Genomic DNA, 253,888 nt, shown 5'->3' with positions numbered 1-253,888 from the left:
ATTTACCTTAGAAGTGGAAATAGCAGCATAGAATCAGAAATTGGGCTTTTTAGGTTCCTGGGTCAGTTTGTCTGATACACAGCATTCAAATAGAGTCCCGAATTATTCTTAGCACTATGTTCACATGTTAAGCTTGCTCTGGATGTCAGGTTTGCAAGTATGTGGGGGAATATCTAGATTCAGCTGGAGATGATCTCTAGCCTATACTCCAGAAGAAGGACACCATTCTTATTCCTTTTTTCTTCTCTTTTCTTTTCTTTTCTGGTTGGTTTGTTTGGTTTTTTTTTTTTTGAGACAGGGTCTTTCTCTGATGTCCAGGCTAGAGTGCAGTGGCATCATCATAGCTCACTGCAACCTCAAACTCCTGGTCTCAAGTGATCCTCCTGCCTCAGCCTCCTGAGTAGCTAGGACTACAAGCATGCACCACTATGCCTGGATAATTTTTCTATTTTTTGTAGAGATGGGGATCTCACTCCTGCTCAGGCTGGTCTCGAGCTCATGGCCTCAAGCAATGCTCCTGCCTTTGCTAGGATTACAGGCATGAGCCACCATACCCAGCTTTATTTCTTGTTTCTTAGTACATTGAAACTTCATTTTTCTTGCTCACACAGATTTTAAAAAAATCCATTGTTGGGAAAATAAAAACAACTGGAAAATAAAAATGTAAAATCTTTAATTCTAGTTTAATAGAATAGGATGTTTGAAAAAAGACTCTAGTACATTTCATATATGATAACGGTGACATCTCAGATAGTTAGGACAAAGATGGACCTTCTAGAAATAGTGTTCGGAGAACCAGACAGCCATTTAAAAGTAATAACAAAATTAGAAGGGAAATAAACGTAGGGATTTCCTTACTTTAAGCTATATCAACCTAAGTGTAAAACCCTCAGAGACCATAAAACTGAACTTCAAACACTACTAGCTGCTGCTCAAAATAGCTTTAGTGTATATCTCTCTCTTTTGTCATTTGATCCTGGCCCTAGTTAGAATCAATGACTTTGACAGATGAAGAGCACAGGGAGCAAGAAGGCAAGATAACAAGATTGGAATCTGGAAAAAAGCCAACATTTAAAAGACGAAAGGACAGGATTCAGAAGCCATTGGATAGGATAATTTGAGTTGTGTTCAAGGCATTTCTCCCTGAGCTCAAGGCTTATCCTTCTATGTTCCTCACTTCACTGTGTTTACTTCTATCCTAAGACTCCTCCTGAAAGGATCTTAGAACGGTTTGGTTTATTCCCAATTGGTTTATTGACAAATATTTCCTGACAGGAAAAATCCTAGTCCACTCTGCTAAAAATGTCAGAAGGAGGATTTGGCAGAGTAAGCCTCTTTTCCTTCCATGCCGCCCAGTCACTCAGCTCCTCTACTTTTGTTACTGGTTTCTTGTGTATCTTCCCAGAGATAGCTCACACATATGCAAGCAAAATGCAACTTCAGATTCTTTTTCTTTACACACCTAGCAAGCAACACTTTAGGTACTGTTCTGCAATTTGCTTTTTTCATTAATATTTTCTTAGAGTTTATTCAATAATCGTACATAAAGATCTGCCTCGTTCTTATTTATTTATTTTTGAGACAGGATATCACTCTGCCTCCTGGGCTGGAGCGCAGTGGTGTCATCATAGCTCACTACAATCTCAAACTCCTGAGCTCAGGTGATCCTCCTGCCTCAGGCTCCCAAGTAGCTGGGACATGCCACCAAACCCGGCTAATTTTTAAATTCTTTTGTAGAGATGGGGTCTGACTCTTGCTCAGGCTGGTCTTGAACTCCTGGCCTCAAGTGTTCCTCCCGCCTCGGCCTCTCACAGGCATGAGCCACTGCATCTGGCCTACCTCATTCTTTTTAATGATTGCATAATGTGCAATTAGAAGTGTTTTCTTTTTTAAATAGACTTTATTTTTTGGGATAGTTTTGGATTTACAGAAAAATTGAGACAGTAGTACAGAGAGTTCCCATACACCCCCCAATCCAGGTTCCCTTATTATTAACATCTTACATTTGCATAGTACATTTGTTACAATTAATAAAATAATATAAATACACTATTATTAACTAAAGTCCATAGTTTGTTCATATTTCCTTAGTTTTTACCTAATGTCCTTTTTCTGTTCCAGAATCGCATCCGGGTACCACATTACATCTACCTGTTATATCTCCTTAGGGTCCCCTTGGCTATGAGAACCTTGTTTTTGAGGACTTTGACAGTTTTGAAGAGTACTTGTCAAGTATTTTATGGGATGCCCCTCTTTTGTAATTTGATCTTTTTCTTATTACTAGACTAGGGTTAAGGGTTTTGGGGAGGAAAACCACATAAAGTGCCATTTTCGTCATATTGTATCGATGACGCATATTATCAATGTGATTTATCACTACTGATGTTTACCTCAATCCCGTCTGAAGAAATCTTTGTCAGTTTTCTCCTCTGTAAAGGTATTCTTCTTCCTCCCCTTCATACTGTATTCTTTGCAAGGAAGTCACTATTTCAGGAAGGAAGCCCATACTTAAGGAGTGGAGATCAAGTGGAAAATTTTAAATACTTGTTAAAATTATTTTTACAAATGGGCTAAAAGAGTATAGCTGATTGCAAAAGAAAGGAAGAAAACTCCAGAAAAACAGGTTGGAGCCATGTTTTGGAGACTCTCGAAGGCTTTCAATCAAGGGGAGCTACCAGGGAGCCACTTTATTAGTCAGAGGTACTACCGGATCTGTGCTTTAGGAAAATGAAATTCATAACAATGTGCAGAATTAGCCCAAAAAAGAAACTAGAGATAAGAAAACTAGCAAGGAGGCTATTGCAGCAGTTCTGGAAAAGGTGTAAGAAGGGGCTGAAATGAGACAGTGCTGGCACCGTGCGGAATAGAATCTGAAGAAACAACGATGGACTCGGCAAGCTTGGCAAGGGATTTACTGTGGAAGGAAGACTCTAAGATAATTTAGACGTGAAACCTGCACACTTGGAGAATGGTGGTACTTTCGACAGAAATAGAAGACAGGAAGAACTGGTTTGGGGCAGAAGACAAGTTTGATTTTAGAATCTGCGAGCTTGAAGGTCCAGCAGCACTACCAGGTAAAACGTTGGAAATGCCAGTCTGAGGTCAAGACTGGACACATAGGCTTGAAAATTCTAGATTGAAATTGAAGCTGCAGGAAAAATTTAAGGAGTGGCGCATACTCTAGGGAGGCAAAATGACGGGAGGGCACAGGGCAGAAGGAAGGAAGACAAAAAGGAAAGGAGGCAGAGTAGTAGATACAGGCAGTTCTAGAGTTATTGATGCTTTGGGCAAATATCACAGCTAAGTGAGTTATATTCACTAAAATGTAACAAAAGGCTTATTTTTATCTTTTTGCATAATTCAACTTAAATTCGCTGCTTCCGTCACCTTTTCGCCTGCTTATAATGTCTTTTCTTTTTCCTCAATTAGTATGAGCTTACTATTTTACTTTTTTCAGTTGACCTATATCGCTTATAAAGGGCCACATCAACTATCATTGGAATTTAGTGAACCGGTTCTGGAAGCTGGCATAAACAACTCATAACCTCCCCTGACTGGGACACGTTTATGAGATGGCTATTGTTAGTGGCATCTGGAGATGAATTTCCCCGAAAGAAAATGTCTGTCTTTCCCCAAATGGCTTGAAATATGTGCATTTTTTTATTGTTCCCTTTACTCAACTCACACTTGATGTGGACTAGGTGCAGACATATTTAAAAAGCAAGTCTTCTCCATTCCAACTGCTACCTCCCCAGCTCAGGTCACCATCTCTTATCTACATTACTTCAGGAGCCTTCTTTAATAACTGGTCTTCCCTCCAGTCTTCCCTGGTGTCTTTATTTTTTTCCACATTGTAGCCAGAGCTCTTTCTAAATACAAATTTAAAATATTGTTCATCTATCCAAAAATATTACTAATTCTTAATTGGCCTCAGTCTGATTTACAAACTATACGATCGTTTCCACTCTTGCCATTAAGCCACCAGACTCTACGCTCCAATTTCTGATATAAGAAAAGAAGAAAAGAGGTCAGCCGCAGTGGCTCATGCCTATAATCCCAGCACTTTAGGAGGCTCAGGCAAGAGGATCACTTGAGGCCAGGAGTTCAAGATCAGTCTGGGCGACATAATGACATCCTGTCTCTACAGAAAATTTTAAAAAAGTTAGTCGGGCATGGTGGCACACACTTGTAGTCCCAGCTACTCAGGAGGCTGAGGCGGGAGGATCGCTTGAGCTCAAGGAGTTCAAGGTTACAGTGAATAACTCCAGCCTGGGTGACAGACTGAAACCTGCCACCCACACCAAGAAAAAAAAAAAAGAGAGAGAAAAATGAAGTAAGATATAAATACTGAAAGGGAATAGAAAAAATACATTTATCATTTACATGGTAAATCCCAAAGTATCTAAAGAAAACGTACGAATTAATGGCTACAACTAAAACATTGGCTACAATTTAAAAAAACTGACAATACCAAGTGTTGCCAACACTATCAACAAAGTGTTTGGGAAGGAGTAAGTGGAGCTTTGGAAAGACATTTGACGATCTCTTAAAAGTTATACATAACCCAGTGTTTCATATACATATATAAATGTACATACACACATATACATAAATATAATCTCCAAAAGAAATGAATGTATATGTCTACAATAAAACATTTGTACAGTAGTCCCCTCTTATCCTCAGGGGATATGTCACAAGATTCCTAGTGGATACCTGAAACTGCAGATAAAACCAAAGTCTATTTACCGATGGTCCGTAACTTACGATGGTTCGAAAGTCATACATATTCAGTAGAGATCATACCTTGTGTACCTATACAACCATTCTGTTTTTCACTTTCAGTACAATATTCAATAAATTACATGAGATCTCCATCACTCTATTACAAAATAGACTTTGTGCTGATGATTTTGCCCAACTATAGGCAAACCTAAGTGTTCTAAGCATGTTTGCTATAGGAGGGTCTAAGCTATGATGTTCAGTAGGTTAGTATTAAATGCATTTTCAACTGAAGATATTTTCAATTTATGATGGGTTTATCAGTATGTGGCCCCATTATTAGTCCAGGAACATCTGTACACCATATTTTTTCCTATATGTACATACCTATGAAAAAGTTTGATTTATATATATATATTTTATTAGGTTATTAAGTATGAAATGTCCGATTTCTGTAAGTACTAAGTTTGACAGTTGGTATCTCTGACATTTCATTTTGACACTTCTTGTTTTATGTTTATTGTGAAGGTACATCCTCAATCTTTCAAACACATGTTTTGGCTTATGATTATCTTTCAAAATTTTTTTTAGAGCAATTTTTGTGGAACCATGGATAAGTAAAAAGTTTGTGTTATTTTCGAATATGAGTTCCATTATGGAACCAATGCTGCACAGACAGCTTGAAACATCAATGAAGTGTTTGGGAAGGATGTGGCTAATGAATTCACAGTATACTGATGGTTTGAGAAGTTCCATTCTGGTGATTTTAATCTTGAAAATGAGCCACATGGGTGACCTGAGACTAAGGTGGATAAGGATGAAGTGAAAGCTACAGTGGAAGCGAATCCATCTCAACCTACGTGTGAATTAGCAGCAAGGTTTGATGTTGCTATTCCAACAATATTGGACCATTTGAAACAAACTGGCAAGGTAAAGAAGCTGGATATATGGGTTCCACATGAATTAAATGAGCATCAGAAGAGAAATCATGTTGAAGTTTGCCTTTCTTTGCTCTCATGACATAAAGGCAAACCATTTCTACACTATATTGTTACATGTGATGAAAAATGGATTCTTTTTGACAATCGCAAGCATTAGGCACAATGGTTGGATAAAGATGAAGTACCGAACACAGTCCAAACTGAATATTCATCAAAAAATCTACTGGTCTCTGTTTGGTGGTCCAGCACTGGTATTATCCACTACAGCTTCATGAAACCTGGTCAATCAATTACCGTGGATGTCTACTGCAACCAGTTGGATAAAATGATGATGAGGATGCTTGTGATTAAGCAGCTGATACTGGTCAATAGACAGACCAATCCTCTTGCAAGACAACACTCGACCACATGTTGCACAAACAACACTGCTCAAACTACAGAGGCTGGACTTGGAAACTCTCTGCCACCCACCATATTCACCAGACCTTGCACCAACTGACTACCACTTCTTCTGGGCTTTGGACCACTTCTTGCAAGGAAAAATATTCAATTCTGAACAAGCTGTGGAAAACGCCTTTCATGATTTCATTGCCACTCGCTCTCCAGACTTCTTTGCTGCTGGCATAAACAAGCTATTAATACCATGAAGACAGCAAACTGTGTTGATAGTTTAGGTGCATACTTTGATTAATTGTACTGCTTCTTGTTTGAGATATAGTAAACTACACTTTTGATTCGAAATCAGACATTTCATATTTAATGACCTAATAGGTACAGTATTCTTATGCTTTGGGGCCATTACTAAGTAAAATAAGGGTGACTTGAACACAAGCACTTTGATACCGCAACAGGAGATTTGATAACCAAGACAGCTAGTGACTAAAAAGGCTGGTAGTGTAAACAGCGTGGATACGCTGGGAAAAGGGATGACAGGACAGCACTGGACAATGTGAGATTTCACCACTCTACTCAGAACAGCACACAATTTAAAACTTCTTAATTGCTTATTTCTGGAATTTTCCATGAAATATTTTCAGACCATAGTTGACCATGGATAGCTGAAACCACAGAAAGGGAAACCAAGGATAAGGGGAGAGTATTGTATAAGAATGTTCATAACAGCTATATTCATAATAGCAAAAGAAACAGCCCAGATTTCTGTCAACAGGAGAATGGATAAGTCATTTTGTATTCATAAAATTGGAACCTAGCAGGAAAAGCAAAGACCTACCAGTGTATACAACAACATGGATGAATCTCAAAGGTGAAAAACCTGAACACAAAGAGCATATACTGTATGATACAATGGATGGGGCATATAGGTGTGTGCACAAAGTGTGAAGATTTTTGTGTTACATATTAGTGCCCACCAGAAAGTATCCATTACAGAAAAGGTCCTAAGTGACTAAGTAATCAAAATAACTCAGACATTAGCCCCCTTTGGAAACTGACACAATGGCCACACAAATGGAGGGACAGAGATTAAACATGGAGTTTCACTTACCAAGACTGGTAGAGCTACTGCCGCCTCTGAATGTCCAACCTGTCAGCAACAGAGACCAATGCTCTGTTGATATGGCGCTGTTTTGCAAGGAGATGAACCAGCTACTTTGTGGCAAGTTAACTACATTGGTATGTTTCTATCCTAGAAGAGTCAGTGATTCATTCTTGTAAGAACAGATACATATTAAGGGGATGGGTTTGCCTTTCCTGCCCACAGACCAGGCAGCACCACTACCTGGGGGCTGTGGAGTACTTGTCATTCCCGTAATCACACAAGCATGTAATTCCACACAATATAGCATGTAACATGCGAACCCACTTTACAGCTAAGAAGGTGCTGGAGTAGGCCCACGACTATAGGCTACACTGATCATGTTGCATATTGCACCGTTCAGGAGCAGCTGAGCTGATGGGATGTTGGAATGGCCTGTCAAAGGCACAGTAGGAAATGTCAGCTTTGAGGCAATGCTGTGAGGGTGGGGTCATCCACCGGGATGCAGTATATGCACCAAATCAGAAACCTTTATATGGCACCATGTTTCCAGTAGGAAGAATACCTGGGATTCAGGAACAAAGGAGTGTGAGATAGTTTGGATATTTGTCCCCTCCAACTCTCATGTTGAAATTTGATCCCCAGTGTTGGAGCTGGGGCTTAGTTGGCGGTGTTTGGGTTATGGGGCTGGGTTCCTCATGAAGGCAGCTTGGTCCCATCCTCCTGGTAATGAGTAAGTTCTCACTCAGTTCCAGTGAGAACTGAGTGTTAGAGCCTGGCACCTTCCTCCTCCCTCTCTTGCTTCTTTCTTCTCGCCATGTGATGCTGGCACTCCTCTGCCTTCCGCCAGGAGTGGAAGCTTCCTGAAGCCCTCGGCAGAAGCAGATGTATCAAGAATGCTTGCCTTTGTAAGTTACACAGAGAAAAGAAGGCAAGCATTCTTGATAAGTTTTTGTTCTTGGTAAGTTTTAAAAAAACACTTTAATTCTCAATGTATCCAATGTTTTAAATTACAATTTATTGTATAAATATTAGCATTACTATTTTTTATTGCACTGTGCATTTATTACCAGCAGTATTTTTAACCAAAAAATTTAAATACCATGAAACAATTGTAATCTTTCCCATTAAGATTGCTTTGTAAGTTTCAGCCTGCATGGCCATATTTGCAGTACCACACTACCATATAAGGTGAGGACTGCCTGTATTCGGTGCATAGACAGTAATGTCATATCTTCATTGTGAGTAGTAACCTTTGCTATTAAAGAGTGTCATTTGTTTTTTGTATTATTTAATGCTTTTTTGACCTAAATTATACTTAGTTTGATATCAAGATCACAACTCTTGCTTTCATTTTATTTGTATTTACCTGGTTTATTTTTGGCCATCTCTTTATTTATAATTTTTCAAAGTATAAAATTTTGGCCAGGTTCAGTGGCTCACGCCTGTAATCTTAGCACTCTGGGAGGCTGAGGCAGGAGGATTGCTTGAGGCCAGGAGTTCAAGACCAGCCTGAGCAAGAGCGAGACCCTGTCTCTACAAAAAATAGGGAAAAAAAAAATTAGCTGGACGTGGTGGTGTGCACCTGTAGTCCCAGCTATTCAAGAGGCTGAGGCAGGAGGATTGCTTGAGCCCAGGAATTTGAGGTTGCAGTGAGCTATGATTATACCATTGCACTCTAGCCTGGCTGACACAGTGAGAATCTGTCTCAAAAAAAAAAAAGGGTATACAATTTTTATAAAGAATTTTTTCAAGCACCATTGTTTATTATGGTATTTATGCATTGCTTAATAATTTAACATATGCAAAACTGTTACCATTTTATTATTTCCCATCTTTTAAAAATGTGTCTCTGACAAAGTTTTTGGATACTGTGCCCTGCAGTAGGTTGGATCATGGCATCCCAAAAGCTATGTCCACGTCCTAACCCCAGTAACCTGTGAATGTGACCTTTTTTTGGTGAAAGTGTCTTTGCAGACTTAATTAAAAATCTCAAGATTTTTAATTAGGGTGGGCCCTAAATTCAATGTCAAATGTCCTTATGAGCAAGGAAGAAAGAAAACAGGCAGACACAAGAGGAAGACACACACAGACACACAGGTGGAGGAAGGCCATGTGAAGAGGGAGGCAGAGATTGGAGTGATGTGTTTACAAGCCAAGGATTGCCAAGGAGCCAGTAGCCAACAGAAGCTAGCGGAGGGGCAAGGAACAGATGCTCCCCAGAACCTCCAGCCTCTTTGATTTCAGACTCTGGTCTCTAGAGCTGGGAGAGAGAATAAATTTATCATTTTAAGCCATCTAGTTTTTAAAAATTTGTTACGGTAGCCTAGGAAGCAAATACTGTATCTCTACACTCATTTGTGTCTGTGTAACTCTATGCAGTTTTGTCACATGTATTACCATTATTACAAGACTCCTCTTGTTACCTCTTCATAGCTACACTCATCCTCTTTTTCCCCATCTCTAACCCCGGATAACCACTAATCTACTCACTAGTTCTATAATGCTGCATTTCACAGTTGTCACATAAATGGAATTATGCAGTACGTATCCTTTAGAGATTGCCTTTTCTTCACTCAAGGTAATTTCTGTGAGGTTCATCCAAGTTGTTGCATGTATCAGTAATTCATTTCTTTTTCTGGGTGAATAATATTCCATTGTATGGATTTACATTTTGTTTATCCATTCATCAGCTGATGGACAATGGGGTAGTTTCCAGCTTTGGGCTATTATGAATAATGACACCATGAACATTTGTGTATAGTTTTCTTGTTTTGTTTTTTTAGAGATAGGGCCTTACTCTGTCACCCAGGGTGGAGTGCAGTGTCATGATCACAGCTCACTGCAACCTCAAACTCCTGGGCTCATGTGATCCTCCTGCCTCAGCCTCCCAGGTAGTTAGGACTACAGGTGTGCATCACCACACCTGGCTCACTTAACATTTTTTTTTTTTTTTTTAATGTAGAGACAGGGTCTTGCTATGTAGTCCTGGCTGGTCTTGAACTCCTCCTGGCCTCATGCAATCCTCCCACTTCAGCCTCCCAAAGCACTGGGACTACAGGTGTGAGCCACAGTGCCTAGCCATTTGTATATGTTTGTTAAGTGTGAACATATATTTTATTTGTATTTATTATTATTTTTAGATTCAGGTTCTCACTCTGTTACCCAGGCTGGAGTGCAGTGGCATGATCACAGCTCACTGTAACCTTGAACTCCTGGATTCAAGTGATCTGCTCGCCTCAGCCTCCCAATAGCTAGGACTACAGACATGTACCACCATGCATGGCTAATTTTAAAGTTTTTTATAGAGATGGGGTCTGGTTATGTTTCCCAAGTTGGTCTCAAATGCCTGGGCACAAGTGATCTTCCTGCCTTTATCTCTCAAAGTGTGGGATTATAGGCGTGAGAGACCACACCTGGCCTCTGTGTGTGAACATGTTTTAAATTCTCTTGGGTATATGCCTGGGTGAGGAATTGCTGGGTCATATTGTAACTCTATGTTTAATCTTATCAGAAACTGCCAATTTTTTTTTTTTTACAAAGCAGCTATACCATTTTACATTCTCCCCAGTAATGTATGAGGGTTCCAATTTCTCCACATCCTTGCCAAGATATTATTTTCTATCTTTTCGATTATAGCCATTCTGGTAGGTGTGAAGTCATATAGTTAGTCTTCATTTAATGTCACTGACAAGTCCTTAGAAACTGACTTTAAGTGAATCAATGTACAAAAAATCCAATTTTACCATAGGCTAATTGATAAAAACAAGAGTTTACTTCCTATGGCATATTTCTGATCAGAAAAACACCACCAAATTTTTAAACAAAACCCAAATGCTTCTAATATCAAACTTTCAAATAAATGTAAGTTATACATTTAAGAAAGATTAATAAAACCCCACTGTGCCCCTCTGTCCCTTTTATTTTTAAAATCCAGTAACTTTACTAGGATGTCTTGGCGTTGACTCTTCTGGGTTGGTTTTTACAATGTTCCCTTTCAATGTGTATTCAAGGTTTTGTTTTTTTTTTGTTTTGTTTTTTTTTTTTTTTTACAAGAAAGTGTTATCAAATTAGTTTTCCATTTGTGTTCTGTTCCATTGCTTTGGTTTTCTTTAGGAAATCCAATTAACATATATCAAAGTTTCTTTGCTTATCTTGTATATCTTTCACTTTATCTTGAATTCCTTTTTTCTCCTTTCCATCTTTTTTTTTTTTTTTTTTTTTTTTTGAGACAGGGTCTCACTCTGTCACCTGGGCTAGAGTGCAGTAAAGTCACCATAGCTCACTGCAACCTCAAACTCCCAGCCTCAAGCAGTCTTCCTGCCTCAGCCTCCTGAGTAGCTGGGACTACAGGCATTTTGCCACCACGTTTGGCTAATTTTTCTATTTTTTTGTAGAGACAGGGCCTCCCCTTGTGCTCAGGCTGGTCTCAAACTCCTGGCCTCAAGTGATCCTCCTGCCTCAGCCTCCCAAAGTGCTAGGATTACAGGTGTGAGCCACCATGCCAAGCCCCATCTTTTTTCCATAGTTTCCATTTTTCACTTTTGTACTCCTCTTGTTGTCATTTCTAAATGTTTCTCCAATTTTACTTGAGTTTCACATTCTCATTTTCTTGTTATCTCATTTTAGAAATCTTCTACTACATTTCTGAGTTGTGTCCTTCTAAGCTTTGATCATTTTCCTAATTTTTTATAACTAATTTTGTAATATTAATTTAGAGGTTTTATCTGCCTTGGGGCCACCATCTTCTACTGTACATTAGTTGTTGTAACTTTATTCAGTTCATTTTTGCTTTTCTTTTTCTTGTAACAATTTGAGGCTAGGTTTAGAGTTCTTTTTTTGTTCTCCTCACTTAAATGAGATGGGTTTTCTGGACCATTAAGAGGAGGTACCTGTTAATGGGCAGGAATGGGCCAAGAAAGCTTTTAGTTTCACAGCTCCAGGGCTCCCTCCTCTGTTGTTAATGTCAAGTACTCATAATAATAATCTCCTGTACTTACATCTTTAAGTGCTGCATTTTGCTAGGGTATTACTTTGTATCATATATGCACACAATCTAAATTGTATCACCTACCCACAGTATTCCTGCTATTCTCAATCTGGTTTCTGTTTCTAGCAGTATTCCACAGGGTGAGGCGCTTTCCCTAATGAAGGCAGTATTTAATGGTTGTAAGAATGTAGAGGACTTAGACTGCCAGGATGTTTGATTCTCGCAAGGTTGTGTTTTTTTCCACTCACTCTCAATTTAAAGCATGTGAGGACTTCTCTTAGCTTTGTTGGTAATTTTCAGACCTGATTGTCCAGGTTTCTTTTTGAGTGGGCTCCTCTTCACTTGGAAGTTGTTAGTAATTTTTCAGTTTTTCAGTTTTCACTTTCTACCACTGTCACTGCACAGGTCCTGCTGTTGGCAGCGTTTTGGATACAAAAGTCTCCCAGTTACCTAGTTTTGTTGACTATATCAACTTTGGGTTTTTTTCTTTTGTTATCCTGGTTGGTGTATATGTTTTCTAGGAAGAGGTTTATGGAGACTCAGAAACTATACTGTTGACATGATAATATCACCTAATTCTGGTTATCTTTTTATTAATAGTGCCCTTTGTTGTATAGAAGCTTTAAATTTTAATGCAAACTGTGAACAATTTTCCTGGTTGTATGATCTATTTTTCCTAGTAATGCCCAGTTACTCTGTATAGTAAGCATGGAGAAGATCCCTTGGTGACCTCTCCCAGCCAATTACAAGTGCCTTAGAGTAGCAGCACTACTGTATCTCCCCACCTCCCAAGAACATTGCCTTCAGTGTTGCCCCTCCTAGAATAGTTTGAAAGCTTGAAACTAAAGCAATGGCTTTGAATTTTTTTTTTTTTTTCACTCTAGGTACTCTTTTCTTGAATGAAAGCTTGCACAGAATCTCAAAATGAAAAATCACAACTGTCCAAGTTTGGCACCCTTTCACCTCTTGGGCCAACTTTTCTCCCAGAAGCTCTTTGGCACTTAGTCTGAAAAACACTGAACTAAAAAGAAAGAAAACTCTCAAGTGAAGAGTTGTGGCTTAGAAATGGAAGGAAACCACACTGATTATTTTAAAGCCCAGTCCCAGGACACTGATTCAGGATCTAGGGTGAGAACTGGGAATTTGTATTTTGTTAACACTCTCTAGGTGACTTTAATAAACAAATTTGAGAACCATTATGTGAGACATACACTGCCAAAAATGGTGGCCACCAGCCACATATGACTATTTCAATTTAATTAAAATAAAATAAAAAATTCAGGTCCTCAGTTGTACTAACTACCCTTCAAGTGTTCAACAGCCACATGAGAATAGTGACTACCATATTGTAGTGCAAATACTGAATATTTTCATCATTGCAGAACTCTTCTGGACACCGCTGCTCTATACAGCCATCTCCACGATAGGGTGTGCCTCACAGATTCACATGGAAGATATTTAAATATCTATGTCTATGTTTAGCTGATTTTTAAATCTCCCTTTTAAAGCTATGTTTTATAACTTACTCAATGTATTAGTATAGCACTCATGAATATAAAATATGTGTGTATATATTTATTTGATATGCATGCTTAAAAATTATTTACTCATGGAGGGCATGGTTAAAAAGTTTGGAGACCTATGTACACTAAACACTTACGTCTTTTAAAACGTTTGCCTGGGCTAACAAAGACAACTTTTAACTAGAGTTCCTTTTTAGGTACAGACTTTTATACTTCAAACCCAAATTCCCAAACATAAGTCCCCTTTTTCTTTTTAAATATACACATATATTTTATTTCAAAAAGCACAAGAACATTATACAAGTTTTAAATTTACATTTTTGCAATAAAAGATATCAATATATGCATTTGTATAATTTCATCATGGATGGAATTTGAATCAGTGGTATAAACATGTTGCAGTCACTAAATATAGATCATCACAGTGAACCAAAATGCATAGTTGTTATGAAATGACAAATGACCACTAAAAGGTGAACTCACACCCCATATACCAACATAATAAATTACTTATACAGATATATTTTTCTTTGCTGTATCATTAAAATTCTTGCCAGCCCCTCACCAAACAGAAAGAGTTTTGGAGCCATTCTGTTGAACCAGTGCTTTCACGTACTATGCTAAGGAAAATAAAGTGACTTAGTTGCTTGTTTGTAAGTAAACTTTGTAAGCATAATTGTTTGCAATGATGAAGGCAAACTATGAGGACATGTGAATATAATTAGAAATCCCTTGGGCTAGGGGCAGCACTGAGACATATGTTCATCTATAGTGCAGAGATCTGAATCTTAATAAGCAGAAAATATAAAATGGGTTCTTTGGCAGTAAAGGTCTGGCTGGCCATTGCCAGATAGTCCCTCTGGCTGCTTGAGAGTTTTTAACTCCAGGATTTATGCAGTGAGTAGAAAAGACTAGAAATAAAGTCAGTTTATCTTTGCTAAACTGGGACCAATCAATTAGGGCACAAGTCAGCATCTTCTGTTTCCTGTTCTAGCCTAGGCTTCCCAGCCAAACAATCCATCCAATATAATTATATAAGAAACAAAAGAAAATGTTCAAATCATTTAATCATACTGGCAAATCTGAAAAACTGAATACTGAATTTTCTGATCCTCATCTGTTAACTGTTGCAAATTGTTCACTAGAGTAGTATCTATTTCCTGATAACTTAATAAAAATTATTTAAGTAGAAAATCATGATTTTAATTCTGATGCCTGCTTATTCCAATTCCTTACTGCAAAATCCACTTTTCTTTAAAGTACCACAAAATCTAGCCCCAAATGTGCATTGTTGATCACTTACCAATATATTTTTACTGGCTTGCCTTTGCTGAGCAAAAAGAAGGTAGGAAAACATTTATACACACATATAAGACAGTAGTAGCCAAAGGCAAAATAAGATACGGTCTTTGAATGCATCTTTCAAACTCCTAACATTACCCCAAAGACAACAGAAGCTAAAATGGAACGTTTTAATTTATCCTCTGTCTGCTGTTTTATATCACAAGTTCTTGATATAAAATATTAAAGCCAAGAACCAAGAAGTCTGTGCACAGATTTGGGGGAGTTCTATTATTTATAAACAAGATGGCTTAACCACAGTACGTTTTAAGAGGACACAGATTATTTATCACATAGCTTTTTTGGTGGTTTGGACTAGTCATAAAACCAGAGTGTTTGTACACAGATAACACAAGGATTTGTCTTTTACGAAGACAGAATGTTGCAGAATTGCCTTCAATCTCACTGTTCTAATTTACAGTTGTCATGTTCCATTCATTGGGAGAATTTTCTTACCTTCTTTCTACGAATAATTTACATCAGAACCGCAACAGGTTTCTGAGAGTCAAATAGGATGGTGCCACAATCAAAAGGTAAGTGATCTCATTATAGAAACTTACCTTTTGAAAATGTAAAGAACAATTTCAAAACTCAACAAAGCTTTTTGTAGCAAGGAGTTAGGATTATAGGCTCTTTGTACTATCAGGAATGAATAATGAATACGTTATCCTAACTCTTTCTGAGATCCACAGTGGGGGAAAAAAGCTTTCCACACTGGCAGAAATCGCACTCTGGCCATACAGAGATTTAGTTTAATTTGTGGCTACAGCAGCAGGGTCTTTCCTTAAAAGAGAATAATAAAACACTTTGTTTTTTTGAAATCTTTCTTAATTGAAGATACTGGATGGTTTCTGTAATTCCTCTTTAGCTGCAAGGAAAACTATCATAGATTATTAGAATCTTGTCAGTGATCCAATGTTAGCTGAACTAAACTGTGGGAAAACACCAAATATGAAGTTGCAGAAGAGTTAACCAACATATAAAAATGTCCATAACTGTTTGATGTGACTTCATTTGCCAGGTGGATGAAATGAAATGAAATGAAATGGGACAAATTATGAAGGGGAATGAGTTTCCTGGAAATATCAGCAGAATCAGACACTGGGGGTGAACAAGCACTTCTTTAGTGTACTAGAACATAAAACAGATTAATCTATGTTCTTTTTTTCCCTTGAAGCATATGTTTGCTAATTGAAAGAAATACTCCATTAAGGAATATTTTATTGATGTACGTGAATCTGGACATGGTGCAAAAGACCCTCCAACACTTCCCCAGCCCTCAGAAAGTTCTCCATAATTTTGAGTCAGTCTTTATTACTGTCGTCATTCGTGATTGTCTTGAGGCAGAGTTGGTGCTCATAGTAACTGCCAGTTGAATCCAAATAACATCTGATTAGTTTCCTGGCTCCTAGCAATCTCTTCTATAATGCAGTGTTGCTGCCAGACCAAATGGAGCTTCCGATACCGCTCACGAGATAAATGAAGGGGATTGCCCCTCCTTTAGGGGAGGGGAAAAAAAAAAAAAACCACATGTAAGTTTGAATGAAATAACTGCCATATCATTATAGTCTGAATTAGCATGTACTCTTGAATTGTTCCTGGAGCTGAGAGGACTCACAAGAGCAGGGTTGAACAAGGGATATTCTCCCTTCATCATTGATCACTGAGAACTTGATAAGGTTACTTAGCTAATAAAGCAGAAATTTATTCCTTTACTATTTATAAAATAGGCCAAGTATACCATGGACATTATGGGACCTCATTTAAATGGCCATTGAGGTTTATAACTTGAAGCAGCACTATTCTTTTTTGGGTGGTTGGCCTGAATAGGGCTGTAGTGGCTTTTTGGACTCATATAGCTTCTATTTATGATCTTTGCACAGTAGAGGTTAGGTCTGAGGTGTAACACTAAGCCCTAAACTTATATTTTGCTACTACTCAGAAATATTTGGTTATCATTGTCTATATGATACAAAAATCTTGCTGGTGATTAGCAAATATTTAAATAAAATAGCCATACTTCCATTCTAGGGTTGCAGTTTGCAACACTGCATAACAGCTAATCCAAAATAACTAAAGTTTGGCTGTTGCCAATAATGGACAACTGTGAGATTCCCATTCCTTGAAGCATTCAAGTGACTCAGCTGGTTGGGAGTTTTTAAACTGCCTAATTATTTTTAAAGTTCTGCTTCTTTGTATCTTTCTGGAACAACTCAGATTATCCTCAGTCATTACCTTCTTTCACCACTCAGCTTTTTCTCCCTAAAGACAGGTCAAATGCTGTCATAATAAAAACAAATCTCTTTAAGATCAAATAAAGAAGTCCCAAGCCCCATCTAGTGAGTCTATTCATTCCAAGAAATATTTCAAAAGAATAAAATTTCAATTACACAAAAAGAGTTTATTGTAAGGGGATCTGATCTTTATCTCTCTGTACTTTTGGGACCATTATTGAAGTGGCCTTACCTCCTCATTCTCATTAGCCATCAGTTGGACCCCAGTTCCTACCACCAAAGGACACAGAAAAGTTCAGGATTCTAAATATTTTGCTAATGCTCAAAAGCAAAGAAGGCAGATATAGCTGGCTAATAAAAAGTTTCACGTATTGCAATTGAAAACAATGAATATCTACTCTAAACCAAACTCCATCACTGGACAGATTTCTTTCTTTTGTATATCAGTGTCAAATCCTTTTAAGTAATTCTGAAGAAAGGTTGATTAAAATTACAGAACATTCAAACATTAGGATGGTTGGTATCTTTAAAAATGTTGGAGGAGAAATATTACCTTCAAATTTTGGAGAAGCACAGAGTTTTTGAAAATTATATGCTACATTTAGGATGGCATCATATTTAATATTTTATATTTGAAGCTATTTAAAAAGAGCTCTCAATACATAGCATTAGCTTTTATGTTTAAAGAACTGTCATCATTCACATACAATAATGTGACTAAAATAAAAAAATGAACACTATAAAAAGAGAACTGATTGAAACTTTCCTATTAAAAGAAAATCTTACTTTAGGCCAGGGTCTGTTTCTCCATATTCATCCAAGTAAGGAGCTGGATAGGCACAGCCTCTGGCTTTACCTTCAACCAGGACCACTCTGCATTCTCTGATTCTGAAGGACAAAACCAGGCATTAAGATTAAGTGCATGTATACCAATGATAGGCACTACATCAAAGTTAATCTAGAGAAAAGGTATGGCCAGTATCTGTTAGGAATTCAGTATAAAGACAACATAAACATTGACAAATAGACTAAATTGTATTTTATCTAAATAAAAAAGAACAAACAAACATTGCTATTTTTGTTGAAGCTATAGAAAATCATCAGTGGCTTTTGGGAAATGGGATCAGTAATACTGACTGAATATATTAAAGGGAGGGAGGAAGCTGTCCTCCTACTCGAGCCACAGATGTCCTAGAAAATGGTGGCTGAGATTGTTTCTGTTCTATTTCCTGACTCACAACCTGATGGGGGATAGGGAGGGAAACTCACAGAAGAACAGAACCACATCTCCTAGTCCAATAATCTGAAGCCAGACAAAATGTCAACTAGGGAAATGCAAAGGCTTTTCTGGCTAGAGCCAGCCTCCAACAGTGCAGATTAAAAAGAACCACTGCCACCCTGAAGGCACTTGAGATTCTTACAACAGATAAGTGGAGACATAAAAAATGCTTGTGTACATGTGTACAGGAGGATAAGTACTATAGAAAAAAATTATAAAATAAAATGTTGGGGCAGGTAGTGGGTTTACTTGCTGTGAGTTCCCTGAAAAATAGGTATTTGAGTTTGGCTTCCATGCATTCTTTCTCCTTGGTTCAAAAGATGCCTATGAGTAATGATTATATATTCCATAGTCAGTAAGATAGTTGGGTTTATAGAACAGAAATTGCATTACATGGGGAGAATAGAAAGAAAAAGTACACACATCCACTTTTAATTTTATTTCTCTCTCTTAGGAAACTTACACTCTTTCATAAATATAAATGTTTTGCCCTCGATCTTTTGCTAAAAGACTAGGAGAAACAGGTTGATAGAGGAAATGAAGACATTCAAAGGACAACATAAAGTAATAATTTACATGTACTTCCTATTTGTTTAAGATTTACCACAAATAATGGAAATGTGAATAGAATTTTTTTTCTTTTTTTACTACTTATTCTGTAATATCTTCTCAAACGCAAGTTTATACTCTATATTGATCATTTCCTATCAACACACTGTCCTACCAACCAAAATGGCCTCCAGATTGGATCCAGATTCCCTAAGTTCATTATAAAGCTTCCAGAACACTCCCAACTCACTTTAGGAAAATGCAGACTCCCGCTCCACAGTGAAGTGCATGAAAAATGCAAGCTCCGACCTCTTCCCCATTCACAATTTCTTGGCAGCAAATGTTCTGAGAACATAGTATGGCCCCACAAAAAAGACAGAGGACAGGATGCTTTCGCTCATCATCTGCAGACCGTGGGCACCTCAAAAGAGAAGAAAACATTCAATATGGGAAAAAAACACAAAAAGCACCATATATCTAGTTAGTAATGAAGCATGTTTTTTTCACTGCCCCCTTTCCAGCAAAGAAAGCTCTAAAACATAAGGAAACATTTAATTAGATGATTCCTCTTTAATACTGCCCCCTAAGAGGACTTAATGAAAAATCTTCTGATTAATGCATAGTAAGAAAATCTATTATTACATATATGTTGTCCTGATAATTCTCATAAAGTATGGTAATTAAATATACCTCGAGATTGAGATTCATTTAAAGAATCCAGTCTTCATCTGACAGCCCAATTTACAGCCAACTAACTGCCTCACCTGTATTGCTTTAGTCAATCTTGTGTCCTCAATGCTGAAGGAATATGACCTTGTAGGTGTGCAACTGTTTAAAAGAAAAAACTGGCCAGACACAGTGGCTCGTGCCTGTAATCCTAGCACTTTGGGAGGCTGAGGTCTGAGGATTGCTTGAGGCAAGGAGTTTGACACTAGCCTGAGAAACATAGTGAGGCCCTGTCTCTAAGAAAACAAAAATTAGCTGGGCATGGTGTGTGTGCCTGTAGTCCCAGTTACTCAGGAGGCTGAGGCAGGAGGATCACTTGAGACCTGGAGTTTGAGGGTGTAGTGAGCTATGATGATGCCACTGCACTCTAGCTCAGGCTACAGGCAAGACCCTCAAACACATTTTTCCCCCATTTCTTTGAAATATTCAGATCTTTAGGGTTGAAATGAGAGATTGTAGCCTTTGAGTTGGCCCACTCTTCCATCTAGGAATCATAGCAAGTCTTAGGAAGGAAAAAGTGACAGAGTTGACTTGCTTGAACCAAGTTACAGTACACTTTGAGATCTGACTACTTTACACAATGGTATGCTGGAGGCTTGCTATAATGCCCCCCAAAGGAGGACAATGATTATCTTTTAAAAAGGAGCTTCCCAATCTCCTCCTATCTCTGCTGTATAATGAACACAATGGTAAACATCAAGAATTCCGTAATTTGGGCAGTAAAAAGTAAATGCAACCAGAGGAGAGATCCAACTAGGCCCACATTGGGGTCAGAATAAAGAACATCAAAAAGAATCTCCAATAGAGTATTGACAATTTATTCTCTGATCCCCAGTTTCTTAGGCAAGATAAAACAAACAAACAAACAAAAACAAACCAACCATCATTGTCACACAGAGCAGAGGGTATCTATGCAGAGGCATTCCATTCCTGTTTCCTGTAGATGAGGGAGGATATTTATACTTCCAGGGGGTTGCACCAGAACATAATTATAACCCTTTTTGGATAAAGCCAACATTATCTTTCACCTTTAGTACAGGATGGTTGAGTTTGAGTCACTACCAACCTACAGAGGAAAAGGGGGGCAGGTGCCTAAAGTACAGTAACTGATCAGCCACCCTCCAACACCTGGGACACCCTCCAACACCAGTTTCAGTCTTAATGGAAACTGGTGGTGACAATAAAACTGGAAGACACCATAGAACTTATCTTTATTCTTATGTGAAACTGGTAAGCAATAATATCATACAGGGGGATCTTCACTGTGATTAAACACTAGCACTCTTCTCAGATCCCCCTAGGTGCCAAAAACCTGATACTCTTTAATGCCTGGAAGATAATACTTAACTCACTAGGCTTCTGTGGTAGCAATGCAGCCCTAAGATTAGGAGAATCACTGAATTTAGAGCTATATACAATCTTTGAAATTACTAAGCTAATATTTTGAGAGTTGAAAGGTAAAGTGATTCAACCATTCTTTTAGTAGGCTGCCTAGAAAGGGGACTAGAATATCAAGGTCAATTTTATCTGTTAACAGAGGCTGGAGCGTAAGCTAATCAACCTCCTACTAAGCCAGTTAAACACCCTGGCTTCACAGCTTAAACCAGTAATTATAACTAAGTAAGAAAATTTCCTTAGTCATTCTGCAGGGCAGTGATTCTCACAGTGAGCCAAAGAGAGGTTCTTCAAGATCTCAAAATGATTCTAAATATAATCTTTTTCTCTGTTTCCTTCAAATGATAGCAAGTTATTTAACATATGACTAAGGATTACTACACCAAGGCAGTTAAATAGGATTACTAACTGTTAACCTTAAAAAAAAAATGTAAGAGTTGTGTTTGAGAGCTCTAATTTAAGTATCTTACTAAGTCTGGCTGCTTCACAATGCTTAGTAACATGAAAACTCCTGAGCCTTGGAATTCCTTCAGTTTGGAAAAAGGATGCTTTGTCATCAGTAAATAATCATTAAAGTCTTGAATAGGCTTTCATGTTTCAGCCTGCTGAGGTTCTTGTCTTTTAATTACAAGTTACTACTAGTTTCATGTCATCATTGTCAAGGTGGTTTGCTATGGGAGGTGACGTGATGCCACCTGAGTGTCCAGGATACATAATTGCATCAGAAGTTTTGGCTTATTATTTTCAAGATATGATGCATTGTGATTCAAATATGAGCTATTCACATCCTAATGGCCAGATTAGACATGACTATAAGTCCTCCATTCAGTGACATCTCATTGGTGGTGTGCCAGTCGTTAATTTATGCTATTCAAATAACTTATATCATTTTATAGCAATGTAAGTATAATAAAAATTATTTTTAACTTTATAGAATATTATCATATAGAAACATGTTTATGCTTATGTTCTTCTCTTACAAAAGTAACTTACAGGTAATTGACATATGATGGCAGTAATGAGTACCCGTATATTGTAACTTGTTTATTTTGTTTCTCACCAGTCTTTGCAATAATCTGATTCTTTTTCCACTTGAAATGATCAGTGAAAGGGGTGAGGGAGATAAAAACAAAGTGTGAGAACCACTGCTTTAGAGTATTTCTGATTAAGGTGGGAGAGAGGCATCAGGGCAAAAAAGCCTAAGGGGGTGTATGCCACTCCAAGGATCCAGGGTTGAACCTGAGTCACAATGCTATTATCTGTTTTGCTGTTATAATGAGCTACCACATAAGATTTTGTTTGAAAAAAGCGTTCTTGTGGCTTAAAAAGATTGAGGAATGACATCACAGAAGATAGAAGGGTAGGGAGCTCCAGAAATTGGTCTCTCTAACGAAACAACTATTGAACTGGCAAAAACTGTCTGAAGCAACTGTTTTGGAACTCTAGAGTTCCAAATACTTTATTCTTATGTGAATAGTATCTGATATCAAATAGTATTTGATTATCAAATACTTATGGCATCCAGGGGGATGCTTGATAAAGGGAGAAGCTGGTAAATTTTGGTGAGTTTTGGCATTTTGTGTAGCGACTACCATCCTCTATTCCCCAAACCTACGTGGGGATGGTGCCTCGTTTTCCTGGTGTGGCTTGCTTATGCCAGGGTGGGCAACAGGGACTTTGTCCTCCAGTACCTGGAGTTGTGTGTCTAGATCTGTCTTGGTGGTTCACTGAGGGGGCGGTAAGGATGGGAAGAAATAGGAGCCCTCATATATTGCTGGTGGGAACAAAGTATTGATACATGCTACAACTTGGGTAAACCTCGAAAACATGTTAAGTGAAAGAAACCAGAAACAAAAGGTTATATCTTGTATGATTCCTTTCATATGTCTGGAATAGGCAAATCCATGGAGACAAAGTAGGACTGCAGGTTATCAGTGGATAGTGGATGAAGGGAATGGGAAGTGACTGGTGTTTCACCAGGGTAATGAAAAAGTTTTGAAACTAGAGAGGCAGTGGTTGCACAACATTGTGAAGACATTAAATGCCACTAAATTGTACATGGTTATTACTGTATGTTATATGCATTTAATTTAATTTACTATTTAATCACCTCAATTAAAAAATTGACAACCACTGTTAAAAAGATGCTCAGTGGTCATTTTGTAAAAAAGTAAGTTAGTGGTGGTGCATACCAATTATGAGCTCAGAAACAGATTTAAAATAAAATTACACACACATACACACTTCTTACCTGAAATGAGAAGCTTGATTTAGGAGGCAACTATAGTCATCAGGAAGCTCTATCAAACTATTTCTTTTTCTAGGGTACCTAGAAATGTAATTTAAAAGGCAATTTTATTTTTGGGTAAATAACCCCAGATGAAATATTGACCAAGGTGACAGAAGGAAGAATGGCTTAAAAATAACAAAAGGATCCATATTTGCAATCCAAAGTAATTCCCACTGTTGACTAGATTAAACCTAAACTTCTCAGCTTAGAATTCCAAATCTTTCATCAGCTGGTTTCCTTTCCAAACTTAATTCCTACTATTTCCTAAGACTAAATTGTTCTAGCTAGATTTCTATACTGTCTAGGAAGGTAACATAAAGTAGTGGGCAAGAACACAGCCTTTGAAATAGACAGATCTGGTTACAAATCCTAAATTTTCTGACACTTGACAAGTCTCTGAACCTAAGCCTGTATGTCCTCATTTGTAAACAAGGGATAAATACATTATATTCCAATCACGGGCACACCATCAATTTAATAACAGGTTCTCAGGGGAAAAAAAGGGAAATATTAAATTAAATGAACTTAATCAATTAAAAGGCTCATACTAATTAAAGAAATGTTAATATGAATATTAGTATCAAGGACTCAAATTCAGCTGCTGAGGACTAAATGAGATGTTGAAGTGAAACATAATATACTTAGTACTTAATACACATACTTGCAAATGTTATTCATTCCCACCATACTAGATATGACAAAAGCCTCATTTGCATGCTTTGGGGAAGATCATCTGAATAACAGGAAATTCTCTTCTCAAACCCCAATCAATTTAAATTCTATAATTCTTTTCTTTATCTTCAATACAGTTGTCTGCATTTAGGGCAACCATATCATTTATTGAACAAACTCATACTTTTTTTTTTAAATATAGACAGGGGTCTCAATATTTTGCCCAGGCTGGCTTTCAACTCCTAGGCTTAAGTGATCCTCCCGAGTACGTAGGACTATAGGTGTGCACCATTGTGCCTGGCTTAAATTCTATAATTCTTTCTATATTCAGCTAAAAATTATCTCCTCTAATACCAACCTGGCTTCATTAAGAATCTTTTCCTCTTGATATTTCTATAGCATTAATGGTACATTCCATACATTATTATACTTCATGTTATAATATCCTGAGTTTTATGTTCATAATTAGATTGTAAATTACTCATGACCAAAAAAGAGAGGTATGTGCTACCTCTTTTAAATTTCCCACAGTATTTTAGTACCATGCTGGGGAAATAGTAGATGTCTAAAAGGTGACTTGAAATAAAGGAAAAATTCTGTGAGATTAATAGTCCAGGCCGGGCGTGGTGGCTCACGCCTGTAATCCTAGCACTCTGGGAGGCCGAGGTGGGCGGATCGTTTGAGCTCAGGAGTTCGAGACCAGCCTGAGCAAGAGCGAGACCCCATCTCTACTAAAAATAGAAAGAAATTATATGGACAGCTAAAAATATATATAGAAAAAATTAGCCGGGCATGGTGGTGCATGCCTGTAGTCCCAGCTACTCGGGAGGCTGAGGCAGGAGGATCACTTGAGCTCAGGAGTTTGAGGTTGCTGTGAGCTAGGCTGATGCCACGGCACTCACTCTAGCCTGGGCAACAGAGTGAGACTCTGTCTCAAAAAAAAAAAAAAATAGTCCAAAAATATGTACTCATATCTTAAACTTTTATTTTCTCTCTACTCTAAGATCCTTCTTTTCTTGGCGATGTAAACACTGCTGCATCTGAGCACAAGGGCTGGATCTGTTGTCACTAAAGCACCAAAGTCAGATAACAAGGGAAAACAGCATATGCACATTTATGGTAGAGGCAAAAGGAGTTTAAGGGGTGAGAAAAGATGAGAAAAGAAGGCAAATGTACATTGTCTCACAATGTTTGCTTTACCCATAGAAAAATGGTATAGTGCTGGTATTGAAAGCTCGGGGTCAATTCTTCTGCTTGGGAATTTATTGATGCAGTTTGATCTGAATAAACATTGGACACTGTGCACAATACAAGCCAGGCCCTGGTGGGGATACAAAGAAGATGAGCATGCAGTTCTTACCCTTGCTGAGTTTACTGTTTAGTGATTCAGGGTGCTGGCAGGTACACATGCACACACACGCATGCCCACACACATATGAGAGAGGATATATTAGGGTAGGCCTCATGGAGGTGTCATTTAAACTGGTACTGAAACATGAGGTAGATTTTTACAGAGCTATAACTTAAGGGAGATAGGAAAGCTGAAGAAGTTTTTTTAGAGTAGTTTCTAAGTATAAACATAAGAAGGGAAGGGGGGGCTATACTTCTATTTATAGCTTGCTTTACTCTCAGGAAAAAAGTGGTTTATAGAAATACTGTAAACCACTACCCTGTGATTTTAACATACTACTAGCAGCTCTAGGATGCCACCTCTTTCTTTGCCTCTTTCTTTTTTAAATAAGAGACAGGGTCTTGCTCTGTTGCCCAGGCTGGCGTGCAGTGGTGTGATCATAGCTCACTGTAGTCTTGAACTCTTGGGCTCAAGCAATCCTCCCTCTTCAGCCTCCTGAGTAGCTGAGACTAGGGGCACGTGCCACCGCACTTGGCTAATTTTAAAAAATTGTTTTATAGAGATGGGGTCTCACTATGTTCTCCAGGCTTGTCTTGAACTCCTGGCCTCAAACAATCCTCCCATCTCGGCCTCTCAACGTGCTGGGATTACAGGCGTGAGCCACCACACCCAGCCCTCCTCTGCCTTTTGATAGGCATGCACCAGCTGAAGGGAGATTCTCTAAAGAGGAGATAGGAGCTTCTAACAATTTATGAGGCAAAGGACAGCCACTCCAAGAAAAAAACAGTTGTGTGAAGAATCTGATTTCTGGCAAAGACCTAACAGAAACGTCTAAGTGAGAATGATGAAAGCATGCTCAGCAAACCAACTACTTTAGGAAACACAATTTATGGATGGGGGTAAAAAGATTAAGTAGTAAAACCAACCTGACCACAGTGCTTTTTTGCTTCAAACAGTTTAGTAAGGCAGGATCTGTGCACCACCTGTATGTAAAGCCAAGAGAAAAAGCCAATAGATTACCCAGCTTCAGCATATTTGGAATGAGTCATTCTCTCCAATTATTTCTGTCCTTTCTTTTTGTGGTCCTCTTACACATTTACCTTACGTCTGGCCCCTTTTCTTCTCCCTTTTTTCCTCCCTTTCTTTTTTTGCATCTACTTATTTTTTCTCCTCTCTTATTAATTTCTTTTTTGTTGTTGTTGTTCTTATAAGAAAAACAGAAACCAGTCTAAGTATTTAAAGGAGAGGGAATTTCCCAGGCAGTGGCAATAAAAGTGATACAGGGGCTGAGAAGCCAACCATGAGACATAAAGGCAACCTAAAGATTACCACTGCCCTAGGCTGGAAGAACATAAGGAAACAATGATATTATTGGAGCCCAGGGGCTAGGGTTGCCATCGGGATGCCAGAGCCAGAGAAGAGTTGCAACCACTGCCAGAGATACCCCACAAGGCAGAGAGAGGTAGCTGAACACTCAGGCTTGGCTTTTCTTCCCAGCCTCCAAATCCTGTCAGTGCCTCCCACTGGCTGAACCTAGGCAGAAGCCAGCTGATTATGGAGACAGGGACTGCAGGGATCAGTGCCCTACAATTCAGAGCAGAGACAGATGAGAAAAGACTATGAGGAAAGCAGGGCCAGGAATGGTACAAAGGCAAGGACTTTCTGTTTCAAAGTTTGAATTTTTAATACTTGAGTAAACTAGAATAACAAGTTCAAAACTTACCTGCTCCAAGAATATAAAAGCAAAATTAGTGCAACCTACCATGATTATACTCAACACAAAGCATAATATTGAGTTTTTAAAAACAATTCATTTTGATCACCCTAGAGATCAGAATACCACATGAGAAATGAGGAAGCAAAGAAAAGAATCTAACACAGAGAACATAACACACAAGAAGGGTGGCAGGAGACAGAGGCTGACATTCACACAAATCCTGACCTGGGCATGAAGAGAAAAAGATTAAAGAAAAAGGAGAAAGAAAAAGACAGAAAAGCATGGAGACTAAAGGAAATCTTGGGAGAAATCAGGTAAGAGTAACACAGTGAGAAGTGATTCCACCATGATGGAAAATGGTGTAGGCAAAGACAGGGTAAGGAGACTAGAGGTTAGGAAGGTTGACAATGAATAGGAGAGCTGGTAAATAATAGTGTAGAAAATTTTTCTGAAAGAAAGACACACTTCTCTGTGCGAAGTTTAACTGATACATCTTTGCTCTACCAAATGACCTTCCTTCTCTCCTCAGTCACTCTCCTGAGATGCATGCTACCATGTAGATGTGCTCCTATTTTGGACCCAGCTCCAATGTGGATTCTTTTGATACTTAATTATGACTTTATGTCTGCTAACAACATTCTCTCCCCCCTACCCCATTTAAAACTGGGATGAGAAACAAGCTGTGGGAAAAATAAGTAAAATGAATCGTTGTAATGGCAAAGCAAGCAGAAATTCTAGCGGCCTGTGGCTGCCGGTTTTATCCCCACACCTTCAGTGTATGAATATGAATTAGGAATCTCCTATACTCTTGCTCCCCTTCAATCAATGTTAATCAATCTAAAAGCTTAGCAAGAAATTGTAATTTAAAAATTTCAAATTGTATAATAACCCAACAATGACATTTTACCCCATAGTACCTCTGGAGCAAGGGCCTTACAGTATCCCAGTACTCCTGGAAAAGCAGGAACAAGTTTGTAGGTAGAGACAGATAGCTACAGAGTGCACTGTACTCTCCTTCTGTAGAATCTGCAAGAGAATAAAGACATTTAATAAGCTCATTACTCTTACCTGGCCAATCTGTTTGAATAGTTTCTTCACTGTTTATGTTCATTTCTATAATCTCTACATATGGAGTATATTTTGTACTCCATAAAACCATGGGTGGCAAATAATCCAGTGATCCTTTTAAAACATAAATCGGACAGAGTCACTCTCCTGATCAGATGGCTCCAATGTCTAACCATCACACTTAGCATAAAATACAAAGTCCTTATCATGGCCCAAAGGCCCTATATGATCTGCCCCTGCCTGCATCTTGGACCTCATTTCCTGCTGCCCCCACCCGGTTCATTAGGCTTCAGCCTTACTCATGTCTTTGCTGTTCTTTGACTATGCCAAGCAAAGCCTTTGGATTTATTATTTCTTCTGCTTAAGCATACTCTTCCTTCCACTCAACCCCATCTATGTAGCTCTTTGTTCAATGTCTCCTCACAGAGAAGCCTCCCATGACTACCTATCTCAAGGAGCTACCACTTTGTCCCAGTACTCTCTATTCCCATCACCTGCTTTATTTTTCTTTGCAGCATTTATCACCATGACATTATATTATTAACATATATATTTATCTGTTTGTTTATGTTTGGTCTCCTTCCAATAGAGGAATTTTATTTTATTCACTGCTGTACTGTAGCACTTACTAGATAGATAAACACATGATTGTTGTGTGTGTGCAAACAGCACATCTGTACTGGCAACTACTTGGAAAGTGGCATCTTATTTTATATTAAGGACATTAAATATGAAATGTCTGATTTCAAATCGAAAGTGCAGTTTATTATATCTCAAACAAGAAACAGTATAATTAGTCAAAGTATGCGCCTAAACTATCGACACAGTTTTGCCATCTTAACAGTAGCTTGTTTATGCCAGCTGTGAAGAAGCCTAGAGAGCAAGTAGCGATGAAATCTCAAAAGGCATTTTCCATAGCTCGTTGAGAACTGAATAATTTTCCTTGCAAAAAGTGGCCCAAAGCCTGGAAGAAGTGGTAGGCAGTTGTTGCAAGGTTTGGTGAATATGGTAGATGACAGAGAGTTTCTAAGTCCAGTCTCTGTATAGTAGTTTGAGCAGTGTTGTTTGTACGACATGTGGTTGACCTATCTTGGCTGCTTAATTGCAAGCATCCTCATCATTTCATCCAATTGGTTGCATCAGGTATCTGCTGTAATTGGTTGACCACATTTCATGAAGCTGTAGTGAATAATACCAGTCCTGGACCACCAAACAGACACCATTAGTTTTTTTGATGAATATTTGGTTTTGGACTGTGTTTTCATCTTTATCCAACCATTGTGCCAAACGCTTGCAATCATCAAAAAAGAATCCGTTTTTCATCACACATAACAATACGGTATAGAAATGATTCCCATTTATGTCATCACAGCAAAGAAAGGCAAGCTTCTAGATGATTTCTCTTCTGATGCTCTTTTAATTCACGTGGAACCCATCTACCCAGCTTCTTTACCTTGCCCATTTGTTTCAAATGGTCCAATATTGTTGGAATAGCAAGGTCAAACCTTGCTGCTAATTCATGCATAGGCTGAGATGGATTTGCTTCCACTACAGCTTTCAGCTCATCATTATTCACCTTGGTCTCTGGTTGCCCACGTGGCTCATTTTCAAGATTAAAATCACCAGAAAGAAACTTCTCAAACTATGGACGTACTGTATGTTCATTAGCCACATCCTTCCCAAACACTTCGTTGAAATTTTGAGCTCTCTGCACTGCATTGGTTCCATAATGGAACTCATGTTGGAAAATAACATGAATTTTTTACTTATCCATAGTTTCACAAAAATTGCTCTAAAAAATTTTTTTGAAAGATAATCATAAGCCAAAACATGTGTTTGAAAGATTGAGGATGTACCTTCACAATAAACATAAAACAAGAAGTGTCAAAATGAAATGTCAGAGATATCAACTGTCAAACTTAGTACTTAGGGAAATCAGACATTTCATACTTAATAACCTACATATATTAATAGAACCATGAGTAATCTAGATCAAATAAACCCTACTGAGCTGAGTTCAAGATAAAGAAGCTGATAGCCAGTAAAGGTAACCTGGTCAGTTTACTCTAAAAAGGACTAAAGAAAGAATCCGAGTAATTTTGATGACTCTTCCAAAATCATACAAATGTTCTGATTTTTACCCACACAAAGCTACCAGGAAGCTTCTTCTACTTAGGCCTAGATTTAGAGACAAGTAGATGAGAAAGAAAATAAACCTTGTGCTTAAATTTACATGACCTTGGTTGGTTCCAGCAGGCCTTTACCAGCAGCATTTTAATTCCTTAATATAGTCATATGTTAAAAATTCGAATAACCAAGTATACAATGAAGTCTTCCTCCTACTTAGCAAACAGTTCTCTTCCCTAAAGACAACCATTTCTAATTATAGTACAGTACAGTTTCTAATTATTTGTATATCCTATCCAGTTGTAGTCTGCATGCAGGTATTTTATAAGCTCAAGCACATAAACTCTACATAGGTAGGAGCCAAGAGTAGGTCGTGCGGATTATGAGGCTTATCTGATTTTTGGCCTCACCTTTAACCCACACCAGGGCAGGGGCAGACATGTTTAGTGTGAACATAGATGAAAGAGGTGGGGTGTGGAGAAGTGGTTTTGCCTGCTCTAAATTTGTATTCTTGATCTTAAAGGTAAAAACAAAAGAAGTTTCCCATTTTCTACTCTGTGATTTCATTTTCCTACTTACTGGTAAGTAGTTCTTCAGGTGGAGTTACCCCAAGTAAATAGTGGAAAAACAATGCAGCACAGCGAAGGAAAGGGGTGATGCCATTCTTCAAGGAGACCCACAAATACCAGCCAGGAATACTACACCCAATGCAGCTAAGAGACAATAATTCCAGAACAGAACAGAATACTTATCAGACTAAAACCACTAGATTTTTAAAACATCCCCTTTCAAAAATACAAACATTTTAAATGATTTACTATCCATGTAATTTTTAAACATTTAAAACACAGTAATCTCCTAAAGAAAACAACAAGTCTTGCATATTTGACTATGTAGATATTTTTTTTTCTTTTTTTATATTGTCTTGCGAACCTACCAAATGATCAAGTGGAGATTCTTCTGTATTTGAGTAGACAGGTGTCTACTGAGTAGGGCACTCATTCATTCACTTGAGACAGGGTCTCATTCTGTTGCTCGGGCTAGAGTGCAGTGGTATCATCATAGCTTGCTACAACTTCAAACTCTTAGGCTCAAGCTATCCCCCTGCCTCAGCCACCAGAGTAGCGTCCTAGCTACTAGTAGTCCTATGTAGGCACACCACCATGCCCAACTAATTTTTAAATTTTTTTATAGAGATAAGGTCTTACTATGTTGCTCAGGCTAGTCTCAAACTCCTCAGCCTTCCAAAGTGCTAGAATTACAGGCATGAGCCACTGCACTTGGTCCGCTATGTAGATTTCTAAGGCAAAACTACTCTCTTCATGTTCTTAGGTGGAGATAAAAAATAAAGCAAAACAAAAATAAAAAGGCAACTAAAAAATCTACTTTAAAGAAACTTCACTCTTTAAGAAAAAAAAGTATACTCTTCAACATAAAACTTAAAGCTTGCTGAAACTTTCATTTTTTTTTTTTTGAGATTAAAAACCTTTGTAATGAAATGTGGAAAAATTTATCAATAACTAACCAAAGCAACTGAATTAGCTAAAAAAAATTAACACTTCCCTGATTTTTGTATTAAAATTGATTGGTGATTTGTAGGGCTGTGGAACTATTCTGTATGATACTGTAATGGTACAGCACAAAGAGTGAAACCTAAAGTAAACTATGGATTTTAATTAATAATAATGTATCAAGATTGGTCCAACACTCGTTAACAAATGTACCACCCTGATGCAAAATGTTAACAATAGAGGAAAGTGGTTGGGGGGAGGGAGTACCTTCCGCTCAATTTTTTTATAAACCTAAAGTGGCTCTAAAAAAGAAAGTCTATTAACTAAAAAAAATAAAAAGGCTGGTGAAGAAGATGAAAATGAGGAGAAATTAGCAGCAGATGAAGTTCAGCAGAGCACTCCTATTTACATATATATTTATTATTAGTTATGTGTATATGTATAATGTATGTAATTATGCATTATATAAATATATATGTACATTATATGTATGTCACGTGCATATTAAAATATAAATGCCAATATATTTCACACAATACTTATAGTGGCCTTAAAAATGTGTAAAGTGCACTGAACACATCGACTGCATGGGTCACTATAGAAGGATAAATCTATCTTCTATATTTATTTAAATTCTAATCACTGTCATTTTTTAAAAATTCTATCATCTTTTGCCTATGTTCCAAAGTCAGTTTACAAGAGTAAAGATGTGTCAAATTTGTTTGAGACTCAGAAACAAATAAGTGGGTAGCTGTTATTCCAACCTACTACCTTTTACTTCAAGGTAAAATCATCAAATTAAGTTTTCTTCACTGGAAGCCTATCCTGTAGCAAACAAAGTCACCTGCTAAAAGCCCTTAACTGATTTTTTAAAATTGGAGTTAAAATGAATCAAAAGTTATACTGCCAAACAACTGAACAAGATGTGGAATTATTAAAACCATAGTAGACTGGACTAATGGACTGCTACTCACCCACTTGTATATTGAGAAACTTCTGCAAAGAAAGAAGATGCAGAACGAGCCTCTTCACTGTCTTCTTGAACCTGAGCAAGGGGGAGGCCTAAAAAAGAAATTCTGCAAGATGAATTTATGTATTTACTTTTCAGTTTACAAATTACAACTCAATCTTATGGTTCCAAGATAATGAACAATGTCAACACAACTGAAGTTCTTTCCCTTGTTCTCATTGTTCTCAATCTAAATAGTTGATTTTTTTTTTTTTTTTTTGAGACAGGGTCTTGCTCTGTTGCCCAGGCTAAGGTTCAGTGCCATCACTATAGCTCACTGCAACCTCAAACTCCTGGGCTCACGCAATGTTTCTGCCTCAGACTCCTGAATAGCTGGGCTACAGGCCCGTGCCAGCTAATTTTTCTATTTTTTGTAGAGACGAGTCTCACTCTTGCTTAGGCTGGTCTCAAACTCTTGGCCTCAAGCAATCCTCCTGTCTCAGCCTCCCAAAGTGCTAGGATTACAGGCATGAGCCACCGTGCCCCGATAATAGTTGATTCTAAATATTAAAATTGTTAGGTAAACTTTGTTTACCTGTACATGGGCTGAAGAAGCAAATAGGGCAGAATCACTAAATATGCACATTTAATATTTACTTGCTAAACATGGATATTTAATATTTACTTCATTATAATAGGATCAGGGTAATAAATTAGTGGTCATCTTTCTGCTCTGGGTTCCTAGGAAACTTAGCCAGCAGGTAGAAATTCAACCTCTAGAAATAGGGAAGTTGGTGGTTATCCTGCCTTCATGCTCAGAGTCTCATAAAACAAACTTTGTGAGGCCATTTTCCTCCACTGATCTATCCTTGACAAGGAACATCCTAAACCTTTCCAACAATTGCCAACTCTGCCACTTACAGTAAGGCTCTGGTAAGCCACTTAAGTTCTCTAACTTCAGTATTATTGTATTAAAATGAAGATAAAAATGCCTACTTTGCAGCTTGCTGTGAGGGATAGTTACAGCACCTTTGAATAGTGCTCTATTGTTTTAAAAATGCTTTTGTTTATGTATTAATTTATCTGAAAGGTCACAATTAAAATTGCCCTGAGTAATTTTATCTTATCTAGAATGAATATTGCTATTCCTTTTCATTTTCCAAATAAGATCTCTCTAGGAAATATGTTTTAAAAAACAGAGGAAAGCAAATCACAGGTTCATATTGATTTTTTCAATTCAAATGTTAGAGTTCAATATTTGTATATGATTCTTTTTCTCTTTTTGGTTCAAGGTAAATTTTACGTGCCATGAAATGCACAAATATTACGTTCTCTAACTGATGAGTTTGCAAATGCATACACCCATGAAATAAGATATTTTTAATCATAAATTTTAGAGTTTAGGTTTATAGTAAAATTGAGCAAAAAGTACAGAGGGTTCTTATACCTTCTGTTTCTATAAACATACAACTTCCCCCACTATCAATATCCAGCACCAGAGTAGTACATTTGTTATAATCAATTGCCCCATCATTATCACCCCAAATCCATAGTTTGCATTAGGATTCATTCTTGGTGGTGTACTTTCTATGGGTTTGGACAAACGTATAATGACATGTATGCACCATTGCAGAATTGTACAGAATGTTTCACTGCCTTAAAAATCCTCTGTGCTACGCCTATTCATCCCTCCCCAATCTCCTACCCCTGGCAACCACTAATCTTTTTACTGTCTTCATAGTTTTGCCTTCTCCAGAGTGTCATATAGTTGTATTCATATAGTATGTAGCCTTTTCAGATTGTCTTCTTTCAGTTAGTAATAGGCATTTAAGTTTTTTCCTTATCTTTTCATGGCTTGATAGCTCATTTCTTTTTAATACTTAATAATACTTCATTGTCTGGATGTACCATGATTTATTTATCAACTCATCTATTAAAGGTCATCTTGGCTGCTTCCAAGTTTTCACAATTATGAATTATGGCAATTGTGAATAAGGCTGCAACCTTGTACATGTTTTTGTGTGGACATATGCTTTCAATTCATTTGAGTAAATACCAAGGAGCATGACTGCTGGATCATATGGTAAGAGTATATTTAATTTTGTAAGAAATTGCCAAACTGTTTTCCAAAGTCACTCTACCATTTTGCACTCTCGTCAACAAAAAATAAGAGTTCCTGTTGCTCCACACTGCAAGCACTTGGTGTTGTCAGTGTTTTGAATTTTGGCCATTCTAATAGGTGTGTAGTGGCATGTCATTGTTGTTTTAATTTGCAATTCCCTAATGACACATAGATGTTGAATATCTTTCCATATGATCACTTGGTATCTGTATATCTTCTTAGGTGAGGTGTCTGTTCAGGTCCTTTGTGACTGACTGACTGACTTACTTTACTTATTTATTTTTGAGACAGGGTCTCACTGTTTTGACAGGGCTAAAGTGCAGTAGCATCATCATAGCTCATTTAACCTCAAATTCCTGGGTTCAAGTGATTCTCCTGCCTCGGCCTCCCAAGTAGCTGGGACCACAGGCATGTGCCATCACACCAGCACACCCGGCTGATTTTTCTATTTTTTGTAGAAAAATAGAAAAATCTATTTCTATTTCTCCCTGTGTTGCTCAGACTGGTCTTGATCTCCTGGCCTCAAGCAATCGTCCTGCCTCAGCCTCCCAAAGTGCTACGATTACAGGCATGAGCCACCACACCTGACCTTTTGCTCATTTTTTAACTGGGTTGTTTTCTTATTGTTGAGTGTTAAGAGTGCTTTCTATATTTTGGATAATAATTCTTATTTATCAGAGGTGTCTTTTGCAAACACTTTCTTCCAGTCTCTGGCTTATCTTCTCATTCTCTTCACATTGTCTTTTGCAGGGCAGTTTTTAATTTTAATGAAGTCCAGCTTATCAATTATTTCGCTCATGGATTATGCCTTTGGTCTTATATCTAAAAGGTCACCACTATACCCAAGGGCATCTAGGTTTTCTGTGATGTTATCTTATAAGAGTTTCAATTTTTTGTGAAGGGTGTTAAGGTCTGTGTCTAGATTCATTTTGTTGCATGTGGATCCAGTTATTCCAGCACCATTTGTTGAAAAGACTATCTTTGTTTCACTGTATTGCCTTTGCTCCTTTGACTATATTTATGTGGGTCTATTTATAGGCTTTCTACTCTGTTCCATTGATCTATTTGTCTATTCTTTTGTCAATAGTACACTGTTTTTATTACTGTAGCTTTATATTAAATCTTGAGGTGGGTAGTGTCAGCCCGCCAACACTGTTCTTCTTCAATACGGAGTTGGCCATTCTGGGTCTTTTGCCTCTTATATCAACCTCAGAATCCGTTTGTTGATATCCACAAAATAACTTGCTGGGATTTTTATTTAACTTTTCTGATTTTACCCTTATGTCTTGTCCCTCTTATACTGAAAACCTTGATTCTCAATAACATTAATATAATTACTTAGTCTTGGGTGTATCCTAAAAATTATGTAAAATAATTTCAAAATAACCATACTAGTTGCCACTAGTACCACTAATATAAATTCAATTTAGGATTTTTTTGGGGGTGAGGGAGGGAGATCTTTTGTTGTCTGAATATATCCCACTGGGAAGTACAGTTGAAATATTGTGTTTTAAAGTCACTTGAAGTAATCAGTTTCTTGATATGCTCGATATAGTTTCATTAGTTGTTTTCAATTTTTAAAAATTATTTCCCCCCATTTATTTTTTTTTAGTTAAGTAAAACATTTATAGTATTCTAAAATCAAAACTATATTTAAAAAGGACATTCATTGGAATCTTTGTTCAAATTCTTATCTCTTTACCTTACCCTAGAAGCAACTAATTTTAGTTTTTGGTTTAAATATAAGCAAATATGAATATATATAAACATATGCACATATAAGATACCTTACACAAAGGGCTATAAATTGAGAATTTGTAGTCTTCCTGCATCTCTGTAGAGCAACTGAAAATTAGAGAATCAAATAGTTTCAGCTAATTATCCCTTTCACATCTTATTTTATCTTTCACATCTTATTTTACCTTTCCCTGTTTAGAGAGCATCCATAAGAAAACAGATGAATCATTCAAAACATATAACATAGAACTCGGAAATTCAACACCCAGATGAAAGCTTTACCTGTGTCTATCGTAAGAAGTATCTGAAGCATGTGTGCCATGGTGATCAAATGGAAGAGATAAAGGTGGTTATAGGAAGAACTAACTGATGAAGGCTGCAGATCAACAGTGTCATCCCAATACAAAGATGGGAATGCTAACACAGCACCTACCTATGAGAGAAAAATGGATATCAGCATGGGTAACAACAAAAGACCAATACAAATTAATCCCACAACTAAACGTGAAGGCCACCAGATGGTGCACTGTGTTTGTGGGTTTTTTAAATAACCACTATAGTTTTCCTACTTATTCAATAGAATATCTTGGAGTACAATGTATCATAAATGGAGGACAAAGGTCATCACCAAATAGGTGATCCCTTTGCTGGGTCTACTTATTCTAGGTAAAAAGTAAATGTGCTTTAATTTTTAAAGTGAATTTGATGGTCTCTGTCAGATCTGTACCTATTCATAAACAGAATGGACACAAGGGATCAAACTTTATAGGTTCAACACCAATAATGTATACTCTTGAACAGAGTATGAATTTGAACAAGGAAAAAACACAGAATTATAAACTTGAGTGACTTAAAAAATATTCCTGAACACTTACCAAAACATGAAACAGATCTATAGATAGAAGGCATGGTGTATCTTCTGATTTTAGGTTAGGAAGAAGAACTGAAACAAACAAAAAGTTTATATAATTTAGTAAGACAGAAACATAGTTAAATAAAATGCAACCAGAAAACATCTAAAATGAATATATAACAGAGTTATAAAATACAGAAATTATTATATCACACCTTTAAGATATGGAAATGATAATGAAAGACAATTTGAACAGAGAAAAGGTTCCTAGAAACTTGGATCCAATTTAAGGGTTGAAAGATAAGATGTAGGAGGAAAAGGTTAAGTGCAGCAGTCCCCAACCTTTTTGGCACCACGGACCAGTTTCATGGAAGACAGTTTTTCCACGGACAGGGGGTGGGGGGAAGGTTTCGGGATGATTCAAGCGCATTACATTTATTGTGCAGTCAAATCTCTTTGCTAATGATAATCTGTATCTGCAGCTGCTCCCCAGCACTAGTATCATTGCCTCAGCTCCACCTCAGATCATCAGGCATTAGAGTCTCATAAGGAGCACGCAAACTAGATCCCTCACATGTGCAGTTTACAGTAGGGTTTGTGCTCCTATGAGAATCTAATGCCACCGCTGATCTGATAGGAGGTGGAGCTTATGTGGTGATGCGAATGATGGGGAGTGGCTGTAATTACCAATGAAGCTTTGCTTGCTGGCTAGTGGCTCACCTCCTGCTGTGCGGCCTGGTTCCTAACAGGCCACGGACCACTATTGGTCCATGGCCTGGGGGTTGGGGACCGCAGGGTAAGTGAACTAAGACAACTGAAATAGAGATTGTTCAAGAAATACTTCATGAGTAAGAAGAATTACTTTTATACAATGTTCCCTCTATCATGTTTTGCCCCCAACTGCACATTTCTAAATGTTCTGTGATCCATATATGTAAACAAATTTGGGGCAGGAAGTAAAGAGAACATGCAAAGCAGGGTGGGTTAGATGAGGATGGAGAAGATCCTCCAGAAAAAAATTAGAAAATAGTTTACAGACAGCTCAAAAGCTACCATCTTTCTAATTTGGTCCATCTCTAAGGAAAAGCAACAAATCCAGAAGTCAAGGAAAAAGGGGCAAAGAAGTGAAATCAAGAAAACAACAGAAGTGGTTTTGTATATATAAAAATGAGGGGCTGAATTATACCCCCAGAAAGTTGTTACTTTTTAAAACGAGGGAGAGAAGACTCTTTTCAGAGTAGGTCAATTTCTTTTTTTCTTTTTCACTTTCTTTCTTTCTTTCTTTTTTTTTTTTTGAGACAGAGTCTGTCTCTGTTGCCTGGGCTAGAGTGCAGTGGCTTCAGCCTAGCTCATAGCAACCTCAAACTCCTGGGCTCAAGCGATCCTCCTGCCTCGGCCTCCCGAGTAGCTGGGACTACAGGTGTGCCCTACCGCGCATGGCTAATTTTTTATATTTTTAGTTGTCCGGCTAATTTCTTTCTATTTTTAGTAGAGACAGGGTCTTACTCTTGCCGAGGCTGGTCTCAAACTCCTGACCTCAAGCAATCCTCCTGCCTCAGCCTCCCAGAGTGCTAGGATTATAGGCGTGAGGCACCACACCCAACCTAGGTAAATTTCTTAACCTACTTAAAAACAGTTGAAAATAGCTCTGTATTCTGAACTTTCCTTATTTCTTTTGAGTTTTCTATTACTAATTTTAGTTCAAAATCTCAAATACAGACTACTTGAACTAGTACATCCAGATACATATATTACCTCTAATTTTCCTTCCTTCAATCCAAACTATTGACTATCAAATTAACTTCAGAATACCATTGCGAAAACTTTTCAGAAATGCCCTAAAAAATAAAGTTCAAACTTCTCTTTGGGGCATATAAGAGCCTATATTTTTATCAAAACAACTTCATGCTTCTCTATCTATAGATGCCACTACTCCTATCAAACTTGTCTATTTGAACATACCACACACTTTCCTATCTCCTCAATCTTTGTTCACATATATCCTATGCTTTGAATGTTGTCTTTATCTTTTCAACCTGGCTATGATGGGCCCTCCCTTCAAGGTTCAATTCAAATCCTACCCCAGTTAGAGGAGATAACAGCAGAGCCCTGCAGTGATCTCTTTCTTGTCTCAATTTTTGAAGTACATATTTGGGGCACACATGTGACATTTGGCTATTTTATAATGTGCGTTTTTACAGTGGTTCTGCTTCTTTAATTCAATTATAATGGCAGGAACCGTATCTTATACCACATTATATAGTTTATAGACCTAATGCCTTACAAATAAAGATGCTTCTGCTCATAAATTTTCATATGAAAAACTTTCATATATAGGCACAAAGCTACATTACAGAGCAAAAGCACATCAGTTCCGCCAGTTACTGCTAACTAGAGATTATACACTATCATTTTAGTCTGGGCCATCTAGGATGATGTTAATCTCCTTGTTTGGTGTTTATTTTGAGGTGTTTTAACATTATAAACCCCAAATGTGTGATAAGTATAAAAGAAGTGAGACTATTTGGAAGTATTAGTAAAACAAGGTACCTAAATTATGACAAATGAAAAAGATATCAAAAAATTAAAAACAAAAACAAAACAATAATATGCAAATGGGATAAACTGCTCAACAATAGGAGGAGGTCTTGAGAACAAAGACAGCTTTATGTAACATATGGAAAGTTTTGGGCCTATGCAACTGAACAAGAGAAAAAAACGAAAAAAGGAAAAACTTTTAAGTGTGTGGCTAGGGGAACAGCATCCAAATCAGATTTCTATTAGGATGAGGACCATTCAGGAGATAGCTAGAAGTTAATTTGAAAATATAAAATCTAAGCATGGTAAAAGTTCTAATGAAACTTGGGTTGTAGCCTTGGATGAAGTTGTGGAATCCCCACATCAAGAGAGCGAGCAGAAAGCTGCTCAGGAAGAGCTCCCTAAGAAGCTGGTAGGGGACTGACAAGGAGGAAATTCACCTGCCTCAATAGATTTTCAAGGTAAAAAAGATCTGTTTTGTTGGGAAAAAAATGCCTGCTAGTTCAGCTAGAAGAAGACTATGCCTGGCTTTTACAGCTTAAAAAACCGGAATAACTCTCTTATTTGGTAGAAACATATCTGGGAAGCAAGCTGAAAACCCCCTACCAGTGACATTTTGGACTTATGAACAAATAGATTTACAAATAACCCTTTTTAAAGCTGACCTGTTGGGTGCAGAGGTGCTCTTATTTATAGTAGACTTCAAATGCCCAAATGGAAATGCATATAACCAAAATGAAAGCAAAATCATTCTACTGCCATGTAACCGCTTATCCCTCTTTTTATTTTTATATTAATTGAGAACGCCATATGAGCTCTTAGTAAATTTTCTGCTTGTTAGAATCTGAGAAAACTAGGTATTAGAGTCTGCCTCTCAAAGAAAAGGGCATGGGTCTGAGTTCTGAGAATACCACACTTACAATTTCTATTATGTTACATGACTTTGACTCACCAACAAAATTAAACATATTTTAAAATGATCTATCCACATCATTGCTCCCTTTTCTAACCAGATTGGGGATACACGAATGTTAGTAATTGTGGATATTGGCTTAATAACCCAGGTGGGTAGAAGGAACATAAGTTGAAAATATTTGGAAACAAACAGATTTTTAAAATAAGACTACAAGTATTACAGGGACAGGTAGGCGTTTTATTTATTTTTGCAAGGCTGCTGTAAGTAGCAATATTTTATTAGTGAGTCCTCAAAATTAGTGCAGTGTGTTGTTTCCTAATGAAATACACTCCCAGAAAGGTAGTGGAAAAAGACATATAAATAATAACACAATAATTTAGAGAAGACTCTACCTGACAGGAGACGAACCAGATGTTTCTGTATCAGAATCTGAGGACAGGTAACCCTCTGTGCAATTGCAAACTGCATTAATGCTTTCAGACCATTATGCTAGATTGTAAGAAAGGGGAAGATAAAAAGATAAGGAAAGATGACAGACCTAAGTCATTCACTGTAAAAACCAATTCTAGTCTGTCAGAATTAGTTGCACACTCGTTATATACTTTACATTTTTGCAAATAATACAATATTCTTAATACCTATAAAAAGTTTTATGACTGAAACTAAATTTCTAGATTTTTCTCATGACAAAGAGGTATTACAACTGTAATCATTTTAATTCCCGTTTAAGAACTCATTTTCCCCAGAGCTGAGCACATTGTAGAGCACAAGTGCCTTGTGCCAGCTGTCAAAAAATAAGAAGAAAATGGCAAGGAGGGGGGTGGTCTAGGGAAACCTTAGTTGCCCCTTTTGTCTTCACAGGTATACTGAGCACATTTCTTGAGTATTGTTTTCCAGGGTCCCCTGTGTTATGAGGCTTAGGCCTGAGGCAGGAGTACAGTCCTCTAGTATTGTCAGGATCTGCCCATCAAGGACAGCTTAGTTTTATTCTTGAATCAGTAAGATGATTTATCTAGAGTTAAGCTAGCATTAATACTCAACGTTATATGAGGGAGAAAAATATAGAAGACACCAGGATTCTTATTTGCAATAAACAAAGAAAGGAAGGAAAAGTAATCAAGTATCACCTAAAATCTCTGTGTGAATTACATTTAACCTCCTAGATTGAGTAAGCTCTGTAAAGTGCACAGCACTGGCCATTCAGTTTCCTGTGAGAATGAAGCAGTTCCTTCGCCCCCACACCATACAGAATTCTGCTAATTTTTACAAAAAAAGAGTTAAAAAAAATTTTTTTTAAGACACAGGGTCTTACTGTTGCCCAGCCTGGAGTGCAGTGGCTATTAATATGCACGATCATAGCACTCTACAGCCTCAAACTCCTGGCCTTAAGCAATCCTCCTGCCTCAGTCTCCTGAGTAGCTGAGATTACAGGCCAGTACCACTGCACTCAGCTCAAGAGTTTTAAAAAACTGACAAATTACCTGTGGAAGCCAAAAAAAAAAAGAGTTACACGTACCCTGTTGGAGTATACATACCTGCCTATTTTGTAGTGCTCCAAACAGAGGTTTTCCTTCATCTCCCAATAGGTTTTCTCAAATAAGAAAAACATAAAAATAATAAATCCTGAATACTGCTACAATTGTATAATGTACTTACTGTTCATCAAATGTTCTTTAATTATATTTTTGATTAGATGATTTTCACTTTTCCCCTCCATGGTCTCATGTTTTAAGCCTGTGCCAAAATTTTCCAATTTTGGAGATCATATTAGAGAAGCAAATGTACTAGGATAAATATTAAAGTCCCTACAGCAATCTACAAAGAATGCTTGGGAAAAACAAAGCAGCCTGGTTTGTTTTTTCTCATTTTAGAAGCTCTTTTATTATAGAATATATTTAAAAAAAAGAAAAGGATCTCTTTTATGCAAAAAAAACTTTAAGTAATTTTTAGATATAATCATAACCTGTTTTTTTAAAAAATAGTATGTTAAAGCAGATGCAATTAACTTTATTGCTCTTTTAGGTACAATTTTAAAAGAATTAGAAAAGATTTATAGGAAAAAAGAAGATGAAAATAGCAAAACTATGGATTTAGAAATATATTTTGCCTTGTCAAGGGTATTTATTGCTAACTTACTCTTATTTTCACTGATCCTTGGTGGCAGATATATCCATGAAGGCTTATCTCCTGTTTTCTTTTTCCATCTTTGAATGGACAGTAATAAAGGACCCTTTGTTTTGATTCCTCAACTATTATACTATGACAACACATCCTGTATATGTCACACCATTCCCACAGAGAATGAGATAAATTAGCTGTCTATGTATCAAGAATGAAGTAGAACATTATGTGTGTTCAATGAAAAAAGCACTATAGTGAACACAATATAATACTATATTGATCAAATAGAATCCAATTACTTGATCATAGAACCATGTACGAAAACATTCAGTTCTATCTTCAGTGAACTCATTTCCTTTATGATAAACTGTGACTTTTTTGATGTTCAAGGTCTAAATATAATTTCCTGATTCCTAATCTTGTCTTCCCAAAGATAGTAAAATATGAAATATCTTCACTGAAAGTCTGAAGAGACGTAGGAGAGCAGGACTGCAAAAGAATGCTTTACATTTCTTATCACTTTGTTCAGATACTATTCTATGTAAACTTCATTTTTCCTATTTCTCATTTTATTTAATCATAGCCAAATATCAACTGATGTGTTACCCTATACCCACTATTTAAGTCAAACAGGTTTAGAAGTGACTCCTAAAATTTATTCAGAAACTGATGATGATATATAGGATGGCTTTGGGGAAAAAGTGTCATCATGCTATTTCATTCAAATTATGAAATAGTCTCTTATTACAAAAATATGTTTAAATGAAGCAAATATAGTAGACTCCATTAAAAACAATTACCAAAAATATACATTGGAAAAGAAAATCAAAGCTGGCTTGAATAAAGATGATGTGAAAGAATCACAGTTCTTAGTCTTTCCAATATAGTATCGCAGCTTGTGACTATAATGAGCAAATGTGCTAATTTAAAAATCTAAGTGATTCTTTGCTGCTACCCTTTTCCATGGGAAGCTTTCAATAAGGCAGAGAATTTAACAGTAGGCTTCCCTTCAGACCTGCTTTATTTCTTCCTGCTAATCTGTCTCTCTTGCTTGCCTCAGCCTTCGGTTCCCCTTTCTGGTAATTTTTTTTTTTTGCTTTTTTTAAGAGATTGGGTCTCACTCTTTCCCAGGCTGGAGTGCAGCCCATTGTAGCCTCCAACTCCTGGGATCAAGTGATCCTCCTGCCTCAGCCTCCCAAGTAATGAGGACTACAGGTGTGCGCCACCATGCCTGGCTAATTTTTTAATTTTTTGTAGAGATAGGGTCTCATTAAATTGTCCAAGCTGGTCTTGAACTCCAGGGCTCAAGTGATCCTCCTGCCTTGGCCTCCCAAAGTTACAGGCATAAGCCACCATGCCTGGCCCCTTTCTGGTAATTTTTAAGGTGACTTTGGTTCCCCTTTCTTTTTCTCTAAAGTGTAAAAGAAAAAGAATCACTGCACATTTCTGGGCTGATTCTTCTTTGTTTGCCTTTTCCCCTTGACCTTCTAGTGTTGTAAATCTGTTGCCTCTTGACTATAGCTTACTTCATGCTATCCCCTTAAAATATTTTTAACTTATGTTGCATATGGCTGCAATTGTACTTAAAAAAAGATCTATATAAAAAAATTTTCAGACCAAATGGCATCAGGCCACACTAATATATTGAAATACTACTAGTTCTCAAACAAGTAAAATTATTTTGGGCTATCAAGGAAAAACAGGAATAATTTTTAAAATTAACAATCAATTCTGTTTCATGGAAACCTCCAAATCAGTTTTCGTATAGGCTTTACCAATTGCCTGGATAGTGAAAGCACATGTACTCCAGGTCATCATGGGGATTCGAGGATCTGTTTCATCAGGAGGCACTTTCAGTCCAATTCTATAAATTGTTGTGGCAAAGAGAATGACCATTTCCTTGATGCTATTAGAATATTTAATCCTAAAAATTAAAAAAAAGAAAAATTCATATAATGATTTAGTAAAAGCTGCTGCTTACTGAGAAGTCCAGTTAGACTTCTAACAATTTAACAATTAACTCCTTTTGACATAAGTAAAATGCTCTTTGACAAATTAGAGAATAGAGCCTCTGAAGATTTAGTCAATAAGGAAAAATGGGAAAAGCAGAACTGTATTTCCTAAAGGTAGAAAAATACCTCTTACAAAATGGTAATAACCCATATAACGTCACTTTCTGTTAAAAAATGTGGTAAATATCACAGCTAGAAGGGTTCCAGTCCAAACTGAAGGACAGACTAGACAGAGAAATACCATTCAGAGGAAACAGATCTGACTTAACAAGTTACAGTGTTTGGAAAAGGGACCAAGAAGCACTTTTGTGTTGATGGGGGTGTGTATGTGTTTGCGTTGTGTGTATGTGTGACAATACCATGTACTTGGAGTGATAATTTATGATTTTTTGAACTTCCATTTGTAACAAGTATTTTCAGCAGCAATGGGATAGATAACATAAACAAGGACCACAACTAGAAAAAGTACCCTAGGTAGGTAGTATTCTTGAAATAGTAATACCTGATCCAGCTACATTATATTTTTCAAAGTGCCTTCATATAAGTATCTCACCAATAACTTTATGAGGTAGGTTAGAAGGCCATGGCCTAATTTTGACATACACAAAAAAACTGGTATTGGGTGAGACTTTTCAGAAGGTCACAGAATAAGTTAGATGTAATTTTAAATGAGGTCTCTTAAATTCTGATAGGCTGGACCATATAGAAGTGGCATTTCTGTTGGTCAAAAATGGTTATTCAGAGGCATAGTTCACCCTAATAATATATTACTTTAACATCTCAAACCACTTAATTTTACTAATGCAAATCAAAGAAACAAGAGAAACAAGATAAAAATGGGATAAAAACAATTTTACAAATTAAGAAGGAGGGAAGGAAATAAAGAAGGAAAGAAGGAAGGATTTTTTTCCACTCTTATTTTCAGAACCATTTACAAACTTCTCTTAACTATTTAAATACTTACGAAGACTGAACTCCGAAATTCAGGATGGAATGGAACTCAAAAGTGGAATCTCCCATTCCTTGGTTAAACAAGACAGGAATTGTTGGGTTTTCTCCTTATAAATTGAAAGGAAAAAGAAAGAAAAATCATGAATGGGGTTAGTCTGACATATACTTTTCTAGCTTTTTAAAATTATATATGATCATTTTAGAAAACTCAGAATATGCTAATAAGCAATAAACAATCAACCGAAATTTCTCCAACCAGATAACCACAGATAACATTTAGGTAATATTCTTCTATTCTCCTTATAAATGTTACATATATAGATTTTTTAAAATATAGTATTGTTCTGCATCTGCTTTTTCACCTAATAAATTATACATATCTTTCCACATCAGTAATTCTCCCTCTATATGTCCATTTTTAATGACGATGTAAGTATTGCCTTAGTAAGGCAGCAAATATTAGTGAAGAAGAGTAAAAAATCTGGAGCCAAGCTACCAGGGTTTGAATCCCAGCTCTGCCACTTACTAAGACCTTGTCTGATAACTACACCTCTTTCTGGCTCCATTTCCTCATCAAATTAGAAATGTTATGCCCCTATATGGAATGGGTTGTTTTTCTCAGCTTGCTTTCAAGACTTTTTTCTTAATCTTTTGTTTTCAGCAGTTTGGTTATGATGTGCCTGAGTGTTGTTTTCTTTGTCTGTTTGAGGTTCACTGAACTTCTTAAATGTATAAATTTGTCTTCTATAATACCAAATTTGGGAAGTTTTCAGCCATTATTTCTTCAAATATTTTTTCTGCACCATCTTTTTTCCTTTCTTTTTTGGGACTTCAATGACACAAATGTTGTATTTGACTTAAAAAAATTGTCCCATAGGTTCCTAAGGCTATGTTCTTTTCTTTCCCCCTCCATCTCTTTTCTGTTCTTCAGATTAAATAGTTTCCACTGATCTAATTTCAAATTCACCAACACCTCCTCATCTCCAGTCTACTTACTGAGCCCATATAGTTTATTTTTATTTCATACAGTATTTTTTCAATTCTATTATCTCCATATGTTTTTTTTTTTTTTTGTTAACTCCTATCTTCCAACTTATTTCAAGAGTGTTCACCTTCACCTTATGTTTCATGGTTATATAGCTGCTTTAAATTTTTTGACTAGTAAATTTAACATTTAAAATACCTCAGGATTGGCATTTGATTGTTTTTCCCTTGAGAGTTGGTCAGATTTTTCTGGTTCTATGTTAAGTAATTCTGGATTCTATCTTGGATGTCTGGAATAGGATGTTGGGAGGTTTTGGGTCCTGTTAACATCCTCTGAAAAAATGTGCATTTTACAAGTGTTTTAACAGGCAATTAGATTCAACAAGTCTTATTTCATCCTCAGTAGATGGTGGTTCCAATGTCAGTTTTCAGATCCTTTGCTATGCTGTTTTGATCTGCCCAGCACACGTACTTCTCAGGGGGTTAGTCTGGGACTTGAGTGGTGGTTTATTTTATTTTTTTAGAGACAGGGTCTCGTTATGTTGCCCAGGCTGAAGGGCAGTGGCTATTCACAGGTGCAATCATAGTGCACTGCAGTCTTGAACACCGGCCTCAAGTGATCCTCCTACCTCAGCCTCCCAAGTAGCTGGGACTACAAGCGTGCACCACTGTGTCTGGCTTGATTGATGATTTAAATGCAGCTTAATTCTCAAAGCCTTTGCTATGCTTCTTTGTGCCTGTTCTGCACGTGCACAGCTTGGAGGTACGCCTAGGACTTGTGTTGGTCTTAAAATTAGGAGATTCCCCTTCTATAGCTCTCTCCTTTCTGGGATTTCCTCCATACTCTCTAGCTCCAAGGGGCCCTTTTCCCTAGTTTCTCTGGCTAAAATGACAAATTTCTCTCAGTTTTAGTCTTCCAAGCTGTCAGTCAGATCTATATGACTGGGGCTGCCCTTGGGGTGAAATTGTGAGCCAAAGACAAAAAAATAACAAAGATTCACCTTGCTCTGTTTAGAACACAGGGATCCTTTCCCCCCAGTTTCTCTAACCAGAGAGACGGGTTTTCTCTCTGGATTTTAGCTATCTACATGGTCACCATAACAGTGCAGCTGGCCTTGGGAGAGGGCCAAAGGAGAAATACAACAGAAATTCCTTTTATACTTTAGCTCTGAGGGGCTTCTTTTCCTGGTCTTTTCTGGCCACAAAGAGATGGCATCTTTTTTGGATTTTTTGCTGTTCATGCCTGTTGCACAGTTCTGTGATTAAAGCTGTCCTTGGGTCAAAGTTGGGAAATAAAGGAGGAAAAAAGCTCCAGGAAACTCATTGCCCACGCTAATCGTTCTTGAAATTTTGATGTTAATCCCCAATCTGCCTGCTATTGTTTACTTTTCAGAGACTTTAGATATTCTGGCTTTTTTTATTCTGTGAAAGTGTTTTTTTGTTTTTTTGTTTGTTTGTTTTTTTTTGAGACAGAGTCTCACTCTGTTGCCGGGGCTAGAGTGCCGTGGTGTCAGACTAGCTCACAGCAACCTCAAACTCCTGGGCTCAAGCAATACTCCTGCCTCAGCCTCCCGAGTAGCTGGGACTACAAGCATGCGCCACCACGCCTGGCTAATTTTTCCTATATATTTTTAGTTGTCCAGCTAACTTCTTTTTATTTTTGGTAGAGATGGGGTCTCGCTCTTGCTCAGGCTGGTCTCGAACTCCTGAGCTCAAATGATCTGCCCGCCTCAGCCTCCCAGAGTGCTAGGATTACAGGCGTGAGCCACCGTGCATGGCCTGTGAAAGTGTGTTTATTAGGAATTTATTTGGAATAGATGTTGGATTTTATTAGATGCCTGTTAAGAAAGCTATTATAATGACCCTATTAGTTATCTCCTTAAACGTATTAATGTAAGAAATTTCCATCATTGCACACTTAGAATAAACCCAATCTGAGCACCATCCCTTTTGGGCTGTCTTCTGGGTATGGTTTTGGCTATATTCCATGGATTTTGATCTGTACTGTTTTTATTCTTGTTAATTTCTAAATAGTCGGTGATTTCTTTCTCTAGTTTTTTCCTCAAATTCAAGAGTTATATAAAAAATATTTTTTAAATTCCTAATTCATTAGGTTTGGGGTTTTTTATTATTGAGTTCTAGTCTTATTGTATTGTGGATAGTGTAAGTATCCTACATAATTTTTATTTTTTAAAATTATTGAGATTTTAATATGGCCTAATTCACAAACTAATCTCTGTTAATAATCCATGGATATTCTGATAAAAGTAAATTCTCTAATGAGAACAAAGTTCTGTAAAAATATTATTAAATCAAGTGTAATTTAAAAAATTCTCTAAGTCTTTATTATCTTAAGGACAAACTTAACCAGCTATATTCTTGGAAAGATCTGATAAAATCTCCCATTATGACTATGCTTTTGTTTAATTCTCTAGATGCACCAAACAACACAGCATGAAAATAAATACTGAATTAATTATCTCTTCTGTCTTCTAAGCTCCCTAAATCTCTAAATGGAAATAAAGATAAAATGCTTACACTTTCTTTGCAATTCTTCCTTTACAATCTCTTGGCTTTATTTCTTTTCCCCAAACAGTTAGCCATTCAGTAAGTATTCAGAGAGAACTTATCAATGCCCACCGCCACCACCTCTCATCATCTCATGGTAGGATCAGGGCAACTGATTCCTAATTAATCTTCTTGAGTCATTTCCTCACTTCTCCAACCCATATGATGCACCATTCCCACAATAAAGAGCTACCAGAATAAATGCTAGGTACTTGCTTAAACATTATAATCATTCCACAATTTCTTCTTTTTTTTTTTAAAGTTCTTTATTTCAACAGTTTTTCTGTAAATTATGTTCAATATTTTTCTTCTCTGAAAAATATAGGCTTCTAAATAAATTAGTACATATGCTTAAAAGATACTAATTACTCTTATAATTTGTGTTCTTCTTTAGTCACTGAGGTCCTACTAATAATAAAGTGACCTTTCCACTTAAAGCCATGTTTGAGACTTCCAATTAAACCATTTAGAGGCCGAAATGATAATAAAAAACTGAGTTAAGGCTGAGTTTTTGAGACCTAAAAATCAGGATGCCAATCTATGATATTTTAAATAAAAAGAAACTAAATTCACGTATGTCAAAGTCATTTTAAATTATTATGAAGAATAAGAAGAACCCCATAAACTGACTTCTCAGTGCTTAAAATAAGTGGCAAGGTAGTAGGTATATGTTAAAAATCACTTCTTAGCAAAATAAGGCATTTTGCTAGAGTTTTTCAGCAAACATATCGTTACCCCATAAGCATCAGTCACGAAAAAGGTTTTGCTATAAAATTAATGAGGGAAGAAGGGAAATTGACAGGACATTGCCAAACTCATTCATTGCTGTCAACTTCCATCATTTCGTGTTTCTAAATGACCAAGTCCAAATTCTTATTCACAGCCCTCAATGGTGCCCCATACTCTCCACTATTCCCCCACTGTGTACCCTCAACTCAGGTAGGCCAGACTTTGTCGATGTCTCTAAAAATGCAGTGCCCATACTTCTTTAAAAATGTTTTCTCTTTTCTCTACCTGAATGCTCTTCTTATCCCTGCCACACATCCAAATTTGGTTCAAAGTCAAATCAAATCCCATTTTCTCCATGGCACCTTCCTTACTACTTCAGCCTTTACAGATCAATTCCTCCTTAAAAATCCTATGAGTCCTATTGTTGTGCACTATAAAATCTGGCTATTAACGACACTTCCTCTTGATCATCCTCTTAACTGCACAACACACACACTTGTGAGATCAACAAGGCTAGGAACATAAATCCTTGTACAGTGCTGAGGGTATAATTCAACACTTAAATACCTGGCAGCTTAGATTGACTATGGTGATGAGAAATAAAACTATCATCCCTATGTTTCTCTGTAGCTTTTATATACATCCTATATTTTCACTAAAAATACATAACTGGAAGGACATAAAGCATAACAGAGGGTGACATAATCACGAAAAATGTAGATAAATACAGAAGGTATGGATGGTAGAAATAAGACATAAATATTTTAGATCCAATGAGGGAATGAGAAAATAATTTTTTAAACACTAGACTTTGCCTTCTTCATCCTATTGATTCATAGCCTAAAAAAGAAAAACTTTTCTTCACTGAATTTTTTTAAATGCTCTTTTTAAGCACAGCTCCATTAATAGCCACATTTGTCTCTCAATTATAAAGCATATATAAATAAGGTTAACAGTTTTAAAATGTTTTTGTTATTACTGCTATTACTGACAACATATTAACAATATTCTATGTACCATGGACTGTTCTACTTTACATATTACACAATTAATTCTTCAACCAATGAAATAGGTACTACTATTATCCCTGATTTGCAAATAAGAAGTTGAGGCAAACAGAGCTTAAGTAACTTGCCCAAGATCACATATCCAGTAACTGGATATCTTAGTGATTTAGATGAATCTTGAATCCAAGATCTAAATCCAAGCAGTCTACCATCTTGGTTCAGTCAGATAGACAAATTGGATAGACAGATTAATCACTGTCTATATTGCCTCCCAGTATAAAAAATGATTGAGTAAAGTTATTTAAGTCAAACTTAATCTTAGCTTCAAAAATCTCTTTTTCCTGATATTCAACAAATCTGTTCTTATAAATCATATTTTAGCATAATAATTACTTAAAAAAAGATTCTGACAATTTTCACACAGCTAATATAAAATAAATTTAAGCAAACCTTTAGCATGTCTTATATTATAACCTGATATTCTGGTCAGAACAGTCTGTATCCATCGTGCCAGGGGCAAAAGTTGAGCCAGAGCTTCTGCATTCTCACTGAAAAATGATATTTAAAAATGATTAAAGCCATTGGTACAAAGTCAAACTGAAAAGCTGAACTTGCACAGTCCTTCTCTGGATAAATGGCTATATTAAAAAGTCCAATTCCGCCAGACTAATTTTCTAGGTTATAGAAACATGTGTCTAAAAATGTAGTTTTTTGGGAGTGGAGGGAAATTTTAAAAGTACAAGGATGGCTGTGGTAGCTCACTCCTGTAATCCCACCCCTTTGGGATGCAGAGGCAGGAGGACTGCTTTAGGCCAGGAGTTCAAGACCAGGCTGAGTAGTAGTGAGACCCTGTCTCAACAAGGAGAAAAAAAAAAAAAAAAAAGCACAAGGAATAAGACATCACCCGGAAGCAGCAAATGTCACTAAATGGAATCACCATTCCAGTTGCTCTCTGATTGATTTCTCTGGTTCCCTCACACCCAGCATTCTAATCTACTAGCTAGTCTTGCAGTTTTACCTTTTAAATATATCCTAAATTGATCGCTTCTCTCTATCTCTATCACTACTATGCTTGTCGAAGTCAGGTCATCCCTCCCCCCCCTCGATTACTTCAGTAGACTCTTACTTCTACTCCTGTGTTTCATAAGTATGAATTTGTCATACAGCAGGTAGAGGGATTTTCTAAAATGTAAATCAGATCATATCACTCCCCTGTTCAAAATACTCTAATGGTTTCCCATCACACATAAAATAAAAATTCCAACTTCTTTTTTTTTTTTTTTTCTTCGAGACAGGGTCTCGCTCTGTCGTCTGGACTAGAGTGTAGTGGCATCATCATAGCTCACTGCAGCCTCAAATTCCTGGGCTGGCCTCAAGTGATCTTCCTGCCTCAGCCTCCCGAGTAGCTCAGACTATAGGCAAGCTCCACCACACCAGGACAATTTTTCTATTTTTTGTAGAGACAGGGGTCTTGCTCTGTGATTAGGCTAGTCTCGAACTCCTGGCCTCAAGCCATCCTCCTGAGGCCTTCCAAGCCGCCTTGGCCTTCCAAAGTGCTGGGATTATACGCGTGAGCCACTGAGCCTGGCCTAAAAATTCTAATCTCTAATCTTAGCTCATAAGCCCCTTTATGATCTGGTCTTTGCTTGCTCCATTCTAGTCATGCTGCCTTCTTGCTGTGCCTCAAAGCAGCTGATCTGGTTCCCAACCTCAGGCCTTTGCTCTTGATGTTGTCTGTGCTTAGAATTCTCTTCTCCCAGAGAGTAGCACTGCTTATCCCTTACTTCATTCAGGTCTCTATTAAAATGTCACCAACTCTGAGAGAAGTTCCCTGACAACGCTATGTATAAATAGCCTCATGCTCCAGTCTATCTCTAGCCCTTTACCCTGCTGCTTTAGTTTTTTCATAGAATTTCTCACTACTCAACACTTTGGGTTTTTTTATTTGTTTATTGCCAGTCTCTCCTTTCTGGAATATAAATTTTAAAAGGGCAGGGACTTGGTCCAGGGGCTGGGCGCAGTGGCCGATGCCTGTAATCCTAGCACTCCGAGAGGCTGAGGTGGGCAGATCCCTCGAGCTCCAGAGTTCGAGACCAACCTGAGCAAGAGCAAGACTCTGTCTCTACTACAAATAGAAAAAATTAGCAGGGCATGTGTGCGCGCCTGTAGTTCCAGCTACTCAGGAGGCTGAGGCAGAAGGATTGCTTGAGCCCAGGAGTTTGAGTTCGCGGTGAGCTATGATGATGTCACGGCACTCTAGCCCAGGCGACAGAGTGAGACCCTGTCTCAAAAAAAAAAAAAAAAAAAAAAACCAAAGCAAACCAGAAACTGTTATTTTTAACTAGGAATCTGTTTATTGAAAGTTGAAAGGACAGTTTTGAGTGAAGTTAAATACATAATAAACTAGTAAAAATTCATCTATCTGGGCACAAAGTTGATCTAAAAATTTTTTTGGCACTCAAAAATGAAAACAGGGCCGGGCGCGGTGGCTCACGCCTATAATCCTAGCACTCTGGGAGGCCGAGGCGGGTGGATCGCTCAAGGTCAGGAGTTCGAGACCAGCCTGAGCAAGAGCGAGACCCTGTCTCTACTAAAAATAGAAAGAAATTATCTGGCCAACTAAAATATATATAGAAAAAAAAATTAGCCGGGCATGGTGGCGCATGCCTGTAGTCCCAGCTACTCGGGAGGCTGAGGCAGTTGGATCGCTTAAGCCCAGGAGTTTGAGGTTGCTGTGAGCTAGGCTGATGCCACGGCACTCATTCTAGCCAGGGCAACGAAGCAAGACTCTGTCTCAAAAAAAAAAAAAAAAAAAAAATGAAAACATACTATGACTGATTATGACCTTATGACCAATTTTCTTTCTTTTTTTTTTCTTTTTAGAGACAGGATCTCACTCTGTCACCCAGGCTGGAGTGCAGTGGTGTGATCATAGCTCACTGTAACCTCAAACTCCAGGGCTCAAGCGATCCTCTCACCTCAGCCTCCCGAGTAGCTGGGACTATAGGTGCACCCCACCAAGCCAGCTAATTTTTCTGTTTTTTTGTTGAGGTGGGGTCTCACTATGTTTCCCAGGCTGGTCTCAAACTCCAGGCCTCCAGAGATCCTCCTACCTCAGCCTCCCAAAGTGTTGGGATGACAGGTGTGAGCCACTGCACCCAGCCAACCAATTTTCTTTAAAAATACTAGCTGAGGCCAGGCATGGTGGCTCATGCTTGTATTCCCATCATTTTGGGAGGCACTTTGGGAGGCTGAGGTGGGAGGATCACTTGAGGCCGGGAGTTTGAGACCAGCCTGAGCAATGTGGCTAGACTTCGCCTCTATAAAAAATAGAAAAATTAGCCGGGTGTCACTGTAGTCCCAGCTACTCGGGAGGCTGAGGCAGGAGGTTCGCTTGAGCTCGGGAGTTCGAGGTTGCAGTGAGCTCTGATGATGCTACTTTACTCTACCCCAGGAGACAGAGTGAGATCCTATCTCAAAAACAAACAAAAAAACTAACTTATTACTTTAAATTTTTTATATAAATTTATATTATAAATTTTTGATAAATTTTAATCAAAATATTAGTTTTGCTAGTTTTTATATGCTTCTACCTTTAATAGCATATATTATACTCATCTTAATTTTCTAAAATACAAAAAAGCAAATATAAGCAACTACCCAGGTAAGTTCAAGTGCCTAATAAAAATGTTACATACAATTATATATTTCAGATCCAGAGTAACAAAACTGTTACTATAGATTAAAAATGTTCCAGGGTTCTAAGAGCCCTGGTCATAGGATCAGCTTTTTGAATTTAGGAAGGATTGCTCTGAAGCATACTATTCTTGAAGACATCAAGGCAAGAAGTTGTTGGATATTTCTTTAGAGAATAATTTACATGTTTAATAATACTTATTTTGGGGAATCATTTGTAAAAAAGGCTGGTATAAGCTAACAAGAAGTTGCAGTTACTTTATTGTGATTTATTTTATCTTTGTCTTCAGTTGTACAGTTAGGTAAGGCTTTGTAGTAAGGTCTGGGTTCAAATCCTGAGTTTGCCTTGAACAAGTAAAAACCACTCATAGTCTCTAATTCCTTATCTTTAAATGGAAATAATAATACTTAACACCTCATTAAATAAGAGAATAAAATAATGTAGCATGTGCTTGGTAGAGCACCTAGAACATATTAAGTACTAATAAATGAAAGATAAATCTGTTTCATGCTGCCTTCTTCCTATAAAGTGACATTCTATGTCCTAATATGTTGAAGATGACAATTTCCAAATTAGGTTTCCCAGTGACATGGAATAGTAGAGGCGGAGCAACTATTTGTTGACCCTGCTTAACAAACCTATCACCTTTGAACTCTTATGTTATGGAGACATGCTAAAGGTGTTTCTATTTTTTAAAAAACCATTTTCTTTAGCAGAACTTAGGTTTATCATTATGAATTCATTGACTTTTAAACTGAAATAATAACAACAATATAAATAGTACTGTTATCATCATGCAGAACAGTGAGAATATAGAAACATATAATTAAGTGTCCAGGTTGTCATAAAAAAAAAAAAAAAAAGAATTTGCTGCTAAATTTCACTGATAGATGACCAAATATAAAAATTTAAAAACTCTAAGTGCTCAAACACTATCCAAAGACATATATAATAAATCTAGTGTTTTATTTATTTTTATAGTTAACATTTTGTCCATGTCTCTAAAGCTCTACAGTATTTGGATCTTCAGAAAAATAGAATTAAAAAAATAATACAAAGACATTTAGAGCTACCAAATTCCAAATGGTAACTCTGATATGGCAAAGGGTCATATGAAAGGAATGAATTTTTTCTGCATCTTTTCTCCTTATAGGAGTGCTAAGACAGAGATCAGAGTTCTATTTACTTTAATGGCTATTGGAAAATATATGCACAACATACAGATTTGAGTAAATGAACAATCTAGTTCTCTTAGAGACCAAAATATGAGGCTTTTAATCACATTTTAAAAGTATGATTCAAGTTAAAAAATGAAAAGTATTAATTACCCTAAAGAGTAAAAAATAAACTAGTAACCTAATAAAAACAGGCACAAATTAAAGAACTAAAAACAGCTTTAAAAAAATTAACCATAATATAAATTAAAATATACCTGTTTATCTTTTGAGGTTGCAAAGGAATAATGGGGATCACGGTATTGCACAGAGACTTGCAAAGAGGGCAAAGATATTCTCCACTTTCCAAGTCAAAAAGGTCAACATGAATGCGCTGCTGAGAGCTCAGCTGTACAGCTTCAAAATACCTGCAAAATACCAAAGACACAGGCCTATTTAGAAACATACGCATATCTTTGCTTTAATCCAAGTAAAAAAATCTGAAATTTTTGCTCCACAGAATCTATATACAAAAATTCACAAGTTATAATTATAGAACAAGCACGCTGCCTATTCTTTTGGGGGCAAAGTGGAAAATACATCAGGACACATAGAAATTTAATATAAGTTTACTAAATCATAACTTGTCTCCTGCCTCAACAAATGGACATACAACTTATTAATAGATACTACTTTCCGCAGTTTCCAGTGACCAACTGAAGTAGTGAGAGCTACCATAGGAAAATTATATATTTTAATCTAATGTCAAATGGGTAAACTCTATACAAAAGATTGCTCAGGAATTACACTTCTGAATTTTTATCTTTTCCAGAAATATTAATAGAACTAACACCTCTTGTCCTATTCTTTCTCAAAGATACTTTTCACTGTACTATGTTTTGAGGGGAATGAGATTTTTATAAAGATTACTGCTCCTTTTACATGAATACTGATGGAGAGCAACTGAGTAGTTTGTGGAGAACAAGCACAAAGGAACACTGAAAATCTTAAGTTGATAACTTTACACATCACTTTCCAAAGTTGGTAATAATTAGTATCATGCAAACAGAATTAGTAATTAAAACTGCTTCAATTATTCAAATAAGAAGGAAAGAAGACATGAAAAAACATGCCTTTTTGTGGCCTTGAATGAACTTCAATGTTCCTAGTCTCTTTCAAGAACATGTCAGAAGGACAACTTACTTCTGCCAGCACACTGCATGCATTACATGACCACAGCTTCCTGTATAAGTTCCATATGCCAAATCTGGATCCATGAAAAGTGGGTCCAGGGTTTCTAGTACAGGAAGACAAAAATAATAGATATGTATTCATCTCTTCCAAAGTTATAAAGGGGGGCAAGGGGAAGAGAGAGAGGTAGGTTATCAGGTTCAAAAGTTGAATCACAAACTTTCTTAGGAAGTCCAAGAAAAGTATCACAATATCATGATAGCAAGGTATACATTCTTTATAGTAATAAAAAAGAGAAAAGAATAAAGCCAGACTATCAGATATGATTCTAAAATTAGTATGGATTAATAACTGTATCTATGATTTACATTTTAATTCTGAACATTAGGTTTAAACTGCATTATCTTGGTTGTTGAAGTGATCTTCTATATTTCAAACCTTTAATTACTTTTGTAATTTTACGGGTAATTTGAGTACATAGTAATTTAAGGGAGTATTCAGGGGAATTAACCTAGTAGGAAAACGCACAGATTAGGGATTTCAAATTCTGGTTTCACTTAAAATTCTTGGCCTTGGACAGGTTACTTGACTTCTTGGTGCCTCAGTTCCCTCATCTGTAAAATGGAGCCAATGTTGATACTGAACTCATAGGGCTATTGTGAGAATAAAGGAATAAGTAAATACACATAAAGCACTTACCAAGTGCCTGGCACATGTTAAGTACTCAATAAATGTTAGCCTTTATTATTTTTCTTCCAAGGGTATTTTAAAAACAAAGCAGCTAACTCCTGATGTGATGTAAGTGCGATATATTCTGTAATGAGTATTTTTGCCAAGAAAATGTTTACCATGAATCTAATAATGAGGTAACAATAAGACAAATTCACAATATAGTAACACACTATACAAAACAACCGACCTGAATTCTTAAAAAGAAAGTCTACCTATGGAAGACATTTTGAGAATATTTGGGGAAATATGGATTTTATATTAGAGGATATTCCTGAATTATTACTTTCTTCAATATGATAATAGTATGGTAGATATATAACAGATTGTCCTTAGTTTTAGAAAATGCATGTGGAAATATTAGGGATGAAATGTCAGGATGCCTGTAACCTACTTTCAAATGGTTCAGCAAAAAGAAACAGAAAGACAGAATGAGCAATGTGGCCAAGTGCTAACAAAAATTAAAATAAAAAAATAAAACAAAGTAGCCAACATTATAAAAACCTACAGTCATTTTATATATGGGTAATTTGTGATCTGATCAAATAACTAAATATAACCTCACTCCCAAATTTCTTTGAAGTAGTATTTTTTTCTAATTATATAGGTATGAAAAGAAATGCTCATAAGGATATTGATTAAACAATACATACCCCCTGAGAGTTCTATGGGTTTTCCCCTGTGCTGGGTTAAGGCGGTGGATTTCTGGACACAGGCCGATAATACCATGGCATTACTTTCTATTTTCACCTCTTGTTCTTCTTGGCAGAGGATGCATGTCAGCACCTCCCTTTCAGTAACAGATGGACCCCGTTTAGGACCCAAAGCAATTCTAGAGTAGTCACTGACTGCTGAGGTGCTACCAAAAGAAACAACCAGAAATGAGGACACACATTTTGGTCACTTTTCTTTATATTTTGGTATATTTTAAATAACTGTAGGCGAGAACTTGAATAAAAATAAAAATAAAAATGATATTTAGCAATATTAACTTAAAAGCTTCCCCTCTAACCTTTCTGGCTTTTATCAGTTATTTACTTCTTATAAAGTACAAGTGTTGCTAAGTATAAAAAATTATAAAATATAATGTATACATAATTATACTTAATTTACTGTACCAACGAGCTTAGTTATTAGTTTTTTCTGGACATAAAAGTAATACATGCTTATTGAAGAAATTTTAGAAAATCTACAAAAGTATAAAGAAGAAAATAAAAAGCATTATATTCCTACAACCTTGAGATAACCACTAGTAACCTTATATATTTCCTTCTAGTCTGCTTTCTATTTATAATATACTTCTTTACATAAATGAGATCACATTATATATGCAGACTTGCATCCTGCTTTATTTATTCACTTACATCTTTGTTATTTTGTAATGTCACTAAAATTTCTTCAGAAACTTTTTTAAATGGCTGCACAAGACTCTTACTGTATGTGCCATAGTAGTTTTATCCATTCCCTCTCATTATGCATTTAGATTTCTATTCTATTTTGGTAGCTACTAAAACTGAAAAACTTACACCTTAATGACTTAGCAATTCCCAGGACCAACTCTGATTTGTTAAGGTTTAGCAATTCTTAGGACCTACTCTTAGTGATTTGGTAAATCTTAGGATCTACTGATGTGTGCAATAATAATATATAAAAATAGCAAATATTTATAATGTGCTGATTGTGAAGCTAGGCACTGTTTCAAATGCCTAACATTATGTTTACTCACTTAATCCTTATAATAATCCTATGAGGCAGCTACTTTTATTACCTCCATTTTTCACATGAAGAAACTGAGGCCTAGAGACAGTGACACTCACTCAATGACTCATCACTAGTAAGTAGCAGAGGCAGGATTTAACCCAGTTAATCTGGCCTTACAGGCCATGCTCTGAACTACTCTGCAATATTGTCTCTCTGCACAGGAAGCTCACTGAAATATGGTGTATCATTAAACAAACTGGAAATAAATGTTTATCACCAATGTAAATGAACTTTTAATATAGAATGCTATACAGGTTTAAAAATGTGGGTTTCAGCTAGGTGGTACCACGTCTCAGGAGGCATCTGGCAATAAATACATGGAGGAGGTTTACTTTTTGGTTGTCATAAAGACTAGTTGGCAGGGGATCTAAATGTTCCACAATTTACGGGATAATACGGCATGAAAAAGAATCACTGTCCAAATGTGAAGACTGAGAAACACTGAACTCATTTTGAATGTAAGAACATATACAGATTTCCAAGACATATTATACTATTCAGTGAAAATGGGAAGTCGCAGGATGATATGTAATATATATGCAAATAAAACAAAAGGCTGAGTCACACTATATAATTTCTATGGTTACATATATTTGTATGTACCAGAATAATAAAAATTCTGATTAAGATACATATAAAACTTACAATCAGAGAAACTTTGAGGAAGAGTAGAAAGAAGTCTAGGATTTGGGCTGGTGCTCAAATGGAACTTCAGCTTTATCTCTAATATTTGATTTTTATTTATTTTCATTTTTTTTAGCAACAGAATCTTACTCTGTTGCCCAGGCTGGAGTGCAGTGGCACAATCTTAGCTCACCAGTCTCGAACTTCTAGGCTCAAGAGATCCTCTCACCACAGCCTCCCTATTAGCCAGGACTACAGGCACATGCCACCATGCCTGGCTAATTTTTTTATTTTTCATAGAGATGGAGTACTGCTACATTGCCCAGGCTGGTCTTGAACTCCTGGGCTCAACCGATCCTCCTGCCGTGGCCTCCCAAAGTGCTGAGATTACAGGCAACATTTAATTTTTAAAAGGAAAATGTATTAATATAACATAATCAAAATTTTGGCTGGACCTAGTGGCACATCCCTGTAGTCCCAGCTATACAGGAGGCTGAGTTCAAGGCCGTAGAACTCTACGATGGTGTCTGTGAACAGCCACTACACTCCAGCCTGGGCAACATAGCTAGACCCTATCTCTAAGAAAAAAAATTTTCTTGTGGTTTAAAAAAAAAAGAATATATTTGAGACTTGGGATAGGGAAAGCTTTCTTAAACAAGATACAAAAAGTAAAAACTCTAAAATACTGATAAAGCTGTCTTCATCAATATCGAAAACTTCTCTATGGCTAAACACCATAATTAAATGTTAAAGAAATAAGGACAAAAAATGGGAAACATATTTAACAAAGTTTAGTATCCATAATTTTAAAGGACTTCAATAAGAGCAAAGCATCCAATAGAGATGAGCAAAGGATAAAAACAGGTATTTCCCCAAAGTTAAAATGAAACAGGCAATGATATGAGAAGATGCGCAACCTAGGACTAGTAATCAGGGAAATTCAGTCATATTGGTACAAATTACAATTTTGATAATATCAAATATTTTCAAGTCCTAATGATAGTTAAGTATTGGTAAGAATAAAGTAAATGGATACTCTTATACACTGCTGGGAGTAGAAATTGGTAAAACCATTTTGGAGAGCAATGTAGCCATATCTGTTAAAATTTTGACCCAGACCTTTCACTTATTAGAGTCCAATCTTGAGAAGCATTTGCACAATTGCACAAAAACGCACATACAAAAAGGTGCTTACAAATTGTAATAAAGGAAAATTAGAAGCAACCTAAATGTCCAAATTCAGATAATTAAATATTATATATCCACATCATAGAAGACTATGCAGCAGTCATAAACAATGATATAGAATCTATACTATAGATCTATATGTACTGATAGAAAAAGATTTATAAGACATTGAAAAAGCAAGCTACAGAACAAAATGTATGGTAACAAAAAGAAATCACTAAAAACCACAACACATGCCTCATTATTTCCTCAGGTACACATGTTTATAAATGCATAGAAAAGGGTCTAGAACAGTGGTAATTTATAATCATGGTTATCTGTGGAAAAAGATCAGGAAAGTAGAGGATGGTCAAAGGGAACTTACTGCATTATTTGAACTGTTTTCAATAAGAACACATTCATAAATCACATATCTAATCAATCAGGCAAAAAAATAAATAATGAAAGCATTAAGGCCATTAATTAATTCTGAGTACAGGCCAGGCGTGGTGGCTCACGCCTGTAATCCTAGCACTCTGGGGAGGCCGAGGCGGGTGGATCGTTTGAGCTCAGGAGTTTGAGACCAGCCTGAGCAAGAGCAAGACCCCGTCTCTATTAAAAATAGAAAGAAATTATCCAGCCAACTAAAAATATATAGAAAAAATTAGCCGGGCATGGTGGTGCATGCCTGTAGTCCCAGCTACTTGGGAGGCTGAGGCAATAGGATCACTTGAGCCCAGGAGTTTGAGGTTGCTGTGAGCTAGGCTGACGCCACGGCACTCTAGCCCAGGCAACAGAGTGAGACTCTGTCTCAGAAAAAAAAAAAATAATAGTAATTCTGAGTACACCTTTGCTTTATAACTTTTTATTTTGATAGTCAGTAGTTTTCTTCTCACTACTTCCTAAATAGGATGTTGTTATTACATAATATTTAGAAGTGGAACCTCCATGCTTGTTTAAAGTTTTTATTTATTTTTAGTTTTATTACACTATAGTCAGCCAAGGAAGGCTTACCTTCATATCTTTTTAATCTCTAATATAGTCATTATTTATGGTCCTTGTTAGTATACTCAGCTTCAGGATTACAAACATGTTACATAGAATTTAATGTGCCTACTATTAATGCAAAAGCACAATTTTCTAAAAGTATGTATAGCACACATTGTTTTTACTTTATTTTTTAAATTTTTTTATTTTTGAGACAGGGTCTTCCTCTGTTGCCCGAGCTAGAGTGTACTGACATCACCATAGCTCAATGTAGGCTCCACCTCCTGAATTTGAGAGATCCTTTTACCTCAGCCTCCCAAGTAGCTGGGACTACAGGTGTGTGCCATCACACTCGACCAAGCACACATTGTTTTAAATAGCAGTGAAAGCTTGTTATTAAATATGGACATAAGTTGAGTATTTTCAGTATTTTAAATTTCTTGGAATGCTTTTCAAAATACCATTATTTTGCTTCCTCCCTTTTCTCACTGAACCTATGTAACTGCCCACAAAGCATGGCTCTAATTTCTCCAAGACCATACCACAGTCAGGAATCAGAAAACCAGATTTACTGATTCCCATTCCAGTGTGCTGTCCATGCCCACAGCTATAGGTATTGTCTTCTTTCTCTTTAAGAAATAAAGAAAAACTAGTATAAACCATCTTTTTCAGGTGAAGAATTTATTTCCAATAGGCAATAACTGCAGTCTTTTTTATCAGAAACAAAATAATGTAGACTACGTGAACTGATGTGTAAATGTGTATCTAAAAGTGCTCATACATACAAAATAACAAGAGCTGATTTCTATTTTTGTTGTTCTTACTGTCACATCTTTTTGTACATAAAGGTTCTTAACTTTATTATGTACTCAAACCATTTAGCAATATAAAATACATTCAATAAGCACCTTAGAGCCTTTACTTTGACCTTTCTAGCTTAAAAATAGTTTAATTTCTCTTACTATAAAATACATTTTGGAAAAACATGATTTAAAGTGAGTATTTAATTTCTCCTCTAAAAATTGAGTTGCTAATTTTGGTTTTGTCTTTGTTTTACCTCTCTTCCTCCATGATGGAATCTTCTTTTCCAGGCATTTCTGATGTATTGTCATACATAAGTTTATGAGTTTCAATGAAGTTTTTCTGTAAGGCAGACATCTGAGCCATGATCTTCTGGCGATGTAGCCTAGCAGCTTCAGCTTTTCTTTTTCGTTCTGCTTTTTCTTTATCATGAGTAATCTGGGTATTAAGAAATCACAAAATTAGGTAAGATTCATTGTTAAAAATTTACATGTACTGTTCAGTTGGCAAAATTTCCTAGAGTATGAGTCTGAAAGACTTGATTACTCCTTAAAGCCTAGATTCAGTTTAATGTTTCAAAATTAGTACTACAGGCTCCACCACATCACACAACGAATTGCTCCTTTGGTTATTTCGATAATTTAATGTAAAAGGTCAAGTACCTTAAATATCCAATAAACTGCCTTTTATACTCAAGGCAGGTACATTAAGAAATAAAAACAGATAAAATTTTATCATTTGCCAATCACTTAATCATTGACATTTAATCAATTTAAACCAACTTGATGATGTCTAAACAGTTACTCCTACATGCACTGCTGAGACTGAGAACTTTAACAATATCACAGAGATGTATTTGGTGCTTTTTTATTTTCTATTTTAACTTAAATACAGTGTTTTTCTTTTAGGAAGGCTGGTTAATAACCAAAAGTAGGCCAGGGTCAGGGGCTTATGCCTATAATCCCAAAATTTTGGGAGGCCAAGAAAGGAGGACTGCTTAAGCCCAGGAGTTTAAGACCAGCCTGGGAAACGCAAGGAGATCCCATCTCTACAAAAAACTTAAAAAATTATCTGGGCATGGTGGTATACTTATAGTCCTAGCTACTTGGGAGACTGAGGCCAAAGGATCACTTGAGCCCAGTAATTCCAGTTTACAGTGAGCTACGATCATGGCACTGCACTCCAGCCTAGATGACAGAGTCAGAGACCTGTCTATTAAAACAAACAAACAAACCCCATACAAGTAATGATATTCTAATAATTGCAATATCAGAATCATCAAAACCAGATTCACTATATTATGGAAATTAATAAATATTATATTTCATTGAATCTAAGATGTATCATTATCTTACAATTCTCTAAAGAATGCTATTGATTGTAAGAAGCCATTGTGAGTCACATCCCAATTTCAGACATTCAAATATTTTAAAAATTAATAAAATAGGGTATTTCTAATAGAGCTCCACTATGTGTCAATTTCCTTTGCTTTTATAAAATACATAAACTATACTGAAATATTACCTCTCAAATACCATTAATCCCTGCAGTACAAAAGCATAACAAATAAAAGATGGACAGATCCCAGAGCACATACTTTACAATAAAGTTCCTCCTAACAAAAAGAAGCAGCTCCCTTACACCTGTAAAGTTTAAAGACAGAGATGAATATTATCATTATTACAGTGTTATTACCTCATCATTCTTAATAGATTCCAATCCTGAAGTAGTTGCTACCATTAAACAAGATTTTTCTCTTAATCGCTTCACTGTGTCAAACATCTGTGAAAAACAGATGAAATGTTAAAAGATTTGGTTAGACTGAACAGAAATAGAAAAATTCCCCAATCTGATTTTGTCACAATGTCTCCAAATGTCTTTGCCTTAAACTATTTCAATAAATGGGGGGGGGAGGGGAGAGTGACTCTGACTGTGACAAACACCTGTCCTGGTGGATAAACAATCCAGCTGAGGCGGCGGCCCCTGGCAGCAAATCCCCTGATTCAATATGCAGCTATGAGCATGCCTCTGTTTACCTGAGAGATTTGCCAGGCAAAAATTTCTTTTTAAAAATTTAAAATGACATTTTTAGTGCAAAGTCACATAAAGACAAAGATACAAAATGGAAAGTAAAACCTTCCTCTCCCTGATTTCAGCCCCTTTCTCCAAAAGCAACAACCAAAATAAAGTTTATCAATATATTTTTCCATGAAAAATTTATCAGAATATGCAATATATTTATATCTATTTTCATAAGAGATCTTACTATACATATTGTTTCAAACCTCCTTTTTTCACTTAATCATTTATCTTTGCAGACATTTCCGTAACAGTTTATACAGATCCATCGCCTTTTTACTAACAAATGTCAAGGTTTCAGTAATGGGATGGGGCATTCATTAAGCTTATTTATATTCTGAAGGAGCCTTGTTCTCATAAGGAATAACCTCCCACAAGGAACACAGACAACATAGCTTTAAATTAAGCATCTGGGTAAATGATCTAATGTCTTTAAAAGTAGATACTTGTGCTTTTCATATATTTTCGTAGTAAGTTTTGGTATTCTAATAGGAAATGAATTTTCAGAAACAGATCTCCAATTTATAACACTATGTCTACAGGATATAAATGCTGGATTAAATGACAGTTCAATTTACTTTCTTAAGGTAGAATAGTATCTACTTTTTGTTCTGATTTTATATTTTAAAATCATTATATTGATAAATTAAACACAAATACTAAATATTCTTCAAATCTACATCAAGAGAAATATTAGTAACATCATTATCTTACAGTTACATATCCTATTATATCAAGCTTGCTTAAGGAATGTTTCTAATTAAGTATAACAGTAAAAAGGACTGACCTCTTGAAATACAAAGCAGTACAAAAATTTCTAATTGATATCAAAACAACATCTAGCTGAAAACATGAGAATATTTTAATGAATACAATGAACTCTATAACCCTGGCTTCATGTTTCCATGTGAAGGGTTTTCCATTAAAGTAACATTCCTAGCCTCTCCCTCTCCCTGTCATTCACTCAGTCTTCCCCAAAGGCATTACGATCTACTCAATAGTTCAAACACAAAATCCAGGAATTTCTTTGATTCCATGATTCCCCTCATCCTGTCTACCAAATCTATCAGCAAGTACTATAGATTCTACCTTCAACATATACCTTAATCAGTCCAGTTTCTCTCCATCTGCATCTAGCCTAGGTCATGCTTATTTCTCACCAAGATTATTGCAATAGTCTCCCTGCTTCTATGCCTGTCCCCTGCAACCCATTTACTCCACAGCAGCCAAAGTGATCTTATACAAATACAGATCAGATTATGTCACTAAAAATTCAGCTGGGTATGGTGGCTCATGCCTGTAATCCTAGCACTCTGGGAAGCCAAGGTCGGAGGAATGCTTGAGGTCAGGAGTGCAAGACCAGCCTGAGTAAGAGAGAGACCCCGTCTCTACAAAAAAATAGAAAAATTAGCCAGGCATGGTGGCGTGAGGCAGGAGGATCACTTGAGCCCAGGAGTTTGAGGTTGCAGTGAGCTATGACAACACCACTGCACTCTAGCCCAGGCAACAGAGCGAGACTGTGTCTCAAAAAAAAAAAAAAAAATATCAATCAATCAATCAATCAAGTGCTTCAATGGTTTCTTGTCCTCAAAAACAAAAGCTACCACTTTCTTTACTCTGACCTATAAGTCCTACATGATCTGGCCCTTGGCTGCCCCTCTGACCTCATTGCCTACCTTTCTCTCCCTCCCCCATCATGTTCCAGTCATACTAGCCTTCTTTCAGGCCACCTGAGAGCTTTTGCACTGTTGTTCCCTCTTCCTGGAGTACTCTTCTGGATTCTTGTAAGACTGACTCTATGTCCTTCAGGTCTTAGCTCCAATGTCACCTTCTGAAAGTGGCCTTCTCTAATTACCCAAAGAAACTCCCTACTCATCTACTGAATTACCCTCATACTTTCTTGTTTATTTGTTTATTGCCTGCACCTCAACAAGAGTGTATGCTTCATGATAGCAAGCACCTTGTCTGTCTTGGTCAGAGTTTAGAGGTGAGCATGGCATACAGTAGGTATTAAGTACATGTTGACTAAATAATGATGCAAATAAATCAATCTTGCTTTATTTTTTAAAAAACTCCACTCAAACAGGGAAAATAGAATTACCACTTAATAATATGAAAAAATATGAGTGATCACGAAAATCAGTAGCAAATGACTTTACAATTGAAAAAATAGTGATTTAATTTCAGAGGCAAGCAGAGGATTCTTATATGATACGATCAGTTTACTTTTCTAGTTTACCTGAAGTATCCATGTTATCATGTCCTTCTGGCCTTCTAACTGGGGAATTCCCTTGAGTTTTTCCAAAAGCATTTGTATATTCTGAGCATTCATAGCTGTACTTCCCAATCCTTTTTTAAAACACAAAATTACACAACATAAATAAATATATACAGTCATCCCTTGGTATCCATGGGGAATTGGCACCAGGATCCCTGTGGATACCAAAATCTGTTAATACTCAAGTCCTTATATAAAATGGTGTAGTATTTGTGTGTAATCTATGCACATCCTCCTATATATTTTAAATCATCTCTAGATTACTTATAATACCTAATACAATGCAAATGCTATGTAAATAGCTGTTATATGGTATTGTATAGAGAATAATGACAAGGAAAAAGTCTGACATGTTCACTACAGATGCAACCATCCCACCCTGACCCCAAATAACTTGGATCTGTGGTTGGTTGAATCCCTGGATGTAGAATCCACAGATATGATGGGCCAAATGTATCTTCACAATTATGTACAAATTACAATTTTTAGTTAATGTTATTCATATTGGTAACCAAGGTTTGCTGATCAATCCCTTAACTACATTAATTTCTCAGTGAAAGATCTGGAACTACATGAAGTACTGGGTTACAATTATATGAAGTACTAAGTTAAAAAATGATATATAAGAAAACTTGAATTACTTGAAGTCTCTCTTTTATATCTTCCAGTGGCATTGCTAAACAAAACCTACCCTTAATGACCTGTCTAACCTCTCATCCACTTGGTTCAATGTCTAAGCAAAAATGCTTAATAAAAAACAAAACTGCCAAAAATATCCAAGTGGATATTATGGAGGTTATATCCATAAACTGATTAGGTTCATGATGTCTTCAGGGATCTTAAAAATACAGTATATAAATAGAAAATGAGATGCTTTTTTCCTGCCTATTGGTTTGAAAATGTGGAATGTGCTTTGAAAAAACTAGTTTAATCAGGTAGCATTCAATAGAAATCTAATTTAAATCTATTCTTTTCTTTCAAGTTGAAAACAATGCAAAATGAACATGCTATCATTCATTCGAACTTCTACAATCATTTTAAATGCAGAAACATTAATATCTTCCACAGATGGGTCATGTGAATGTTACAACTGATGCAGCAGCAAATATTCAGTAATACTGAGATGAGAAATGAAAGAAACTTCCATTGTATACAACCAAAAAAAAAAAGTGGGCAGTAGGGAGTCATGTAGTAAAAGGACTGCAGTAGGAGATTAAAAAATATATTAGTATGCTAAAAAATACTAGTAAAAAACTAAAGATGCTAGGAAGACTTAAGTAATTTCAGGATTTCTTATGTTTTAAGAACTGACAGATTAAAACTCTAGAAAAATCTAAACCTTCAGGACTGACAAATTAAAACTCTGTAAGATCTAAACTGTCAACTCCAAATTGGTAATTAGCTAGAACTATTTCGAAAAGTGATACTCAAACATACTTGAAGCCTTATGATAAAAGTCAAATGTCACTTCCTCTTCAGGAGCTTTTTGAAGCTGTTGCTTCTCTTCTAGTAAACCCAATGCCAGAATATGAAATGCCTGAAGGAGGAACATAAGAGAAGATCTTTAAAACTGAGCTTATTTATGTAAATACATTTTAAGCAGAGGTATAAAAATAAGCAACTTGATAGATGAAAAATGCACAATGTTTACAAACAAGCAGTTCATGGAAAAAGAAATGATGAATGTACATACAAAAAATGTTCATCACTTAAAATTTTAAAAATTTGAGTTGGAACAAAATTATCCTGTATTTCATCTATGAGAGTGGCAAAAGTTTGAGTTTAGTAAAATACAGAGCTGGCAAAGGTGTTAGGAAGCAGGCAATTTTGACCACACTGGTAAAAGGAAGGTAAACTGGTATAACATTTTTAGAGGTCAATTTGAAAATATCGATCAAAAATGTAAAGGTACAAAGCCAATACTAGGAATTAGTATGACAGATACACTCCTTTAAGTATGCAAAAATATTTGCACAAGGATGTTCATTTTAGTGTTCTTTGTTACAGCAAAGACCTAAAAACAATCTGAATGTCTATTAATAGGAAACTAGTTAAATACATTATAGTATATCCATACAATGCAATATGCAGCTATCAAGAATGAGGTAAACTTATATATGCTAATGTGGAATGATTATATAAAATTTTATACAAAATTTTACTAGTGCTTATCTCCTATGTAGGGCACTAGAGGCAGGAAGAGAAGTTTTAACTTGATTTCAAATATACCTCTATGGTTTGAAACTTAATACTGCACGTATTTATCACCATTATAACAAAAATTGAGATACACATACAGCATGATAGCATGTAGAGCCTATAGACCAACAAGACCCACGGAAAAAAGAAAATTTAGTTAGGTAGGTACTAAATAAATATCCAATTACAGCTACTACAAAGTGGCATGATTAAGTAATTTATCTATAACAGTATCAAGAAAAAATGGCTACTTTCACTTGAGGTAATTATTGTAACAACTCAATGAATAATTACACTTATATCCATTTCATTAATGAGAAAATTATTTTTTGCTCCTAAGTAGGAAGTAGTGGAACCCAGAACTCAAGCCCAGACCTGTCTTCAAATCTTTATTATACTGTCTCCTTATAATACAAGTAAAATTAAAAATATAAAAAAATCACAATGCAATGATCACATACCAATTTATTATTAGCATGAGTAGGCCTTTTTTAGTTTTTGTGGATTTTATTAAACAGATAATAGTTTAATAAATGGTTCCCAAGAGTAAGATGCTATATAAGAAGGTATCACTAAGGAAATTTGTGTCATGTGTAACCTATTTTTAGTGACCTCTAGGTCTAAGGTGCTGTAGATGTGGTTCGGATGGAAGTTAGACCAGAGATCTTCAGATCCCCAAGAACTCTAGGACTCGACATAGAGAATATATTTGAAGTAAACACACCATTTGGAGCATCCCTTCAGTCCACAAGTTAGAATCTGCATCTATTGCCCGCTCGAATATGGTCCTGAGAATGTACATCATGATATCACAGTTGAGAAGGTTAACCACTTTGCTGAAAGCAGGGCAGAATTCGGGAGGAGGTGGTGGTGGCAATGCTATAAGGGGTGGGAGATGGATGGGAAAAGAGACAAACAGGTACATTCTTATTTGGGTTATCCTACATACTACATTGCAAATGTCAAAAAATAATAGATTACATGCAAAACAACACACATGATATTTTGTTACCCTTGAAGTACTGAAAATTTCAATATCAAATGTAATATAAGTTACTATGTCAGTCGCCCAAAATAAACGCCATATGCTATCAATTTAAAATTCTATGACTGCTAATATTGACCACATATTAATAAGTGAACAAAAAGCAAAAGGCTCTTTCCACTTCTTTTACTTGCCTACTCTCAAAAACTAACAAAAACAAAACACTATATGCTTTGCTAATACAAAAATCACAGAAAATAGTCAAAATGAATCAGTTCAGAATCTCACTTTTTACCTTCATCTTTGTTTTCTTGTTTTCTCCTTTTCTTCTGCATATGTTCAGCCTATAAAAAAAATCTACCATTAAATATACTGCTTTGCAAGCATGAAACAAATGGAATATTTTAAAGCAGGCAGGAAAGACCTAACCATCTATTAAAATACTTTATATACTGAAGCACGTATTCAGAATGCTTCCTTGTCCTAGAAACAAAATGGCCATCCTAAGGAAAGCCACTGCAAAATAGATGAGGAATATCCCTCATCAAAATCTTAGTCCCCGCCAAGCACAGTGGCTCACACCTGTAATCCTAGCACTCTGGGAGGCTGAGGCAGGAGGATTGCTTGAGCTCAGGAGTTCGAGACCAGCCTGAGCAATAGTAAGACCCTGTCTCTACTAAAAATACACAAATTAGCTGGGCATCGTGGTGTGTGCCTATAGTCCCAGCTACTTGGGAGGCTGAGGCAAGAGGACTGCTTAAGGCCAGGAGTTTGAGGTTGCAGTGAGCTATGAGGACACCACTGCACTGCACTGTGACAGAGCAAGACCCTGTCTCAAAACAACAACAACAACAACAACAACAACAACAAAAAAACTGAACTTAGTCCTGATTCTTTTAAGTCAAAATATTTACCCAGTGCCTATTATGTGCAATGGGCTGTACATTATTCACTTTATAAGGACAAAGCCAGACATCACCCCTAAGTGATCATACTTAATACCAACCTTCATGGGACAAACAGACACTACGTGATGCAATATATCACCTATATAGTACTCTTGCCAAAAAATGTTTAATTTGAATCTAATCGTGCAAATAACAGAAAGTAGAATATTCTGAACAACTAGCCTGTACTCTACAGAAATGTCAATATTAAAAGACAAAAAAGGCAAAAGAACTATCCTAAATTAAAAGGAGACTGTAGAAACTTGACAACCAAATGAAGTACATGATCATGAAGTACGTGATACTTGATTGAATCCTCCTCCCTCTGAGACAGTTATAAAGAACATTTTTGGTATAATCAGGAAAATCTGAATATTGCCTATATAGTAGATGACATTACTGAATCAACTTTATTTCTTGGGTGAGACACTGCCCACTATTAATCAGAACCAGCAGAAAACTACAGAAAAAGCAGGACATTTTCTGTGGAGTTAAAAAGCATAAAGCATTTTAGGTTTATTTACTGAAAAAGATACTTCTTCCTACCTTGCTATGCTGTGTTTTGGAGTAATGATAAAAGTACATATTGAAGTCTTTCAATGATTCATCTTTCAGTTCATAAACTCCATGGCCTGATACACCTGGTTTTCTAAATAGATGGAAAATACAGAGATGAACCGCCATGTTCTTGAAGGACAGAATACAGAAAATATAAAAACCTAAAAATTAATCTAGAAGTCATAATATACAGAAAAATACATAATTATATCTCATTTAGCTTTCTTAAGCTGAATAATAAATTTCATTCCAATAGTAAAACTAAAGCCTACACTGTGAACATAAAGTCCTGGTAACAGTTAAGTTGTGTTTTATAATTATGAAATTCAAACACATCTGGGGAAATTTGTTCTATCTAGATGCCCTACTTAAATCTCTAAGGCTTCTTTTACAGTTTGTGAAGCCTAAAGGTTGTCTGCTCAACTAAAGCACATTCCATTGTCTAAGGTCAAATCTAAAATGATAGGGAGACATCATATCGTTAGCAAGTTGCAAATGAAAATATATCGAATCCTCCACACAGTACTATAAGGACAATCATTAAGGACAAAAGGACTACACCATCTTTGTTCTGAATGTTAAATAGCTTTTGGTTTCTATCCAATTCTTAAATCAAATATTTCACTGAAGCTGGGCGCAGTGGCTCATGCCTGTAATCCTAGCACTCTGGGAGGCCGAGGTGGGCGGATCGTTTGAGCTTAGGAGTTGGAGACCAGCCTGAGCAAGAGCGAGACCCCACCTCTACTAAAAATAGAAAGAAATTATATGGACAGCTAAAAAATATATATAGAAAAAAATAGCCGGGCATGGTGGTGCATGCCTGTAGTCCCAGCTACTTGGGAGGCTGAGACAGGAGGATCCCTTGAGCTCAGGAGTTTGAGGTTGCTGTGAGCTAGGCTGACGCCACGGCACTCACTCTAGCCTGGTCAACAGAGTGAGACTCTGTCTCAAAAAAAAAAAAAAAAAAATTTCACTGAACATTATTAGAGCACAAGAAAAGCTATATCCTACCTTAAAAGTTATTTGAAACTAGTAATTTATCTATAAAGACAATAACAAGTAGAAATTCACTACAGTATCAATTTTTCAAATTTTAAGAATACAATTAAAATCTTATTTCCATTTTATATACCTCAAAGAATGAAAGAATTGTAAAATACTGTTTTAACTCTACTAGAAAAATATAAAATTAGCATATAAAATAAAAATTTATAGTATAATATATGAAGTTATGGCTTCAAATTAATGGGAAGGAGATTATCAGAAAGGTTTACTTACTACCTAAATCATCTAATGTCACAAATAGATATTTCTCATTCACCTGCCAAAAACAATCATTTCTTCAACAAACATGTACTAAGTGTCTACTGTGTGCCCCTCATTCTCACCCCTTCTAATCTGTACTCCATTCTTACTCTTGGGAGTTCAGGCAAGGATTATACAAAGCATCCAAAGTAAAAGAACAGAGATCAATCTACCTCTTACAATAAGCATAAATATTAAGCACTTACTTAAATGTGGCCACTTTGTTTATGACAGTCTCTAAACCAGTTTCATGATTTTCCTGTTGAAACAATATTTTTGTCATTTTTACCTCCATGTAACAACTTGCTCTTCTCTTACTGCCAAGTGAAATACATTTTCAACTGCATCTCTGAAGTACTTTGTAAACAATTTTAAAAAGACCAATTTCCACTATAAAAAAATTAGGTCTAAAGTCAGTTATGTTTTGGGAGACCAATTTCTTATAAGACCCATGTGTAAACTGTATAAGAAAAAAATGTTATCTAAGTTTGCCTTCGTGTGTGTATACACACACACACACACACACACACACACGGCATTACCCGTAGTTCAAAGAAAAGAAGCTTTTCTTTATGTAGTATGTTCATCACCCACATCATTTAAGCATATACCCATGCTGTACTAATCCCTAAAACCAAGGTAACAAAATAAATGGGATCCAACTAGTAATCTACAACAATCTACAGTAATCTACAAAAAACACATATCTAGATGTCCTAATGTATTCTACCTTTTGCAATTGTAATAGCTTTTTTCCTGCTTGGCCTGAACTTTTCCTTAACATTGGAACACTATTTTTTTATGAAGTCATTTAAAAATCAGGATAAGAACCTAGTTAAGCTACTACAGTAAGCTCACAGACTCCTATAGCCTTGTAAAAATTAAGAAATTTAACTTCCTGTTTTTAAAAATGTACTCATGGTAAGCAGCAAAAAGTGACAGAATGCCCTAAAGTGTTTTTATTTTGCAAAGTATAGTGTGCATAAAGTATAGTGTGCATATTACTAGTGGCATGTGAAATTATTTTAGGTGTCACAAGGTTATATATATCAAAAATAGTTATTGACTTGTTTTAATATGCATCAGGGAAAAAATGATCTAGAATGTCAAGCCTACTATTTCACAGATATTACTACTTAGAAAGATGCTAAGGAAAATGTGAGTTGATATTAAAATGTAATAATAAAATTGGTAGATAGATATGTAAAAATTATGAAGGTAATAAGCCAAATGACTGCACTTTGAGAATCAGTCAACAATGAAACTAGAAGAAGATACAAATAATTTGAGGGTGGAGGGAATTACCAATAGTCAAAGTTTATACCTAGTGTATCTCTCTGGAAAGCCTTGATAGCACAGATAAGTATAATTCTTTTTTAAGAATCATTTTTCTAATTCATATCTCAGAGGAAAAAATATGAGATTGATAATCTTTAGGACTATTATTTCAGTATCTGTATATAAGAAAACAAAAATACTACCTGGTGACAGCCATGAGAATGCACCTTTCAGATCTTTAATCACAGGAAGCGTACATGACCACATGCTTCAATTGCTGAGCTCTGGTTACACCAAGGCCAAGCTTTTCACCTGCTGTTCCCAGACAATGAGCAAAGCAAAGATACTAATGCAGGCTCATTCTGGGAGACATGTGAAGGTGCCAAAGCCTAGCAGTCTGGAATGCTTGTATTTAACCATCCTTCCCTCTTATTTCACTGGGAATCAGACTTGCACCATAAACTGATGGGTCCCCTAGCCTTTCCCAGCTCCCTCACCATTTTCTTTAATAAAATCTTAATGTTTTGTCATGAGATTTGCTTTTCAAAAGACCCAGATTAACACACCACTCAGTGTCAGCATTTCAGGCAGACACTTCTTTTCCTCTGGAGAAATCTTATTTTAAAGTAAACAAAAAGTCAAGGAGTTCCTACCAGAATTAAAATTTACAGCACTAAAGGATGAATGGTAATTGCTTTATACCTGTAAGGTCATAATATAGAGGTTTTTGCTCAACAAATTTTCCTAAAATTTTGAAGTAGCTTCCAATTAAAGAAAAAGAAAAAACTATTCCACCTTGAGGTGAATAGAGAAAAAAGAAAAAAATGGACTTACATTCTCAGGTAAATTTTTGGCAATGGCACTGTGTGGCATGGGTTCAATGCAAAGCAAGTGAATAATTTCTCTCATTGTGACCTCTTCTTTGGTCACATTTCCCACTCCAGGTACATAACGCTCTCCTAATACAAATAATGAAAAGAAAAAGTAGAATAATTAATTGCTTTCTGTTTAAATCTCTCCCCAACCAGGAGCACTTACATACCAAAAATTGCATTAAAGTAAGTCTATAAGAGAAAGACCAAAAATTATTTGAACATGTTCCCAAATCTGAATAAGAGTTTATTTGTTGAAAGACAGAGGGAGAAAACTGAAGTCACCTGAAAGAGAATCCAGGCTTTGTTTTAACTTACACACATACAAACACACACACATACATATACGTATACAGACACATACACATTATAAACAAGGCCCCTCAATTAAATTAGCATGTGTTTCTAATCCACAAAACATGGCAGATGGCATCTGAATGAGCAGTGGCCATCACTGAATAGCTTCAATTTTGTCTCTACTTATTATTTAAAAAACAACAAAGTGAAAACTGAAAAACAAAATACTTAATGTTTTTATGGGTTAAATGACAGAACAATAATATGATTGGGGAGTGGTAAGTCCTGTGAAATGCCCACAAGGTCAGGTTTCCATTTTTCATTACAAAAAACTATCAAACGGAGAGAGAAAATAGCTAAATTAAGTATGGGAACTTCATTGGTATTAACAGCATCTAATTTCCCTAGCCTCAAAAAGGCTTATGTCTGGCCTATGTCACCACTGATTTTCAGCATTACGGTATCTACACAAAGTCCTATGATATCTACAAGAGAGTCACAAAGAAAGAAACCTCTTGCCTGAGAGATTTGTTGAATTCTACAAATTTGCCAAAGAATGACTTTTTGTTAAGTGAATTCTTTTCTTTTTTTTTTTTTTTTTTTTTTTTTTTGTTGAGACAGAGTCTCACTTTGTTGCCCAGGCTAGAGTGAGTGCCATGGCGTCAGCCTAGCTCACAGCAACCTCAAACTCCTGGGCTCAAGCGATCCTACTGCCTCAGCCTCCCGAGTAGCTGGGACTACAGGCATGAGCCACCATGCCCGGCTAATTTTTTCTATATAGATTTTTAGTTGTCCATATAATGTCTTTCTATTTTTAGTAGAGACGGGGTCTCGCTCAGGCTGGTCTCGAACTCCTGACCTTGAGCGATCCACCCGCCTCGGCCTCCCAGAGTGCTAGGATTACAGGCGTGAGCCACCGCGCCCAGCCAAGTGAATTCTTTTCTAACAGACTTGTTCCTCTTTGCATTTATAAAGAATTTTGTTATTTTCATATTTTTTCACCAAAAACAGTATCCCCTAGAATTTTAGTGCTAGAATAAACCTTAGAGATCATGTAGATTACCTCCACATTGTACAAATCAGGACTCTGAGGCCCAAAGAATATAAATGGCATACTCTTGATAGTTGATAGCAAGGTCAAGACTAGACCTTCTATTTCCTAATCCAGATATTTTTCTACTTCTTAATGTTTTTTTCCATTATAAAATCAGAGATTATAGTTTTTTAAAAGGCAAAAGATTTATACGATCTGAAGAGAAACCAGAGCAGAGATTATAGTTTTTTAAAATAAAAAATTTTGACTCCTAAAACTAATGAATTTACACTCAGGAATATAGCAAGTATTAACTAAAAATCAAATTACAAGGAAGGAAAAACCCCATAAATTCGGGTAAACACAAAAACACTAAAATAAGAGTAGCTACAGTAAAATAGTCAAAATAAAAAGGCAAAAATATACCACAATATTAGAAATTCTTCATATAATATTCTAAGGACAAATATAAAAATTTCCCTCAAGTTTTTATAATTTAATAAAGTCCATAATCAACTTCAAAATATTTTACACATTTTCGATTTGCCCATTTTTTCCCATCAGTCTCTTACTAGTATATTCTGGACAGGAAGAGTTAGCAGCCTGGAAAATTTAAGTCTTACTTAGCAATAAAGGCTTACTACACTTTCTGCTGAGACAAGCAGCTAGTTCAGCAACTCGCTCTTTCACAAACAAGTAAAATGAACCCATGTTTACAGACTTAGCTAATGGCTAGAATCCTCACCAGGAATTACTAAAACAAAACAGTGTCTACAATAAATACCAAAAGCCAGAATGAGAAGTCAAGAACAAGATGATGGCAATGGATGAGCCTAGCTGGTAAAATTAAAAGATTATGATATATTATATAGCAATATATTCAATCAACTTATATACTGTATATTATTTTATACAATAAATATTGTACTTAATAGGGTAGAATCTAGTGTTTCTGTAAGGAATAGTTATCTTAATTTCAGTTGAATTATAAAACACATTTCTATGGGTCAATGTCATAATATCTTGATAAGTATTATTTCTGTCAAAGAACCCTTTCCCCTTCCCTAAGTAACCTTAACAAAGCTAAATAAGCATGGTCAATATTTGCACAAAGTAATTCAAGAGAATGACACAATGAAAATATATTTTACTTATACCTATCTTATGTTTAAAATTTCATATATATATAATTTTTAGCACTAAATAAGTAAGATTTTTTCATCTACATTACTGTCTGGGTTAATTATATCCTAGACCTCCAAACAAGTCCAGGCATTTACAAATCGGGCATCAAAAAATAAAAATGTAAAATCTATGCTTTTTCAAAGGTGGGTTCCTAAATGCTGTATTTGAAAGGGATGAAATGGCCAATTATATTCTAAATGTTATCTCTAAAAAGTAACCCATGTTCTATTTCAAAACATTCTGTTTTAATCTTACCCACAATATAGATGAGGACCTGAAGCATTTCTTCTATCAATGTATTACATTGTTTAATCAAATCCTACAGAATTGAAAAAGAATAAATTAGTTATATAAGAACCAAAAGACTCTATAAAACATGCATTTCTGGATCAGACTCATGGGCCATCCAGTCCAGTATTTTCTTTCAGAACACAGCACAGATAGTTATGAAGAACAGTTCTCTTGTTTGATAACAAATTCAACAAGTTTCACAATATCTGGCACATGATAAGAACTCAATTATTAAATATTGTCATTGTTTTCATTACCATTATCCCTCATATAGTCTTAAATCAACAAACTAATTCTAAGCTTTAACTTTTCCTCCATTATTGGCTTCCACCTTACATGGGTTAGTGACAAAGTAGATACCCAACAGTTACAGTGAGAGTACCCTTCCCTAACACAGCCCTTATTTAAGAATTATATCAAATCAAATATACATTTTCACTAAGTATAAAATACAACTAAAAATTTGCTTTGTATTTTAAATCCTACTTACGGGCCCTTTGCAAGTGACTTCTAATTTGAAAGAATAAAATAATCTGATTTCATGAATTCAAAGTAGTCAAAGGCTACTTTATAAGCTAGTACTTCAAATATTAAAACAATAAAAATGTGACAAAACACCAAGAGACAAGTTAGGAATTGTAAAAAATGTAACAAATAAAAATAAAGAATTAATATCGGCCGGGCGCGGTGGCTCACGCCTGTAATCCTAGCACTCTGGGAGGCCGAGGCGGGTGGATTGCTCAAGGTCAGGAGTTCGAGACCAGCCTGAGCGAGACCCCGTCTCTACTAAAAATAGAAAGACATTATATGGACAACTAAAAATCTATATAGAAAAAATTAGCCGGGCATAGTGGCGCATGCCTGTAGTCCCAGCTACTCGGGAGGCTGAGGCAGTAGGATCGCTTAAGCCGAGGAGTCTGAGGTTGCTGTGAGCTAAGCTGACGCCACGGCACTCACTCTAGCCTGGGCAACAAAGTGAGACTCTGTCTCAACAAAAAAAAAAAAAAAAAAAAAAGAATTAATATCCTTTTTAAACAAAGAGCTTTTATAAAAACAGAAGAAGGGTAAAGGGCAAGAACAGATAACTCACTGTCAAAAAGAAAAAAAAGGTCAATATAAATGAAAACATGGTTAACTTCATTGATTAAAAAAATGCAAGCTAAAATATCATCTTTTCACCTATGAGACAACAAAGATTAAAAATACCAGTGCCATTACAGATGTATGTATTGCATGACACAGCTTAAATAGATACAACTTTTCTGAGAGCAGTATGACAGTATGTATTAAGAGCCTTAAGAAAGAGCAGTCTGTTTTATCCAACAAATTCACTTCTAATAATTTATCTTAACAAAATAATTAAACAAATGTTTAAACATTGAGGTATAGATGTTTTTAATACCAAAAAACTAGAAAAACCTCTTTGGTAATAGGCAACTAAAGTATAATACATTCATAGAGTGGAATACTATACAGTTATTAAAAATGATAATGTAGGCCGGGCGCAGTGGCTCACACCTGCAATCCTAGCAGTCTGGGAGGCCAAGGCGGGAGGACACTTGAACTTAGGAGTTTGAGACCAGCCTGAGCAAAAGCAAGACCCCATCTCTACTAAAAATAGAAAAAATTAGCCCAGCAATGGTAGTGCACTTATAGTCCCAGCTACTTGGGAGGCTGAGGCAGGAGGAATGCTTGAGCCTAGGAGTTTAAGGTTGCTATGAGCTAGGCTGGCACCACAGCACTCTAGCCTGGGTGACGGAGCGAGACCCTGTCTCAAAAAAAAAAGACAATGTAAAAAACGTATTTGATAAGAAAAAAAACCTATCACAATATTTTGTTAAACACAGGAAGATTATAAAACAGCACACACAGAATGATACAATTTTTTATTTAAATAAATAAAAATTAAAAAAACATAAAAACAAACAAGACACTAAAACTTTAAAAGTGATCATTTTAGCCAGGCACAGTGGCTCATGCCTATAATCCTAGCACTTTGGGAGGCTAAGGCAGGAGTATTGCTTGAGGCCAGGAGTTCGAGTCTACCCTGGGCAACAAAGTGATCTCATTCCAACAAAAAATAAAAAATAAATTGGCCAGGCATGGTAGCATGCACCTGTAGTCCCAGCTACTAGGGAGGATGAGAGAGGAGGATCGCTTGAGCCTAGGAGTTTGAATCTGCATAAGCTATGATCGCACCACTGCACTTCAGCCTGAGCAACAGAGAGAGACCTTGTCTCCCCAAAAAAAAAAGTGATCATTTCCAGGAGGTAGTGTTTCATTTATTTTTCTCTTTTTTAATCTATATATTCTAATTTTTCTAGAGTAAAAAGATTATATGTGTGTGTATATATTAATATATGCAAGCTACATGTGATTTACAGATATATAATTAAGAAACAAACTTTTAAAATATGACTAAAATAGTAACAATAGTATTTTCTTTGGAATTAATTCACATATCAGTTTCTGTTGCTTACCTGGTCTTTTGTAGATATGGTCTTGCTAAAAGCATCAGCAAGTTCATACCTCTGAAGTACCAGTAACAGGAACTTGTTGGGATCCATTAGAGATGCGCCAATCTGTGAAAGAAATCCAACATCTTACTTCTTGTGTATTAAATGGAGAAGCATTTTGTCTCTTGTAGGACTGTCATAAAATGATAAAGTAAGTTTGCAGAAGATAATTTAGTAGACTCTTCAATTTTTATGATGTCATGTTCACAGAACCGTGAGGAAAATTTAAATTGAAAATAATTACAGTATCTTCTGACAAGGAATATAACAGGATTAAATATCATAAACAACTTAAATAGGTACCTGAAGCATGATGATATCTTTATCATACATTTCTTCTCTGCACTTGACATCTTGGTAATAAAACACCTATAAAATAGAAGGTAGAACAGATACTAAAAGAAGTATTTTATTTCAAGCAAAATTTCCAACAAAACCTATTCTTAAAATTTTCTCTAAGCTAGAAATCCTTCTTTAGTGGCAAAAAAATATGTTGTAAATCTATGAATCATTTTAAGGGAATTGTGAGGATGAAGTGAAGAAATATGGCATGAAAACACTTTAGAGTTAAAAATGCTCTATATTAGTTATTATTCTCAATATGTGTAACAAAATAATTTATTTCCCCCAAGTTTAAAATATCTACTTCAATAAAAGTAAACCAATTTCTATGCTCAATCATTAACACCATTTCTCTTTCAAGTGGTAACTTTAAAAGTCCTACTTCCCCACCTTTTAGGAAAAGCACTTCTCTGTATTTGCTGTAAAACAGAAGGAAAAATCATACGGTGGCCTTTGATTAAGACAAATGGTGGGAAGACTAAAGGCCTCTATGTAAGGTAATCTTCAGAAAAGAGCTATGTTAATGAGGAGGCTTCTGGTGGTACCACCGGTTTTCACCTAAGCACACTAGTTTCTTATAATTCAAATGGAATAAATGGTAAATAGGTTAAAAGGAGAAATGTCTATATGGTCCCTAGAACTTTCATTTCTAAGAGTTTATATAAGAGAATAGAAGAAAATACTCTGCAAAATCTCAGGATATAAGGTAAAACTATATAAAAGAAAAAACATCATAAAATAAACACATTCACAAATGTGAATATTAGACCCTGCCATACCTGGCTAATGAGAGAGAGCCCATTTCTTCGCCACATCTCAGCAACAACCTGGGCAACCAATACCAGACAACGCAAAGGATATTCCACCAGTACCTCTATTTGAAAGTCCTCCTGAAACAGAGTGAGGTCAATTTCATTATTTCTCACAAGGACTGGATATGTTTTAAGGTTATGACACTACACATTCACCAGCTGTCTCATCTATAAAACAGAAGGATTTGAGGTAGCTGACTTTCAAGTCTCTGTGATTCAGATTTCAATGTACCATACGTAGATGTAAAATTACTAAATAGGAATTACTCAGGTGGATTTCAAAATATCTTTCTTCCCATCAACTAAGAGGTGTATAGAAATAGAACATAAGCAAATCAACAATTAGTAGAGTCACTTACAAAAGGCACAAATTCATGCAGTCTTGAAATAGCACCTAGCCTACTTAAACGCACGTGAAGACCTAAAATTAAAAAGAAAAAGAGAGGAAAAAAAAAAGAAATTAAACCCATTAAATTTGCTGACTAGTTAACTCATCAAGTTTGAAAACTCGTGTGATTTAAATGTACGTTTACTGAGTTTAGAAATGATACTCTAGAATGCAGACTTTTGATTTCTAATTTCGAAACAATATTATTAACACACTTAAAGTCCTACACTGTAAAAGGTGCGCTCATACATTATATAAAAATAATATGCTGCCTCTTATAATATGTTTACTCTGCTCTTAGCGAAGCATCAAAAAAAGGAAAATTAATCTAAGTATTTTTAAAATAAAAATAGAAGAATATAAAATCACATGACTTCAATTATACCATATACAAACATTAACTTAAAATGGATCAAAGACCTAAACAAAGGTGCTAAAACTATAAAATAAAACTCTTAAAAGAAAACATAGGGAAAAGGTTTCATAGCATTGGATCTGATAGAGCTTTTGGATATGACACCAAAAATACAGGCAACAAAAGAAAAAATAAACAGTATTATATCAAAAACTCTTGTGTATCAAAGGACACTATCGACAGAGTAAAAGGGCAACCCTCAGATGGGAAAAAATATCTGCAAATCATATATCTGAAAAGCAGTTCTGTCCAGAATATATAAAGAACTCCTACAACTGAACAGCAAAAAAATAACTCCATTAAAAAATGGGCAAAGCACTTGAATAGACATTTCTCCAAAGAACATATACAAACAGCCAACAAGCATAAGAAAAGATGTTCAAAATCACTAGTCATTTAGGAAATGCAAATCAAAACCATAAGGAGATACCAATTCACATCCATTAGAATGGCTATTATCAAAAAACTAGAAAATATTAATAACAATATTGGCATAACAAGTGCTGGCAAGGATGCAAAGAAACTGGAATTCTTGTGCACTGCTGGTGGGAATGTAAAATGGTGTAGCCACTATAGAAAACAATATAGTGGTTTCTCAAAAAATGAAACGAAGAATTTCCATAGATCCAGAAATACCATATCTGAGTATATACCCCAAAAAACTGAAAGGAGAACATATTTGTATGTTCATGTTCATAACAGCCATTTTTCACAATACCCAAAAGGTGGAAGCAATCCAGGTGTCCAACAATGGATGAATGGATGAACGAAATGTGGTATAAACATACAATGGAGTATTATTCAGCCTTAAAAAGGAAGGAAATTCTAAGGCATACTGCAACATAAACCTTGAGGACATTTTGCTAAGTGAAATAAGTCATTCACAAAAGGACAGACACTATGTATATGTTTCTACTTATACCAGGTACCTAGAGCAGTCAAATTCACAGAGACAGAAAGTTAGAGTTGGTGGTTGCCAGGGACTGCAGGGAGGAGGAAACAGGGAGCTATTATTCAGTTATAATATTATTATATTTTATTTTGGAAGTTTCATTTTTTGAAAGATGAAAAAGTACTAGAGATGGATGGTGGTGGAGGTTGCATAACAATGTGAATGTGTTTAATGCCACTGAACTGTACACCTAAAAATGATTAAAATGGTGAATTTGTTATGTATATTTTATAACAATTAAAAATGTAAAAATATACACCTCAATAAAGTTGTTAAAAAAGAAAAAACGTGACCGATGAAAGGCCAATTTACATGGAGTGCAAATTAAAGATTTGTATTAAAGAAAATCTATGATTTCTTCTTTTTGGTAGCAAAGGAACAATGATACAGACAATACACTAATGAAACTGGGCAGATTGGAGGGGGTTAAAAACCAGCAACAAGATTTTATATTTGAATTTGGGTGGGAAATGAGTTACCATGTTAGTCCTTAAGTGTATACTCTAAGGATCTATTAGCTGACCCAGATAAAACATGCAGGTAAACAAGCATCCTTACATAGATGTTCTGGCTATAGTTCCTTGAAGGAAGTGACAGCCCTTAACTGCAGTATCTGACCTAAGTATGTCTGTACATACTGAGCACAAAAGAAAAATAGAAATTATACTACTACTTTGAATATCCAGAAAACAGAGCTAATAAAAACATGCAATAAGCAAAAACCAAACACTCACCAGCAAGAGTCCTGGAGAGTGGCAGATGTATGCTTACAAGATCCTCAGATACTCTGTAGGACTTAGTCTCCAAACTATGACCACACAATTGCACTATTGTCTTGCTACCACATATGAAACTTGTACTGCACCTCATCACAGCTTTGTGGCATTCTTTATACGCCACAAGTAAGAGTTCTTCCTAAAAGGAAAATAAAAATTCAAATAAGTCGACAAGTTGTCTACTTTACTACTCATCATTCAATACACATTTACTAAATATGAGTGCAAAATTTTTCTATGTATTACTAGGGCCATCTCCACTGGATCTGCAAACCAGTAGAAAATATAAGATATATACATATATACTTAGACAATCAAAGTGAAAAATTGTAAGTACTATGTAAATGGTACAAACTAATTGCTCTTAGAGGGCAAAAACAAAGAATCTTTGGGGAGACATGTTTGTGAAAGCAGCTTTAGGCACTAAAATAATAGTAAAATTTAAGTAGGGAGAAAGATGAGAAGGTAGCCTTTTAAGCAGAGATATGGAATAAACCGCAAAATAAGGGAAAATAGGTCTCCTGTTCAGGCAGTAGAGAGGATTAAAAACTAGATAAATCAAAGGATTTATGGATGGAATTAAAAAGCATTTGAATTGAAAATAGGCCCTGGCATTGTCATGTGAATACACTGATGGCATCTGAAGGGTAATACTGTAGTCAACACACTGCTTCAAGAATTAATGTGCATCACTGCCAAGTGTGGTGGCTCACTTTGGGGGGCTGAGGTAGGAGGATCACTTTGAGGCCAGGAGTTCAAGACCAGCCTGGGCAACATAGCGAGACCCCATCTCTACAAAAAAATTTAAAAATTAGCTGGGTGTGGTGGTGTGTGCCTGTAATCCCAGCTACTCAGGAGGCTGAGGCAGGAGGATCACTGGAGCCTAGGAGTTTGAGGTTGCAGTGAGCTATGATGATACCACTGTACTCCAGCCTGGGCGACATAGTGAGACCCTGTCTCTACCAAAAATAAAAAAAAAAAAAATTAAAAAATTAAAAAGTAATTAATTTGTATCACCAAAGATAGATAAGAGAGGATGAAGTTAGGACACAAGGAAACCAATAGGAAGATTACTATAAAGGTGTAAGGTGATAAGGGTCTGAACTAGGGTGAGACAGGATGACAAAAATTGAACACATAGAAAATAAGTTAGGATTATAAAATAACTTTGGGATAAAGATGAATCAAATCCAGGTGAGTATGGCATTAAGAGAGAAGAGTCAAAGGCAACTCTCTTACAACAGTGTTTCTTACACTGATGATTTTATCTTGAAAAGGGAACTCCATGGTCAAAAAGATTTGGGGGACATCCTTAGAAATTAGAATAATGACAAATTAAAGGGTTTTAGAAGTGTAGTAGCTTAAAAAAAAAAACAACCCTCTTTGATTTTGTTCAGCCTAATTGTCATTTCCCAATCTTACATGAACTCAGAACTTTTTTCCCCCTCAAAGCATCTGTTAATATTGAACACACAGAATACAGTGGCTCTGAGATTTCCTGTATGGGTGAATCTATTAATAGTAGTGTCATTAACAGAAGAAGGGAAGTGAAGATAAGAAAATGCAAGTTGGAAATGAAACGAAATGATAACAAATCAATTTAAAATATTCTGAGCTGGAAATATAAGCGTAAGAACTGAGGAGGAATGTCTGGCACACAAACAGAAGTGATACTATAGCTTAGGAAAGTGATTCCTATGAGGTTTTAATTAAGTGGTAGAAATAAAAGAGAAAAGAATATAATATATACACACATACACACAAAGTAAAAAATTATAAGTATCATGTAAATGATACAAACTAATTGCCCTAAGAGGGCAAAGAAAAGAATCACAAACGATTGGGAAGACGTATTTGTGAAAGCATTTTTCTGTAACAGAAGAGAAGAGAATATTGGGGAATGTCTTGTTTAGCAGGCAAAGGTAATGGAAAAAAGTCAATCATTGATTAAAATGGGTAATTGAGAATGGAAATATTAGGATAATACAGGTTTATGAAAATCATAAGGAAAGAACGTTTCAAGAAGATTAAGGTACTCAACAGAATACAATGCTACAGAGAATTCAAGGAAGATGCAGATTAAGAAAGGACTTCTAAATTTGGCTACTAAATGGATCCTTTGAGATTTTATTCTAAATGTAGTTCTTGTCAATTAGTAAGGGCTGATTCCAGACTCTAAAGAAGTATAAGGCGCTAAAGAGTGAAGATATTAAATGCAGATGACTTCAGAAGGTTTGGGAAATGTCAAGATGAAAAATACACACTTTAATCCCATCTCCTGACAATTGTGCATACCCTCCATAAAGATGAGGGATGCCAAAAAATATGTGCCGTACTTGTTGGACAATATTTCCTGTGCTTATTGTTCTATAAAGCTACAGTGCTAGATTAAAGTCTATTGTGTCTGTGAGTATGACTGCCTCTCTGAACCTGTGACCAATTGCGAGTAGTAGAAGGGAAGAAGAAAAAAGAGAGAACCTAGTTTACAGAGGTAGCAAAGACAAGTAGGGGACTTTCATTATTGTTGTTTTTAAAGATAGGAGAGTCCTGTTATGTTTACAGGCAGTTGAGTAAAAGACTAGGAAACCAAAGTGGAAACAATTGAGAAAGCAAACTCCAGAAAAAAGTAATATAAGTTGAGACCCAGAGCCTAGGAAGAGGCATTACTTTTATTATTTTTAGTTTCTTTTTTCAATTGCTCCTTTTCAAGAAGAGGCGTTACTTTTAGGAAAAAAAAGAGACAAAAATGAGGAGACCAACAGTAAAGATACAGAAAAACTTAGTGAATAGATTATGGTGACAGCTACTGATAAACTGGAAAATATGAAGGAAATTTGATTGAGATATCAATTTTTTGAGAAAATAAATAAATAAGGTCATTTTCCTTTAAGGGAATCTGGGGTAGGATTGTGTGTTTAAAGAAAGTTACGGTCTACAATTGTTGCTTAAGGAAAAACGGTTCTATATTTTGAGATTAATTTTCTTAATTGTTTAACACATATAATTAAATATCCACTCCATTCTTGGAATATTTAAAACTCTCTGTGGGGCCAGGCATGGTGGCTCATGCCTATAATCACAGCACCTTTCAGAGGTTGAGAAGGGAGGATCACTTGAGTTTGAGACCAGCCTGGGCAACACAGCAAAAGCCCGTTTGTACCAAAAAAAAATTTTTTAATTAAGTGGTAGAAATAAAATATTCTTCAGCATGGTGGCTTACGCAAGTAGTCCTAACTACTTGGGAGGCTGAGGCAGGAAGATTGCCTGAGCCCAGGAGTTTGAGATTACACTGAGCTATGATCGTGTCACTGTATTCCAGCCTGGGTGACAGAGTGGGACCCTGTCTCCAAAAACAAACCAAAAAACCTATGTGGTTCAAATGATATTATTAATATTCATTTTCAAGTAAATAAATGTGTGTATGAACAGTTATATATATATATATATATATATATATACACACATATATTTTAAACTCTGCTATTCTCCCAAATACGCAAAATTACTATGGGTTACATTTTTCTAATCAAGTGTAAAAGACTAGATTTTCCTCCTAAATTTAATAAGACAAATTCAAATATGTGAGAAACTACTATAAATAATAAAACTTTACATCAAGGAAGCTGTGACATAAAACGACTATTAATAATCACTAAAGAACTTAAAAAGGCACTGGACCCACAGACAAATTTTACTTACATCACAAGCACACCACTCTTGGAACATAAGTAAAATATTCTTCAACTGCATCTGTATAGCAATGGCAGCCTCCCAGTCAGGATCAACTTCAATGTGTTGCCCAACCTGTCTTCTGATTTCTTCCATTCCCTGCAAAAAAATATTGGTCAACATATAGCTATATCGCCCTCTTTCTTTGCTCTACTGGCAAAATATAAAATTGTCAGGATTCACATTCATGTATGTGTAACATTTTAACATGTTGGTATACTGGGTCAGACTACAGGGGTTCAAATCCCAGCTCTTGGAAGTATAGCTCAGAGGTAGAAGATTTGACTGCAAATCCCAGCTGTCCAGGATTTCTAGCTGTGTGATCCCAGGCAAATTATTTCTAGACTTTAATTCCCTTATATGTAAAATGAGAATAATAATAGTAATTACCTCTAAGATTGCAATAAGGCTCAAAAGAGATAATGCATATAAAGTGCTTACTACACATTTGTCACACAGTAAGCATTCAATAAACATTAACAGTAATGGCAGTAGTAAACTAATAGAAAGATCTATTAAAGTAGGATCAGTTAATTCAATGTTTAAACCTTATTATTTCTACCTTGCTAAATAAATTCTTTTTCATATTAAAAGCACAATTTGCTTTAGAAAGGAAGAAGAAAAAACTAGAATTAAATTTCTTAAACACTACTCTTACCAATGCACTGAAGAATTATCATACCTGCATACAGGTAAGAATCTTCAAAAAAGATCGAAAACCTTCAAGGAACTGCATTCTTAATCTTTCTGTCCATATTGTGGGCTTGCTGATCAAGATATACCTATCATTTCAAGAAAGAAAGAAAGATTTTACTTTCCTATGAGATAATTTTAAGGTTCTTAAGATTATACACAATGTTATTTTATCAAAATTATAGATTCTAATTTCTTATAATAATTAGAAGCTTTGGGTAGAGCTAGAATTATTTATTCTGCTTTATTTTAAATACAACCAGCAAAACGTGAATGCTCTGCAAGAGGCAGATATCAAGCAAAGCTTGACTCTCCACACAATGTCCCCTCATAGGTTAGTCTGATTAAGTGAACCTAGAACCAAACTAGCCTGTCACAGCTAACTCTGGACAAGCACAGTACAGATTTCCTAAGACTGTTCATACTCATCACCCAAAGAGCCAGCTGACAGCCTTTCAGCCTCAGGAGATTTAGAAAAGATTTTCTACCTCCAGATTTCCATAACCCAGACTCTGGGAGAAGGATATAAGCACCTATGCAGCTTGGCTTACACGTTAGGATGTACTAGTTTCAAGACATAAACAGACTCATTTTAGCCTACAATTTGTAAGATCAATATTTCCTTTGGCTCTAAAGACATATCCAGTGGAAACAAAGTTTATTATGAAATGACTTCTCAGCTGGGCATGGTGCCTCATGCCTAAAATCCCAGCACTTTGGAAGTCTGAGGAGGGGGGATCATTTGAGACCAAGAGTTTGAGACCAGCCTGGGCAACACAGTAAGAACCTGTCTCTACAAAAAATTATTAGCCAGGTGTAGTCCCTGTGCCTGTAGTCCCAGCTACTTGCGAATCTAAGGTGGGAGGATCACGTAAACCCAAGAGGTCAAGGTTACAATGAGCTATAATTAGGCCACTGCACTCCAGCATGGGTGACAGAGTGAGTCCCTGTTTATTAAAAGAAAGAAAGGAAAGAAGGAAGGAAGGAAGGAGGGAGGGAGAGAAAGAGGAAGAGAGGATGAAAAAAAAAGAAAAAAAAAAGGAATGACTTCTCAGGAAGTAATCATTAACAAGTATTAAAAATTATTTTGCATTTTACCAATCAAAATAAATTCCTGTTATGTACCAGGTATTAGAAGCACAAACATGAACAAGATACACGCTGTCCTAAGTTCAAAGAGTGGTAGGGAAAACGGATACACATAGTGGATGCTGTAATCCAATGTTAAGCACTAAAAAAAATGTACAAAGGAAGTAATGTAGGAACATAAAAGACAAGGCAACAAATACAGGAAAAAAAATTTTTTGAATCATACAGATAATAGAGATTGTGGTATAATTATTGCCACTCTTTAGATATCCATTAACATTGTAAATGTACATTAAAAATACAATCATCAGAACTTTTATCAAGAAAATAACTTCAAAATATGCTAAGTACCATCTAAATCTTTCTTTTAAGGTAAAGGTAAAAACGACTAAAGTTTAAAATCTGTCACAATGCACAAATATCATCAAAGTCTGGTTGTTTTCTAGAGCACTGCTACTCAAAAGTATGGCCCACCAACCAGCAGCATCAGCATCACCTGGGTATTCTTCAGAAATGCAAATCTTGGGCTCTAATCAGACCTGCATTCACTGAAGAGAATTTACATTTCTAGTGATCTCACATAGTTCATAAGTGACCTCTGTAGTCAACCCAGCAAGTAAAGAAGATATAAGGGATAGGAAGAAATAAAAGAGTAAGGAAGGAAAGGAAAGGAAAGGAAAAGGAGTCTGTAGATAAAAATCGGTGGCAAAAGCAATGGGAGAAGAGGGAGAAAGATATGGACAGGGATTGATTTGGTTTAAGAGCATGTTATACTTTTCAGAAATGGAACACAGGAACAGGTTAGAGTAATAAAAGGATAATATTATTGTTCTTTAATAGAACCAAGGTTCAACTGCATATCTTTTTAAGTTTTATTTCCATAATAAATTAGCAACTGAGAAACAAATTATTCCCATCAGATACCTCCCAGAGCAAATGACAACTAAATTAACAGAGGTATATTATTTGGAAAAAGGAAGGTAGTAATCCTTCCCTTCTATGCATTACTAGGCAGACCTCAGTTGGAGTACTGTGTTCATCTCTTGGCACATGAATGGTACACGTTCAACTGGAACAGGTTCAGTAGAGAAGGACAATAATTTAGAAGGAATTTTAAACAGTATGAAATGGGAACAGTTAAAGAAATGAATGCAATTTAACCTAGAAAAGACTTGGCAGATACAATTGTTTTAAATATTAATACTTCTTCAAGTTAAATGAGAATTGCAGTTGTTCTGAAAGGACAATGGGAGAGCTAGAACCAGAAAATGAAAGCTACAAAAAACAGAGTTCAAGATACAATAAGCAACTTTCTAACAGTGAGAAGAGGCTACCCAAAGTTGGAATGTGTTGCTTTGAGAGAATGAAAATTTCCTGAGGCAGGCTGAACAGTGAACAGAGGTATACTAGCATCAACAAACTTATTTCATGCTGAGGTACAGTCAAATAAGTAGAGTATAAAGCTAGAGTATATAAAACAAATTTTGAGGCCAGGTATGGTGGTTCATGTCTGTAATCCTAGCACTCTGGGAAGCTGAGGCGGGAGGATCGCTCGAGCTCAGGAGTATCGAGACCAGCTTGAGCAAGAGTGAGACCCTGTCTCTATTAAAAAAAAAAAAAAAAAAAAAATTAAATAAATAAATACGAGAGAGAGAGAGAGAAGAGAAAAAGAGAGAGAGAGAGAGAGAGAAAGAAAAAGAAAATACATTAAATACATTAAGTATTTGTGGTTATTTCTAACTGAATTCACCCACCATCTCTACTTATACTGAAGATATAACAATTTGCTGAACTTTAAAGAAAGAGTTCTATGCCATAATTATATCTAGAAATTGAGGAATCTGAAAAGGTCTTAAAACATTTCCTTCAGTAATATCAAGGATCCACTGCATAGTTCCAGAAATCTGTCAAGTCTACTTTTTAAAAAGACTAAATTATTTCTAAGTTGGATTGGGAATGTATTTGTTTCCATCCCTCTGTTGGTCACTAGAAGTGGATAAAATTAGAGTAATTTTTTTCCCTAGGACTAGAAATAATTATATACCTTGGAGCTCTATTTTGTCTTAATATATTCTTAAAAGTAATTTTTGAAGTCTATGCTTTATTAAATAGTTGATCTGTCTTAACCCTTATATTAACAATTTCACCATCTATATCTAAAATAAATGGAAACTTATTTCTTTTAGGTCCAATGATCCCAAATGTAATCTATCATGTGATTCCAACTTTAGCTTAAAAAGAAACTCTCAAACTTCTTCAGGGAGAAAAACTTAATGAAGAAACTTCTGATGAACATCAATAAATTGGTATATATAGTCATCCTTGGTATCCATGGGGGATTGGTTCCAAGTCCTCCCATGAATACCAAAATCCACAGATGCTCAAGTTCCTGATACAAATGGCACAGTATTTTCACATCCTCCTGTATATTTTAAATCATTTCTAGATTACTTATATACCTAATACAATGTGAATGCTAAGTAAATAGTTGTTATGCTATGTTGTTTAGAAAATAGTAACAAGAAAAAAGTCTGTACATGTTCAGTAAAGACAATTTTTTTATCAAATATTTTTGATCCACAGGTGGCTGAATCCAGATATAGAATCCATGGATATGGAGGGCCGACTGTACATGAAAAAGGGATTTATTTTGGCTTTTTTTTTTTTTTTTTTTTTTCCTTGAGACAGTCTCGCTCTCTTGCCTGTGTTAGAGTGCTGTGGCATCAGCCTAGCTCACAGCAGCCTCAAACTCCTGGGCTCAAGAGATCCTCCTACCTCAGCCTCCCAAATAGCTGGGACTACAGGCATGCGCCACCATGCCCAGCCAATTTTTTTTCTATTTTTAGTTGTCCAGCTAATTTTCTTTCTATTTTTAGTAAAGACAGGGTCTTGCTCTTGCTCAGGCTGGTCTCAAACTTCTGAGCTCAAGCAATCCTCCCGCCTAGGTCTCCCAGAGTGCTAGGATTACAGGCATGAGCCACCACGTCCAGATCAAAAAAGCGACTTAAAAAGAAATTTACATCAACAGATCATCTGAGGCCAGATGCAGTGGTTCACGCCTGTAATCCTAGCACTCTGGGAGGCCGAGGCAGGTGGATCCTTTAAGCTCAGGAGTTCAAGACCAGCCTGAGCAAGAGCGAGACCACGTCTCTACTAAAAATAGAAAGAAATTAGCTGGACAACTAAAAATATATAGGAAAAATTAGCCGGGCATGGTGGCGCATGCCTGTAGTCCCAGCTCCTTGGGAGGCTGAGGCTGAAGGATTGCTTGAGCCCAGGAGTTTGAGGTTGCTGTGAGCTAGGCTGATATCATGGCACTCTAGCTCGGGCAACAAAGTGAGACTCTGTCTCAAAAAAAAAAAAAAAAGAAGCAGATCATCCGAAACTATCCACAAAGAGACTATATAAGAAGGAAACAAATAAGGTATGCGAGTGCAAGTGAGTGCAAGGTATGGTAATTACAGTGGAGATTCACTTGGTAATCCCCAGGAGACCCCAAGTTCCTGTGATAGGCTTCTCCTCAGTATCTTCTTCTTTTTTTTTTTTTTTTTTTTTTTTTTTTTTGAGACAGAGTCTTACTCTGTTGCCTGGGCTTGAGTGCCGTGGCGTCAGCCTAGCTCACAGCTACCTCAAATACCTGGGCTCAAGCAATCCTCCTGCCTCAGACTCTCAAGTAGCTGGGACTACAAGCATGCGCCACCATGCCCGGCTAATTTTTTCTGTATATATTTTTAGTTGTCCATATAATTTCTCTGTATTTTTTTTTTTTTTTTTTTAGTAGACACAGGGTCTCGCTCTTGCTCAGGCTGGTCTCAAACTCCTGAGCTCAAACGATCCACCCGCCTCGGCCTCCCAGAGTGCTAGGATTACAGGCACGAGCCACCGCGCCCGGCCTGTACCTTCTTTATTAACCTGGTTTTACAGCTCAATAAGAAACCTTCAGTCAAGACAGTCATTAACATGAGGCAGTAACAGCTCTTTGTACTTGCCATCATTATAAAGAGAATCCTAAATAACCAAAAGGATCAGATGTTTACTTATAAGACAGAGCAAATAAACACACTGTGTTTAACAGGTGCCTTCACCTTTTGACTTCTGCAACTTACTTTAGGTCACATATTACTGCATATACTCTGCCCAGTTTGTCCTGGCTATAGCCCTGGAAGTTGAATTTATTGTTCCTGTCCAAGTACTCAGGTAAAACTTCTAGCAGAGTTTCAGTAATAACAGAGATAACATTCTGCTCTTCAATAAGATGTCGAGCCTGCAGAATATTTCAAGAATATTGTCTTTAGCATTAATTCATCATAGTACGAACTTACTTTATTCATTCATTTGATTGGTAAGACATTTTTAATAAATGTTGTTAAACATAGTCCTTAGTCTCATAGAACAGCAACTATTACTAAGAAGTTATATTCTAAAAATAAAAATTTCCTACTTCTCAGTAACTGGAAAACATGTATCTAGACACACCAAGCCCATTATACAGGTAATCTAGACAGATGTTTATCATCAGTAATCACACAATGAGCAAAGTAGAACAAAGATATACTTCATGGCTTTTATCACATTACTGTCTATGCTGGAATCTCCCCTTCACCCTAATCCAAATTCTCTTCCTATCCTTTTCGCTGGCCTTTCGAAAAGGGAGAGTAGAAAGAGTTAACCAAACTATCTAAATGAAGCAGGAAAACAAGTAGTACAAAAAGGAAACAGAATCTTTCGCTCTCCTCCCAGGCTTATGTGGCACCATCTCACACAAATGTTTGACAGGCACACCCCCCTGCATCTTAATTTTATCTTTATCTATTCCCCTCCCCACAACAATAACTAAAGAAGAAAATATTCTTTTGTAAAAAAAAAAAAAAAATTCTTTTGTTAAAAAAAAAAAAAAATTAGTTTTGGTATTGAAAAGGCAGTGCTCCTAAGTTACTCCAGAAAATGAGAAACTAGCTCTGGGTATCATCTGCCGGGATCAGGACATTTGGGCAAAGGCAGTGCCTAGTTACCTAGTCCTTGGTTGCCACTAAAGTATTATTCACATGCAGATACTACTGAAGTTTTATTCAATTTTCCAAATAAAAATAGCCCAACTTAGTGATTTTAAGTGATTGTTTTCATTTAATTCAACATTAAGTGAAATTCTTACAAAGCAAAACAAGTTTTACTTAGAAAGACTGAACAGAAATAATACATACCAGAGTAGGAACAGTAAACATCTGAACTGAGAGTGCAGTTACAGAAATACTTCTGTCATGATCATCACTGATATAGTCTTTCTGCAGCTGTTTATAATACTAAAATATATAAGCAAAGATTCAATTATGAATAACTACTAAAAAATTTTAAAATCTTAATTTTAATAACTGCTGCAAGTTTGTTTCTATCTATAAGATGACAATATAATTCCTATTTATTAAGGCAAGAGCACGATCAATAAAAATATCTTAGAAAGAGAATAACAAACAAAAGACCAAATATGAATTCAGCTATCCAATCTGGCAGAGTTGGAAGTCAGAACTGTTAAAATATTCTCTCTCTCTCTCTCTTTTTCTCTCTCGCACGCGCGCGCACACACACACACACATACACACACTGAGTTAAAAATCACAGAGAACTGCAATGGTGAGTTTATCCTTTCTCCAAACAGAATCTGGGGAAAACTTTAGCAGCTTCTACTCCAATGGTATAGGTCAAGGGATATATTCAAAGTATTTAATAATTAATATAACCCAGAAAATCAACCAATCATATTGAATGCAGCCTTTTTTTTTTTTTTTTATTTCATCTTGTTATGGGGGATACAGAATTTCAGGTTACATACATTGCTCCTGTTCCGCCTTTCCCCGCAAGCCAGAGCTCCAGACGTGTCTGTTTCCCAGGTCGTGCGCATTGCACCCATCATATAGGTATATATCCCTCCCTTCCCCACCCCCCCTTCCCGAGTCAGCACCTTCAAGTGTTACCACTCCCCAAACGGTGCACAATGCACTCATTGTGTAAGCATACCCCCATCCCCTCCCCCACCCCCCACCTCAGTCTGACATCCAATTGGTGTTGTTCCCAGATGTGTATTTAGGTGATGATCAGGGGAACCAATTTTCTGGTGAGTACATGTGATGCTTGTTTTTCCATTCTTGGGATACTTCACTTAATATAATGGGTTCCAATTCTCTCCAGGAGAACCATAGAGATGTTGTATCTTCATCATTCCTTATAGCTGAGTAATATTCCATGGTATACATATACCACAGCTTACTAATCCAATCATGTATTGATGGGCATTTGGGTTGCTTCCACATCTTTGCTATTGTGAATTGTGCTGCTATAAACATTCGGGTACATGTGTCTTTGTTAAAGAATGACCTTTTTTCCTTTGGGTATATGCCCAGTAATGGGATTGCTGGGTCAAATGGCAGGTCTACTTGAATCTGTTTAAGATACCTCCATAATGCTTTCCACAGGGGTTGCACTAGTTTGCAGTCCCACCAGCAGTGTATGAGTGTTCCTGTCTCTCCGCACCCACGCCAACATGTGTTGTTTTGGGTTTTTTTGATAAAGGCCATTCTCACTGGGGTTAAGTGATATCTCATTGTGGTTTTGATTTGCATTTCTCTGATGATTAGGGATGTTGAGCATTTTTTCATATGTTTGTTAGCCATTCTTATATCTTCTTTCGAGAAGTTTCTATTCATGTCATTTGCCCACTTTTTGATAGGGTTACTTGATTTTTTCTTGCTGATTTTCCTGAGTTCTAAATAGATTCTTGTTATCAGTCCTTTATCTGATGTGTAGTATGCAAAAATTTTTTCCCATTCTGTAGGTGGTCTGTTTATTCTCGTGACTGTTTCTTTGGCTGTGCAGAAGCTTTTTAATTTAATCATGTCCCATTCATTTATTTTTGTTGCTGCTGTGATTGCCTTGGGGGTCTTCTTCATAAATTCTTTGCCTAGGCCAATGTCTGTAAGAGTCTTTCTTACATTTTCTTCTAGAATTCTGATTGTATCACGCCTAAGGTTTAAGTCTGTTATCCACCGCGATTTGATTTTTGTGCAGCAGCCTTAAATAGAATGCATGCTGGCTGCAAATAACTTCCTATCCATACTGGTACATAAAAGTTGAAAATCAGCTCTGATACACTGGGAGAACAATAATAACATAGCCAGTCATGTATCAAGCATCTATCAAGCACAGAGTTGGATACTTGACCCACATATTTAATTTTATCCTCCAGAATGCCTACACACATTAAGAGGTAACAATGGCATACAAAAAAATATCTAGGTAGGGAGATTAGCTTTTGTATAAGAAAACAAAATTTTATTTCAGATCACACATATGGTCCAATATTCTATCTTTAAAGTGTTTTAGAAGGCCGGGCGTGGTGGCTCACACCTGTAATCCTAGCACTCTGGGAGGCTGAGGCGGGTGGATTGTTTGAGCTCAGGAGTCCAAGACCAGCCTGAGCAAGAGCAAGACCCCGTCTCTACTAAAAATAGAAAGAAATTATATGGACAACTAAAAATATGTATAGAAAAAATTAGTCAGGCATGGTGGTGCATGCCTGTCTATAGTCCCAGCTACTCGGGAGGCTAAGGCAGGAGGATCGCTTGAGCCCAGGAGTTTGAGGTTGCTGTGAGCTAGGCTGACGCCACAGTACTCTAGCCCGGGCAACAGAGTGAGACTCTGTCTCAAAAAAAAATTAAATTAAATTAAATTTAAAAAAAGAGTTTTAGAAGAATAGAGTTGACATTTCAGTTGCCATCACCTATGAAGGATAAGATGCACACCAAAAGTCTTAGTCACTTTTAACAATCTACATATAAAATCCAGGGAATGCAGGTATTTTATCCCAGTGTCATTTGCTTACGACAATTATTATTTCTCTCTCTGCTTCCAGTTCCATCCTGGGTCTTATATATGTCTTAAGTCTTACAGAATTGTATGCAACTCAAAATTCAAGGAAATCAACAAGTATTTATTGGATACCTCTGTATGAGGCAAAGTATAAGATTCAAAGAAGTCCCTGTTTTGTGTAACCCTGCAATCTAACTTCGTAGACAAACAGACACAACAAGAGATATATAATAGATCAATAAAAAAACATTAAAAAGCTGTAAGTTTAACCCTTGTATTTTAGTCTCAAACAGTTAAGTGTAAATCTTGGCCACCTAATCCCTGTCTCTCTTTAGCATGTATATTTGTTCCTCTTTTGTGCTATTCCTTTCACTTAGTTACTTCTGTTTCTCAGCCCTTCGGCTAAGATGAAGTGTGCTATCTATTCTTATCAATCACTTTTACTCCTGTTATAATTTTACTACCACGCAAATAAATGATTAGGAAGAATAAATGCATATGTGAATGTGCTCTATCTAGGCAAATAGGTCATTTTCCATGCATTTCCTTTCCAAGACTGCTGTTTCCATACTATGAAATGTCATCTGTGAAAATATTTATGTTACATAAAATAATGAACTTTGACAAAGAAATAAATCATAAAATACAATTATTTTGATTCATAATGATCTCTGTATTTATACTATTTCATTGATAAAAACTGCCTTCTATTTCTATTTATTGGTATCTATTTATAAAGAGCAATTACCTTTACAAATTCCATAGCAAAGAGTTTTTTGTATTCCATTTCCATAAAAAAACTGCTGAAGATCAATTCATGAAGGATCTTACGGGCACCTATACATCATTTTGGGGGCAGGAGGTGGTGGTGAGGGGAAATCACCAAGGTAAAAAACAAAAAACATTCCAGCTATTAGAAGTTGCAGAATATTATGAAAATATTTCACATGCTAATAGACCTCAAAGACTCAAATATGAAAAGCATTTATTGCATTAGTAGCTAGAATTTAAAATACATATATATTGCCTTTCCTTTTTCTGCACTCCTACCACCACTTCATTTTATCCTCTCATTTTCATTCTTTTTTCACTCTATTTCACTCAAAACTACTCTTACTATGTACTCTTCCTTCTTCATACCTTTAGCCTTTCTCTGAACTTTTACTTTTTATTCTTTATTTAGATTTTGAAAATGAAAACTAACATAGCTTTAATAATGGTACTACATGAATATATATATACATATATACTCTTTTGACTGGCCTGAAAAGACACTCTAATTAAAAAGCAACTGGCCGGGCGCAGTGGCTCATGCCTGTAATCCTAGCACTGTGGGAGGCCCAGGTAGGAGGATCACTTGAGGTCAGGAGTTCAAGACCAGCCTAAGCAAGACCAAGACTCTGTCTCTACCAAAAAATAAAAATTTAGCCAGGTATGATGGTATGTGCCTATAGTCCCAGCTACTTGAGAGGCTGAGGCAGAAGGATCACTTGACCTCAAGAGCTTGATGATGCCTCTGCACTCTAGCTGGAGCAACAGAGCAAGACTCTGTCTCAAAAAAAAAGGCACCATCCCTGGGTTTTAACACCATATGGAGAGGTTAAACTTTACCTTCACATATAATATCTTAACAATCAAGATAACAGATTTAATAACTAATTTAATAAACAAAAGAGATTACAGCTCCCCTTTAAGGTCATAACCTTCCCTCATTTCCTGGCAAGCAGCATAAACAAAGGTCTACTTACCTTTATAAAGCTTTGCATCCCAAAGCATTAACCTACTTATGAGACAGGGATTCTCAGAGCCAGGTTCTTCCCTAAGGCATGCTTGGCAAAAGATCTGCCTAAAGTCACCTACAAACAAAAGAAGTCACATAATTTTTATTCTTATAATATTGCTCCGAAACGTACATTACCTATGTGAAAAGACTAACATTAATCTTCCACACTTCATGCCAAGAATAATTGTGTCAACATCAAAGATTCAAGAGCCAATAAAAGATATTATTTGATACTATATTTGAAATAATAATCTATGATATTATACATCTGAAATAGAATCCTACATTATGCATTTGAAATGCAATCTTGAAACTCAATCAAAATGTATAAACCAAAAAGGAAAATTTATTTTGTACTCAACATTTTAAAATTTGTGGCTATAAAGAACATAGTACTTTATTAGAAATAAAAAAATTGGCTATATGCTTACTTGAATAGCTCATAATTTTGTTCATCCAAGAGCCAAGACGCAAAGCAAATTTCTGATGAGCCATAACCTCAGAGTGTAACACTTCTACATGAAGTGGATGTTGAGAGACATTTTCTGAATGACTCTACAAATGAAGGGAATATTGAAAAAAATAAGAAACTAGTATTTAAATTTTGCTTTTATATAAGTGATCTATCCTTCAAAAAAAAAAAAAAAGTCACATAACTCACATAACCCTGCCAGTTCTAATCTCTGTATCTAAGTGCCCCAATCCTCTCTTTACTTAGGATGTCAAAGCACTTCAACAATATGATCACTCTCATCACTCTACTTGGGCTCCCATAATGAACATTTCTCTTAAAATTCTCTTTTTGTCCCTAATTCAGAAAGTTACCTTTATATCTTCCTTTGCTTCCTGGCAAGCAGAATAAGCACCTGCTTTAACAGCCCGGCGACCCTAATTACAGACAAAAATGAGAATTAGGTAGCAGAATGATAACCACAATCAATGAGTAATATACAGTCAAAAGACCTAATGAGTTCTCAATTATTAATCACTTGACTAAAAATTGTAGGATTCCAGGACAATATCTAGAAGACAGACATAAATGTTTAATACCTTTATGAAGCATCAGAACTTTCAATTATAGAATAGGAAAGAAGTTCTATTATTTAGGATGTTGGGTTTCTTGCCTGGCAAGAATGTCAGCTCTTTACTTATTGTAGTGTACTCTCTATTTATATCAGATAATAATGACTCGGGTTTACTAATCTCCTGCTATGTGTTTTAAATACTTTGATGAATGAATTTAGAGCTCTTCAATATGTGTTACATAACACATTTGCAGTCCATTAATGGGTTGGAAGTGTAGCCAGGCTATTGATTCCTCAAGCCTTGAAAGCAGCCAACCAAAGTCTACGTAGGACTTCCTTATAGCTCATTCTTTTGCTCACCTGTAAAAATTTACCATTTTCTATGTGTGCCATGTGAAAAAAGTCAGGAAGTGCTGTCTTCCTCATTCAACCTTTACAATGACCCGATAAGGAAGGTATCCCTATTTTATAGATTTAAAAAACCAAGACACAAAGAGACTGAGTAATTTGTCCCCCAGTCAGAAAGTTACTAAGTGGTAGATTCAGGAATCCATGACAAGTAGTCCATCTCCAGAGCCTGAACTTCTAACCATCCTATAATATTCCCTGTTTAGCTCCTCAGTATATAAGTATAAGAACTACCTGCATATATTTGGACTATTAATTACATCAGTAAGGTTGTGATTACAAAGAAAAAAATACACAAAAAGCCAAGTCATAAGAGATTTTAAAAAGAACAGATAAGATAATAATAACTATATACTCAAAACACAAGGAGCTTACACACATGAGATTCTGGCAATCAACCTAAAGCAGTGAATCTAAATATAAATGGGAGAGGGGAACAATATCACACCCATTAAAATGGCTGCCATTAAAAAAAAAAATAATAAGTATTGACAAGGATGTGGAAAAACTAGAATGCCTGTGCACTCCTGGAGGAAATATAAAATGGTGCGGCTGCTATGTTAAATAGTATGGTTGGTTCCTCAAAAAATTAGACATAGAATTCCCATATGATCCAGCAATTCCACTTCTAGGTGTGTACCAAAAAAACTGAAAGAACCTGAACAGATATTTGTACACCCATGTTCATAAGGGTATTATTCACAATAGCCAAAAGGTGGAAGCAACCCAAGTATCTATTAACAAAAGAACAGATAAATAGAATGTGGTACACACAAGGGAATATCATTCAACCTTTAAAAAGAAGAAAATCCTATCATATGCTACAACATGGATGAACTCTGAAGACAATATGCTAAGTGAAATATACCAGTCAGGAAAAGACAAATATTGCATGATCTCACTTATATGAGATATCTAAAATAGTCAAGCTCTTCAAAAGTAGAATTGATGGTTGCGAGGGGTTGGAGGGAAAGGGAAAAGAGGAATTGTTCAATGGATATAGAGTTTCATTTTTGCAAGATGAACAAGTTCTAGAAATCTGTTGCACAATGTGCATATTAGTTAACACTATTATACTATATACATAAAAAAGATTAAGATGATAAATTTTATGTTATGTGAATTTTGCCACCATTAAAAACTTTTTTAAATGACCAAAAACATGGGGGGATGGGAGAAGATCAACTAGAACGAGGTAGTTTTTTCCAAAATACATGGGCATTGCTTTCCCCTTTTCTTCCCCATACTCCCAATTCTGAATTATTAGGCTTGTGCTCACATATCTACTCTGAAAAAAAAATTCTTCCCAAGTGATTTCTGATATGTTTCCTTTAACCTCATATTATAGCTAAAAACAGAACTACGAATATATATCTTTATGGGTTTGTAAAACAGACTAACTGCAATATAATTTTATCTAGCCAAGGAGTATAATTTTTCACCTTAATGTGGTGTACAACATTATCTCATATCCTATTTTACATTTTGAATGAGCATATGATCACTTATTAAAAAGCTTTTCTTGCAATCACTATCATCTATGGAGTCTTGGGACCCCAAAACAAACCAATCTACCACTAGGTAGGTTAGCTGTAGCCCCAAGCCATCTCCATTTTGACTATAGATGAGAGCAATAAAGAAGAAAAGTGGGAAAGGGATAAAGGATAGGCAGAGATAGAAGAAAGACGTTGGGAGGCCTAGATCTTTCCATTCCACATGAAAACCAACAAAGCCCAGCCCCATGCTTCCCCAAGCCAACTCTGTTCCTGGAGAGGTGGTTTACCATACTGTTATGTATTTTCTCAAGAGTCCTAGGATCATGGTAGTTCATAGTAATACTATAGGAATACTATATCTTGATATTCATCAAGATTTTCTCTTATAATCTGCAATGCTAATCTTATATATAAGATGGTAAAATGTGGAATTGGAAAGAGCACCGCTACATCTTAAAAAAAAAAATTTTTTTTTAATGGCAGCCCTAGCTATTTAAAATTTTCTTGAATGCCTGTTTCTTTCATAAGAATGGCAGAGAATAGTTTTCCCTGAGTACACATTTGGGAATAACACCAATCGGGTATCGGACAGAGGTGGGGGCTGGGGGGAAGGGATGGGTGTATACCTACTTGATGAGTGCGATGCGCACTGCCTGGGGAATGGACACGCTTGAGGTTCTGACTGGGGGAGATGGGGGTGGGGGGAGGGGATGGGTGCATACCTACATGATGAGTGCGATATGCACTGTCTAGGGAATGGACACGCTTGAGGCTCAGACTCGGGGGGGATGGGGAGGCATGGGCAATGTATATAGCCTGAACTTTTGTATCCCCATAATGAGCTGAAATAAAAAAAAAAAAGAAAGAAAGAAAAGAATGGCAGAGAATAATCCTTTGAAGGCAGATTCAGTCTGATTGATCTTTATATCTCCTCAAAGTGCTTTTATAAATGTTTAGTGAACTGATTTACAGCATCACATTTTAAGAGGGTATTTGACAAACTGATATTTATCTGGGGAGAGAAGGCAGAGAGAAGGAAACAGAGCTTGACCAGTATCAGCTTATTAACACAGCACAAACAGTTGAAGAAAATAGAAGAAAGCAGACATAAGAAATTATAGATTTCTTAAAAACTATTTGATGGGTTGCCATCTGAAAGCACAAGATCTTTTTTGGGTTCTACAAGAAATTAGTCTGAAAATATATGGAGACACATTTTGGCTGACATAGGAAAAAAATGTTTCTAAGAATGAGAGTTGTCCAACAAGCAGTCAGACAGAGAACTAAACTCTCCAAGTACTCAAGCACAAGTTAGAGGGCCACTGGCCAGGGATATTGTGCTGTCAGTAAGAAGATGGCCAATTTCAATGGTTTTTTACTACTTCCTATCTTACATCTTAATACATACTTTATCAGCAAACAAGGTACTACCACAACAAAAACAAAAGCTTCCATTTTTCCCCTAAGAAGGATATTTAAAGTTTATCTGCTAATACCTTTGTGATTATAGCCACCTAATGTTTTCCTCAATGAGACAGGGTATAAATGTATATTTAATAACTGTGATAATTCCAAACCCCAAGTAGACTTTACTTTGTACAACTAGTACAGCAGTTGAAAATCAGAAGCCTGATTGACCTTTAAAGGTCCTTCTATGACCTATAACTACATTGTAGCAATAGTAACATAGACACTAACACTTGGCCTAACCTGATACCATTCTGAGGGATAAAAAATGTTTAATATCCCATTTCACTTTCTTTTTTTTCCTACTCTTTCCTGTCTTCTCTTCCTATCTCTATTTTCCTCTTCTTTCTTATTTTCTTTACCTACTTTTCTCTTCCCTTTCTTCCTCTGATTGGTTCTCCTTTCTTATTCTCTTTCTTTTCTTCTTGCTAGATCTTCCTGCTTGATCTTCATCTTTCTTGTGTTTCTTCAGGAGTGCCTTACTTATCTTTTTCTCAATCTTCTTAAACATAGATAAATATAGCTTTCAATCATTCCTTCTCAAGCCCACTCATACTGTTATGCTCTTCACTTCCTTACAATAAATCTCATTTCAGGAATCTATCAACCACACAGTAGAAAAAAATTTTTTAACACTTTAGAGTTGTGTTAAATTATAAGTAATCTGGAAACACAGTCAACCTGAGACTAGTAGCCATTAACATAGATTACTAAAACGACTTGACCATGTCTAACCTACCAGAGCATCCAAAACTTAAGAGGAGAGAACACAGTTCATGTTTATATGCTGATCATATCTGTAAATAACTGATCTCATTAGCCTTTGAGCAAAGAGAGAATTCTTTATATGGAAGAGAAATGTTGGCAAAGACACACACTATTCAATATGTGGTCCTTACACTGGGAATATCAAAATCACCTGGAAACTTGTTAGAAATGGAAAAACTGCATACCCAACATCAAACCTACTAAATCATAATCTACATTTTTAATAAGATCTCCATAGAATTCACATGAAAATTAAAGTTTGAAGAGTAACATTCTAACCAGAATTCTCATGTACTTGGAATAGTGCCAAGATATATATCCATCCTTGGTTCTCCAGGTACTGGACACAGGTTTATGAAATAGAGATAATAATAATATCTATCTCAAGGGGTTGATTTATGGCTATAAGGATTAAATGAGATATTGCACGCAAAGTACACCATGCCTGACACATGTAATTGCTTGGTAAATGTTGGCTAATATTATTAACTATTCATATACTCTTTTCTTTTTTTCATTTCATTTGCTCTTTCATTAATGATTTGTAATCATATAAGACATACATAAGAAACATAGAGAAAGGAAGTTAACCACCTATTCTAATTCTATACTAAAATAACTGTTTAATATGATAAACACACACGAGAAATCTAAGTTCTAATGAATTTACCTAAGATGTAAGAAATAAAGGAAAAGAATGGCTGTGCCTAACGTAATACTAAGGCACTTGGCAAGGGCGCAGTCAACACCTGACTGTCAGGAAGCTGATGTGGGACAGCAGCATAATTCAAATGGAGACCACAAACCTCTTTGTCTATGGCAGTTGTATGCAACTGGGCCTCTGCAAGCTCACAGTCAAGAGCTCTCTGTAGGCTGTATATGACATGGTCATATGAATGGTGTTCATCATTGAAAAGCACACAATAGTATCTTTCATTTTTCTCCCTGTTTAAAAAAAAGATATATATTCAGACACTGCAACCAATAAACAAAGTAAAAAATAGACAAAAATAATATACGACATCTCAACTGAAGTAGCACCATGCAGTTTCCTACATGTGGGAAAGTAACGTTGTAATACTAATATAGGAAATGATTTTAAGTGGTATAGTGCCATGGATCTTTAAAAACCCTGATAAAAGTATTACCTTTTTCATGTTTTTCCTCCTATTTTTCTTATTGCTTTCAGAAGTCTCAGTTTAATAGCTGTATGTCTTTAATACTCCTCTTAACTCTTGCTCATCTCCCATTCTGACAATGGGAGACAGGCCTCAGGCTCAGAACCTTCAAGCAGGCAATGATAAATAATCAGATTTTATTAACATTTAGTTTTCATTGAATTTATTTTTGTTTTTATCTTCTATTTAAGTGATGTTGGTATTATAGTACATTTAAGTTATTGTTTTAAAAAAATTATACAGTATACACTTAAAGTGCCAGCACTCCCATTTTGGCAGTAGACCTCAGATAAGTCACCTAATCTTTTAATCTTACTGAGATGACAGTGTCTCTTCCACCTCTAAGAAGACCATAGTATCTACATTCAAGAGTGGCATGAGGATCTCATAAAATATGTAAAAATAGCTGCCATGGGCTACATATATGTTATCAGTTTTAAACAGTTTATAGTATGTTTTTACAATATACTCAATTGACCCTTATAACTCTAAGAGGAGATTTTCCCAGCCTTCTTACAGTTTAGGAAACAGAGGCTCACAGGGTTTTAAAAGACTTACTCATGGTCACGCTGCCAATAAGCAGTCAGAGGGCCTAGAACTTAGATCTGTGAATCTAAAGACCAGTGCTACCCATGTACACAATGACACTCAAGCAAATCTCCGTTGTTTGGTAAGCAGATGGCTCATGTTATGTTCACCAACATTAAGTTTCCTAAAAGGTTTAACTGACATTATCATCTATTTGAAATTAAAATATTTATGGATACAATTTCTCATGACCTTTATTTTCCCAAGCAATTTATGGCCCAACAAGAGTTAAAACAATACATTTATTGTCTCTATAAATTAGAATTCTTACTTGTCTGTTACAAAAAAACCAGTAAACTCAAAGAACAATTGTATTTGTATTTGTGCTGCAATTCTGTGAAAATCCTAATATTACATAGGCAGAAAAATTCCCACAAGGCTCAAACTATATCTTCCTGTCAGTTCAGAATTCCTTTTTACATTTGTAAGGTAAGAGCAAATATTACTGTCATCAAAAGACTTATGGCTATTACAAATTGCTGAGTTTTAGGTAAAAAAATGTTAAATTCCTACGATTTCAATAATCCTAGATACCAAGCATAGGAGAAAGGGCTATTTCCTCATTCCCCACCAAACTTTTCTTGATCAGGAAAAGAGCTAAAAGCCTGGGATAAAGGGAGATACACCATTCCAAAGTCCCTACCTTTGTTCACAAACCTCTTGGGGAAATTGGAGGCTGGTCTAGGCCAGGATCAAACTGAGCAATTTACTTACTGAGATGAGAGGCTCTAGGTCCTGAGAAATCATTTAGAACAAGATTCCAAAAATATTGATTTTTTTCCCTAAAAATTCAAAGCTCCTATAGGCTCTTCTTTTTGTATAGTGCCTAGTAAAACATCTTATACAAGGCCTATCTGGAAAGTATCCAACCATGTAATATGAAAAATACATTAACAATGGCTGGATACTTTTTGGACAGCCCTCATATAAATGGATATTTTGAAAATATTCCCAAAAGATAATTATCTATAAATTTTTCATATCGATAATATTAATAAATCAAGAAGTAACAACAAAACCAGTTATCTCACATTTATTTTGCAATATAAATAACCATCACTAAAACTTAATCCTTTTGACAATTTATCCCACCTTATCTGGAGTTCAGGAGGCAGTTCTTTTTCCTCTTCCCAAATAGTCATTTCTACAATGTATTTTATCACTGAAGGGAATATTTTCCTGGCTTGGGCAATTACCTCTTCATTCAATGGACAACGTGAATTCTATAAAAAAGCAGAGAAAAACATACTAACCAAGATTGTACACAAATAAATGGATAAGGAAGGTAATGTTATTAATTTAAAATAATCACTGTAATGAGTTCATTATAAAATCCTCCAGGAATGAATTCAAGTTAAGCTCAAGAGGGCTGGTATTCACATCAGTTTAGCTTAACACCTTGTGGCCAAGTTGGTGTTACAGATGACAGAAAGGAAAGGAGGCAGATCATGGAGCCCCCCTATTAGTGAAAGTCTCCCTTATGAATCTTCTTCTCTGTCTTTCTGGGTAGCCTAATTATGATATCATATAACAATTAGTTGTCCCTTATAGCTTATAAAAACTTTTCTCATAATTTGTCTCAGCAGACCCTCATGACTACTCCTCTATAAAAAGACAGAACAGGTATTAATGACATTTAAAAGATAAGGAACCCAGCCAGTCACAAAAGGACAAATACTGTATGATTCTGCTACCATATGTAGCATCTGAAGTAGTCATAATCATAAACAGAAGCTTAAAAGGTGGTTGCCAAAGGCTGGGTACAGGTGGGAATCAGTGTGAGGTGAGTATAGAATTTCAGTATTAGGAGACAAAAAAGTTCTTAAGATCCGTTACATAACAATGTGAATATACTTAGCACTACTGAACTGTATTCTGTTGTTTTTTTTTTTAGAGACAGAGTCTTGCTCTGTCACTCAGGTTGGAGTGCAGTGGCATAATCATAGCTCACTGCAGCCTTGAACTCCTGGGCTCAAGCAATCCTCCTGCCTCAGCCTCCCTAGTAGCTAGTACAACAGGTGTATACCACGTGTTCCTGACCATAGTGGGAAAGCATCTAGTGTTTCAACACTAAGGATATTAGCTGTGAGTTTTTCAGATGCCCTTTATCAGGATGACGAAGTTCTCTTCCTTTCTTAGTTTGCTGAATATTTTGATCATGAAAGAGTGTTGGATTCTACCAAATGCTTTTGCTGCATCTACTGAGATGATCATGTGGTTTTGTCTTTTATTCTATTTAAATACAATGCAAGGCCGGGCGCGGTGGCTCACGCCTGTAATCCTAGCACTCTGGGAGGCCGAGGCGGGTGGATCGCTCGAGGTCAGGAGTTCGAGACCAGCCTGAGCAAGAGTGAGACCCCCCGTCTCTACTAAAAATAGAAAGAAATTATATGGACAACTAAAATATATATATACAAAAAATTAGCCGGGCATGGTGGCGCATGCCTGTAGTCCCAGCTACTCGGGAGGCTGAGGCAGTAGGATCGCTTGAGCCCGGGAGTTTGAGGTTGCTGTGAGCTAGGCTGACGCCATGGCACTCACTCTAGCCCGGGCAACAGAGTGAGACTCTGTCTCAAAAAAATAAATAAATAAATAAATAAATACAATGCAATACACAATTTTGTATTACACTGATTGCTTTTCAGATGTTAAAACTATGTAGTTCATTTTACATAATACGAAGAGTCTTTTTTGTTTTTTGGAGACAGAGTCTCACACTGTTGCCCTAAGTAGCGTGCTGTGGTGCCAGTCTAGCTCACAGCAAACTCAAACTCCTGAGCTCAAGCAAACCTCCTGCCTCAGCCTCCTCAGTACCTAGGACTACAGGCACATGCCACAACACCCAGCTAATTTTTCTATTTTTAGTAGAGATGGGGTCTAGCTCTTGCTCAGGCTGGTCTCGAACTCCTGAGCTCAAGCAATCCTCCTGCCTTGGCCTCCCAGAGTTCTAGGATTACATGCATGCACCACTGCACCCAGCCTGAAGAGGCTTATTATGCCATATCATTCCACCATTAGTGATGATGTTAACGTTAATGACTGGTTTCAGTTGATGACAGTAGGGCACCTCCATTGTAAAGTTTCATTTTTTCCTCTATTTTTAACAAGTAATGTATTACTGGTGAATAATTTAGAAGCATGTGAATATTATTTCTCATCAGCCTAAGTCTTAATGGTTTTAGCATCCATTAATGATCCTTGTCTGAATCAAATATTTCCTTAGAGTTTACAAAATACTGACTTTACTAACTCTATCATGCCTTCTCTATTAGCTAGCATTCTTCTAGCAAGAAGAGCTTTTCCTGATGAACTAGAGATACCTGGTTACCATGAAATACAAACCTTATTGAAAAGGCAGAATAAATGTTACTTCATTCTCTTTAATTATCAATTTTTAGAGTAATGAATTAACAAAATAGCTACTGTCATAGTAACAAATAAGTTTTATGTAGCTCCCACTTAAGTTTCATTAGGAACTCATGGATTTTTATATAGTCAGTGTGATTCAATTATAGCAATTATTTGTTATTTCTTCAATGTTTCAATTATCCAACTAAGGTCAATGGGAGCCTTTTCAAGCTGGGTCCTAGGTTCTTTTGACACAACCCCATCTACACAAGCAGACCTTATAAATTCCCTGACCCAGACCTGGAATCAGGTATTTTAACAACAAGACTGGTTTCTTTTATTGAGCAATACTACTTAAGACACCAACATCTGGGCTCTAGAGGTGTTCACTGCTATAGGGGTATCTGCAACAGTTTAAAGAGCATAAAAACTATTTATTCTTTGAAGTTTTGGAAGGATTCATCTGTGAAACTATTTGAGCATGGCATTTTTAGAGAAGTACTTTCTTGTGACAATTTTCTGAATTTCTTCAGTGTTACTGACCAAGTTTTCTCTCTGCTTTTGAATAAATTACAGCACTTTGTACTGATAAAATAATCCATTTTCAAAGGTATTTGCACAAAGTCATTCAAAGAGTATTTTATAATCCCTTTAATTCCTTCTGTATCTGTGGTTCTATGGTTATTTTCACATTCTCATTTCTAATTGTATATATCTATGCTTGTTCATTTTTTTTGATTAGGATATATCTATTTAATCTGACTTTTTTTTCTTTAAGAAAAGCAGTTATTGAATTTGTGTCAAATTTTACTGTTTTCTGATTCATTACATTCTGCTCTTTTTTTTTTTTTGACACAGACAACTACAGAATGCTCTTATCTATTAATAATTACTTCATTTTGTTCTTTTAGACTTATATATTGTTTATTCTTATTTGTCAAGTTGATTGCTTAACAACAAGTATTCTGAATTCATCTTTTCATTGTGAATTCATTCTCTCTAAATTACTAAATTCTTAACGTCTCTGGAATGGGAAAAACCTCCTTACATTTAAATATGAGAACAAAAATATCAGGGTTCTCAATGGAATTCTGTTTAATCTATATATATATATATATATATATATATATATAATGTTTGTTGTCTAATTTCAGCAAACTTAAAATAGCTAGCAACATTTAAAAAACAATACTTACCTCTTTTATAGTACCTGCTCTTCCAGGTTCATGATTCACACAAAAAGGGCCAGTTTTCCATGCCTCTGTGTCTCCACAGTCACAAAACCCTCCTCCAGTAGAAGTATGCATCTGATAAATGAAAAATGAGTTTGTCTTGATTTCAAAATATATTACAAAGCAAGGAAGAAAGATAAAGATGATTAAAATAATAAGTGCTCACCAATACTTCAATCTTATTTTTAATGTTATAGAAACTGGATGTAACAAAAACTATTTTGATTATTTACCTAAAAAATGAATCAACAAACCAATAAACCAAAAGTCCCAAATCCTGAATATTTCATCAAACAAAAATGAACCTTCAACACTGATAAGCTTTTGAAGCATGACTCTAATTTTAAAATAGTTGTTTAAATTTGAACTAGTGAAGAACAGATAACAAAGTGTGCAAAAATAATCTATACAACACCTAGAATGTTTGAGTAATAAGATTTTTTGATTAAACAAATTTTTAAAAAATTATAATTATACTTACATAGTACTTAAGAAATGTATAAAGTATTTTCATTTACACTGATGTCCCACAGCAATTAAAACTTAAACTTTTTTCTTTCAGTGTTCTTTTTTTTTTTTTTTTTTTGAGACAGAGTCTCACTCTATTGCCCTGGCTAGAGTGCTGTGGCGTCAGCCTAGCTCACAGCAACCTCAAGCTCCTGGGCTCAAGCAATCCTTCTGCCTCAGCCTCTCAAGTAGCTGGGACTACAGGCATGCGCCACCATGCCCGGCTAATATTTTCTATATATTTTTAGTTGTCCAGATAATTTCTTTCTATTTTTTTAGTAGCGACAGGGTCTCGCTCTTGCTCAGGCTGGTCTCAAACTCCTGAGCTCAAACGATCCACTCGCCTCGGCCTTCCAGAGTGCAAGGATTACAGGCGTGAGCCACCGCGCCCGGCCTCTTTCAGTGTTCTTGAAACAAAATTATCTAAAACATACTAACGCAGGTAGAGGATGGTGGCAACAACCTGACTTTGAATCTTCCTCAGAACTGTAACACAACTCTCCAAACTGAATTAATTACATAGCCTCAAACAAGCATTTGGAGATATGAAAACCTTTAATCAGACTAAATACTTTTAATCAGAAATGTAATAACTAATAACAGAAATGGACAAGAAAATAGGATAAATAAAATGAGACTTGGTTGAACTCAGGAAAAAAAAATATGAAAAAAAGAGAAAATCATACCAGAAATGAATTCTAAATTACAAGGTGTCCAAAATATAGACTCAAATGCAAAGTTAATAAATAACACTTAAGCAAAGTGGGAAAACAAGAAAATGAAAATTAGATGAAGTAAAGAAATAGGATCAGAGAAAAAGTGGCTGAAATGGAAGATAGGCATAAGAGTGTATATAACTGGAGTCACTGAAGAAGAAAATCGAAACAATGGAACATAGCTAATACTTAGAACTGTAAACTAGGAAAACTTCCTGAAAATAAAAGATGACCTAAATCTACACACTGAAAGGGCCCATAAGTCCATGAGTGACTGAGAAAAAAAATTCACCCAGTGTGATCAATTCCAAAATATATACTACTACAACTATTAGACATTAAAGATAAAAGTCCTGAGGGCCTTCAGGCAAAAGATGAGATATCCTAATAGCATGACAGTTAGACTGGCATTAGACTTCTCAATAACAACATATAAAACAAGACAACAGCAGAGCAGCATTTTTAAGACAAGAAAATACAAACTAAGAATATTATTTCCAGCCAAGCTATAAAGATGCAATTTTGAGCATCTCATAACTTAGGGAACATGGAGCACATGTGCCCTTCCTGAGGTGTCTACTTGAGCAACCATCAGCAAACTTTCTGTATAAAGGACCAGACAATAAATATTTTAGGTTTTGTAGGCCACATAGCCTCAGTCAAATTACTCAGTTCTACTGTTTAATGCAGAAGTAGCCACAGACAATACATAAACAAATGAGTGTGGCTATGTTGCAATAAAACTTTATTTATGGGTGCTGAACTTTTAATTTCATATACTTTCCATGTATTATGACATATTCTTATTTTTTTTACTTTCTGAAAATATAAAAACCATTCTCAGCTTTCAGGCCATACAAAATATTGAGCCAGATTTGACCCACAAGCTGTAGTCTACTGACCCTTGTACTACCTACCAAGAGACAACTGGGGAAACCTTGGGAAAAGAACGGATGGTGAACATTTAATATATTTAATTGAAAAGCTAAGAACAAATCAAGGGTGGGGACATGGATAGAAGAATATAAACATTAAATGACTTGACAATCAAAAACACTACAACTAAAAAACTAAAGAAGGAAAGTAAAAGTAATATAAGATCATCAACTATTATATAGGTAATAAAGAGAAAGCAAACAATACAATTAAAACTAACAGACTAGATGATAAGAGGTTAAGGAGAAAAAAAGGATTAGGACACTATGAAATTATTAATACTGAAGTAATCAACAGAACAAAAGTAACAAAAGAAATTAAAATATACTAATCAAGTTTTCTCCTTTCATATACAATATACTGAAGAATGCCAGACTTGTTTATAATTACTAAAAATGTAGCTGTATCAAAAGAAAGTATGAACATAATATTGGAATAGGGAATGCCATAGAAGCAAGGTATAAAATCTAGAAGCATAAAAAAACCTGGCAAATTTAACATACAAATTTAAAATGTCAATAAGAAAAATGATAGCATAAACCAATTAGAAAGACAGAAAATAGATCTTATAAAGTCAAATCTACTTAATTTGTGATCCAGCAATACTCCTAAATTACCCAAGAGAAATGAAAACATACACCCACATAAGCTTATACTTTTTTTTTTTTTTTTTGAGACAGAGTCTCACTCTGTTGCCCGGGCTAGAGTGAGTGCCGTGGCGTCAGTCTAGCTCACAGCAACCTCAAACTCCTGGGCTTAAGCGATCCTACTGCCTCAGCCTCCCGAGTAGCTGGGACTACAGGCATGCGCCACCATGCCCGGCTAATTTTTTGTATATATATATTTTAGTTGTCCATGTAATTTCTTTCTATTTTTAGTAGAGACGGGGTCTCACTCTTGCTCAGGCTGGTCTTGAACTCCTGACCTCGAGCGATCCACCCGCCTCGGCCTCCCAGAGTGCTAGGATTACAGGCGTGAGCCACCACGCCCGGCCTAGCTTATACTTAAATGTTTATAGAAGCTTTACTTAAAAGCTGGAAACAACCCAAATGTTCATCAACTGGTGAATGAATAAACAAATTGTGGGACATCCATACAATGGCATACCACTCAGCAATAAAAAGGAACAGACTGCTGATACATAAATGGATCTCAGAATCATTACACTAAGGTGAAAGTAGCCAGACAGGAAGACTACATACTTCAATATGATTTTTTATATGACATTCTGAAAAGGTAAAACTATAGCTACAGAAAACAGATCAGTGGTTCCCAGAACTTGGGAGTTGGAGGAGACTGACTGCAAAGGGGCACCAGAGAACTTTTGGGGATGATATAAATATTGTACTGATTGATTGTGCTGGTGGTTACACAATTGCATATATTTATCAAAACTCATCAAACTGTATATTTAAAAGGTGGATTTTATTGTATGTAATTTATAGTTCAATAAGTTTGACTTAAAAAATAAAAAATTTAAAAAGACAAGCAGATTTGTAGCACTTGCTGATTTCCATGTTGTAAATATACCCACCATGGCTGATTTTAAGCTACCAATATGAAGTCACTGTAAGTGGAGCTGGAAAGAGGTGCTACTCTTGTGAGCCAATACAAGCCAGCTTCAGCAAACCACTGCTTTAAAAAAATAAAATTAAATAAATATTTAAAAAGACAAGTATAGTAGGAGAAAATGTTTGTAACACTTATAACATAGCAGTAAGAGAAAGGCAATAGAAAAATGAGTAGAGGATAGAAATAGGCAATACATAGAAGAAATTAACATACAATTAAACTATGAAAAGATGTTATAATACTATTAATAAAAGAAATGTAAATTAGAATAATGAGATTGGCATGAGTTAAAAAGACTGATTAAATGAAATTTGGGGACCAGGTGTGAAAGAACAATATTCTCATATCCTTTTAATGGGAATGTAAGTCAGCCTACCAATTCAAGAAAAACATTTGGCAAAAATCTACCAAAATTTTGTGGAAGCAACTTAAATGTCCATGAACAAAGGCATGGATAAGCAAAATGTGGTATATTTATAGAATGGAATATTATTCAGCCTTAAAAAGGAAGGAAATTCTGATATATGCTACAACACGTATAAACCTTGAAGACATTATGCTAAATGAAGTCAGTCAGTCACAAAAAGACAAATACTGTATGATTCCACTTTGATGAGGTACTTAATAGTCAAACTCATAGAGACAGAAAGCAAAATGGTGATTGCCAGGAGATAGGGGAAGCAGGAATGGGGAGCCACTGTTTTAATGGGTATAGAGTTTCAGTTTTACAAGATAAAAAGAGTTATAGAGATGGATGCTGGTAATAGTTGCACAATATTATGAATGTATTTAATACCACTGTACTGTACACTTTAAAATGGTTAAAAGGGTAAATTTTGTTATGTGTATCTTACGATAATAAAAAAAAAAAATAGAAAAAATTTACCAAAATTTTAAATGTACATATCCTTCAATGTGGAAAATTTAGCTCTAAGAATCTAGCTTCAGGCACTCTTTAATATATATTTGTTTATATAAAAACAAAGCTATATGTGTTTGTTCAAATCAGCAAAAAAATGGAAACAATCTGGTTATCCAGAAAAAGAGGAAGGATTAAATATATAATAGTATATTCACACAAAGGAATATATATAGCAATTACATAAGCCAAGACTTAGTACAAAATAATCCCCATGATATCCTTTTACGCTAAAAACAAGTTGCAAAACACAATGTACAATTTATACACATACACACAAATACCTCAACTAAACATAATAAAGATAGGTATGGATATATACTATATCGTTAAGAGTGTTGCCTCTGGGGAAGAAAATATGATGGGGCAAAAAGGCAATGGTAATTTTATTTATACCTATTCTTCTGCATTATTTGACATTTTTAAAAGGTAGTTTTTAGTGTATTGCTTAGGTAAATAATTTTTTTAATACTCTGTGTTTCAAAGACAATGTATGAATACAAATTCTCATCATATAATTAGAGAATGTATAAAGCAGGCTGATGCTAAAACATAACCTCATAGCTGTTTTTATAATTAAATCTTATGTGTCAGTTTTGCCCATGATTTAGCCATTTTGATCCTAACACTTCAATTCATTTCAACAAATGCTTAATGAAAGCCTCTATGTCCTAAGTATTATGACAGACACAGGAGGTATAAAGTACACATGACCTGAGCCTTGTCCTCAAGAGGTTTATAGTCAGTTGGGGATGAAAGACACAAAAATATATCATTATAACTTGGCAAATGAAGATAAAGGGATACACAGAAAAGGGACAGAGAAAAAGAAGATTGTTAGTGGGCTTTGTTTCATTCTCTAGATATATTCTAACCAGCTTTGGAATGTGTTGAATAAGAGTATCATATCACTCTCAAGGTTATAAGCAGGCCTGGGTTTTGGTATCAGGTCCAAAGATACAAAACCCTAGTTAGGTAAACTCAGCCACTGTTTTGGTTCTATTTGATCAAGTTATGCTATTTTTGAGATCTTGACTTCTTAGCATTTAATCTCATCAAATCAAAGACCTCGGTCTCATCTGCAAGGATGATGGCAAAATAAGCAGCAAACGACTTTGTTCCTGTTATCCAAAAAGATGACAAAGTAAAGTAATAATGCGAGAGTATTCTATACTCATCCTTCCAAAATCAGCAATGACAAATTTAGACAACATTAAGAACAATCAGCAAAATACACTCCAAATGTAATGGGAAATTTTTTTTTAAAAGCCAGATTTTAGTTAAAACTTTAAAAGTTTTCTGTAGGTTCTTGGGCACTGCTACTGGTAGTACATTTTGTATAATTCTTTCCTAAAGCCATTTGGCAAAATGCACCAAGAACCTTATAAAGTTCATTTTTAAAAATTATTAGACTTTATTTTTTAGCACTTTTAAGTTTAAAGAAAAACTGAGCAGAAATTACAAAGTTCCCATATATCCCTTCTCCCCTCTGCTGTACAGTTTCTTTTATTAATAACACTTTGCATTCCTATAGTATTAATACATTTCTTACAATAGATGAGTCAATGTTAAAATTGATGAGCCCATGTTAATAAACTATTATGAACTACATAAAGCTTTTAGTTTACATAATGTAATATAGTTTACAGTAGGGTTCACTCTTGGTGTTGTACACTTTTGGGGTTTTAATAAATATACAACGATATGTTTACATCACTATGGTATCATACAGAAGAGTTTTGCTGGCCTAAAAACCCTCTGTGCCCTACCTATTCATCCCTCACTCCCTCTCACCACCATCCCCCAGCCACTGGCAACCACTGATTTTTTTACTGTCTTCATAGTTTTGCCTTTTCTAAAATGTCATATGGTTGGAATCATAGAGTATATAGCCTTTTCAGAATGGCTGCTTTCATTTATTGACATGCATTTGGGTTTCCACCATGTGTTTTCATGGCTTGATAGCTCATTTCTTTTTAGAACTAAATAATACTCTATTCTATGTATGTCCTTTACCTATTAAAGGACAGGTAATAGGTAACACCCTTGGGCTGGGCATGGTGGCTCACGCCTATAATCCTAGCACTGCGGAAGGCTGGAGGCAGGAGGATTGCTTGAGGTCAGGAGTTCGAGACCAGCATCAGCAAGAGTGAAACTCCATCTCTACTAAAAATAGAAAAAATTAGCCGGCCAGTGAAAAATAGAAACAAAAACCTGGGCATGGTGGTGCATGCCTGTAGTCCCAGCTACCCAGAAGACTGAGGCAGAAAGATCGCTTGAGCCAAGAAGTTTGAGGTTGCTGTGAGCTAAGCTGACCCATGGCACTCTAGCCCAGGCAACAGAGCAAGACTCTGTCTCAAAAAAAAAAAAAAAAAAAAAAAAAAAGACATCTTGGCTGCTTCAGAGTTTTGGCAAATATGAATAAAGCTGCTATAAACATTCATGTGCAGTTTTTTGTGTAGACATGAGTTTTCAACTCATTTGTGTAAATAAGAAGGAGCACTATTACTGGATCATGTGGTAAAAGCATGCTTAATTCTGGCCGGGCGTGGTGGCTCACGCCTGTAATCCTAGCACTCTGGGAGGCCGAGGCGGGTGGATCGCTCGAGGTCAGGAGTTCGAGACCAGCCTGAGCAAGAGCGAGACCCCGTCTCTACTAAAAATAGAAAGAAATTACATGGACAACTAAAATATATATATACAAAAAATTAGCCGGGCATGGTGGCGCATGCCTGTAGTCCCAGCTACTCGGGAGGCTGAGGCAGTAGGATCGCTTAAGCCCAGGAGTTTGAGGTTGCTGTGAGCTAAGCTGACCCATGGCACTCTAGCCCAGGCAACAGAGCAAGACTCTGTCTCAAAAAAAAAAAAAAAAAAAAAGACATCTTGGCTGCTTCAGAGTTTTGGCAAATATGAATAAAGCTGCTATAAACATTCATGTGCAGTTTTTTGTGTAGACATGAGTTTTCAACTCATTTGTGTAAATAAGAAGGAGCACTATTACTGGATCATGTGGTAAAAGCATGCTTAATTCTGGCCGGGCGTGGTGGCTCACGCCTGTAATCCTAGCACTCTGGGAGGCCGAGGCGGGTGGATCGCTCGAGGTCAGGAGTTCGAGACCAGCCTGAGCAAGAGCGAGACCCCGTCTCTACTAAAAATAGAAAGAAATTATATGGACAACTAAAATATATATATACAAAAAATTAGCCGGGCATGGTGGCGCATGCCTGTAGTCCCAGCTACTCGGGAGGCTGAGGCAGTAGGATCGCTTAAGCCCAGGAGTTTGAGGTTGCTGTGAGCTAGACTGACGCCATGGCACTCACTCTAGCCCGGGCAACAAAGTGAGACTCTGTCTCAAAAAAAAAAAAAAAAAAAAAAAAAAAAAAAAAAAAAAGCATGCTTAATTCTGTAAGAAACTGCTGAACTACTTAGTTCTGTAAGAAACTACAGAACTGTTTTAGTTCTGTAAGAAACTTCCAAAGCAGCTGTACCATTTTGCATTTCCACCAACAATGAATAAGATGTAATGAAATAGCTGTTGCTCTACATCCTCACCAGCATTTGGTATTGTCAGTTTTCTGGACTTTCACCATTCTAACACATCTGCGGTACTATCTCATTGTTGTTTTAATTTGCAATTCCCTAATGACATATGATTTTATATCTTTTAGTGTGTTTACTGTATGTATACTGTTTGTATATATTCCTGGTGAAGTGCCTGTTCAGATATTCTGCCTATTTTTTAACTGGGTTGTTTGTTTTCTTATTCTTGAGTTTTAAGAGTTCTTTATATATTTGTATAATAGTTCTTTATCAGATGTACATTTGGCAAAGATTTTTTTTGCTTAGTCTGTGGCTTGTCTTTCTATTCTCTGAAAGGCCCATATCCTAAGGAAATAATTCTACATATGGAAAAATGGTTTACACATAAAGATGACACCCAAATAAATTCCTCAATAACATGTAAATGATAAAATAAATAATGGTTAAATATAATATACAATATATTCTAAAAGAAGTATCACAAACTGAATGGATAATTTCATATATTTTGCTTTTTCCATTTAAAAGTATAACATAGAAATATTTTTCTTTCTTTTACAACTCTGTAAACCTCATTTGAAAACTATTTTTTTCTTTTCTTTTTTGTCCCCAGCCAGAAAGAAAAACAGAAAAACTTTTTTTTTTTTTATTAGAAGAGATGATTGTAGGAATATACTCTTTTTGTAACTCACTTTTCTCATTTAACACGAAAGAAATGATCGTTAACAGTGAGCGTGTGTTTGTATGCATGTATGTATTTTTGAGGAGGAAAATGAAGAGTTTTACTCTAAGTTTTTTTAAGGAGTAAACTATTGATAAGCTGGAGATCAAAAAGAAGGGTTACATCATACACTGTAGAGCAAAGAGCTCAATATTTTGTTTTTTTCTTCCTCTTGAAAATTGTTTTGGAATATTCTGCCACCAAAGGTTTTTCTTGATCCTTTCTTCATATGATATCTGATTTTAAGTCTCCTTCTGCCATTATTCTCCCTTTTTTCCCCTACTCTAAAGCAAGACATAGCTCTTCTTATTTCCTCCAATCTTTTTTCAAAATGGTTCTTTTTCTTTTCATGAAGTGTTTATTATACAAAAGAATATACACAATGCAGAGGTAAGTTACAAAGTAGAATAATGAAATGAACCCACATCCAACCTAAGAGACCATCAAAACTGTTGAAGCTCCCTGTGTGATCATCCAGAGACCCATTCCCTTAGGTGCTCTGGAGGTAAACTCAACAGAATCGTGTTTATCAGTCATTCCCTCACTTTACTTTAAAAATTTCACCACCCATATTTGCATTCCAGAAAGCTTCTATCAATTTACTCTCCCACTGGAAGTGTTCTATTCTCTTCACACTCACTTTTGATGGATATTTTTTTAAGCTTGTAAACATAATTTTTTATTAGTCACACAATAGCCCATCTTTCTGATGACTAAAAATTCCTGTGTTAAGCACCAAGTAGAGCTCTGCAAAAATCAAAAAAGATATTCCATAAAAGTGCGCTTTGTGGTGGCAATGTAGACTGGTAAGCTTTAAATACCTGAAAGTAGATTAATGAAGAGGTTCCCAAAAATTAAGACAAGTTTTGACTAGCCTACAGAAAAACCACAAAGGGAAGAACAATGTGGTAAGCTCTTTCATAGAGGTAGATGTATTCAATTCAAAGGACTGTGCTCTATTCTGAGATTATCCTACTTGCCTGGAATTAAAATGTCTTTTCCTTTATAAAATCATAGCAGATGGCAGGTATTTTTTGATAGCTGTTCATCTGCCCTTTTTAAAAAATTAAATTCAACTTAGTTGGCCAAATAAAAAGTTGAAAACCCTATGTCTTACCCAAAGATTTCTGAAATAGTACTGACCCACAAAATCCCAAAGCTTGGGAAGCATAGGCTTAGGAGTCTTCAAATCCAAGGAACCTAAAAGGTCGTGAGCCTTCAGCATCTCTTCCCTTTAGTCTCCCAGAGTAAAAATGAAAAGAAATCAACAACTTCCTCCTTGTCTCTACTTCTGGCATTATTTCTCAAGTTCTCCAGCACAAGAAAAAAACTATAATTAATGGAGATGACTGGGAAATATGGAATATAACCAATATTGTGTGAATTCCACCAATGATTAGTTTTGCAATCTTGGGAAAACATTTTAACTTCACTATAGCATAGGCTCCCCAATCTGTTTTTTCTAGTGCGCAGTAATACCTATAACCTATCACTATAGCCCATTATTTCCTTAGATGGAAGTGGTAACATGGAAGCCAGTCTAAAACCATGAATAGAAGTTTCAACTTTATGGAAGACATGGTCTACCTAACCTCAAGGTACTATTTACATTTACACAAGACTTTAGACATGTTATATATACAAAGAGAAACATCAGTTATTATGTCTAAGCCCAGATTATAGAACCAGCACTATTATTTGAGGAATACATTTTGACTCAAAGTAATGAAGTTGTCTAAAAATGTAACAGGAAAGGAAAAAGTCATCGACCTCATTAGTAATTAGAAAAACATAATTGAGACCACAATGTGTTAATTATATACCCACCAGATTAGCTAAAATTAAAAAGACTGACAACACCAAATCTTGTGAGAATGTGGAGAAATGAGAACTCTCATATATAGCTGGAGAGCCTATAAATTGTTATTATCATTTTAGAAAACAGTCTGATATTATCAACTATGACTGAAGATCCATATACTCTAGAACTCAGCAATTCTATTCCAGATATACTCCCTAAAGAAACTCTGTATATGTGTACCAAAATACATGAACAAAAATGTTCATATCAGAATTGTTCATAATAGCCCCAAATTGTTAACAATTTACATATCCATATATAGCACAATGAATAAACTGAACACTATAAGGCCAATGGACAAACTATAGCTAATGCTACTCAACAATAAGAAAAATACACAGTATGACTCCATCTATATAAAGTTCAAACACAGATAAAACTATCCAATAAGATTTGGTGATAAGCTAAATAGAAAAAAAAAAAAAATCAAGGAAACCATTATCACAAAACACAGGTGGGAGGTTCCCTTAAGGGAGGAGAGAGCAATTATTATTCAGAAGGGACAAATGAGGGGCCTCTGAGATCTGGCAATGACTTATTTCTTGACCTGAGTAGTGGATAAACAGGTGTTTGCTTTATAGTGATTCTTTAAACTATTCATATGCCTTATACATCTTTTGTATAAAAATGATAGGGCCGGGGGTCGAGTGTGGTGGCTGACACCTGCAATCCTAACACTCTGGAAGCCTGAGGCAGGAGGATTGCTTGAGGTCAGGAGTTCAAGACCAGCCTCAGCAAGAGTGAGACCCCATCCCTATTAAAAATAGAAAAAAATTAGTTGGATAACTAAAAATAGAAAAAATTAGCCAGGTGCGGTGGTGCATGCCTGTAGTCCCAGCTACTCAGGAGGCTGAGGCAAGAGGATCAATTGAGCCCAGGAGATTGAGGTTGTTGTGAGCTAGGCTGACCCACAGCACCCTAGCCCAGGCAACAGAGCGAGACTCTGTCTCAAAAAAAAGTGATAGGGCTGGGCACAGTGGCTCACACCTGTGATCCCAGCACTTGGGGAGGTCAAGACAGGAGGATCACTTGAGGCCAGGAGTTCAAGACAAGCCTAGGCAACATAGCGAGACCCCATCTCCACAAAATTTTTTTTTTTTTTAAATATCTCAGCATGGTAGTGGAAGCCTGGAGTCCTAGCTACCTGAGAGGCTGAGATAGAAAGATCACTTTGCATCAGCCCAGGAGTTCAACAGGAGTTCGAGCCTACAGTGAGCTATGATTGTGGCACTGCACTCCAGCCTGGGTGACAGTGAGATCCTGTCTCTTTAAAAAAAAAAAAAAAAAAAAAAGAAAGATACATTTCACCAAAAAATTGTAAGGGGGCTACCTCAATGTTGTAGATATCCTATCACATTTATGTTTAACTAGAAGCTAAAGGCTCACATTATCAGAGTTGTTATAACAGGAAGTCAAGTACTGGTCAAGAATTCGGACTAGATGGCTGACAGATTTCTTGTAATTCAGAGATTTTATGAATCTATTTTCATACCTTGTAACGATGATTTTTATGAACACTATTCTGGAAGCAGTCCATACAGAGTACACACGTTGGATCAATTGCACAGTCCCTGAAAAAGATCAAAAATTAGATTAAAAAATATAAATGATTCCCACTGATGCTTAAGGTATGACTATAATACAATGTGAATGAGTTTCCTGCATGGTACACAAACTGAATATGGAAATGCCTCAAAAATTAAATTCCAAAAATATTTTGAACAAAGATAATATAGTCAGCATAACTTTAGCCTCATTTTAGCCACATTTGAATGTATAAGTTAGATGTTTGGTTTTAAAGCAACTGCTCTCATAAGAACAAAAAGCTAAAGCTTTTTGTCCAGTTTCCCTACCACTGGCTTCTTCTATTCAACTAAATTTCAACTGTTCCTATAGGTCCACAGTCTCTTATCCACAATTCTGAAGTCCAAAAAGCCTTGAAACTGAAAGGTTTTGTGTTTTTTGGCACCAAATCTCACTTGGTGGCAAAAACTGACCTGATGTGACATAAAACTATAGACTTTATATCACTTGCTGTGAATATTCATAGATGTCTTACAGAAATGCTGTGTTTCATTCAGGGTCCTGCCCTGACTCTACTGGGGAAGTATTCAGAATTCTGAAATACATCTGGCCCCAAGAGTTTCAGATAAGAGTATGCTGATTACATTACAAACAAGGCAAAAATCTATCATTTATATGCTTTTAGAGAACAGGAAGGAAAAGTGACAGAACTGTTTAACTATAAGTCATATACTCAAAAACAAGCTGTATTAGCAAAAACAGACTTACAAGTATATAATAAAAGTTAATTAAGTAGGATTAAATGTATCATAAATAGTAATAAACCAAGAAAAGTACATAATGAAATAGGTACAAAATACCAAGACTGTAATTATAACCAATCTTGTAAATTTCTAATTCTTACCTACAAGAATATGTTGTCTCTCCACTTTTGAAAACCTTCCCACAAAGCTGAAATGCTCCACTGTGTTTCAATTTCTCTAAGGAAATGTCTGGATCTTCCCCAAATAAGTACCATTCCAATGGAGTAAATATTGACATTTGTACACTCTCCTCCTGCTTTTCCAAGTCTGGGTCCATTTCAACAAAATAAATTTCTGGTACCAATTGGGCCAAATGATGCAAGAAAGCAGTATAAAAATCAACTTGCTGATCCCACCACTGAAAGAAAAGATGATGAAAATTAGACTTTCTTACAAGTTCCTTCTTAACAATCTAGGGGTAAAAGTAATGACATAATTCTATAATTTCAAAGTGATTAACACAGTATATTTTATCCTTCACCAATACAAAAGGAAATGGGTGATTTTTAAAAAACTAACTTGGAAATAAGCAGTTGGCTACATGCCACAGATATGTGGATAAAAAGAAGAGTAGCTGTAGTGGATGAGAATTACCCTTCCCTTCTGGAATGGCCAAGTCCTGCTGTGTGAAGGTGATTCTATTATCAGTCACAGGCTGTACAGACAAAGCATTCCCCATACTCTCAGTTTGTTTTAGGGAACCAGAGTGTTTAACAAGAGCTCAAAGTAAACATAAGCCAGAGTTCTGCAAATACAAAAAGCACTAACCATAAAAGAAAAAAAAAAGGATAAATTGGACCTCATCAAAAGTAAAACCTTCTGCTCTTCAAAAGAAACTATTAGAGATAGCTTATTTGTACATGAAAACATGTTCAAGATTATTAGTCATTAGGGAAACACAAATTAAAATGACAATGAGATACCCCTACATAACCTATTAGAGTGGCTAAAATAAAAAAAACTGGCACTATCAAATGCTAACAAAGTCAGGCAGCGTGCCCCCACCTACAGTCATGGAGGAAGGCAAGAAGATCACTTGAGGCCAGGGAATAGACACTGCACTTCAGCCTAGGCAACATGGGGAGCCCTGTCTCTAAAAACAAAAGAAAACAAACAAAAAAACTTATCCAAGGAGGCTTATAAGCTTACAATATTAGAATTAAGATTTTACATAAGCTTACACAATAGGTCACCAAGGAAAGTTACAGATATTTGATTATACATATACATGGCTGAGTTTACTCTCATTAACTTCAATATTCCATTCACAAATAAATTCAACTCAATAAAACTTTATGGAAAGTATATTAAAGTTAGGTACTACTGTGGGAATTAAATTAGCCCATTCTCTTTGAAGGGTAGTTTGCAGATAGCTATTAAAATTTTAAATTTATGTATATTGACCCATTGTATCATTCCCACTTCTAGGAATTTATTCCTCAGATAAACACAAACATGTATAAAGAAAGTATTTTATATGCAGCATTATTTATAATAGTGAAAGACTGGAAACGACCTAAATGTCCCAAAACAAGAGTTGAATAAATCATGGAACATAAATTCAATGCAGCCATTACAGTATTTTTCCCCATTTGCAACAGGAATAAAATTAAGAATTTTAAACTTCAATGTCCTGAAAAAACGCTCCCCACGTCCACCATTTGGAATTAAGGGAAGGCTTTCCTAAATGACTGTTCTGTAAAAGCAAGTTCTCACAACATTTAAATTCCCACACATTCCAAACATTTCCCTCATCCCATGGAGACCAGAAGATATGTTCTCAACTCTGACCCAGGGGCTTGGATGCCTGTCTGGGAACATCATTCTGAAAAAAGAACTTATTTAAGTAGACTCCTTTTGTTCAAACCACAACTTGACCTTCCTTAGACAACTGCTGGACATCTACAGAGCTTTGAGCCCTGTAATTCTCTAATTTTTCTTTTTAAAGTGGCAACAAGATCTGGAGGCTCTAAATTTTTGATAGCCAGTACTGGATTAGTAATTAGAGCATTTCTAGGCATAAAAAAATCTTTGGTTATACAAAGTTTTCTTCTAACACTATTTGACATATTCATAAAATTTAAAAACAAACAAACAAAAAGAAACTCTCATTCAACTGCTTAGCCCATAGGAAACTCCATTTATAACATATCTGATAGTTGGCTACCTAAGCCTATCTGAACACTTCTCAACCAACTTCCATTCTTAGAGCTCATAACTAAGTCAAAATCTACCTTCCTGTAACTTTCATCCTATGCTACCTGAAATAATCCAGTATAATTCATTCTGCTTTTGCATCAAACAGTCTTTCAAATAAATGAAGATAACTATCATATCTCTCATTAGTCTCTTCATTCCAGGGCTAAACTGAAATGAAGAGATCAAAGAAATTTGTCCATTTCTAGAAATGAAATTTTGCCATCCCTAATGACATGGTATCCAAACCACTCTCCATATTGATTACCCTTTTATGGAACATGCACAATAAGCTTCTGCACAGAGGAATGGGACTATTTTATTACCTTCCTTATCCTGGGCACTAAACTGCTTTAAAAGAATATATTCCTTTTTTTGGCAGCCACATCACACTTACGACTTGGTGAACATGCAGACTACTAAAACCCTTAGATCAATCACATAGAAGAGACTAGTCCTATATACAAATGAACCTAGGTATAAGGCTTTACTTGCATCAGAATTAAGTTTTACCTTGTTAGTTTTGACACAATATTCAGCCTAAGGAGTTTTTCTTTTTCTTTTCTTTTTTTTTTTTGATCTTATTATATATTTGTTATCTCTGTGCTGTCTGTAAATATGATAAGTCTTCTATGAGTTTATGACATTGATAAAATAAGGCAGAGTCAAATACAAAGCCATGTGACAAACAAGGCCCCTCTCTTTTCTTTCCTGTTGAGATCATGTATAAGCATGCTGTCAGAATTTAGTTTTTGAAAGCATCCTGTCCCTCCTAAGCTATCCTCTACCTTTTTCATTTCTGACCATAGGTCATGCCCCAATTTTCTTGGCTCTCCTTGAAGTCTCTGAATGAATGAAATCTGCTTTCCTAAACTCTAAGGTACATATCTCAAATCCTATTTCTGTTGTATGGAATAAATATTTGCAAACCAACTAAAATGTTCTCTTAGATTATAAGGCAGAATATGTGTGTATTAAAAATGAATGGATAAATTAATAGACTTTCCCTTCTGTGGCTGAAGTCATTTCTAGCTTACTCATAAATACCTAAAGTTCAAAGGCATTTTAAAAGATAGTCCATAAAGACACAGTAAGTGGTATTAATGTGGCTCCACTCCTCTAAACAAGTCAAATAGACTTAGTTCTGAAGAGGAGCATTAAGTAAACTCATTAGAAGGAACATTATACTCAACTGAATGACACCAGACTCCATTCTTTCTGTGTCATTCCCAGGTAGCAAGTGGGCACTTAGGAAAGTGTAATAACTCTTCTGAAGTCTTTCAGTAATGTTCACTTAGTACAACATATTTCCATGAGCACTCAGCTTACTATAGGCGTGTGACAACATAAAAAAAAAAAGGCTGTACCAAATGCTTTAAGAAACCAAGCTCGTGGCAGGCATGGTGGCTCCTAGCACTCTGGGAGGCCGAGGTGGGAGGATTGCTTGAGCTCAGGAGTTGGAGACCAGCCTGAGTAAGAGTGAGACCCAGTCTCTATTAAAAATAGAAAAATTAGCCAAGCTTCATGGCATGCACCTGTAGTCCCAGCTACTCTGGAGGCGGAGGCAGGCGGATTGGGTTGAACCCCAGGAGTTTGAGGTTGCAGTGAGCTACAATGACAACACTGCACTCTACATGGGGCAACAGAGTGAGACTCTGTCTCAAAAAAAAAAAAAAAAAAAAAGAATTGAATCTCACTTGCCTCACCTTTCAAAAAAAAAAAAAAAACCCAAGCTTATTAAATAACTATTGTTTCTTCAATAAGAGGCATGTGGCATGTTAACACAATATCTTGGAAGAACACACAGGCAGTCACACTAAATCACCTGGGACTGAAGAGGTTTTAATGTTATGTAAAGTCATCTGAGGCAATAGGTTAAAAGCTTATGGAAAATTATTTCACAGAGCACAGCATAGGATTAACACCTTTATAGAAACGGATAAAGTGGGCCAAGGCAGGAAGATCACTTGAGGTCAGAAGTTCGAGACTAGCCTCAGCAAGAGTAAGACCCCCCATCTCTACTAAAAATAGAACAAAGTAGCCAGCCAACTAAAAATAGAAACAGAAAGCCAGGCACGGTGGCGCACACCTGTAGTCCCAGCTACTTGGGAGGCTGAGGCAGGAGAATGGCTTGAGCCCAGGTGTTTGAGGTTGCTGTGAGCTAGGCTGATGCCACGGCACTCTAGCCCACACAAGAGAGTGAGACTCTGTTCTCAAAAAAAAAAAAAAAAAAGAGAGAAACAGATAAAGTGATGGCAAGGGAATTCTGAAGTAACCCTCAAAGTCAATACACAAAGAAAGGACAGGCAAGATACCAGCATACCTGGGAGATACTGCGGTTTCAGTCCCAGACTACCAAAATAGAGCAAACATTGTAATAAAGTGAGTCACACAAATTTTTTGATTTCCCAATGCATATAAAAGTTATGTTTATACTATGTAATCTATTAAGTGCACAGTAACATTATGTATAAAAAGAAAGAACATGCTTTAATTAAAAAATACTTTACGACTAAATGCTAATGATCATCTGAGCCTTCAGCAAATTGTAATACTTTTGCTGGTACAGGGTCTTGCCTTGATGTGAATGGCTGCTGACTGATCAGGGTGGTGGCTGCTAAAGGTTGAGGTGGCTATGGCAATTTCCTAAGATAATAATGAAGTTTCCTACATTGACTCTTCCTTTCATGAAAGGCTTCCCTGTAGCATGCAATGTTATTTGATAGCATTTTACCCACAGAACTTCCTTTAAAATTGGAATCAGTTCTCTCCAACCTTGCCATTCCTTTATCAACTAAGTTTATGTAATATCCTAAATTCTTTGCTGTCCTTGCCATAAGGTTCACAGCATCTTCACCAGGAGTTGATTCTATCTCAAGAAACCACCTCTTGGCTCATCCGCAAAAAGCAATTCCTCATCCATTCAAGTTTTATCATGAGATTGTAGCAATTCAGTCACATCTTCAGGCTCCACTTCTAATTCCACTTCTCTTGCTATTTCCACTACATCTGCAGTTACTTACTCCACTGAAGTCTTAAACCCCTCAAAGTCATCTGTGAGGGTTGGGAATCAACTTCTTCCAAATGCCTATTCATGTTGATATTTTGACCTCCTCCCATCAATCACAAATGTTCTTAATGGCATCTAGAATGGTGAATCCTTTCCAGAAGGTTTCCAATTGACATTGCCCATATCCATCAGAGGAATCACTACCTATGGCAGCTGCAGCCTTATAAAATATATTTGTCAAATAATAAGAGTTGAAAGTCCGGCCGGGCGCGGTGGCTCACGCCTGTAATCCTAGCACTCTGGGAGGCCGAGGTGGGCGGATCGTTTGAGCTCAGGAGTTCGAGACCAGCCTGAGCAAGAGCGAGACCCCACCTCTACTAAAAATAGAAAGAAATTATATGGACAGCTAAAATATATATATAGAAAAAATTAGCCGGGCATGGTGGCGCATGCCTGTAGTCCCAGCTACTCGGGAGGCTGAGACAGGAGGATCGCTTGAGCTCAGGAGTTTGAGGTTGCTGTGAGCTAGGCTGACGCCACGGCACTCACTCTAGCCTGGGCAACAGAGTGAGACTCTGTCTCAAAAAAAAAAAAAAAAAAAAAAAAAAAGAAAGTCAAAATTATTCTTGATCCACCAGCTGAAGAATGGATTTTGTGTTAGCAGGCATGAAAACAGTAATCTCTTTGTACATCTCCAGAAGAGCTCTTAGGTGACCAGGTGCATTGTCAATGAGCAGTAATATTTTGAAAGCAATCTTTCTTTCTGAGGTCTCAAAAGTGAACTTAATATATTCAGTAGACCATGTTGTAAACAGGTGTGCTGTCATCCTTGTCTTGTTCTTCCATTTATAGAGCATAGGCAAAGTAGCTTTAGCATAATTCTTACAGCCTCTAGGATTTTGGGGATGGTAAATCAGCACTGGCTTCAACTTAAAGTCACCAGCTGCATTAGCCCCTAACAAGAGACTCAGCCTGTCCTTTGAAGCCAGGCATTGACTTTTCCCCTCTGCTATGAAAGTCCTAGATGTCACCTTCCAATAGAAGGTAATTTCATCCATGCTGAAAATGTGTGGTTGAGTATAACCACCTTTATCAATCTTAGCAGGTATCTGCTGGATAACTTGGTGAAGCTTCTCCATCAATCAGCACTTGCTGCTTCACTTTGCATTTTTATGTTATAGAAAAGGCTTCTTTCCTTAAACCTCATGAACCAACCTCTGCTATCTTCAGGCTTTTCTACTGCAGCTTCCTCACCTCTCTCAGCCTTCATGGATGGAACTGGAGAGCTAAGGCCTTGCTCTGGATTAGACTTTGGCTTAAAGGAATGTTATAGCTGGTTTGAGCTTCTATCCAGACCACTAAACCTTTCTCCTTATCAGTAAGAAGGCTGATTTGGTTTATCATTCATGTGTTCACTGGAGTAGCACTTTTCATTTCATTCAAGAATGTTTCCTTTGCATTCACAGCTTAGCTAACTGCTTGGTGCAAGTTGGCCTATCTCAGCTTTCAATATACCTTCCTCACTAAGCTTCATCATTTCTAGCTTTTGTTTTAAAGTGAGAGATGTTCGACTCTTCCATTCACTTAACACTTAGAGGGCGTTACAGGGCTATTAACTGACCTAATTTCAATATCATCATGTCTCTGAGAATAAGGAGGCCCAAGGAGAGGGCTAGAGATAGGAGAATAGGTGCAGCAGTCAGAACACACACAACGTTTAAGTTGCCATCTTATATGGGCACATTTTGCGGTGTCCCAAAACAATTGCAATAGTATCATCAAAAATCACTGATGGCAGATCACCAAAACAGATATAATAATGAAAAAAGTTTGAAATATTGCAGGAATTACCAAAACATGACAAAGAGATATGAAGTGATCACATGCTATTGGAAAAATGGTGCTAATACATTTTCTAGATGCCGTGTTGCCACAAATCTTCAATTTGTAAAACATGCAGAATCTGCAAAGCACCAACAAAGTGAAGCACAATAAAACAAGATATGTCTCCATTTTGTTGGTTCATCTGTATCACTGATTTATATACATATCTATCCAGACAGACTCTCTATGCAATACTGAGGGAAAAAATCTTTTTATTTGCAAGATAATGTCTGTTATTAAACATGAGAAGTCAGTTTCCAGCACCAGTTCATCAACACATAGTTACTGTTCCTTCCCTAGCCTCTTACACCTGTAGTGGGACTGAATTAGTCACTTTGACCTAGGGTTTTAGAACTTAACTTCATGTCTAACTCTATAAAATTTGGTACTGAAAATCAGAATTTCCTAACTGCCCACAATAGAAATTATAAGACGATGAAAAAACAACAGACATTAGGCCTTGCTACGATCTGGTGGCAAGGTACTTCAAGGACTCAAGAGACCTAGGTTTTCATCATAATTTTCCCACTCAAAATGTGTCCTTACTACAGAAAGCTGTGCTCTGGTCTAAATGATATAGATCCAAATTTCTAAGGAAAATCACCTCCAATAGAAATCACATACAACTTCTCACTTCTATTTTAAAGTCAACCATCAAAAAATTATGTTATCTTTTAAAGATCCCCTACACATATAAGACTGTCGATAAATTTTTCTTGATTTCCACAATTACTATTACATAAGCATAACAATATTAAACTTAAAAAAAAAAATCCCACTATTTGGATACAAGACAACTTTGAGGAATAATGGAAATGTCCTATATCCTGATTTGGTGGTAGTCACACAAGTACATGTTTTTCAAACTTTATCCAGCAAATGCTTAAAAATGGATTTTTTTTTTGGTTTTTTTTTAAAGACAGGGTCTCACTCTATTGCTCAGGCTAGAGTGCCCTGGCATTATCATAGCTCACTTCAACCTCAAACTCCTAGTTTCAAGGGATCCTCCTGTCTCAGCCTCCTGAGTAGCTGGGACTACAGGCATGCACCACCATGCTTGGCTAATTTTTTAATTTTTTTTTTCTAGAGACCTGGTCTCGCTAAGTTGCTCAGGCTAGTCTTGAACTCCTGGGCTCAAGCAATCTTCCCACTTTCACCTCCCAAAGTGCCAGGATTACAGGCATGGTGCCTGCCCAGATGCATTTTATTGTACATAAATTATGTCTCAATATCTCTTAACCTCCTCAATTCCTATTACCATCACCTCTACTCCACTTCAGATAGTGTCTCTTCATTCACTCAATAAAAATTTTGAAGCAATGTGCCAGGTACTGGAGATACAGCTGAGAACAAGAAATAGTTCATGGTCTCAAGGAGTTTACTGCCTAGAAGGAAAGACAGGTAGTAAACAGACAATGTAGGGTATAGCTGGAGTATGGAAAGGATGCTATAGGAACACATAAGAGAAGAGGTGCATTTTAACCTGGCTGTACCATCACGAAAACCTGATGCGCCCCCATGTACTCAAACTCTAAAATTCCCCTTTCTGACCATAACATTCAGTCCTTCCACTTAAATCAACCTCATGACTTTTAATACCTAAAATCCTACAATTCTCCCCCAGAATTCATGTTTTGGCTTTCCATACCTCCTTATTCAGGCTGGACTCCAAGGTTAACCACTACCCTAACATGCCCCTTCAATCTCTTCTTCCTTCCTCTATTCACAACCTTCATCCCCCAATCGTTACCAATCTTGCTAAAGTAAATTATTGATGCTGATCCTCCATTATTCATTTATTTAAGAATATGTGTCTTCTGTATCAAGCACATACCAAGATACATCAATGAACAAGTCAAGTCACACATGACCCTTGCCTTCACCGGAACTTACATTGTGGAGGAAGAGACAGACATTTCAGTAAGTATATAAAGAAAATACAGTAATTACAGATTGTAATAAGTACAGTAGAAGAAATAAACAGGGTGCTTTGACAGGGCGTAAGAGGAACCCATCTTTTAGACAGAGTGTGTTTCAAGAAAAAGCAGAGAAAAAACACTATAGGAAAAGGGTACAGCAAGCAAAGGTACAGACCCTGAAGCAAGATACAGCCTGGGCTTCTTTTTTTTAATTTTTATTATTTATTTGTTTACTTTTTGAGACAGGGTCTTGCTCTGTCACCTAGAGCTAGAGTGTAGTGGTGTAATCATATCTCATTGCAACCTCAAACTCAAACGAAGCTCAAGCGATCCTCCTGCCTCAGCCTCCTTCCTAAGCAGCTGAGACTAAAGCATGCCACCACGCCCAGCTAATTTTTCTATTTTTTTGTAGAGATGGGGTCTCACTCATGGGCAGGCTCCTGGGCTTGTTTTAGAAACTAACAGGCCAAGGTGGCTCAAAGTGAGTGAGGAGAAAGTAAGAGGAAATGTGGTAGAGATATAGAGGCTGGACCTCACCTAGTCTTGAAGGGCTTGTAATGAGTTTAGACTTTATTCCAAGTACAACGGGAAGCCACTGAAGGATTTAGGCAGGAGACTGACATCATTGGATTTAAAAAGAGTACTCTGGTTGCTCTGTGGAGAATGGACTGGAAAAGGGCAAAAGTGGAAACAAAGAGACCAGTTAACAGGTCATTGCAGTTACCCAGGCTACAGATAGAGAGGCCTGGACTACAAGAGGTGAAGTGGAGACAGAGAGTTATTTGTGTCCAGGAGTTATTATGGAGGTGTCATCTACTGACACCGGGATAACAACTCTTGATCTGCCTGCCTCCTTTCCCGTCCTAAAACCTAGTCCTTCTTCTCAGGATATGATACAACCACTGCCATGAATACTTAAGGCAAAAATTAGGGATCCAGATGTCATCTGTTTTTTCTCTCATGCCTAATCCATCGGCAAGACTTTTTGCTTCTTTCATACTTCCAAAATCTCCCTCAAATTCATCCACTTCTCTCCATCTCCAGTGATAATCTCTCTAGTGCAAGCTGTCATCAACTATGGCTTGGGTTACAGCAGTAACTTCCTAATAGCTCCCCATTTTTGAAACACCTATGAGACATCCAAGTGGAGTTGTCAAGTAGGCAGCTGGATTTATGATTCTGGAGTTCAGAAGTGAAATGACATAGAGATATAAATTTGGCAACTGAACACATATGGATGGCATTTAAAGTCACAGAACTGGATGAAATCAACTAGGCAGAAGGTATAGACAAGCAAAAGAAAGAGTTTAGTACCATGCCAGGAGATACCTTCTGAGACGGACTTAGGAAGAAAATCCACTCAAAGACAGAAGGCAGAAGTTCTGGCACACCATCGCAAATATCCTCCAGATTCCCAATTTTTCTCAGTTCTCTTTCAGTATCAACATGGACCCAATAAACCACCCTCTCCTCAAAACTACACCCTATGAAACTGCACTACTCTCACCTCCTACCTGCTTGGCTTTTCCATTTCCAGGTCCTTACTCAGTTCTTCTTCCATTTTCTACCTCTGAAATTCAATCATTCCTGTTCTTGTTCTCTGTGTGTTTGTCTGACATGAGCACACAGTCTCTCCACTCCATCTAACATGTAAAAAATGCAAGCTACCATTAAGATGAGATGGTTCAGAGCTGCTTCTAAATTTGTCCTATCTTCTCAGTCCTTACCATCTCATATAGAGCTTCCTCTTTCACTACCAGTAGTGAAGCATGAACTGTTGTTGGGGGTGCAGGAAGATTGTATACTTGTAAAAATGCAGATTCTTGGATCTTACCCCAGACCTACAAAATCAGCTCCCCTGGTGATTCTTAAGTAATGGCTTTTATAAATGTCCAGTAATTCATACCTGTTATTTCACTCTAATTGCATGTTAGGTAATGTTAGGAATATGACAGCCTTCATGCTCGCTGATAGCAATATGACAGAAAAATGACCTTGGGTCTAAGAAGAAAGTTTGATTTAAGGAAATCAGAAACCATAACCAAGGATAAGACTCTAATGGAACTGGTAAAATATCCTAAATCTCTGTAACTGTCCCATATTATTTATTTTTGTTTTGCCTTGTGTCCGTTGGTGATTTAAAATGCAAATCACTCAGATGGTGGTGATAAAACCCAACTGAGCTTGCTTTGCTTAACAGCGAAGAAGTAGTAAACTGAGAAGCCAATATCTTGGTCCACTACCAGAATAAAATTGAAGATAGTAGCTTTAAAAAGAAAAGAAAGGTAGAATGATCTGTAGGGTCTTCAGAAGACAGAGAGATACAAGCCAAAAAGGGGGTAGGAGGCTTAACAGTCACAGGTCTTCATCTACTTACCCTGTCTTGAATTAAAATTCTTTAAGCACTTGTATTATCTGTGTCACTAGATTGTGAGTTCCCTGAAGCTACATTACACTGTCTACTACTTTATAAAACCCAAAGCCCTGCCCAAAGAAATCTAATATTTCCTGAAGTAAAAAGTAAACATTTGCCACATAAACTCTAATCAATCCCTGTACCATCATCTCCAATTCCAAATTAATGGAATCCACAATGAGAAGGTTTTACCGTATCATCTGAAAGGAATTATTATATCAAATATTTTAGATAAATATTAGTCATCTTCAGATACAAAACTACAACTCTTCTAACCTCAGCACACAATTTCTCCACTCCTTCTAACATGTAAAACACACAAGCTACCATTAAGACCAGATGTTTCAGCTCCTTCTAAATATGTCCTATCTTCTCATTCCTTATCATCTCAAACAGATGTTTCCTCCTTCACTGTTACTAGTGAAGTGAGTTTGAACTGCTATTTGAGATGGAGGAAGACTGCATGCATTGACACAGTGGCAAAACCCTTATTCCAACTCCCTCCCTACCGGGTTTCTATCTCCTAGCCAGTCTCTCCAGTCCCTGGAGTTGACTCATCCCTTAGCTCACTCTGTTCTCTCATAAAACAATGCTCAAGTGTCTGCAGGGTTAAAATACATCAAAAACGCTTTTATTAAAACTACAAACCAAAGAAACTTCAGAAAGAGGTGTACATGCCATATTTTTCTACATGCAGTTATAAAGACAAGTTGATAAAACATCATGCAGTGATAGATATTTGAATATTTCCTACATATCTCCCCACTAGATGCCTGGGAGCATCCAGAACATTCTCCTAACACTGCTCCCTACCTCTTACCCTCCTCAGCTTTCTCCCTGTAGCTAGACTACTGACTCAAATTTGCTCACTTTCTCTGCCTTACCATTTTCTCAAAATACAAAAGCAAAGTACAGATTTCTATATTAATGGTAGTGCTCTGACTCGAAATTTCTAGGCATGCCTTCTTCACCTTTAAAAGGCAGAGACAAGTGACAGGTTTCTCCACTGAGGATTATGCGTGGGGTTCTCAAGATGCTATATCGAAGGACAACAATTCTTATATTTCACATCTTGACATGACTTGACAGTGGCAGCATTCTCTGCCCCTATCACGTCTCACCCTGCTAACTATGCAATACAATACCAGGTGCTTCGTCCTGAATGCCCGTCATCAAGAGGGGTTTGCACTTCGTCTGCCGGAAAATGGCTCTTCCTCCAATCCCGCCTCAGCCCCCATATCAAACCACCTAATAACATCACTGGTTCTTTCTACTTCAGGACAGAGACATGCATGCTTGAGTTCGTCAAGACTAACACATGACAAAGACATGATATTCCGTAGACTTGGCTTGCAGAAATGTGGGCTACGACTAACTTTTCATTCGGTGGCTTCTTCCCAGATCAATCCATGTAACTCTCCCTCCCCAGAGCCGCCATAAGGGTGAAGCCCCACATCCTCCTGACCGCCGCAGGGAGGGATTGGGGGGAGGACAAAAGGAACTTGCCTACAAGGACTTACAGACGCTAGTCGCTGAGGGGTCTGGGGCAACTCGGTGCTGACTTCCATCCTCTCCGCACCCCCGGCCTCCTCGTCAGCCATCTTGAGGGAAACTGACGCCTGCAGTTCCCGACCCCTGGCCAGAGGCGAGCGGAAACCTGTGGCCAGCCGGAGAGACGAGGGACGACACTTTTACGACGGCCCCTGAGGTCGGGTTTGACGCAGAATCCAGGAACGGCTTCCGGTCCGCTTCCCGGAAGCAAGCGTCATGACCTGAATGGGCTGGAGGGGTTTTTTCCTCTGCTTTTATAAAGCGTGGTGTTTGGTGGCTGAGTGTTTGTATATCTGGGTTTGGTGCTGAGAACTGTTGTATCTACGAGGTAAAAGATAAATTCAGCGTCCATTATCAAAGGAAGAAAACAGTCAGGGGCTAAGCAGGAACCTATCTTGGCTGGCCGGTTGTTGGCCTTCGCGTGCTTTGTCTCCCGAGGTACCTGTGGTGGTTACACAGAGCCTACAAAATGGGAAAAAAGTACTCACAGATCTTCCATCTTTAGAAGTATGCCCCCTGGGCACTTTTACGTGCCTACAAAAAAGCTCAGGGCTCAGCCTTGTTTTGGGCATGAGGGTGGGGAAATAACGAAAAATTGGAAACCTGGTCATTCATCATCTTGTAGGGGGAATCAAAAATAAACCATGGTACATCCGCGTTATGAAATACCATGCAGCTCTTGAACAAGATAAATTGAGAAAAAAACTACACAAAGTTAAAATGTAAATAAAAACTGGAAAGAAATGTCTGCAATATGCATGACAGATCAAAAGATAAAATCCCAAAGACTATTTTCTATTCCAGTAGAAAACAACTCACCAATTTTTATAAATATATGGAAAAACCTAACTAGTAAGCAAAGAAATGCAAATTAAACAAAATGGGATACCATTTATTGCTTGTAAATTTGGCAAGTTTTTTAAAGAAAGAAAATCAGCGTTGGTGAGAACCTGGAAGGATAATCATATTATGCAAAATGCAAGTGTAAATTGGTAAACCTCTTGGAAAGCAATGTGGCAATATTCCGAAGGCTCTTTAAAAAAATGCATATTCTTTGGCCAGCAATTCCATTTTTAAAGACTTTATTCTGGAAAAATAATTCAGGATGCAAGCAAAGTCTTAACTACATGATTATTGGTAATGGAGGAAACTTGGAAACAATTTAAATGGCCAACAGTAAAGAACATTGGCTAAATATACTGTTTACCCATGCAGCATAATAGTCTGCAGCCAGTAAAAATGTACAACACTAATTGTCCAAAGTGTGGTCCATAGTCCCCCTGAGAGTTACCAAGTCTTTGAGGGGAAAACTATAGTAATATAAAAAATTATGGAGGGGCGCTTGAAGCGGTTTGAAGGGATGCGGAGGCTAGAATTAATTCCTCTGGATGATGGCTCTTAATGACTGGTAGTTCCTTAAGAAAAGGCAGCTGTTAGTCACAAGCCTCCCAGGCTAAAATGAAGAGATCATCCAGCTGAGCTCCGGAAGAGAAAGTATGGGGCCTATGGGCTGCTGCAAGCTTCAAGCCGCGCCGTCAGGCTGTCGAATCAGGTCGAGAGTTCTGCAGGCGGCGTGGACCCAGGCCTACGGCGGCCTCTCTAAACAAACTTCAGGTGTGGTGCGCAGGAATGAGAACTAAGGAAATGGAAAAATAAGGGAGTAAGAATGGAAATGACTGAGCCAGAAAGCAACCGCCCTGGACCTGGGATTGGATGCCTGACTCCTGGTGTCCACTCAGCCTCAGGCCCCCTAGGACTTGGATGCTACAGCATGGCTGCGATCCCTTCCAGATGATAGTCCTAAGTTTTTTGGAAGTAGAAACATGTATTTTATTTCTTTGCATTCCCTATCGGGACAGTTTCTCCAGGGCTGAGAAGTAGGTGCTCGATTATGTTTGCTGTTAAACTGGTAAGTACTCCGTGTTTTTTGTAAGATTGGTGAAAGCAATGAGAGCTGAGGCATCTGTCAGACTCACTATCTGCAAACCATCTTCTCACGTTTTACCGTTCTCGCTCTCAGAAACTCTTACTTGAGCTAGACTTTTGGAAGTAAGGTGTGCATTAAATTAATTTATCAAAAATCCAGCTTTAAAAGTTTAAAATTTAGTGACTGTGTCTTATACATTTGTATATTCAGATTGGTGCTATGCATTCAGTCAACACATGTTGGGCCTCCTATTTCCTGGTATCTTTGATTCCTTCAGGAGGTAGGCCTCCAATCAACAGTCAATCCTTTTCGCATATGCTCAAAGAAAGGGTGGTTATCTCTGGATAACACCCAGACTGCCAGCAGCCACTATATTTGGGGTGCATTTGCTATTAGCAATGTTAAAAGCATATCTTTTTATAAAAAGGTAAAATCATGACTGTCATGCAAATATAAAATGAACATGTGCCGTGTCAAAGATTTAACTCAATTAATGAGGGCGTATGTATGAAGCCACAATTGGTTCAGAGATGAATCCAAAAGGCAAATACATATAGGCAGTCTGAATGCTGAGATGAATTTGCTTAATAAATGCAAAACTGCCTTCCTCCACAGTAGGAAGGGGGAAGTTAATTGAACTTCTACCAGCGAAGAAAAAAAAAATTTTTTTAATTAAAAAATAAATTTAAAAAAAGTACTTGCTTTTTTAAAACCATGTTGATATTTGCACTGATTGGGGAGAAATCTTGATGGTTGAAACTGCTGGCCTCTTAGCACAAAATCAGGGCAATGGCACCAAACTGAACTAGTCACCAAAGTGAACTAGTAGTAGTTTTCAAAAAGAGAAGGGAAGACTGTTTCCCTTAAGAACATCCTTAATGAAATAGTAGAAACTATTAACTTTATGAATCTCAACCTGTGTGTCTTTTAAAATTATTCTGATGAAATGGGAAGCACGCATAAAGTTTTTCTGCTGTGTACAAAAGTATGACTTGAGGAGAAGCACTTCTGCATTGAGTTGCTAGCTGAAACAACCACTTTTATCATGGAACACCATTTTTACTTAAAAGAACAACTGACAGATACAACTGTGATTATTCAGACTTGATTATTTGGCAGGCATTTTCTCAAATATGAACAAGTAAACCTTTCTCTTCAAGGAAGACAACTGACAGTATTTGTTGTCTGTGATAAAATTGAAGTCTTCATATTTTCTTCATATACTTGAACCAAAACAACACATCACAATAGATTGAATACAGAAGCAGATATGAGAACTCAGCCATCTTTTACTAAGCCAGACATTAAAGAGATTTGCAAAAATGTAAAACATTGTTACACTTTTCAATAATTGTTTTGGGAAGGAATTTTTATTTTTAAATGTTTAGGTTAACATGTATTGGGTTTATCATTTTGAAAGAATTGATAAATGTTTTCATATTTTCTCAGTTTTAATTCCTAATACAGTAAATATTGATAGATATAAAACACATATAAAGAAGATCTTCAAGGTCCCCAATAATTTTTAAGACTGTAAAGTGATCCTGAAACCATAAAATTTGAAAACCACTTAAATTTTGTAGGGTTATTTTTATTGACTCGGGAAGATATTCAGAATATATTGTTTGGTGGAAAAATCAAGTTACAAAAACAGTATGATTCTATTTTTGTAAGACAAAAAATGCACCTATTTTATATTAAATACATTTAATAAAACATACTAATCACCAATTATTATTTTTTGTTTTCCCTGGCTTACATAATTGTGGAAATTTCTATTTTCTACTTTGTATTTTCTAGCTTATAGTATGTATTATCTATGTAAAAGTATGGTTTTCTCCTAAAAAATCTACACATTTTTCAAGGGATACCCAATCTATCTATCTCAAAAAGACCTCCTTGATAATTTTTTTACTAATCTCCCAGCCAGATGTGATGGGATCTTTTCTTCCTCTTGGAGGAACTAGTAGCTGTGTACCTAGCTGCTGGAATTAAACTTTCTGTATTTAAATTTCTTTTTTTACCACTTACTGGTTGTGTGACCTTAGGGGAATTAACCTGAGACTTGGTTTCCTCATCTATAAAACAGATGTGGTAATGGGACTATTTTCCTCACATGATGGTTGTGAAGATTAATAAGACACCCCATTTAAAGCCCTCAATGCCTGCCTTCACTCAGTACAGTGCCTGCTAGCATTCAGTACCAGGTAGGTGACTTCTTTTTTTTCCCCCTTGCTCTCCTGCATCCATCAGCACTTTTAGTTAGGGGGTCTTTCTGTTGTGGAAGTCTTGTTGGAAGACAGTATCCCCAAACATGTGGTTAAAATTCTTTCCTGCTTGGTATCCTCAGGTAGCAATGTCCTTTTGTATTATTGCTTAAGATAGTTGTGCCTCCTGCTTCTTGGTCCTTTGCAGCTCCTTGGGTTTCTGCTTGCTTTCCAGACCTGTTGTTAGCCTTCTACAGAATCTATGAGTCCCTGATATCCCTTCAATAGATAGATAACCTTTTCATCTAAGATAGCTAGAGGTGGTTTCTATTATTTGAAATGGAAAGGTTCCTAACTGATACATTAACTATTAAATTATTTATAACATTGTCTCATGTTGCAAGTTTTCATGGCCTATCTTCCTCTGCTTTGTTAGTTTCTTTTTAAAAATTAATTATTTTTTTTCTTGATTTGTTAGCTCCCTGGGTAGGAAGTAAAACCTATACATAGAAATGTCAGAGACTATGCTAAGGATGCTAGATGCATTTTAAAGAGTAACCTTTAAACAATCCTGCAATATAGCTCTTATCACCATGGTACAGACAAGGAAATTATGGACTAAAGGGGTGAGGTTGCTTGTCCAATTACTAAGTGACAAAACCTGGATTCAAAACCTAGGTCAGTCTGATTTAAAAAATTTGTGCCTTTAACCACTTCACTCTCTTGCCTCCTATAAAAAATTTTAAGTCTCTCTTACCACCTTGTATGTTGTAGTATGTCTATTGTTAAGTAAACAAAAATATCACATATCTGGCACGCATTTTAACAGCCTAGTGCATATATATTAGACATGAAACAGAAAAAAAATAGATAAAAACTTATCAATTATCAGTTTTTTTCTGATCTAGACCAAAGTGTGGTGTGACCTAGTTTAGAGCAGGATTATGCATTTTGCTCTACAAAGATGTAATTTTTTTTTCAATTACCTTCAGTTCACAGTAGCTTTTTTGAGTAACCAAGCTACAAGGTCATTTTCTAGGTGCCATTTTACTGTTTGAATCATTATCAACAACTAATATATATTAATTAGCTTTCTTGACACACCAAGATATAGTCAGTTGGGGCAGCCATGCTTAGAACTATTTTCCTTAGAATCCTCATTTATAGATTTTTCTGGAGGTTTTCAACCTTGACTATACATAGGATTGCCTGGGAACTTTTTAAAAATTCCAATACTAGGCCTCACTCTAGTGATTTTGATTAAATTAGAAAGGGGTGGGGCCTGAGTATTAGTTGCTATTTGTAAACCCCTCCCAAATGATCCTAATGAGCAATCAGAATTGAGAACTCATGGGTGCCCTTCTCTGGGACATTTTTTCTTGTGTGGGATAATAGCAGTGCCTATCTGTATTCCTCCTGTCTGGTACAAATCCTTGGTATTTCTCATCTAGATTAGAGAAGAGCAGCCTTCCTAATTGGTTTCCTTGTTTCCATTCTCTTGCTCATATTCATTGTCTATTTTCCTGCCAGAATTAATCTTAAATATAAATCTGGTCATGTAACTCTTTTACCTACATATGGTGGACAACTGCCCTAGGATAAAACTTAACCCTTAAGCTTGGCATTCAAAACTCTTCTCAATCTGGCTTGAAATTATTTTCGTCAGTCAAACTTCCCTTGCCACCCCTCACCTTAAACTTTATCCACACCGTATTTCCCAAATAACACCATCCAGTCTCATACTTCTGTGCTTTTGCATAGCTTAGTTCCTTGGCCTAGAGTGCCCCTCTTCCCCTTCATAACCCCTCTTTCTATAAAGGGATACCTGCTTATTGTTCAGGGCTAAGTTTATACATGATTCTGAGTGTTCTGATTCTTCCATTCTCCGACAGGCAGAATTGCTCCCTCTGTGTTCTCATTGCACTTTAAATGGTTCTGACCTAGCACTTATCATGTGACACTAGGGTTAATTATTTAGATATCTGTTGATCCTGCTAGACTGTGAGCTTCTTGAGAGCAGGCACTCTGTCTAAGCTTTGTATCCACACAGCAGCTGCCTACCATAACAAGGATGCTCAATATTTGGGGGCAGGGAGGGGAACCTCAGAAAAGACTAAAAATACCAAGATTTACATTACTGTAATTGAAATGTATAAATGGTTATTAAAATAAAGCCTTAAAAATCACCTTGCAAAATATGCATTGGTCCCACAACAACTTCCAAAACCACATTAGAGGGTAGCACTTGCCATACTTATTTCATTATTAGAGGCTTCTTCCTAGGGATCTTGGAATTTTCAACTTGAGACCTTATTAAAATGAAAGTATATTTGGGAGGATAACCTCTTATCAGATTACCTTTAAGTAGGCATTAGTTTAACTGATCCTGAAATCCAAGGTCTTTGGAATTGTACACATCATGGGTTGGAGGTCGAAGAGTTTTATAAGAAGCTGACTCTGAAACATTAGCATGGAAGAGGTTCATTAGGGAGTGTTCTTGGGATCAATAGCTGTGGAAGGCAAGGAAAGGAAAAGAAATGTGATTGGGCTGAGAGAGAGACTGAGCTACAATGCAATCTGAATCTTAACCAACCCTCTTTCACAGTTAGCCCTAGTTGGGACCAGGAGGAAATGTTTTTACACCCTTATGTTGATCAATCATTAGATGTGGGCAGCCCTGGCAAGAGGGGTCACCTTGAGCAAGGCAGCCATCTTCAGCAGAGGCAATCCCTGATGGCTTTTTGCTGTCAGCACTCTGAGCAGCTGGGGGCAGTAAGTCCTTCATTCCTGAAGGGGTTTCTGGGTGGCACATCATAGTTGCCACCACAGATGGGAATGGTGAGGGGGGAAAAGGCAGAAAACAGGCAGCTACAAAAGCCAAAGACAAATCTTATCTTCAGTTTTGCCTCTCTTAGTATGCTATGTGATATAGAAGAAAGAGTATGGAGCCCAAAATACCTGGGGTTTGAATCCTGATTTCACTACTTACTACTGCAAAGTCAAGTCACTTAACATCTCTGAACCTCCATTTTTCTCATCTGTAACTGTGATGATAAAATTTACCTGGTAAGTAGGTTATAAGAATTAAAAAAGAAAATGTGAAACGACTTTGTCAATTATCAAGTGCCATAGAAATGTACAGTGTCATTGTAAATTTATTTATTTATTATTTTATTATTAAGTTAACTAGTATTCATGTGTTTAAAAAATAGCAAGTAACAGAGTGGTAGTACTGGTGCGGATAGTAATATTGTATTGGGTCAGGGAAATTATAATGTAATTGAATTATACTCAAGCTATTCTATGTTAACCTATTCCAAGGAGATAAATAATTTATGGCCCAGACATGAAGGTCTGCATGTGGGAACTGGTGATCTCACAACAGAAGGAAGTTTGGGAACGCAGGAGGAGGATGACAGAGGACAGAGGTAAAGAGGAGCTTAAGCTTTTGAGAGATGTGGGGTATGACAAATCTAAGCTGATCATGAGCTGATGGAGATGGAAAGGACTTAGACAGACAGCCCATAAGAAAATCATTAACCCCCAAAGCATTATCTCCTTTAAATAACCTTGTGAAGCAGAGACTACTATTTGTCTCCATTTTAGAGGTAAGGTAACAGTGAGTCAAGGAGGCTAAAGATTTTCCTGGTCACACAGCTAATAAGCAGCAAAGCTTGTTTCAACCCAGGTCTGTCTGAGGTTCTTAGCTACACTGCCTGAAAAGCGAGGTTTCAACCTGAAACCAAAGGGTATTCCTGGAGGAGAGATAATGACAAAGGGATGGTGGTGGTAGAAAAATAACTCTATGAATAAAATAATAAAAGAGCACAGAGACCCAAAGGACCTGGCTAGGTGGGGTTAATCATATGGATAAAGAAGTAAGGAGACTTAGAAAAGACTAAAATTTAAATAGATATGCTACCTTAAACTAAAATTTCCAGAATTGTCCTATTGTTTCATTAATACCACAACTGAAAGTCTAGAATGAAAAAAATGAAAACACAAGTTAATTGTTCTCATCTTATTGTAATTTTGGAAGAGGAAAAAAGAGCAAAAGAAGAAATGAATGAAAGAAATGGAGAGAAGGCATGAAGAAAGCAAGGATTTGTGATTTCTGTGGAAGGGCAGAGATATAGAGCTGAGATATTAAAGAGTCTAATGCCCTTACAGGCATGAGACAAAGTAAGGAGAGGGAAAATGAGCAGAAGAGAGTAAATGGAAGAAGAGGAGAAAGGAAAATTAGAGGAAATAGAGAAGATAAGCTCTCAGTATGAGGAAGAAAGAAGAAACAAGAACATGATATTCATTCATTGTTTTCAGATGGTATTAAAAAAAAGACAAGACGCAATTGGGTGAATTTATTCAAATGGCGGTGTTCCTGTCAAATTCACTCACTCTCACACACACACACACACACACACACACACACAAACTTTTTGTCACAGTAATGAAAAGCCAGCAAAACTATTTAAGCTGAATGACAGTTTAATCCTATGTCATTACACCAGAACCTATAATAACCATAAAGCAAGGACATCATAATTTATTTTATTTTATGCCATGTCACTTAATACATATAGTCTTTTCTGCATATGCTTGAGGGATTGGTTCCAGAACTCCCCTGCCCCAGTATACCAAAACGCATACATACTCAAGCCCACATTTGGCCCTGCAGAACCCAAATACAGGAGAAGTTGGCCCTCTATATACTTGGGTTTCCCGTGAATACTGTATTTTTGATCTGTGCTTGGTCAGAAAAAAAGTCTATGTATAAGTGGACCCTCACAGTTCAAACCTGTGGTGGTCAAGGATCAACTGTATAACCTTTGCCCAGGTATCCAATTTCCTAAGAAACCAACTGTTTGGGCTGCTATAACAAAATGCCATAAACTGGGTACCTTATAAAAAGAAATTTATTTATCATAGTTCTTGAGACTGGGAAGTCCAAGGTCAAGGCAAATTCAGTGTCTGGTGAGGGCCAGCTTTCTGGCTCAGAGACAGCACCTTCTAGCTGTGTTTTCACGTGGTGGAAGGGGCAAGGCAGCTTTCTGCAGAGTCTTTTATAAAGACACTAATCCCATCCCTCATGGCCTAATCACCTCCCAAAGGCCCACCTCCTAACACCTTGGGGGTTAGAATTTCAACATATGAATTTTGGAGACACAAAACATTCAAGATGCTTCAAGACTGAAGATAACTCATCATGAATTGCAAAGTTCTTATCCCATATTTTAACATAAATCAGAGTGATGTGTGTGGTTTGTTTGTTTGTTTTTTGTATTTGTATTGGTCGGTGATACTAAAATTTTCACTAACTATTAAGAATAAAGTGCTAAGGGTGAGTACGGTGCTTCTTGCCTGTGATCCTAGCACTTTGGGAGACCGAGGAAGGACGATCGATTGAGGCTAGGAGTTCAAGAGCAACCTAGGCAACATAGCAAGACCCTGTCTCTACAAAAAAATTAAAAAATAAGCTGGGCATGGTGGTGCATGCCCGTAGTTTGAGCTACTGGGGAGGCTGAGGCAGGAGGATCACTGAGCCCAGGTGTTGGAGGTTGCAGTGAGCTGTGATCATGCCACTGTACTGTAGCCTGGGAAACAGAGTGAGACTGTCTCAAAAAAAGAATAAAGTGTTAAAATTTTTTTCTTCTATGTTCAATGTAGGTTTTTCCTTAGTGGATCTAGTAGTGTTTGAATAATTGTGTCCCAAAATACTGCATTTCAGATATCAGTTTTATGAAGTTCAAAATAACTTACTGAATATAATTATCTCTGAGTAATAAAATATACCTTTTTTGCCCAGCAGCTGTTCACAGTAATTTGATGACAAAAAAGGGATTTTAGGAAATAACCTGCTAATACATTGTCCAGGTGTTGACAAATTTGGTTGGCCCAACTATTGTTGCTTTTGGACTTCCCTCAGCTAAGAATAATTTTTACATTTTTAAATGGTTGAAAAAAATCAAAATAATATTGTGTGACTCAAGAAAGTTATTTGAAGTTCAAATTTCAGTATCTATAAATAAAGTTTTATTGGAATACTATTACTGCTCTCGGTGCAATGAAGAGCTGAGTACTTGTAACAGGGACCAGGTGGCCCACAAAGCCTGAAACACAAACTCTCTGGCCCTTTACAGAGAAAGTTTGCTTGTCCCTTTTTCTATAATATGATTATTATTTAGCTATACAATCAGAACTCAGAGTAGAATTCAGCTCCACTCTAAACAGAAATTACACACACTAAGGTCAAACTCTATTGCACTAAGGTGATACAATTGTTTTGAGACGATGGGGTCTGGGTAAAGAATGAATGAAGATGGTCCTTATGGCATTTCTTGTGGTTGTTGTAAAAGAGGGCTAGTTCCCTGTCTTTCTGTAGAACAGGAAGGAAAGCAGGAGTGACTCCATGACAGGCTGAACCTCCCGGAATAGGCCTAAGTTTCGGTTTCCGACGCGGGTCCTCCCCTTCCCGGGAATACCACTGATAACAACTAAAAGGTCCCGCCTCTTGAAGGAGCAAATGAACTAAGGGAGGGAGGGGGATGGTGTGCCCACCATATGTAACCTACTGAAAAGTATAAAAGCTTAGTTTTTACCCCAGGGCGGGGTCCTGGTTCGTGGAGAGGCCACTGCGTTGGCGCTCTGGGACTAGGATCCTAGCTCGAGCTAGCCAATAAACTCCTTTGCCTTTTGCAGCCTTGGTGACTCTGCCTCTCTGTTCTTGGGGCAGAGGGGAACCGGTTCTAACATTTCTTTGTGGGAGTCAGTAGATATCATTTGATTCTGAAAGCCCACAGCTATCACCATTAGCAGGTCAAGGAATATATGGAGGTCAATAACAAAAAAGCTCATAAAAAAGCACTGAAGACTCCTCTGGAAAGTGTAAATGGGGAACACTTGAGACAATCTCTTCGTAGTAAACATTTATTTTAGTGGCAAATTTGTTGAAATGCTCCCTTAAACTAACTGTATTATATGTATACTTTTGAGTAAAATAAAAATATTAGAAAACAGAGCCACTAGTTTCCCCACAGGGGATGCCCTAATCCCATCGACAGCGGGGCTGAGAGGTGAGCTCACATACCTGCAGTGCCTCGGTAGGGCGAAGAGGGCTGCTGTTTAGCCAGAGCACCTGCTTCCGGCCTGAATGGCGACGTTATGCAGAAGTTCAGCCTCTACTGAGTCTTGCCCGTGTTCTCCCTGTTCCTGACTCCGCCCTCTCTGCCCCACTCACCTCCCACCCCCCTACCCTCAGCATTAACGTCCAAACCCAATCCTTCCAGGTTTTGGAACCTGGCTTTTTGGTTTGCGCTCCTTTGAGACTCTGCCTCTCCGTTTCCTGGCCGCCCAGAACCACCCCCACCCCAGCCGCCACCCTGGGATCCCGTTCCTCGAATTCCAGCTCACCAGCACCGGCTCCTCACATCCAAAGTTCAGGGCATATCATCACATCATGGGCGTGACGAGGGTAACAGGAGAGAAACCTTTCAATGTTTTCACCGTCCGCACCGAAACCGCTCCGCCCCTGAGCCGGGCGTGGCCTCGAGAGGGGCGTGACCAGCGTGGGGGGGGCGGGATCCGCTCTCGGATACCCCGCCCCGTTCTCGGAATGTCACTGACCCTCCGGGGCTTTTGCGAAGAAACGCTCGCTCTGGAGGCAGGGCAAGTTGGCGAGCAAGGCTGCGTGTCCTTTTTCCAGCACGAACTTCCGAGGTCACTCTAAGCAGGTCATGCTGTCCAGGCCCCGATGTCTTCCTCCGTTTAATGAAGAACAACTCCTGGCTCCGCAGTATAGACTGTCAGGACTTGAACTTCCTCAAAAGAGAATCATGGCCTTGTCCCAAGTTCTTGGACAAGATAAATTTGTCCTAGATATATTTTATATGTATATATATGTATATATATATATGTAGTGTGTGTGTGTTTAAAGACTACTTGAGAAAGTTGAGAAAACAAAGAATAAATGATGTGCAGATAGGACTTGAATAAATATAAAGGTAAAACTAATATATATACAAAATATGATATTAAGCGTTTAGTACTGAAGGTTTCCATTTGTAAATGTTATCAACTATTTTTAGAATTCTAGTAAAATTATACCCCAGCTTCCTATAATTCTTTCACTTGCATGGGTCATAATTCCTTGCGCATTGACTAGATTATCTCAATAGTTCCTGGCATATCTTTTTTAACATTAAAGACTGTTTTTCATTTTGCTTAATCTTTGGTCTGTTGGAAACGTGGATGTTGAGAAGCCCTTAAGCATGATTTTAAAATCGCAGCGACTTGAATCTTGCAGAATTAGAACACAGGTGTAAAAACATGTTTACACCCTTGTATGGGTGTACTGTTTTATGTTTAAGACTCCTATTGTGAGTTCCCCTATTGTGGAACATTTACTGTAGTTTGTTTCTAATTTTTCCTGTATTATAAACTTTGCTTTAATAAACAGACTTATTGGTAAATCTCTGCACATATCCACATTTTTCCTAGGATAAGTTACTTTAAGTAAAAACAAGTCAAAGAGAATGCATGTTTTAATATTTTTCATATTTTAATGAAGACAATAGAGTATACATTTATTATACTTTTTTTTTTTTTTTGAGACAGAGTCTCACTCTGTTGCCCAGGCTAGAGTGAGTGCCGTGGCGTCAGCCTAGCTCACAGCAACCTCAAACTCCTGAGCTCAAGCGATCCTCCTGTCTCAGCCTCCCAAGTAGCTGGGACTACAGGCATGCACCACCATGCCCGGCTAATTTTTTCTATATATACATTTAGCTGTCCATATAATTTCTTTCTATTTTTAGTAGAGATGGGGTCTCGCTCTTGCTCAGGCTGGTCTCGAACTCCTGAGCTCAAACGATCCGCCCACCTCGGCCTCCCAGAGTGCTAGGATTACAGGCGTGAGCCACCACGCCCGGCCTATTATACTTTTTGATTAAATTTTTCTCAGAATTTTGTGCCAAATATTTAAATACTAAAGATTGCATGTAAAATGTAAAGAATAACAATATAATGAATACCAGTAAATCTACCACCAGCTTAAGAAATAAAGGCTAACTTTTTAAATATTAAAAGAAAATGTGACCAAAAGTTTTTTCTGGTAATTTTTAGTTTTTATTGCTGAGTTTAGTGCTTTTGCTAATTTTTGATGAGGGTGTTAGTTCTCTGCATTTTTTTTTTTTTAGGCTTGTGGATTCATGCCCCCTTCATTCTTATTTATTTAAAAAAAATTGTGGGAAAATATACACTACAAATTTACCATCTTAACCATTTTAAAGTATACATTTTGTACACTTTAAGTGTACAAGTGGCATTAAGTATAGTCCATCCCTCGATATCTGTGGAGGATTGGTTCTAGGACCTTCCCTGGATACCAAAATCCATGGATGTTCAAGTTCCTGATATAAAATGACATAGAATTTGCATATATACCTATGCACGTCCTCCTGTATACTTTAAGTCATCTCTAGATTACTTATAATACCTACTATGGTATAAATCCTATGTAAGTAATTGTTATGCTGTATGCAGTGGTCCCTAACCTTTTTGGTACCAGGGACCGTTTTCATGGAAGACAATTTTTCCATGGACTGGCTCAGGAGGGAATGGTTTCAGGATGATTCAAATGCATTACATCTGTTGTGCACTTTATTTCTATTATTATTACATTGTAATATATAATCAAATAATTATACAACTCACCATAGGTTGCAGACCCCTGACTAGGGAATGACAAGAAAAAAAGTCTATACATGTTCAGTACAGACACTTTTTTCCCCCCAATATTTTCTATACATGATTGGTTGAATCCACAGATGCAGAACCCACAAATAAGGGAGGCCGATTGATTGTACACTCACACTGTGCAACCATCACCACAATACATCTCCAGACAAAAAATCATCTTGCGAAACTGAAACTCTATACCCATTAAACATTAACTCCCCATTCCTCCTTCCTCCCAGCCTCTGAAAATCCCTGTTCTACTTTCTTTCTCTGTGAATTTGACTACCCTACGTACCTTATGTAAGTGGAATCACATAGTATTTGTCTTTTGCTGACTGGCTTATTTCATGTAGCATAATGTCCTTATGGTTGATCCATGTTGGAACATGTCAGAATTTGCTTGCTCTGTGATGTCTTAGTTTTGCAGTTGTTTCAGGTTCCTTGTATAGAACATTAATTACCTAGATTAAATTCTCCCCAAATGTCTGTTTTGTTAAGGAGTAAAAGGCATTCTCCCTCAAAAGCTTAAGAAATGTGTAGTACACACAGATGACATCATATTGTGAACAATGTCCAGTAGCATCATTCACAATAGCCCAAATCTGAAAACAATCCAAGTATCTTATCACAGATGAATGGATACACAAAATATGATATATACATACAATGGAGTATTATTCAGCCTTAAAAGGAAGGAAATTCTGACACATGCTACATACAACATGGATAAACCTGGAGGACATTAAGTGGTGACAGTTAAGTGGTGATAATTGCATAACAATATGAATATACTTAATTGCACTGAACTGTACACTTAAAATGGTTAAGATGGTAAATTTTATATGTATTTTACCACAATTAAAAAAAATAAAACATCTTTACACACACATGAACTACCTGTTTTGATTACATACTTTAGCTCTCTATAGAAATGAATTCATAGACTAATGATTTAATACTATATTTTTGGATTTTTAACAAGGTCAGTATAAGAAATAGCGATTTGAAGACAATTTCTACATTTTATGTTTATGGGTGTCACATAATTCAATGTATGGCTATTGGTGACAATGTACATTGTACTGCTAAATGTCCAAGTGATACATTCTCCCTTGACTTTAGTTCTAGGTAAGTTTGCTTTCATGGTGAATTGCTGCCTGCTTGCTTTATGAGATAACAAGAAATCTATTTACCTTTCTGCTTTGACTGTCAGGAACTGAGAGCCACCCTTTATGCTAAATTGTAGTGATTAGCTGGTCACACAGTATTTCCCTGGAGAATCATTAACCATCATTAAATAAATAAATTCCTTTTCCAATCACTTTGCGCACCATGAAAGAAGTGACTTGATTGGAGTTCAGTCAGTGTATGAAATTCAGACTGCTGGACTTTGTGACTTTAAACCATGTTCCTCTGTCCAAGATGCCTTAACAATGTGGCTGTTCCTCTTGTACCCCATTTCTGGAAAATGATTTCCTCTACCTCTGAGGTTCCTCCAAGGTCTTTCCAAATGCATTTGACACACGCCACATTGCCTATGTTTTAAATCAAATCATCACAATCATATCTTCCAAATTTTGTTTTAAAATATCCATCCAGGTGTTTTCTAGTGGTAAAGTCTTAGACACAATCAAAAACAAACCAAAAATTTTATTTTATTTTATTGATATGGGCAATGCTCACCACGGTTCCAAATTTTGGCACTATCTTTTAAGTCTCTTTTTTTTTTCTTCCCTTGAATATCCAATCAGCTGTCAAGTTCTATAGTTTCTGTCTTTACAAATACTTTTACATCTGATTCTTCCTTTCTGATCTTAGTGTCACACTCTCCTATCTTCCTTTTTCAGGCCTTTGTAATTACTCACTTCCTGGATTATTGCAATCTCCTTCCAACAGGATTCTCTCTCATACCTCTCCATTGGGCAGACAGTTCCCTATGCTGTTGCCAGATCCATCTTGCCAAAGCAGAACTGTTATCTTCACTCTTGACATTTATAGAGTGTGACCTTGTGACCTTGTCTCTTCCTCTTTTTTTCTTGACCAGTGGGCATGTTGTCTCCTTCCTGCTATTGGGGTGGGGGGGCAGTTCTTCACCTTATATGGTTAGGCCCAGATGTGTTGTGGGCCCAAAGTCCACTGGGGGAGGGGAGGCCCAAACTGTAATGTCCTATAATGTGTCCTGTGTTGTTTGTTATGTTTCTTGTAACACTTGTGGTTATCCTTATTTTGTTATTGTTATAGTATGTTCTCTTACTCAGCATCCTGTTTATTTACACTATTTGTTTTCATATTTCTTCTACTCATATGTCACTTTCCTACTTATGCTAACATTCTCTGACACTTGTAGTTAGTCTTATTTTGTTATTATTACAGTATGTTTTTTTACTCAGCATCTGGTTTGTTCACACTGCCAGTTCCATACTTCCTCTGCTCATGTCTTCACTTTCCTACCTATGATAACACAGGCATAAGCCCAGGCCCAGCCAAACTGAAATACTCACTGTCTCAGCACCATGTGCTGCATTTTCTCACCCTAATGCTTGGGTTCATGTTAGGTTTTGGTGAAAAGTGCTTCTACCCACACTAACCTCAATCTCTGCCAGTCAGAAATACTACCCATCCTTTATATGCCAACTCCATAATTAAACTTTTCCCAAGGTATGATCTCTCCCAGTATTTTTTTTTTAATTTTTTTTATTTCAGTATGTTACAGGGGTACAAATGTTTAGGTTACGTATATTGCCTTTGCCCCACCCAAGTCAGAGCTTCAAGAGTGTCCATCCCCCAGATGGTGCACACTGCACCCATTAGGTGTGTATATACCCATCCCCTTCTCCGCCCTCCCATCTGACCAACACCCGATGAATGTTATTACTATATGTGCACTTAAGTGCTGATCAGTTAATACCAATTTGATGGTGAGTACATGTGGAGCTTGTTTTTCCATTCTTGTGATACTTCACTTAGTAGAATGGGCTCCAGCTCTATCCAGGGTAATACAAAAGGTGCTAGGTCACCATTGTTTTTTGTGGCTGAGTAGAACTCTATGGTATACATATATACCACATTTTATTAATCCACTCATGTATTGATGGGCCCTTGGGTTGTTCCCACATCTTTGCAATTGTGAATTGTGCTGCTATAAACATTCTAGTGCAGATGTCTTTTTTATAGAATGTCTTTTGTTCTTCTGGGTAGATGCCCAGTAATGGGATTGCGGGATCAAATGGTAGTTCTACTTGTCTCTCTTTGAGGTATCTCCATATTACTTTCCACAGAGGTTGTATTAGTTTGCAGTTCCACCAGCAGTGTATGAGTGTTCCTATCTCTCCGCATCCATGCCAACATTTATTGTTTTGGGACTTTTTGATAAAGGCCATTCTCACTGGAGATAAGTGATACCTCATTGTGGTTTTGATTTGCATTTCCCTGATGATTAAAGATGTTGAGCATTTTTTCATATGTTTGTTGGCCATTAGTCTATCTTCTTTTCAAAAGTTTCTGTTCATGTCCTTTGCCCACTTTTTGATAGGGTTGTTTGATTTTTTTCTTGCTGATTTTCCTGTGTTCTGTGTAGATTCTAGCTGTCAGCCCTTTATTGGATGTGTAACATGTGAATATTTTCTCCCATTCTGTAGGGTGTCTGTTTGCTTTCATGGTAGTTTCCTTGCTGTGCAGAAGCTTTTTAATTTTATCAGGTCTCATTTATTTATTTTTGTTGTTGCTGTGATTGCCTTTGGGGTCTTCGTCATAAATTCTTTGCCTAGGGCAATGTCTATAAGAGTTTTTCCAACATTTTCTTCAATTCTTATAGTTTCATCCCTTATGTTTAAGTCTGTTATCCACTGTGAGTTGATTTTTGTGAGAGGTGAAAGGTGTGGATCCTGTTTCAGTTTTCTACATGTGGCTATCCAATTTTCCCAGCACCATTTATTGAATAAGGATTCTTTTCCCCAGTGTATGTTTTTGTTTGCTTTGTCAAAGATTAGATGGCTATATGAGGATGGTTTTATTTATTTGTTTTTGAGTCTAACTGTACTAAAAATATACGAGGATGGTTTTATATCTGGGTTCTCAGTTCTGTTCCATTGGTCTATGTCTCTGTTCTTATGCCAGTAACATGCTGTTTTGGTTGCTATAGCCTTGTAGTATAGCTTGAAGTCTGGTAAATTGATGCCTCCTCTCCCAGTATTAATCTTCCCCCGGCCTTTTAAATTTGGTTGTCTCTTGTGGCAAATACCATATTCTTCTTGTATTAAACTTATTTGTGTATTTCTCTCTCCTACATGAGCTCCTAAGATAATGAACCCTGGCTCTTTACTTATGTTTCTTTATGTTTTCTGCTTAGATCAATATCTTGCATTCTAAAGGTACTCAAAAAAAAATTGGCATAAATCTAACACTGGCAACATATTCGAAGGAAATAATGCAAAGGGAATTTTTTTAAAAGCACTATTTATACAAAAATAGTTTTTCATAACAGCAACACATAATAATCCAAAAATTCAACAATAAGGGAGTGCTTACATAAATTAAGGCTGGGTGGAATCTAATTCTTCTCCTGTGCCTAGTCCATATAAGTGTTTAATATTTATGAAATGAATGGTATACCACTGTGTTGCAATATTATGAAATCAGGTCAAGTAAATAACAACTTTCATAAAACACAGGAATTACATCTATAGAGAACCTATAGGGAGGCGCGTTAATAATCAGAAGGGGCCAGAGAAAGTCACCCAACACATTTGTAAGGCAATTAAAAAGGCGTCCTCATACATACTCATTTTGATTCTAACAACCATCCTGCAAAGTACCCACGGAATGCATTATAACTTGCGTTTTACAGGTCAGGAGACCGACCCACTGAGGTCAGGAACGATTGATTAAGGCAGAGCCAGGAATCTGGCCCTCGCCTCCCGGATACAGGTTCAGGGCTCCTTCCCTGCCACCACTCGGCGACCGTCATTGGCAGTCTTGGTTTCCTTTCTTTTGCCCGCATTACATTTGCAAACCAAGCCCGAAGACGCGGACGGCCAGAGGGCGGCAGGTACCCCGCTGCGGCTGACAAGCGAAGCACCCCAGATCCCACGTCCCGCCCGGACCCCGCGACAATAGAGTCCGGAAGTGCGGGCAGAGCGCCTCCCGGGAGCGGGAGCGCCGCGCAGTCCAGGCACGGACCAGTGAGGGCCGCGCCCCGGCGGGCTGGCGGGATGGCTGCAGCGCTGGCCCTGAGGGTGGTCGCGGGGTTGGCTGCTGCTGCGCTAGCGGCGATGCTCTTGGAACACTACGGCCTGGCGGGCCAGCCCTCGTCGCTGCCCCACCCCGCGCCCCACCGGAGGCCGCACCCAGCGCCCGGCCCCGGAGACGGCAACATCTTTTGGGGCCTGCAGGTGATGCAGCGGGAAGCCCCGCGGGGGGCAGGCGCAGGGAGGGCACGGGATGATGAGACCCTGGCGGTTTCTGTGGGGGCGCCACGCGCGCCTGTTTGGGCCCCACACTCCAGGCTGGGGGCCTCAGTCAGGTTGTAACTCAAGGGTCTGTCTAGTGCTGGCCTCGGCTCGGTTCTTCCCTGGGAGGGGTTCGTTGATGCACTGCATCTTTGCTTTTTCCTTCCGCCTGAGAGAGCCACTGGGCCTTCTCTGCCCATGCTGCCTTTTCCTGACTCAGATCTCTCTGTTCAATACCTGCTTTCGGCAGATATCCGACATTCACCTGAGCAGGTTTCGAGATCCAGGCAGAGCGGTAGACTTAGAGAAGTTCTGTTCTGAAACTATTGACATCATTCAACCAGCTCTCGTCCTAGCAACAGGTAGGGTGGATTGCCGTGCTGTGGTCGTGTTCTGTGGTCTGGATGGTAGAATGCTAGCCAGGGCTGCAACTTTTCACTTTGGGCATGTTGGGAACACTATAGCCACAGCCCAGGTAAGCCCTGCGAGGTACAGGAGATGGGACATTGTAATTTTCTTTGCCTGTGGATAACTGAGTCAAGATCCAGGCAAAATGATTTGCTGTAGCAAGGTTTTGTCAAAGCAGTAAAAGCAAGGCTCATGATTCTCATGTTAGTGTGTTGTCTGCATTATTTGTATCTGGTTTGTGTTGTTGCAGTTCTGGATTTGTGAGAGAATTAGGTAAAGTCCTGTAACTATGAATCAAAGGTTCTCTTATTTTGCTAACATTTCCATTTTCTTTACATTATTAATCTTATATTTTCAGTTGCTGAGGCTTCAAGTGACTCAGGGCACTTTTTCTTCATAGCTTGATACTTTCGTGACTTGGGTTTCCTAGACTCTTTAAACCCTTGATCATTTGCTCCCAAACTGTAGTGGGGAGAAACAGCTAAAGGAGCATCTACCTTGTTTATTGGGGGAGTGATCTCCCATCCAGTTTCAGTAATGAAACACCTCTGCTAATACGATGGGGTATCAGTCCTTATTTAATGGATGAAGCCCCATTTCAAGTATTCTGTTTAATTTCCTATAAATTTTGGTATTTCATTGTCCATATTAGACTATCCAGATTGCTTCTTGCTGTAAAAATAATACTTAGTCAAATCACATATCCTGATTTGGGGTTTGGAAAATATGGTATTAGGCACCTGCCGAGAGTGTTGTAATTTCTAATAAAAGATTTTCATTTTATCAGTCTATTGATGTATTTTGTACTGCTCTCTTTAAAGATTTTTTTTTCCCACAACCCATTTCTAATATCACAGGAGGTTAAACAGGCAGTTGCTAACCTAGAAGAAACAAAATCCTTGCTGAGAAAATCTTGTTAGTTTAGATGGCTTGCTTTGGACATAGGTGGACTCATAAGTGGTTGTGCTTATACATGTTGAATACTTTCACTATCTTTGTTCCTTCAATGTGCTTATCTAAAAAAATTCCCTTGAGTTTATTTTGCATTGTGATTCAATTCTCATGTAAACCTACAGGAGACCTGACAGATGCCAAAACAAAGGAACAGTGGGGATCCAGGCAGCATGAGGTAGAATGGCAAACTTACCAGAGTATTCTGAAGAAGACAAGGGTCGTGGAAAAAACCAAGTGGCTGGATATCAAAGGAAATCATGGTAAGAGTCATGACCCACATATAATAAAGATTAGATTTTTTTTTCCCTTCAGGAATTTAGATTTTCCAATTTAGATTGTAAAACTATGAACTGGGACATCGTAACATATGTTTAAATATACTGAAGGCCATAGCTCTGAAATACAACTATAATGTGATTTTAAAACTTCAGATGTCATTGTTAGCTTTTGAAATGACAGTTGGTATGGTACTTTCGTCTTTACATGGAAGAAAAGCTTCTAGCACAACTCTTGCAGGCAAATGTTTTTAAAAATTTACATTTTGCTAAGTGAAAGAAGTTAAACCCGTAAGTCTGCATGCTGTATCATTCCATTTATGTGATAGTCAGGAAAAGGCAAAACAGATTGTAGTTGTCAGGGGTTGTGGTTGTGGGGAGAGACAGACAACAAAGAAGCAATATGAGAGAATTTTTGGAGGTGATGGAACTATTCTGTGTTTTTATTGTGGTGGTAGATACATAACAATGTATTTGCCAAAATCCATAGAACTGTACATCACAAAGAATGAATTTTACTGTATATAAATTTTAAATGGCAAACAAATCTCTATAGACATGGGCAGAGAAATGGATAATCCCTTCCCTTTTTTAGATTATCATAATTGTATTATTAATAATGTGGAAATGAGCTTTTCTCCAAAAGAGTCCTAATGGTAAATTTGTTTGTTTTATAAAGGTTAACTTTCTTATCAGTTAAGCACTTCATTTGTCTACTTTATTTGATCCATACATCAGGCATGAATCCATTTTTTGCTGACTTCTGGAATCACAGGATTAAAATAGCAGCCAGAACAACATTCCAATCTTATAACTTCGAATTGATTTATTCTGTATAGTACATAATTCAAAGTACCTGTTATTCTCCAGTATACTAGGTGCCTTAAATAAGTTCACAGATATTCTGAATTCTGTTAAGCTCTCAAGTTTTTCAAAGCATCAATCTAATTGATTGGCACTCTACTATTTAGAGTGTTATAGAAAGAGGGCAGACGCGTCCTGGTGGGGCTGCATGGTCTACTAAGCCTAAGAGCTTGCTGAAAGGGAGGGCAGGGAGAGCCAACTTGCTCCTGCTGGCCTCCTGCTGCCTTCCTTCCCTGGCCTGCAGGCTCCCAAGCTTCAGTTGTCTCTGAGTATTCAGCTGCCCAGACCCTCCCGCAGGCATGCACTGGGCTCTACTTAGGCTGAGGACTGCAGGTAGACATCTCTACTGCCCAGAAATCATTGAACATGTAGAGAAGACAGCCTCCTTGAAATGACAGCCATACCAGAGTCCCACCTCAGCTTGGGCCTTGCCATTGAGGCAGCTCTGCTGTCTGTGTTTGGGTGAGGGTGCTGCCTGTCATAGGAGGAGCCATCTCCTAGGAAGCCCTCATTGCCATTATCTGCAGTGGCCTCAAAGTCTCTTTGCTGCTGCTGCTCTGGGTCATTCTCTGCTGTGCCTGCCACTCTCACTCTATCAGTGTCAACTATCTCTCCAAATCCAGTCACAACTCCAGCCCTGGCCCGTGTCTTGAGAAGGCTCCACTGCCCTAGAACCTGCTGTAGTCCTGAAGGCCTCTGACTTAGCCTACAGCCTCGTACCTAAGTCCATCCCACTCAGTGCCTGGAATTAGGATCCCAGAGTTTTAGCCAGCCTGGGGTCCAGAATTTGGAGTCCATCCTGCTTGGAGCTGGGCCCAGCAGCCCAGAGTCTATTCAGCCTGGCTCCAAGAGGGTCTCAGTGGCCCTAGGGAGTCAGGTCTCGGGTGGGGGTTCATGAGTTGGTGCTAGGGCCAGGGCCATTTGGACCCTGCTCCATCTCAAGGGCCAGAGGCTTGGTCCACCCTTTCCCTAGGCTATATGCCTCTAGGCCCTCTAGGTTGGGGAAGAAATTGGAACCTATGGCAATAATGGGAGGGTGTCCAGACTGGGTCCCTCCCCTAGTCTTCCCACTGTTTGCTGGATAATAAATGAAACTATGGCTCTACCTTAGGTGAAAAAAAAGTGTTCTAAAAAGAGTTGTCATTTTTCTTTAGTAATTAATATGTTTGCATTTTTTTCTTTTTAATGTGGATGAATGTTTGGTTTTTTCTTTTTAATTAGATGCATACAATATTCCAAGTCTGGACAGCGTCAAGAATTATTACAGGTACTGTAATAAACAGAAGACAGACCAATATGTAGAGTCTATTTTACAAGGAGGGTATAGTCAATACACTGAATGAGTGAAAACATATTTTGTTTTTAGAGATGGGTCTCATTATGTTCCCCAGCCTGGTCTCTAACTCCTGAGCTCAAGTAATCATCTTGGCCTCCCAAAGTGTTGCAATTACAAGTGTGAGCCACAGTGCTAGTTAAACATTTTTTAACAGATAAAGTTCCTATTTAAAGAACCTCTGGTAATTTAGAAAAGAGGCCTTCCTATTTTTTTGTGACAGATTCAGTTCTTTTTGTTTGGTTAGACTTTTTCTTTAGTTCTTTTTGTTTCATATGCAGGCATATCTTGTTTTATTATGCCTCACTTTATTGTCCTTCACAGATATTGTGCTTTTAACAAATTGAAAGTTTGTCACAACCTGTGTCCGAGCAAGTCTATTGGTACCATTTTTCCAACAGTATGTACCACAGTATCTGTGTCACATTTTGGTGATTCTCACAATATTTCAAACTTTTTTCATTATTATTATGTCTTATCTGTGATAAGTGACCTTTGATGTTACCATTGTAATTATTTTGGGATGCCATGAGTTATGCCCCTATAAGATGGCAATTAACAATAAATGTTGTGTGTGTTCTGACTGTTCCACCAATGGCCCATTCCCCTATCTCTCTCCTTCTTCTTTGGCCTCCCTATTCCCTGAGAAATGACAACATTGAAATTAAGCTAATTAATTACCCTACAGTGGCCTTACAGTGTTCAAGTGAATGGTAGAGTCTAACGTCTTTCACTTTAAATCAAAATCTAGAAATGATGAAGTTTGTGAGGAAGGCATGTCAAAAGCTGAGACTAGCCAACTTGCAACAGTTAGCCAAGCTGTGAATGCAAAGAAAATGTTCTTAAAGGAAATTAAAAGTGCTACTCCAGTAAAGACATGAAGGTTAAAGCAAAACAGCCTTCTTGCGACATGGAGAAAATTTTAGTGGTCTGGATAGAAGCTCAAACCAGCTACAACACTCCCTTAAGCCAAAGGCTAATCCAGAGCAAGGCCTTACTCTCTTCAATTCCACGAAGGCTGAGAGAGGTGAGGAAGCTGCAGAAGAAAAGCTTGAAGGTAGCAGAGGTTGGTTCACGAGGTTTAAGGAAGGAAGCCATTTCCATAATATGAAAGTGCAAGGTGAAGCAGCAAGTGCTGATTGATGGAGAAGCTGCACCAAGTTAACCAGAAGATCTAAGATCATTGATGAAGGTGTCTACACTAAACAACAGATTTTCAATGTAGATGAAGCAGCCTTCTATTGGAGGAAGATGCCATCTAAGACTCATAGCTAGAGAAGAGAAGTCAATGCCTGGCTTCAAAGGACAGGCTGACTCTCTTGCTAAGGAATAATGCAGCTAGTGACTTTAAGTTGAAGCCAGTGCCCATTTACCATTCCCCAAATCCTAGAGCCCTTAAGATTTATGCTAAATCTACTTTGCCTATGCTTTATACATGAACAACAAAGCGTGGATATCAGCACATCCGTTGGCAGCATGGTTTACTAAATATGTTAAGTTCACTTTTGAGACCTACTGCTTTCAAAGTATTACTGATCCTTGACAATGTACCTGGTCACCCAAGAGCTCTTCTGGAGATGTACAGAGAGAGTAATGTTGTCATGCCTGCAAACACAAAATCCATTCCACAGCCAGTGGATCAAACAGTAATTTTGACCTTCAACTCTTATTATTTGAAAAATATATTTTATAAGTCTGTAGCTGCCATAGATAGTGATTCCTCTGATGGATATGGGCAATGTCAATTGGAAACCTTCTGGAAAGGATTCATCATTCTAGATGCCGTTAAGAACATTTGTGATTGATGGGAGGAGGTCAAAATATCAACATGAATAGGCATTTGGAAGAAGTTGATTTCCAATTCTCATGAATGACTTTGAGGAGTTTAAGACCTCAGTGGAGGAAATAACTGCAGATGTGGTGGAAATAGCAGGAGAAATGGACTCAGAAGTGGAGCCTGAAGATGTGACTGAATTGCTGCAATCTCCTGGTAAAATTTGAATGGATGAGGAGTTGCTTCTTGTGGATAAGCCAAAAAGTGGTTTCTTGAGGTAGAATCTACTCCTGGTGAAGATGCTGTGAACCTTATGGCAAGGACAGCAAAGGATTTAGAATATTACATAAACTTAGTTGACAAAGGAATGGCAAGGTTAGAGAGGATTGACTCCAATTTTAAGATAAGTTTGGCCTAGCACGGTGGCTCACTCCTGTAATCCTCACACTTTGGGAGGCCAAGGCAGGAGGATTGCTTGAGGCCAGGGGTTTGAGATCAGCCTAGCAAGAGCAAGACGCCGTCTCCACAAAAAATAGAAAACTTTAGCTGGGCGTGGTGGTGCATGCCTGTCATCCCAACTACTTGGGAGGCTGAGGCAGGAGGATCACTTGAACCCAGCAGTTTGAGGTTGCAGTGAGCTACTATGATGCCACTACACTCTAGCCCAAGTAACAGAGCAAGACTCTGTCTAAAAAAAAAAAAAGTTCTGTGGCTAAAATGCTATCAAACAGCATTGCGTGCTACAGAGTCATCTTTCGTGAAAGCAAATCGATGTGACAAACTTCATTGTTGTCCTTTTTTCAGAAATTGCCACAGCTACCCCAACCTTCAGCAACAAACACCCTGATTAGTCAGCAGCCATCAACATTGAGGAAAGATCTTCCACCAGCAAAAACATTACAATTTGTTTAAGGCTCAGATGATTGTTAGCATTTTTTAGCAATAAAGCATTTTTTAATTAGGGTATGTACATTGCTTTTTTTAGACATAATGCTATTGCACACTTAATAGACTACAGACTACAGAATAGTGTAAAAATAACTTTTATATGCAGTGGGAAACCAAAAAATTCGTGTGACACAGTTTTGCAATATTTGCTTTATTGTAGTGTTCTGGAACCACAATACCTCCAAGGCATGCCTGTACTTTAATGCTTTGTGTTGGCCAATGGTCCTTTTAATATTCTACACAGACTTTTTTGTTTTTTTGGCCATTGGTGCATAGCAGAAGTCATTTAGATCAGAGCTTGTCAGCCAAACTACTGAGGTCCATGGGTTTTCAGAATGCTGCGATAACATTCTCTCAGCCTCCATGTTAGCTAGAGAGCCCAGTTATTCACCCTTGGTTGCCTTATCCTTTCATCCCATATCACACAAATATTAAAATTTTCTTAATTTTTGTGTGAAAAATGCTGAGGATCTCTGAGTTAGAAAGCCAATTCTCTAGTTTCCAGTGTGTTGAGATTCTTCTTTGGTTGCAATTTCATCTTCAGTTCCAGGGTATTCAGCAGCTTTGCCCTACATTGTCAATCAATCAAGTAGCAAGTATTTATTGAGAGCCCATCACAATGGATAGTATGGATAGTATGAGAGATACAAGAGTTAATATTAAAAATGTATCTTCTGCCTTCAAGGAACTTACAGTCTACTTAAGGGAGATAAGAATTGTTTAGGAAACAATTAGAAAGGAAGGAATGGCTGATGAAATGTTAGATTATTTCACGTACATGATAATCACTATGAGAAATCAGAAAAGGCAGAGATCAGTGAGGGGTGGACTTACAGAAGACTTTATAAGACAAGTGAAAAGTGTGTCTAGTCTTAAAAGACAGGTAGCATTCATAGAAGTTGGATATACCAAGGAGTATATTTTAGGCAAAAGGATAGGCATGAACAGAAAGAGCTTTAAAAGCTAGAATGAGCTTTTGATGTGGGGGACAGTCAAGAAACTGGTATCACCAGAACAAAGGTTCATACTGAGTATTGGTAGGACACTGGCTAGGTAGCTTTGGACCAATTTATAGAGGTCTTAATTAGCAAGCATAGAAATTTAGATGTGATAGGTAATAGTTCATAATCCAGCATAGGTTATCAAGGATACAAGTAACATAATGAACATAGTATTTTATAAAGGACAGTCTTGCAACGTAAAAGAAAAAAGATAGGGGTAAAAAGGAAAAAAGAGGGAGAGACTAGATTTATGTGGACCAAACAGGAAATAGTCTAGCCATGATATGGAAAGGGCCTGAAATGAAGAGAAGACATACCTATCTGAACAAAGTTCTTAGATGTGGGAATGGCAACATCAATTTGAGTATGATAGGTCAAAAGCATTGGTATAACGGAAATTATGTAATTAGAGTCACTATAACTTGGCAGAGGAGGTTGTCCTCTTTTGTTAGTGTGAGAAAGGAAAAGGATAGGGATGAAGATCTTTTGCTTCGTATTAACTCTTTGTATCTTTGATGGTGACTCTGGGAATGAAGAGACATTTTCACAGAAGAATCAATAGGACTTAGGGGCTGAGTGGTTATTGGGAAAGTAAAATGATTGGTCATTTTATTTAACGTTTCTTTTATATTTTTTGTTTTTAGTCACATAAACTTTATCTGAATTTAACAAACGGCATTTTGTTAGAGATATGGGTATTACAGAAATATCAATCTGAAGGGAAAAAAAAAAATCTTAAGAGTGCCCAGAATGCCAAAATCCTGAATTCAGAAAAATGTTATTAACTTAATATATTTAACCTCTGCTTTCAATTAGTTGGATTTATTTTTAGACAGATGGGTTTTAATGTATCAAAAAATGCAGGAAAAGAAACAACATATATGAGATCATAAGATCCTGAGGAGTAACCAAAAATAAAATAAGAAGAAATATAAATAAAAAACTTAATTTGGAAAAAATCCCTGAAATAGAAATTTAAAAAATACTAAGAGGCCGAGGTGGGAGGATCGTTTGAGCTCAGGAGTTCGAGACCAGCCTGAACAAGAGTAAGACCCTATCTCTACTAAAAAAAAAATAGAAAGAAATTAGCTGGACAACTAAAAATATATAGAAAAAATTAGCCAGGCATGGTGGCACATGCCTGTAGTCCAAGCTACTTGGGAGGCTGAGGCAGGAGGATTGCTTGAGCCCAGGAGTTTGAGGTTGCTGTGAGCTAGGCTGACGCCATGGCACTCTAGCCTGGGCAACAGAGTGAGACTCTGTCTCAAAAAAAAAAAAAAATACTAAGAAGAGAGGCAATAGAACTAATTGACTTCATATAAATTAGGTTTCACTAATTTTTGAGTATTAACTGTAATGTCTATGATAATATATTTATTTTGATTATATTTGATGACTATTTTGGCTAAATATTGCTCCCTGCTAGCACATTAAGTTTCAGAGGTTTATCTGTATTTTTCTTTTACGTGCTTTTAGGTACAACATCATGTAAGACAGTTAGATACTAACTTTTTGTATAATTTTCTGACATTTGAATTATACAGGTATGCCCCCAATATAATCTATACTTTCCTTCTCATTTATTTGACAAATACTGAGGGCCTACTCTGCACTACTACGCATCCTTTCTCCCTGCCGTTCACCCTGCAATTTCATGGATACCGGAACACTGTTGACACTTACAGTGGTGAGGACTTTCACAGGGTGTTATGTGATCAATATAGTTTTAGGACTTTGATAGGGTGTGAGTTATGAATATATTTTTAGGGACTGAAAAAGATTTACTCACCCAGACCTAAACTAACATTTTTCTCCTAGATTCATCTTTGTAAATCTTTCTTGTGAATTAACCCTCTGTAGTCCTGTTTCAAGAAGAAAACATCTTTTTTTAATCTCACTACACCAAGAATTCTGCTAGGTACATAGCAGGCCCTCACTAAATTAAAAAAAAATTTTTTTTCACCCCCCTCACTAAATTTTTAAATGATTGATAAATACCATTTCACCGGATTCTGATTCATTTCTTCCTAAATGTTTAGTGGACTGCCTAAAATAGTCGTCTTACTTCTCTGCTTTATATGGTGAACTTGTGTTTGGTTATTGATGAACTAGTTTGTATGACTCTTTGGAGACAACCAGAGAAAAACTTTGAAATTTCTTTTAATTGGTTTATCCATTGTGGATCTAGTTTAGTGTATTTTTCTGTCCGATTAGTAAATCTCCTTTTCAAAGGGAGGCAAAATCTAGTATGGTATTAGGGAAGGAATTTAAATGCATCCTGTCTTTTTATGATTGCACTGAAACTTTCCTGTCTTGTATTTTTTAGGAAATATTCTGCTGTACGTAGGGATGGCTCTTTCCATTATATCCACAGTACTCCCTTTGGCAACTATTCTTTCATCTATGTGGATGCCACCATAAATCCAGGGCCCAAGAGACCCTATAATTTCTTTGGAATTTTAGATAAGGTACAGTAAAAATCTTACTTCCCTTTGTAGCTTACCTATTTTATTTTTTCTTGAATATATGTGTATCACTTAAAGTTATCCTATGTAAACAAATTCTTATCTGTAAATGTTCAAGAAAAATTTTACTTGGTTACAGGTATGACTAGAAGTTACTGGCTACTTTAGCACTATTATTGCTATCCCTGTTCCTGTCCCAAAATCTGGGAAGGAAGTACCTTACACTTTATACTTATTCAGTAAACATTTAACAAATATGTTCTAAGTGCAAGATGCACTTTGCAAGGTGCAGGGCATACAGCTTTGTGTATGCACAGTATATTCCTAAGCCCCCCCCCCCCCCAAATTACCAATTATAACTAGTGGTCTATATATTTGTTTAACAAGAGAAGAACCACAATTCAATTAGGTAAGTGTCTTTTAAACTATTTTTGGCAAGGCTAGGTGGAAACCGTTGCTGGATTAAAACTGTCTGGAAATCACATCTGAGAACCTCTCCTTATTTCTTGGTATAACAAATGCCAACTCACTAATAAGCACAGGCTCCTAACCAAGACATTTGTACCCATATGGAAGAATACAAAGGTGATAAGATAAAGTTCCTGGCCTCTTAAAGTATTTAGTCTAGTGGTGGGATATAAGACCAATACAGAAATAACTATTAAAAAAGAGCAGAATTTGCTAAGTTAGAACTAAGAGGTTCAGAGAACTAAGATGGTTCAAAAGAGGTTGAAATCAAGTGAACAGAATGTTGCTGAGTGCATTGTTATGTCAGACATTTTATTTAATTAGGTTATATTTTGTTTCCTATGTGCCAAGTATTGTTAATCTGGGTTAATTATTAATAACAACTTATATTAAGTCCTATTCCTTAGAATAGTGTTTTTTAAGGTAGGATTCAAGGATCATATGCATGAATATCAGCTGGAGTGTAATAAAATGCAAATTCCCTGGCCTTACCCTAAACTTACAAAATTAGAAACTCTGAGGGTAGGGCCTAGAAATTTATTACTGTAAGCATCTTATAGATAATATTAATGCATATTTACTATGTGCAAGTTATCTTTTGAAATCAACTTTATGAAGTATGATTTGTAGATAATAAAATAGGCTCACTTTTAAGTGTTTGAAGAGTTTTGACAAATGTATATACTGGTATAACTGTCACCACAATCAAGACATAGAACATTTCCATCACCCTAGAAAGTCTTCTTGTACAGTCTGTCTTCATCTCCTAAGGAAAAACTGATTGGTTTTCTGTCAGTGTAGATTAGTTTTGTTTGTTCTAAAATTTTGTATAAATGAAATCATATAGCATGCACTCTTGAGTTTGGCTTCTTTTGCTCAGTATAATGTTTCTGAGATTCATCCATATGATTGGGTGTATCAGTAGTTCTTTCTTTTTTACTGAGAAATATTCCATTGTATGGTTGTATTGCAATTTGTTTATAGTTTCTAGATTTTGGCTATTATGAATAGAGCTATTATGAACATTTAGGTACAAGTGCTTCTGTGATGTTATTTTAGAAGTTTTGTTTCAATGTCCTCTTTGTTAACTGCAAAGCTGAAAAGATTAGTGGTTACTTCTTTATTTCTCAATTTCCTTATCTATCAAACGAGGATAATACCTGCCCTACTTATTGCAGTGTGTGTTTTAGGATCAAATTAATTATATGTGAAAACAGTTTGAAACTTACAGAGGTTGATACAGGTCATTGACTAGTAGGGTTTAAGCCCTAGATATAATATAATAATTATAAAACTTCAGGGGAGTTTTTTCCTCTATTGACATGAGGTTTCATCCTGAGCCTTAATTTAAGATTCTTCCATTTTTTTGTTTCCATTTCAGAAAAGAATGGAGGAGCTCTTATCACTGGCCAAGGAAAGTAGTCAGAGCAACCATACGATTTGGTTTGGACACTTTACAACATCCACTATCCTTTCTCCACCACCAGGAATCCGGTCATTAATGAGGTGAGACAGACTTCCAAAATCAATATTAATTGTTTTTAGTTCTTATATGTTGCTGTAACTATCTTGCTTTTCTGAAGAGACATTTTTATTAGTTTGGCATCACAAGTTATCTTTATTCATTTTTTCCATTTATTTTTCATTGGTTAGTTTGGCCACAGCTTATATGTGTGGGCATCTCCATACACTTGGTGGACTGATGCCTGTTTTGCACACTCGTCACTTCCAGGGCACTTTGGAACTTGAGGTGGGAGACTGGAAGGATAATAGAAGGTAAGGGAACTACCTCACAAAATAGAACTTACACACATAAGTTTTGCTAAAGCAATGATAGTTTTCTTATTTTTATTATGGGTGATCCCAGTCAAGGAAAAACATGTGTTATTTCTGTTTTCTTAAAGTAATATATGTATCTGGCAATCTTGGTCATTTTGCAAAAACCTTGTCACAGCAGCAGTGTTTATCATCATATGTTACATTGGATTTTTTTTTTTTTTTTTTTGAGACAGAGTCTCGCTCTGTTGCCCAGGCTAGAGTGAGTGCCGTGGCATCAGCCTAGCTCACAGCAACCTTAAACTCCTGGGCTTAGGCGATCCTACTACCTCAGCCTCCCGAGTAGCTGGGACTACAGGCATGTGCCACCATGCCTGGAGAATTTTTTTTTTCTATATATAATTTTAGTTGGCCAGATAATTTCTTTCTATTTTTAGTAGAGACGGGGTCTTGCTCTTGCTCAGGCTGGTCTCGAAGTCCTGACCTCGAGCGATCCACCCGCCTTGGCCTCCCAGAGTGCTAGGATTACAGGCGTGAGCCACCACGCCCAGCCTACATTGGATTTTAAAGATGCAGCCATTAGGAAATAGTCTCATACTCCAAGAGTTATGGAGGAGCTTATTAAAAATAAAAATTTTCAGGCCTTACCTCTAGAGATTTTGATTGTGTTGGTCTGTGCTAAGGACCAAGAAACTGCATTTTTTAAAAGCCCACTAGGTGGTCTATGGATCATACTTTAAGAAACACTAGTCTAGAAATGTCATTTTTTCCCCTGAATTTTATATCTACCATACTAATTATTGCTATACGATGTTAGTGATTTAAGTTCTTCAAATTGATGGTAGTTAGTTTTATTAAGATTAAAGTCTCTCTAACAAAAAACAATGTATTTATCAAAATCAGACAGTATAGTTAGATATACATTTTTTTCTTTTTTTTGAGAAGTATTTAAGTGAAATAGTTTACCAAGTATAGAGGGTTATCATCTCATTGTTTAACATCTAATTGTTTAATATTACAGTTGTTTAATTTATTCAAACCCAGTGCTCTCAAGATATTAGGTACTCAGCAAATATTTGTTGAGCTGATATGTTATCTTTTTATTTTTAACTACTTCCATTAATTAAAAAGTAGCTTTACATCTTGGAAGGTACTTCCATACTTTGGTTGGCTTTTCTAGAAACTGTGTAAGAGTTACACTAGAAGGCTGTAATTAGTTGGCCAACTGTAATTACTCGGAGCTAAGACCTGTCTATTCATGGCTGTGAGGCTATGGTCTGGGGTGTGATTGCCTGATGTCAGATAGCCTTCCTAAACCTTGATCAGCTTCTTTATTTCTCCTAAATACTACAGTTACAAGCTGTGATGTTAATTATGAAACCGTTTCCTTTCTTTGTCTCCCAGCCGCTTTCCTGTGTTCCAACCTTGGGGTTTTATCTGGAGTTTACTGAAAGGATCTAACTTTTATCCACCCTTATAAACATTTAAATTGGATTAGTTATAATAGAAGAATTTTTAAAAATAGTATATGAGTAATATTAGGCTAGGCCTTGTTGTAGATGCAGATAAATCTAGAAATATCAGTGGCTTAACATAACAAATATTCTTTATTCATATAAATCGAATATGAGTCAAAGCAACTCTTCTCCATGGATTGAGTCAGGGATTCAGACTTCCTCCATCTTATAATGCCACTATTTCAACATGGCAGGGCAGGGAAGAGAGTACAGAGAACTCACACTCACTCTTAACTACTTTGGACCAGTGGCACGATACATGTCACTTCTGTTCATAGCCCATTAGCCAGAACTAGTCACATTGTCCCAACCTAATATCAGGGAGACTAGGATATTCAGGGGAGCATGTAGAGTATTTGGTGAGCATTATGGTTTCTGCCGTAGTCAATCATTTCTTCTCTCATTTCTAAAAGTTAGAAAATATAAAACTTAGATTACTCTTTAATGAATATTTTATTCCTTTTGTTGTTGCATTTGGAAAATGAAAACAACTTTAATTTCTTTGAAATTATAGAAATAATGGTGTAAAAGAAGCATGAAAGTTTCCTAATTATGTTCATAACAACCATTTTAATATTTTATGTAGCACTGTTGGTAGGATGAAAATGTCAGGTATTAGACTTATGATGAATGATTAGGTTCAAATTAGTCTGAAAGTATAGGAATAAAATGAATGACTTCAACACATATTTATTTAAAAATTAAAGAATACATGCTGTGTACAGGTATTGTTCTAGGGCAGAGTTGAAGTCATTGCCTTGATGAGAGCCCAGTTGATATGACAGATGTGAGAGGGATAAAGTGATAGGGCAAGGGAAGAAAGACAGAGAAACAATATTATTTACTCTGTATTCAAATTCATCATGTAACAAAAAAAGTCCTAGTTTTGTATTTTTATATTTGTTCTGTAATATTATCTTCATGCTGTCTTATAAAATGAAGTGACTAAGTTACCTTATTATCCTCTGGTCTCCAGGTACCGGATCTTTGCTTTTGATCATGACCTCTTTAGCTTTGCAGATTTGACCTTTGGCAAGTGGCCTGTAGTTCTTATCACCAATCCTAAATCACTCCTCTATAGTTGTGCTAAACGTGAACCACTAGAAAGACTTTTTCACTCAACACACATCAGGTACGTACCATTTTTCAGAATTTGCTTTCAGTTTGATAATGATGGAGAATAAGTCATTGTGATTGCATCCCAACGTGAAAGCTAAGAGATGCCCCACTTTAGTTTTCTCAACAACCTAAACATTATATAAATGGCTTACTGTTTCACTTCCATTTAAAAACTATATAATTTTTTTGAGCTGATGAAATTTTACTGGATGAAACCATTATATATCAGAAATATTCTTTTCATTTTGCTATATTGCCTTTCATAAAAGTAAAAGCTGGCTGGGTAAGGTGGCTTATGCCTGTAATCCTAGCACTTTGGGAGGCTGAAGCAGTAGGATCACTTGAGGCCAGGAGTTTGAGACCAGCCTGAGCAACATAGCAAGACCCCATCTCTAAAAAAAGGTAGAAAAATTAGCTGGGCATGGTGGTATGCCACTGTAGTCCCAGCTATTTGGGAGGCTGAAGTGAGAGGATCACTTGAGACCAGGAATTTGAGGCTGCAGCGAGCTGTGATTGTCCCAGCAACAGAGCAACACCCTATCTCAAAAAAAAAAAAAGCAAAAGCTATGTAATCCTTACAGAATTGAAAATTCAGTTGGCATGTGAATTTGACAATGTAGATTAATAGAATCCTAATGGAACATTAACATTCTTTTTGCAAAGAGATGTGTAACTTTTTCCAAATGTAAGGGTGCTTTTTAAATATACCCTTTTTAATTTAATTTAGTTTTATTTATAAATTTATTTTGCATGTCATCCTTGCACAGGGGCCATGCTAATCTTCTCTGTATCGTTCTAATATGTGCTGCTGAAGCAAGCACATATCTTTTCAATTTTATTTTGAAAAATAATACAACATAACAACCCTTGGAAAACAGGGTCATGGGATTATAAGCATGCTTTTTCAGTACCTCTAATAGAACTTTTTTTTTTCTTCTAATGACAGGGTGTCATTCTGTCATCCAGGCTAGAGTGCAGTAGCATGATCATAGCTCACTGCAGCCACCAACTCCCAGGCTCAAGTGATCCTCCCACCTCAGCCTCCCAAGTAGCTGGGACTACAGGCACATGCCACCATGCCCAGCTAATTTTTAAATTTTTTGTAGAGATAGGGTCTCACTGTGTTGCCCAGGTTGGTCTTGAACTCCTGGCCTCAAGTGATCCTCCCACCTTGGCCTTCCGGAGTGCTGGGATTATAGGCATGAGCCACTGCACCTGGCCTCTAATAGAACTATTATTAGCGTTTCTGAGTGTTCCTTTTCAGGCATTCTCTTTTAAGCATGTTTTTATATAGTTATAATCATAAGGCACAGTCTATTCTAATTTCTAATTTTTTTTGCAACACACAGAATGTACCACAATTTAGCCATTTTCATATCTTATGGGTGAACTTTTAGGTTTTTTTCTTATTTGGGGATGAACATCTGGCACATATAGATTCTTCTTCAACTTGAATAATTTCTTTAAGATAAAGTTCTAGAAGTGAGATTCCAGGTCAAATAGTTGGAATTCTTTTATGACTGTTGATAAAGATTGCCTGATTACTTTTTTCTTTTTAGAGCTAAAATCACTATTCTTTTTAATCATGGTAAAATATACATAGCATAAAATGTACCATTTTAACCATTTTTAAAGTGTATAGTTCCTGGCATTAAGTTCACCTTAAGTTTACTTTGTTGTGCAACCATTACTGCTATCCATCTCTAGAGTTTTTTTCATCTTCTAAAACTGAAATTCCTTTTTTTTTTTTGAGATAGGGTCTTGCTCTGTTGCTCAGGCTGCAGTGCAGTGGTGTGATCATAGCTCACTGCAACCTTGAACGCCTGGGCTCAAGTGATCCTCCTGTCTCAGCCTCCTGAGTAGCTGGGACTATAGGCACACACTACTGTGCCTGGATAATTTTTTATTATTATTATTTTTTGTAGAGATGGGGACTCACTATTATGCCAAGGCTGGTTTCGAATCCTGGCCTTAAGTGATCCTCCTGCCTTGGTCTCTCAAAATGCTAGGATTATAGACACGAGCCACCACTCTGGGCCTCAAACTGAAAATCTTTACCTGTTAAACAATAACTTCCCATTCTCCCCTCCTACCAGCCCTTGGCAACCACCATTCTATAATACTTTCTGTCTCTATCAATTTGACTACTCTAGTTACCTCATATAAATGGAATCATTCAATATTCGTCCTTTTGTGACTGGCTTATTTCCTTTAACTTAAGATCCTCAAGGTTCATCTATATTGTAGCATGTGTCAGAATTTTCTTTCTTTTTAAAGTGGAATAATATTCCATTGTATGTATACACCATATTTTGTTTATTCATTCATCTGTCAATGGACACTTGGGTTACTTCTACTTATTGGCTATATTGAATAATGCTTCTGTGAACATGGGTGTACAAATATCTGTTTGAGTCCCTGATTTCACTTATTTTGGAAGTGGATCATATGGTAATTCTTTAATTTTTTTTTTTTTTTTTTTGAGACAGAGTCTCACTCTGTTGCCCAGCTAGAATGTAGTGGTGTCATCATAAGTCACTGCAATTTCAAATTCCTGAGCTCAGGCGATCCTCCTGCCTCAGCCTCCTGAGTAGCTGGGACTACAGGTGTGCACCACCATGCCCAGCCAATTTTTAAAGAATGTTTTGTAGAGACAAGGTCTCACTATGTTGCCCAGGCTGGTCTTGAACTCCTGGCCTCAAGTGATCCTCGTGCCTCAGCCTCCCAAAGTGCTAGGATTACAGGTGTGAGCCACTGTGCCCAGCCTGTTTAATTTTTTAAGGAGCTGCTTAAAAAATACTGTTTTCCATGGTGGCTATACCATTTTACACTTAGCAGTGTACCAGCTATCTAATTACTTTTAAAAATAGAGACTAATTTATAATATTACCAAGCAATATTAGTGCCAAATCTATAGCACTCTTGTCATTAGATATTATACTTTTAAAAATATTTACTAATTAATTTGAAAGAAATGATGCCAAGGTGTTTATATTTATTGTTTTGATCACTGATGAAGTGGAACACACATCTGTCATTCAGGTTTTTTGATGGGAACTGTTTAGGTATCATACTCTCTGAAAGGGTCTGATAGCCTAGCCCTGATTATGACCTTGCTTATTCTGGGCAGATACACTGGGAACCAAATGAGTAGATGGTAGGCTTGACGTTAGATTATCAAAATGAGATGTCCACCCTGTATTCTTTTCCTAAAAGAAAAACCAGGACTTTAGGAGTTTTTTTTCCAGAGAGAACTTTGAATCTACCCTAGCTGTATTTGTCAAAAGAAAATTGATTTTTCTTTCTAAAAAGTGAAAGAATAGTTCCTAATTTCTTACCAGTTCAGGTTTGTTGAATTGTACAACTCCAAAGCCACCATTCAGAAACAAACTAGATCATATGAATGGTGGTCCCTACAGTTGTATTATATAATGTGATGGTTCTGCCTATACTTATATATTTTCAGGTTATAATAGGCTTATTCTCCTTTATAAAAACAATGACTAAAAACCATGTGTTTTATCTATGCTCTCATTTTAGAGTCTTGGCCTTTTCCTTATCCTCCATTACTTCTGTCACAGTTAAGATTGATGGAGTCTATTTAGGGCAGGCTATTCATTTGTCTGGTCCTATTTTCATCCTGAAGTGGAACCCCAGAAACTACAGTAATGGGACACATAACATAGAAGTAATTGTTCAGGTAAGTTAGTAATTTATATTTGTTATATAAATAAGTAGGCTGCAGCCACAGTGAACTTGATGTGTGGTTATTTTAGTTAATTGGTAAAGAAACTTGAATTTGAATATATGGTATTTAGTATATTCTGAAAATAGGCTCTTAGGAATAATTCTACTATTAGACTAAAAACTAGGCAGAGGAGTGTGCGACTACTGGCCATAGTCCCTCCTTTTTTAGCCCCAGGAAATCAATCTCTTGTTTTTTTCCAACTTTGGCCAAAGTCTTTTAATAATGGGGGCAAATTCCCCAGTACACTCAAAGATAGTAGAATAAGTCAGAAAACATGTATTTATGTATCCATATCTTTTTTTTTTTCCTTTCTTTTTTTTTTTTTATTTTTTGTTTGTTTTTCAGCTCATTAAGGGGGTACAAAAGATCAGGCTATATACATTGCCCATGCCTCCCCATCCCCCCGAGTCTGAGCTTTAGTTGTGTCCATTCCCTAGACAGTGCACATCACTCTCATCATATAGGTGTGCACTCCTCCCCTCCCCTCACCCCATCCCCCCCAGTCAGAACTTCAATCGTGTCCATTCCCCAGGCAGTGCGCATCGCACTCATCAAGTAGGTATACACCCATCCCTTCCACCCAGCCCCGACCTCTGTCCAATACCCAATTGGTGTGAATCCCAAATGTGCACTCAGGGAAACCAGTTTGCTGGTGAGTACACGTGGTGCTTGTTTTTCCATTCTTGGGATACTTCACTTAATAGAATGGGTTCCAGCTCACTCCAGGAGAACCAAAGAGATGCCATATCGCCATCATTTCTAATAGCTGAGTAATATTCCATGGTATACATATACCACATTTTGCTAATCCATTCATGAATCGATGGGCATTTGGGTTGTTTCCACATCTTTGCGATTGTGAATTGTGCTGCTATAAACATTCGGGTGCAGGTGTCTTTTTTATAGAATGACTTTTGTTCTTCTGGGTAGATGCCCAGTATTGGGATTGCTGGATCGAATGGTAGGTCTACTTGAATCTGTTTAAGGTATCTCCACATTGCTTTCCACAGGGGCTGCACTAGTTTACAGTCCCACCAGCAGTGTATGAGAGTACCTGTCTCTCCACACCCACGCCAACATGTATAGTTTTGGGACTTTTTGATAAAGGCCGTTCTCACTGGAGTTAAGTGATATCTCATTGTGGTTTTGATTTGCATTTCCCTGATGATTAGAGATGTTGAACACTTTTTCATATGTTTGTTAGCCATTTTTATATCTTCTTTTGAAAAATTTCTATTCATGTCCTTTGCCCACTTTTTGATAGGGTTGTTCGATTTTTTCTTACTGATTTTCCTGAGTTCTAAATAGATTCTTGTTATCAGTCCTTTATCTGATGTGTAGTATGCGAAAATTTTTTCCCATTCTGTAGGTTGTCTATTTACTCTTGTGACTGTTTCTTTGGCTGTGCAGAAGCTTTTTAATTTGATCAGATCCCATTTATTTATTTTTGTTGCTGCTGTGATTACCTTAGAGGTCTTCCTCATAAATTCTTTGCCTAGGCCAATGTCTGTAAGAGTCTTTCCTACGTTTTCTTCTAGAATTCTAATAGTTTCTGACCTAAGGTTTAAGTCTGTTAACCACCGTGATTTGATTTTTGCGAGGGGTGAGAGCTGTGTGTCCTGTTTTAGTCTTCTACATGTGGATATCCAGTTTTCCCAGCACCATTTATTAAATAAGGAATCTTTTCCCCAGAGTATGTTTTTTTCTGCTTTGTCAAAGATTAGATGGCTATATGAGGTGTATCCATATCTTTGATTGCTATCTGTAAGTGTAAGGAAAATTGTGTCACTATTTGAAAGCTTTAGGACACAGAATTTTCAAGGCATCAAAGGAACTTTGGAATTTTTTTGTTTGGGGAATATGCATTATTAGCATATGCAGTACTAGTCTGCTTAACCTTATTCTGATTCAGTTTGGGGCATTTCATTTATTAGCACCTGCCAGACCAAAACAGCATGGTACTGGCACAAAAATAGAGATATAGACCAATGGAACAGAACAGAGAACCCAGATGTAAAACGATCCACATATTGCCATCTGATCTTTGACAAAGTAGACAGCAATAAACACTGGGGAAAAGAATCCCTAGTCAATAAATGGTGCTAGGCAAATTGGATAGTCCCATGTAGAAGACTCAAACAGGATCCATATCTCTCACCACTCACAAAAATTAATTCAGGATGGATAAAAGACTTAAATCTAAGACATGAAACCATAAGAATTCTAGAGAAAATGTTGGAAAAACTCTTCTAGATATCAGCCTGGGCAAAGAATTTATGAAGAAGACCCCAAGGACAATCACAGCAACAATAAAAATAAATAAGTGGGACTTGATTAAATTAAAAAGCTTCTGAACAGCCAAGGAAACAATCAACAGAGCAAATAGACAACCTACAGAATGGGAGAAAATATTTGCATGCTATTCATCCGATAAAGGGCTAATAACTAGAATCTACAAAGAACTCAAGCAACAGCAAGAAAAAAATCAAACAACCCCATTAAAAAGTGGGCAAAAGACATGAACAGAAGCTTTTCAAAAGAAGATAGACTAATGGCCAATAAACATGAAAGAATGCTCAACGTCACTAATCATCAGAGAAATGCAAGTCAAAACCACAATGAGATATTACCTAATTCCAGTGAGAATGGCTTTTATCAAAAAGTCCCCAAACAATAGATGCTGGCATGAATGCAGAGAGAAAGGAACACTTATACACTGTTGATGGGATGCCAACTAGTGCAGCCTCTATGGAAAATAGTATGGAGATTCCTCAAAGAACTAAAAGTAGACCTACCATTTGATCTAGCAGTCCTACTACTGGGTATTTACCCAAAGGAAAAAAGTCATTTTATCAAAAAGACACTTGCACTGGAATGTTTATTGCAGCACAATCCACAATCAAAAGATGTGGAATGAACCCATGTGCCCATCAATTCATGAGTGGATTAATAAAATGTGGTATATGTATACCATGGAGTACTACTCAGCCATAAAAAATGAATTATTAATAATATTTTTTGCAACAATCTGGATGGAACTGGAGACCATCCTTCTAAGTGAAGTATCACAAGAATGGAAAAGCAAACACCACATGTACTCACTATTAAACTAGAACTAACTGATCAGCACTCATGTGCACAGACGGAAGTAAAACTCAAAGGAAATCATGCAGGTGGGAGAGTGGAGGAGGGGATGGGTAAAATCATACCTAATGGGTACAATGTACACTATCTGGGTGATTGGCACACTTAAAACTTTGACTCAGGCAGTACAAAAGCAATCCATGTAACCAAAACATTTGCACCCCTGTAATATTCTGGGAAATAAATAAATAAAAATTACATAAGAAAAAAATGTAACAGAGGTCTTCAAAGGAAGCTATAGGAAAAAAGAAGAAAACTATACTAATACAAATTAATTTTACAAGTCTAACATAGCTCAAAAGTTTATTGATGATTCTTACATATTCTCATATTATTATATTTTGTGGTAATTATTATGTATAAAATTGCAGAGAACTGTTCAGCAGAACCATGTTAAGTTTGGGATGGGAATAATTATTTTAAGTATTAATTTGCCAAGATGCAACATAAACTATTTAAAAGGTATAAAGACCTTAACAAGAAGAAATTCCAGATGAGGAGATTGCACACATAAAAACTAAGATCAATTGTTTTCCCATTACATAATATTTCATCAATTTCAGGTCAAAATATATATATATAAATAAATACGAAAATGATAATCATAATCAAAATAGAGCAGTTTCATCAAACTCTTACAGGGATAAGCTGTGCTCAGAAATTAGTTTCTAAAAAAAAGAAACTCTGTCAATTTCATGATCTTATGACAGTTTTTAACTATTTAATCTTCTAATGTTAAGTCTTAATTTAAAACACCAAATAATCCTTGAGAAAACACGTGTAATTATTTTCATTATCTTTTTTTTCCACCCACAGAGAAACAGGTTGAGCAGGAAGGAACTATTTACTGAGCTCCTTCTAATGAGATGCCAGGCACTTAAAATTTTTTACTTAATCCACATAACAATCCTATGTGGTGGGTAGTTTTATCCTCAGTTCACAGATAGGGAACTTGTATGTCTGCACAAGAGAAGGCACTTTGCTATGCCACCCAACTTTGAAGTGTTCTGCATGGGAGGACGAAAAAACTTAGCAGGGAGAATGTACAAGGAGAGATGACTGGGGATGAACTCTTTAATGTCTTTCATACTAGAAGTTGGATCATTTTAAAGAGCCTTAGTACATGTGCACCTAGAATAAATTATTCCCTGTCTTTACAGTCATGGGAAAGAAGTAGGAGCAACTGTAGGAACGGAAACTCCCAGATCCTTGGATTGCCTTTGAACCCTAGTGCATTATTTTCTTAATAAGATACACAGCTTTTGTAGTTTTATGAGGGAAAAACTATAGCTTACATTGCTTGAAATATTTCTGGCTGCTTAGTTGAATACTTAGTAAAAATGTGAAATCACATACATTTTATATGCCCAAACATATCTTACAACATTATTGAGGTATTTTATTTTAGCAACTAGACCTGTAGATCAATTTTTAGTGTGGGTCCTCAACTAGTAGCATCAACATCACTTGGGAACTTGTTAGAAATGCAAATTCTCGGATCCCATTCCAAACCTTCTGAATCAGAAACTCTGGAGATAGGTCTCAGCAATCTGTTTTAACAATCTCTCCAGGTTATTCTAATGTGCACTAAAGTTTGAGAATCAGTAGTTTAGTTTAAGATTATTGTGCCTACTTTGCCAATTTAAAGAGTAGACTGTAGAAATCTCTATATCTCAAAATTAAAGAAAATCTCTCCTTTAAAACAATAATTTATAATTTAAAATAAGCACCTTTTGAGAAATAAAAGTTTGATAAATGTCAGTATAAGTTCTTTTTGTTATTTTAAAACTTTTTTATGATGGGAAATTTAAAAATATACAAAATAGATAATATAGTGAACTCCTATTAGCCAATCTCAATAATTATCAACTCATGACCAATCTTGTTTCCTCTTTTTTTTTTTTTTTTTTTTTGAGATAGGGTATCTCTATGTTGCCCAGGCTGGTGTCGAACTCCTGTGCTCAAGCAATCTGCCCACCTCAGCCTCCTGAGTAGCTGAGATTACAGGAATGCAGCCCTGTAATCTTCTTTCATCTTTATCCCTGTATTTCCTTTGTGGACCATGATGTCATTTCATTTGTAAATATGTCAGCCTGTATCACTAAAAGATAAGGACTATTTTAAAAAACATAACCATGATACCATATCATACCTGAAAAATTAACAGTAATTCCTTAATATCAAACTATTCAGCTAGTGTTCAGTTTTCCCAATATGTCATATATATATATATATATATATTTGCCTTTGGTTGGTTCAAATCAGAATCCAGACAAGACTCATACATTGCATTTAGCTGATTTGTCTCTGCCATCTCTTTTACTCTATAGGTTCCCCCTGCCCCCTTTTGCCTTATAATTTATTTACTTTGAAAACTAGATCTCTGGTCCTGTGAAGTTTCCTGTATTTTGGATTTTTGCTGTTTGTATCCTTGTAGTATCATTTAACATGTGTCCCTCTGTTCCTCCCCGCAACCCCCCAGTTTTTTGGCAAGACTACTTCACCTGATGTTTTATGCTTTTAACAGTATGCTCATACTATCTGGTTGTCTCTCTTTCTGTACTGTTAAGATGGATCATTGTATTCGTGTGTTGTTAGGCTTATCCATTGGTTTGCTGGTAAATATTTAACAACCAGCTTGGGGTGGGTTGTGGGGGTACAGGGGAGGATCCTGATTTGTAGTGTTTCCCTGATTTGTGCCAATTCTAATAGTATAAATATTCCTGCCATAGCTGATTTTAAGCTACCACCACCATGGTAACTGGCCTACAAAATTGCTGAATATTTAACAATTGGCCTTTGTGAGCCAGTCAGGCCTGCTCCAGCATAGTGCTGGCTCATCCCTCCATCAGCTTTTCCCTAAGAGTTTTTAGCAGCCATTGATGATCTTTGCCTAGATCCTTTTTCTTATTAGAGTTATAAAATAGTGATATTCAAATGGTCTCTCCTTATTGTAGGAGTATTAATGAGTAGTATTATAAAGAAAAAATTTCCCTCATCTATTTGGTACACAGATATGGAGTTCATACAGGAAATGCAGTTTAAATTCTTGATTCTTTCCCCATTGCCCAGTTTTCAGAATAATAACCTGGTTCTTTCAGCATCTGCCAAAGGTGACCAATGAGTACTTTATTTTTAATATTATTATGAATTCAAAGTTTTAAAAAATATATATACTTGATGTGTTTCAATTCATTGCATTTATTCTTTTTGATGCTCAAATTTTTCCCTCTTTGGCTAGTGGGATCCTCTTCATGTTGACTACTAAGTCCTTTGACATAATCCCAGTAGTCTTTGTTAGTTTTCTTACTTTCTGGTATGACAAGATATTCCAAGCTCTTCTTGTGCACTTCTTGCTCAAGAACTGGAATCAGCCATTTCCCTAAAGAGGACTGGTTTCTTGTACTAAGAAATTGTGTTTTGAGACTAAAATCTGGGAGCTAGCTCAGCTAGCTCATTGCTATTGGGTTTGTTATTTCTAGGCCATTTTTAGTGAACAGAGGGAAGTACAGATTTTTTTTTTAAAAGAGAAAATACATTTTGAGTGCATTCTGATATTTCCAGTTCAAATTTAGAATTACAGGATTTAAAAGAAGTGCTTTTAAAGGTACATATAGGGAGATCAAAAGTAAATGAAAATAATGTAGCCATTCAGAGATAACTGACAAAAGTTATTAGAAATTTATTCTTGTAAGTAATTTATATAATTTGGAACATTATACATATTTAAATGGACATGAACATTACTTCACTTCTATGCTTATGATCAGGATTCTGCTGGAAGAAGTGAGAATGTTCACCACATATTTTCTGTTCAAGAGAATATTCATCTCAGTTTTGATCCCCTGGCATCATTTATTCTCCGTACTGACCACTACATTTTGGTGAGTGAATTCAATTAAACATTATATGTGTTACTGGATTTGGTAAATGCAAAGTCCTAAATATTACAATATACAGTAGTTTCCCCTTATCCACAGTTTTGCTTTCCATGGGTTCAGTTACCCAAGGTCAACCATGGTCTGAAAATACTGCATACAATAAAGTATTTTGAGAGAGAGACCATAGACACATAACTTTTGTTACAATTGTTCTATTTTACTATTTGTTATTGTCATTGATCTCTTACAGTGCCTAATTTATAAATTAAACTTTATCATAGGTAGGTATGTATAGGAAAAAACATAGTATACATAGGTTTGGTACTATTTATTCATGGTTTCAGGCATCCACTGGGGTTCTTGGAATGTATTCCTTGTGGATAAGAGGGGACTACTGTAATCACAGGACAAGAAAGCTGAACCTTATAAAATTAAAGTTTAGATATTTGTCCAGAAAAACAAAATGCTTTTAAGTGGATTTGAGATAGAAAAAGCAGAAGTATGGACAAGTAATTTGGGACCTGATTCTAACCAATGCTATAAAACCAGGATAACTAAGGGAATTATAGAGACTGTGCTAACTTGGGCTTTTTAAAGAATAGCATTTCTTCCTATATATCTTTCTTTTCTTTTTTCTTCCTCCTACTCCTCCTCTCCTTCTTCCTACATAAATAATACATGCTTAATGTAGAAAACTTGGAAAATTTAGAAATAAAGTGAAATCAGCCCCACATCATTCTTTTATCACAATACCAATAATGGCCATTTTATTTGTCATTATGATACTATTTTCTCTCTCATATATATTTGTATGAATATTAACATAAAGTAATAGTATACTTTCATTTTCTTTTGCTGTCTGATTTTTGTCTTGACTATTTTCTCATATCAATTTATATTAATATTTTATAACATGATGTTTGCTGCATTATATTGTCATAGATACACCTTAATTTACTTACCACTTCCCTATTCTTGGGAATTCCAATTCCTCTACTATATAAATAACGCTTGTAATTAAGTTTTTACATATATCTCTAATACAATTTCTTGGGATAAATTCCTAGAAGTGAATTGCTGGATCAAAGGGTGAGCACGCTATTTTATATACTTTATTTATTACATAATTTCCCAAATTATTTTTTATTATAGTCATTACTTTTTTTCCTATCTTCCCTCATTAAAATATAAGCCCCATGAGGGCAGGAATCTTTGTTTTATATGCTTAGCACATAGCAGGCCCTCAATACATATTTCTTAAATGAGTAAATGGGTATTTTTTTAGTTTTTAACATACACTGTTAAATGATTTTCCAGAGAAGCTGTGGCAATTTAAACTCTGGTTCCCTCAGATCTCACTTATCCTGAGTATTAGCATAAAATACAAAAAAGATATACGCTAAAATCTTGAAAAGAAAATTTAATCCTCCCTTAATTTCGCCTCCCAAAGATAGCTAGTGTGTAGCCTCACAGACTTAAAATATGAATTCATTATTATTTTAATTTACTTTTATTACTTGTATAATTGAGCTTTTAAACATGATTAATAGGCATTTGTATCTCATTATTACATTTTTTTTAAAATTTATTTATTCTTTTTCTCTTGTGGACTTTTAATAGTCACCTAGATTAGGCTTTGGGAACTTTGATATATATATGAATCATCTGGGGATGTTATTAAAATGCAGATTCTGGCACAGTGTCTCTGGCCTGTAATCCAAGCACTGTGGGAGGCTGAGGCAGGAGGACCGCTTGAGGCCAGGAGTTCGAGACCAGCTTGGGCAGGGCAACATAGTGAGATCCCATCTCTACAAAAGTAAAAATTAAAAAAAATGCAAATTCTGATTTAGTAAGTCTGAGAAGGGGCCTGAGATTCTGCATTCCTAACAGATTCAAGTTGATTCCAGTGATGGTCTGGGGACCATAATTGGGGAAACAGGCATCTAGGTCATAGGCCTCTACTGTGAGTTAATCTCCAAGTGAATGACTTCTTGATAGAAAAGACAAAAGAAAATGCAGTCTGCTTACTCAGCCTGCAGTGTACTGTATGCTTTTTTTTTTTTTAACTCTTATACAACTTTAATTATTTTTATTATTTTATCTTATTTTTTTAGAGACAAGGTCTTTCTCTGTCTCCCAGGCTAGAGTGCAGTAGTGTGATCATAGCTCACTATAGTCTCGAATTCCTGGGCTCAAGTGATTCTCCTGCCTCAGCCTCCCAAGGTACTGGGGTTATAGGCGTGAGACACTGTACCTAGCCTTTATACAACTTTAAAACAAAACAAATTATCCTTCTCCTAGTATAATGAAAAGTGAACTATTTTACTTTGTTTACTTAATATAACTGTATGAAACTGCTTAGCTCCAAATACTGGTCTAAATGTCTAAGTTCAGAAAGAGTAATACTGAAGCAATTTATAACTTTCTTTATTGGTAGATCAGATGTTTGATTCTCTTCAACCATATATTTTTCTTATAGAGTCATTTTTTGTTAATGGTGCTAAAAAGGAAAAAAATACTCTGTTTCTCGCTAGACTCACACAGCATTTCTAACACCAAATGTAAGCAATTCTCCAATTCTCAGTGGACACTGATGGGTGTTCTACAAGTTAACTCAATTCTAATACTAACTGCTGGGAATAAACACAGATGCCACAGGTTAAGAGGCCAGTCCTACTAGACTGCCCTTCCACCTCCACCCCTCCTCCCTTAAGATGCCATTTGTAAGTCCAGATTGTCACCTGTGCTTCTGAGGGACTGGCTATAAATTGGAGGTTCCCAAGACCCCCTCTTCAGGTTCAAAAATTTGTTAGAATGGTTCACAGAACTCAGGAAAACAGTTACTAGATTACTTGTTTATTATAAAAGAATACAACTCAGGAACAGCCAAATGGAAGAGATGGCATAGGGCAAGGCATGGGGGTAGGCATGGAGCTTCCATGCCCTCTTCAGGCACATACCACTTTCCCAGCATCTCCATGTGTTCACCAACCTGGAAGCTCTCTCAACATCTTTAGTTCGGATTTTTATGGAGGCTTTATGCAGGCACAACTGATTAAATCATTGGCCATTGGTGATTGATTCAACCTGCAGTCCCTCTTTCCCTCCCTAGAAGGAAGGAGGGTGGAAAGAGGCTGAAACTTACAACTCTCTAAACTTATGACATGGTTAGTCCTCCTGGCAACCAGACCCTATCCTTAAAGGCTTTCCCCCAAAGTTGCTTCATTAACATAAACTCTGGTGTGGTTGAAAAGGGCTTGTTGTGAATAACAAAAGACACACATTTTAGTTGTCACTCCAGAGCTGTTTCAGGAACCAGGGACAAGTATAACAAAAGATGCTCCCATCACTGTTATCACTTACAACATTATAAGGATTTTAGGAGCTCTGACCAGGAGCTGAAGATGAAGACCAAAATGTATATTTCTTATTATATCCCAATATCACAGATGCCATTTCCATTTTTTTAAATGAGGCCACTAAAACATTTTAACGGAAGCTGTATCCATGTATCTATTTCACATTAACATCTATTTCTCTGCAGGCCCGGGTCCTTTTTGTGCTGATTGTGCTGATCCAGCTCACCATTCTTTTTACTTTTAGATATCAAGGATGCCCAGAGCTTAAAGGTTAGTTATGGTTCCTTTTATTCTTACAAGACTTTATTTTAAAGTATCACATAACATCCTCACTATTACCAAGTGATAAATAGCAATATAAATTTTCTTTGCATGAGCTCTGTGAGGTGCATCCTTCACACTATCATACTTTTTCCACAACTCTTATCTTGAAAAAAAATTCCGAATTTTACTGCTTCATGGCAGTAAAATGAAGCTCAACGAAAATGGGAGGGGATCACAATATAGCACAAAATGACCAACTTTAAATATAAGTAGCTATTTAATGCAGTTTTTATATATGAAATAGACAAGAACCTATTGATTCAAATAATTAAAGATAAAGCTCTAAACAAAGCTTGACAAAACTTAAATAGTGCATATATAAATGTTGAATAACATATACAGAGTAGGCCATACAAAAGTTGTAAAGAAGGTGACTTTGCCTGTGGTGCTTCTGTCAACCAAAAAAAAAGACATCAGAGAAAAATAGCTCCTAATATGATGAGTTTATTTGGGAGTAAGCAAAAAGGATTATAATCTAGGAAGCACAGTTATGGCAGCCATAGGTGCATCTGAACAGGGGAGGGTAAAGGGATGCTTTTATTGGCAATAAGGAGAATTTCATGTAAGCTGCTTAGAAACAGAGTTCATTGGTTTTGGAGACTCAAAGCTAGAGTTGGCATCAGTTTATTGGTGGAGATGCCATTACTGGGCAAAGTTCAATATCTCTCTTTTATAAACCTTTGAGAAGTTCTGAGGCCCTTTGAAACATCCCAAAGTTGGTTCAAGGTCAAAAACAACTTAATTTAGAACTTGATCTTGGGGAAGCCTGCCAAAGATGTCAAAAGGTTTAAAACACTTGATCAAAAATATGATCACATCATTGTGAAATAATAGGCATTCACTTAAGCAGAGTGACAATTAAACATTTTCAAAAACAATACAGACAGTTACATGAATGTAAAAAAAAAAAGCCTTAACCCTTTCAAAGCTCAATTTTCCTAAATAATCAAAAGAACCTAATAAAGACAACATGAAACACAGGGAATTATCTGGATAAAATATAAAATCCAGGCAAAAATGTATGCTGACAATTCTGAAGACATTTCTATTTTTATTTTATCAACAAATTTAAAATCAGCTTATTTATGAAAGCTTATTTAAGTCATATGAACTAAAAGGCATTTGGGTTAATCACACTATTTTGGTAGAAAAATATCATATACACATAACAGACCTAAAAACATGCAGGTGAACAAAAACAAATACCTTAAAACAAATACAGTTTTTTTGTGTGTGTGTGGGGTTTTTTTTTTTTTTTTTTCAGACAGAGTCTCGCTCTGTTGCCTGGGCTAGTGTGCCATGGCATCAGCCTAGCTCACAGCAACCTCAAACTCCTGGGCTAAAGCAATCCTTCTGCCTCAGCCTCCTGAGTAGTTGGGACTACAGGCATGCGCCACCATGCCCAGCTAATTTTTTTCTATATATATTTTTAGCTGTCCAGATCATTTCTTTCTATTTTTAGTAGAGATGGGGGTCTCGCTCTTGCTTAGGCTGGTCTCGAACTCCTGACCTCGAGCGATCCACATGCCTCGGCCTCCCAGAGTGCTAGGATTACAGGCGTGAGCCACCACACCCAGCCCAAATACAGTTTTTATTTTTAAAAATTTAGTCATTTTTCAGTAATCTTCAGTCTCCCTAATGCCAACATACTATTAAAATCCATTAATTCTTTCTTCAAATGTTTCTTTTCCTTTTGAAGGGTCACCAATGCCATGTTAATTACACCTCTCTGGCCGGGTGTGGTGGCTCACGCCTGTAATCCTAGCACTCTGGGAGGCCGAGGCGGGTGGATCGTTTGAGGTCAGGAGTTCGAGACCAGCCTGAGCAAGAGTGAGACCCTCGTCTCTACTAAAAATAGAAAGAAATGATCTGGACAACTAAAAATATATAGAAAAAATTAGCTGGGCATGGTGGCACATGCCTGTAGTCCTAGCTACTCGGGAGGCTAAGGCAGAAAAATTGCTTGAGGCCAGGAATTTGAGGTTCTTGTGAGCTAGGCTGATGCCATGGCACTCTAGCTAGGGCAACAAAGTGAGACTCTGTCTCCAATAAAAAAAATAAATAAATAACACCTCTCTGGATTCCTGAATCCTAACTAACCCTGCTCCTACATCCAGTCTCTCCAATTAATCCATCCTCTTGGTCATTAACCAATTACCCTTCTTTTGGCATCTCATCCATAAGATCACTTCTGTACTCAAAGTTGGCTTCAACTTTATTTAGTGGCTTCCCAGAACCCACTGAAAGATCGAATATCTCTGCCAGACATTAAAGATCCTCCACAATCTTGTCTTAACTAGCCATGTCTTAAACCAGTTACCTGTATTTTAGCCTAGATACTTTTTCACGGTTCCCTGTACATATCATGCTCATTTCTGCTTCTGTACTTTTGCCCATAGTATTATCCTTACTTTAATTTATTTTTCTAAACTTATTTAAATCTTTGCCTTCTGTAAGGCTCACCTTAAGCCCTCTTTTTCCATATCATTTTCTCCATCCATTCCAGGTCATAATGAGCTCTTGCTTGTCTGAATCCCTTGAGTCTTCCTGACAATTAATTTATATACTTAATTAGCCAGTCACTTAACTGGATTATAAGTTCCTCAATGTAGGAACTTGTGTTTTCTACTTTTCTGTTTCCCACAGCAAACAGCACTGAGTTTATGCATAATAGACAATAAATACCTGTTGAATTAAATTTTACTTATCCCTTCTTAACTTAGATGAAATCCCTGGGATCAGGAACTTATTGTGGGAAAGGGGAAAATTACAGTAATGATTACACGGCAACATGATTAACTGAATAGGTACTGTACACATCCTACTGAATGATTTCCTGCTTGTATTTATTTTTAAAAATTCTATGAAAAAGTTCAAGAAGCATTATTGTACATGTACATTTCCTTGCATATAATGTAAATAAATAAATGTTTGAGGGCCCCAGCCTCATTATATGGGGATACCAGTATTTTTGTTTTAGTTATTTAAATTTAAAACATATTTTTATCTACACTATTTCACTTAGTCCTTACAATAATCCTGTGAGATTGGTGTTATTATACCCATTTTAAAGATTAGTGACATCATGGTGTCAGCTGGGCAAAAGATAATAATAATTGGAATACTAAGGCTTGGGGAAATTAGGTTCTCCAAAGTCTCATAGCTAATAAGAGGTAGAGGAGAAACTCCAAACCCAAGTCTTCCAAACCAAATTCAGTTCTTTCCTCTAAATAAGACTTATCAACTTTGGCTTCAACTTAGAAGCCTCTGGGAAACTTTAAAATCTCAGTGACACCTTTTGTAACAACCTGGATGGAACTGGAGACCATTCTTCTAAGTGAAGTATCACAAGAACAGAAAAACAAACACCACACGTACTCACTGTTAAACTGGAACTAATCGATCAACTCTTATATGCACATGTAGCAGTAAAACTCAATCAAGCAGCTGGGAGGGGCGAAAAGGGGTTGAGTAAATTCACACCTGATGGGTACAATGCACACTATTTGGGTGATGGGCATACTTACAACATTGACTCAAACTGTACAAAAGCAAGACATGTAACCAAAACGTTTGTACCCCTGTAATATTCTGAAATTTAAAAAAACCTCAGTGGCTATAACAGCATTCTAGACCAATTATATTAGACTCTCTAAGGTGGAGTTTAAACACAGTATTTTTTAAAGCTCCCCAGATGATTCTAATGTACAGTCAAGACTGAGAAGCACAGCTCTATGTAAAGCAGTATTTCTTAATCTTGACTACTTAGAATCACCAGATTGCTGCTAAGGTCCCCCTCTACACCAGGCCAGTTAAATCAGAATCTCTGGAGGGTAAGATCTGGGCATGGATATTTTCTAAAAGTTCCCCTAGGTTATTCTAATATGCAGCCAAAGAAGAGAATCATTGCTGAAAGTTTAAAGAATAGTTGCCTCTAAGGCTAAAGTATTATTTTTTAAATAGTAAATAATTGTTAGTCCAGCTGGATATAAATACACACACACACACACACACACACACACACATAATGTCTCACAACTACACCATTTCTTTGAACTTTCTACCTTCTGCAATTCTAAGTGAATTCCCTCGCCAGGATCCCTGCCAAATTCTGAATTAAAAGTGGAGTCATCTGTATAGTTAACATATAGCAAAGGATTTGCTGACTATTTGGTAGATAGCTTGTGAAAGTCTTCTAGAAAATGTCATAAAGAAATTGAATTGTGCATGTGTTCACTGGATTTTTTAAAAATTTATTCTGTTTAGAACCTTCAGGATTCGTAAATCTGACTTCATTTTCCCTTCATGTCTTGAGCAAAATAAACATCTTCTACTATTCTGTGTTGTTGCTGACCCTATATACAGTGCTGGGTAAGTAAATTAGTAAACTTGAGATTGTGGAGTATTCTGCCAAATAATATCTTGAGAATTTTTATAATGGAATAATTTAGAATCTTGACGGTATAACAAATGGCACAAGGATCCTTCAGAAGGGGACATGGCTTTGGGAAATAAAGTTCTTTCCTCACGTTTAAAGAATATTTAGTTGACACCAGGTTAACCTAAGGGTGCTGAGAAGACTGTTAAAGAATTAGTATTTGTGTAGAAACCTAATAGGACATAGAAGTTCAGCTTGAATGCCACCTCCTCAGAGCAACCTTCTTTGACTACCTTTAAGTTTTATCCTGTATTTGATCACATTTCCTATTTTCCATTATCTTTATTATAATTTATAATTATCTTCTGTGTTTATTATCTATTTCTTCATTAAAACATCCTTTGCTAGCAGGGCGAGGTGGCATACACCTGTATTCGGCAACTAAGGCCAGAGTATTGCTTGAGCCTGGGAGTTTGACTCCAGTCTGGGCAACATAACAAGACCTCTGTCTCAGAAAAAAAAAAATCCATTGGTGTTTTGTCTGTCTTGTTTACCTCTATGTCTAGCACTAAACAAATGCTTAGTATGTAGTTCATTGAATATTTACTAATGTGTGGCTCTTAAAAACTCAGCTCAAAAAAAGAGAGAAACTGAGATGAGCAATAAGTTCAGGCATATCTTAACTCTTCTGTTGTATTAATTATCATTCCCAGTACAACCATGTGCCATGTAAAGGCATTTAGGTCAATGACAGACTGCATATACAACAGTGGTCCCATAAGATTATAGTGGAGCTGGATGTGTGCAGTTGGCTATACCATCTAGGTTTGTGTAAGTACACTCTATGATGTTCACACAAGGACAAAGTTGCCTAATGACACATTTCTCAGAAAGTATCCCCATCGTTAAGTGATGCATGACTGTACTTACAGTCACTTAGCCACTTATGGAAGCAGAAATCATTACAAGTTTCTTTTAGGATTTTTTGTTCATGTTTCTTAGTGACTAAAAGTCAATTCGTAGTGGATTAACCTATCTGTTGCATAGTCTTATCTTTGTCTTGCGCTTTTATTCTACCTTTGCACTTCGCTCATTAGTAACTCCCACCAGAGAACAAGTTAAAAATATGACACTTTACAATTCTGTGTAAGCTATGGCTGATCCCCTTTGGAAGCAAATTCTCTTGTGAGAAGGTAAGTTGAAACTGTTTTTGACACTTGTCTTACACTAGGAGGCAAAGCAAGTGATTTGGATCCTGGGGTGTATAAAACAAAACAAAACAAAAAATGTTAAGAGGGCAGAAGTTACTTGATTTGAAAAGTTGAAACCTGAAGGGAAAACACTTTTTGAGACTAGTATGTCTTTAATAGCATTTATATAATGTAAATCTGAGAAAATTGCCTATGATTTCTTAAAGCTAAACCCTACTCTTGCCAGCAAACCATGGTATTTGCATTTTGAAAAGGGAAGTCTGACTGTCGTTTATCACTCTTGACAAACACTTGACACTCTTACAGAAACCTGCACACTGAGCAGAGGTGGTAAATGAGGAGAGAAAATAGTGATTATGTAATTGATGTATAAAGTAATGACTGTGGGTCATCAATAGAAGGTTAAAATACATTCATTGTATTAATAAGAAAGAGAAGTACTTGAGTGCATTTTAGAAAGATTTCTATCAAAAAATAGTTGAAGTTTTATTGCTTTAAGGAGTCATCTGGAAAATATCAGTTATCTGGAAAATTAACTTCTGTGGAATACCTCTTTGCTTCTTAAAGGAAATGTTAATACATTATATTGAGGTTATCGCAACAGAATCTTAAAAATGTTATGTGCTCACATTTGTTTTTAGAATCTATAAGTTATATATCTATTCCAGGTATAGTGTGTACTAAGATGATTTTATAATTCAGAAAAATATGGAGCAAAAGAGCAAATAATTGGTAAGTTAGGATTCAGGTACAATATAGAGATTAGCAAAGAAGAAAAGCTATGAAATAAAATGCTTATAGATGACTAGCCTCATATCACTTCATTATTCCTATAAATGTATCTCATGATGTACATAATCAGAGTCATAGTGTCATAGTTATTTAATCTTCTCCTTTTCTGTCCATTGCCTCTTTTAGGACCATGGTTTTTTGGTGAAATCATTGACGGTAAATTGGGTTGCTGCTTTTCCTTTGGGATATTTGTTAATGGACATTTCCTACAAGGCAGCCTAACATTTGTAGCTGGAATTCTCCAGGTAAGAAGTCAGAAATGCAACTTAAGAACATCTTGGCTTTGTTGGACTTATTGCATAACAGTATGAATTAAATCCAAAATCTCAAATTAAATACCGTAGATCATCTTTTCTACTTTATTTACAGAGCAGTCTTTAATAACTCATGTTTCATTTGCTTTTAAAGTGTTTCCTAAACTCCTTCCACCATTCTTATGTAAACAAAGTACATTTTTGGCATGCAGGGTTTATAAGAAGTGAAAGAGGTTTTGTTGTTGTTTTGTTTTATTGTGCTTTTTCATTGACAAAAAAAATGGAATAAGGGATTTATGGTAGAATAAATGTTAGACTTCTGAGTAAACCAAAACTAATTATGATAATGAAGAAGGAAAATGTTTCAGAAGGAGGAAAAGAAAAAACAGACACACAAGAAAAGTGGGTCATTTATGCAGTGGAAACTGCACTAGGCAAAAACCAGACCTAGGCTTTCCAGTGGTGTCTTAGTAGTATGCTTGTTTAGGAAACACTGATGTATTAGGTTTACATTTGATTTCTTTAAAACAAACACACAAAGAATCCTGATCCATAGCAAAACTTCATAAACAGATTTGAAAAGTATTTACCTAACAATTTCTTTATTTTACTCACCTAATGGAGCTAGTGGACTAAAATCTGAAGTGATAAATTGAAGTTTTGGAAGAGAGCCAAAAAACATTGTTCAAAATGAGTTCAAGGCCTCCTAAAAGGGCAATAAAACATGATCCAGCAGGAGTAGGGACAACTAAGTAGGAAAGACCTTTGCCAAGCAAACATTGACTCAAATCCAGAACATTCTCTGCAAAGCAGCATATGGATATGAGTAGGTCCAGTTCAGTTTTCTATTAGGTAGACAGAGGCTGTCTCTAAGGAACACTCATTTATACCAAGTGAAACCTGAGCTTTGCCAAAAGGCAATTTTCTTTGTAAATGTTTACATTCATATTTTAATTAGTACACTAATAGATTTTATATATATTAGATATAGGAGGCACATGAGTCCCAAATCTGTATCTCTGACCCTGACCTCTTCTCTGTACTTCAAGTACCTATATATTAACTGCCATGAGATGTCTAACAGGCACCTCAACTTAATATTTCTTTCTAATAGGAACTTTATTTCCACCCCCAAACCTGTTCATCCCCCAGTTCTTTCCAATTTTAATAAATGACTCCACCATTTACCCAGTTTCTCCAGGATGTATTCTCAATTCTTCCCTTTCCCTCATAACCCTGTATCTATTTCATCAGAAAGCTGTGCCTTGTTTGATCTTCCTCCAATACATATCTTGAATCCATCAGTTACCACCACCCTAGTCTAAGTCACAATTATTTCTGCTTAGGTCTTCTCACTGCTATTCTTGACGCCCTGTCAGTTTACTGCAGAGCATCCCATGTGGTCTTTGTAAACCTTAATCAGCTCATTCACTACTCAGCTTGAAACCCTTTAAGCAGAGCAGAGTAATGATCTGTGTTCTGCTGACTGCCCCAGTTTTCACCTGGCTTATCATGCTCTGGGCACATTGCCTTAAAGAGGCCAAGACTTATCCCACCTCTGGGCTTTTCATTTGTTCTTTCTGCCTGGAATGCATTTCCCTCCACTGACTCATTTCTGTCCTTCTGGCCTCTCAGAGCCTATCTCCCTGTTACCCTCTCATGATCCAGTTATTTCTTTCATTGAACTAATCACAATCTGTAATTATCTTTTTTGTTTATTTTTTGGGTCTTTCTTCTCCCTGTTAGAATGTAAACTCTATGGTGGCTGTTTTCTGACTTGTTCACCAGTGTGTCTCTAACTTAGAGCCTAGCACAGAGCCTGGGTGCTAAGAGCCTAGCACATAATGGGTGCTCATTAAATATTTGTTGAATGAATACAGCAGCTTTACTTGGATTATAACTTAAGCTTTCTCATTTATATTCTGATACTTATCATGTTACCTCAAACAAAAATACAGAGTTAAGCAAAAAAAAGTATTGATAGCTCAATCCCCCCAACTCCACCCCCCCCAAAAAAGAGTATATGTGTGTGTGGGTATACATTTATTCAATTCAATTCCAACTTAAACTACGGTTGGATATTTACTGTGTATATGATGTTGCTGGGGCTTCAACATAAATTAAATTATACCTGCCTCTAAGATGAACAAAAAAAAGGACATGGGCAAATACACAACTAACTACAAGTCAACTATTGTGTTATAAGCAAGTGTGATTGAAGCATAAAGAATCAGACAGCTAACCCCAAGACAGAAAGCAACATATTCTTAGGAGCCATCAATAATGTGTTCATGACCTGACCCCTCCAGGGGCTTGGTGGTAAACTAATGGTTCTGTTCTCATTTTTCCAGCTGGTATTTTTTAACATCCCCTTGATGGCTTACCTGTGTTGGAGCTTGTTGCATCGGTGCTTTGGTCACAACTTCAGGTCTCATCTCCGTCAAGGAAAATACTTGAAAATTATATCTGTTCACCTGCTTATGCTACTGCTGTACATCTGGCAGGTACATTCCTGCTACTTTCTTTATGTGACATATGGCACCCTAGCTTTCTTATTCTCCCCTTTGCGGACCTGGTTGACACTGTTGACACCTGTTCTCATTCATCATGCATGGACACTGAACTCCACCAAGTTTGGAAACTTCATGGTGCAGTCAAAAACCATCTGAGCTCCTGAAGGCTATGTTTCACCACTGGCAGTTGGGCAGAAGTCCAGCCTCTGCATCTGTAGCCCAGGCCCCTGCCCCAGTAGCAGGTAGAAGGCCACTATTGGAGGATGAGCTTCAGGGAGCTGCTGCACCTTGGATGCCTGGATGTTGGAGGGATTACCTACTACTGATTCCTGCAAAATGGACTGCAGAAAAGTCTTTAAATAATGCCTTGATTTTTTTCCTTCCCTAAGGAGGCAAAGGGTTGAATTTCCTCTGTGAAGAGAAAGCCCTAATCTAGGAGATCCACAGGGTAAGGGTTGGGCATGTGTGTATGGGAATATCTGAGGCCCAGTGTGTTTTTTTAGGGTAACCCCATGTAAAGCACCTAGCGCCCTCCCTGGAACTCAGCAGCTGTCAAAGGGTGCAATTTTAGGGGCATGGAACCTGTGTGGACTTGCATCTGACCCTGACTAACCTATGAGATATTAGTTCCCAGGTATGTTTTCCCACAGGGTTATGGGCTCTTTGCTTCCTTAGTCGAGGGTGTTTTCAACTAATACAATAAACGAATGAATGACGAATAAAAAATATTATGGGCCTGAACCTTGTATGCTTGGCTGAGCCTCTGGGGCGAGAGGAGGCGTGGCCGGGCCCCAGAACGGGACAGGTGGCGCTGGGCTTCTGGGGGCAGGGCCTTTGGGGAACGGAAGGGGCGTGGCCACGTGTCTGGGGCGGGGCGAGACGGCTTATTGCCGGAAACGAAGCCGGGTCTGTGGGGCCCGGAAGTGGAGCAGCTGCTGCAGTGCGGCTCTGGAAGCGGCTTTTGTTGGCGTCAGGCTGCGAGCGCCGGCGAGTGACTGAGATGGCGAGCCTGGGTCCGCCTTTGGAGCAGCTTGGGCGCTTGGCAGTGGAGCTGCGGCTGCTCTTGCCTCGCGTACGGGGTGAGCTGACGCAGCTGGGACGGGCGACAGCCGGGGCGGGCTTGGGGTGGGGGAGAGGCCAGGCTGGAGCACCGGCAGGGAACTGGGGACTCGGGGGAGGAGATGGCTCCGCGTACCTCAGCTTTTCCTTTTGCTACCTTTCGGCCCCCCCACGCCACACCCACAAGTTGGCGAAGCCCGGGCGACCACCGAGGAATTTAATGGAGCGGCGTTTTGGAAAAGACTCGGTGAGTGCCTCTCCTGTCGGGGATCCCCATCCCTCCCCTCTACCTGCGTCCCGACGCCTTTCCCTCTGCTCCTCTCCCCTGGCGGTGACTGCCCCTTCCCCACTGCATTCTCTCTGGGGGTACCTCATCTTACCCATTCTCAGCACCCAAGGAGTTAAAATATGAAAGCATTGATATTTGGAGATGTTTTTGAGAAGTCTCCGCGGGTAAGGGTGGAGAGGGAATGCATTATCTTCCAAGATCATGCAGCAGCTGCAGCCTCAGTCTTTTGGCATTAACGTATTGACACCTGCCTCCTCCTCTGCCACCCCTCAGATGAGGCAGCTGTGAAAGTGTCAAGGGAGGCCATGTCTCTGACCACAGTCTTCTCTGGACTTCCACTGCCGTCTCCACAGGTGGGCTTCACTTTCTTGGAATCCTTGTACTGTCTAGTTATTCCTTGGGAATCCTCATTTTCTTTCCACATTTTACACTTATGCCAGGAGATTTATTTTCCTCACCTGTCAAAGGAGATTACAGTTCTTAACTCACAGGATTGTTGTGAAGACCAAATTGCCAAGCGCAATTACTCGCACAGAGTAGGCAGGTTTTCTAAATATTGGTTCAATCTGAAGTTCACCCTGTTTAGCTCACCGCAACCTCAAACTCCTGGGCTCAGGCAATCTTCCTGCCTCTGCCTCCTGGGAGCAGGGACAACAGGCATGTACCACCACACCCAGCTAAGTTTTCTATTTTTTGTGTAGACAGGAGTCTCACTCTTGCTCAGGCTGCTCAATCCTCTCGCCTCGGCCTCCCAGAGTGCTAGGATTACAGGCATGAGCCACTGCACCTGTCCCCCAATTCCTTTTGTATCATTCCATATGTAGTCTATACACACACACACACACACGTACATTCATGTACATTTATTAATATGCATATGTCTGCTCATTTTTACACAAATGATAAGATACCATGAACACTGTTCTGGACCTTTCTTTTTAAAAAATTAACAATATGGCTTGGAAATCAGTGCTTAGCAGCACACACAAAGTTGCTCAGTTCTTTGTAATCACTGCATGGTTTTCAATAGAGTATATAAACTTAATTTAACCGATACTCTCTGTGGACATTTAAGCTGTTTCCAACTTGTAACTATTGTAAACAGTGCTGTGGTGAATTGCCTAAAACAGTCTTTGTGTACCTGTGTATATCAATAGAAAAAATTCCCAGAAGTGAAGTTCCTAGAACAAAGAATATGCATTTTTAATCTTTATTATGAAACTAATGAAAATAAACATGTTTGCTGTGATCAGGTATACTGTATGCTGTTTTTCTAGAGCTGTGTATCCTTAATTTTGGAGTAAGATTATCTTAAAATTTCATTGCCTTGTTTGATTTTTCATAGTAGTTTCAGTCTCTTTATATATGTAGATATTTTGAAATGATATAAATATCCTTTTGCTGCATACACCTACAATAATAAACTCTCTCCCCCTACACACCTTAGAGATTTGTGATGAGGAAATAAGATGAACTGTGTAAGAGTACTTTAAAAGATTCGTGGAAGAAAGTCTGTTTCAAATAAGAGTAGTAATATTACCTTATTTTTCTTACCTGCTGACTCCTTTCAAATATGCTTAGGACTTGCTGCTAAAACGCATAGTGAATAAGATAACATGAGGAGGCAGATAGAGCTACTTTTCTGTACGGGCTCAAGACAGTAGTTTCATTCAAAAATGAAAAATTAGAAGTTTGATTTATTTGAAATATAGATATATAAATATATATTCAAACATGTAAAAATATATATTCAAATATATACAATTGCCTTCTTAGGATCTCAGCACTTTAGTCCTACTAAAGGATAGCTTTTTTTAATTCCAATCTGTATGGACTGATAAATTTTATAATTGATAAAATTATGTGTTGAGGCAATGTCAGATTGCCACAAAATTTTCTAAACACTTACTCTCGATCACTGTACTTATCTCATTCCAGACTAGTAACAGTTTGTGGACTGGCACCAATCTGGACCACATTTTGGCATAGCACTGGCTTAGACTTTAGCAGAGAAATGAGGATAAGGAAAATGCGATAGCCTAAGAAAGTCCATCATGACTTAGAAGGAAAATAGTCAACCCTGAGCATTGTTGAGTCCATGCTATTTACTTTTAGTTATATATTGTGGTTATATTATATAAGAGAGAGACCTGGTTAATGGTCTAATACAGGGGCTGGCAAACTTTTTCTGTAAAGGGACAGTTAGTATATATTTTAGGTTTTGCAGGCCAGTTACCCAATTCAGCCCTTGTAGTGTGAACACAGCTGTAGATGATACGTAAACCAGTAAGCAAGGCTGTGTCCCAATAACACGTTATTTTCAAAAACGGGCAGCAGCCCTGATTTGGCCTGTAGGCCATAGTTTGCCAACTCCTGGTCTAAGATAAGGTGAATACCTTGTGGCAGACGAAGAATATCTTGGGATATAAAGTATCAGGAGTAAGTCTATCCAGCTGTTTCTTAATGATTTATTGAGTTGTCAGCCCAATGTCTGGTGTTTAGCTACCTCCTCTCTGGTATATGATGAATATAGCAGAAGGCCTAACTGATACTAGGACTTAGAAAATGTATGTGATGCTGTAGAGATGTCTGCATTCTTCCACAGTAGATGGGTTGACCACATTGATCTAATCCATTTTCTTTTTTCATTCTGAAATTGCTCTGTCACCTCATAGGAAACCCAGAAATTGTGCAAACAAGTCTATGCTGCTATCGAGGCAATTATTGCAATATACTATTCACTTCCAAAGGATCAGGGTAAGCTAATGTGCTACTATGTACACATAAGTGTTACTTTTATAGAATGAGTCTTTACTAATAAGATGGGTTATGTCCTAAGACTTTCACCTTCCCCCAACTTGAGCACGTAAATTTCTCCCTATAGGTCAAGGATAATTTTATAATGTAAGTGACCTCCATAAATAAGCCATTATGCTAAAATACAGATGCTTTGTTCCTAGACTTCCCATCCCCCTTGGCTTGCATAACTCTTAAGGTTTTTAATTCTCACTGGCTCCTCCCTCTCCAGCCCTTTCTAACCGCTACAGATGCTAGCTAGAGCTCAGCCCCCATACGCAGACCCAGACCATCTTCGTTCACCCATAACACATCACACACTATTTCTGAGCTCCCTCATAGGATAAGTGGCCTCCAGCCCTGCCTGTAGATTCATGCTTTGATTATAATCGTGCCATAATTGTAACTGAATACATGTCCTGGATCTTCAGGGTTACTCACAAATGGTTTAAACTTAAAATGTTGCATCTACAATTGTCAAGGGATCACTGTCCTTAATAAATGAATACATGCTGTCATGGGAAGATTTTGTTCCAGATATCTTTTGGAGAACAGCAGTAAGGAATGGTGGGAAGGGCAAGAAGATGACATGAGGATATAAATAAGATTGGAGTTTTGTGTTGGCGTTTCAGTTAAAGCATGTGGGTGCATATTACCTGATGGCTCTTTAGTGTTTAAACTTAGGAAAACAGTTGGTGATTTCTGAAAGAAAACCAGGCTCCTTACTCTTTGGGTTTTTGGCCACAGGGATCACCCTGAGAAAGCTGGTACGAGGCACCACTCTGAACATTGTGGATGGCATGGCTCAGCTCTTGGAAGTACTTTTCGTCAACCCAGCTCAGAGGTAGTGATGCCACAGTTTGGGTTGTCAGTTAATGAAGATTCTTGCCGCATGGGGGGAAAATTCATTTTAATAGCAAAGTGACTGACAGCTGAGAATAATGACCAGGAGGAAGGCACTTTTTAGGAGACAGGAAATTAGGTTATTGATATGTCCTTATTGATTCCTTTCCCCAGCCCTGAGAACAATGACCTTATTTCCTGCAACAGTGTCTGGGTTGCGTGCCAGCAGGTGCCTCGGATACCAAGAGGTGGGTGAGAGTGGGGGAAAAAAACAGAGAGACCTCTCTTGTCTAGCTTTCAGCTTTGTAACATGTATGTATTTTAATTTATATAAAGAGTTAAGTGAAATATATATGTTAATAGTTTATTACCAACATTAATAATAGTAATATATTAATACGTTTTGCCATTCTCTAGTTCTCATACTTTTAAAGTCAAACTCCCCTCTTGTAGCTCTGTCTTTTGTTGAACAAGTGTGGTTTGTTTTTCTAGTCCTGCCCCAAGAACAGTTTTATGGGGCACACTGAAGCAGTTATGAGCAGATAGAACAGCTAGGCCAAAAGCAGTGATTGTCCAAGAGGGCTGTGATGAGAAACATCTTGCAACCATTTTATTTCTTTTGGTGAATAAAGAAAAGCTTTTTAACCCATCTGGGTACTAGGGGATGTAGTGAGAAGAATTTTACTTTAAACCAATACCTTTGTCAACCATCCTGGGCACTTCCCTCAATAGGAACAGTGTGGTTGCTCTTTGTAATCTTGAGAGAATTGTTGAATTTCTGCTCTAATTCTAGTACTTCTGATTTTTCACTCATAGATAACAAAGCTGCAGCCCTTTTGATGCTGACAGAGAGCTTGGATCTTGTGAAGGATGCATATGAAGAAATGGAGCAGGTAAGGGACCCACTGTCTGTGCTGGTCATTGCGAGGCAGCTCCATCATGAGTAGATGAGAATTGAGTATAAAGAGAGATTTCCTGAGCATTGACTGAATAGGTCCCATTCTCACTGTTGTCCGCTGTCTGTCATCTCCCACTGCTTGTGGGTGTGTGATTTAGTACAATTCCTCTCTGTTCCATTGCTGGACAATGGAAAGTGAGAACAGGGTTTATGAAGTGATTCAACTCTGTGGCCATTAGTGAAGGTAGCTAGCTGAGGTTTTTAACATGGTTAAAAGTGTAATTTTTTTTTTTTTTTTGCATTCATTTATATCATGATATGTTTTAGGCTGTGGAAGAATGTGACCCTTACTCTGACCTTTTGAGTGACATTGAAGAGGACACCTCTGACAACTACAACAATGAGGATGATGTGTTGGGGTTTCCAACCAATCAGGACTTATATTGGTCAGAGGAAGACCAAGAGCTCATAATCCCATGCTTTGCACTGGTGAGGGCATCCAGAGCCTCCCTGAAGAAAATTCAGATCTTAGTGGCAGAGAATGGGAAGAAAGATCAGGTGGCCCAGCTGGATGACATTGTGGATATTTGTGATGAAATCAGCCCCAGGTAAGCATGATCCCCACTTGAAACATCTAAGCAGCGGCATTCTGATCTCAGCTTGTGCTGCACCCAAAGTTTTTCCCCAGTTTGTTATATTTTGACATTTTCCAAACCTACAGGAAAATTGAAAAAGTACTTTGGTGAACATCCCTACATCCTTCATCTAGAATCACCTATTCATGTTTTTTTCATATATTGATTTATTTCTCTATAGAATAGATGTGCTGTATTTATTCTTAAACCTTTTGAGAGTAAGTTGCAGACATCCGTGACATTTCACCCCTAAATACATGTATGAATCAGCGTGTATCTACTCAGAACAAAAACATTCTTATTCTTATTACCACATTCAAGAAATTTAACATGGAATATAATAATGTTATCTAATATTCAGATTCTCTAGTTGTCTCTAAGATGTCTTATATAAATCCAGGGTTCTGTCAAGGTCTCGTTGCATTTGGTTGTCATCTCTTTAGTCTCTTGAAATCTAGAACAGCTCCTGTCCTTTTCAGTCTTTTTTGAGATTGACATTTTTAAAGAAACCAGGTCAGTTGTCTTGTAGAATATCCAACAGTCTGGATTCGTGTGGTGGTTTTCTCATGATTATATTCAGGCTAAACATTTTTTGCCAAGAATATAATACAGTTGAGTGTTTTGTTCTTCTCATTGCATCATACTGGTGAGGCACATGATGTAGGTTTCTTCCATTATTGATGGTACTAAATTTGATCACTTTGTTAAAGTTGTGCCTGCTTTAGTAAAGGTACATTTTACCCAACAATTTTAAGTTCCATTGATGAACCCTGCCTGTAGCAGTTATTAAACTGGTGATTTCACATCTTCACATTTTTGACTGAATCAATCATGCCCCTCTTATGAAGCAAAGGAGTGTTTTCCCCCAGCTTCCTAGTGAAATGGGGTATGTTTCAGTAAATACTGGTTGAATTCATTCTGTATTGGTTGCCCAGTTACCCAATTTAAGGAACTGATAGGCATTTCTGGGAAGTTTCTTGATAGTTGCATCCACGGTTTTATACTGGAAACAACCTGGTTGAGCTTTGTTCCATTTTTGGTTAATAGTTATTTTTGTTTTCTGCTCTTAGTGTGGATGATTTGGTTCTGAGCATATATCCACCTATGTGCCACGTGACTGTGCGAATCAATGTAAGTACTGGCTTTGAGGGAATAGCTACACACCTAAAGGGTAGAATTTCACTAATCACTAGTATTTCCTCTAAGTTATAGGGTACATGTTTATTTGTCACATTTGGATGCAAGTGCAACAGTAATGCAACAGTTCCTGCATGTATTTGTGCTTGATGAATATTTGCTGAAGTTGATTATAATAGCCTTAAGTGTTGGTAGTTCTCTTTTCCATAACCATTTGGGTAGTCATTTAGAAAAGTCCAAAGACCTTAGAAAATGCTGCTTTGAGAAGAAAATCTTAATTACACGGTGCTTTAGGAAACTCAACCTAAAGTCACAAGTTTCTAATTTCTAGTCTAAGCAGAAGTATTCCAGGAACATACTCTGTTCTAATATAAACACATTGTGTGATTTAACCATGGAGTGTCAAGCTCTTTGTAAAAATCTCATTTTATTGTGTTCTTTCAAGTGCTGTACCCTTTAGTAGAGAGAGTTCTGTTGTTTTTATAAACTCAAGTTCTTATCTCTAATGTTACTGAAAAGAGCAGTAAAACAGCCAAATGGCTTATATTTTATGGTCAGATGTATCAATCTAATAATATTTGATAAATTAGATAGTGGAAATTAGATTCATCAAATGTACTTTCATGATGTACAAAGGCCTTGAAGTAGAATAGGATCCTTTTTGGCATTAACATTTTTTTTTTTTTGACATTAACTTTTTAAAAATCGACTTCCTAAAAAATAAGCATCTTTAGCAATATGCCTTGTCAACTATCTCAAACATAATATTTACTGTAGCAATTTTAAAATGTGTACTATATATGTCTCATTTTATGTTAGTGGCACACATATATCTCCATGTTATCTTTTTTTTTTTTTTTTTTTTGAGACATAGTTTCACTCTGTTGCCCACGCTAGAGTGAGTGCCATGGCATCAGCTTAGCTCACAGCAACCTCAAACTCCTGGGCTTAAGCAATCCTCCTGCCTCAGCCTCCCGAGTAGCTGGGACTACAGGCAGGCGCCACCATGCCCGGCTAATTTTTTCTATATATATTTTTAGCTGTCCATATAATTTCTTTCTATTTTTAGTAGAGACTGGGTCTTGAACTCCTGAGCTCAAATGATCCGCCTGCCTGGGCCTCCCAGAGTGCTAGGATTACAGGCATGAGCCACCGCGCCCGGCCTCCATGTTATCTTGATATTGGTGTTCTTAAAACTCTTTACATGGTTTTAAAAAAAAAAAAAAAAAAGGAACATTAGTCATTTCTGCGTTGTATTCTGAGCTCTCAGCAGTTGGGACAAATTCAGTTTCTACATTCTTTTTCTATTCTTTTCTTAATTAAAAATATTTTAAATTTAAAAAACTTATAAAAATGTTATAGCAATAGTACTAATAAGACTTTGCTAAATAGAAAAGAATCCATAATCCTGCTACCCTCACCTAATCAGCATGGTTTAAAAAAAAAAAAAAAAGGAACATTAGTCATTTCTGCTTTGTATTCTGAGCTCTCAGCAGTTGGGACAAATTCAGTTTCTACATTCTTTTTCTATTCTTTTCTTAATTAAAAATATTTTAAATTTAAAAAACTTATAAAAATGTTATAGCAATAGTACTAATAAGACTTTGCTAAATAGAAAAGAATCCATAATCCTGCTACCCTCACCTAATCAGCATTTTTGTTTTTGCATATTTCCTTCAAGGTTTTTTTTTTTTTAATTTTTTTTTTTTTTTATTAGGTCTTTTAAAACATTTGAGCTCTCCTTTTTATGGTAGGGCTCAGAGTGAGTAACTTTTATGTTTCTTTTCTAGTCTGCGAAACTTGTATCAGTTTTAAAGAAGGCACTTGAAATTACAAAGTAAGTATGACGACTTCCCCCCAGATAACTTTTTGAGAATAAAACTGAGTTCCTGTCCAGTCATTCTCGACTCCCAAGCCCCAGTTTGAAGGAATGGGAAAGGGTGGGTGTGGGGTTTCTTTTTTCCAACTTCAGTTGTGAAGCAGCTGAGTTTCTGCAAAGAAGCTTGCCTTTTTTTTTTTTTTTTTTAATTGTAGTTTCCTCTGTGCTCCCTCTTGAAGATAAGTTTTCCTTTGACACTATAATAAATTTAACTTTTTTTCCTATTCCATTCACAGAGCAAGTCATGTGGCCCCTCAGCCAGAAGATAGTTGGATCCCTTTACTTATTAATGCTGTTGATCATTGCATGAACAGCATCAAGGAACTCACTCAGGGTGAACGTGAATTATGAGTTTTCAGACTTTATTTGTATTCTCTTCTCTCCCTCTCTCACCATCACATCTGCTTTTGAAATGGAACTAGAATGCTTGTTGGATTGAAAGGGAGTTCCTGTCTATATTTAACAGGAGACACTATTGCCAAAGACTGTTGGCTAGGCCAGACTGGAAATTATTTATAAACCATGTGAGCGTAATATATTTTTTCTGTGCTAGATACAAAAAATAATTACACAGGTTTGTGTTCTGAATCGCTTCTCAGAGATTCCTAGGGAAGCTGCCTTATTCCTTATTTGCAATATAATATGTTGTTTTTCATTGTTAAAGATGTTGATGGTGTCAATAAAATGCTAACCTGCCAGTGATTAAATAAGTACGCTTCCAGAGTTTCTTCCTACCACAAATACAGCGCATTGAGACTAGAACATTGCTTTCATTTGGTTTTACAGGTCTAAAGATCTGATTCTGATCAGAAGTATATTTAAAACAAAAACACTTAAATTTATTTAGAAAAGATAACTCCAAAGCCCCACTTAGTATTTCACCATGTTATATAATATTATTCTTACCAGTAAGTTCTGAATATTATCCCAGGTTACTCCAGCCTCTAAAATATATTGGTATTGAGCTTGTTTGTTAGGTTTGTCCACCTTATTGAACAGATTTGTTTTCCTTATACATACTTACATTGTCCTCTGTTACATGTGTCCCCAAATATAAACATCAAATTTTTATAAATCAAAGAATTTTAATGTATAAGAGTTTATATAATTTTTAGGGCCTTTTTAGTTAATCCTTTTGCATAAGCATCACCATTGAATTATATTTTTGCATCAGTCTGGAGTATTACATCTTGGAAAGCAGGGTAAACCTGTAGTGATGTATATTCTGGTGACCTGAATTGGGCCTTATCCATGTACTACAGGTCTCCACCACCTCCGGTGCCAGTCCTCTTCCCTCTATGGCTGTAATTCACCACATCTGCCTTTCTCATCTCTTCAGGTATAATCAACAACAGCAGTTATTCTTTTGAGTGACTACTGTATACTTGGAGTTGAAATTCCTTAAGCCAAATGAGTTTTACTTTTTTAAAGTGCCATTCAGTACTTTTAGCCAGTGTCATAAAGAGAAGGAACTAAAATCAAACTGACAGTGCCAAAGCAACAAAATAACATAAAAACATCATAATTTTGTACAAAAGGAGTCCAGTTTTTATACTTTTCATATAGAGCCTATTTTTAAATATACTTAATAATTTTTATATTTCTCTATTGGACCAAATTCATGTTATTACTATCAGACTTGTGGGATACTTAATACATATCGAACTCTACTAAAGATTTATCTATAGCTGAATAATTCTCTCAGGTCCCATGTCATATATTTTATAACTTTGTTTAGTCATTTTTGGATCTTTGAAGATAATGGTCTGGAATAGCGCTGATCAATGTAATTTTGGATTACCTAAAAATTCCATTTTTGGATAATGTCCCATTTTATCGTAAATATAAGAATAATGTTAGGTCCTTTCCCTTACCTATAAGTTAATGAATGTGTTAATGAGCAGTAAAATGGTTGTGAAAAACCCTGAACCCCCCAAATCTGAATGTACTCTGAAAAGGTATCTGATAGCTTTTCAAATGCTTCCTTTTGTCACTCAATCCCTGCAGTTTCTATTCTAAGACAACTTGCTCTGTCACCCTGGGTGTAGAGTGCAGTGGTGTCACAGCTCACAGCAACTTCAAACTCCTGGGCTCAAGTGAGCCTCCTGGCTAATTTATTTTATTTATTTATTTATTTTTTAGTAGAGACGAGGTCTGGCTCTTGCTCAGGCCTGTCTTGATCTCCTGACCTCAAGCAATCCTCCCGCCTCAGCCTCCCAGAGTGCTAGGATTACAGGCATGAGTCACTGTGCCTGGCCTAAGACAACCAGTCTTCATGGCAGCCTTAAGCTGAGGTGACAGAAATAAATACCATATCTCTTGATTTCTAGGAATCTAGTTTTGTTCCTTGGTCACTCTTCCGCTCAACCTGAATGGAGACTCATTTGTCCAATAAGCAAAGTGCTATAGTTTGGATATTTAACCTTCTAAATACCATGTTGAAATCTGATCCCTAATGTTGGAGGTAGGCCCTAATGGGAGGTATTTGGGTCCTGGAGGCAGATCCCTCTTGAAGGGGCCTGGTGCCCTCATGGTAATGAGCGAGTTCTCACTGTATTGGTTCCTGAGAGAGCTGGTTGTTAAAAAGAGCTTAGCACCTCTCCCCTTCTCTCTCTTCCTTTTTTGTATGTGATCTCTGCACACGCTGGCTCCCCTTCGTCTTCCACCATGAGTAGAAGCAGCCAGAGTCCCTTACCAGAGGCAGATGCTAGCACCATGCTTCTTGTACAGCCTGCAGAACTGTGAGCCAAATAAACCTCTTTTCTTTATAAACTACCCAGCCTCAGGTATTCCTTGATAGCAACACAAAGGGACTGAGACACAGCTTGTCTTCCTAGCCCATGTTTCGTTTTAGATTGTAACTTCAAGGGTTGATTGGGGAGAGTGATGAGGGAGCTGAAGTTTAAGCTGAAAGTTCAGGGGCCACCACAGTGACACTTCTATAGTTGGTTAGGTTCTGAAACATGTTGCAGTCCACTTCCACAGTGAGCCTCTGGAATCCCACGCGTGTCGGCGTGAACTGGAACTGGGTACACACAGTGTTTCCAGGCCACACTGAACTTAGTCTGAAATAAAGGAAAAGGCAGGTGCTAGTTCTGTCCCAGGTTCATTGCTCTGCTGGTCTCAGTGACTTTGATCCTTCCCTGCTTGAAGAGGTGGACCGTGCAGAAATAAACATCTAAGTACTTTGCTGTTAAAATAGAGGTGGTCATAAGGGGATAGAAGACAGGAGCCTCCCTACACTAAGCAATTGCATGGTTGAGAAGAGACACATCCTAAGGGCTTCTAAGCTATATCTGTTCTTCCTTTTATCATCTGTGATTTCAGTCTGGTTCAAGTCTTGGTAATAGTACTGGGGTATGTTTGGAAAGGCTATAGCTTAGGAGCCCTTGTTTATTGCTAAGCTCAGCGAGTGCAGCAGGCATATTGAGAGGATGTCAGTATGTCAGCAGGTGATGTTTGGAGCCCTATCAGCAACCTCCTGGCCTGTCTGTGGACCTTCTTTTGGTGAGTGAGGGAATGGGGCAGGTTTCCCCTGAGGAGCTTTGCCCTGCGATTGATCTGGGAGAGACAAAAGTCTGGTTGAATGTTGACAGTCCCACCTCTTGACTTACTGACCGGAGTGACTCATTGAGTTCATGAGGCTATGGCACTTGCCAGGGACCTCAGGGACAGTAGGAGTAGGTATCTTGAACTTTAAACTGTGCACTGGGTATTCAACTAAGCATACAGTGGACATGATGAAAGAAGATACTTGCAACATCTAAAACCAGTAGGGACTAATACCTAGAATATAGAGGGAACTCCAACAAATTAACAGGAAAAAAAGGCAAGAACAGCAAAATAAAAGTGTGCAAAGATAAAGACAAACTATTTACAGTGGAGGAAATGGATAAAGCTGACAAATATTTGAAGAGTTGATAATTAAGACAAAGATACTGCTTTATTTCTATTGGACTAGAAGAAAATAGAAATCTGGGTGTTGCCAGAAGTGGAGGAGAGATAGGAGTATATGTACTTGAAGAGGACGTGTAGACTCCAGCCATTCTGCAAATAAATCTGACAATACCTGGTCAAACCACGTTATTTCCTATGACCCTGCAATTCTGTTCCTGGGCCTATGTATCCCCTGACTCCGCCAAAGTTTCAAACAAATATATAAGGGGACCTGTGTGAGGATGTGCACTGCAACATTATTTGTGGTGTCAGAAAGTTGGAGGCACTCTGGGTGCCCAGCACTGTGGAGAGGAGGGGTAGGAAGTGGCGGATGTACATGGTGGAATGTTACATAGCAGAAGCGATGGACTTGACATATGCTTGGGGATCTTAAGAACATAGTTCTGAGAGAAAAGAACAATTAGACATTTACATAAGTTAAAACTACAGGCTCATGGAGCAACAGTACACCTTTTACACATACTAACAAAAGGATATGAAGGGTGGTAGTGGAAATGTGAACAAATGCCACAATAAATAAAATTGTATATTGTGTGACTAAAAGAATGCAGCTCTCTGATCACACTGAGAGGCAGTCTATCTTCCCTTCAATACACTCTAGTACCAGCCCTAACTCCCTCATCTGCATTCACCAGCAGTACCCAGGCTCTTCCTGCGTAACCAGGTCTGCAACCAAGGTCAAGTGGGTACTCAAGAGGCCAACACAGCCTTCCTCACCTCCATCCCCCTGTAGACATGGTGATCCCAGGATGAGAAAAGTCATTTGGTAGCCCTGAGTCTTTAGTTTAGCTTCTGAGGCTATTTGCTCTGTCTCCATGGACATGGCAGAGAGACAGTTATTAATTGTGGGCTTCTGCCTTTCTGACCAGTTGAGATATCTTAGTAGGATGAGAAGCTTGTGGTCTCTTACCTGTAGCTCCTCTCTCTGTAAATGAGCCCTTTTCCAAGGATGGAGATGACACAGTCCTTCATGGGGGCATCCAGGGAGTTGTGGATGCTGACTGAGGCCTTAAGAGGTTGATACTGCTCTGCTTTCTCTGGCATCTGTGGAAGAGGTCACACTTGGAGTGAATGCCAAGGACACAGAGCTGAAGTCACCCTCACACCTCCTGGATACCCCTGTACCCTCCTCAGTTACTCTTCTCAAATCTGCCAAACTGACCCAAACTCCACAGCTGACTTCCTTATCACTGTACCTGATCTGTCTGCATTTATTCTCACCCTTGATCCATCGGTGACAATCTCTGATGGTGCCTCTCCTCTGCTTAGAAATCTTGGAGAGTTTCCCACTGTCTTTGGAATTCAGCCTGGGTTGCATTCGGGGTTCTTCATGGTCTGCCCCCAACCCACCTCTCCAACCTCACCTCTTCCCTTGACTAAAAGACATCCCAGCCATGCCAGGTGTTTTCCCATCCCCAGCACACCCCTCAGGCTCCTTCCTCTGCACCTCATCGCTCAGTCTTCTGCCTTCAGTGGCCTTTCCCAACCTCTGTACTGAAAACATACCCATTTTTCAGGGCCCAGCATGAGGGTAACATCCTTCGTAAAGTCATCCCCAAACCCACCAGCTGGAATTAACCCACTTTGCTTCACTTATCCCATAGTGATTCTGGAGCTCTATTAAAGCACTTACATAGAAGACCAAACTGTTACCTCCCTGAGGGCAGGGACCAGATCTCTTTCATTTTGGCCAGGGTAGACATGTGGAAAGAGGGCTGGACCAAGAGCATAAGCCCCTAGAACTTCCTGTTTTAATGATCTGGGGCATGTTGCTCTCTGGAACGCAGTTTTTTCGCCTGAATAATGGGAACAGTTCCACCTCATAGGACTTTCGTATTAAAAGAAATAAGGGAGGTGAAAACACTTTGGCATATTTATAAAGCACTAAATAAACATAGTCTATTATCATCCCTGTAAGTATGGAGGCAGCAGCTGGGAAGCCCCAATTTTAGAAACCTTTACTTAACCAACTAAAGAAGCTGGAAGATTTAAACCTTAAGAGTATACATAAGAAACCATCACTTTCAAGAGAAGAAGCTCTCAAACCTAGCATTTCCTGGTAATCCTGCAGCATGACCATCCGCTCCAAAGCTTAAGGAGCTCAGATTTCTTCTGAGATGGGGACCTTGAGTGGTAGCAGATGAGAGTAATTCAGAGAAGGACAGGTGCCTACCTCGATGGTAAGGCGTGGTTTACAAATGGCAATGTCTTCCTGAGCAAAGCGGCTAAGGCTGGACTCAGAGTGCGTTGCCACAGCAGTGAGTCTGAGGAAGCTGTTCTCAGGTGGGTTTTGCTCAAAATAGGAGAAGGACAGGCCGGTGGTTATTCTCCTAACTGAAACACATGACAGGCGGGGTCAGTGTCAAGGGGTGGGTGTATGTACCCCAGAAACAAGCCACCTCTTGTGCTCTTGGCAGACCACCTCAATGGGGTTGTGGAAGGGTCCCTGTGAACTGGAACAAGTTAAGCTCTTTGGGCCTCGGTGTTCTTGTCTAATAACAATGCCTTTCTAGTGGGATGGTTTGTGCTAAACGAGATACTACAAATCAAGTGCTCATCTCAGAACCAGCCTCATAGAATTGCTGAATATATGCTCATTAGTTTCTTTCCATTCTCTGCTTCTCCTCCTTCCCTTTTACAGAGAAAATGAAGCCATCAAGTAGGAATCCTCTCAAGCTCAGGTTCCCATTTTCAACCTACAGACATGGACATCTCTTCCCGCTATCACCCCCCCTTGGGGGACCAGGTGTGCCCCCCGCCCAAGTTGGGTCCTTGCTTTTTAAATCTGTGCCCCATCTTGACCTCACCTGTGACTAACTGTGTAACCTGGGGCAAATGACTTAACCTCTGTCTCCTCCTCACTGGTAAAGTGGGGACAGTAATGGTTTTGGCCTCATAAGGTGGTTGTGAGGATTAAGAATATGATGCATAGAAAACACTTAACTCCACTTTTGGCTAATAGTAAGTGCTCCATGCACGAGAGATGTAATTATTCTAGTTATCTTTCAATTCCCTAGGGGTCAAACTATTGAGTATGACCTATCTCTCCTGAGGCTTCAGTCTTGCCCTCCATGCATGCCTTTCCTCAGCGTGTAAGCAGATTCAGCTGTCTCTCATCTTAAAAACACAGCACCCTCCCTCTGCCCAGCCTCACCTCTTCCTGTCATGCCTCCAGGAAGGACTGAACAGCTTGTCTCGGCTCCCCGACTCAATCTGCTTAACCCCCAGAAGCTGGCCTTCACCTTTGCTTCTGGGCAAGGCCACCCTCTCAGCGGATGCTTTTCAGCCTTGACACCTCATGACCTCTCTGCTGACTTTGCTGGGTGCTCTTTTCCTCCCTTTGACTTCTTGGTCTCCTTTACTCTCTGCTCTTTCTCAGACTGCACCCTAAATGCGGTGCTGCCGAGTTCCCTCCTCACCCTCTCGCTCACCCATGCCTTGACTCTTGGCGGCCCGCTCTGTGCTGGGATTCCTATGTCTAATCTCCAGGCCAGGGCTTTATCTTCAGTAGCAGATTAGGCTTCCAGCTGCCTACTGGTCTTCTCTGCTTGGATGTTTCATGGGCTTTCAAACATGTGCCACAACCAAATTCATCATTTTCTCCCCAAACCCATTTCTTCCCCATTTTCCCCATTCTGGTGGCTCACCCAAACCAGAATCACCCCCCTCCACACACATACACACATTGACAAGTCCAATCTTATCCCACTTCCTTAATTTGTCTTAACTCTAAGTGCTGCTAGTTTAATTTACCCTTCATTTTTTGGCTTGATTATTACAAAACCTTCCAACCTCCAATCCAATGGTTCTCAACATTGGATGCACAATAGAATGAAATGGAGAGCTTTATAAAACAATCCTAATGCCAGGCCACACCCCTAATCAGTTACATCAGACTCTGGCAGTGAGGCCCAGGCATCAGTATTTTTAAAGTTCCCCAGGTGATTCAATGCGCAGCCAGTTGAAACCCATTATATTAAGTGAAGTATCCCAAGAATGGAAAAACAAGCATCACATGTACTCACCAGAAAATTGGTTTCCCTGATCATCACCTAAATACACATCTGGGAACGACACCAATCGGATATCAGACTGAGGTGGGGGGTGGGGGAGGGGATGGGTGTATGCCTACACAATGAGTGCATTGTGCACCCTTTGGGAAATGGTAACTCTTGAAGGTGCTGACTCGGGAAGGGGGGGTGGGGAAGGGAGGGATATATACCTACATGATGGGTGCAACGCGCACTATCTGGGGAACAGACACGCTTGGAGCTCTGACTTGGGGGGAAAGGCGGTACAGGAGCAACGAATGTAACCTGCAATTCTGTATCCCCCATAACAATAAGATGAAATAAAAGAAAGAAAGAAAGAAAAAAAAAAAAAAAGAACCACTACTGTAATATGACCCCTTCCATTCCATTCTGCCAGAAGTTCTTTCTTTTTAAAATGGATTTCTAATCACATTGACTGTCCTGGTTAAAACCTTTCACCAGCTCTCTATCTCCCAGAGAACAAACCTCGAACTCCTTAGCATGTCATACAATACCCTGCATGACCTGGGCCCTGCCCAGCTCTCACGACACTTGCCCCGCTCCACTCCTCCTATGCTTGGAAAGGGAATAAGGATGCAGAGACTGGAGGCAGGGGCACTGGTTAGGAGGCTGTTGCAATCCTGTGGACACGCTCTAGTTCCCTGGTTCTCAAACTTGCCTGCACATTGGAATCACCAGAGGAGTTTTTAAAAATTCTGATGTTTGTGTTCCATTGTGGGGTTTCTGATTTAATTGGTCTGGGATGCAGGCTGAGCATCGAGCTTCCCTAGGTGATTCTAATGTGCAATGAAGTCTGAGAGCCAGTGCTCTGGTCCAGGGAATCTCAGCCCTGGAGTAACATAGGGAGTTTTTAAGAAATACCAATGCCTGGACCCCATCCCAGACCAATTAAATAAGAATCTCAGGAAGGAAGAGGGACCTGGGCACATGTAGTTCCTTCTGTCTGGAATGTCGTGACTGACTTTTCTGTCTATTACTCTCCTACTCATCCTTCCAGACTCAGTGCAGTATGATTTATTTGGGGACAGCCTGTTCTAGCCTGGGCGAGATACTCTCCTGCCATTGTACCCTGTTTACTTCAGCAAACGCTTCTCACACTGCTATGAAAGGCCTGTTTACTTATCTGACTGCAGCTGGAATTGTTTTCTTTTTCCCATGTCAGGCCCAACAAACATGTGTTGAATGATTGCATGAGAAAGACATAGAACATGAGTGTGAGCACCAGGCACTAAAAGCCATCTCTGGAGACCTGTGGGGGCTGCTCTGTGGCTGTTCTGGGGAGCTCTGGGGTGCTCTGCTGCCTGCCCAGGGCAGGAGCCAAGGGTGCGGGAGGTGTCTGGTGGGGACATAAGAATGTTACCTAGGTTGGCACTGAGCGTGAGGGACAGCTTCTCCCTCCAGAGCTTAGCAGCAAGGGCACCATTGTAGTACACAGCCTGGGCCGCAATTGCCAGCTGCACCACCTTCTCCTGGTCGCCGAGGTTAACCAGGATCACTGAGAGCTGGGCGTCCCCTCCCAGGGCTAGAGAGCTGGGTGCTTCCAAGAACAGGTACACAGGATCAGCACTCTCGAGACTGGGAGGATGGATGTCATTGTCTTTCCTGTGTTCCATTCTCTCCTTCTGGACTCTCTCCAGCACCTCTTTTTCTTGTAGAGATCCTGGAGAACAGAAGAAACAAAGCAGGCCTCTTAGCCTGCGATTATAGACCCTTCTAATAAAAGCCCAGGATTGAAAGTCATTTACCCACTTCTGCTCAAATGACAAAGTCAGAAGGCTTCGCAAACCTCTAAGGCCATATGTAGCCCAAAAAGGTGTGTTAGGCAGATCCACCATAGAGAGATATAGCGTCTCTCTTCCAAGCCACTCAAGGGCTAAGTTCTTTTTCAAGTGCTGTGAATCTGTTCCTTTAACGACGAGAAAGAGCAAGCTTTGGGACAAGTCAACACTGTTTCTGAAGACAGTTTTGCAGGGAATTGAATCTTCTTATGTAAAAGAATTTAGATTTATTCCAAGGACAGTTGAGGCTATGGAATATTCTGGCGCAGGGGAGTAACATTAATGACATTTGAGCCTTAGAAAGCTCATTCTGGAAACAGAAAGTTGGAAACGGAATGATGATGGAGAGACTAGGGTGAGGGAAACCAGTTAGGGGGTGTTGCAGGCCCATAGACAAGAGAGGGTGAGGCCCTGGATTAACTATCAGCAGTGGGGAAAGAGAGCAGGGACAGACGTGAGGACAGCACGGGGCTGTGAAGGGGGAAGATGCCAGGGCAGTGTGAGCCTTCTTGTTTGCACAAATAGGTGGCTGGTGGTGCCATTAACTGACATGGAGAAACAGGTTGGGGGATGTTGGAGGGGATGGAGAGGGGGGCAACATCAAAGTCTTCTGGCAGCTGGGCTTGGTCGTAAGTGTATTGCTTTATAGCAGTAGTTGTCAACAGGGGGCAATTTTTTCCCCCAAGGGACATTTGGAAATGTCTGGAGATGTTTTTGGTTGTCACAAGTGGTGGTAGTAGTGGTGAGGGGTGGTGGCATCTCATGGGTAGAGGCCAGAATGCTGCCAAATGCCCTAAGATGCACAGCCCCTCACAACAAAGATTGATCTGGAACAAAATGCCAATAGCATCAAATAGGGTTGAGAAACCATGTTTTGTATGATGGGGAGGGACTGGGACTCTTTCTGGCCTGCATCTCTCTGGCCCACCCCCTGTTTGCTGCTCTAGGTGCTGAGAGCCCTGTGGCCCTTCCCTGACCAGTACCTTCAGGATACTTGTAGTTCTGAGTAATGTCCTCACAGCGGTCACTGCCCACACCCTTGGTGCTGATGTTGTTGCCAACATACTTTGTGTTGGAGTCAGTCAGCTCCAGTGTCCCATCTTCACAGCACTTCCAGACCACACACGAGGCGTTTACCGCGGCAAAAAGGTCTGACACAGCAGGGGTCAGCCCCAGTGTCCCCTCCTTGACTGCTCTGACTGGGACCAGATCACAGAACCTAGGGACTGAGGGAGAGAACGGTCAATGAGCAAAGGAACCATGCCCAGACCTCTGCTCAGCTCAGAGCTACATAACCTCCGTCCCCATCCTGTACCCTGTTCTCCCTCCCCAGGGCCAGGGTCAGAGGTGGGCACAGGCAGGGTCTCTGAGAGAGCATCACAGAGGTGAGGCTCACAACCATCTCGTGATAATACTTTTTGGTCATGACCTATGCAGGAGCCCTCTCAGGAACTGCACAGGTGGAACCTCAGAGGAACACACTTAGCACAGGGAGTCCCCAAGCCAGCTCTACTAATGATGATAGGAATAGGTCAGCCTTCTTGAGCACTTACTAGGTGCCAGGCTCTGTGACATTTCTCTTTTTGGGTGAGGAAGAACTATCTTTATGTGGGTCCTGAAGTTTCATTCTCTGGGTTTGAGCCTATCATATCTTCTTCATCCATGTCTAAAACCTCAGAAGCCCCACCTTGCAAGCCCCTGGCCCACCACATCCACTGGCCACGTAGATCCTCTGCCCCTCACTGAGACTCAGCTCCTTTGCCCGTTGCTCTAAGGTGGACCTAGTCTCCCCACAGCCTTGTCGCCAGGATGGCTGACACCTTTATTCCCTTGAGCCTGCTGGCATCGGGTCAGCATCTTTCCTTCTGCCTCTCCTGTTCTGGAGCATGCAGACTCCCTTTGGACCACTCCTGTTTCCTCTCCGAGGGGCTCCTTCAGCTCTCGCAGCTCTGAGCAGCCCTGAGTGTTCCGGCCCCGCCCCTAGGCTTTACCTTCTCCACTGGGAGCACTTGGGTGCAGGATCTGCCATCCATCATACCCCTGGGACAGAGCAGGCCTGGTCATCCAACACTCTGTGGAAGTCTGGAAGATCCTGAATGTAGCACAGGGAAAACTTCAGGTGGGAAAAAAGGGGCGCTGAAGAGGTTCTAGAAATGCAGCCTGGCAGAGTTGTTGTTACCATGGGATGGGAGGACACCGTGTAAAAGTGGCTGCAACACTCCCAGGAAGGGGCATGCACACCGTGACTGACCGTCGGCACCTGCCTCCCGGGGTCCTGAAAGCCTGCTCCCAGTGCCAGGGCCCCTCGGGGTGTGGGGTTCCCCCTCGGTATACCACAAAGCAGGGGAGCCCTTCCTGGTCTGGAACCTCTTCTCCTTTGGACTTCTCACCAGATTCTGCCTCTCTGGCCTTCTCCATTCTGAAGGCCCTCCTCATTGTAGTACTCGTCCACCAGCAGACCCCCGCCAGTGCCCTGGGCCGAGCCGAACGTGGTGACGACGCGCGCGGGGATTCCCAGGCATCGCAGCACTGCGTGGACAGGGGCGAGGGTCAGGGGCGCCGGAGACCGGGCCTGGGGGAGTGTGTACGGCTAGAGTTTTCAATGTCTCCTCTGTGCAGGCTCTGCCTTAAATGCCAGGTGACATTGTGGACAGAGAAGGGGTACAGGCACCAGGGAGTTAGGACTGACAGCCAAAATCAGGAAGTATGAAGGTAGACAAATAAGGCACCAGTTACACAGTGTGGAAAGTTTATAGTGGGGAGAGGGGTACGAATATATCACAGAGCACTGCGGGTTTGCTCTGTTGGGGCAGGGGCAGGGAAAGTTTCAGGGAAAAAGCGAGTTTGGGAGCAGAGTTTGCCAAGGAGCCTGAGGGGAGAGAAGCGGAAGCTGGTGGGGAGGAGCTGCCTGGGACAAGTGCTCATGGGTGGGACGAAGGTGGGGAAACGCTGGGAGTAGAGACAGCTTTTGGAGATGTTCCTCCCACATAGGAGGCCAAGGGACAACCCAAGAGGCAGGGAGGCACTCTGCTCAGTAGCCAAGGTGACTGAGCTGTGCATCGCTTGCTCTGTACCTGTGCAAGCAACAGCGGCCAGCACCCAGGCCTGACCGTTGTACACAGGTCGCCCTTGGCCAGTGAGCCACTGCCGCAGGATGGGCACACTGCCCCGGCGCTTGTTCAGCAAGGCCCGTTCCTGGGCATCCTGGCTCTGCGGTGTGGGCAGGATACGCTTCTCCTTGAGAGCACACAGCTGTTTGGGGAAATGTGTGGATGTCAGTGTGAGTCCCCTGAGCAGGACAGCTTCCAGGGGATGGGGACTGAGGCAGGTGGTTTGTTCACTATGCCTGGGGAGCTGTGATGAGCATGGTGGACAGACCACCTGCATCAGTCACCCAGCACTTGTTAAACCTGCATGTTCCTGGGCTCCATCCTGGGCCCACTAGGTTATAATCTCTAGGGCTGGGGCCCAGGATTCCTCCTTTTTTTTTTTTTTTTTTTTGAGACAGTGTCTCGCTCTCTTGCCCAGGCTAGAGTGCCATGGTGTCAGCTTAGCTCACAGCAACCTCAAACTCCTGGGCTCAAGCAATCCTCCTGCCTCCGCCTCTCGAGTAGCTGGGACTACAGGCATGTACCACAATGCCCAGCTAATTTTTGCTATTTTTAGTAGAGAGAGGGTCTCGCTCTTGCTCAGGCTGGTCTTGAACTCCTGACTTCAAGTGATCCTCCCACTTCAGCCTCCCAGAGTGCTAGGATTACAGGCGTGAGCCATCACGCCCGGCCTCGGGATTCCTTAACACATCCTCCTTCTACAGCCATGAAGGAGCATGAGAGCCGTCCCTCACTGGGAGCTGGATTCACTGGCCCTGACTCTCTTGAGGTGGTCCACACTTGGGTCCTGGAGGCTGCTTGTCCTAAGCTTCCTCCCATTCCCAGGTGGTGATTCTCACCACCTCTTCAGTAGGGACTTCAGAGGCACCGAGAAAATGGAGAACACATTACTGCTCTGAACACATTACTGCTCTGAAAGGACTTTTAGAGACAAGACAAAGCACCATCTTACCCTCATGGCCTGCATTTTCTCAGGAATACTTTAGAAATGACAACAAGTCCCTTTGATCACCATAGCAGCAAGCAGTGGGTGAGATGGACACCATGTCCTCCTTCCCCGGGACCTAAGCCTCCAGGTTGGGGCGGGTTCAAGGGGAAGGGAAAAGAGTGCTCTGAGGGGTCCAGGCCAGGTTTGGTCCTCAGCTGGCTTTTGTCCTGAGGGATGATTCTTCTTTTCGCTTTTCTCACCCCTGTGGATGCCACTGCCTGTCCTTCTCCCCTCCTCACTCAGAACCTTCCTGGGAACTGTCCCTCATAGCCTGGCAGGAAGCGACCGTTTGTGACTTGAGGATTTCCAGTGCCACAGAGGTGGGGCAGGTCTGGCAGAGGACTCTTGTCTCATCTCCTCCCCACTCTGCCTCCCCCGACCTCTCACTCACCAAGGTGCCCACCACAGAGGCCACGTGCACAGGCCGGCTCCACTCTGCCACCTGCTTGTCCACACTCAGCAAGCCCAGGCTAAGGTCGATGACATCCCCCTCGAACTGGAAGGAACACATGGGGCCATGATGAAGGGTCTCCAGGTCAAGCACTCATACCACAAGACAGCCCCATCATCTCATCCTTCCCCTAGGCCCAGGCTCCACACCTTCCTCCATTGCCTCGTTGTCCCCCCTGGGAGTTCTGGCTTTTCCCTCCCTCCCACTTTGTCCCTGTGCCTGGGCATGCAGTCCTTGGCCTGTTCTGTTGTCTGACTCTCCCAGTAGGGTGTGAGCTCTCGAGGACCTGTGCTATGCAGATTTGTTTCATTTCGTTTCCATTTAGTGAGCTCCTCCTGCTCCCACCAGCACTGACCTGGGTGTGGAGGTTACCAAGGCAGCTCCTGCTCTTGAGGAGCCCTCAGTTTAGGGATGGAGATGGGCACGCAGCCCCTTAGATTACAGATCACAGCAACATGGCCTGGGTACAGATGCCAACACAGAGCAGGAGCACAGTGAAGAGACTCTCTCTGCCTTTGGGGGTGGGGAAGGCTTCCAGAAGGTCTTAAGTGACAGGTAGGAGTTTGCCAGGAGAAAAGGGAGGGAAGCTATTCCAGCCAGAGGGAATGTTCAGTCTGGGGTTCCAGGGACAAGAGGAGCTGGAGCATGGGGTGGCTCATGGGAAAGGAAAGCAGGGGTGTGGCTGGAAAGGCCTTTATCCAGGGATTCAGTCTTTATCTTGTAGACCTGTGGTCCCCAACCCCCAGGCTGTGGACCTGTGGCCTGTTAGGAACCAGGCCACATAGCAGGAGGTGAGCACCTAGGAGTGAATGAAGCTTCATCTGTGTTTACAGCCACTCCCCATTGCTCACATCACTTATAAGTTCCGCCTCCTGTCAGATCAGCAGTAGCATTAGAGTCTCATAGGAGCACGGACCCTACTGTAAACTGTGCATGCGAGGGATGTAAGTTGTGCTCCTTATGGGAATCTAATGCCTGATGATCTGAGGTGGAGCTGAGGCAGTGATGCTAGCGCTGGGGAGCGGCTGCAGATACAGATTATCATCAGCAGAGAGGTTTGACTGCACAGTAAATGTGATGCACTTGAATCATCCCAAAGCCATCCGCCCACTCCCTGTCTATGGAAAAATTGTCTTCCATGAAACCAGTCCTTGGTGCCAAAAGGGTTGGGGACTGCTGCTGTAGACAGTGGGGATTTAACAGAGACTTGGTTTGCCACAGGTCTTAAGAAGATAACTCTGGTAGCTGTGGAGGATGGTCTGATGTGGCCCGGAGGAAAGGGAGGCACCACAGGACTAAAGTGAGCAAAAGAAATGGCCTCATGACCAGGGGCTTTTGGACCTGCCAGCTCTATCTGGCCTGGACATTGAAGGTTATAGGACAGCCACTGTCTGCCTCACCCCTCTGAGATCTCTAGTACCTGGCCAAAGTCCCAGGACTCTTCCTGGATGCAGTCAGCCGTGCCGAGGTAGATGAGACCGTTCTGGTTCAACACATACTCCCTGCGTTGGGCCTCATTCCCCAGGAACACAGCATCCTCTGGCGAGAAATGGGGGAATGAGGGCCTGTGGGGTGCTAGGCCTTCCCTCTACATCCAGACCTCTGCCCTCCCTGCCCAGGTCAGTTTTGGCTGCAGGCCTCCTCTTCAGCTCTGGGCTGAAGACCGAGGAGAAAGTCCCTCTTCCTCAGCTCCCCCTGGGACCTGGCCCAGAGTCCCTGGTGAATCAGAGTGTGCCTGCATGGCCAGCCAGGCAGACAGGAACAAGCCAACCTTAAAAAGCCTAGTTGTTTCTCGTAGACAGGTACAGCCAGAGAGCAAGAGAAATTACCCAAGAGAAACTGACGACAACCCAGGAAGCTTCCCAGTGGCCTGTCTGTCTTTCCCACAAGTCCAATTTGTGACCAAAAAAAGGTGTTTCAGAAAAAAAAATAGTTAAGCGTAGGTTGACAGGAGTGAACAGAGGGAAGAAGAGCATTTGGCAAGACAGGGTCAGGAGGGGCTGTGAGGTTGAGAAGTGGAAGTAAGAGCATTAGATTTCTGCCCTGAGGGTGTCTAAGTGGGCCTAGGACTCCTGCGGTCTCTTCCTGGTGCCCCTCCTGCTTTCCTAATCCAAGGGTTGGCCTGGACATCGTGGGGAGGGTGGGCGACTTTTAAGGAGGCCATTGCTCACTCTGGGAAGCTGGGAACAGCGAGGGAACTGCCCCGCTCGCCAAGTGCCTATGGCTCTGACCCAGTGGCCGGGGTGGTTGGACTAGTTCCTGGAGGCTAGGAAGAGAAAAGGATTTCAGAACCGTAGCCCCTCAGGGGTCCTCCAGGCATCCAGCTGGGATGAGAGTACTCAGGGCAACAGAAAGACAGGATATTAGAAATCAGGAAGCCCTGAAAAATCTGGGGCCTAAAATCACATAACCACATGCCCAAGGAGCCCTCGACTCCTGCCCTTCCACCCTGAGTACTCTCTGTGAAGTCAGTGAGACATCACATCTTTGGAAATCATGCCCAACTGAGGTGTTTGGCCCCAGGATCCGCAGGCCTCTGGGAAGTATGTTATGAGAGCACAGGTAGCACCACCCTCCTCTTCTCCACTTGGGGGCAGCCCCCTTTATAAAGTTCTCAGCCTATAAATAGGGCTTTGACTTTCATTATATGATGTAAAATTTTCTTTTGGATCCAGGAGAGCCTCATCTCCAAGTATGCTAAGATGAGACTGAGATGTCAGAGAATCTCTGAAAATCTCTTAATCACCTCCCAGATGAGCAGAGCCAACAACTCACCCCTGCCCAGACAGACGCTCTACACGCACTGATGTAGCGAGGCCTTCCCTAGGCAGTCCCTACGAACTGAGCACGAAGGCAGGAATCCTGGCACTGGAGTCACCACTGTGGGCTACCTCTGAACCAAGCACTGTCCCAGAACTGTCTTTGCTGTGTCTTTGCTCTGGTCACCAGGGCCTAGTTCTGGCTGTGGACTCAGGGTCAGCTAGGGGGTATGCCAAAGCCTCAGCTTTAGAGGGAAATGACTTGAAGGTCTTCCTGCCAGTATGTGGGAAGCCATGGGGCTGGGGACCCCTGAGTGGACACTAGTTCCTGTGCAGTGTTCCACCTGCCTATACCCTTGGAGCAGAAAGAAGGGCTTGAGCTGTGGGTGGGGCATATAAAGGGTGGGGTGGGGGGTTGGTTAACTGTACCCTGGACAAGAGAGAGCCCACTGGGATTCAGGTACCACAGAGGAGGGCAGTCAGGAACTGGGGTCCAGGCACGGGGCCATCTGTGAGAACCTGGGAAGGTTCTTTTATTTCCCCATGTTTCTGCCAGTTTCCTAGCCCTGCCTTGTAACGGGATCCCCGTCAGGCTGGCAGTGAAACTCTTGAGTCCCAGTGTGACCCAGGCTGGCCCAGGTCCAAACATACCTCTACCCCAGGGGTTAAAGAGCAGCGTGAACTGGCCCAGGAGGTGTTGCCCCCTGCCTGAGACCTGCAGCAGGAGTGAGTAGTGGCCAATGACAGCATCCACGGGCGTGGTCACAGAGATGGTACAGGACTGGGTATCTCTCTCCGTCACCATTGCACTCCACCACTTTCGGTCCCCCAGACTGGAAATCGGGAATGTGGCTTGGGTCTTGTTGTCCTTGGAAGGTTGCTCTCCTGCAGTGACACAGCGATAAATAGGTCATTTGGAGTTCTTGGTCACAACTCAAGAGTAATATAGTCAGGGTATTACGAAGATGGAGCAGGTGAAAATTGGTTTTGGAGGAGAATGGAAGAGGCCCATCCGGTAATGAGGTGCAGTACGGGGAGATGGGAGAGCACAGGCTCTCAGCACCCATGGACCTACGTCTATAAAAGCTTCATAGTTTATAAAGTGGGCATAATAATATTACCTGCTTCATAGGGCCCATGTGAAGACTGAATAAGGTATTGCATGTGACATAATTGGCCCAATATCTGACATGTAGTATGGATTGGATAAATAGTAGCAATTAAATGTTATATTTAGCCTGGATTAGATCCCAATCACGGTTTTCTATGAAGCTGACATTACATTTGCAACCAAAAGGAACCCCTTAGTGATAATGCCACCGAGCGACTTCTGAGTCATAATAAACAGTATTTATTACGCACGCCATCTCGGGGCATCCTCACAGCAGCCCTGCTGGCTGGGCAGGACTTGCTAAGACCCAGCTGTGGTGTGGGCCCTTGTTCTCTATCCAGGGTGCTAGAGATAGAACCCCACACCCTCAGTCCTGCTGCCGAAGAGGTCTAGGCCTGTCCCACTTACCAGTTTGTGCAATGAGGTTCACCTTCTTCAGGGCAGGCAGCAATGAGCGGACTGGAGCACGGAAGTGCAGGATGATGGTGAAGGGCTGTCCCCTCCTCACAATGAGTCGCTGGGAGCTGATGGCCTTCGTGTGGTGCTCCTCATTGTTTCTTGCTGCCTGGAAGTCGCAGCTCTTGATACTCAGGGCTATCATGAAAAGAGAGACATCATGGAGACTAGGTAAATGTGACAACATAAGTAAAAGCAGAGATTTTGGAATCAGAGGCCAGGGTTCAAATCCTTGGCTCGACTTATTACTTATAAGCTGTGCAACCTCAGGCAAGTAACTTAACCACTCTGAGCCTCAGTTTTCTTTTCCTGAGAATAATCATTCCTCTTTGCAAGTTGTGGGGATTAAATGAGGCAATGTATGTAATACACTTAGCACAGTATCAGGCACACAATAAGTTCCATTAAATGGTACTGTTATTTTTTTTTATTAATGAGAGCAATGCTTGTTCTCATGATTGAATCCTTTTCTGGTCCCAGTCCAAAAGCAATGAATAAAACCCAGAATCTTGCTTACCCCTACTCATTTTTTCTTAGAGCACAATCATGTAATTTTTAGAACTGGTTTTGAGATCACTGAGTCCAATTCTCTTGTTTTATAGATGACAGGAGTGAGGCGGAGGATGGAACTGACTCATCCGAGATCATGTGTGGTGGCTCTTTGACCTAAAGTCTCACCAAACTCTGAGCACCACGCACCCCAGAAAAACTCTTCAAGGAGGTATCCTGAGAGTACTATGACAGTCAATTGGTCAGTTCTCATTGTACAGAGGAAGGGGGAAAAAAACAAGGAGCAGGGAAGTCAAAAAATATGCTCAGCAAGCCCAAGATAAGGCATGATACCGAAAAGAAAAAGGTTATTTCCTCTTGCAGCAAAGGAGTTTTATTCCTTTGATGGCAGAAGGCCATGGGGAGCTCCTTGGTCTGAAAGGCAGCCTGCAGCGTTTGCACTGGCTCAGCTGCTGTGAGAGAGAAGCTATGGCTTTTGCTTGCAGCTGTGGAATAAGGTCTGACCTACTTCAGGGAAGTGATCTGACCCGGATGGCAAAGTCCTTGAGGCTCCAAGACATGTCTTGGAGAATTCAAGATACTCCTGTTTCAAATTTCCTTTGGTTCCCAACCTTTCTGGTTGGTAGAACTCAAGAGCAGAGGGGAAGGATGAAGCAAGAAAGGAAAGCAACCCACTTGCTCTATTTTTTCTTTCATTAGTGATGGAGATGATAGAAGATGCCAATGATATAAAATTAGGAGAAAAGAACTGACATCAAATATGAAGAAATGTGAAAGCGTGCAGAGGGGGCAAGAACCTCCCTACATGTCTGGTCCTGGTGCCCCTGGGTGTCCCTTGGGCCCCTGTCCTTGTCCTCCAGTGGCTTGATCAGGCCAAGGCTATAGAAAAAATAGCTACTATGAGGCCAGGATTTAGAAATTGAAGTACAGCAGCACTCAGAAACCAGAAGTGATTCTCTCTGCTTAGCACCAGGCTGGTGCTGGGGCCTAGGACGAGCCCTGCCCCTGCGGGCTAGTGGAGCTGGACCGGACGGTGGAATGGTGAGCAGTCATGTCCTAAGGCATGTGACTTGAGCCTCAGTGTATCCGAATCCACATAATGACCACAGTGTTATAGCAAGAGCCACTATTTAGAATTCACCTGGACGCTGGTTCTGTGTGGAAAGCTACCCCTGTCTCTTCTCTACCTGGCTGGTGCCTACTCATCTTCCAGGATCCAGAGGCACCCGCCTCTGAAGCCTTCACTGACCATCCCAGGCAGAGGTCGGTCCTCTGAGCCCCCACAGTGCTCTGCTGCATTTCCCCAGCCCTTGTCCCACTTCATAGCCATCACCTGCCCAGCCCTCTGCTCCCCTTTCACCGTGCGCTTTCCGAGGCACAGGGGTTTTCATATCTGCATCCCCTGCCCCAGGGTTTGCTCCCTCAATGGATAGAGGAGAACGTTGAGACAGCCTCGACGGGAGCTTCTCAGGTGCAGCGCAGCAGCCTCAGGCCTACACCTGTGCTGACAGCCCCTTGCAGCGGCCTCTGCGGTTTCTGCGTTCTGGGGTCTGCCTGGCTTCTTGCTTTATGTCAGCTTCTGCCCCTTTTAGGTGGATTCCCCTACTCCCACCACCCTTTCTCTCCCATTGGGCCTTGAGGCTATGACACCCTCATGCTTTCTCAGGGTCTTCCTGTATTTGAATCACAACCCAGTGAGAAGTTGTGTTAACACGGAGACCCCAAGTGGGATGCTCTTCAGGGGTTTCACTGATGTGTACAGCATCCCACCCTCTGCCCGCTGCTTTTCTCAATACCTCACGCTGCCTCGTGCATGCCCTTCAAGAAGTTATGTGTGGTAAATGTTTAACAACTGGCTTGGGGGCTGAGAGGAGGCGGAGGACCAAGTGGTGCTATTTGCCAGTTTCTGTGGCGTAAACACTTGCACCTGGGCCACTTTCAAGCTACTGATGTGATGTCACTGAGTGCAGAGTTGTGAAGAAGTGCAGGGTCACACACCATTACATGGTTTCCCCACTATATAGATACAATAGAATTAAGTATCCTCAAGAACATGAAGGTGAAAAGGAGTAAAATAATTAAGAAGTGATCAGTTTGGAGTGCTTTTTATCTTTGTTTTTAATATAATTTGTTTACTTGTAAGTTTATACAATTACATTCTTAATAATGCCTGTTTAATAACTGGTGCACAAGACTCCTAAAAATTTGGCAATTGGCTCTAGCCAGCCTGTGCAAGCCAGCACGAGCCAGGCCCAGCACACCACGACCATGGAGCTAACACTCAGTGAATCCTCTCTGGTGGCTACTGGGTGGTCTGTTGCCGCCTGCCTGGAAAGGATTTGGTGCCCTGGGGTATCTTCTGGTTTGGGACTAGACTTGACAGTCTCCTGATATCTTCAAAGGTGTCCCTCTGATTGAGTAGATTTCTGGTTTATCTAGGTCCCCACAGTCCCTCTGCCTACCCACTTCCTTCCTCAGGACACAAAAAGGCAGGCAATTCCACAGGCCAGGAGATAGTCCTTAATTCCTGGCAAGAGTGCTCTGACTCTGGTGACCTCTGACTCCCACCTCCCCTTCTCTCCCATTTGACCTTGAAGCTATGACACTCTCATGCTTTCCCAGGATGTCTCTCACTTGTATCCCAACCCAGTGAACTGTGAACAGTCATGTTATAATGATCCTGGGATAAAAATATAAATCCGCATTAACCACCATCACCGTCCCACCATCATCATCACAAACGTGACCACCAATTTACACCAACACCCCACCCCATTCCCACTCCACAGCCACACCACCATCCCCTGCCCTGCACCAGCACCCACCACCCTGCACCATGGCCACACCACCACCACTTCCACCATCATCCCACTTCCTTTATTGAAAACACGTAATGACACAGAGGCCACTGACAGTCCAGGAAGCCCCTGGAAATCTGGCTTGGCTCACCCTGTCCCATGGCTGCAGGCTGCTCTTATCCACTTGACCACAGGAAATGCCTGTCTTGAACTTTTGCTTCTGGGTTCTCTCCCTGAGTACGTCTTCCAGACAGAAAATGATGTAGGTACTTTTGTTGGCTTAAGAATCTGTAAATAACAAAACTTCCTTCCACTCCTCCTGTGAGCACCTCAGCAGGTTTCTTCTCTTCTCCTCCCTCCCTGCTGGTATCTCCTGGACCAGCTGCTGGGAGTAAGCCTTTGCATGTTATCTCTTGTGCCAGGCAGGGGTATGCCTGGCAGACCTGGCTAGCAGGTAGAATGGGGAAGATCTGCAAAGTGGAGAAGCCCAGAAGAAACTTCAAAGCCTGTTGCTTCAGTGGCCTTGAGAGACCCTCAGAGATGTTATCTGGACAATACTTGAAGACCCTGGAAGAGATCACTCCACAAACAGGAGGCCCATATTCAACTCCAAATCTTGAGCCCTGAATATATCATGGACTGCAAGTTGCTAGATGCTCATGGCTGTTTCGATAATAGAATGTGTGTGTCTGGAATTCATCTGCATGAAAGAGATAAGGAGGTAAAATTTGTTGGTGAAAAATAAATATCCTAAAAGCAGAAGCCAGGGCCCCAGGTCTTCCAAGCCTACCTGGTCTTGGGTACTCTACCAGCAAAGGTCTGGAGCTATCTTGGGACTTGGGCTCTTTTGAATTTCTCCTGTTTAGTCACTGACGAGACAGGACACAGAGAGGATTTCATATTTGGCCCTCTTTGGCCTTCTAAGGCCCAGCTTTTACCTGGGCTTCTGAGACAATATCACCAGAAACACTCTCAGGGGCAGCTGTACTGGCCTGTATAAATATGGGATGTCTATAGAAGGTTATAAAACAAACTACAAAAGACATTGGCTACCTGTGGGGAGGGGAGCTGGGGGCTGGGATAGAAAGATGATTTTCTTTCTGCTGTATACCCTTTTTGTTTGTTTGTTTGTTTGTTTGTTTGAGACAGAGTCTCTCTCTGTCGCCCAGTCTAGAGTGCCATGGCGTGAGCCTAGCTCACAGCAACCTCAAACTCCTGGGCTCAAATTATCCTCTAGCCTCAGACTCCTGAATAGCTGGGACTACAGGTGCATGCCACCACGCCCGGCTAATTTTCTCTATTTTTAGTGAGACAAAGTCTCATTCTTGCTCAGGCTGGTCTCAAACTCCTGAGCTCAAGCAATCCTCCTGCCTTGGCCTCCCAGAGTGCTAAGATTACAGTCATGAGCCACTGTGCCCAGCCCTGCTGTATACTCTTTTTTTTTTTTTTTTTTTTGAGACAGAGTTTCACTCTCTTGCTGGGGCTAGAGTGCCGTGGCATCAGCCTAGCACTAGCTAGCTCACAGCAACCTCAAACTCCTGGGCTCAAGCGATCCTCCTGCCTCAGCCTCCCGAGTAGCTGGGACTACAGGCAGGCGCTGCCATGCCTGGCTAATTTTTTCTATATATTTTTAGTTGTCTGGCTAATTTCCTTCTATTTTTAGTAGAGACGGGGTCTCGCTCTTGCTCAAGCTGGTCTTGAACTCCTGAGCTCAAGCAATCTTCCCGCCTTGGCCTCCCAGAGTGCTAGGATTACAGGCGTGAGCCAGCCACCATGCTGTATACCATTTTATACTTTTAAAACTTTGAACGATTACCCATTTAAAAGATCTTATTATGTAAATAAATAAAACTGTTGCCTTTCCACTCCTCCCCCAAAAAAGAGTCTTCTTAAGAAATGAAGAAGTTAATTTTTCATTATTTGAAGATGATATGATTTTTTTAACCAGGAAAGCATGAATTTACCAAAAATGATTATAAAAGATAAGATAATTTAGTATGCTGGCTAGTACCAAAATTATAGAAGCCAATAGTTTTCATACCTACAATCAATTACCAGATAGAAAATGTAACTGAAGAACCAACTTACAATAGTTAAAAACAACAACAAAAGGTGAAATACCTAGACATAAACTTAAGAAATGTGCAAGGGCTGTCAGAAAAAAACTTTGAAATGCTGTTGAGGAACAGAAAATATGACTTGAGCAAATAAAAAGGCAGATCACAATCTTGGATAGTATGACTCAACACATAAAGATGTCAGTTCTTCCTAAGTTGATCTTAAATTTAATTCATTTCCAATGAAAACACCAAGGAGATCTTCATTTGAATCTAAATAAATTGATTCTAAGGTTCAAAAGGCAATTTCTAAGACCGTAAGAAGTTATGACCAGCCTTCCTAGATATTAAAATGGGCACTACTGTAATTGAAAAAGTCGATAGACCAAAACATATGCATTAAATATATGCTAAATGTGGCACTTCAAATCAATTGGAAAAATAAGGATTCATCAGTAAATGGTTTTCGGACGCCTAGTTTGCCAAAATACAGTTGGCTTCTTACCTTATACCACATACCAAAATAGGTTCCAGATGAATCATTACTCTAAATGTAAAAAATTTACTTCCATATATGCACATAAATGTTGATCAATTATATTAAATGTAAAAAATTAAATCCTTAAAGTACTAAAAGAAAAGATGAGACACTTATTTTTAAGTCAGCTTGGGAAAGCCTTTTAAAATGTTATGCAAAACCCAGGCGCCATGGAGAAAATATTGAGATATTTGACTCCTTAAATTTTTTAAAATGGAAAACCCCACAAAGTTAAAAGGTATGCAACAAGTTGTGGAAAGTGTTTGAAACTCCTATCACAAAGGGTTAATTTCTTTAATATAAAAGATGCCTAAAATCAATAAGAATAACAAACCAACAGAAAAATGTGTGAAGGATATGATGGACAATTCACAGAAAATGAAAAACAAATGTCCCTCAAAGGCATGAAAAGATATCCAGCCTCACTTAATAAAAATGCAAAATAAAACTACCCTGATATGTCATTTTTTTTCACCTATCAGATTGGCAAGATAAAAGAGTTTGACAAGATTCTGAGTTAGTGATGGTTTGGGGAAATACTCTCACGTAACGCTGGTGGGAGTGTAAACTGGTGCAGCCTTTATGGAGGATGTATGAGTCAGCTCGGGCTGCTATAACAAGACACTGCAGACTGGATGGCTTAAACAACAGATATTTATTTTCTTACAGTTCTGGAGCCTTGAAGTTCAAGATTGGTGCCGTCAGGCTTGGTGTCTGGTGAAGGCTCTCTTCCCGGCTTGCAGATGGCTGCCTCCTCACTGTATCCTTACATGGCCTCTTCTCTGTGTATACTCAGAAAGAGAGAGATCTCTGTGTCTTTTCCTCTTCTTATGACGACACCTTCCTAATGGACAAAGGCCCATGGTTATGACCTCACTTAACCTTTATCACCCCCATATAGGCCCTATCTGCAAATATAGTCACATTGGGGGTTAGGGCTTCAACATATGACTTTTGGGAAAGGAGACAATTCAGTCCATAACAGAGGGAAATTAGGTAGTAAGAACAAAACTTTAAATGTCTATACTTTTGATTCAGTTTTTCTACTTCTACATATTTATCATGCAAATAACCAAACAGGTATAAAATGAAATTTATACATGTATATTCAATGCATTGATATTTATAACGGCAAAAGATTGGAAACTACCTAAACACCCATAAATAAGGTAGATAGATAAATTATAAGACATGTATTCAATAAAATACTATACATAAAGTGTGAAAAAGAATGAAGTAGCTCTCTATAAACTGATACAGAACAATCTCCAGGATATATTGTCAAATGGAATAAACAAGGGAGAGAAAAAATAGTGTGAACAGTGTGCTACCTTTGTGTAAAGGATGTATAGGGGGACAACATATATGAATTTGCTTGTGTTTGTGTTTACATAGAATATTTCTGGAAAGTTACTGCTTCCAGATAAGGAAATTCAGTGCCTAGGGGTAATGGTTTTTCTGTATGCCCTTTTGTATCTTTGTGCCATGAGCACATGTTTATGTGTTGATATTCAAAAAATAACAAAAACTTCCAAGAGAAAGAAAAGGCTAGGGCTGGCAATGGGGACATCCTGGGCTAGTTTCCCTTTTGGGAGTTTATTCTACTTCTGGTATCAGCAAAGAGAATCTTCTGTTTCCTGGTAGTATTTCAGTTGGGGCACTTTTAGGGGAGCCCATGATAAGACAGACACTGCTGTGTTTCGGTTGAGCTGGGGAAAGGTGAGTGGGAGATGTGAGGAAGATGGAGGGAGGAGTGACCAGAAAGGTCTGTCCTTCTGCTTCCTACGGCACCCACACCTTTCAACTCCCCAGCCTCTGGCCAAAAAACACCCCCTCAGCTGGTGTGTGCCCAAGAAGGATTCATTTATTCATTTGTGAACAATTATTTATTGAGTACTGTTGTGCACTGGGAATTGTATTAGGTACTAGTAATACTGCAGTAAATCAGATAGAAGTGTCCCTTCCACCAGGGAGCTTATATTCCAGCAGGGGAAGGCAGTGCTTGCACCATTAGTCATTTGCCTGCCATTGTGATACGTGCTATAAAAGAGATTCTGAGCTCTTGGGCCTAGGTGTGAGGGTCAAAGTAGGCTTCCCTGAGAAAGTGATATTTAAGCTGAGAAACTGGGAGGATAAATGGGAGTTAGCAAGGCCATGGGGCAAGGCGTGAGTGGGCCTGCATCACAGAGAGGGGGAGAGGTGAAGCAAGGGCTAAACCTTGCAGAGTTGAATTAAGGATTTTGGATTTTATACTCAGAGCAGTGGGAAGCCATTAAATGATATTTTAAGCAAGAGAGTAACACAATCACATTTGAATTTTAAAAATACCACACTGGCTAAAATAGGAAAAATGATTTAGAGGGGGAAGAAGGGGAAGAGAGATGACCAATAAGCAACCACCATAATGGCTCAGGTGAAAGATGATGGTGGCCCTGTAGGAGGCATGTTTGTAAAGATAGATATGGGTAGATTTGGCAGAAATGTAGGGGGCTAAATGGACAAGAAATGCTAATGGACAGATATGGAGGGCAAAGAAGAAAAGATATTCAACGTGACTCCCAGATGCAAATAAATTAATTATGCCACCACATTGCTTTACATGTTATCTCATATGATCTGAACCTCAATCTTGTACACTAGGTAAGGGGTCATTATCCCAATTTTATTGATGAGAAAACAGGTTCAGGGAGTAAAAATTTATTTTAATGAATGAATTAACAAATAGATCAATTAATATACTGTCTCGTTCCGGAAAGAATTTAGAAGACAAACTGAAATGTGATATTGAAGACAAACATATCATTAATAAAATGATGCAAAAGATGAAAGAATAGAGATGGAGCCCAAACAGAGCCAAGGAAGAGGCTGAAGATGCACGTGACAACCTCCTGTACCCCTGCTGCGCACGCACTAGAAATCGATTGCTGAGCTTCCCAGGAGTGAGGTCTCCCAATGTTCCCATTGGCTCATAGCTCACGGCAAAGCCTAGACTCAAACTCAGGTCTTACAACTCAAATCCCACACATCTGACTTCATATTAGCCTTAATCCAAACCACCGTCAAGAAGGTCTTTCTGTTCTTTAAAATCTCTCAAGGATTTCTGCTTCCAGATACAGCAGACTGGCTTGTTACCACCCTCTCTGTTGAGAACAACTAGAAAAGTTGAATGAAATATTTCAAATATCTCTTTGAAAGCATCAAGGCAGTGAGGACTTGAAGGATCAAGATCTTGGAGAGAAGAGCACAGAAAGGCACTTTCCCTCTGGGGCATTTGCTGATTCACAATGGGGCATCTTGGCTGACAGATTCGCCAAGGCTACACACAATGAAGAAAAAGGAATTCCTTCAAAAACCCTTTCCCAGGCTCCTTTTGGCCTTGAGCTGAACTGAATGTTGCAAGAAGAAAATTATACTGAATTCCATTGGGTTGTGGGATAGGGGTTGGGGTTGTGAGGTTGGCGGTTGGGGCTGGCTGGGAGAGGACCTTATTTGTCCTGTTTACTCCTCTATTCCACATGCTTAGAACTTTCAGCACATGGGTACTCAAAAAATGTTAAACAGATGGACAAAAGGCAAACTTTGCATTCAAGGAAGGCCTTAAAGAAGTGACTCTGATGGGAACTGCAAGCTCCTACGGAAGACAAGGGTGGAGAACTATTTGTCCTTTAACCGCTTCTTAAATCACATGAAGTCTGCTCAGCTCTGCAACACAGAATCAACTCTGAGCACTGACATTGCAGGAAGTGACTGTGATCCAAGACTTAGAGGAGATAGATGCCCGAAGATGATTGTGGTCCAAGCTCCTTAGACCACCACCTGAAGCTCTTCACCAGCTGGCTCTGGCCTCATTGTTTCCCTGCACTTGCTCCCTCGCACTCTGACCTCTAGCCATCTGAATGACTTGCAGTTCCTGGCTGCTTTACTCCACCCCCTCTCCCTCCAACTCCTACTCTTTGACCAATTGCTAGTCTTTTAGCTTTCTACTTAAATGCCACTTCCTCCAGGAAGGCTTCCTTGATCCCAAGACTGGACTAGTTGGCCCTCCTTGTGCTCCCATAACACCCTGGGCTACCCCTATGGTGGACCTCACCACTCTGTTATAACTTTGTGTTTATTTTTCATTCTTCATATGCTTAGATGCGGGCTCCTTGAGTGCAGGCCCTGGTCCTTCTTGTGTCCTCAGTCCTACCTACTCAGGGCCTGGGCACTAGTAGAAACTCAGTCAATATGTGTTGAGTGAAAAAGTTAATGATTATGGTGTTAAAATCAGGATTCATGAAAGAGTTCAAGAGTGCAGGGACTGAAATCTTCCAAGTGCTTCAGAGGTCATTGTCTCTGTAAGATGTTTCTCTCCATAGCATTTTCCTTAAACTATTTCTGATGATTGTCAGATAATAATTATAGGATGAAATAATTGTAGGTTACTTCCAGCTTCCTGCCGCCAGCTCCTGGTCACTCTCTAACAGGACTGTTTATCCACTACGCAATTCCCACCACACCCCCTTCTCTCCCTCTGATTAACTACACTTACCCTTTCGTTTAAATATAATGGAAGTCTTTGGCGTCCTTATTTAATGTGTGTGCATTTAATAGGACAGCTGTCTTGGTCACATGGCCCATGCCTGGAGAGCAGGTGCATCATGCCTTTCTTCAGGCAGGACTTTGCACAGCGCCAGGAGAAAGCAGGTGTGTCCAAGAGGAGATAATGATTAGAGCTGCTTTATGTTTAGTAGGACCCAGAAAGGCTTTCCCCACCAAGAGTCTACCTCATTGCACTATTCCGCTGGCTTTGTCTCCTGAACCTCAGCCAACCCAAGGCCATCCAGGACCACAACACGCTGGTGGGCTTTGAGTGAAGAGGCTACTCCCATTAGGACTGAGGGACCTCTTAGATGTGACATGGGAAAGGATTCAAAGGAATGCCAAGAGTGAAATATCTCGCAGGTTTTTTGCCAAAATGCACAGATGATAGGTAGTATGTAGAAATACCTATAGAGGTTTGTGTTTTTCTAACTGGATCATGACTGATACACCATTTGTAAGTATCTTACTCATCTGTTGACATGTCTATTGTCTGTCTCTCCTGGCCCCAGTGGAATGTAAGCACCATGCAGGTAGGAACTGTGCTTTATTTCCTGCCTTGCCCGCCTCATACTCGGAATAGTACCTGGCATATGCTAGGCACTCAATAAATGTTTCTTGAATGAATGAATAGGTTCAGGCATTGAAACAACAGTACACTCCCAGCATCCAGGGAGCAGGTGAGAGCTGCTGTAGGGAAAGTGATGACTACATGGGGCAAAGGAGATGAGAGCAAGGACTGAAGTTTATTGGTACCTCTATAGAGAATAAGCTATTGCAACAACAAAATGACAGGGAGCTGCTCAGCTAGTCTTCTTTCCTTGATATCTGGGGGCAGTAAGTCATGGCCAGGTCAACCAGTATCCTCTGACTTCTGTGCCAACTCATACTTCTGGATGGAACACCATGGAATCCCTGGGACCTGAACAGAGTCCTGGGGAGCTGTGCAAATTGTCCAGGAAACTATCCACTGTGGGCATCCACCCTGGTGCTCAGGGCAAAGCCCTGTGAAGCCTCTGTTGTGGTGGAGAATGGCATAGCTTGCATTTGAACTTGCTCCTTTTCCTGAAGCCTAAAATCCACATGTCCAGCTCACTGTCCCAGAATTTATAACCCAAAGTCTACATATATGTTCCTGTAACCCTTGATGTCCTTGAACTTGTCACTTCTCAGATTAGCTTGGATCTGCCTTGGGCCACTCTTGAAGGGGACAGTCGTCAGAGTGACTCTGGCTCTGTGTTGAGGTTTGAGGACTCCAAGGCTGCAACAGAGAATGGAGAATGTCCAATAACTGTAGGCATTATGATAACCCCAAAGTCCTTTTCCACTCAGTTTCCTGAGTGGAACAGAGAACTGCCACTTTCCCTTCCCTGGTATTAGACCTGGCCTGGGACCCCACGGCCAAAAAGGAGGAGAGTGCTAATCCCAGGATGACGTGGATGAGAAGGTTGGGCACCCCCTGCACTTACAGGACTCTCTGCTGTTTCTTGAAGATGCCACTTCCTTCCACGGTCAGCACACAGTTTGCAACCTGCTCTGAGAGGGGGTTTGAAAATATCACCTCTATGGAGAGTGGCTGGTTCACAATGGCAGGTCCTAGAACCTAAACAGAGACCCGGAGCCAGAGAAGGAGTAGAGAATTAGTCCTCATTCCCCAATTTACTTGAACATTTATGGAGGGCACTGTCCTGTAGCGTAGCAGGATAGGCCACCCCAAAATATGCCACTTTGGCATAAGGATCGTTTTGAGCTGAAGACAACTGAGATAAAGCAGATATATAATAAAAACTCTCTGGTCTACTCCTATTTGCCTAAAAGCAGGACATAAATTACAAAGCTGTTCCCCCTCTCCTTTCTACCAGGAACGATAGAATTTAATCACCGAGACAAGTTTAGACCTTTGTCAGCCTGGAGATGGCTCCAGAGGAATCTACACAGCAAACTTTACTAACTAGCCTTTATCTACCATGAGTTTCCCATGTATTTGCCTTCCCACAATTTGCTGCCCTTAGAGATGCAAGGTCCTTTTCCTTCCTATTGTTACTTCTCTAAAAATCTGTTACTTCTTTGCTAAGATGCTATATAAGCTCAAGTTCTAATCAAATCTTGGAGTTTCCCCACCAGGGGTCTCCTTGGGCTCAGCTGGCAGGGCCTAGGAGGCTCGTAGGCCTTGGGGAGACAGCACTGGAAGGAAGGAAGCCCTTTATGTCTTCCTACTCAAGACAACAGAATGTCAGAGCAGGAGGGTTCTTCAAAGGCCATCTAGTCTAAACCTCTCTTTTGATAGTTCAAGAAGCAGAGGTTTGTCCAAGGGCTTGTCCCTGGATGCACAGCCAGAAAAGGACAAATCAAGTCTGAGCTGACCTGCAGGCAGGGCTCTTCCCCCATCCCAGACCCTTCCATCTGGGCTCCTGTTCCTTATGTCGACCCTGGGGAAGGCCCACAGCAGGAGGGTCTCTCTTTCACTGTCCATGGCACCTGCCCAAGGAACCATCCATAAAGCCTCTAGTGGTACAAGGAGACGAAGTCCTCTCAGATAGCCCTCCCCCTCCTGGGGCACCAAAGGAAAAGGAGGGATGCTCTCCTGAGCAGGCCCAGGCTGCCCTCTCAGAGGGTCCCACTCCCTCCCAGCCAGATCCAAGGGCCCCACAGGCCTTTTGCAGGACTTTTGCCTACATTAATTGTGATGCTCGGATAAGATAAGGTGATGATCTTGTTTGCCAGGATTTTCTCAGGACAGCTCTTCTCTTCACCCAGGGCACTGATACGGATCAGCTTGTCCGTGGACAGGTACTGGCTGTACTGGGAATAGGGGATCGTGCAAGGATAGGTCTTTGCTAGGGAGAGAACACAGGATAAGGTGAGAGTAGCTGAGGACATCAGTTGGGTCTGGGTTGGATCCGGTGACTCCTTCATAGGGAAAAGGAAGCCAACATGTACAGAGTCCTGGTGAAGCAGGTGCTGGCTTTTCAAATGAAGAAAGGGAGTTTAAAAGAGAAAAAATGGCTTGCTCAAGGTCATTCTACTATAAATGGGTGAGTTGAGGCTCCAGCCAAAGTCTAGATGACTCCAACCTCAGGCTTTTCCCACTAAACTGGCTACTTTCCTTGGGGTAGTAAAGGAGGGGGAGGGGCAGCAGCAGGAGGAGGAGAAAGGAGGGGATGAGGAAGGGAGAGGGACAGAGGGAGGGAGGGAGGGAGGAATCTGTGCTGAAGGGTACAGTAGAAAGACCCATGTCCAGGGTCTCCCCCAGAACCCTGTTGGCTGGCTTGACCCCACCAGCATTGACCTAACCCAGTGGTCCCCAACCTTTTTGGCACCAGGGACCGGTTTCATGGAAGACAATTTTTCCATGGACGGGGGAGGGGTGTGTGTGGGGGATGGTTTTAGGATGATTCAAGCGCATTATATTTATTGTGCAAACCTCTCTGCTAATGATAATCTGTATCTGCAGCTGCTCCCCAGCGCTAGCATTACTGCCTCAGCTCCACCTCAGATCATCAGGCATTAGAGTCTCATAAGGAGCACGCACCCCAGACGCCTCGTACGCGCAGTTTACAGTAGGGTTTGTGCCCCTATGAGAATCTAATGCCACTGCTGATCTGACAAGAGGCGGAGCTCAGGCAGTGATGTGAGCAATGGGGAGCAGCTGTAAATACAGACGAAGCTGTGTTCACTCACCAGTGCTCACGTCCTGTTGTGCGGACTGGTACCAGTCCACAGCCCAGGGGTTGGGGACCACAGACCTAACCGCCTCTGTGTACGCAGTCCATCGCATGTCCACACCCAGAATCTTTACCTTCTTGAGGAGCGAGTGTGATGAATGCCGTGTCTTGCCAGAATGGGGACAGAGGACTGCCATCGTGCAGCAGAGACTGGGCACTCAGGTTCACTTTGAGGTCCTTGAACTGGGATGATACGTTGAGGGCCAGCAGGACAAATCTTATGTCCTGGCCCATGTTGGGCCGGCCGAGCAGCTGGAATTTCAGGGAGACCTGGACGATATCACTGGGTTGAAGGGAAGGTGTATCCAGCCTCCGAGTCTCCTCCTGGATCCTCGGTGTGGGCCTCAAAGGCTGTGAGCCTCCTCGTAGGGAGCCTTGGGACCTTCTGGCCTCCAGCTTCTGTAGAGCCTTCAGAAAGACTTGCCTCTCCTGGGGGGTACCTGAGGGCAGAGCACAAGCCCAGCTGTGAGCCAGGCTGACCCGGGGGAAGCCTTGGCTGAACACCCCACCCTTAGCATCTCCATCGACAGCTTGGAACTTTCCAATAGGAAGCATTCCCTCCCGTTCATCAAGTGCTCTAAGAGTCAGGCTCTGCTGAGCACTTCACCCCGTTCATCCTCGTATCAACCATGAGAGAGATGTGTTGCTACTACTATTATTCCATATACAGATGGGGAAAAGGCGGCTCAGAGAGGACATGTCACCTGCCCAAGTCACACAACTGGCAAGGAGCAGAATCTAGGAGGAAACCAAACATGCCCGACTCCAAAACCTGTGCTCACCACCATCCCCTCTACCCTGACAGCCTCAAGGGGAAGACAAAGGCCCACAAATGCAGAGGAACAAACGTCTTAAAGACAGCAGGGGAGGGTATGATTTCCTCTTCCAGAACCAGATGATTGGTCAGGTATAGACTAATTCCTAGAAATTGAGGAACTGAGAAGTACAGTAAAAATAAATAAATTTGTTCAGGCAAGCAGAGTTCCCGGAGTGGTCCAGGCCTGTCTGCTCCGTTTTGGGGTCCCTGTGGGCAGGATGTGCAGAAATACTCTCCCCCGTGTCCCTAATAATTCCAGAGGCTACCTTTGCTGAGAACTTACTGTCCCCAGGGACCGGCTCCACCCCCTCAGTGCATTTGCCACAACCTCCTGAGGGAGAGGACACTTGCTCTGGGGGTTTTCTTAGCCCAGTTCTAGGCAGAAGATGACCTGGAGACATTTGCTTCAGTAGGAGTGGGCCCAGAGAGATGTGAATAGGTTTAGCGCATCTGTGGTCTGGACCCCCATCCTGTTGGGCTGGGTGGGAAGAGACAGAAACCCGCTGGCCCTGGGGCGGTGGGGGTGGGAGTGAACATTGGCCCCGTCAGCCTGGGTGTCAGCTATGGTCTGGCCTGTCTTCCAAACACTCAGTGAAACACAATTAATTAAACAATGAGTTAAATACAATCACTTGAATTAACGAATAGGGGACAGTTTACTAAATCCCCACCATCTAGAGTGAAAGGCTGGTTTTGGGGGGAAGCAGGGATGAAGAATCCGTATTCTGTTGGGAGGAAACGTGTGAATGTCTTGTGGAGGGAGCTCGCTGGCCTGCGGGTCGTGGGGTGGTGACGGGCGTGAGGCAGTGAGGACACCCCAACCGGGGCCTTAAACCTGAACACCTGACAAGACAGTGGACCTGGGTCCTGCCCACATCCGCCCTCTGGTTCCCTGGGGTCGGGGAAGGCGACACAGACACCGACCCCGAGCAGGGCTGGCTCAGTCCTACCTTCTCTGTACTTGTAGTTCTCCGTGATGTCATCCCGCTCGTCACTCTGGATGCTCTTCGTGCTGATAAAATTGCCCACCGAACTCGTGTCCCGGTGAAGTTTCTGTTCCTTCCCTCCATGGACGAGCCAGGACACACAGTCGGCGTTCACCATAGAGAACGCAAAGCGCGTGTCGTAGTCCAGGTCCACTTCTCCTTCTTTGATGGCTCTCACAGAGGCAGGGCCGCAGCAGTAGAGGCCTGAAGAAGAACGGGGAGGCTCGCTGGGCCGTGTGCTGCAGGCGGGGCAGGGGCAGGGGCCCTTTCTGTGGGAGGGGTGCGGCCTTCCTTCGGGAGAGCCTCACCATTGCTCGTCTCCTGAGGAGTGGCGTCCAGCACCTGCCAGCCTCCGTACCCGGGAGGGAGGTCCTTCCGGGCCATCCAGCACTCGTTCCAGACGTGGAAATTCCTGACGGGGAAGCCAGGAGAGTCAGCGTCGACGGGAGCTGAGGGAGAGGTGGTGCGGCCTGCTCTTTCCGAGCAAGGCGGGGGGCGGGCGAGCGAGGGAACCGTTCGGCAGAGGGACAGACTCGGCACACCGCAGGCTTGAAACCCCCGTGGGTGGGTGGTGATGGCGCTTCCTCCCGAGGGCCTCCATTCGCCTCCCAGGAAAGAGCTTCCCTTGGCTGACTCAGTTTGTGAACGGTAAGTGAAGGCCTCCGGAGTCCACTGAAGTTAAAAATCCTTCACTCCCTCTCACGAAACAGTCCCCGGGGCCCTGTTCTGTGTGGGTTGCTCGCTGTCTTTGCGTCCAGACGTAAGGCCCTCCCGTGGCAGGACCATAGGCTGAGTGTTAGGTCAGGGAGGGGACAAAGAGGAAAACCCCAACCCAGGGCAGAGAGCTCTTCAGATGTGAGGGTTCTAAACCGCAAAGTGGCTTTGTTCAGCGGTCTCCCAGCTGAAGACTGGCAAGGGGGGTGGGGCGGAGAACAGGAGGGCAGCAGCCTCCTGGACACAGCCCTGCCCGCCTTCCTGCTACAGGCTGGGGCCCTGGTTTGCAGCCCTGGAAATGATTCTCACCAGATGGTATCCTTCTTCTTGTTGTTCAGAATCCTGCCTGTGTTGTCATAATACTCATCTATAATCAGGTTTCCGTCCGTGTCGTGGCCGGAGTCAAAGTTGGTGATCACGCGGGTGGGGATCCCCAGGCACCTCATCACTGCAGAGAGGGCAGGAAAGCCGTGTGTGGGCTGTGGATCCAGGAACCCTGTGGATTCCTGGACCTAGGGCCCTGGACCTAGGGGAATCATTTATTTGGCATCTGTAGGACCAGGCAGGAGCTGTCTGGGGCACTGGGTTGGTGACATTTCCAACCTCCTTCCCCACTCCCTGAGCTCATGGGAAGATTCCGTACAAAGGTTAGGATGCTGGCTGCTCAGACAGGCACTGCCAGAGCCAACAGAAAGTCTAGCACGTCATGGGTTTTCCTGCTCATGCCAGCTGGGTGGGACAGAAATGCCTCTCCTTTGACAAGGCTGAATTCTATTCCTGTCTGTGGTTAGGGTTACTGGTGGAGACCATCAGATTCTTGGGCAAAGAGTTCTGTGGCTTGGATTTCCTTTTTTCCCTGGGTATATTACTAATGTCTTGGAAGACTCTCAAGGAAAGCATCACAGATCAAGTCAAGGAACGGAAGGAAACCATGTCACAAAAGCTTAGGAAAGTGAGAATCTCTACCTGGTAGAGGAAATTTCCTGAAAGAAGGTAGATAGAGTGTTGTCTTTATGTCTGAGGGGCATGCATTCCCTTTGCCAGACACCTTGTTTTCTTTATCCTCTGCCATATTTGCCCCATTCTGTGCTCTTTTAAATACAGGAATATCCCCCCGCCCATCCCCCTGTGAAATGCCCTGGGGATCCCTGTCCCCTCTAGTCTAGCAGTGATAGCCCATTCAATGTAATAATGCTAACAATAGTGTCTATCGCCAGGCATAGTATTAAATCCTTCATATATATTATCTTCACAACAACTTTACATGGTAGCTGCTATTATCTCCAGTTTGAAAATGAAGAATCAGAGGCTAAGGAAAGTTTGCTGCCTTGACCAAGGCCACCCAGCTAGTGAGAGGCACAGCTGTCATTCAAGTCCGGTTTCACTGCTAAGCCTGCAGTCCACGCTGAGTCCACCTCTCAGTAGTATGAACAGAGTTCAGCATTCTAGTATTGTCACCTAATTTTCCATCCCAAGCATTTTCCCATGTTATCAAATATTTTCCCAAAGAAAGATTTTAAGTGGTGGTTATTTTTAGACATTTAGCTGGTTTCCAATTTTCCCCCCATTGTAAATAGTGCTGTGATAAACATCTTTGTAGATCAATATTTACTCCTGCTTGGGACAGATGCTAAGAGGTAAAATGACTAAGTCAAAAAATATAGATCTTTCTGAGGATTCTTCACACGTATTACTGTCATTTAAAAATAAATGTTTATAATTTTTAGTTTAAACATTTAATTGCTTATACATTTTAGCTTAGGCTCCTTCTTATACTGCTTAGGCACGAAGTCTCCAGGGTGGAGACACACTCTGGATGTGGCCCGGGAAAGGGAGGAGAGAAGCCCAGAGGACAGCCTGAGCTCTCCCGTGAGTGGCAGGTCTGAACAGGGCCAGACAAGTAGGGCAGCCAGTGGGCAGAGCCGATGTGTGGGTTGTAGGCGGAGGTGACAAAGGACAGCCTCAGAGGGGAGGCTGAAGGTTGAAAAGTTGCCACTGAAGGAACCTGAAACAGGAGTGAGGTGAGGCGAGAGAGGAGTATTGCATGGGCACCTTTGCGCTAGAAGTGAGTCAGGAGGGTGGATGACACTCATGGTAACAAGAGGACGTGCCAAGAAGGGGTGGGCGGGCAGAGAGAGCTGGGAGGAGCCTGGTGGGTGAATTCGTGAACGGCCACTTGAAGTGTCAATAGTGCTGTTGACTCCTGCTAACCACGGCTCGGCTTGAGGAACATTCTTCCACCCTAACACAAGTCATTGGTCTCAAAGCACTTTGAAGTTCTCTGTTAGACCAGAATAAAAGGCTGGCACTGATTTGTTTACCAGTCTGTCTTCCTAGGGCAGGGATTGAGCGTTTACTCATCTTTATCATTACACAGCCATTAACAATACAGGGCAAGACCCATTTTGCAGATACTTGGTCTTTGCTAGATGGATGAATGAATGATGTCTTGTGAATCTTTTGCCTATTCTGGTGATTTCTGACTTCAGCACAGCGCTGTCCTGATGGCTGTGTGCTATGCTTAGGGTACCAAGGTCAACTGTCTTTAGAGCATAAGCTTTGAATGATGATGGATTTGCATTGATCCATTCTCACTCTTTTCTCATTAAGGCTTGTGAGAGGACTTGGGTTGGGGACGGATTGTCACAGTGGAACAGAATGAAGTTACAGAGGGCAAGAATGATTTCTTACCTAGGGACTGAAGCCAAGGCTTCAGCTTCAGTGTCACACAAGGGAGCCAACGGCTCAGATCCATGCAGCCAACGTCAGGCACATACATGTTTCCAGGGGCCTTGCTCTCTCTGTCCTCCTCGTTCTGTCCTCCCACAAAGAGCTTGGCCTGTCTATGCTTTGTCTCTCACGTCTGTGCCCAGGACTACTGGGTTTGAATCTTGAGCCTGCCTAGAGACCTTGCTATCACTAAACACAACCCCAGCTGAACTTGTTTTTCCTTCTTCCCAATATTCCTTTCTAGGCAAGGATGTCATTGTCACCATAGGTGCCTAGCACTGCACAGACACTAGCTTCCTTAATTCTTTCCATAACACTATGATTATCCCAATTTTAAGGATGAGACACCCGAAGTTTAGAGAGGTGAGGTCATGTGGCAGAAAGAGGAAAACCGCGGCAGGATTTAAACCCACATTTCTCTGTTCTCAAAGCTACCCATGTTTTTAGCTACAGGTCACACCACTGCAACGTCACCGGACACCCCAGCCACACCTCAGTGTCAATGCTCCTTCCTCTCTGAAGTTTTCACCGGCTACTCCCTCCACACTAATCCCTTCTCTTGCTCTCACATAATCCCAATCGCCTGTGTCACACATTTTAGCACCGGATTAAGCTCTCTGTAATTTAATATATCTGTCTTATCTTGTCTGCCAAGTTACAAATCACCCTAGAGTTGGGCTCATATCAGGTACTTTTCTTGCATTTCTTCATTCCTTGTACAGTGCCGGGCTCAGAGTAAGTGCTTATTAAATTCCTGTTAAAGTAAGGTGTCTTTAACCTGTAAACAAGATTTCTGCAGATTATCAGTCCTGATAACTCACAGGTTGGTATGAGATTTAGGTGACCTGTCATTGATAATTTTGTGGGATCTGAGTCCCTCAAAAAAAGAGAACCCTACATGGGGCATGTGTGTTTGTGTACACACACACACGCACACACACACACACTCGTGCTGTGATGATTGGGCAAAGGCTGACAAGATGTCAGAGTTGGAAAAGGACTACAGAGTTCCCAAGGTATATTACACCACATTCTGAGTATTGATAAATACATACTTCGTTCAGCCATTCGGCACTCATTCGGTGATAAGTGTTGGGCCCTTGCTATGGACGAGGCAGTGGGTTAGATGCAGAGGATAAAAAAAGGAGACATGCCTCCCCTCGAGAGTACAACTTCACTTCTGACTGGTGGTGACACTGTGCTGATGGTGTACTAAAACACCGAATATGTTTTAGGACTGGCTGTGAAGTTCCTTTTCCCCACCGTGTGGAAATATGGCTCCCAATTTTATAAGAAAAATCATTGGAAAGTTAAGAGTTCAGTTTGTTGAAATTGATTCCGTCAGCTTTGCTGCCACACCTGCATGGCTTATACCGAGGAATATGGTCACAGCTCCAGTTCATAGAGTCAAAGTCACTGCATTTACTTTGTCCAATGACGAAGATGACAGTCCTGAGGATGGTACTGTGCAGTTTCCATAGGACCGGGAGACCTGCTCTGAGGCTCTGTGGGAGACCTGTGAAGGTTACCTGGGGCGTCTTATATGGTAAAAGAGGCCCCTTCACAATCAGCGCTCCTAGATCTACTCCCTCCATGCTCACAGCAGTCAGTCATCTGGACCCACAGAAAAGATAAAAACTCCAGCTGCTTCTGTGGCGCTGAACAATCAGAAGGCTGCTTTAAAAGGGGCAGCCTCTAGCCAAAATGTTTAATTTGCATATTTCAAGCCTTTGTTTCTAACTTTCAATGATAAAATACAAGGAACAAGTGGCACAAGAAGACCAACAATACAATGAAGGCCTCAGATAACTCCAAAAGGTAGAGTTATTCAGGACAACTGTCTCAGTGTCTTTAACAAAATCACATGTTGAACAAAGGGTCTCTTCTAGATTGAAAGAGACACAAAGGACATTGCAACCAGGTGCAATGCTTGGTTCCAAATTAGATTTGGTTTGGACAAGCTAACTGTACAGATAAAAGCTATAGCCTCACCCCTGCCAGTCCATGCCAGCAAAGGCCCGACTACCCCAGCCAGGTACCCAGGTCAACATCAGCAGTGATAACCATGTTGATAGTGTGTACCTTTGATATGATGTGATGAGAATGGCACTCCACCTTTGTGGTCTTCGTCTCCAAAACACATCATTCTAGTCCAATCATGAGAAAAATATTGGACAAATTCCAACTGAGGGACTTCTTAGAGGCAGCTCCCAGGCCACAACACAGGAAGGAGAACCCCAAGCAGAGCTGAGCAGTCTTAGTGGGTTGAGGAGATGAAATCACAATTCAGGGAAGCTAAAGTGCCTAGAGTTTGCAGGGTAGAGTAGTGTGGAGGGAGAGAGCTGAACAGAGAGTATTTCAGGGATCCGCAGGGGGGTCCCTCCAAGTTTTGGTGGAGTCATGATCTGTGCAAGCATGGGGATGAAATTCTAGGTCAGATAAAGGGACAAATTGATAAGTTAATTAATTTTTTAAAAAGAGGGGCCTGACACAGATCAATTATAAGTGCCATGAAATGAGGAATATGATTAATTTAACCCTAAACATTCCAAGGAAGAAAGAAAGAAAATAAGAAGAAAAAGTGGTAGAGCAGATAGGGAACTGAAGTTTGGAGAATAGCTGGAAACAACTTTTAAACAAGACCCAGCCAAACCTCTGGAGGCCAAGAGGCAGTGAGAAAAACAATATCAGACTCTTATAATAGCTAACATTTAGGTAAAAGTAACTGTGTGCCAGACATCTTTGTAAATACTTGTCATGTATTAATCAACAACCCTATGAGGGAACATTCCATACAATCTTGATATCCCATTAATCAATGGAAAAAATGGTAGATTTGTATTTAAGCCGGGGCATTGCACAAAAGAAAGTTCACACTGGGATCTAAAGAAAGGTTGGGCCAAAATACCGCACCACAGTCTTGGCTGAGGTTCTTCTTTGAGACTAAGGGCTCAGGGAAAACAAGCGTTATTTACTGAAATGAAGTTGAGCTACTTTATAGAAGCCACTACAAAACTGAATTAGAAAAAATTCTTAGGCCAGGTGTGGTGGCTCATGCCTATAATCCCAGCACTTTGAGAAGCCAAGGTGGGAAGATCACTTGAGGCCAGGAGTTTGAGACTAGCCTGGGCAACACAACAAGACCCTGTCTCTGCAAAAACTTTAAAAATTAGTCCGAAAAAGAAAAGAAAAGAAATCTTGATAAAATCCATCTCAGGAATTTTCAAAGAAGTTGTAAGCAGAGGACCCTATATGCAAGTCAATCATAAGTGGGGATTCAGAGTGTAAAAGTCACACAAGTGGGATTGCTTTGGTTGAAGGGGGGGCCCAGTCCCAGTCATGCAGCCTTCCAGCTCCCACACAGTTCCCCACCTCCCCTTCCCACAGCTGCTCCTGGGACCTAGGACCCTGTTTTACAGAGGAGGGGATGATGCCAAAAGACCTGCTCATAGTCACACATTAGTGTCTTCCAACCCTCAGCCCAAGTCATTGCTGTCCCCACTTCAACCTCCAACCCCATGCGGGTAATATGCAAGAACAGACCAGTCATGTTCCAAGGATGCCTGGGTTTTTCTTAAACAACTTTCTTGAGAGATATAATTCACATGCCATAAAATTCACCCTTATAAAGTATACAGTTCAGTGGTTTGTAATGTATTCACTGGTTCTATAACAATTCCCACTATCTAATTCCAGAACATTTTCACCACCTCGAAAAGAAACTCTGTATTCATTAGCAGTCACTCCTCATTTATCCACTCCCTCCAGTCCTAAGCAATCACTATAACTTTCTGTCTCTATGAATTTGCCTATTCTGGGCATTTCATGCGTATGGAATCATATACTATGTGGCTTTTTCACACCTGGCTTTTGGGGAGAATTTTCAGACAACAGAACATCACTGTCCCCTCTGTTCCCTTGCTATAGTGCAAAGTATCCTGGCTACTTCCCAGACCTCAGCCAAGGGATGAGGTCCCAACTTTTTCAAGGAGTGGGCAGCCAGAGCAGGAAGAGCCCAATGACCTGGAGCTTTGGGGTAGCTGGCCCTGAGTGCCAGGGATTTCTCTGAAATTTCCAAGTAACAGCCAACTAAATGAAATTATAATTGTATCTTGGATGCAACATCTCTGATGATTTTCCTATGAGAAGTTGAAGTTAATATGTTGACATTTTGAATGGCAACACCGGGAGGGAGAGCTGCAGAAAGGAGAACGCACTTCTAAGTCAGACAAGAGTCATTTGGTCACTCTAAGCCTCAGTTTTCTCATCTGTAAAATGGCTGTAACTGCACCTACTGTGCAGGTGGTTGTGAGGATTGGAAATAGAGAAAGTGCCCGGTGCATTCCTGAAGCACTTAGTGGGTGCTGAATAAATGGCAGCTGCTAGCAGTGTTCATGAGGCGGTATGGCACAGTGGTTAGAGCATGGCCTGCAGAGTTAGCCAGACTTGGGAGTGAGACTGGCTCTGCCACTCAGTTTCCTCACCTGTAAAGTGGAGATGATGATAGACCTTACCTCCTAAGGTCAGTTAGGGGATCAAACTAGACAACCCTAGCTAATATTTAATGAATATTCGCTATGGCCAGGCACTATTTCAAGCACTTTCCATGTATGAGCTCACTCAATCTTTTCAATAACCTTATAACGTTCCCCATCATATGTATGAGGAAACTGAGGTACAAGTGACCTGCCCAAGCTTACTCCACCAGCTAATGGTAGTGCTTGTATTTAACCCCAAAGAGTCTGCCTCCAGAAGCCACAGGCTTCACCACTACTCTAGGCTATCAAGGTTTTTAGCATAGTCCCCAATAAACATTAGCTATTGTGGCTGTGAAATTATAGTAAGAATTTTTTTAAAAAAAACATGCTTTGGCGGCTGTCTTGAGTTAGGGAGTTTGACTAAATCCTTAACTTCAACTTTGGTGGAGGACAGCGGCTGGGTCTTACCCATCTCTGTATCCAAGGGTACTTGGAACACAGTGCCTGGCATAGAATAAAGATTCAGTAAGTATTGGAGGAATGAACGAGTTTTTCAAATTGCTATATTTATTAATATATGACACAGTGGCCCTTTGAGGGAAGCCTGGTGCTCACTGTGCTGGAGCTGGACAGGGCCACATTTGACACACTCTGTCCCTCCCTTTGTTTTCCAGGTCACCAAAGGGCCATGATTCCCATAAACATTTTAATTGGTCTGCTCTCGCGTAATCTCCATTCACTGACTCCACTTCTCTCATCACCCAGTTCCAGACACTCACACCCAAACCCGCTCACTCCCTCTGCACACACGCCAGGCCATTAGACACTAGGCTTTTCCACACACTGGAAAATTCCCTATCTGGTTACAAGATCCATTCTCGGCCTGCAGTCTTGTGCCTGCTTCTGGAATGACTCATACCTCCCACCTCACCCAGATCTCTGTGACTTTGGGTTTCAAAACTGCTGATTCCCTTGTTTCTTATCCCTGGGCATTCAAAGCATGCAACTCATGATCGGGCCCTGCAGCTGCAGAGGAGTAAGCTCTGGACTCACTGATCGTCATCATCAACCTGTGCGGTCACTCTCTGTCGGTGTTGACAGAAGCCTCCTCGTGCCCTTGGACTGAGGGCTGGCACTGTCTGTGCAGCAGCCTGGGGCTCTCTGAGCTTCCTCCAGGGCGGTCACATTCTTCCAAGAGCCCAGAGACGGGCCCAGCACACAGACTGCATCAAGCTTTGTCAAACAGGGAATTTCTACGCAGAAGGCCTGAGCCCTCAATAAACAGCAAGTTATGGGCAGATCAGGCCTCCTTGGATTCAACCACAGAGTCATGTGAGAGAAAGCCTTACTTGGCCTCATTCCCAGCTGACACGACTGATAACTTCCTGATTGTGACCCCAGTCAGGACATGCATGCCAAGAAAGAGGCTGAGAGCCCGCCTAGGCGTGGGAGCAGGTGAGGGTGAGGAACAGGGGCATCCTTAACTTCCTGGCCTGAGTCAGATGGCCAGGCCCTCTGACCTTGTGACAACTCCAAGTTCAAGGTCATTTTACTTGGCTGCCATCTCACTCTGGCCCCATGGCCCACACCACAGCCCAGACACACATTTTCCTTCCACTTGCGTATCTTCATTGAGCCTGTTCTCTGTGCTCAGAAAGGGTACTAGTCAGTTCGCAAGTTTTCTAATTACTTGGCCTCTGGTCTCATGTCTACCTTGGACCTGGACAATTCCCAGCCAGGCTCTTAGGAATGTTAGGTTGTCCAAGCTCAGAAGGGCACCAGGTGTCCTGGGAAGTGTGATTGTCATTTCAGAACCATGGTCTGAAATAAGCCCAAATGTGTGAAGCCTGGGTCTGTGATGAGGCATTTTGGAGGGAAAGGGCTTCCTTCCAAATGTGCCTGGGTGGGCACTGTGTGAGACTGGGACAAGAAAAGTCCAGAGGGCGCATACATGTGCTGCTACGCTTTCCGTCTCTCCATGGGGCCCTTGCCACCTCCTACCTGTGCACATGACGGCAGCAAAGACCCAGCACTGCCCGTAGCGCACGGGCTGGCAGCCTGTGGCATGCCACTGCTTCAGGATGGCCACGCTGCCCATCCACTCCGCAGGGTTGACGCCGTCCGTGTAATTCTCACTCCAGTTTCCATTGAGCACCCCACTGTCATCATTGCTGTTGATCTGAAGAGCACCCATGTGGGGAAGTGTTAGAAACATCATTTCTTCAGCAAGATGTGATGTGGGGGCTGCCTTGGAAGGCCCACAGGCTGACACACAGAAGAGACCTTTGACCTCATTTTACTGGGGACTTCCAGACCTGCTAGGGAAGGGCTGGAGGTGTGGGCCGGCTATTCTGTCTTGTGCTCTGCTGTTAATTAGTTTATTATTCTGTTTCTAAATGCCCCCTTACCCCATATCCTCCCATCCTCTGTAAAGCTGGATCCTGGCTCTGAGAGCTTTTAAAAATACTCAGAACAAAAGAAATTTAGAAACAAGACCATTTCCCAAACCGGAGCTACACTCAGCCCTTCCCAAAATATGCAATTTGGAATTAATAGAGGTGGTAGCCAGAACTCAGCTATTTCAGAGCTCGATTGAGAAAACTTGTCACCTACATTCTGGTGTCAGTGTCATACAAAATAGCTTTGCCAGGGGGTCCCTCCTCTCACCTCCTCATTCCCCCATCTCAGCAGGCGACTGTGAGTGGACAGGGCTCCCCACACAGCTTCCTCCCTCCCTGGGCACCCCGGGGACCTCACCATGGCGCACACCACTCTGCTGACATAGATGGGGCTTCCCCGCAGGGCACAGTCTATGGCTGGGTCAATCTGGAAGTGCAGGCTCTTATCCAGCAACGTCAGGCAGATGTCTATGATGTTGTCTTCAAACTGCAGGGGGAGATGCAGACTGGGGAGGCTTGGCACATGGGAGTGTGTAAACTATACATGGCCCACCACACCCAGCTCTCCGAGGGAGTGTATTTGTGGAATACAAACCCATTGGAAGATTACTGTCAAATACAACAGCTATGGCCTGCCTCCCATTCAGGGGTGGGGTCTCAAAGTTCTGGGGTCACAACTCACCTGGTGTGTGTGCCCTGCACGTCAAATCCCTCCCCCTTCCTTTGGAAGTGACTGTTGCTGCTGCTGGGTTTTGTTTTGTTTTATTTCCAGTGAATATGACTGGCTGAAAAGTCCGTTTCTCCCTCTTCTCCCCTCAATCTCCACACTCCTGGAGCCCCTGGAATGTTCTCGCTAGAACCACATTGCTTCACGCACCTGCTGACTCAGCCTGTCATTGGCAGCTACTGCTGAGGTGATGGCATCAACCTGCCATGGCACCCGCAATTCAGTGGGGCTCTAGACTGACTAATGGCATGTGAAACTTCCCACCCAAGACAGGCTGGCTCCTCCTGGTCCTTCCAACGGGGTGTGACTGCCACGCCCTCTGAGGCCTTCCCCAGCCCCCAGCCTGGTTTAACTCCGTAGTCCTGGGTACATCCCCTCTACTCGTCAGACTCAGTTATGTGCTGTGGTCAAGGTCCATCTTTCCTGCCTGAGTGATGTTCTGTCTCAATCCAGCTGTCTTCACAAGGCTAGACCCCAGACCCGGCACTGTGCCCAGCACACAGCAGGGCACATGTGTATTGAACGAGTGTGAATGATTGCATTTATTTCCCTGAAACACTGAGCAGTAAGCAGAATCAGGAGGCTTTTCTGACCTGGCTTCCCCTGGGGACAGTCTGACCATTTCACTTTCCCGCTTTAAAATGTTCAAAGGTCCCTATGGTCTAGAAAATCAAAGATCCAACCTCCTTTAGGAGTCCCTCCCAGATCTGGACCCCTATCTCTCGAGCCTCATGTCTCAATAATCCCCCCAACCACCATCGTTTTTCCTCCAGCAACACGAAATTCCATGTAACTCCTGAAGTAGGCCAAACCATTTCTCCCCTTTGTGTCTTTGTTCATGTCTTCCCTCTGTCTGAGATGTTTTCCCCACTTCCCTTCACTTGGCTAACTCAGTTCAAGCATCTCCTCCTCCAGGAAGCCTCTCTTGATACTCCCAGGTCCAACCGAGAGCTCTTCCTCCTGCTTCCAGAACACTCTGCACCCGTCTCTCAGTCTCTACATATCCCACTGCATCCCCACTACACTGTGAGATCAGGGACAGTGTTTTATTCATTTTCCTAACTCTAGCACTTACACCTTGCCTGGTGCAATATGCCTTTAATGAGGTAGAGAGACAGAAGCAGAGGGACCCAGGGCTCAGAAAACAGCAACTCTTCCCTTCTGTTTCTCACAGACAACAGCAAACTCCTGTCCAAGGGCTCTCCAGGACCCCCAATCTGTCCATGCTGAGTGAGGGTGTGGGGATGTGAGTTGGGGACAGTCCAGGCTGCTATGCCTCATGTTGGCTATAGCGACCCCTGGGCCCAGGCTGGGCCGGCAGGCCATGGGTATTGGAGTTTTATTTGGGCAAGTCCAGGAGAGGAACCGCATTAAGCTGATACAAGGCTCCATGGGGACCCCCAGGGTTTTCCAGCTGACACCCCTTCTGAGTGGCCAAGGGCTGATCTTCTCCCTCCCACGGTGCTCCTGGCGCGGGGGCACAGCCCACAGAACCCTCTTCCCTAGCCTGGCACCAGGCTTCCTGGAGCACCTGCTGCAAGTCGAACTTTAAATGCGAGGCCAGCTTTCAGAAAGGCAGGAGCTGCCAAGCATTGCAGTTAATATGACACTATTTTTACATATAAAATAATGTTTTAGAACATGTGTAGAAAGGAAAATGCAGAGGAACCTACAGCAAGCTGGTGACTTTGCTTAGGATGACCTTCATGTATCGATGTTTGTAATATTTCTTTGCAAAGTTTTAAAAACAATTATGTGTTAACTTTTATAATGAAAAAGATATACCATCAAACAAACAAATGAGTAAAGAGGCAGCAGTCATGGCGAGGAAGACGCATGCTGCCCATCAGCCCCGCTTGTGGCTGAGATGTTCAGGGGCAGGTTGTCCTCAGTTTGAGAGAACTGATGCCAGGGCCCACCGCCAGGGGTTGAGAGGATGAAGTGAGAAGGTGGAAAATGGGACCTGCCAGAAACACAGTTTAACAAACAAAACTACCAGGCACCACAGCTGATGCTGCCCCCTTCATCCTCACCTTCACACCTAGTGGAACTGCTGGGCGGGTGCCTTTAGCTGCCCTCCCCCTTAGATCCTGTTGTCCAAATCAGACATGACCAGCAAGGACGCACCTCCTGCTTCCTATGGCTGCTCCTGTAGCAACCTGGGCTCCCATCACAGGTCTCCCTGGTGCCCTTAGCTAGCGCTGGTCAGCAGTTCTGGCAAACCTCGCACACATCCCGCTCCCCTCTCCCCACAAGCCCAGGGCCTGGATGGCCACGAGCAGGCTGAGACTCACCTGTCCATAGTTCCAGGGGCACGGGCGGATCCAGTTCTTGTTCCCTTGGTAGATGAAGCCGTAATCATTCATGACATACTCTTGCCGCTGGGGCTCACTGTCCAAGTAGACAGCATCCTCTAGGAATCAAGCGGGAGGGCGCAAAGCAGAAAAGTCATATTGCCCCCCCTGCCCATCCGCATCCCCGCAGGCCCATGGAAACTGTGAAGAGAGCACCTGGCGACACCAGAGGGGCACAAGGGGGCAGGTCTTGGGGATTCCGTGGCCCCAGCACCAGCAACAGGCTCAATATAAACATAAAGTGGAATAGTAAAAATGTACCTTTGGTGGAATTTCTTGGTTTCCAATCACATTTGCACCCTGGCCCCATGTTAAGGTTGAGAAAACAGGCTCATAGTGATCAAGTAACTCCCCAAATCACACCTAAGTAACAGAGCTGGAATTTGAGCACAGCCCATGTGATTTCCTATTCTGTGCTCTTTCTGCTGTACTAATCTTGGATGGAAAAGAACAAACCAGAACTTAAGGTTTGGCATTGACCTCAGCATTCCTTTTGTAGAAATTTAATCTAAGGAAAGTATTTAGGATGTGCACAAAGATGTAGATGCCAATCTGTTCATTAAGTGCTGTTTATAATACTGAAAAGGGAAGGACCTAAGTGCCCTGTTCTTGGAGACTGGTTAAAGAGCTTTAGTTCCTCTCCACCACGAAATTCTGCATAGTATTAATATAAGGTGGCAGAAT

The 253,888-nt window shown here is 39.0% G+C and overlaps 5 protein-coding genes and 1 pseudogene across 18 annotated transcripts; 2 read left to right on the top strand and 4 right to left on the bottom strand.

The window, feature by feature from the left end:
- Positions 1-16,278: 16,278 nt before the first annotated feature.
- UBR1 (ubiquitin protein ligase E3 component n-recognin 1) lies at positions 16,279-137,869 on the bottom strand. Its single transcript, XM_069484359.1, has 47 exons — positions 137,746-137,869; positions 124,902-125,158; positions 123,966-124,044; positions 111,666-111,776; positions 108,214-108,344; positions 106,162-106,300; positions 101,017-101,079; positions 100,623-100,746; positions 100,157-100,264; positions 99,157-99,245; positions 95,750-95,848; positions 94,655-94,812; positions 89,449-89,548; positions 88,737-88,865; positions 84,996-85,176; positions 82,866-82,927; positions 82,474-82,584; positions 81,656-81,721; positions 81,317-81,418; positions 78,801-78,864; positions 75,993-76,117; positions 74,087-74,139; positions 72,564-72,666; positions 71,366-71,414; positions 70,810-70,964; positions 69,324-69,423; positions 67,848-67,957; positions 65,225-65,311; positions 63,786-63,967; positions 58,843-59,048; positions 57,473-57,566; positions 56,548-56,697; positions 51,869-51,966; positions 46,144-46,237; positions 44,943-45,091; positions 42,582-42,637; positions 41,439-41,535; positions 37,615-37,682; positions 37,022-37,172; positions 32,906-32,993; positions 31,000-31,133; positions 28,143-28,251; positions 26,435-26,491; positions 23,447-23,524; positions 19,325-19,495; positions 18,033-18,134; positions 16,279-16,510 (listed from the first exon to the last, which is right to left on the bottom strand). The coding sequence occupies exons 1-47, from the start codon at positions 137,824-137,826 to the stop codon at positions 16,369-16,371; spliced, it is 5,262 nt and encodes a 1,753-aa protein (XP_069340460.1). The 5' UTR covers positions 137,827-137,869; the 3' UTR covers positions 16,279-16,368.
- Positions 137,870-156,729: 18,860 nt separating this feature from the next.
- TMEM62 (transmembrane protein 62) lies at positions 156,730-196,318 on the top strand. 14 transcript variants are annotated; one of them, XM_069460938.1, is made up of 14 exons: positions 156,730-157,029; positions 157,337-157,448; positions 158,571-158,708; positions 160,809-160,854; positions 166,970-167,111; positions 168,958-169,082; positions 169,230-169,352; positions 171,846-172,001; positions 175,529-175,688; positions 182,651-182,764; positions 186,306-186,390; positions 190,711-190,815; positions 192,952-193,070; positions 195,431-196,318. In XM_069460938.1, the coding sequence occupies exons 1-14, from the start codon at positions 156,850-156,852 to the stop codon at positions 195,746-195,748; spliced, it is 1,923 nt and encodes a 640-aa protein (XP_069317039.1). In that variant the 5' UTR covers positions 156,730-156,849; the 3' UTR covers positions 195,749-196,318. The 14 variants fall into 14 exon arrangements, with proteins under 14 accessions (XP_069317039.1, XP_069317097.1, XP_069317055.1 ...); XM_069460996.1 differs by lacking the exon at positions 157,337-157,448; XM_069460954.1 differs by lacking the exon at positions 160,809-160,854.
- LOC138381067 (U6 spliceosomal RNA) lies at positions 172,711-172,809 on the bottom strand (annotated as a pseudogene).
- Positions 196,319-196,552: 234 nt separating the features above from the next.
- Positions 196,553-205,838, top strand: CCNDBP1 (cyclin D1 binding protein 1). The gene is made up of 11 exons (XM_069460931.1): positions 196,553-196,671; positions 196,839-196,898; positions 197,214-197,293; positions 199,616-199,697; positions 200,484-200,580; positions 200,754-200,827; positions 201,396-201,472; positions 201,805-202,085; positions 203,183-203,243; positions 205,040-205,086; positions 205,365-205,838. The coding sequence occupies exons 1-11, from the start codon at positions 196,593-196,595 to the stop codon at positions 205,477-205,479; spliced, it is 1,053 nt and encodes a 350-aa protein (XP_069317032.1). The 5' UTR covers positions 196,553-196,592; the 3' UTR covers positions 205,480-205,838.
- Positions 205,839-208,030: 2,192 nt separating this feature from the next.
- On the bottom strand, positions 208,031-227,259 carry EPB42 (erythrocyte membrane protein band 4.2). The gene is given in 13 exon segments (XM_069460926.1): positions 208,031-208,193; positions 209,996-210,129; positions 211,259-211,419; positions 214,498-214,797; positions 215,899-216,134; positions 216,894-217,007; positions 217,306-217,444; positions 217,990-218,167; positions 219,405-219,509; positions 220,885-221,003; positions 222,875-223,108; positions 223,743-223,928; positions 227,250-227,259. Coding segments are annotated over 13 exon segments (2,079 nt in total).
- A 7,783-nt stretch (positions 227,260-235,042) lies between these two features.
- On the bottom strand, positions 235,043-253,249 carry TGM5 (transglutaminase 5). Its single transcript, XM_069460916.1, has 10 exons — positions 253,145-253,249; positions 250,482-250,610; positions 249,726-249,903; positions 240,826-240,964; positions 240,111-240,214; positions 239,767-240,006; positions 238,074-238,439; positions 236,951-237,111; positions 235,744-235,877; positions 235,043-235,535 (listed from the first exon to the last, which is right to left on the bottom strand). The coding sequence occupies exons 1-10, from the start codon at positions 253,214-253,216 to the stop codon at positions 235,382-235,384; spliced, it is 1,677 nt and encodes a 558-aa protein (XP_069317017.1). The 5' UTR covers positions 253,217-253,249; the 3' UTR covers positions 235,043-235,381.
- Between the last annotated feature and the right edge of the window lie 639 nt (positions 253,250-253,888).

Source organism: Eulemur rufifrons, chromosome 2 (assembly GCF_041146395.1).
Source record: "Eulemur rufifrons isolate Redbay chromosome 2, OSU_ERuf_1, whole genome shotgun sequence".
NCBI classification, from domain to species: domain Eukaryota; kingdom Metazoa; phylum Chordata; class Mammalia; order Primates; family Lemuridae; genus Eulemur; species Eulemur rufifrons.
Note: the sequence above shows the minus strand (reverse complement) of the source record. Positions and strands in the feature narration are given on the sequence as shown.

Coding starts and splice junctions, on each gene's coding strand:
- UBR1 (XM_069484359.1), bottom strand. CDS start 137,826: ATGGCTGACGAGGAGGCCGGGGGTGCGGAGAGGATGGAAGTCAGCACC. Junction 108,345..111,665: donor GAGCAGGTACTATAAAAGAG/GTAAGTATTGTT, acceptor GCTTTTTTATAG/AATTCACGTTGTCCATTGAA. Junction 67,958..69,323: donor CTTTTATCATAAGGCTTCAA/GTATGTTTGAGT, acceptor GTTTTAAAAAAG/GATTGGGAAGTACAGCTATG.
- TMEM62 (XM_069460938.1), top strand. CDS start 156,850: ATGGCTGCAGCGCTGGCCCTGAGGGTGGTCGCGGGGTTGGCTGCTGCT. Junction 160,855..166,969: donor AGCGTCAAGAATTATTACAG/GTACTGTAATAA, acceptor TGTATTTTTTAG/GAAATATTCTGCTGTACGTA. Junction 172,002..175,528: donor TTTCACTCAACACACATCAG/GTACGTACCATT, acceptor CTCTCATTTTAG/AGTCTTGGCCTTTTCCTTAT.
- CCNDBP1 (XM_069460931.1), top strand. CDS start 196,593: ATGGCGAGCCTGGGTCCGCCTTTGGAGCAGCTTGGGCGCTTGGCAGTG. Junction 200,581..200,753: donor TTCGTCAACCCAGCTCAGAG/GTAGTGATGCCA, acceptor TCCTTTCCCCAG/CCCTGAGAACAATGACCTTA. Junction 202,086..203,182: donor TGTGATGAAATCAGCCCCAG/GTAAGCATGATC, acceptor TTCTGCTCTTAG/TGTGGATGATTTGGTTCTGA.
- TGM5 (XM_069460916.1), bottom strand. CDS start 253,216: ATGAATGATTACGGCTTCATCTACCAAGGGAACAAGAACTGGATCCGC. Junction 240,965..249,725: donor TGCTGCCGTCATGTGCACAG/GTAGGAGGTGGC, acceptor CCCTCTCTGCAG/TGATGAGGTGCCTGGGGATC. Junction 238,440..239,766: donor GAACTACAAGTACAGAGAAG/GTAGGACTGAGC, acceptor CTCTGCCCTCAG/GTACCCCCCAGGAGAGGCAA.